Source organism: Rana temporaria, chromosome 2 (assembly GCF_905171775.1).
Source record: "Rana temporaria chromosome 2, aRanTem1.1, whole genome shotgun sequence".
In the NCBI taxonomy this organism is placed as follows: Eukaryota; Metazoa; Chordata; class Amphibia; order Anura; family Ranidae; genus Rana; species Rana temporaria.
Window position 1 is genome coordinate 502,387,835 of NC_053490.1, and position 229,214 is coordinate 502,617,048.

General features: G+C 44.7%; 2 protein-coding genes, 2 non-coding genes and 1 pseudogene across 5 annotated transcripts; 1 reads left to right on the plus strand and 4 right to left on the minus strand.

Moving 5' to 3' along the window:
* The first annotated feature begins 22,471 nt into the window (after positions 1–22,471).
* Positions 22,472–69,824, plus strand: LOC120927892 (melanocortin 2 receptor accessory protein). Its single transcript, XM_040338870.1, has 3 exons — positions 22,472–22,755; positions 25,241–25,340; positions 69,662–69,824. Exons 1-3 carry the CDS (start codon positions 22,647–22,649, stop codon positions 69,750–69,752), a joined length of 300 nt encoding a protein of 99 aa, XP_040194804.1. The 5' UTR covers positions 22,472–22,646; the 3' UTR covers positions 69,753–69,824.
* Positions 35,043–35,194, minus strand: LOC120929888 (annotated as a pseudogene).
* Positions 69,825–83,490: 13,666 nt separating the features above from the next.
* URB1 (URB1 ribosome biogenesis homolog) lies at positions 83,491–224,673 on the minus strand. 2 transcript variants are annotated; one of them, XM_040338871.1, is made up of 39 exons: positions 224,217–224,673; positions 220,991–221,130; positions 216,869–217,020; positions 216,284–216,416; positions 213,348–213,444; positions 206,677–206,762; positions 204,622–204,744; positions 200,188–200,318; positions 197,486–197,681; positions 193,573–193,710; positions 182,281–182,454; positions 173,529–173,673; positions 170,562–170,678; positions 168,098–168,210; positions 167,864–167,977; positions 165,910–166,026; positions 161,821–161,959; positions 161,192–161,362; positions 159,040–159,233; positions 149,960–150,178; positions 146,640–146,813; positions 144,688–145,525; positions 142,845–143,046; positions 134,151–134,337; positions 131,880–131,938; positions 130,415–130,608; positions 129,986–130,096; positions 127,900–127,963; positions 126,289–126,457; positions 117,698–117,800; positions 109,854–110,014; positions 106,834–106,966; positions 106,640–106,746; positions 106,378–106,521; positions 104,796–104,905; positions 101,354–101,551; positions 97,246–97,487; positions 86,622–87,236; positions 83,491–84,240 (listed from the first exon to the last, which is right to left on the minus strand). In XM_040338871.1, the coding sequence occupies exons 1-39, from the start codon at positions 224,563–224,565 to the stop codon at positions 84,023–84,025; spliced, it is 7,077 nt and encodes a 2,358-aa protein (XP_040194805.1). In that variant the 5' UTR covers positions 224,566–224,673; the 3' UTR covers positions 83,491–84,022. The 2 variants fall into 2 exon arrangements, with proteins under 2 accessions (XP_040194805.1, XP_040194806.1); XM_040338872.1 differs by having other exon boundaries at positions 106,834–106,945; positions 224,217–224,672.
* On the minus strand, positions 128,078–128,212 carry LOC120929810. The gene has a single exon (XR_005747508.1).
* Positions 193,916–194,022, minus strand: LOC120929735. Its single transcript, XR_005747442.1, has one exon. It is a non-coding gene; the product is annotated as a U6 spliceosomal RNA (small nuclear RNA).
* Positions 224,674–229,214: the final 4,541 nt, after the last annotated feature.

Below are 229,214 nucleotides of genomic sequence, written 5' to 3' on the forward strand. Positions count from 1 at the left end.
AACTACACATCCCATAAGGCATTGCAAGACTCTGACATTCACCGACATGACTAGGCATGATGGGAATTGTAGTTCCTGAAGAACTGGAGGGCCATAGTTTGAGGACCCCTGGTTTACAGGGTATAGAGCAGGGGTCTCAAACTGGCGGCCCTCCAGATGTTGCGAAACTACAAGTCCCATCATGCCTCTACCTGTGGGAGTCATGCTTGTAACAGTCAGTCTGGCATTGCCTCATGGGACTTGTAGTTTTGCAATAGCTGGAGGGCCACTAGTTTGAGACCCCTGGTATAGAGACATAGGGCCAGGTTCAGAGAGAACTTACGCCGACGTATCTGTTGATACGCCGCGTAAGTTCTAGGATGCGCCGTCGTATCTATGCGCCTAATTCACAGTACAAGATACGCCTGAATTTTGACTTCCTACAACCGACGTAAGTCTCCTACGCCGTCGTATCTTGGGTGCATATTTACGCTGGTCGCTAGGGGCGTTTCCATTGATTTACGCGTCGAATATGTAAATGAGCAAGATACGCCGATTCACAAACGTACTTACGCCCGTCGCAGTAATCTACGCCATTTACGTAAGGCGTACGTCCGGCGTAAGTTTACCCCTCATAAAGCAGGGGTAAGTCATGTTAAGGTATGGACGTCGGAAACGTCGGAACAGCCGTCGTATTTTACGTTGTTTATGTAAGTCGTACGTGAATGGGGATTTTGTCCCCTTCAACATGCCCCAAAGCACCCCCATGTTGAGGGCATGTGGCCTGGTATGGTTCAGGAGGGGGGCTGCATCTGCCCTTCACAGCTTAAGTTTAATTACTAAAACCAGTAATAATCAAATGCAGAGGCAATTATTTATTATAATAAAGAGTAGATGCATTTATATAGTCTTGCAGATACAACTGGCCCTTTGAGTACAACCATAATTCTACACTGAAGCTTCCCAAGAGCACAGTGGCCTCCGTAATTCTTGAATGGAAGAAGTTTGTCACAACCAGGACTTTTGTAAGAGCTGGTGGCCCAGGCAATCTGAGCAATCAGGGGAGAAGAGCCTTGATAAGAGAGATGACCAAATATCCAATGGTCACTCTGACTGAGCTCCAGATCCTGTGTGGAGAAGGGACCAAGTTCCAGAAGGCCAACCATCACTGCAGCCCTCCACCAATCTGGTCTTTATGGCAGAGTGGCCAGATGGAAGCTTCTCCTAAGTGCCAAACAAAGCACCTGAAGGACTCTCAGACTGAGGAACAAGATTTTCTGGTCTGATGAAATCAAGATTGAAGTGTTCGACCTCAATTCTCAAGCCCTGTACACACGGTCGGTTTTCTCAGCGGTAAAAAGTCAGCCGAGAAAACCGAGGTGGAAAGCCGAGAACCCGGCAGGAAAACTGCCATGGAGCTTTGGCCTGGAATCCCAGCCATGTGTATGCTCCATTGGCACTGCCTCGCAGTCTTTCCCATAGGTAAGTAGTAGATCTGGTGAAAAAAACCCGCTGGGAATCCCGATGGGAAAATAGAGAGCAGGTTCTCTATTTTCCCGACGGGATTCCCGGCTCTTTATCTAATGGGAAAACTGCGAGGAAACTTACACGCGTCCGATTTTCCCGGCCAAAAGCTCTCCTGGCAGTTTTCCTGCCGGGAAAACCGGTCGTGTGTACGAGGCTTAAAGGAACACTAAAGGTTTGTTTATTATTAGATCAATTGATTGCTGTAAGCTAGAGCATTTAAATATCACTTACCTTGTTTTTCCTTTTGACCTCCAAAATACAGTAATCCAGGTTTGAAAATGCCATTTCCTGTCTCTCCTCTTCTTGCTTTCCACCAGCATCTGAGCCCTTTTGCATGGTGGAAAGCAGAATGTGCTCACCCCCTCCCTATGACTACAGCCCTGTGTGAAGATGCTCTCTTATCCCTCACAGGCATGGAGGCCAAGCCTAATGGGAACTGTAGTTCCCATCAGGCCGTGATGTAGCAAGAATGAATGCGCACCGCAAACCAGGAAGTCAGTGAGAATAATGATTTAGGAGTGACGGGGGTGAATAAAACAGCTCGATTTCAACAGGTATCAAACTAGTTATAATGAAAAACATTACTTTTTACTTTATCAGCTACTGTCAGACTTTCATTTAAGAGGAAATATTTTTGTCTTTACAACCCCTTTAAGCGTTATGTCTGGAGGAAACCAGGCACTGCTCATCACTTGCCCAATACCATCCCAACAGTGAAGCATGGTGATGGCAGCATCATGCCGTGGGGGTGTTTTTCAGCAGCAGGGACTAGGGGGACTGGCCAGGGTTGAGGGAAAGCTGAATGTAGCAAAGGACAGAGATATCCTAAATGAAAACCTGTTCCACAGCGCTCAGGATTTCAGTCAGTGACCCAAAAATATAAAATGTAGGTGTTGCTCAGGTAGAGAGGTAAATTCCTACTAGACCACTGTGAGTGCAGGCAGGGACAGGAAGCTCATCCTAGCTCCAAGCTGCAGCAATGTCAAAGGAAAGGTCCATAAGTCGCACATCATGAAGCAGACCAATATGCATGAAGTGAGATGAATGGCAGCCTCAGCCTGGACACCAACGAGGCCACGCCCCAATGTGTTTGGCTCCACCCCTTGGGAATCCCCATCACCCCTTGGGAATCCCCATGACTAAGCTCCAAGGGGCGGAGAAAAACATGTTAGGGCGTGGCCTGGCTGAGGCTGCCATTCATCTCACTTCATGGGTCTGCTTCATGATGTGCAGCTTATGGACTTTTTCTTTTGACATTGTTCAGGACTTCAGACTGGGCTGAAGGTTCACTTTCCAACATGACAACGATCCTAAGCACACAGTCAAGACAACACAGGAGTGGCTTAGGGACAACTTTATTACTCCAGTCACCAGATCCCTGATTGGTTCGTTCAAGCCCTGTTGAACAACCTGCCTCCGGGTTCTCCTCAAGCCGACCCCCCAATCGAACGGCACCCAGCCTGGGATCCTCTCAATAGAACTGGGGACCCAGTAAGTCACTGGAGTCCCTTTTCACCTCTGGATGAGGTTCTGTGTAGCCTGCAAATTTGGCCAGGTGGGCCGCGCTGGCGGGGTCCATGGATGCGCGCACCCTAAAGGTGGATGCCGCACCTGGAACGGGGAGCCCGCAAAGATTTTAGAGCACATGACATCTGTCACAGATATACTCTCCCCCAGCATGCCCCGCAAGGGAAAACTCCTCTGATTGGCTGCTGAGAAAAACTTGCTCTGTCAGAACCCCTCTAGTGCCAACTGCCGGCCATGGATGACACTGCATCCCTGGAGCACAGACTGACCCAGTGGACATTTCTGGAACGACAGAAGTCCCAATTTAGCAAATTGCAAATGGGAGCAAAATAACTCTCCCATTCCCCACTAACTTTAGCGTAGTGCCCATACTGAAAGTAAGGGGGCGCTACGCACTAATCAAGCTCTGCTGAATATGCCATTGCCATATAAAAGATCAAACATTTCTGAGCACAATAAAGGCACCCTATACCAGAAACAAACACATAATCATTACTGCCAAGAATGCAAAATAGTGGACTGTAAGAAATATCCCCCATATGTTAATAGTCTGATCATAAACACATTAGTCATTCCTGGTCCTAGACTGATAAATAATGGAAGACGTGGTGTGTTTGTTTCCTGACTGTCTAATTTACACTTAGTGAAAATGATCCTATCCTGTTTCTGCATTGTGTTTTTCTGTCAGTTTCATTTACAGTTCATATTAGATGAACACTCACATACTAAGATGATAATTAGAGTGTATCTAAAGCTAAAACTCTTTTTTCTACTCTAGAAAGAGTGCTGGAGGGTTAAAATAACGGTCATATATATTTCATTTTTATTTTTTTGCCATCTGTGTTTAGGGAGATTTCTCATCACTTCCTGTCCTGTCAACTCCACAGGAAGTGAGAAGATATCTTTCTAACGTGAAGAAAATCACCTAATACACAGTGGTTAGCATAGGTGTGCGCAGCCAATTGCATTAGGGTTTGCACCCCAAAGCTCAAACACACGACTTTCCCTGCAGCCTTAGCTGCACTGGACAGTGCATGGGAAATGCTTCTTGTTCATTTACAATGTTCACTGTGTTCATTTAGAAAAGGAAGGGGCCAGTAAATTACATATTTACTAGCCCCTTCCCCTACTTGCCTTCATAAAACATCCCCCACAGCAGCCAGGGGGAGAGGAGGGAAGCCAGCAGCACTGAAATGCGAGGTAGCCAACAAGGGGTGGAAGCCCGGGCAGTAGGGGGAATTAGCACCGCACATAGTGATTAGGGTGTGCCCAGGCACACATCCTGTGCATGCCTATGCAGGTTAGACAATTGTCAGGGGAACAAGCATCTCCATTGGAAGATTTAGGGCCAGATTCTCAAAAGAGATGCGACGGCGTATCTCCAGATACGCCGTCGTATCTCTGAGTCTGGGCGGTCGTATCTATGCGCCTGATTCTTAGAATCAGTTACGCATAGATTTCTATTAGATCCGACCGGCGTAAGTCTGTTACGCCGTCGGATCTTAACTGCATATTTACGCTGGCCGCTAGGGGCGTGTATGCTGATTTACGCCTAGAAATATGTAAATCAGCTAGATACGCGAATTCACGAACGTACGCCCGGCCGAAGCAGTACAGATACTCCGTTTACGTTAGGCTTTTCCCGGCGTAAAGTTACCCCTGATATATGGTGGCGTACATGTGGCGTACCAATGTTAAGTATGGATGTCGTTCCCGCGTAAAATTTTGAATATTTCACGGCGTTTGCGTAAGTCGTCCGTGAATAGGGCTGGACGTCATTTACGTTCACGTCGAAACCAATACGTCCTTGCGGCGTACTTTAGAGCAATGCACACTGGGATATTCCACGGACGGCGCACATCAATCACGTCGGGTCACAAGTTATTTACATAAAACACGCCCCCCTGTTCCAAATTTGAATTAGGCGGGTTTACGCCGGCCTATTTACGCTACGCCGCCGCAACTTACGGAGCAAGTGCTTTGAGAATACAGCACTTGCCCGTCTAAGTTGCGGAGGCGTAACGTAAATAGGATACGTTACGCCCGCACAACAATACGCCGATCTACGAGAATCTGGCCTTTAACCTCTCTGTATTCCTGTTCTTCTTGGATTGATCCTCATTTTAAATCCTGGTGACATCGGTGTTCAGGACGACAGGAGAGTGTGAATCCCCCCAATGAGGACATAGGCAGCAATAAAAACCTAACAGGGGTTCCCTCGTCAATAATCCAAATCTTAAAAAAGTTTTGGCTTCTGCCTACATTTACACTAGCGTAGCACAAAAACACATGTTGTGTTTGTGGTGCCATTCATTGTTAATAGCACCCGAAACGCACCAAGCAGGAACTACACATGCAAGAGGGCAGAAAAAAAAAGCTTGGTTAAAGAAACGCATGAAGCTCGAAGCTCAGAAGGGGGCATGAGCTTCTATGCTGTGTTTGTTGTATGTATGGCAGCCTATTAAAGTGGATGTGTATATTGATTGGCTTCAGTGGCGGTGCGTCAATAGTGGGCGCAGGAGCGCCGCCCCTCTCTCTCCTGTACCGCCACTGAAGTCAACAATACATAGATTCATGCATTGCATGAATCGATGTATTTTCGCCGGCGCCGCTGCCGCCCACGATTCAGGTGGCCATCTGAATAACAGCAGTTGGTTGGCTTTGAAAGTGTCTATCAGAGCCAGCAGCTCTGATAGGCTTCCCAATTACAGCCTGCTAGCTTTAATCGGCTTCCAAATAGTTAACCAGGGGACGCACAGGGTGTGCGTTCCCTGGTTAACACTGACACACGTCTCAGCCAATCAGGTTCACCGGGTCTGGTTACCGGTAACCTGATTGGCTGAAGCGACATCGAGGGCAGGAGAAGACATCGACGGACAGTGGAGGGAGGATGGCTGACCCGAGAAAGGTAAGTGCCGGGCGGGGGGGGGGGGGCAATCTGGTGGTATTTGAGGGGGCAATCTGGCTGCATTTTACAGAGCAAACTGGCGGTTTTTGAGGGGGCACAGTGGCGGCAATTGATGGCATGGCACAGTGGCGACAATTGATGGCATGGCACAGTGGCGACAATTGATGGCATGGCACAGTGGCAACAATTGATGGCACAGTGGCTGCGTTTGATGGCATGGCACAGTGACTGCGTTTGATGGCATGGCACAGTGGCGACAATTGATGGCACAGTGGCGACAATTTATGGCACAGTGGTGACAATTGATGGCACAGTGGCTGCGTTTGATGGCCTGGCACAGTGGCAACAATTGATGGCACAGTGGCTGCGTTTGATGGCCTGGCACAGTGGCAACAATTGATGGCACAGTGGCTGCGTTTGATGGCATGGCACAGTGGCAACAATTGATGGCACAGTGGCTGCGTTTGATGGCATGGCACAGTGGCGACAATTGATGGCACAGTGGTGACAATTGATGGCACAGTGGCTGCGTTTGATGGCCTGGCACAGTGGCGACAATTGATGGCACAGTGGCGACAATTGATGGCATGGCACAGTGGCGACAATTGATGGCACAGTGGCGAAAATTGATGGCATGGCACAGTGGTGACAATTGATGGCATGGCACAGTGGCGACAATTAATGGCATGGCACAGTGGTGACAATTGATGGCACAGTGGCAACAATTGATGGGCACAGTGGCTGCATTTGATGGGCACAGTGGCGACAATTGATGGGCACAGTGGCTGCGTTTGATGGGCACAGTGGCGGCAATTGATAGGCACAGTAGCTGTATTTGATGGGCACAGTGAGGCTGCAATTTTTATTTATTTTTTCGTTTGTTTGCGCCCCCCCCCAAAAATTTGGAGCACCAGCCGCCACTGGTTGGCTCAAAGAATTGGAGCACCACACTGAGATGATACAATTTTAAAGCATCTCGGAGGTCTCACTTTTCCCCTCTTCATCAGGACTTAATGTGATATTAAAGTCTCGTTTTTTTTTTTCTATAAAAATAACAAGCAAACATACTTACCTGCTCTGTGTGGTGGTTTTGCACAAAACAACCCAGATCTTCCTCTTCTCGGGTCCCCCGCTGGCGCTCCTGGCCCCTCCCTCCTAATGTGTGCCCCAATAGCAAGCAGCTTGCTATGGGCGCACCCAAGCCGAACTACTGCTCTGTGTGTCCATTCAGACACAGAGCTGCGGTTTGGCCCTGCCCCCTTTCTCTCCTCATTGGCTCACTGACTTTGATTGACAGCAGCGGGAGTCAGTGGCACCCCCTGCTGTCTCAGCCACTGAAGAGGGAAAGTCCTGGACAGCCGAGACTCTTGTGCAACATCGCTGGATCAAGATATGGCTCAGGTAAGTATAAGGCTGCATTCACACCTGAGCGTAGGGCGTTCGGTCGTTTTTTCGGGCGTTTTTTTCCGCGCGTATTCATGCTTATTTGCGCGTGTGCATACAGCGTCGTGCGACGTTTTTGTACTTCGGCGTTTCTTATTTTAGCCAATAGGAAAAATTATCATCTTTTCATCACTTGTTGCTATGTTGGTAGATTTTTTTTAATCTTCTGCATGGGCGACAAGTTCTATTGATTAAAGCGACAAAACGCCCATAGCAAACGCCCGTTGTCGCGCGATACGCTCAATACGCGCGTTTCCCATTACTTTCTATGGGGGGAAAAAACGCTCAAACGCCGCTGTCGCGCGAATGGTCCGGGACTTGTTTGAGCTTCGCGCGACAGGCGTTTGGGCGTTCAGGCGTTCAGGTGTGAACAGTCACCATAGGGAATAATGTTAATTCTCCCCTCTGGCGTTTGTGAGCAGTGCGCTTCAGGCGTAAAAACGCCTAGGTGTGAATGGGGCCTTAGGGTGGCTGAGGAGGGGCACTGCAAACAGAGCCCCATGGCAGTGTTCAGCATACCATGTTTTTTTTTTTAATAGCTTGCCGCTATGCTCTAAAAAAAAAGAAGAGCGAGAGGAGGAAACGTATTTTAAAGGGTTAAAGTAAACCCTTGCGTGTGGGTGTCACCACTAACGACATGATCGCTGCTAGTAACGGCACGCTCAGTGCGCCTGCGCGTCATGGTCTATGGTGCATGCGCCGTAGACATCGGTGTCTTTCTTTTGCAAATATCTCCATTAGGCATAAAGGTGATCATTATTACCATATACTGCCAATTTCTACATACACGTAATCACTCAGCATTCCAACAATTTACTTTAATTTCTAAAGCTGGACACCCTCAGATGATCAGATCAGAGGTCTACGGCTAGGAATACTCTATAGAGATCATTTCCATGGAAATTTCCCTGCTCCCAGTTAAATAAAAGGCATTCATAATCTGAGACTGTAAAATGTGATTCTACAGCACCCTCTGCTGGACAGTTATGTGTTACAGACAAATGTGTCGGAGTCCTGCCATAGCATGAAAATTCCACTATAGATAATCAAAGTGTAACTAAAGACATTTTTTTTTAAAGTGTTAAATAGACTGGTGAGAGGATATAATGTTTGTCAGTTTCACTGTCTGTGTCCACATTAGAGAGACGGACTCTCTGTAATTGTCCTGATTACCAATTTCACCAGGAATAAAAGATAAATCCAACATTATTAGTGGCCACCTGAACAGGATTATAGGGGAAATCTTCTAATGGGGACACTTGTTTTTGTGACAACTGTCTAAGAAGGGGTATCATTTTGTCTTACTGAGTGCCGCTGTCAGAATACAGTATGGAAAGGTGCCGGTGTCGGTGTAGTGTCACAGTTTGCTGCCTATCCTAGAATGCTGCGGAAGTCACGTGGCGGGCAACTGCGCATGCGCGATGCATTCCAAACGCAAGTGCGATGCGTTCCAATGGATTTTCGACAGTACACACCAGCGAACCCGGCATTCAGGGCGACGTGGATTTAGAGAAAAGTGGCCAGTCGGCCTCACGTCCTTGCTTCGCTCGGATGGCTCGCTCCGCTCGCTCGGCCTCCCGGCTCTTTTTTTAACATCCTCCAATCCACGGGGATGTTAAGGAAAGAGCCTGAATGCCGACCAAGGTTTCACTGGTGTGCACTGTCGTGAATGCATTGGAACGAATCGCATTTGCGTTTGGAACGCACCGCGCATGCGCAGTTGGCCGCCACGTGACTTCCGGAGCATTGTAGGATAGACAGCAAACTGTGACAATACACCGGCACTGCACAAGGAAAATGATAGAGGCTAGGAAAAATGCACAGCCACACTCCAATAGACCTTTCGGTTGTCTTTAATGAAAAATAAGAACAGAAAATGCACTACAAAAACGCAACAAAAAAATGGGGATAACAGCCCCATTTTTTTGTTGCGTTTTTGTAGTGCATTTTCTGGAGTGCTGCTGTGCATTTTTCCTAGCCTCTATCATTTGTCAGAATACAGTATCCCGGCAAAGGGGATTCTTCCATCAAGCTCATGTGTGTGGATGGAGAAAATCGCTGGATGAGCGAAAAAAAAAAAGATCATCTATGGCCACCTTAAAGCGGGAGTTCACCCGAAAAACAATTTTTAACATTAGATTGAGGCTCATTTTGTCAAGGGGAATCGGGTGTTTTTTTTTTAAATCGAAGCAGTACTTACCGTTTTAGAGATGCATCTTCTCCGCCGCTTCCGGGTATGGGCTGCGGGACTGGGCGTTCCTATTTGATTGACAGGCTTCCGACGGTCGCATACATCGCATCACGAGTAGCCGAAAGAAGCCAAACGTCGGTGCGGCTCTATACGGCGCCTGTGCACCGACGTTCGGCTACTTTTGGAAAATCGTGACGCGATGTATGCGACCATCGGAAGCCTGTCGGAAGCCTGTCAATCAAATAGGAACACCCGCTCCCGAAGACCCATACCCGGAAGCGGCGGAGAAGATCTATCTCTAAAACGGTAAGTACGGCTTAGATTTAAAAAAAAACACCCGATTCCCCTTGACAAAATGAGCCTCAATCTAATGTTAAAAATTAAGGGTCAGATCCACATACATGTAGAATGGCGCAGTGTATCAGAGATACACTACGCCGCCGTACCTTACCTGGCGCATTTTCGAATCCTCATCGATTTCGCACCGTAAGTTACGGCGGCGTAGTGTATTTCTGGCGGCGGATTTCAAATTGGGCGGGTTGGGGGCGGGTTTCATTTACATGAAGCGCGTCCCTGCGCCGAATGAAATGCGCATGCGTCGTCCAGAAATTTCCCGCCGTGCTTTGCGCGAAATGACTTCGCAACGACGTCATTTTTTGAACTTAGACGTGAGTTACGTCCATCCCTATTCACGGACGACTTACGCAAAAAAAAAAAAAAAATTCAAATTTCAACGCGGGAACGACGGCCATACTTAACATGGCAATTCTATGTATACGCCGCAAAATACCAGCTTTAACTATACGCCGGAAAAAGCCGACTACAGACGACGTTGGAAAATGCGACGGCCGCGCGTACGTTCGTGGATCGTCGTAAATCGCTAATTTGCATACCCGACACGGAAAACACCACCCAGCGGACGCCGAAGTATTGCATCTTAGATCCGAAGGCGTACGAAGACGTACACCTGTCGGATCTAACCCAGAAGCCGTCGTATCTTGTTTTGAGGATTCAAAACAAAGATACGACGCGGGAATTTTGAAATTATGCGGTGTATTACTAGATACGCCGGCGTAATTTCTTTGTGGATCTGCCCCTAAGTTTTTGGGTGAACCTCCACTTTAAGGGTGGGTTCACACCATTGTGAATTGGATGCGGGATATATATATAATAGGAAAGCAAGGGGACTGGCAGGAACACCAGGGATTTCACATAAAGGAAGCAATACAAAGATAACAGGATACTTCGTCATACCAGTACATGGATGGTACAGCAAGCACATATTAGAAATATTAGATGGGGTAACAAACGCTTTAAGTCATGAACACTTAGGATTTGGCCAGTTCTCATCAGCAGAGGTCACATGACCAATCCCTCGGTGTAAGAGGCGGATATGTATTACTATTATATAGTGTAAGGGGCGGATATGTATTACTATTATATAGTGTAAGGGGCGGATATGTATTACTATTATATAGTGTAAGGGGCGGATATGTATTACTATTATATAGTGTAAGGGGCGGATATGTATTACTATTATATAGTGTAAGGGGCGGATATGTATTACTATTATATAGTGTAAGGGGCGGATATGTATTACTATTATATAGTGTAAGGGGCGGATATGTATTACTATTATATAGTGTAAGGGGCGGATATGTATTACTATTATATAGTGTAAGGGGCGGATATGTATTACTATTATATAGTGTAAGGGGCGGATATGTATTACTATTATATAGTGTAAGGGGCGGATATGTATTACTATTATATAGTGTAAGGCTTACACTATATAATAGTAATACATATCCGCCCCTTACACTATATAATAGTAATACACATCCGCCCCTTGCAGAGTGGAGCGAGCATCGGGAGCGTGCAGTGTGTGTTGCTCAATGCGCATGCGCCGTGTACAGATGAGTCACGTCTGTGTTCATCTTCTGGAATTTTCGGAGGTCCGTTGAGCTCTGTACTGCACAAGTGTGGCGCCTGCGCAGTACAGATCGGGCATTATCTGCTGGGGGACAATTCTCGGCAGGACACCGGTGTTCAGTTTTAGGTTTTCCGTCCTCTGCTCCTGTGTAAGCTTCAATGGCGTTGTGACGTAGTAGAAGGGGAGAAGTTTGGGTGTATGAGCGAATCAGGCATAAGATTTTGTGTTAAGCAGTCACTGCTGTTCAGCCTGCGTATCCCTGTGCCTATCTTTGGAACTGATCCTCAGAAGCAGTTTTCCAAAGATAGGCAGAAGATCCGACATCTGTAAGAGACTTACACTGTCGGATCTTAGGATGCAGTACCGCATCCGCCGCTGGGGGCATTTCGTGTCGAAATGCCGCCTAGCGTATGCAAATGAGGACTTACAGAGATCCACAAAGCTTTTCAGCTTTGTGTTTTCTGCGTAAGTTTACGTTTGCATACGTAAAATTAGTTCTGCTTTCACAAAGTGTAAACTAGTTACACCTTGTAAAAACAGACCTTTTTTTCGATCGCCGCTATTTTCTTTAAATTTTGATTTTTTTTTTTCGGAGCGTAACTTTTTTTTTACCCGACGCAACTTTATTGTCCCGTCGCAATCCACAAAGCCCGGCGTAACGTAATTTTGCGCGCTGCCCGTCGGGAAAATGACGTCACGAGCATGCGCAGTACGGCCGGTGCGGGAGCGCGCCTCATTTAAATTGTCATCGCCCCCTGCAGAAGAGGACCGCCTTGCGCCGGAGACATTTAAGTTACACGGCCGAAAATTTCTAGGTAAGTGCTTTGTGGATCGGGCACTTAGGTAGAAATTTTCCGCCAGTGTAATTTAAATGGTAAAAGTTAAGTTAGGCTACGATTTTGTGGATTTGCCCCATTATTCCTATGAAGGATATACAGTATGGAGTTCTGCAGCCTATTTAAATGTCTGTATCCCTTATCTTACCAAGGTTCTACAAACAATCAATTATTCATCGTCTGGTTCTTCGCCAACACAGCAGAAGGATTGGAGAGGCAGCGAGGCAGCTGTCTGTGACTTTTCTCAGCCAATTCGGTCTGGCATAAGACTAGATCACACTGAAGCTTGCTCTACAACACACAGGAAGCTGCCTTATCTCAACACAGTAAACACTTGTCAATAAGAGAGATTAGCAATTGGTGATCAGTGGAAGTGAGCTGAAAATCCCACGTTATGGAGAACACAATGGAAACACCAGTGGAACTGGAAAATGGACATAAAGAGGACACTTGCCAAGTCCATTGTCTTTCATTCTGGCTTGTGTACACTAGACCACCGGCTCTCAACCCAGTGCCCTCCACCCTCTCACAATACCCCCTAGGCTGCTACAGCCCTCATAGTGCCACCAACAGTGTCCCTCAGTGCCCTCTGATCTCTGACAGTGCCTCTGCAAACCCCCAAACATCCAATAGAGCCCCCTCCAGAGACCCAATCCCTCACAGTTTCTCCCTCATCCCCCACAGGACCACCAATTCTGCTGTAGAGAACCCCAAGTGACACCCTGTCATATGTGCCGTCTTCCAGAATTTCAATACATGTTTTGTGTTCCCATAATGTGCAAGTATAAAAAGTTTTTTTACTATTTTTTATTGGGGTGCAAAAGGTTTGGAAGAATTTAGAACTGTATCAATACGGTTGAGAACCACTACCCTAGACCACCACACTGTATCAGTTCTTTTGGGTTCTGTTCCTGGAACACCTACTCCTCAGCCTACGGTTCTGCAGTTAACAGATTCTCAACTCCACCTCCAATCCGTGTAGTCTAAATACACTGAAACCCGATATAGTCAACTTACTAAACCCTAGTCATTAAAGTGGTTGTAAACCCTTAGGCTGCATTCACATCTAGGCGGACAAAATCGCGGCATTTTGTCCCGCGAATTGCCGCGATTGTCCGCCTAGATGTGCCCCTAGATTGTCCCCCTATGGAGATGGTTCCCATCTCCTATGCCGAACGCCGAAAGCCGCCTGAAAAAAAGGTCCGGGACTTTTTTTCAGGCGGCAGGCGGCAGGCGTGGAGATGTGAACCATCTCCATAGAGGGCAATGTTAAATCATCCCTCTGGCGTGTCGGGGCGGCAGCGGGGGTCACACTACAGGCGAAAGGACTCCAGGGAGAAGGGCCAGTCCAGGCCTCTCCCCAGCGGCAGGCGTGTTCTCTGAGAGAGGCAGAGATTGGCTGGGTGAGTAATGCTCTGTTTGGGACAAGTTATCTGGGGTACTGGGGGGGTACCGGAATTGGGGTCTCTCCCAGTGTTAGTCTCCTGCCAAAGGGGGTGATGTGTGACAGACCTAGCCGGGACAGGGGCTTTTGGAGAGGACTGAATGTGAGCCTCTTGCCGTCCGATTATGGGCCAGGACCTCAAAACAGGAAGGCAGATGGGTCATCCCAGCAGACAGTCCTGGAACTTTAAGACTATTTTTCCAACATCCTCGAGTTGACCCGTTTGGGTCCCACTGCGGCTGTTGGACTGTTTCCCAGGGGAAGTAATGTCATGGACCTTGAGATATTAAAGTGTTTCTACTTGACATCTGTTACACAGGAGAGGGACATTCAATGCAAGGCTTTTGAAATGCTAAGTGGAACCAGCTTGCGAAATACCTTTTATTGTGTTCTGCAGGTTAAGAGCGGGTGTCGGAGTCAGGCCGTCTAGCTGGAACCAGGTTATTGTGTACATTGATTACCCCCTGGGGCTTCTGTCTCAATACACAAGTCTTTCTATCCAAGCTATTGGACCAATCCCTGTTGACAATTTCAAGTCCTCATTTGCATGGTCAAGGGGGACCTGAGTGAAGACTGGATATACTTTACAATTGACCAATAGGAAAGCGGTTGTTGGGAGTGGGATGTTCCAAAATTCTGTATAAAAGTGTGCTGTGTACTTGAAATGAAGAGTCCTGTTGGAACTTACATACAGCCTGCCTGGTGTTTGTTCTTAATGGGTCCGAATGGCACATAGCTGTAATTCGGATCCCGGAACCTTGGATGACTGGACCATCAGACGTTGCAATCTGCAAGCTGACTCACTGGTAGCAGAGGAGTGTCGGGAGAGCAGGACCTGGGCGAGGAAGGATCTCGTCACATTGGTTGGCAGCGGTGGGATTTGCTCTCCAGTTACTGGGACAACTCCAAACCACCACCATGAATGACCAGCTATGCAGCCTGGAGGAGAACCATGCTAAAAGACTTGCTTGAGAGCCGTGGAGGAACCGGTGGGAAGAACAAGGCCACCCTGATCATTGCGCTAGCCGAGATGGATCAGAGGGATGGTGATGCAGGACCCCGGTCAGTTGAAGACTTGTTCCAGCAGCGAGTTCAACAGCGGTTGGCATTATATGGTGCGAACCCATCAGAGACCGCCATACAGAATACCATTAGAGACCTCCAGCGGCAGGATGAGAGAGAACGAGAGCGACAACAGAGAGAACGAGAGCGGCAACAGGAGCTGAGAATTGCAGAAATACGGCGATCGGTGACAACGCCTAAAGAAGCAGCACCAAATGAAAGAAGAGGAGAGGTACAGATATCAGTAACCATGGAAGAGGAATTCAGAAGGAGGTTGCGAGAGAAGCAGATACAGCGCAGAGGACCAGTATCAGAGGAGGTCCTGCTTGGATGGTCTGATTCGATCCGCTGCGAACTCTGGAAAGAAGCGCTAGCCCGCGAGCAGCGACACCAGGGAAAAGCTCTCCCCTCCATCCATGTAAGGTACTGGTCACAGTATGAAGTACGGATGCTGTTATTGGGGGAACAACCAAAGCAGGAGTGGACAGCAGAGTTAAGCAGGCTGATCCGGGAAGAGATGCGGTTGGACGAGAGCTACAGAGCCCTCCGGTGGTATGTAGTCCAAGAGTGCCCGTGGTCAGCGGATGACAGCCCCACGGAAGGCTTTGACTATGATGGCCTGGGATTGTTGTATTGGAGGATGTCCAGGGATCCCAACTTTGGGAGCGATCGGGAGTGGCGTTGGGAGGAAATAATGGAGCACAGAGAGCGAAGACTGAATGTCCCGGAAGTGCACTGGTTACAGGAAGATTTGGAATTCCTGGCCGCTCAGGAATGGGAACTGGAAATCGCCTACAAACAGCTGCTAGACTCCGCTCAGCAGCAGGGTGAGGTTCCCTTTACCTGGGACTATGAGGAAATATCAGCTGACAGTGATGAAATCCTGGCTGATGAATCAGCAGTGGAAAATCGGGAGCTTGCCATTCCCAAAGCTGAAGTGCTGACCGCAGGGCCGAGCTCTGCTAACCTCTGCTCAGTGCCCATAGCATCTTCTGGGTTCCATGGACAGGAGATGGTGAACCTCTATCCCCAGACACCAGTTGTAGAGACAGGGGATTTGATAGACTTTTCTGCTGAGGAAGAACAACCTGGGGAGCCTCCAACAGAAGAGCTGGTATCAGGGCCAAACTTCACTGTGCTCTGCCCAGCACCAAGTACAGTATTTGTGGAGTTACAAGGAACTTCCCCAGCTGAAGCGCTGGTCACCGGACAGAGGGATCAAGACCTCTGCCCCACCCCTGTGGCAGTTCCGGAGGCTCAGGGTGAGAAGATGGCGATCACTCCCCAGCCACAGATTACAGAGTGTATGGACTGTTCAGAGGATGTTATGGATTATGCACCCCCAGCAGAAGTGCTGGCAACAGGGCAGAATGCTAGCCATCTCTGCCCAGTACTGGGACCAACTGTGGAGTTCCAGGGAGCCGGGGCGGTTGGCCCCCCTCCCCAGCAACAAGCTGAGGTGGTAAAGCTCGTACTCCCAGCTGAATCACTGGCAGCAGGACAGGATGCTACTGGCGGCTGCACCCCACTACAGCTTGAGCGGATATCGGTGGATGGGACTGTGGTCTCCACTCACAGCAACCCAGCGGAAGAGCTGGCAACAGAGCAGAGTGCCCCAGGCCTCTGCTCTCAACTAACAGGAGAGGGGGTTCCTGTGGTAGTGGATGGGACTCCGATCTCCATGGACACAACCCCAGAACATGGTGCGGCACTGAGACAGGAGGATGTCGGCTTTGCTTTGCAAGCACTGGGGGATTTTTACCTAGCATCAGTGGATGGGACTGCAGTCTCCACTGGTATACCCCAGGAATGGTGGCCAGTTGGCCCAGATTACCAACGGCATGATGAACTGAGCCCAGCCACCCTGTCTTCTCTCCAGCGGCTGAAAGGACTCCAGGGAGAAGGGCCAGTCCAGGCCTCTCCCCAGCGGCAGGCGTGTTCTCTGAGAGAGGCAGAGATTGGCTGGGTGAGTAATGCTCTGTTTGGGACAAGTTATCTGGGGTACTGGGGGGGGTACCGGAATTGGGGTCTCTCCCAGTGTTAGTCTCCTGCCAAAGGGGGTGATGTGTGACAGACCTAGCCGGGACAGGGGCTTTTGGAGAGGACTGAATGTGAGCCTCTTGCCGTCCGATTATGGGCCAGGACCTCAAAACAGGAAGGCAGATGGGTCATCCCAGCAGACAGTCCTGGAACTTTAAGACTATTTTTCCAACATCCTCGAGTTGACCCGTTTGGGTCCCACTGCGGCTGTTGGACTGTTTCCCAGGGGAAGTAATGTCATGGACCTTGAGATATTAAAGTGTTTCTACTTGACATCTGTTACACAGGAGAGGGACATTCAATGCAAGGCTTTTGAAATGCTAAGTGGAACCAGCTTGCGAAATACCTTTTATTGTGTTCTGCAGGTTAAGAGCGGGTGTCGGAGTCAGTCCGTCTAGCTAGAACCGGGTTATTGTGTACATTGATTACCCCCTGGGGCTTCTGTCTCAATACACAAGTCTTTCTATCCAAGCTATTGGACCAATCCCTGTTGACAATTTCAAGTCCTCATTTGCATGGTCAAGGGGGACCTGAGTGAAGACTGCATATACTTTACAATTGACCAATAGGAAAGCGGTTGTTGGGAGTGGGATGTTCCAAATTCTGTATAAAAGTGTGCTGTGTAATTGAAAATAAAGAGTCCTGCTTGAACTTACATACAGCCTGCCTGGTGTTTGTTCTTAATGGGTCTGAATGGCACATAGCTGTAGTTCGGACCCCGGAACCTTGGATGACTGGACCATCAGACGCTGCAATCTGCAAGCTGACTCACTGGTAGTAGAGGAGTGTCGGGAGAGCAGGACCTGGGCGAGGAAGGATCTCGTCACAGCCTCGTACACACGACCAGTTTTCCCATCTGGAAAACTGCCATGACAGCTTTTGGCTGGAAAAACTGTCCATGTGTATGCTCCATGGCAGTTTTCCCGACAGGAAAACCGCCGGGAATCGCAGCAGGAAAAATGAGAACACGTTCTCTTTTTTCCTGCCGCGATTCCCGGTGGTCTTTTTCCCGGCAGTTTCCCTAAGGGAAACACTGCGGTGGAGCATACACACAGCCGGGATCTCCGGCCAAAGCTCTCACCGCATTTTTCCCCGACGGGAAAACCCTCTGGTGTGTACAGGGGGAAAGTGACCGAGCAGGTTCTTGGTTTTCCCCCCCCGGGATTCCCGGCGGTAAAATCCCGCCGGGAATCTCGATCGTGTGTACGGGGCATCACAGACCACTTTTCACTACAGGTAAGCCTATAATAAGGCTTACCTGCACAGTTTAGTGTGGATGAGAGGATTCCACCTTTGACTTTGAAAGGCCATGTATATTAACACATATTGCTACATAGATTGTAAGCTCTAACGAGCAGGGCCCTCTGATCCCTCCTGTATTGAATTGTATTGTGACTGTACTGTCTTCCCTGATGTAAAGCGCTGCGCAAACTGTTGGCGCTATATAAATCCTGTATAATAATAATAATACATTGGTTTCAGTGATGGTTAGCAATCTCTCTAGCAACTTAGTGCATTTAGAGATGATTGGAGTGGAGCGTCTATATCCAGGTGTTGAGACACCATTTCCTATATTGACACATTTGGTATAAGCTGAATTGGGTCCATATGTTACGGTAAGCCTCCTTATATATCCATTTGGTGGCAGATTTCTTCATGGTGGTGATTCTTCTTCTCTGGGTGATTGAACATCACAATTTGGATCACGCTATTATCATATACGCCTTCACGAACTTATTCACTTTAATTTGGAATTTTTTAATTCACCAATGACGGATAATTTTTTTCTGTACAGATTTGTATTTGTGCCATATACTGTATAAAGGATTCACTTCATATCACTATTTTTGAACATTCACGTAGTCATGATTAGCGCTGCACCGTTTTTTACCCAATATTTTTTCACAAGTTGTCCGTGGTGGTGTTGGCTGCTGTTTTACAGTTTATATTTGACAATTTTTGAACATTAGCACGGTATAACACTATAGATTCTGGAACCTGCACTTTCCTTGTTCAAAGGTTTTTATTGAAAGATCAACATATGATAACAAGTATAATGTATCAATTAAAGGTATTTTAGTAGTTACATGTAAAATAAAAAAACAGGTTACGGCATTGTATTACAGTAATATAGCATACAGCTGGTAAAATTAATGTTAGATAAGTTTCCTATTTATCAAAGTGATACAGAGTTTTCAGACAGTTTCGATATTAGCTTACATCAATATTTAGAGGATCATTATCAGTCAATGAAAGAAAATTAGGTTGGCAAAAGCATGGAGCTCTTCAAAGTTAGTGGTAAATGAAGCGGTGACTAAAATGAACAACACTATGACCCATGCCAAGATGCTAGCTATAGATACGGGCCAGATTCACAAAAGAGATACGACGGCGTATCTCCTGATACGCCGTTGTATCTCTGTGATCCGCCCGTCCTAACTATGCGGCTGATTCATAGAATCAGTTCCGCATAGATAGCCCTAAGATCCGACAGGTGTAATTGAATTACACCGTCGGATCTTAGGATGCAATTCTAGGCCGGCCGCTAGGTGGCGATTCCATAGCGGTCGGTGTAGAATATGCAAATGACTAGTTACGGCGATTCACGAACGTCCGCGTTACCCGTTGCTCTAACTTTACGTTGTTTCCGTGTAGATACGCCGCGTAAAATTAGGGCTGAGCCCTAGGTGTTCTAAGCAATGTTAAGTATGGCCGTCGTTCCCGCGTCGAAATTTAAAAAATCACGTTGTTTGCGTAAGTCGTCTGTGAATGGCTCTGGAAGCCATTTACGTTAACGTCTAAACAAATGACGTCCGTGCGACGTCATTTAGCGCAATGCACGTTGGGTAATTTTCCCGACGGAGCATGCGCAGTACGTTCGGCGCGGGAACGCGCCTAATTTAAATGATGCCCGCCCCATTTGAATTAGGCAGGCTCGCGCCGAGCGGATTTACGTTACACCGCCACAAGTTTACAGGTAAGAGCTTGAATCAGGCACTTACGCTGTAAACCTGCTGCGGTGTAACGTAAATGGGATACGTTACGCCGCCGCAGAGTAACGTAATTCTACCTGAATCTGGCCTATAATCCCTCAGTTTGAGAAAATGTGGAAACCCTGGATTGCATATGCTATGCCATCATCTTTTGATAATACGGCACTCTTGCCATGGTGACTAGAACAATAGGAACAAATACATCTCTCTCTAGTTGTGGTGGAGGCCCTCGGCCTGACCTTGCGGACCCCTTCCATTCCATTCTTCTCTCCTTCCATTTTCTTTACTTTTTCTTTATTTTTTTTACTTATTTTTTATTTTCTGGTAATAATTAGAATTTTTCTTTATGATTTGAAGGTCCTGTTTTTTTAATTATATGATAATCTGAATTACTCAAGAAATATATAAATCGCGCTACCTCTAAACCGTGTGAAACAAATGTTTGAATCACAAAATACACAAAACGATGTGATATATGATGGTATAACTCATAAACTATGTGATAGATGATGGTATATATAAATCACTACTATACCAAAAAAACAAGAGAGGTTGGTAGCCACTTGAGGGCACTATAAAGCACTCTCAAGCCCCTCAATAACAGTGAAACAGTGATGATATTGATAATGAATATCAAAAAGAATTTAGATCATATCATTAAATCATTGAATATTAACCAAAAAATATATAAATATATGAATAAAGTAAAAATTGTAGCAATAAAAGTCCATAAATGTTTAACACGTGAAATGCCAAACACCCGTGCTCTGTGCCAAGTTCCAAAATCAGTTGAAAACGTGTCCAAAGAAAAGTGATGTATCCTCCACCAAACTATAGATTGGCTGCTTACCAGAACGCCATGATCCCTTATGACAGGGGATCATGAACAGAATATATTAGGTAGTCACTCGCAGTCTTGCAGTTCAGACAGATACGATCCTTAACATTGAGTCTCATCCACAAGTGATTAAACTTCACCAACATCAATGCCCACCCTCCAGAGCTGAGCCAGCACAACCGTCTGTGTTACTGACAAAGAAGAGTGTAACCTGAGCCGGCCGGAGGTTTCCTCCGCAAATAAGAAGGTTACTCTTACAATACCTTTAGGCTTGACACCTTTTGAAGAACTGTAAATACCTTCTAAAGTTTTAATCGATCTTGTTTCAATATTATTTAATAGTTATTATTACATTCTCAATTAATTAACATTGAGCTTCTCACCCCTGACTGTATGATATTGTATTTACTTTATGCAATTTGTACACTACATCTGTACTATTCAATAAAATATTTTGACAAGGAAAGAAAATTAGGTCTATTTGTGTCCGAGTTGTCATGTGTGTTAAACATTTTAATAAAGTATATGTATTCCAAATCACCTGTAGCTGGTAGGTACCGTATCAAATGATAATAAGAGAGAAATAAAGAGAAGAAAAAAGAGAAAAAGAAAATAAGAGTAAGGAAAGGGGGGGGGGGGGCAGAGGGCATGGGGTGTTCCGGAGGCATAATCTGGAACCTGCATTTTCCAAAACAATGGCACAATGGCAATACTTGTGACAAACATAGATCTAAGGGCCCGGATTCACAGAGAGCAGGCGCGCATTACGCCGCCGTAGCGCAAACCAATGTACGCTACGCTGACGCAGCACAGAGAGGAAAGCATGGAATTCAGGAAGTTAGTGCTCCCAACGCTGCGTGGCGTAGGTTTCGAAGGCGCAGGCCAGCGTAGGTGGAAGTGGGCTTGCCCCATGCAAATGATGGTATGAGAGCCAGACAAGTACGTTTAATGAACTGCGCATGCGTGACGTGACGTGGACGCATCCCCGTGCACATGCTCACAACCTTGTCAGAACAACTGACTAAGATACGCCGGATCACTGCCTACGCCATGAACGTAACCTACGCCCATCCAGACACACGTCCAACGTAAACAACGTAAAATACGCCGGCTTGTATTTCTTGGTGCAGACCTTTGCATGTCTGCTGCTGGGTTACACCTCCTTTATGGGGCTTAACTTTACGCCGGACGTACAACTAACGCGCACCTCTCGTAGCCTGCGTCGGGCGCGCGCAGGTTCGTGAATCGCCGTATTTTCCTCATTTGCATATTTGAATGGCTAATCAATGGCAGCGCCACCATGCGTCCAGCGTAAATGTGCGCCCACCCTACGCCGGCGTAGGCAAGTTACGGCGGCGGGATGAAGCCTGTTTTTAGGCATATCTTAGTTTGTGGGTCCGGCGCACAGATACGTCGGCGCACATTTGCACTTATGTGGCGTATCTTGAGATACGTCGGTGCAAGTGCTTTGTGAATCCGGGCCATACTCTCTATAGACAAAAAAAGTAAAAATACAAAAAAAAATGGGGCAGACTTGATGGTCTTTTTAAGGACTTCTTTTAAGGACTGAATGGCTTTAAGAAACCTAGCTGTGTTTTCTCCCATCTAAAATAAATGACCATTTCTAAAACATGTATATTTTGTTATTTCCTGATCATTCATAATGTCCATCGACTCATTTTATTATTTGTGCATTGAGATCACTATGTACCCTCTGATTGCTTCTCTAACATTGACCCATTCCCTGTGTTTATCTTAGATTTGTATCTATGTAGTGGAGGGAGGGGGTTAGAAAGAAAATAACTGTTGAAGAGCTCTGCGGTCGAAGTAAACGCACAAAAAACATACAGTATTCTAGTCACTCCAAGAACAGACAGCGGACCAGGAACATTAACGGGCACATAATGTGAGCAGTGGGCGCCAAAATGCAAAACTTGGAAAATAAAACGGACAACTATACAGTGACATACGAATATTACTTTGATTATGTCGATCCAGTCTCGTTTGATGAAAGCCAACTGAAGGCCAACAAATGTGAGTAGTATTTGTATTTATTTTTTGTTATTGGGTTCCAAATATTTCCTTCTCTCATTTGATTCTAAAACCTAATTTTTCCCATTTCCATCTGTTCCTAATATGACCCTAATTTCCCCCATTACTCATTTGATCCAAAATCCTTCTGTCCCTCTTTTTGTCTCCGATCACTCTGTCTCTCATTTTTTTCCCCAGTCCATCATTTTGTCCTAGATCTTTCTTTCCCCCCTACTAGGTCCTGGTTCCTTCTGTCCCTCATTTGCTCCCAAATCCCTCTGTCCCTCATCACTTTATCCCGATCTTTTTTTGTCAATTCTTGGTCCAAATCTAATTCTACCTCTCATGTGATCCCAAATTCTCCATCTATCATTTGGTCCCGAATCCCTCCATCCTAAAATGCTTGTGTAACGGAACCCCGTCGCACTCCGCTTGAGTGCTTCTATCAGTACACAGGCTCCTCCAGTCTGAACATCAGATATCAGATATTACAGCCACATATTGTAACTAAAAAACATACGGTCCGTGTTCATCCGATCCCCCATAGGGGAGAGCAGAGGAAAGACAGGGCGGTCCCTGCACAGTGTGCGGGAACCGCCCTGTCAGCTGCCAGCTCAGCGGGGATTTTACGGAGGATCCCCGCTGAGCTTTGCGAACACACGGAGCGGATCATTACTGATCCGCTCCGTGTGAAAGGGCCCTTACTGTACTTTGTGTCTGTAAACTGCACAGCGACCATGGCATCAAAAAAGCGCGCCTCTATCTCAAAATCGCTATGCGACCTGCTGGAAAACAGCAACAGCGATACAGATTCGATTGCAGAGGAGTTGAGTGACAGCGACTCATGGGGAAGTTCGTCATCAGACGCAGAAAGTGATTAAAAAGACTGTGCTCAGCGATGTGCGGACTTGGTGCTCAAATGATTGCGGTACGGAGCACGTAGCGCCACCAAGATTTCCGTTTACAGGAGCACCTGGGGTCAAAGTGGATGTTGAGGATGACAATCCCTTGGCATACCTCCAACTTTTTTTGACGGATGAAGTTATCGCCAAAATTGTTTTGGAAGAAAGAAAGTTACCGCTCCAGGTGGATTGTGTTAGGATGATCAGTGTAGTCTCAGGAGATCAAGGGTGCTGGCAAAGCACAAGGCAACAAATGGAAAAAGAAAATATGGACAGCCACACTCCAAAAAACCTTGATGGTTGTCTTTATTTAAAAAAGGAGAAATGCACTACAAGTCACAGCACACTACACGGGAGTAAAACATCTGACGCGTTTCGCACTATAAATTAGTGCTTAATCATAAGCATGTAAAATTGTTTTGGAGACGAATCGCTACCAGGAGCAACAAGCTGCTACCCATCAGCAATTTTCAAGGCGCAGAAAATGGAAACCAGTAACCAGCGAGGACATCTGGAAGTTTCTTGGCCTTATAATTTTACAGGGCGTGGTGGAGAAACCCCAAAAAAAAGGTTAATTAAATTCACAAGTGCATTTTTTTTTTTTAACCACTACTGTTCCTTTGTTTTGGCTTTTAAAATTTACAAAATGCAGCAATTTAGAAATTGGATGAAAGGTTTAGCACCAGAAAACACTTTTTGAAAGATAAAAAGTGCATTTTATATCCAACTATATAAATCAGAACAAAATGAGGGACAAATTAGAAGGAATGAGGGACAGAGGGACATTGGGTCAGATTCACGTAGAATCGCGGCGGCGTAACGTATCCTAGATACGTTACACCGCCGCAATTTTTCATCGCAAGTGCCTGATTCACCAAGCACTTTCGATGAAAACTACGCTGGCGCAAGGCGGGCCAATTCAAATGGGCGTGTGCCTTTTAAATTAGGCGCGCTCCCGCGCTGGACCTACTGCGCATGCTCCGTTTCGCAAATCCCGTCGTGCTTTGCGCGCCCTGACGTAATTTTTTTGAACGGCGACGCGCGTAGCGTACTTCCGTATTCCCGGACGGCTTACGCAAACGACGTTAAATTTTGAATTTCGACGCGGGAACGACGGCCATACTTTAGACAGCAATACACTTGGGCACAAAAAAAACTACTAACTTTGCGACGGGAAACTAGAGTAGCGGCGACATAGCGAACGCGAAAAACCATCGTGGATCGCCGTAACTCCTAATTTGCATACCCGACGCTGGTTTACGACGCAAACTCCCCCCAGCGGTGGCCGCGGTACTGCATCCTGAGATTCGACAGTGTAAAACAATTACACATGTCGGATCTTAGGGATATCTATGCGTAACTGATTCTATGAATCAGTCGCATAGATAGAAACAGAGATAAGACGGCGTATCAGGAGAAAACGCCGTCGTATCTCATTTGTGAATCTGGCCCATTGCTCTTAATCAGGCACAGTCCGGAGATAGCCACTAGCCTACAGTGACATGTTAAATTCTGAAAAAATGACATATTGAAAGGCAAGACTGACTATGACATCACTCATGTCCATGTGTTTTATGTGTTTGCAGATTCCATTGTGATCGCAGTCTGGGTTGGCCTTGCTGCTTTTTCTTTGTTCCTTTTCCTCTGTTTGCTCTACATATCCAGGACAGACCTCCCCCGCTCTAAGTAAGTTGATATAGTGACTTTTCATGTAATAAAGTGCAAGTCCAGTCAACACTTTGGGCCAGATTCAGATAGGTCAGCGGATCTTTAGACCCGCGTAACCTATCTGAATTACATTACGCCGCAGCAAGTTTTTGAGGCAAGTGCTTTATTCAGAAAGCACTTGCCTCTAAAGTTGCGGCGGCGTATCGTAAATCCCCCGGCGGAATTCAAATTCCGCGGCTAGGGGGCGTGTAACAATTAAATTAGGTGCGTCCCCGCGCCAATCGAACAGCGCATGCGCCGTTCGGAAATTTCCCAGCGTGCATTGCTCCAAATGACGTCGCAAGGACGTCATTGGTTTCGACGTTAACGTAAATTACGTCCGGCCGTATTCGCGAACGACATACACAAACGGTGTAAAAAATTCAAAACTCGGTGCGGGAACGACGGCCATACTTAACATAGGATACGCCGCACTTACCCCTCCTATAGCAGGGGTAACTTTCCGCCGGAAAAAGCCGAACGCAAACGACGTAAAAAAAAAAGCGCGGGGGGGTGGTTCGTTTCTGAATCAGCGTAAATGCTCATTTGCATATTCGACGCGTAAAAGATACGGAAGCGCCACCTAGCGGCCGGCCTGGAATTGCAGCCTAAGATCCGACGGTGTAAGTCACTTACACCTGTCGGATCTTAGGCATATCTATGCGTAACCTGATTCTATGAATCAAGCGCATAGATACGACGGCCGGACTCAGAGATACGACGGCGTATCAGGAGATATGCCGCCGTGTCTTCTTTCTGAATCCGGCCCAGTATTTGCTTATCCAAACCAGGAAGCCTTGGATGCGGTTCCCGTCTGGTGGAACCTCTGCAACTTCCGACCAAAAGCCCCAACCCCGCGCTGTTTTTTCTCAAACATGGATAGACCTCAGACAGCCTATCAGCCAGTGCTCCTGGGATAGGCCTCAGGCCTAGCAACCCAGAGCCTTGTGACACACGTCCACCCAGACAGCTGTCCGGGTGGCACAGAACCACGATCACCTGACTTATCTCAAATAAATAGGCTCTTCCAGCAGGCCAAGGGACTAAAGAAACCCTTGCCAATTGGCTGAGACAAGCCAACCACTCTTAGTCTGAATTCACTCTGCCCTAGTCCAGTGATGGCGAACCTTGGCACCTCAGATGTTTTCGAACTACATTTCCCATTATGCTCAACTACACTGCAGAATGCATGAGTATGGTAAATGTAGTTCCAAAACATCTGGGGTGCTAAGGTTCGCCATCACTGCCCTAGTCATTCTAATGGCACAGGCAACAATGCCACCTAGTGACAAAAGTGAGCGGTGCAAATCAAATCCAGAGTTACGGAAAAGCCGGTGAATCCCCCATCAATCAGCCAGGCTAGTTACCACCTAGCAAGCTAAATTTGTTACCAGGGTGCTACAGGTGATAACAAAAAATAAATGACCTTTTCCATCATGGAGAGATTTGCTCTCATTTCCTGTCCAAGCAAACACTAGTGGGGGCAATAAAAAGAAAGGTCCCCTTCCCCTTCTTATACAGAAGTATTAGGAATAGCAAGCAAGACATTAAAAATCAGACATTTTTTCTTGTGAAAAAAAAAATCAGACATTTAATTTAGTACACATGAGGACTGTACTTGGACCTAAATGACCTGACAATTGTGCGGTCATGCAACGCTGTACCCAAACAAAACTTTTACCATTTTTTTTTAGACAGATAAAGCTTTGTTGTGGTGGTATTTAATCACCACTCTTCTTTTATTTTTTGCTAAACAAATGAAAAAAGTCAGAAAATGTTGAAAATTTTGAAATATTGGAAAATGTTGTAACCAAGTAAGTTTTTTCCTTTCACTGATGTGCACAGATGAGGCTGCACTGATAGGCACTGGTGAGGTGGCACTAATATGCAGCACTGATGGGCATTTATAGGCAGCCTTTATGGGCACTGATAGACATTACTGATGGGCACTGCGTGCCCCGCAGTGGGCGCGATCACGGGTTGCCATCATATAGTGGCCTCCCAGAACTACCCGTCCGTGCTATAGCCTTCATTCGGCAAGTGGTTAAAGGAATGGATAACTATAAAACATGTTCCCTATGGCAGTGCCTGGCTTCCCATTCCTTTTGTTTGACATTAGCTTGTTTATTAGACCTACAAATGTAATAACAAGGGGCCATATTCTCAAACAAGTTACGCCGGTGTATCTACTGATACACCGGCGTAAATCGAATTTCCCGCCGGCGTATCATTATTTTGTATTCACAAAACAAGATACGCCGGATTTAGGCTAGGATTCGACTAGTGTAAGTCACTTACACTGTCGGATCCTAAATGTAATTCGCCGCCGGCCGCTAGGTGGCGTTTACGTTCAGGTCTCATTTGTTTATGCAAATGAGCCTGATACGCCGATTGCCGAACGAAATCGCGTCGCATAACCGTCGCTAACGTCGTTTGCGTAAGTGTAAGGTTACCCCTGCTATATGAGGGGTAACCTTACGCCAGTCCCACGTATGCCATGTTAAGTATGGCGTCGGGTACGTCGTTTTACTAAGTCGTTCTTGAATACGAGTTTACGTCAATGACGCACACGTCGGCGTCATTGACGTTTTACGCCGAGAACTGGAGCATGCGCACTGGGCTATTTTTAGCCCGGCGCATGCGGAGTTCGATCGAAACGGGGGCGCGCTTAATTTAAATATAAGCCGCCCCCTTTGAAATACGCGGGGATACGCCGGGCCAATTACACTACGCCGCCCCAAACTACGGAGCAAGTGTTTGGGGAATACAGCACTTGCTCCTGTAGGTTGGGGCGGCGTAGTGTAAATGGCTTACGCGACGCCCGCCGGAAATCTACGGGAATATGGCCCAAGATTCTCCCCTATAGACTCAAGCGGAGTTTGCTGCAATGTTAACCACTTCCATACCAGGCACTTATACACCCTCCTGCCCAGACCAATTTTCAGCTTTCAGCGCTGTTGCACTTTAAATGACAATTGCACGGTCATGCTGCACTGTACCCAAACAAAATTTTTATCATTTTGTTCCCACAAATAGAGCTTTCTTTTGGTGGTATTTGATCACCTCTGGGATTTTTATTTTCTGCTAAAAAATAAATAAAAAAATACCAAAAATTTAGAATAAAAAAAAAAGTTTTTTTTGTTTCAGTTACAAAACATTGTAAATACGTTTTCTCCTTCACTGATGGGCACTGATAAGCACCGATGAGGTGGCACTGATGGGCACTAATATGCGGCACTGATGGGCACTGATAGGTGGCACCGATATGCACTGATAGGCGACACGGAGGGGCACTGATAGGCGGCACGGATGGGCACTGATGTACTGTAATGTGTTGTACTAATGGATGCCAATCAGTGCCAAACAATAATGCCTGCCAATCAGTGATGCCCATTGTGGGCACTGATTGGCATCCATTGTGGGCACTGATTGGCATCCATTAGGCATCCATTATACATTTTTGATTGCATCCCTGGTGGTGGTAGGGTGGCATACCTGTGGTGGGCATCCCTGGCGATCCAGTGTGGGCATCCTCGGGGGGGCTACGCTGATAATCGATCAGCACAAACCCCCCCTGTCAGAGGAGCAGGAAAGTGTGGGTGAGGAAAAGCCGATTACCGTCTTTTCCTGTGATCAGTCGTGATTGGACACGGCTGATCGCATAGTAAAGAGTCTCCGTCAGAGACTCTTTACCTAGATCGGTGTTGCGGGGTGTCAGACTGACACCCCGCCACAACGATCGCCGCAATGCACGCCCCCGGGGGAACGCAGCGGCTCAATATCCTGAAGACGTCATATGACGTCCAGTCAGGATATTAAAACCACTTTGCCACCGTCATTCTGCTACATGGCGGGCGGTAAGTGGTTAAGCAAGATTTAAAAAAAAAACAACCCAAGAAGATTTTGTTCATACCGGCTATGCACTTGGGTGTATGTGATCTCATAACAGATGTAATAAGAAGCATATAACAGTCCTGGCCGAGTACAGAAACAGAGATGTGACCTCAGACTCTGAGCATATGTCAGAGAGGCAGCGAGCCCCTCAGCTACAGATGGAAGAATCATTGAGTCTATCAATTGAATACTGTCGCCATGGTTGCGAGGAAGTTACGATTGAATTCTTTTGAATTAAAAAAATAAATAAATCACAAGAGGCTTCAGATTAAAAAAACACAGCATGTCTTTTTCTATGGTTACTATTTTACATTTCTATACTGTAGATAAAGCGTATCTAAACCTAAAAACCAAAATGTAATCTATTACAATTTACCAATCTTTAGATTAGATGCACATTTGTGCTTGTTTGTTTTCAACTGTTGATCTGACTAGTAATACATTTGCCTCTGCATTGTCCTTTGAAGCATGATCTGTGTTGGATTGCTTTTCAGCGCACATTTAAAGGGGTTGTAAAGGAATTTTTTTTCCCCTAAATATCTTCCTTTACCTTAGTGCAGTCCTCCTTCACTTACCTCATCCTTCCATTTTGCTTTTAAATGTCCTTATTTCTTCTGAGAAAGCCTCACTTCCTGTTCTTCTGTCTGTAACTCCACACCGTAATGTGAGGCCCCGTACACACGACCGAGTTTCTCGGCAGAATTCAGCCAGAAACTCGATCGGAGCTGAATTCTGCCGAGAAACCCGGTGGTGTGTACACTTTCGGCCGAGGAAGCCGACGGGTTCCTTGTCGAGCCAAATAGAGAACATGTTCTCTATTTCCTCGTTGTTCAATGAGGAAAGTTGGCTCGCCGAGATCCTCGGCGGCTTCACACAGAACTTGACGAGCAAAACGATGAGTTTTGCCCGTCGAGTTCCTCGGACGTGTGTACGGGGCCTGAGACTTTCTCCCTGGTGTGGAGAAAGCCTCTTGAGGGGGAGGGGTGAGCAGGAGTGTCAGGACGCCCACTAACACACAGCTCCTTTCTCTATCTGCAAAGTAGAGAGCGTCCTGACATTCCTGCTCGCCTCCTCCCACCTCAAGAGGCTTTCTCCACACCAGGGAGAAAGCCTTGCATTACTGTGTGGAGTTACAGACAGAAGAACAGGAAGTGAGGATTTCTCAGAAGAAATAAGGACATTTAAAAGCAAAATGGAAGGATGAGGTAAGTGAAGGAGGACTGCACTAAGGTAAATGAAGCTATTTAGGGGGGGGGGGGGGCGAATGACGCTGTCATAAAAGGAATTCCACGCATGCGTCGAATCATTACGACGCATGCGGGGGATCCATTCGGACGGATTGATCCGGTGAGTCTGTACAGACCAGCGGATCAATCCGTTGGGATGGATTCAAGCGGATAGATTTGAAAGCATGTCTTCAAATTTCTATCCACTTGAAATCCATCCCAGGGGATAAAAATCCGCAGAAAGAGATCCGCTGGGTTGTACACACCAGGGGATCTATCCGCTGGAGCCGGTCCGCGGATCAATTCCAGCGGATGGATCCTCTCGTGTGTACGGGGCCTTACAGGCAGTTGGGGGGGGGGGGGGGACTTAGGCCCCTTTCAGACGGACGGCTGTTTTGCCGCAGTTAAAAGCACTACAAATGTTTTGTGAAATTCAAGGCTCCAGGCACTGCGATTAGCTGCATTTGCACATTGCGATTACATGCGTTTACGTGCGTGTAACCGCGGCTGCGTTTAGCTGCGGTATTCATTTCCATAGCAACCATTTGTTTATTTTTTTTTGTTTGGGTCCCTTGAATTCTAAAACGCTGCTATCCGCAGTTGACAAAAAAGACTGCGATTACCTGCGGTTATGTGCATATAGCTGCGCTACATCGCACCTGGACGCATTCAATTCTATTTTTTCTATTCGCACAAAACCGCATGTAACGTAATCGTGCGTAAACGCTGTGTGTGAATGGGGCCATAGGAAAACATTGTGTGCTTTTAGCTGCGGTAGAAAATTAGAAAATCCGCAGCTAAAAGCACCATTCTATCCGTCCGTCTGAAAGGGGCCTTATACTGCCTCCTCACCAACTGTTTTGACCCCTTTAACTCCCCATCAGCACAAGATTGCAGGGCACCCCTATTCAGAAGGATATATTTTTGCCGGGGGATAGGTCCCCTTTACAGGTTTTACAGGCAAAGAAACACATCCATTCCAGTGTGGTCAGTGTTCTGGCTGTGCTGGGGACACAGCCTGCCTGTCCTCCAATGACCAAGATTTGTGCTGAGACACCCCCCTATTCTTCAGTGGGAAGATCAGTGTCCTGCTGTTTCTCTGCCTCCTGCTGCAGTCTCCACTCCACCTCTCCAAGCCCATTTAACTTGGGCATTAGTCCTCACTTTTTATACCATTTACAATTGAGAAGACACAAAAGTAAGAACACATCTCCCCAGACAGCAATAAAAACATTATATAGTTTAAAGTGTTTGTATATTAACTTTTACCTACCTATAATAAGGCTTACCTGTAGGTAAAAAAAAAAAAGATCTCGTAAACCTTTACGGTTTAGGAGATATTCCCCCTCACAATGAGCCGCTGACTGCAGTGGCGCATGCGCACAGGGGATTCTCGGCTGAAGGCCCGGCAGACGCCAGACCTTTCCAGGAAGAAGTCTCCCATGCGAATGCGCGGGAGTGATGACATCGGGGCTCCAGCCACTCACAGCACTGAAGCCGCGACACGCCGAGGGGAAATATCATCTCCCTCGGCGTGGACCGGCAGAGATACCGACGCCTCGTTCTAAGGTAAGTATTTCATAATGAGCTAGTATGCATTGCATACTAGCTTTATTATGCCTTTTGCCTTACAGGCGACACAAAAAATAAATACAATTTTTTTTTTGGACTATACAACCGCTTTAACCACTTCCTTACTGGGCACTTAAACCCCTTCCTGACCAGAGGACTTTTTGCGATTCGGCACTGCGTCGCTTTAACTGACAATTGCGCGGTCGTGCGACGTGGCTCCCAAACAAAATTAACGTCCTTTTTTCCCCACAAATAGAGCTTTCTTTTGGTGGTATTTGATCACCTCTGCAGTTTTTATTTTTTGCGCTATAAACAAAAATAGAGCGACAATTTTGAAAAAAAAAAAACATTTTTTACTTGTTGCTATAATAAATAGCTCAATTTTTTTTTTACGTTTTTTTTTTATCCTCAGTCTAGGCCGATACGTATTCTACATATTTTTAGTAAAAAAAAAAAAAAAAAAAAAATCGCAATAAGCGACTGGTTTGCGCAAAAGTTATAGCGCCTACAAAATAAGGGACAGAATTATTATTATTATTTTTTTTTTTTTTACTAGTAATGGCGGCGATCTGCGATTTTTATTGGGACTGCAACGTTATGGCGGACACATCGGACACTTTTGACACATTTTTGGCGCCATTCACATTTATACTGCAATCAGTGCTATAAATATGCACTAATTACTGTATAAATGTGACTGGCAGGGAAGGGGTTAACACTAGGGGGTGAGGAAGGGGTTAAATGTGTTACCTAATTAGTGTTCTAACTGTGGGGGGAGGGGGGTGACTGGGGGGGTGACCGATCTGTGTCCCTATGTACAAGAGACACAGATCCGTCTCCTCTCTCCCCTGACAGCACCGCTGTCTGCGAGAGCCGGGAATGAGAGATGATCTCATATGTAAACATATGAGATCATCTCTCATTGGCCGCACAGATCACCTAGGAAACGGCCGCTCCGATTGGCCGTTCACGGCGATCTGTGACTGGCTGTGTCCAAGGGACATGGCCAGCACAGCAGTTCCCCGCTTCGCGCTCGGGAGCGCGCGCGGGGAACGTGCAAAGGGGCGGCCGTAAAAAGACGGCCTGTTAGAGATTGGGAGCCGCGCTGAGGCCGTACAAAGTCGTACGGCCGTCAGCAAGTGGTTAAGGCAGATAAGAGCGCCAAACAAAAAGGCATAAGGGTCCAAGAGTATTTAACGCAGAAGTTCAAAGATAACAATCCAACGCTTTTTGTGGGCTATGGAATTGGTTCTGGAATAAAGGAGCAAGTTATTTCAGCTGATCTGATCTCTATTGACTAATAACAATCCAACAAAATAATGGCCCGGATTCACATACAACTTACGGCGGCGTATCTCCAGATACGCCGCCGTAATTTCAAATCAGCGCCGTTGTATCTTTACGCCGATTCTCAAAGGCAGATACGTTGAAAAAATAGGCTTCCTCCGCCGACGTAACTAGCATACGCCGACGTATAATTGTGTGTAATTTTACGCTGGCCGCTAGGTGGCGCTTCCGTTGATTTCCGCGTCGAATATGCAAATTAGCTAGATTATTTTTATTTTTTTTTGAAAAGCCTATGGCGTGTGAACACACCCAAAAAACTCCACCCGGTGCAGAAAAAATGTGCACACACATAAAGAGTGTTCACAAAAACGTGCAGACGGGTGCAACGTCAAGTGGTCCTCCTGTGAAGAGGGACCCAAACCCTGATCCCCCGGGGCGTTAGGCTCCAGACGGGGACTGAGGTACTGTGGTCCGAGCAACCAAAGCCGACACGGACCCAACTTCCTCGGAGGGACTGCCGAAACAGAACCCTCCCAGTACTAGGTGGGGCTCCCCCGAAGGGAGACCCCATGAGAACAGGCGAACTAAGCCAGAAGGCCATGTCCACCCACTCCCAAGACGTTCAGAGCTGGCCCGAGGACCCGCACCCTACTAATCACACAGTGACAAAACGTGCACAACAAAAAAAGACAAAAAAAGTGACAAACACAGGCTTAAATAAAATAAAGTGGGGGAAGGGATAGTGGAGAGGAGAGTGAAAGAAGTGGCCATTGTGGTGAAACAATGACCAGGCCCTCCGGCCAGGAATAAAAAATTCCTCCGGTCCTAGCCAAAAGGCCCGGCCCAGGAGGCAGGTGCTAAAAAAAGCGTGTATCTGGTTCAGTGACCGTGGTATCTTTAAATCAATGTGTCCCTCACACACAGTGATCTTCAGATACCCCTGGACTGCCACTCCAGGGGCACATGCACCATAGGCTTTTCGTTCCAAATCCAACCCCCGACCGGCCAGTGCAGCCCTCCACCCCTGCCAGCTAGAGAGCCCTTCAAGGTTTTCTTGGGGAGAACTGCCACTTAGTGTTGCTCACGAATATTCGTATTGCGAATATTCGGCTCGAATATGGCATATTCGAGTATTCGCGAATATTTCTAATTTCGCGGTCAATATTCGCTATTCCGAATATTCGATTTAATTTTATTTTTAGAACAGATCACATCCTAGAGATCTCCATCGACGTCTAAAAGCATTGCTGGTATGATTAGAGAGCTTGGGCCGAGTAGCTGAAGCCATCATTTTATATTGCCGAAAATTCGCATTGCGATTATTCGGAAATAGGAATATTGCGCAATTATTTTCTCCGCCCTTCTTTTGCATCAGAGCCAGCAGTTGTCGAAATTCCGCAATCAATATCGCATTTGCATTTTGCGAAATTTCGATACAATATCACGAATATTCTGAGCCAATCAGAGTGCTCCTAGCGCTGTTGTTGAAATTCCGCCATCAATATCGCATTCGCATTTTGCGAAATTTCGATACAATATCACAAATATTCTGAGCCAATCAGAGTGCAAAATATCACGAATATTCTGAGCCAATCAGAGTGCTCCTTCCGCTGTTGTCGAAATTTCGCCATTAATATCGCATTCGCATTTTGCGAAATTTCGATACAATATCACGAATATTCTGAGCCAATCTGACATCTGATAAGGACAGATACCACACCCAGTCCCAGCCAAAAGGCAGAGAAGCGGCAGGGAAGACAACCACGATCAGCACAGCCGGAGTGCGCAATAGCCGTGCCTCGCCCTGGGAGAACCCCCTTCATGATCATGGTGTCTCCCCTGCCAGGTAAGTAAGCTTAACTTTCACAACCTCCCACCAATCACTTACCTTACTGAACAATCTCTTTTCCTCTGTCCAGGAGGCATAGGCAGGGCCGCCATCGGGAATTATGGGGCCCCTTACACAGATTCAGGCATGGGCCCCCTGGAGCAGAGAACCGGGGGGGGGGGGGTGCTGCCGCCTGAAATTGAGAAGCGGGGGGGCTGCCGCGAATTGAGAAGCGGGAGGCTCTTTACAAAAAAGAGAAGAAATAAAGAAAAATATATATATAAAAAAGGGGGGGGGGTAGACATCCGGGGCCCTGGGGACCTCTGGGGGCCCTTTAATAATAAAAAAAAAAAATATATATATATATATATATAAACAAAAATAGAAAAATAAACATTTATAAAAAAAAGGGGGGGTTTTCCACATGGGGCCCTGGGGACCTCTGAGCCCTTTAATAAATATTTAATAAATATATATATAAATATATATATATTTTTTTTAATATATTTTTATTTTTTATTAAAAGGGACATTTTTTTTTTAGGGGTTCGGGGGTCCCCAGAGGCCCGGAGATCCCCAGGGCCCCGGGTGACAACCCCCCTTTTTTATATATTAAAAAAATATTTTTTTTATTTCTTTTTAATATATACATATATATATTTTTTTTAATTATTTTTTATTTATATTTATTATATATATATAAAATATTTTTTTTTTATAAAAAAGGGGGGGTTGTCATCCGGGCCCCTGGGGACCTCCGAACCCGTAAAAAAATAAATTAAAAAAATGTCCCTTTTAATAAAAAATGAAATAAAAATATATAAAAATAAAAATATATATATATATTTTTTATAAAAAAAAAAAAGGGGGGGGGGGGGGTTCCAGCAGGGTGCTATTCAGCTTCCAGGAACCTGGTCCGTGGGCAAAGCCCTCGCCAAGTTCACCCTGAAAGTGAATAGCCCTGTGGTCAGAGAAAAAGCAGGGAAGTGAGTTCTTAGGCGACTATCGCAGACTCGTTCAATTGGCTTGGATAGATACATGTGATTCTCATTGCCCCCCTCAACTGATTCTCAACGAAATTGCAAAAAAAGGGGGGTTGCCATCCGGGACCTCTGGGCCCTTTAATAATAATTAAAAAAAAGAAACCTCTGGGCCCTTTAATAATAATTAAAAAAAAGAAACCTCTGGGCCCTTTAATAATAATAATAAAAAAGAAACCTCTGGGCCCTTTAATAAAAAATAAATAAAAAATATATATAAAAAAAAAACTAAACATTTATAAAAAAAAAAAAGGTCCTGGGGACCTCTGGGCCCTTTAATAAAAAAATAAATAAAAAAAAATATGTATAAACAAAAATAGAAAAATAAACATTTATAAAAAAGGGGGTTTGCCACATGTGAGCCCTTTAATAATTATTTAATAAATAATATATATATATATATTTTAATATATTTTTATTTTTTTATTAAAAGGGACATTTTTTTTAGGGGTTCGGGGGTCCCCAGGGGCCCAGAGATTCCCCAGGGCCCCGGATGACAACCCCCCTTTTTTATATATAAAAAATTATATTTTTTTTTATTTCTTTTTAATATATATATATATATTTTCTTTTTATTTTATTATTTTTATATATATATATATATATATATTAAAAAGAAATAACAAAATATATATATATATATATATATATATATATATATATATATATATATATATATATATATATATATATATATATATATATATATATAAAATAATTTAAAAAAAAAGAAATAAAAAGGAAAAAAAAAGAAATATATATATATTTCTTTTATATATATATATATATATATATATATATATATATATATATATATATATATATATATATATATATATATAAATTATATAAAAAGGGGGGTTGTCATCTGGGGATCTCCGGGCCCCTGGGGACCTCCGAACCCCTAAAAAAAATGAGAAAAATGGCCCTTTTAATAAAAAATAAAATAAAAATATATTAAAAAAATATATAATTTTTTTTTATTAAAAAAAAAGGGGGGGGGGGTTCTAGCAGGGTGCTATTCAGCTTCCAGGAACCTGGTTCGTGGGCAAAGCCCTCGCCAAGTTCACCCTGAAAGTGAATAGCCCTGTGGTCAGTGAAAAAGCAGGGAAGTGAGTTCTTAGGCGACTATCACAGACTCGTGCAATTGGCTTGGATAGATACATGTGATTCTCATTGCCCCCCTCAACTGATTCTCAACACCCCTAAAGGGCTATACGATACTGCACTTGAGCTTAATACTACACCTGGATATAACCTCTGGGCCCTTTAATAATAAAAAAATATATATATACAAATTATTATTTTTTTTTTTATAAAAAGAAATTACAAAAAAAGGGGGGTTGCCATCCGGGACCTCTGGGCCCTTTAATTATAATTAAAAAAAATAAACCTCTGGGCCCTTTAATAAAAAATAAATAAAAAATATACATTAAAAAAAATAAACATTTATAAAAAAAAAAAGGTCCTGGGGACCTCTGGGCCCTTTAATAAAAAAAATAAATAAAAAAAATATATATAAACAAAAATAGAAAAATAAACATTTATAAAAAAAAGGGGGGGGTTTGCCACATGTGAGCCCTTTAATAATTATTTAATAAATAATATATATATATATTTTAATATATTTTTATTTTTTTTATTAAAAGGGCCATTTTTTTTAGGGGTTCGGGGGTCCCCAGGGGCCCAGAGATTCCCCAGGGCCCCGGATGACAACCCCCCTTTTTTATATATAAAAAAAATTATATATTTTTTTATTTCTTTTTAATATATATATATATTTTCTTTTTATTTCTTTTTTTTAATTATTATTTATTTATATATATATATATATATATATATATATATATATATATATATATATATATATATAATTTATTTATATATATATATATATATATATATATATATATATATAATTTATTTATATATATATATATATATATATATATATATAAAATAATTAAAAAAAAAAATAAAAAGAAAAAAAAAGAAATATATATATATTTCTTTTATATATATATTTTTTTTTTTTATATATATATATATAATTGTTTTTATATAAAAAAAAGGGGGGTTGTCATCTGGGGACCTCCGAACCCCTAAAAAAAATAAAAAAAATGGCCCTTTTAATAAAAAATAAAATAAAAATATGTTAAAAAAAAATATATTTTTTTTATTAAAAAAAAAAAAAAAAAGGGGGGGGGATTCCAGCAGGGTGCTATTCAGGTTTCAGGAACTTGGTCCGTGGGCAAAGCCCTTGCCAAGTTCACCCTGAAAGTGAATAGCCCTGTGGTCAGTGAAAAAGCAGGGAAGTGAATTCTTAGGCGACTATCACAGACTCGTGCAATTGGCTTGGATAGATACATGTGATTCTCATTGCCCCCGCCTGTCAAATGATTCTCATCATCCCCACCTAACGGGGCTAAGCGATACTGCACCTGACCCTAAGGAGCTTAATACTGCACCTGGACATAACCAGCCAGAAGACTGAGAAGCGATTTTATTGGTTCTGAAGAGAAACCAGAGTAAGTAGCAATCGATCAAGCTACATATGTACCAGATCGCTTTCACCTCCACAGTGCTGCTGATGTTGCAAGTTCTATATAAAGGTGGGGGAAATGTGTTCTTGGCAACTTATGGAGAGAACATTTTTTTTTTTTTTTTTTGTCATTGCAGGCGATATCTACTATAGTGTGACTAGTTTTACTTCCCCCTCCCATCATCATCTTTTTTTTATTATTTATTGCTTAGAAAATATAAAAATTCAAGGAATGTAAGTGATTCCTGAAATATGCAAATTTACACAAACCAAGCAACGTGATTGGATAAGACAGACTCCTCCCCCCCACATGTTAATACTAGGCATATGCAGCTGTGTGTGAGCAGAATGTCAGGGGGCGGTACAGAGCTATGACATCACACGGGGGTGTGTACAGCTCGTCCCCCGGGATAGGGAGGAAGGGGCGTGTCTCCAGTAGTAGAGGGGCGGGTCCCGGTGTCATCTCTGTGTCCTTCCTCTCCGCTCTCGCACCGGATCGCTGTCACTCTTGTCTGGGCTGAGCGGAGATCGCAGAGTCTGGCCGTCCTCCCCTCCGCAATCATATCAATGACAGCGGTGAAAGGCACAGGCAGTCAGGGAGAGGCGGGCTATAGTGGTGATGGGCGGGGTGCAGGGTGACACACCGTGACCGCTGCACCTCCCCCCCCCTCTCACGGCCGCCGGCTGTGTGCCTGAGCGATCCGGTCCCGGGTATCACACAGGCAGGCACAGCCGCGCAGAGAGAAGCCGCCTCCCCCTCCTCTGTTATGTGTACACAGGGGAGGGGGGGACCTCACCCGCTGTGTATCATGTGCCGCCGCCGTGCTGATCTCAGGTACTGAAGGTGGGGGTCTGCACTGAAGGTGGGGGTCTGCACTGAAGGTGGGGGTCTGCACTGAAGGTGGGGGTCTGCACTGAAGGGTGGGTCTACACTAAAGGGTGGGCTACGCTGAAGGGGTGGTCTCTGCACTGAAGGGGGGGTCTGTGTAACATGCAGGGGGACCAGAGATGTGGGGGCTGTGTAATGTAAAGGGGTGCAGTTGTGGAGAGGGGGGTACACAGAAGTGTCAGAGATATTGAAGGATGTAGAGTTATGCATGGGGCACAGTGGGGTGTTTTTACATTTTAATGGGCGGGGGGGGGGGGGGCGGCTGCCAGATATAGGATTTGCTTCGGGTGCCAAATGCTCTAGGTACGCCCCTGCGATTGACACCAACCCTCCACACATACAAAGACACTCTACACAACCCGATCACCCCCTACCCTGTGTGTACATACCTCCTATATACATCATACCATGTGTGTACATACCTCCTATATACATCATACCCTGTGTGTACATACCTCCTATATACATCATACCCTGTGTGTACATACCTCCTATATACACCATACCCTGTGTGTACATACCTCCTATATACATCATACCATGTGTGTACATACCTCCTATATACATCATACCCTGTGTGTACATACCTCCTATATACACCATACCCTGTGTGTACATACCTCCTATATACACCATACCCTGTGTGTACATACCTCCTATATACATAATACCCTGTGTGTACATACCTCCTATATACACCATACCCTGTGTGTACATACCTCCTATATACATCATACCCTGTGTGTACATACCTCCTATGTACATCATACCCTGTGTGTACATACCTCCTATATACATCATACCCTGTGTGTACATACCTCCTATATACATCATACCCTGTGTGTACATACCTCCTATATACACCATACCCTGTGTGTACATACCTCCTATATACATCATACCCTGTGTGTACATACCTCCTATGTACATCATACCCTGTGTGTACATACCTCCTATATACATCATACCCTGTGTGTACATACCTCCTATATACATCATACCCTGTGTGTACATACCTCCTATATACACCATACCCTGTGTGTACATACCTCCTATGTACATCATACCCTGTGTGTACATACCTCCTATATACATCATACCCTGTGTGTACATACCTCCTATATACATCATACCATGTGTGTACATACCTCCTATATACATCATACCCTGTTTCCTATATTATGGTGAGATCTACTGTACACATGGCTTTAATATAATACATTATTTGTGAGTATAATATACTATAGACCAAGAAAGAGGGCCACTTAAGTGACTTGGTAACCAGTTGCGGGGCCACAATGAGCGGAGCGGGTGGGTGGATGGCAGGTCCGTGTCTGCTCTGTATATGCAGAGCGCATACACAGCCCACTATACTCGGATTGGAAGTAAGACACAAGTCTGTTTACATCTGCCACTCCTTAGAGGTGAATGGAGGGTCCAATTGGGTCAGACTGACCGTGTGAAAGGGGCCCAAGGCTGTTTTCACACAGATGCGCTGCAGTTTCCGCTCACCAAACTCGCAGGTAATAACAGAAGTTTGTGGCTCAGTGCAGGTAACCCGCAGGATCAGTTTGAAAGCATCCCAGTAACCACTGCAGAACAGGTATTCACATATATACACTGTGATTTTAGTAATAAAACTGACCTTTAACCACTTAAGCCCCGGACCAATATGCTGCTAAATGCCCAAAGGCGTTTTTACAATTCGGCACTGCGTCGCTTTAACAGACAATTGCGCGGTCGTGCGACGTGGCTCCCAAACAAAATTAGCGTCCTTTTTTCCCCACAAATAGAGCTTTATTTTGGTGGTATTTGATCACCTCGGCGGTTTTTATTTTTTGCGCTATAAACAAAAATAGAGCGACAATTTTGAAAAAAATGCAATATTTTTTACTTTTTGCTGTAATAAATATCCCCCAAAAACATATATAAAAACATTTTTTTCCTCAGTTTAGGCCGATACGTATTCTTCTACCTATTTTTGGTAAAAAAAATCGCAATAAGCGTTTATCGATTGGTTTGCGCAAAATTTATAGCGTTTACAAAATAGGGGATAGTTTTATTATTTATTTATTTTTTTACTACTAATGGCGGCGATCAGCGATTTTTTTCGTGACTGCGACTTTATGGCGGACACTTCGGACAATTTTGACACATTTTTGGGACCATTGTCATTTTCACAGCAAAAAATGCATTTAAATTGCATTGTTTATTGTGAAAATGACAGTTGCAGTTTGGGAGTTAACCACAGGGGGCGCTGTAGGAGTTAAGGTTCACCTAGTGTGTGTTTACAACTGTAGGGGGGTGTGGCTGTAGGACTGACGTCATCGATCGAGTCTCCTTTATAAAAAGGGATGACTCGATCGATGCTGCCGCCACAGTGAAGCACGGGGAAGCCGTGTTTACATACGGCTCTCCCCGTTCTTCAGCCTCGGGTAGCGATCGCGACGGAGCGGCTATAAACGAATAGCCGCGCCGTCGTCCTGGATCGCTCCCCGAGGGAATCCGACCGAAAGCCGCGCCAATCTCCCTATAGAAGTCTATGGGAGAAATCAAAAGTGTTAATTTTAAAGGCTAATATGCAAGTTTTGTCCTAAAAAGTGTTTGGGGACCTCAGTCCTGCCCCAGGGAACATGTATCAATGCTTTTTTTATTTTTTAAAACGGCTTTTTTTTTTCGGGAGCAGTGAAATTAATAATGCTTAAAGTGAAACAATAAAAGTGAAATATTCCTTTAAATTTCGTACCTAGGGGGGGTGTAAAGTCAGCATGTGAAATAGCGCATTTTCCCTGCACTTAGAACTGTCTCTGCACAAAATGACATTCAGAAGGAAAAAAGTCATTTAAAATTCACACGCGGCTATAATGAATTGTCGGCTCTGACAATTCAGAGAGGATTCATTTATAAAACAAACAAAAAATGTACCCCGCCGTAAAAACAAAAAAAAAAAAGACGTGCGGTTCCCCGCAAATATCCATACCAGGCCCTTCAGGTCTGGTGTGGATTTTAAGGGGAACTCCACCCCAAATAAAAATCCCTAATCACAATGTATAATCCTATAGAGGAGTACACGGGGAGAGTACAGTATATTATATATTACAATGTATAATCCTATAGAGGGGTACACGGGGAGAGGACAGTATATTATATATTACAATGTATAATCCTATAGAGGAGTACACGGGGAGAGGACAGTATATTATATATCACAATGTATAATCCTATAGAGGGGTACACGGGGAGAGGACAGTATATTATAATGTATAATCCTATAGAGGGGTACACGGGGAGAGGACAGTATATTATATATCACAATGTATAATCCTATAGAGGAATACACGGGGAGAGGACAGTATATTATATATCACAATGTATAATCCTATAGAGGGGTACACGGGGAGAGGACAGTATATTATAATGTATAATCCTATAGAGGAGTACACAGGAGAGGACAGTATATTATATATCACAATGTATAATCCTATAGAGGAGTACACAGGAGAGGACAGTATATTATATATCACAATGTATAATCCTATAGAGGAATACACGGGGAGAGGACAGTATATTATAATGTATAATCCTATAGAGGAGTACACAGGAGAGGACAGTATATTATATATCACAATGTATAATCCTATAGAGGAATACACGGGGAGAGGACAGTATATTATAATGTATAATCCTATAGAGGAGTACACAGGAGAGGACAGTATATTATATATCACAATGTATAATCCTATAGAGGAGTACACAGGAGAGGACAGTATATTATATATCACAATGTATAATCCTATAGAGGAGTACACGGGGAGAGGACAGTATATTATATATCACAATGTATAATCCTATAGAGGGGTACACAGGAGAGGACAGTATATTATATATCACAATGTATAATCCTATAGAGGAGTACACAGGAGAGGACAGTATATTATATATCACAATGTATAATCCTATAGAGGAGTACACAGGGAGAGGACAGTATATTATATATCACAATGTATAATCCTATAGAGGAGTACACAGGGAGAGGACAGTATATTATAATGTATAATCCTATAGAGGAGTACACGGGGAGAGGACAGTATATTATATATCACAATATATAATCCTATAGAGGGGTACACGGGGAGAGGACAGTATATTATAATGTATAATCCTATAGAGGAGTACACAGGAGAGGACAGTATATTATAATGTATAATCCTATAGAGGGGTACACGGGGAGAGGACAGTATATTATAATGTATAATCCTATAGAGGGGTACACAGGAGAGGACAGTATATTATAATGTATAATCCTATAGAGGGGTACACGGGGAGAGGACAGTATATTATAATGTATAATCCTATAGAGGGGTACACGGAGAGAGGACAGTATATTATATATTACAATGTATAATCCTATAGAGGAGTACACGGGGAGAGGACAGTATATTATAATGTATAATCCTATAGAGGAGTACACAGGAGAGGACAGTATATTATAATGTATAATCCTATAGAGGGGTACACAGGAGAGGACAGTATATTATATATCACAATGTATAATCCTATAGAGGAATACACGGGGAGAGGACAGTATATTATATATCACAATGTATAATCCTATAGAGGGGTACACGGGGAGAGGACAGTATATTATAATGTATAATCCTATAGAGGAGTACACAGGAGAGGACAGTATATTATAATGTATAATCCTATAGAGGGGTACACGGGGAGAGGACAGTATATTATATATCACAATGTATAATCCTATAGAGGGGTACACGGGGAGAGGACAGTATATTATATATCACAATGTATAATCCTATAGAGGGGTACACGGGGAGAGGACAGTATATTATAATGTATAATCCTATAGAGGAATACACGGGGAGAGGACAGTATATTATAATGCATAATCCTATAGAGGAGTACACGGGGAGAGGACAGTATATTATATATTACAATATATAATCCTATAGAGGAATACACGGGGAGAGGACAGTATTTTATTTATTTTTAAAAGCCCATGGCGTGTGTAACACCCAAAAAACTCCACCCGGTGCAGAAAAAATGTGCACACACATAAAGAGTGTTCACAAAAACGTGCAGACAGGTGCAACGTCAAGGGGTCATCCTGTGAAGAAGGGACCCAAAACCCTGATCCCCCGGGGCGTTAGGCTCCAGACGGGGACTGAGGTACTGTGATCCGAGCAACCAAAGCCGACACGGACCCAACTTCCTCGGAGGGACTGCCGAAACAGAACCCTCCCAGTACTAGGTGGGGCTCCCCCGAAGGGAGACCCCATGAGAGCAGGCAGACTAAGCCAAACTAAGCCAGACTAAGCCAGAAAAAAAACGAGGTTCAATGCTTCCAAGCATGCGTCGACTTGATTCTGAGCATGCGCAGGATTTTAACCAATGCTTTTGCATACTAACGATCGGTTTTGACCGATCGGTTACATTTTAAAGCAAGTTCTCATTTTTTTGACCGAAGGGGCCCACACACGATCAGTTTGGACCGATGAAAACGGTCCTTCAGTCCGTTTTCATCAGTTTTGACCGATGGTGTGTACGCGGCCTAAAGGCCCCGTACACACGAGAGGATCTATCCGCTGGAATTGATCCGCGGACCGGCTCCAGCGGATAGATCCCTGGTGTGTACAACCCAGCGGATCTATTTCCGCGGATTTTTATCCCCTGGGATGGATTTCAAGCGGATAAAAATTTGAAGACATGCTTTCAAATCTATCCGCTGGAATCCATCCCAACGGATTGATCCGTAATGATTCGACGCATGTGTGGAATTCCTTATATGACCGCGTCGCGCGACACGTCATCGCGATGGGATTTCGGCGCGGATTTCGATCCTATGGTGAGTACACTCCATCGGATCCAAATCCGCTGAAATCCTCGAGAGGATTTATCCGCGGAAACGGTCCGTTGGACCGTATCCGCGGATAAATCGTCTCGTGTGTACTAGGCCTCAGTGTAGCAATATGGTTACATTTAATGAAGGTACAACATTTAGCAACATATTGCTACACTTAGGCCCCGTACACACAAGAGTATCGATCCGCTGGAATTGATCCGCGGACCGGTTTCAGCGGATAGATCCCCTAGTGTGTACGATCCAGCGGATTTTTTTCCGCGGATATTTTCCCCGGCGATGGATTTCCAGCGGATCAAAATTTCTTAACATGCTAAGAAATCTATCCGCTGGAATCCAGTCCAGCGGATTGATCCGATGGTCTGTACAGACTCACCGGATCAATCCGTCCGAATCCATCCCTCGCATGCATCGTAATGATTCGACGCATGCGTGGAAGTCCTTATATTACACCGTCGCGCAAGTCGCCGCGTCATCATGATGACGCGGCGACGGCGCGACACGTCACCGCGGAGGGAATTCTGCGGGGATTTTGATCTCATGGTTAGTACAACCATGAGATCAAAATCCGCCAGAGGATTTATCTGCGGAAACGGACCTCCGGACCGTTTCCGCGGATCGATCCTCTCGTGTGTACTAGGCACAAGAGGCGCCTCTCTTCTCTTTTATACTCTGGAGCTCCTGCTGGATTTTGCTTCTAATCCCCTTGTGGAGGCTTCCATTAGTGGACGGACATTTTGTGGTTACACAACCAATCACAATGCTATAATCTTTTTATACGGACTATAAACTGAAGGACCTATGAATAAATGGTTGTGGAACGAATCATTTGCCTTTCAATTATTTCTTATGGGGAAATTTGCTTTGATATACAAGTGCTTTGGATTACAAGCATGCTTCGGGAACAAATTATGCTCGCAATCCAAGGTTTTACTGTAAAAAAAAACAAAAAAAACATTTTGGCTGACATCAAGCTGAGCTCTATAATGTGCACTTACAAATTTGTTAAAAAGATGATGTTCCCGCTAAGACACATTACTGTCAAAGCCTAGCAATGTAATGGTTCATTTTATGTTGCATTAACCACTTAAGCCCCGGACCAATATGCAGCCTAAAGACCCAAGGTGTTTTTACAGTTCGGGACTGCGTCGCTTTAACAGACAATTGCGCGGTCGTGCGACGTGGCTCCCAAACAAAATTGGCGTCCTTTTTTCCCAACAAATAGAGCTTTCTTTTGGTGGTATTTGATCACATCTGCGGTTTTTAGTTTTTGCGCTATAAACAAAAATAGAGCGACAATTTTGAAAAAAATTCAATATTTTTTACTTTTTGCTATAATAAATATCCCCCAAAAACATATATAAAAACATTTTTTTCCCTCAGTTTAGGCCGATATGTATTCTTCTACCTATTTTTAGTAAAAAAAAACGCAATAATCGTTTATCGGTTGGTTTGCGCAAAATTTATAGCGTTTACAAAATAGGGGATAGTTTTATTGCATTTTTATAATTTTTTTTTTTTTTTTACTACTAATGGCGGCGATCAGCAATTTTTTTCGTGACTGCGACATTATGGCGGACACTTCGGACAATTTTGACACATTTTTGGGACCATTGTCATTTTCACAGCAAAAAATGCCTTTAAATTGCATTGTTTATTGTGAAAATGACAGTTGCAGTTTGGGAGTTAACCACAGGGGGCGCTGTAGGAGTTAGGGTTCACCTAGTGTGTGTTTACAACTGTAGGGGGGTGTGGCTGTAGGACTGACGTCATCGATTGTGTCTCCCCTATAAAGGGGATGACACGATCGATGCAGCGCCATAGTGAAGCACGGGGAAGCCGTGTTTACATACGGCTCTCCCCGTTCTTCAGCTCCGGGGAGCGATCGCGACGGAGCGGCTATAAACAAATAGCCGCGCCGTCGTCCTGGATCGCTCCCCGCGGGAATCCGACCACCGCATGTCGCGGGGGGGTTCCCGATCGGACCCCCCACCCGCGGAAAGGCAAGGACGTACATATAAGCCCATGTGCCTGTACGTGCCATTCTGTGGACGTACATTTACATGCGGCGGTCGGGAAGTGGTTAATTACAGTATTCTATCCCAGAGCAGGAGGTCGCGGGCCACATCAGAGGGCTTCGTGGGCCACATATGGGCCCCGGACCACTGGTTGGGCACCCCTGCTATAGACACAATACATATACTCTATGGGGCTGATTTACTATTGTCAGTGCGCTGCGCTGGTTCATGCCTTAATTAGTACTCCGGGTGAAGCCTTAATTAGGCGCATGAACCAGCGTAGCAGCCGGCGCATTGCAAGAAATATGTAAAGCCGCGCCGATTTCCCTATAGAAGTCTATGGGAGAAATCAAAAGTGTTCATTTTAAAGGCTAATATGCAAGTTTTGTCCTAAAAAGTGTTTGGGGACCTCAGTCCTGCCCCAGGGAACATGTATCAATGCTTTTTTTATTTTTTAAAGCGGCTTTTTTTTCGGGAGCAGTGAAATTAATAATGCTTAAAGTGAAACAATAAAAGTGAAATATTCCTTTAAATTTCGTACCTAGGGGGGGTGTAAAGTCAGCATGTGAAATAGCGCATTTTTCCCGCACTTAGAACTGTCCCTGCACAAAATGACATTCAGAAGGAAAAAAGTCATTTAAAAATTCACACGCGGCTATAATGAATTGTCGGCTCTGACAATTCAGAGAGGATTCATTTATAAAACAAACAAAAAATGTACCCCGCCGTAAAAAAAAAAAAAAAAAAAAGACGTGCGGTTCCCCGCAAATATCCATACCAGGCCCTTCAGGTCTGGTGTGGATTTTAAGGGGAACTACACCCCAAATAAAAAAAAAAAATGGCGTTCGAATCGAACACAAAGCTCATCCCTAATCACATCGTATAATCCTATAGAGGAGTACACGGGGAGAGGACAGTATATCACAATGTATAATCCTATAGAGGAATACACGGGGAGAGGACAGTATATTATATATCACAATGTATAATCCTATAGAGGAATACACGGGGAGAGGACAGTATATTATAATGTATAATTCAATTTATTTCATCTGACAAGGAGTTCCACTTTACATTGGAGTGAGAAGCGCGGACTACACTAAACTCATCTACGGCCGAGCCGCCGCCATATTGCGGCCTACAAAGCCTCCGAGACTACCGGGCTCGAGTAGCGAGTATCGCGGCCGCGATACGATCCGACGGACGATCATCCCCGGACGGGCCTGATTCAACGGGCAGCTTACCTGGACTGCAGGAGCAAGATAGAGGGGATCCAGAGACCGGCGGAGGTGCCCAGGGAAGGACGGCAGTCGGCGTGTGGAGATCCGGACCCTGCAGTTTCAGAAAGGTGATCCTGTTATCTGGATGAAAGCTGCGGCACGTCGGGAACTAGAACGAGGGTGGTCAGCTGCCTGTCCAGGAGTAAGGTGAAGCCTGATGGAGATGCAGTGAATAGAAGGGTCAGAGGCAGAGTGAGAGGCTGCATCTGGGTCAGAGGCAGAGTGAGAGGCTGCATCTGGAAGTGGTCGGGTGGCAGTAGTGTGAGAGACTAAAGCCGATCCACTCCCCCTTCCCTCTGGGCAGAGGACTCCGGCCAAGTGGCGAAGGGCACGTGTGAGGTACCTATAGCCCTGTACAGAGAATATCTGGTGGAATACCTGCATCTGGTAGTGGGGTGGCAGCGGTGGTGTGAGAGACTAAAAGCCGACCCCCCCTTCCTGACCCCCCTCCTTTCCCTCGGATAAAGAACTTGTGCTAAAGGGTGACGGGACGTGTGAGAGGTACCGTTAGCCCTGCACGGAGGAATACCTGGTGAAGGTGTAGTGGCGGTGTGAGAGACTCCCGCAGCATCTCCCCCTGGGGTATAAGGTTGGGACAGTAGAGATAGTTGATTTCTCTGGTTATTGGAGAATAGAAGCTATAACATCTTGGTCCTAAAGGCCGATAGGTAAATAATAGAAGGATGAGAAGTAACTAATGTAATTTTTAAATAGATCTCAATTAGCGGGACTTAATTCACTTGATTCTATTTTATGTTAGATTGAAGGTTTTATATTGGATATTTTAAAGTTGTGCCTGTTGGTATTTTATCATTTGATTATTTGATTATTTAATTGTGTGTTATAAGGTGTAAACTTTTGTGATATGGCACAAGACAGAGTGTTAGCTGTATCATTAATTTGTTACTCTTTTGAATATTTAACAAGGTTAAATAAGTGCTATTCCTTAAACGATCGCACTAAGGAAAAAATTATAAAATACAATATTATGCGTAGTTCTATAAGGAATAATGGTGATTACGGGTCGGAACCTACATATCCTCACCCAGTAGTACAGGATAAAAGGATACCCCAGGATACATCAGGAAAAAAGACGGAGATTTTAAAGGCAGGTCTTATAAATGTCCGCTCAGCTATAAAAAATGCAGCGGCCATTTATGATTTAATAGTTGAGCAAAAATTGGACCTACTTGCCATGACGGAGACGTGGTTTTCGGCTGCTTCTCCCCCACGGCTGGATGAATTAGTTCCAGGGGGATATAAAATAGTGAAGTGTGATCGCCAGTTTAAAAGGGGAGGAGGTATAGCCCTTATTTTTAGAGCGATATTTGACTTTGAGGTCGTGAACTGCACAGAAATTTATACTTCACTAGAAAGCCTAGCTTTAAGGTGGAAGAAAAGTCCGGAAGAGACCGTTGGCCTCACTATCATATATCATCCTCCGAGTACGAATGCAACTGTCTTAAAGGATATTACAGAATTGTTATCAGCTTCAGTGTTGCAGTTTCCCAAGTCTTTAATTGTGGGAGACTTCAATATGTGGGCAGATGATATTAGCAATACAGAAGTTCAGCAACTTCTTTGTTATGCTAATAGCCTGGGTTATACAGAGGAAGTGAGTAAACCCACCCATAGGGCTGGGCACACTTTGGATTGGATACTACATAATGGCTGTGTAACCAGGACGGACCCACCGCTAGAGGTGGCTTGGAGTGACCATTTCTTTATAGGCTTTAAAATAGTGGGTAATGTAAAGAAAAAACCCCCTCATATACCTAATAGAGTTGTTAAACCATTGCTTACACGCAATTACTCAAATGTGTCCGCAGATGCTTTCTCTAGAATATTTCTAGAGAATGCAGATATCAGGGTATTTAAAAAAATACATACCGTTGAGGATAAAATAGAAGCATTTAATTCAACAATAATAAAAACTTTAGATCTTTTGGCCCCAAAAAAACAGAGTCAAAATATAAGATCCCCAACAAATAATCCGCTCTGGTTTAATCAAAATACTCGCATGTTAAAATGGAGTTGCAGAGCGTTAGAAAAAATATGGAGGAAAGACCCTAACTCCTGTACTAGAGAGGCATATAGAGCGGCGTTGAAAATATATAAAGCTGAAATAAAAAAAGCCAAAAGAACATATTTAACAGAGAAAATTAGGTTGGCGGAAAACAAGGCCGCAGAATTATTTAAAGTCACCAACACTCTTGCAAATCCAATTTGTTTAGATACTAAGGAAGAACTCTCTCCAGAATTAAGTGAGAAATTAGCAGAGTATTTTAAGCAAAAAATAATAGACATAAGAAATAATATACCTGACTCTTGTTATACAGAAAGTTTTCCTGTATATAAAGGGGTACGTTTTACCTGTTTTTCGGTGGTAACTAGTGTAGAGATACTGACTATTCTCAAATCGCTTAGAGCTTCGTCGTCAGCGCTTGACCCCTGTATTGCGCAGCTGGTGAAGGACTCGGCTGTTACCTTGGCACCATTTATAGCAGACATTATTAATATGTCCTTCACTATTGGAACAGTGCCAAGTATTTTGAAACAGGCGGTTATAATCCCCTTGTTGAAGAAGGCTAACGTGCCACGGTCCGATCTAAGTAATAACCGACCTATTTCGACCTTGCCTTTCCTAGCTAAAATAATGGAGAGAGCTGTTGTGTGGCAACTTCAACCGCACTTGGAGTCCAATGATATTTTTGATGAATATCAGTCTGGATTCCGCCCTGGTAGAGGCACAGAGACCACCCTGATTAAAGTTAAGGATGACTGCCTATGGGCCATGGATAGCGATGAGGCTTCAGCGTTAATATTGCTGGATCTGTCGGCTGCATTTGATACTGTAGATCATGCAAGACTTTTGGAAAGGCTGGTGTCTGTGGCCGGGTTTGAGGACATGGCATTGACATGGATGGCCTCATTCCTGCAGAATAGAACTCAGAGGGTAAGACTAGGGACGTATTATTCATCCAATAGCTCCTTATCCTGCGGGGTTCCTCAGGGTTCTGCGCTATCGCCGATATTATTTAATATCTACATAAGGCCACTACTATATATCATCCGGCGTCATAATCTTAGCTTTCACGTGTATGCAGATGATACGCAAATCTATTTTAAGCTACCTAAAAATGAGGAAGTTCAGGTAGATTTGGCATCCTGCCTGGAAGAAATTCAGTCCTGGATGGGAGCCAATTATTTAAAACTTAATGGCTCAAAAACCGAATGTATTATTATCAGTAATCAGAGCAAAACCAGTGTGACTGATTTTCCTTCTTGGCCGGTTTCGTTTATGCCATCCCCGACCCTGGCTACCCAGGTTCGGAACTTGGGAATCATTGTGGATTCCAAATTGTCACTGAAGGCGCAGGTAAATCAGGTGGTGAGCGCATGTTATTACCAACTGAAACTCCTGCGCTCTACATTGCATTTCATTGACGAGGTGGATAAAGTCCAAGTGATCAATGCTTTTATTGGTAGTCGGCTGGACTATTGTAACGCGTTATATATGGGGTGTCCAAAAACCCTTCTGCATAAGCTTCAACTGATCCAAAACGCTGCAGCTAGGTTATTAACGGGTGTGGGTCGTCGGGACCATATTACACCGTCTCTGAAAGCCCTGCATTGGCTACCGGTGGCTGAGCGGGTCTTGTTCAAAGTGGGTTGTATCGTCCATAAAGCCATCCATAAGATAGGCCCAGGGTATCTGCAAGAAAAATTTACCTGTTACGTTCCCAACAGATCACTGAGATCTGCTGATCAGGCCAATCTGACTGTCCCTAAATTTAGAAGAACTAAATGTGGAGGGAGGACGTTGGATGCGCAGGGCTCAATATTCTGGAATTCTCTACCTCTATATATAAGACGTGAGAAGGATCTATTAAAATTCAGGACGTTTTTAAAAACTTTCCTATTTGTTCAAGTGTATGGCCCTAATTAGGGTAAGATAGTAGTATTAGTATGGTATTTTAGCTTTTTTAAATGTTATTATGTGATTTTATATTGTTATCTTATAGTAATGAGAGATGTGTTCTGTATTTTATATGTTGGTTCTATGAGCGCATCGAGGCCTGCTGGTAATGACTGCGCTCCCAATAAGCATTTTAAATAAATAAATAAATAAATATAATCCTATAGAGGAGTACACAGGAGAGGACAGTATATTATAATGTATAATCCTATAGAGGGGTACACGGGGAGAGGACAGTATATTATAATGTATAATCCTATAGAGGAATACACAGGAGAGGACAGTATATTATAATGTATAATCCTATAGAGGGGTACACGGGGAGAGGACAGTATATTATAATGTATAATCCTATAGAGGGGTACACGGGGAGAGGACAGTATATTATAATGTATAATCCTATAGAGGGGTACACGGGGAGAGGACAGTATATTATAATGTATAATCCTATAGAGGGGTACACAGGAGAGGACAGTATATTATAATGTATAATCCTATAGAGGGGTACACGGGGAGAGGACAGTATATTATAATGTATAATCCTATAGAGGGGTACACAGGAGAGGACAGTATATTATAATGTATAATCCTATAGAGGGGTACACGGGGAGAGGACAGTATATTATAATGTATAATCCTATAGAGGGGTACACGGAGAGAGGACAGTATATTATATATCACAATGTATAATCCTATAGAGGAATACACGGGGAGAGGACAGTATATTATAATGTATAATCCTATAGAGGAGTACACAGGAGAGGACAGTATATTATAATGTATAATCCTATAGAGGGGTACACGGGGAGAGGACAGTATATTATATATCACAATGTATAATCCTATAGAGGAATACACGGGGAGAGGACAGTATATTATAATGTATAATCCTATAGAGGGGTACACGGAGAGAGGACAGTATATTATATATCACAATGTATAATCCTATAGAGGAATACACGGGGAGAGGACAGTATATTATATATTACAATGTATAATCCTATAGAGGAGTACACAGGAGAGGACAGTATATTATAATGTATAATCCTATAGAGGGGTACACGGGGAGAGGACAGTATATTATATATCACAATGTATAATCCTATAGAGGAATACACGGGGAGAGGACAGTATATTATATATTACAATGTATAATCCTATAGAGGAGTACACAGGAGAGGACAGTATATTATAATGTATAATCCTATAGAGGGGTACACGGAGAGAGGACAGTATATTATATATCACAATGTATAATCCTATAGAGGAATACACGGGGAGAGGACAGTATATTATATATCACAATGTATAATCCTATAGAGGGGTACACGGGGAGAGGACAGTATATTATAATGTATAATCCTATAGAGGAGTACACAGGAGAGGACAGTATATTATAATGTATAATCCTATAGAGGGGTACACGGGGAGAGGACAGTATATTATATATCACAATGTATAATCCTATAGAGGGGTACACGGGGAGAGGACAGTATATTATATATCACAATGTATAATCCTATAGAGGGGTACACGGGGAGAGGACAGTATATTATAATGTATAATCCTATAGAGGAATACACGGGGAGAGGACAGTATATTATAATGTATAATCCTATAGAGGAGTACACGGGGAGAGGACAGTATATTATATATCACAATGTATAATCCTATAGAGGGGTACACGGGGAGAGGACAGTATATTATATATCACAATGTATAATCCTATAGAGGGGTACACGGGGAGAGGACAGTATATTATATATCACAATGTATAATCCTATAGAGGGGTACACGGGGAGAGGACAGTATATTATAATGTATAATCCTATAGAGGAATACACGGGGAGAGGACAGTATATTATAATGTATAATCCTATAGAGGAGTACACGGGGAGAGGACAGTATATTATATATTACAATATATAATCCTATAGAGGAATACACGGGGAGAGGACAGTATTTTATTTATTTTTAAAAGCCCATGGCGTGTGTAACACCCAAAAAACTCCACCCGGTGCAGAAAAAATGTGCACACACATAAAGAGTGTTCACAAAAACGTGCAGACAGGTGCAACGTCAAGGGGTCATCCTGTGAAGAAGGGACCCAAAACCCTGATCCCCCGGGGCGTTAGGCTCCAGACGGGGACTGAGGTACTGTGATCCGAGCAACCAAAGCCGACACGGACCCAACTTCCTCGGAGGGACTGCCGAAACAGAACCCTCCCAGTACTAGGTGGGGCTCCCCCGAAGGGAGACCCCATGAGAGCAGGCAGACTAAGCCAAACTAAGCCAGACTAAGCCAGAAAAAAAACGAGGTTCAATGCTTCCAAGCATGCGTCGACTTGATTCTGAGCATGCGCAGGATTTTAACCAATGCTTTTGCATACTAACGATCGGTTTTGACCGATCGGTTACATTTTAAAGCAAGTTCTCATTTTTTTGACCGAAGGGGCCCACACACGATCAGTTTGGACCGATGAAAACGGTCCTTCAGTCCGTTTTCATCAGTTTTGACCGATGGTGTGTACGCGGCCTAAAGGCCCCGTACACACGAGAGGATCTATCCGCTGGAATTGATCCGCGGACCGGCTCCAGCGGATAGATCCCTGGTGTGTACAACCCAGCGGATCTATTTCCGCGGATTTTTATCCCCTGGGATGGATTTCAAGCGGATAAAAATTTGAAGACATGCTTTCAAATCTATCCGCTGGAATCCATCCCAACGGATTGATCCGTAATGATTCGACGCATGTGTGGAATTCCTTATATGACCGCGTCGCGCGACACGTCATCGCGATGGGATTTCGGCGCGGATTTCGATCCTATGGTGAGTACACTCCATCGGATCCAAATCCGCTGAAATCCTCGAGAGGATTTATCCGCGGAAACGGTCCGTTGGACCGTATCCGCGGATAAATCGTCTCGTGTGTACTAGGCCTCAGTGTAGCAATATGGTTACATTTAATGAAGGTACAACATTTAGCAACATATTGCTACACTTAGGCCCCGTACACACAAGAGTATCGATCCGCTGGAATTGATCCGCGGACCGGTTTCAGCGGATAGATCCCCTAGTGTGTACGATCCAGCGGATTTTTTTCCGCGGATATTTTCCCCGGCGATGGATTTCCAGCGGATCAAAATTTCTTAACATGCTAAGAAATCTATCCGCTGGAATCCAGTCCAGCGGATTGATCCGATGGTCTGTACAGACTCACCGGATCAATCCGTCCGAATCCATCCCTCGCATGCATCGTAATGATTCGACGCATGCGTGGAAGTCCTTATATTACACCGTCGCGCAAGTCGCCGCGTCATCATGATGACGCGGCGACGGCGCGACACGTCACCGCGGAGGGAATTCTGCGGGGATTTTGATCTCATGGTTAGTACAACCATGAGATCAAAATCCGCCAGAGGATTTATCTGCGGAAACGGACCTCCGGACCGTTTCCGCGGATCGATCCTCTCGTGTGTACTAGGCACAAGAGGCGCCTCTCTTCTCTTTTATACTCTGGAGCTCCTGCTGGATTTTGCTTCTAATCCCCTTGTGGAGGCTTCCATTAGTGGACGGACATTTTGTGGTTACACAACCAATCACAATGCTATAATCTTTTTATACGGACTATAAACTGAAGGACCTATGAATAAATGGTTGTGGAACGAATCATTTGCCTTTCAATTATTTCTTATGGGGAAATTTGCTTTGATATACAAGTGCTTTGGATTACAAGCATGCTTCGGGAACAAATTATGCTCGCAATCCAAGGTTTTACTGTAAAAAAAAACAAAAAAAACATTTTGGCTGACATCAAGCTGAGCTCTATAATGTGCACTTACAAATTTGTTAAAAAGATGATGTTCCCGCTAAGACACATTACTGTCAAAGCCTAGCAATGTAATGGTTCATTTTATGTTGCATTAACCACTTAAGCCCCGGACCAATATGCAGCCTAAAGACCCAAGGTGTTTTTACAGTTCGGGACTGCGTCGCTTTAACAGACAATTGCGCGGTCGTGCGACGTGGCTCCCAAACAAAATTGGCGTCCTTTTTTCCCAACAAATAGAGCTTTCTTTTGGTGGTATTTGATCACATCTGCGGTTTTTAGTTTTTGCGCTATAAACAAAAATAGAGCGACAATTTTGAAAAAAATTCAATATTTTTTACTTTTTGCTATAATAAATATCCCCCAAAAACATATATAAAAACATTTTTTTCCCTCAGTTTAGGCCGATATGTATTCTTCTACCTATTTTTAGTAAAAAAAAACGCAATAATCGTTTATCGGTTGGTTTGCGCAAAATTTATAGCGTTTACAAAATAGGGGATAGTTTTATTGCATTTTTATAATTTTTTTTTTTTTTTTACTACTAATGGCGGCGATCAGCAATTTTTTTCGTGACTGCGACTTTATGGCGGACACTTCGGACAATTTTGACACATTTTTGGGACCATTGTCATTTTCACAGCAAAAAATGCATTTAAATTGCATTGTTTATTGTGAAAATGACAGTTGCAGTTTGGGAGTTAACCACAGGGGGCGCTGTAGGAGTTAGGGTTCACCTAGTGTGTGTTTACAACTGTAGGGGGGTGTGGCTGTAGGACTGACGTCATCGATTGTGTCTCCCCTATAAAGGGGATGACACGATCGATGCAGCGCCATAGTGAAGCACGGGGAAGCCGTGTTTACATACGGCTCTCCCCGTTCTTCAGCTCCGGGGAGCGATCGCGACGGAGCGGCTATAAACAAATAGCCGCGCCGTGGTCCCGGATCGCTCCCCGAGCGAACCCGACCGCGGCATGTAGCGGGGGGGTCCCGATCGGACCCCCCACCCGCTAATAGGCAAGGACATACATTAACGCCCATGTGCCTGTACGTGCCATATTGTGGACGTACATTTACATGCGGAGGTCGGGAAGTGGTTAATAGACATTCATCCTAACAAAACGGTTCCTGAAGAAAAATCAGCAGCGAATGGAACTACAACGTCCTCTTTAATTTTATCCTGCAGCCTTTAAAACCATTTTTGATGCAGATTGAGGATACATGAACAGCTGGAGATAAGCAAATAAAATGACACCGCGACTGTCAGACTTTTCGGGATGCTGCTATTCTCAATCAAGGAACTTTATTTAGAATTAATTATGAAGATTTATTGGCTGTGCCTAGCACACAGACAGCAAACACTGAGGTGTCCAACTAACAGAGAGAGCAATGCGAGTTTAATAGGCTCGGGTTGTACTAATTCTGTTCAGAACATTCTGCTATACTGTGATGGGAGATTATTTTAGGGTCTGTGTTGTTGGGCTTTTGTTCATGCGCTTAGTAGAGCTGCACGATTCTGGCTAAAATGAGAATCACAATTTTTCTCTTATCGTCCATGGCGGACACAGCTCCATAAATCTTGACAAGTGGGTTATGTTCCTGTTCACAGGAGAAGTCCTCTCCTATGAACATAACCCACTTGTCAAGACTTGAGAAGGCTGTGTCCGTCCAAGGAAAAGGATTTTACGGTGAGTACAAAAAAATCCTATTTTCTCTTATTGTCCATGGACAGACACAGCCTTCTCAAGTCTTGACAAGTGGGTTATGTTCCTGTTCACAGGAGAGGACTTCTTCTGTGAACAGGAACATAACCCACTTGTCAAGATTTATGGAGCTGTGTCCGTCCAAGGACAACAGAGAAAAGGATTCTTTATTTTTTGGCTTAGAAGATAGATCACGATTCTCTCACAATTCTTGCGGCGTAACATTATCTTTCACATTAAAACAAACAAAAAAATGGGCTAACTTTACTGTTTCGTTTTACATTTTTTATTTATTGAAGTGTATTTGTTCCCCAAAAATTGCATTTGAAAGACCACTGGGCAAATACAGTGTGACATAAAATATTTGCAGCAATTGCCATTTCATTCCCTAGGGTCTCTGCTAAAATATATATAATGTTTGGGGGTTCCAAGTAATTTTCTAGCAAAAAATATTGATTTTAACTTAAAGCGGAGTTCCGGCCACAATTTCACTTTTTAAATATAAATACCCCTGTAATACACAAGCTTAATGTATTCTAGTAAAGTTAGTCTGTAAACTAAGGTCCGTTTTGTTAGGTTGTTACAGCATTTAGACACTTTATAAAATAGAAATTGACTGGGGCCATCTTAAGTGTGGGCATCATGAAGCCAGACTGTATGACTTCCTGGATTTCAGCCTTGCAGATCTTGCACATGCTCAGTGCTGCACAAGCAGTGTAATAGGTTTTAGATCAGGTTTCAGCACCTGTGCTGTCCAAGTCACATGATTCTTCGAGACTGGGGAGTGCACAGACTCCTGGAAAGACACACCCACTACATTCCCAGGAGTCTGTGTGGTGTAGGTTGGGAAGCTTAAGCACCTAGGTGCAGGAAGTGGGAAGATTAACTATTCTGCCTAGCAACAACACTTTGAAGGAATCTAAAAAAAAAAAAAAAAATTTCTTAAAGGACTAATGACATTTTTTTAAAACTACTGATGTAATGTTATATTTATGGGTGGAACTCCACTTTAAGAAACAAGTGTCAGAAAAAGATTTGGACTTTAAGTGGTTAAACTTTCTGCATTTACACACAGGAGTGTGATCCAATAAGGAAGTTAGTTACAATGTTTCATGTTGTTAAAAACTTGGCAGACTGCCGGGATTTTTTCTTTACACACATAAGTTTATCCATTTGATCGAAGAAGGAAGCATTCGTTACAATGTTTCCTGTTAAAAAATTGGCAGACTGCTGGGATTTTTTATTTACACACATAAGTTTATCCATTTGATCGAAGAAGGAAGCATTAGTTACAATGTTTCCTGTTAAAAACTTGGCAGACTGCCCGGATATTTTCTTTTGACAGCTGAGAAAGCAGATAAAGTCTCTCCACTTGTTATATGAAATAATTGGCAAACTCTGCATTGGAGATAGTCATGGTGGTTGAATCGAGATCACGATTTGTTTAACAATTGTGCAGCTCTAGCGCTTAGTCTACAATGATCCTGGCCTCACTGAATACAACCTTCTTGACCCCTTACAGTCTCGCTTTCGCATGCAGCACTCCACAGAAACTGCCCTACTAAAATTCACTAACGATTTACTAACTGCTAAAACCAATGACCAATACTCCATACTCCTACTACTAGAGCTCTCGGTGGCCTTTGATACGGTTGCCCACCCACGCCTTCTCAATAAACTCCATCCTGGTTCTCCTCCTATCACATCGCTCCTTCAGTGTTACCTACAACTCTGTCTCCTGCTCTCCACTTCACATTTCTGTAGGGCTCTGTATTTGGACCCCTTCTCTTCTCTATCTACATCTCCTCTCTTGGTCACTTGATAGCGGCTTCCAATACCATCCCTACGCAGACGACACCAAACTCTGTCTACTCCTCACCTTACTTCTTCAGTCTCTTCTCGCATTACTGACATATCAGCATGGATGTCGCACCACTTAACCACTTGCATACTGAGCACTTAAATCCCCCACCTGCCCAGACCAATTTTCAGCTTTCAGCGCTCTCACTCTTTGAATGACAATTGCGCGGTCATACACTGTACATTTTTTTCCCCACAAATAGAGCTCTGCGGTTTTTATTTTGTGTTAAAAAAATAAAAAAATACCTAATTAAAAAAAATTAATACAAAACCGTTTTATATTTTGTTATAAAATTTAGCAAAAGGGTAATTTTTCTCCTTTATTGATGTACGCTGAGGGGGCTGCACTGGTGGGCACCACTGGTGGGCTCTGAGGCAGCATTGGTGGCCACTGAGTTGTGGCACTGAAGGGCATTGATAGGTGGCACTGAGAATTGGCACTGATAGGTGGCACTGATGAGACACTGACCACAGATCCACGTCCTGTCAGGGAGAGGAGACCGATGCTGTGTCCCTTGTACATAGGGACACAGATCGGTCACCTCCGCCAGTCAGTCCCCTTCCCCGACAGTTAGAATCACTCCTAGGGAACACATTTAACCCCTAGTGTTAACCCCTTCCCTGCCTGTCACATTTTTACAGTAATTAGTGCATATTTATAGCACTGATCGCTGTATAAATGTGAATGGTCCCAAAAATGTGTCAAAAGTGTCCGATGTGTCCGCCATAATGTCGCAGTCCTAATAAAAATCACAAATCGCCGCCATTACTAGTAAAAAAAAAAAAAAAAATAATAAAAAAAATGTCATAAGTCTGTCCCCTGTTTTGTAGGAGCTATAACTTTTGCGCAAACCAATCACTATATGCTTATTGCGATTTTTTTACCAAAAAATATGTAGAATATGTATCGGCCTAAACTGAGGAAAAAAAATTGGGATATTTATTATAGCAAAAAGTAAAAAATAGTGTTTTTTTCAAAATTGTCGCTCTTTTTTTGTCTATTGCGCAAAAAATGCAGAGGTGATCAAATACCACCAAAAGAAAGCTCTATTTGTGGGAAAAAAAAGGACGTCAATTTTGTTTGGGAGCCACGTCGCACGACCGCGCAATTGTCAGTTAAAGTGACGCAGTGCCGAAAGCTGAAATTTCGCCTGGGCAGGAAGGGGGTATATGTGCCCAGTAAGCAAGTGGTTAAAATATATAATATATATTGTAAAAATAAACATTATTTAATAATAAAAATAAACAAAACTACTGACACCAATCTCTGCCCTATTGCTATATACACACACACACACACACACACACACACACGTGTGTTTGGGCTTTGAGGTGCACACCCTAATGCAATAGACCGCACAAGTAAACAAACCCGAGACCCCACATCTATCCATAAAGAGGACCTGTCACACATCATTCCTATTACAATGGATGATTACATTCATTGTAATAAGAATAAAAGTGATCAATAAAATGTGTTAAAAGGGAAAGTGTAATAAAAAAAAATTAAGTGTGAGCTCGCACGCAGAAGTGAACACATACGCAAGTCACGCCTGCATATGTAAACAATGTCCAAATCACGCCTGTATATGTAAACAATGTCCAAATCACGCACGTGAGGTATCACCGCAAACTTTAGAGCGCAAGCAATAATTCTAGCACTAGACCCCCTCTGTAACGCTAAACAGGTAACCTGTACAAAAAAAAAAGAATTTAACCGTTGCCTATGGAGATTTTGAAGTACCAAAGTTTGGCGCCATTCCACGAGTGTGCACAATTTTAAATCATGACATGTTGGGTATTAATTTACTCACGCAACATCATCCGTCAATTACAAAAAAACAAAATGGGCTAACTTTACTATTGGTTTTTATTCTTGAAAAAGTTATTTTCCCCCCTAAAAAATCACGTTTAAAAAATTACCGCGCAAATACCAAAGTTCCAATGACCGCCATTTTATTCCCTAGTGTGTCTGCTAAAAAAAAAAACATATATAATATTTGGGGTTCTGAGTAATTTTCTAGCAAAAAAATTATGATTTTTACATAGGAGGAGAGAAGTGTTAGAATTTGCGCATTGGGGGGCGCATGCGCGGAGGCACCCGTGATGGCTGCTTAAGCCGGGAGCTCCGCACTGACCCGGTCATTTCGCCGCCCTAGCCCGGAACGAACGGCAGCCGACGGCCCGAATTTTGGCCACACATCTGGGGGAACCTTAGGACTGCCTGTACATGTACAGCAGCGCGGTCCGGCGGGACCCGAGGACCCGTAATTCGCCGGCGGAGATACCGAGCGAATCCAAGATGGCGACCGCGCCTCAGGTAACAGAAGCCAGCGCTGGGGGGAGACAGGAGGACAGACAAACTCTGTCCCAGAAACCCATCTCCTATGCAGACATGACTGCCCATGGCGCTCCTGCTCTCATGTCTCTCTCACCAGTGGCCATAGTTCCTGATATGGAGAACCCCTCACAGCAGCACTCAGCCTCTCATATCTCCCCCATGGGAGATGCATTATCCCCCTCAGGCGCCATTTTCTCCTCAGGCATACCTGAACCCATTATGCCTCAAAATGCAGGAGAACTTTTCCTCAAACTCTCTGAATTGCTGGAGAAAGGCCTGGCCAACACTGCCAACTAATGACATTAGAAATGACTTTCAAAACCTCGGCTCTAGAATGGAGGTGATAGAACAAAAATTGGATATCACGGTTTCTAGGGCTAATCAGAACACTGACCACATACATGCTTTGCAAGAACAGCTTGACACTGCTTTGAACAGAATTGACGACCTCGAAAATCGTTCAAGGAGAGAGAATTTTAGGGTCAGGGGGATCCCAGAATCCATTATGGACGTTTCTACAGCAGTGCAGGACCTCATAAAGCACCTGCTACCGTCAATAAATGCTCATAAACTAGAATTGGACAGGGCACACAGGTCCCTTGGCCCTCTCAGAAAAGACGGTTCACCTAGAGACATTGTGGTAAAGCCACATTACTACACAGTAAAAGAGGAAGTAATGAAAGCCTCACGTCAACATCCCTCCATCCTGTTCCAAGGAGTCAATGTACAAATCTTTGCGGACATATCCCCTCTAACCATCCAAAGGCGTAGGGCCCTGAAGCCTTTACTTTCTATTCTGATGCAGAAAGAAATCCGGTACTGGTGGGCCTTCCCATTTGCCCTGAAATTCTCACATAAGGGAAAAACTTATTCCTTCACATCTCTTCCTGAGGGGGAAAAACTTCTACTCTCCCTGAAGCTTATCACGCTGGATCCAGCGATGGACACCTCCACCCCACAGGCAGGATCGTCCAAACGGCCTACTCCTACCAGCCCTATCTCACCGCCATGGAAATCCAACAAAAGTAGACGTATTAAGGACTCGGTCACAACCTGACTTTGTTTTTTTTTTCTGTGTCATCAGATATGTGCTCCTTTTAGGGATCCTGGAATGTCCATGATGGGGCATGTTTTACCCGGGATTTTCCAACAATTTTGGGAGATCCCTGGTCCACTTGGTTCCCAACTGTTTCAACCACCTTAGGTTGTCTTTTCTCCTTCACAGGATTAATTTTTGCAAAACTTAGCATATATTTTGCATACTAATTGTGCCGCCGGTTTTGATCCGGGCCCCTTCTCAGTTTGGCGGGAGGGACCGGGATCAAGGCTCCTTTGGTAATTTATTGATAACATCCAAACTTATTTTTGAACCACTCGGGTTTCTATATATATATAGCTACTGACTCAAGGTCATTAAACCTGGACTTAAACTTAGTAATATCTTGATTATCTTATATAGCATACTGATAGGTCCTAATTGGATCCCTTCCTCTTTGATCTACGGGCTTCGGCTGCCCTTGTTCTATATGTTCTAAACTGTTATAGTTTTTGGTATTATATATTAATAATAATTTTATGTGCCTTATTCCTTTTAGGGATGGCTATGACCGGGGCAGATGCCTTGTGCCCCCGTCCAACCCTCGACTGTGGATTTTCCGCTGTCGGGAGTTGGTCTGGTAACCCTTGACTTGGGTTACGTGTATGTTTTGTTTGGCGGGAGGGGGTTGGGACTTTTTCCACCCCACTCTCGCCGGTTTCATTTAATATGCTTTGTCATATGTTCCTTCTTTTTTTTCTTCTCCTGCTTTTCTTTTTCTTTTCCTGAGGTTGCCAAGCTGCGGACACAGTTCCTTACTAGCTCTTCTCCGGGTCCAGGCCCTATATATGCCGTCTGCTCTCGGATCCCACGCCTCCTATCCCCCGGGGTAAGTGCACATAGCTACCATACGCTCTTGTTATTTGTTGATCATGTCACGTAACTCCACTTCACCTTCACTTCTTAGAGTAGTATCCCACAACGTCCAAGGTCTAAATTCCCCTGTCAAGAGGAAGAAAGTGTTCCAATCCTATCGCTCCCAAAAACTAGAAGTACTTCTTTTACAAGAAACCCATTTCCCTACAAGTTATTCCCCTTCATTCATCCATACTCACTATCCCTCAATTCTTCCTGGCAAATGCAGAGGACAAGACAAGAGGGCTCTTCGCTAAATCTTGTAAATTTAAATCACTATTAGTGCACAGGGACCCTGAAGGGAGATTTATCCTAGTGAAAGGGTGGATAGATGAGCAACTTTTTTCTTTTGTGTCTTATTACGCTCCTAATAGAGGGCAACTCAAATTTTTTCAGTCAATGTTCAATGCCTTAGAAACACTCTTGGAAGGGATAGTCATATTGGGGGGAGATTCCAATGTGGCGTTCGACCAGAGTCTTGACAAGTCCAGACCTCTGTCTTCACAATTGACCCGTCCAACTAGGACTAGTTCGCAAATAGCTAAGCTGATTTTTCAGCGAAATCTAGTGGATGTTTGGAGGGAATTTAACCCCTCTAAAAGGGATTATACCCATTTCTCCAACCCTCACCGCTCATACTCGAGAATAGACCACATCCTTGTTTCCTCGAGACATGTCCCTCTGATCACTAAAGCACGCATAAAAGAGACAGCTCTTTCTGATCACTCAATGGTGATATGCTCCCTTCAAAGCAGGTCAGGCGACTTTCGTCATTTTCACTGGAAGCTTAATGAAACCCTCCTTAAAGACCCATTAGTTGTCTTGGAAATTGAGAAAGCACTTCAGGAATATTTTAACTTAAATGATGTTGAGGGGATCTCAGCTGAGACTCTATGGGCTGCGCATAAGGCTACGATCCGTGGTAAGCTCATACAAATTGCGGCTAAAATAAAAAAGGATAAAGATTTGGAAATTGACAAATTGGATAGGGAATTTACAGATTTATGCAAACGGCACAAGAAAGATCAAGCTACGATCCAGATTTCCCAACTGGACGCTGCTAGACTAGCCCTTAACTTAGCGCTTACTGTAAGGGCTGAGAGGTCCCTTGGGTGGAGCGGAGCGAAATTTTACCAACATAAGGATCGAATGGGTACTATGCTAGCCACCAAACTTTCACCGACTTACCGCACATTCTCTCTCCCAAAAATCAAAACTCGCGAGGGGGCTACTACCCGTAACCCCGAAATCATTCTCAAAACTTTCCAAGAATTTTATTCTGAACTCTACCAAGCCGGTGACTCAGCTGGGATCCCGGAGATTCAATCCTATATCGACAAACTGCCTATCCCTAACATTCACATTGATCATGTGAAGCTTATGGAGGCCCCCATATCTGTGAAGGAAACCTTGGATGTGATTAAAAATTTGAAGGGAGGTTCAGCTCCTGGGCCAGATGGCTTTTCGGCCCCTTATTATAAAAACTTCGCAGATACTCTAGCCCCTCACCTTACAACATTTTTCAATTCTAAAAGAACGGGGGAGGACCTCCATCCTCAGCTGAACGAGGCTTTCATATCTGTTATCCCCAAACCTGATAAGGACCCGGAACAGGTGGAAAATTACAGACCCATCTCATTGATCAATAACGACGTGAAAATTCTCACAAAAATATTAGCTAACAGAATAAATTCATTTATCACCCATTATATACATAAAGATCAAGTAGGCTTCATACCGGGGAGACAGGGTCCGGACCAGATCAGGCGGGCGATAGATGTGGTTTCGTTACTACAGTCGGGATGGGATGGAGGTCCTTCCCAGGAGGGACTGCTTCTGTCGTTGGACCTCCAGAAGGCCTTCGATTCTATATCTTGGCCTTATCTATTTGAGATCCTGAAACGGTGGGGGTTTGGAAAGAATTTCCTGGGAACGTTGCGCTCCTTATACTCAGGACCGCAGGTGAAGGTCAAAATGCAGGGATATTTCTCAGATCCTATATTGATCAAAAGAGGGACCAGACAGGGATGCCCCCTGTCTCCTATCATTTTTGCTGTGGCAATAGAAACATTAGCTATTGCCATCAGGTCCAATCAGGATATTACTGGAGTTTCTTGTGGACAGCAAACCCACAAATGCGCTTTGTTTGCGGACGACTGTCTCCTATTTGTCACCTCCCCGGGAACATCCTTGAATGCTATCTGTAAAGTGCTTGACTCATTTGGACATGTCTCGGGATTAAGGGTCAATATGAAAAAATCAATGGCATTGAACATAAATATACAACCTATAATGGTAGAGCGACTGAAGACTTTGTTTAGATTCCAGTGGGCGGACTCCTCTATCCGTTACCTGGGGATAAACCTGACTAATAAATTTGAAAACCTTTATCAGGCCAATTTCCCTCCTATGTTCCGCAAACTCGAAACTGATCTACAAACGTGGGCCACCCACAAAATATCCTGGCTAGGAAGGATCAATTCGGTCAAAATGACTCTCCTACCTAGACTGCTATATTTATTTAGATCTCTCCCCATTGCAATTAGGAAAGACCAACTTAAAAAATTCCAGGGCAAAGTGCTGAAGTTTATATGGAATGGTAGAGGATATAGGTTGCCCCAAAATGTTTTATATGGACCCGTAACTAAAGGAGGTCTGGGTTTACCACTTCTTTTTCGTTACTATCAGGCAGCTAGATTGACCCAACTGTCATCCATCTACTCCTGCCGAGAGAAACCAGATTGGATTGAGATGGAGGGTCAGGCAGTTCCTAATAATCCCCTGGATGACCTGCTCTGGTGCTCCCAAAAACTAAGACCGGCCATAATGGCCCCAACACTCTCTCAGGCATTCAGGTTTTGGGATGACTTGCGGAAATCTCCTGCGATAATCTCCGATATGCGACCTCTAGCTAATCTGTTCCAGATCCCCCACTTTAATCCAAATAGAGACCCTACGATTTTTCGATGGTGGTTGGACAAGGGACTTTATAGGATTGGACACTTTCTCTCCCCAGTGGGCCTGATCTCAATGGCACACTGTGTGGGATCCTTGGGTATGCCGGACTCTGAATGGGATAGATATTCCCTGATTTCCCATTTTATTACATCACTTTGGAAAAATAAACCAAATCCCCCTGAGTTCACCCGTTACGAAAAATGGTGCATTAGCACTACTGAACAGAAAGGTGGAATTTCTATTATTTATAACTCACTATCGGATCCTACTTCCAAATTTTCTTACATGGAGGCGTGGGAGAAAGATCTACGGATGTCCTGGACTCTGGAGAAGTGGCATGAGGTAGGATTGAGATCCTCCAAAGGTCTTATTAATATCTCTTTGATTGAAGCTAACCTTAAAGTATTAATGAGGTGGTACTTGGTCCCTTCCAGACTAGCAGCTATGTTTCCAACCACATCTCCATTGTGTTTCCGAAATTGCCAAGCCCAGGGTTCCATGTTACACATTTGGTGGGAATGCTCAAAAATAAGGGGATTTTGGAACAAAATGTTTTCTCTCATCAGAAAGGTAACTGGTGTACCGGTTGAAAAATCTCCCCAAATAGCATTACTGGGGGTCGGTGTTCCCCAAGCCTCTAAATATACTCAAAGACTAATAGCCTTCATGCTCACAGGTGCCAAAATTACGCTGGCGGGTGCTTGGAAACAACCTACTGTCTCTGTTCAGATGGCCAAGAGGAAGATCTCTTGGATCATGCACCAGGAGAAGATGGTAGGCTCAATACTCAATTCTTCCAAAACCTTTGAAGCGGTGTGGGAACCCTGGGCTAGACATTTAGGTTTACCTACGATATAAAGATAAGAGAGGGTGGAGTTCCGCCTGCTTGTTCTTGTCCTTGGCTCTCTGCTCTGGTTGTTTCCAGGGATTGTGGCCCGGTCAGTGTAGTCCGTAGCTGGCAACCTCAACCTATACTCTTTCTTTCTTTTCCTTACTAGGTCTCTCTGACCTTTTACTTTCTTTCTTTCTTCTTTCCTTCTTTCAGTTACATCTTCATATAGATTTGAAGATAAAGTAGTCAGTTTAACTTTAATGATTACACTAGAATATTTATGGTAATTTTTTTTTTTTTTTTATTATTTTTCCCTTCTTTGCCGTAAAGTACCACTGGAGATTACTGCCAATTTACTATGTTTTCTTCTGGTCTCTCCAGCCCTCACTGAAAATGTGTTGGTGAGATAGGATATTCCATACTCTGGGATTTGCCCACGACACCGGATACCTCAGTTATTCTGGGACTGGGGGTTTGTTTTCACTTTTATTTAGCACTTCCAATGAGTTTAACGTATTCACTGATTCTTAGGCACAGTGTGAACCCATTGAGGGTGCCGGGAATGCAGTCAGTATTAGGTGCTATTCTCCCTTTTCTATTTTTTTTTCTCTTTTTAATATTAATTTATTTCCTTATTTGTTTGTTTTTGCCCGTTTTTCCTTTCTCTTCCCCTTGAACATTGCAGGTTCGGGGGTGGGGAAGGGTAGGGGGGAAAAAGGAAAAAAAGAAAAAAGATTATCTTGTTCTTCACATAGTTTTGTCTTTACTATAAAATGATTTGAAGATTCTACCTCTGTACTGTATGTATATCATCCGGCCCCAGGTTGTTCTGGTGGCGCTTGCAATGTACTGTACTGCTTTTCAATAAATTTCTTTAAAACGAAAAAAAAAAAAAAAAAAAAAAAAAAAAATTTGCGCATTATGGAAGTGGTTAAAATCCAGTAATACACTGTCTCACCCTGTTCTGCACATGCTCAGTTGCTCTCTATTTTCTGGCACAGTGCCGAAAACGTAGGGTCCAATCTGCTGACACTCTAAAGATTTACTGCTGCTCAGGTTTGGGCTTTGGCAAAATGACCGCCTTCAGCAAGAAAAAACAGGAACAATACTAGAGGCAATTTACAGCACACTCATTTTGGTAGAATGGATGTTCCGCAAGATATGTGACATGCTCCCCTTGCACGGTCTCGGGTATGTGCACGGAACCTGGAGATAAGCACCATCCATCAATTTTCATTATTATTTTTCATCACTAGCTGTGTGGTCAGACAGAGGTGGGCCAATCGTGCAGCTAACCTTATAAAATGAAACTTTGTGAATGTCAAAGCTTATGTACCTGGTTATAGGTCCCTGTTACATGCAACACTGACATTTTTTTCTGTTTAAACAGATATACATCAAGAAAGAAGAATCTGCAAAGTACAAATGAGCACCTGGAAGACGCAGAAGAAAAAGCTGCACAATTAATGTCTAACCAGTAAAAACACCCATTATTTGTCAAAAAATAAAACCTGCTTCTAAAGCCTCATACACATGATCTGATTGTTGGCGAACCGAGCGTCAGGTATTTGTCTTCAGGGCGTGTGCCGGGATCTCGTCTTGCATACCAACGGTATACAATTTTCGTGCAACAAACACGAACGTAGTGACGAACTACGAGGAATTTCAGCGCCACCCTTTGGGTCCCTTCTGCTAATTTCGTGTTTGGTGAGCATCGATTCCGAGCATGCGTGTTTGTACTTTCATCTTTTGTGTGACGGACCATCAGAAAATCTGACAACCAACCGTTGTCCGCCAAAATTTTCAGTAGCCTGTCATCCAACATTTTCTGGCAGAAAGTTGGACAAAAACTGTCAGAAAGAGCATACTAATGCCGCATACACACGATCATTTTTCGCCATGAAAAAAAACGACATTTTTAAAAACTTTATTTAAAATGATCGTGTGGGCTTCACATCGTTTTTCGGCTTCTGAAAAACGCCAAATTTTCTTTTTCGAACATGCTGCCTTTTTTAACGTCGTTTTTAAAAATGTAGTTTTTCGGGGTTGTAAAAAATTATCGTGTGTGGGCAAAAACGACGTTTTAAACCCGCGCATGCTCAGAAGCAAATTATGAGACGGGAGCGCTCGTTCTGGTAAAACTAGCATTTGTAATGGAGTAAGCACATTCATCACGCTGTAACAGACAGAAAAGCGCGAATCGTCTTTTACTAACACGGAAGCAGCCCCAAGGCGAATGGAACTTCCCCTTTAGAGTGCAGTCGTACGTCACCGCGCTTTGTTCATCATTTTTTAATGTACGTAGTTTTTAATGATGAAGTTGGAAAAACGTCGTTTTTTCGACATGCTGAAAAACAAAGTTTTTTTTCATGCCGAAAAATGATCGTGTGTACGCGGCATTATGGTCAGATTTTAGGACAGCAGTCCGAACAGATAATCCTCTGCCAATAATCGTATCATGTGTACGAGGCTTAAGAGAATAAGCCAAAGTCCCAACTTAATTTATTGCTTCATGTGGATATCACCTGCCTAGCATGCTTCAGCTTCTTTTGGTCTTCTTTTCGGTGCAGTGATCAAGGCAGTGTGTCGAAACGCGTCTGCTTTTGTACTTTAACATGTGCCAATAAAAGTATTCACATTGGATATGGACATGGAGTTGCCGGCTCTTCACCTTTTGGTCCAAGGCCCACTATGGTACATGAACATACTATGCATGGCTCTGAAATGTGTGTGGAATTTGGTGGATTTGTGACATGTCTGTATTAAAGCGGAGTTCCGGCCACAATTTCACTTTTTAAATATAAATACCCCTGTAATACACAAGCTTAATGTATTCTAGTAAAGTTAGTCTGTAAACTAAGGTCCGTTTTGTTAGGTTGTTACAGCATTTAGACACTTTATAAAATAGAAATTGACTGGGGCCATCTTAAGTGTGGGCATCATGAAGCCAGACTGTATGACTTCCTGGATTTCAGCCTTGCAGATCTCGCACATGCTCAGTGCTGCACAAGCAGTGTAATAGGTTTCAGCACCTGTACTGTCCAAGTCACATGATTCTTCGAGACTGGGGAGTGCACAGACTCCTGGAAAGATACACCCACTACATTCCCAGGAGTCTGTGCGGTGTAGGTTAGGAAGCATTAAGCACCTAGGTGCAGGAAGAGGGAAGATTAACTATTCTGCCTAGCAACAACACTTTGAAGGCATCTAAAAAAAAAAAAATTCTTAAAGGACTAATGACATTTTTTTAAAACTACTGATGTAATGTTATATTTATGGGTGGAACTCCACTTTAAGTGCAGAGGAGACTGATGCAGTCAGTATACAAGGTGACAGTTGAGAATGAATGGCTTTTGCTTTCCCAGCCCTTCTCCAGAGTTCCATGACTTGTGCAAGACAAGCTTCCAATGCTGGATGATGTTATTAGCAATGCTCCAAAAAAAAACAAGGGGCGGGACATTGTCTGCATAGTTTTACATACAATTTGATCAAAATGAAAACCTAGCAGCCCATGAAACATTCTTCCCACCCCCAGCAGCCTTAGACGATTAGATTTTCTTTCCTTCCACCACAGGTGGAGAGAAAGAAAATGGCTCGATTCTCTGAACAATACGATCGGTGTTGATGGGGAATCCTGCCCGCAGAACACAATGATTACTGCTAGCGGCTATAACCGCTGGCAGTAATTGCATGATGGATCGACTTGGGTAGAACCAGCCTGCCCATAGATGGATCGAATCTCTGCGGTTTCCTGCTGAACCAGGATTTGCGCGGTCGTGCGACGTGGCTCCCAAACAAAATTGGCGTCCTTATTTTTCCACAAATAGAGCTTTCTTTTGGTGGTACTTGATCACCTCTGCGGTTTTTATTTTTTGCGCTATAAACAAAATGAGAGCGACAATATTTTTTACTTTTTGCTATAATAAATATCCCCCAAAAATATATATATATATATATATATAAAAAAAATTTCCTCAGTTTAGGCCGATACGTATTCTACTACCTATTTTTGGTAAAAAAAAAAATCGCAATAAGCGTTTATCGGTTGGTTTGCGCAAAATGTATAGCGTTTACAAAATAGGGGATAGTTTTATTGCATTTTTATAATTTTTTTTTTTTACTACTAATGGCGGTGATCAGCGATTCTTTCCGTGAATGCGACATTATGGCGGACACTTCAGACAATTTTGACACATTTTTGGGACCATTGTCATTTATACAGCAAAAAGTGCTATAAAAATGCATTGTTTACTGTGAAAATGACAATTGCAGTTTGGGAGTTAACCACAAGGGGGCGCTGATGGAGTTATGTGTGACCTCATCTGTGTTTCTAACTGTAGGGCGGTGTGGCTGTAGGTGTGACATCATTGATTGCGTTTCCCTATAAAAGGGAAAACACGATCGATGACGGCGCCACAGTGAAGAACGGGGAAGCTGTGTTTACATACAGCTCTCCTCGTTCTTCAGCTCCGGGGGCCGATCGCGGGACTCCAGCGGCGATCGGGTCCGTGGGTCCCGGAGCTACGGACCGGGTCGCGGGCGCGCGACCCACAGCTGGGCACTTAATGAGGACGTATCTGTACGTGCTTGTGCCCAGCCGTGCCATTCTGCCGACGTATATGTGCAGGAGGTGGTCCTTAAGTGGTTAATTTGTTCCAACCCATCCTAAAGCAAAACTCAGCTGAAAAATAAAATTGCCTCCAGGTGAACTGTAGCCTTTTAGAAGAATTTTTAGCAAACTTTACTTTAGATCCTTATCTACTTTTGTCCTTTAAAATTTTAAAGTTGACCTTGCCAACACTTTCTAAAAGTAACTGCCAAGTGGTGGGCTCTGCCTCCACTATATTCAGCCAATGAGGCTCAGTGTTGTAATAAGAAAACTTGCTGCCCCAGCATACCTTTTCATTTGTGCAAGAGTCTAAAGATCGGACCGTACACACGATCGGATATTCCGACAACAATTGTGTGATGGAAGGGTTTTGTCGGATAATCCAATTGTCTGTACGCTCCATCAGACATGATTAAGCACTGCCCGCAGTGTGAAACGCGTAGGCTGCTATCTCCACTGTTTTGCTGTACTTCGTAGAGCATTTGTCATTTTTTTTTAAATAGACAATCCAAGGTTTTTTTTGGAAGTGCGGCTGTCCATTCTTCTAGCCTTTATAATTTTCCATCAGACAACAAACGTGGGATAGCATGCTCTCAAATTGTCCGACAACAAATGTGTTTCATTGGATTATCCGATCGTGTGTACACAAGTCCGTCGGACTAAAATCCAAAGTACAAAAACACATGTTCCGAACCAATGCCAACCATCAGACAACATTAGCAGAAGTTGCCCAAAGGGTGGTGGTAAAGAGCTGAAAAACAACGTAGTTTCGTGTACGTTGGCTAAGAAAGTTCTGCCGTCTGTATGCAGAACAAGTTCACAGCCAACACCCTTCAAACAAAATTCCACAGATTTGTCCAATGAGGCTTTAGAGCGCATCTCACTAAAGATACGATGCCTTCTGCAGGGTGCGAGCCATTTGACTTGAAAGCGATTGTAAAGGCAGACGTTTTTTTTGTTATCTCAATACATTCTGCGCATTAACCACTTAGGACCGCCCACCACATATATACTGTGGCAGGGTGGATCTATTGCACGAAACATCGTACCTGTACACCGTTTCATGCAATTATGTGGGCGCGCGCCCTCTTCACAAAGGAGGAGCCGATGCGTGTATCCGCTGGCCACCCGCTATCACTTTACAGAGGCAGAACGGGTGATCTGCCTATGTAAACAAGGCAGATTTCTGTTTAGAAAGGGGGAGAACATTGAGATCGTCTGTTCCTAGTAACCAGGAATAGCGATCTCTGTGATCTTCCTGTCAGTTCATCCCCCACACAGTTAGGAACACACTGAGGGAACACATTTAACCACTTAAGGCCCCTTCACGCCGATATACGTCGGCAGAATGGCACATCAATGTACCTGTACGTTGCCCTTTAAGCCCAGCCGTGGGGTCGCGCGTGCACGCGACCTGGTCCGAAGCTCCGTGACCGCGGGACTCGTGGACCCGATCGCTGCTGGAGCCCCGCAAATGGTCCCCAGAGCTAAAGAACGGGGAGAGCTGTGTGTAAACACAGCTTCCCCGTTCTTCACTGTGGCGCCGCGATCGATCGTGTGTTGCCTTTTATAGGGAAACACAAATCGGTGACGTCACACCTACAGCCACACCCCCCTACAGTTAGAAACAGACATGAGGTCACACATAACCCCTTCAGCGCCCCCTTGTGGTTAACTCCCAAACTGCAACTGTCATTTCCACAGTAAACAATTGATTTTTAATGCATTTTTTGCTGTGAAAATGACAATGGTCCCAAAAATGTGTCAAAATTGTCCGAAGTGTCCGCCATAATGTCGCAGTCACGGAAAAAAAAATCGCAGATCGCCGCCATTAGTAGTAAAAAAAAAAAAAATAATAATGCAATAAACTATCCCCCATTTTGTAAATGCTATAAATTTTGCGCAAACCAACCGATAAACGCTTATTGAGATTTTTTTTTACCAAAAATATGTAGAAGAATACGTATCGGCCTAAACTGAGGGAAACATTTTTTTTATATATATATTTTTGGGGGATATTTATTATAGCAAAAAGTAAAAAATATTGAATTTTTTTCAAAATTGTTGTTCTATTTTTGTTTATAGCGCAAAAAATAAAAACCGCAGAGGTGATCAAATACCACCAAAAGAAAGCTCTATTTGTGGGGGAAAAAAGAATGCCAATTTTGTTTGGGAGCCACGTCGCACGACCGTGCAATTGTCAGTTAAAGCGACGCAGTGCCGAATCGCAAAAATTGTGCGGGTCCTTTAGCTGCCTAAAGGTCCGGGTCTTAAGTGGTTAAACCCTTTGATTGCCCTTGATGTTAACCCCTTCCCTGCTGGTGTCATATTTATACAGTGATCAGTGCATTTTGTTTTAGCACTGATCACTGTATTGGTGTCACTGGTCCCCATAAAGTGTCACTTAGGGTCAGATTTGTCGGCCGTAATCCTGCTAAAAATCGCCATCATCAGTAAAAACAATAAAAAAAAAAAATTAAAAGTCCATAAATATATCCTGTCCTTTGTAGAAGATGTAACTTTTGCGCAAACCAATCAATATACAATTATTGGGATTTTTTTTTTTACCAAAAATATGTAGCAGAATACATATTGGCCTAAATTGCTGAAGAAATTATTTTTTTGCCCATTATTGTAATTGAATGCTATAAAAAAAATGACCTTTCCTTTTCAATCTGCAGCTCCGTAATTTTCAGTGAAATGCAATGTAATTGACCTGTTCTTGCTCGATCTTGTAGGACCTCGAAGGTAGTATTCTCAGGACGTAGAGATGGTCAGCGCGGAACAAATTCCAGAGGGTAGTATTGGGGGCATTAGTGGTAGGTTGACTAAAGCACCTAAACCCGAGGCAAGTACAGTAGCAAGTCCTATTTGCAACCTCAGAGACCCTTACTTTAGCAATGCATCCAGCTTCTTCCCAGCAGCAGTATAAGGAAAGGGGGTGCGGGAGGGTGGGGGACTCTTGATGGTTGGGTGGCTCTTGACATCTAATGTAAGGGGAGGGGATGCGCTGGACATCTAATCTTACAGATACACCCGGCCCTTTTGAGGGCAATCATAATGCTGATGTGGCCCACAATGAAATTGAGTTTGATACTCCTGATCTAGCGGTAGTCACCCTACAATTTTTCTTTATATCGCAGGGATAGGGAGGGTAAAAACACAGATGGTGTACAGAACGCCCCCAAGAAACAATTTACTGATTGTGTGATTGGCTCACTGATTTTCCCAGAAGTCTACACTCTGGGCCAGATTCAGGTACAATTGCGCCCGTGTAACGTAAGCCGTTTACGTTACACCGCCGCAAGTTTTCAGTTTTAGTGCCCGATCTTACCTGGAAACTTGCGGCGGTGTATTGTAAATACGTCCGGCGCAAGGCGGTCCAAATCGAATGGGCGGGTACCATTTAAATTAGGCGCGCTCCCGCGCCGGACCTACTGCGCATGCTCCGTTTCGAAATTTCCGCTGTGCTTTGTGCGAACTGACGTCATTTTTGCGATCGGCGACGTGCGTAGCGTACTTCCGTATTCCCGGACGTGTTACGCAAACGACGTGAAATTTAAAATTTCGACGCGGGAACGACGGCCATACAAAGTTAAGGCACCCAAAACGACGACTAACTTTGCGTCGGGAAACTAGACTAGCGGCGACGTAGCGAACGCGAAAAACCGGCGTGGATCGCCGTAACTCCTAATTTGCATACCCGACGCTAGTTTACGACGCAAACTCCCCCCAGCGGCGGGCGCGGTACTGCATCCTAAGATCCGACAGTATAAAACAATTACACCTGTCGGATCTTGGCATATCTATGCGTAACTGATTCTATGAATCAGCCGCATAGATACTCTGAGAGATACGACGGCGTATCTGAGATACTCCGTCGTATCTCCGCTGTGAATCTGGCCCCAAGAAACTAATCAGATATCAGACATCTCCTGCAACAACATTTTATTTTTGGTAACATTCTCCCAATAGGAAATCACGTCTAAGGCTGGCCATACATAATAACATTTTCGTCTATGGATTTCCTTTGGTTTCACCAAAACCATGTAATATGAGGTCAAATCTAAACACTTTCAATTTGTATGCAATCAGGCAGGCCCTTGTACTACACGGTTGAAGGTAAATCTAAAAAAGAGATTTTTAATACAGCTTACCTGTAAAATCTTTTTCTTGGAGTACATCACGGGACACAGAGCGGCATTCATTACTATATGGGTTATATGGAGTACCTTCAGGTGTAGACACTGGCAATCTCAAACAGGAAATGCCCCTCCCTATATAACCCCCCTCCCATAGGAGGAGTACCTCAGTTTTGTAGCAAGCAGTATGCCTCCCAAAATGGTCCTCAAAAAAGAGGGGTGGGAGCTCTGTGTCCCGTGATGTACTCCAAGAAAAAGATTTTACAGGTAAGCTGTATTAAAAATCTCTTTTTCTTTATCGTACATCACGGGACACAGAGCGGCATTCATTACTATATGGGATGTCCCAAAGCAATGCTTACAATGAGGGGAGGGAGAACATCTCCAAGACAAAAGGATTTAATTTAGAGATATACTCAAATCATAATAAATCCAACTTAGTTGAGAAAAATAAAAATTTTAAATTTAACTCGAACAAGAGGAGCCCCCGGAATCCGAGGGTCTCAAACTGCAGCCTGCAGCACTGCCTGCCCGAAGGCAGTATCAGTATTCCTTCTTACGTCCAACTTGTAGAATTTTGTAAACGTGTGGACAGAAGACCAGGTTGCCGCCTTGCAAACTTGAGCCATAGAGATCTGGTGGTGTGCTGCCCAGGAGGCGCCCATGGCTCTAGTAGAATGAGCCTTTAATGATACTGGAGGAGGCAACCCTTTCAAGCCGTAGGCCTGAGTGATTAATTGCTTAATCCACCTAGAAATGGTGGACTTTGCAGCTGCCTGCCCCTTCTTGGGCCCATCCGGTAGAATGAACAGCACATCTGTCTTCCGGATCTTCTTTGTAGCTTTAAGATAGGCCTTCATGGCCCTGACAATATCCAAGGTATGCAGCAACCCTTCCTTTCTGGAAGTAGGTTTAGGGAAGAAGGATGGTAATACCAAATCCTGGTTCAAATGAAAACTGGATATGACCTTCGGAAGGAAGGAAGGATGAGGGCGGAGAACGACCCTGTCCTTATGAAAAACAAGATATGGTTCCTTACAGGATAAGGCTGCCAGCTCCGAAACTCTTCTTGCGGAAACTATGGCAACCAAAAATACTAACTTCCTTGTCAGTAGAACCAAAGGAATATCAGCCAACGGCTCAAACGGTTGTTTCTGTAAACTTGACAGAACAAGATTTAAATCCCACGGACAAAGCGGGGATTTAACTGGAGGTCTAATACGTAAGACCCCTTGAAGGAAGGTCTTAACCAGCGAGTGGGTGGCCAGCGGCCGCTGAAACCACACTGACAGAGCAGAATCTGTCCTTTGATTGTGCTTAATGCCAATCCTTTATCCACTCCTAGCTGGAGAAAACTTAATACTCTATCGATGGTAAATTTGCGAGAAAGCCATCGCTTGGACTCACACCAGCCTACATAGGCCTTCCAGACCCTGTAATAAATCACCCTAGAGACCGGTTTCCTGGCTCTGATTAGGGTAGAGATTACTTTCTGAGACAGACCTCTACCCCTGAGAATCAGGGATTCAGCTTCCAGGCCGTCAAATTTAGATGCCGTAAGGCAGGGTGGAGGATCGGACCTTGCGATAGCAGGTCTGGCCGTAGAGGAAGAGTCCAAGGGTCTCCCACTACCATCCTTAAGATTAGTGAGTACCATGCCCTTCTGGGCCATGCTGGAGCTACCAGGATGACTGGTATGTGCTCCACCCGGATCCTGCGCAGCAGGCGGGGTAGTAACTGGAGCGGGGGAAACGCATAAAGAAGTTTGAACTGATGCCAAGGGCAAACCAACGCATCGGTTCCGCAGGCCATCGGATCCCTTGAGCGGGACATGAACCTGTCTAGTTTCTTGTTGAGTCTCGATGCCATGATATCCACGTCCGGCACTCCCCATCTTTGGCAGAGTGCTTGAAAGACTAGTGGATGCAGAGACCATTCCCCCGGCCATAGAGTCTGGCGGCTTAAGAAGTCCGCCTGAAAGTTGTCCACTCCTGGAATGAATATTGCCGATATGCAGGGCACATGAGCCTCTGCCCATAGAAGAATCAAGCTCACCTCTCTCTGAGCGGCTTGACTCCTGGTTCCCCCTTGGTGATTTATGTATGCCACGGCCGTGGCATTGTCCACTGCTCGCTCCAAGCCGGGAGACGAGTGATCTATGACTAGGAGGTCGTCCAGGTATGCTAGGATCGTGACCCCTTGGATCCTTAGTTTGGCTAGGATTGGAGCTAGGACCTTCGTGAACACCCGGGGGGCCGTAGCCAACCCGAAGGGAAGCGCCACTAATTGGAAGTGACGCGAAGCCACCATGAAGCGTAGATATCTTTGATGTGGCTGATAAATTGGAACATGAAGGTAGGCATCCTTTATGTCTATGGACGCCATGAAGTCGTCCTTCTGGAGTGTGGCAGCTGCTGACCGCACGGATTCCATCCGAAATGAGCGGATCTTTAGATATGCATTTACCATCTTTAGGTCCAAAATTGGCCTGACATCTCCATTGGATTTTGGGATGATGAATAGGTTGGAGTAGAAACCCAGCCCCTGTTCCAGGACTGGTACCTCTACTATTACTTCCTGGGAAAGTAGATGATCTAATGCCGATCTTAATGCGGCTCCCTTTTCCGGATCGTTTGGAATCCTCGACTTCTGGAAATGAGGAGGAGGAAACCTTAGGAAATCTAATTTGTAGCCTGTGGCCACGGAAGACCGTACCCACTCGTCGGGAATGCTGGCTTCCCAAATCTCTGAAAAGAGTCGCAGCCTTCCCCCCACCTTCGTGGGTGGGGGCGCCCCTTCATAAGGTTGGCTTGGGGGCTGGTTTTGCTGGTTTGCGAAACCACTGCCTTTTGCCTCTAACAGCCTGTCCTTGTGATCTGCTGTTGAAGCCGAAGTTTGCTTTTGCAGGAGGCCGTCGATACTGCTTGGCATTAGAGGGCCCCTGCCCAGGGGAATACTGTCGTTTAAACGCAGGTCCCTGAACCTTCTTCTTAGTTGGCAAGAGAGTACTCTTGCCGTTTGAAATGGTCTGAATGTATTTATCTAGGTCTTCTCCGAAGAGTCGTCCTCCATGGAAGGGGAACCCTACCAGGAGCTTCTTGCATGGGGGCTCAGCCTCCCAGCTTTTTAACCATAAGAGTCTTCTCATATGGATAAGGGATAACGATAAACGTGACGCTTGCTGGATAGAATCCTTGATTGCGTCTACCGTAAAACATATGGCCTTAGGGACATCCGAAAATTTTTCTGCCTGCTGGGCCGGAATAAGTTTAAGCATCTGCTTAAATTGATCCGATAATGCTTGAGCGACCCCAATCGCAGCCACAGCTGGCTGTACTACTGCCCCTGCAGTAGTGAAGGAGTTCTTAAGTAGTGCTTCCAAGCGCTTATCAACTGGATCCTTGAACACCTGTATGTTTTCTACAGGGCATGTTAACGATCTGTTAACACATGAGATGGCTGCGTCCACTGCAGGAGTAGCCCATCTTTTGGAAAATTTTTCTTCCATAGGATATAGGACAGAGAACCTTTTAGGTGGTAAGAAGATCTTATCTGGCTTGTTCCAATCTTGGAACAAAATTCCCTCTAATAGAGGATGGATCGGAAACACAGCATTGCTTTGAGGCGCCCTCAGTGAGCCCAAAGCTGAAACCGTCGATACCTGGAGATCTGGTACTGGCAAGTTGAATGTCCTATGGACCAAGTCCGACAATCCTTGAATCCACCAGCTCTCCCTCAGGGAGACTGCCCCAGACTCCTCTGTATCCGGGTCTTCGATCCCTGAACCTACTTGGTCCGTGTCCAAGAGGTCGTCCAATTCCCCTGAGGAAAGGACCTCCTCTTCTGAGGGTCCGCGCTCGGGCGACGGAGATCTATTCCGCTTACTGCCCCGCATAGCTGCGGATATCATTTTTCCCATGCTTTTCTGCATCTCTTTTAAAGAGGTGAGTAATACCTCCTCCGTGACCATCTTAGGGTTGGACTGACCCGCGTCAGCTCCAGCCCCAGATCCCGATGGCCCCAAGGCTCCCTGTAGGGAAAACAGCGGCATACCATGGTACAATACCGAGGTACACCTGCTACCTATTGGTATTTGGAACTATAAAAGTTAATTGTCCAAACACCTGTTTGGGGGATAAAAAAATGCTTCCTCTCCCCTAGATGACTTTTTTTTTTTTTTTTTTCGTTTTTGTTTCAAATCCAGGAAAGAAAAAACATTCTGTCCCCCTGAGTAGTATTGCAAAGAAAAACTATGAGATGGAAAAGAAACAGCCTATTTCTAGGCTTGACAAAACAGTCCTCTGAAGACTGCAATATCCTTTCTGGCCACTGTGTGTCCTCGGCGCCCCGTGCTGCCGCTCTGGTCTTTCTCCTCAGTTCCAAAGTATTGATGGAACAAACAAGGAAGGGCCGCCCCTTCCTTTAAGCCACTGACCCGCCCTTCCCCCCCAGCAACCTCAAACAGGAAATGCCCCTCCCGACAGGGGGAGGGGGATTTTGGGAGGAAGGGACCTCTCTGTTCCAGCAAACTGCAGCCTGGAACCATGAGGAGGTCAGCGTTTTGCCTGCTTGCAGGCTCTGAGGAGGAAGACTGAATGGAGCATCGCCTGGAGGCCTGCAGGTAAGCAAAGCTCTCTGACACACACATATATTTTTATATAACACAGGCCCCACTCAATGCTTTTCCAACACTACAAGGGAGGTCACATCTTATGGGGAATAATACATAGAGAGCCATCCTATCTTTATGATATGTGACTAGTTTGCCAGATGCAGTGCATAACTTTAGGCATGTCCCCTGTGACCCCCCAGAAAAAAACCTGCTAAGAACCAAGTTCCGCAAGTTTTCCCCTCACTTACCTGCTCCATGCCGCAGGACTTTGCCAAGCAAGAGGCCCAATCTTCCCCCATCTCCGTGGGGATGTCTAGACCTTCAGGCCCTGGGTTCCTATGAAGGATCCACTGTCCTGGGCCCATATAGCACCCTGGCAACAGAAAACTTTAGGTACCCAAAGGTTTCTAAGTTCTGGGCCCAGGGTCCAGCTCTCTAAAAAGAAAAGCATTATGGGCTATACCCCAAGGGTTTGGGGTCCGGTTACTGACCACTTTAGCGCTGAGGCTTTTTTGGACAGAACCGGTAGCTCACCTAATCCCAAGGATGCGGAGGCAAGCTAAACCATGACTAACACCTAAGACACTGGCGTAAAAACTGAGGTACTCCTCCTATGGGAGGGGGTTATATAGGGAGGGGCATTTCCTGTTTGAGATTGCCAGTGTCTACACCTGAAGGTACTCCATATAACCCATATAGTAATGAATGCCGCTCTGTGTCCCGTGATGTACGATAAAGAAAAGAAAATTGTATTGGTGTATGGCCAGCTTTAAAAGGGAGGCAGGCGCAGCAATTTCCCTCATTAGAGCTTTGCAGGTGCAGCAGCTGGTTGAGAATTATGAAAGCACTCTCATTAGACTCACTTCTGAACATGGTAACAGACAAACACACAGGGATTTCTCCGGATTGACAAAAAGGTAGGAATCTGCAACAAAGTTTGTTAAATCCTTGCAATGTACATAGACCACCCAGAGGGGGATGTTTTTTTCTCAACAAAAGTGGAGTTACCCTTTAATAATGAAATGAATAAGAAGCTGCATTAATTTGTGTTTTTATATCCTCCAGGAGTTCAGATTTAGTTACAAAACAAGCTGCAGTCTGTAGTAAAAAAATGGAAGCTGAAGAGCGATCACGTGACCCGTTCCAACTGGCAGTGACAGCTTGGCAGTTCATTTTGGGGGAAAACAAAAGATTTCACATTAGTTACATCCATTGAACCATCTCTAAAATCAGATCCCTGCTCTGAACAAAGGAACAATGACAGCACCAACATGTACATGAATAAAGAGTACTAGTCTGTATAAAACCCGAATATAAAAAAAACTCATAGATGTGTAAAAATATCTATGAACTGGTTCGATAACAGAAGGATTTAAACCCAATGTCTGGCTCTTAAAGCGGGGGTTCACCCGAAAAAAATGTTTTAACATTAGATTGAGGCTAATTAAGGGGAGCAGAAACGGGTATTTTTTTTAAAAATCAATGCCATACTTACCGTTTTCGAGATAGATGTTCTCCCGCCGCTTCCGGGTATGATCTTCGGGACTGGGCGTTCCTATTTGATTGACAGCCTTCCGATGGTCGCATACAGCGCGTCACCAGTTGCCGAAAGAAGCCGAACGTCGGTGTGGCTCTATACGCCGACGTTCGGCTACTTTCGGAAACTCGTGACGCGCTGTATGCGACGGTCGGAAGGTTGTCAATCAAATAGGAACGCCTAGTCCCGCAGCCCATAACCGGAAGCGGCAGGAGAACATCTATCTCGAAAACGGTAAGTACGGCATGGATTTAAAAAAAAAATACCCGTTTCTGCTCCCCTTAAATAGCCTCAATCTAATGTTAAAATTTTTTTTTTTGGGTGAACCTCCACTTTAAGTCATAAAAATAAACCTTACACTATACAGAATGTCTTTCCTGCAGCTGCACAGGTTACAGTGTAGACCGGCCAAAGGCGACCTGCAAGACTGAGTGCCACAGGCGCGATTTAGAGAGGCAAAGGCATGATGGGATATTACGTTTCACCAAGGTTGGCGTGCAGAGATTGCCTAGACATGGTGTTGGCCATTGGAAAGTGGCTTCATCTTACTCTCAGCATCCTCCAATAGCATTTCTGCAGAAATTTGGAACCAATTTGTATGAGTACCTGATGCATTATACTAATGTAATCATACATGTTGTTACCCATCATTGGTTATATGTAAATTGTGATACTGGATTTAAAAGGTGATGAAAAACTTAGAATTATCACGAAGTGAAGGAACAAACCCAAGCCCAACACCCTTGTCACAGGCTCCCAGAGCCATACGGACTCAGGGCTTGGAATTCTGGGTAATCCGCTCAGGTTTACAACAAACAAGGTCCGCAGTCAAGAAAAGCACCCAACAGACATCAACTCTTAGGAACGGCAGCAGAAAGGTCTCTACAGAGGGACACCATGGCCTCCTGGTCCTTCTTCTTCTTCTTCCGGGGAGTCTTTTCTTTCGGACTTGAACCGTCCATGTCGTCTCCTTCACAAACCATTTTCACATAAGTGATAAACATAACAGGTGATTTTGCACCCAGCCACATATCGCCGATGTAGAGAGATGCCAAGAAACTGGCGGCAGCTGTAGGAGGAATAATGAGATATCAGATTATTAATAAAAAAGACTAGATCTGTACAATCTGTTTTATTTGGTTTATATATAACTCATCAACATGGCATGACAGCCCCTTCTAAAACAAATAGGATATATATATATATATATATATATATTCATCTCTTCTATGACCTATGCTATAAAAAAGTGCCTGGATACTGCTGCTCAAATGACATAAATCTACACAATACCACGTACAATATATTGGCAAAAGTATTGGGATACACACACACACATACATACATATACATATACATATATATATATATATATATATATATATATATACATATATATATATATATATATATATATATATATATATACCCCGTGTTTCGCCGAAAATAAGACCGGGTCTTATATTAATTCTGGCTGCAAAAAACACACTAGGGCTTATTTTCAGGGGATGTCTTATTTATTTATGGTATGTACAAAAAAGTCCCCCCCCCCCCCCTGGAGTAAGCATTGTGAAATTCTGTAATCCCAAAAATAAACCTTTTTTAAAGACCTTATAAAATGATGTAATCCGTTCTGTAAAAAGATGATATCATGTGCAGTGTGTCTCCTTGTGTAACATTATTGTGGAAAATACCTTAATTACAGTGCGGCTTGCTGCTCACGTGACCCGCTGGAGCTCTTCTTCCCTACTCCAAATACTGCAGAGGGAGGGGCCAAGATCCCCAATGACGTCAGCCCCACTCTGAGTACTGCAGTGGGTAGGGGCTTAATAAATTTTTATAGAAAAAAAAAACAAACAGCTGACATCAGCCGGGAGGAGAGGAGAAGAGCTCCGGTGGGTCACGTGAGCGCCCAGCAGTGCTGTAAATAAGGTATTTTCCACAATAAAGTTACAAAAGGGAGACACACTGCACATTATATAATATTTTTACGGAACAGATTACATGTTTTTACAAGGACTTTAACTAGGGCTTATTTTTGGGGTAGGGCTTATATTGCAGCCATCCCAGAAACTCACGCTAGGTCTTATTTTCGGGGTAAGGCTTATTTTCGGAGAAACAGGGTATATATATATATATATATATATATATATATATATATATATATATATATATATATATATATATACACACACACACATATACATACATTATATATATATATATATATATATATATATATATATATATACATACACACACACACATGAACTTTAATAGCATCCCAGTCTTAGTCCGTAGGGTCCAATATGGAGTTGGCCCACCCTTTGCAGCTATAACAGCTTCAACTCTTCTGGTAAGGCCGGCCACAAGGTTTAGAAGTGCGTCTATGGCATGGGTCTTCAAACTACGGCCCTCCAGTTGTTCAGGAACTACAAATCCCATCATGCCTAGTCATGTCTGTGAATGTCAGTGTGTTACAATACCTCACGGGATGTGTAGTTCTACAACAGCTGGAGGGCCGTAGTTTGAGGATCCCTGGTCTATGGGAATGTTTGACCAAAATGTCTTGGTATGTTAATGCCTTAAAGAGGGGTTGTAAGGTTTTTTTTTTTAAATATCAAACATGTTATACTTGCCTCCACTGTGCAGTTCGTTTTGCACAGAGTGGCCCCCGATCCACGTCTTCTGGGGTCCCTCGACGGCTATCTCGGCTCCTCCCCGCAAGAGCTAACCCCCTTCATGGGAAGCGCTCTTCTAAGGGGGTTAGCTTGCGGGCGCGCTCCTGTGATACAGCCGCTGACTGTATCACTCGCCCCCCCCCCCCCTTTTTAAGGTGAAAAAACACAAACTTTTACAACCCATTTAAGAGTTCCCTTCACTGTCAAAATTGTCCGAAGTGTCCACCATAATGTCGCAGTCACGAAAAAAATCGCTGATCGCCGCCATTAGTAGTAAAAAAAAAAAAAATTAATAAAAATGCAATAAAACTATCCCCTATTTTGTAAACGCTATAAATTTTGCGCAAACCAATCGATAAACGCCTATTGCGATTTTTTTTACCAAAAATAGGAAGAAGAATACGTATCGGCCTAAACTGAGGAAAAAATAATTTTTTATATATGTTTTTGGGGGATATTTATTATAGCAAAAAGTAAAAAATATAGATTTTTTTTTCAAAATTGTCGCTCTATTTTTGTTTATAGCGCAAAAAATAAAAACCGCAGAGGTGATCAAATACCACCAAAAGAAAGCTCTATTTGTGGGGAAAAAAGGACGCCAATTTTGTTTGGGAGCCACGTCGCACGATCGCGCAATTGTCTGTTAAAGCGACGCAGTGCCGAATCGCAAAACCTGGCCTAGGCATTTAGCTGCCTAAAGGTCCGGGGCTTAAGTGGTTAATATATAGTAGTAATATATAATAGAATAGATAATAATCCTATCACCTACCTTTCTGCGAGTCATTTGTATGGTCACCAGACAGCAGACAGAGATCCTTCACAGCTTGATAAGTGTCCCCGCTCATATTTTGAGCCTCAATGAGGTTCATCATGACCTGGTTAGCTATACCTAGAAGTTCTAGGCCAGAATCCTGGTCACTGAAGATTTTGTAGTACAATTTATAGAGGGTACTTCTCCATACACCATCTTTAAGCAGCTCCTGCACTACCCATGAACGGGGTACAATGCAGCTTTTCAGCCAGTGAAGAGAGCGTTTGAGATCACGTGCGTTTAGTACAGCTTCACCTTCCACTTTTATTATCCACTTGGCTACCAGACAGGCCGTAGTGCACACTAGAGCACCGCCATTTGTTCTCTTTTCTGGCTCCTCCTCCTCTGTGGGGGCCCCCTTTGCCTGATCTGGATCTTCTCCTGTCTCTTGGGTAGGGTTGGAGGGAAGGTTGGGTAAATTGGGTTTCCAGTGCATCAATATAGACTTCACATGATTCCTGGACTCCTCTAGATGAGACGTATGGTGCGGTTCCAGGATTTCATGCTGTGCGGTCTCAATTCTCTTCCTTAGATGCCTAGGGACTGGCTGTCTGAATTTTTCTTTAATGGTACCTGAGAAATTGATAAAAAAATATATTACTAGCAGTTATTTAAAATAGTTTTTTCCTTAGTTTACAGTTCTGGCACAATGCCCACAAGTCTATTACCATCTCCTGATTTCCTCCCATATGAGCACTTGTTCTCCAAAATGCACAAATAGTCCATCATTCAAATTGTGGAGAACGGAAAGTAGGAGCGCTTCTGCTAGAAGGGTCCTCCAGGTCCTCTATACATTAGGGGTCATCCAAGATAGCAGGGTAGCAAGCTGACAGGCAAAATTTGGTCTGAAATTGGACCTGAAACGGTGAACCAGGACACACAGGACCCCTGCTGTAAGCCGCATCGGCATCCAGTGTGAACCCAGCCTTAGGCTCCATTCACACTTGTGCACTGTGTCATGCCACTTTAGACATCAAAGACGTATATCAAGTTGCACCCCAATCTTTTCAACGGCACCCGGTCAAGACGTAGCGACTTTAACCGCTTGCCGACCGCTGCACAACGATGTACGCCCCCTATAAAATGCGGCATCCTGGGTGTGCGCGCCCGCCGTGTGCTCCATGAATGTGACCGCGGGTCCCGTGGACTCGATGTCCGCGATCGTGTCACGGAGCAGCAGAACAATGGGGATGCTTGTGTAAACAAGGCATTTCCCTGGTCTGCCTAGTGACAGGACAGATCTACTGCTTCCCGTCATCAGGAGCAGTAATCGTGGTCGTGCCACTTGTAGTTGTCATGACACTGGCAAAGAAGGGGTTAAACAATAAGGGGCGATGAAGGGGTTAAGTGTGTCCTAGGGAGTATTTCTAACTGTGGGGGGGTGGCACTTAGTGTTTAACCCCTTCCCTGCCAGTGTCATTTACACAGAAATCAGTGCATTTTTATAGCACTGATCGCTGTATAAATGACAATAGTCCCAAAATAGCGTCCGCCATAATGTCGTAGTCATGATAAAAATCACAGACCGCCACCATTACAAATTTTTTTTTAATAAAAAAAATGCCATAAATCTATCCCCTATTTCAGGGATATACAATTAGCGGACCTCCAGCTGTTGCAGAACTACGAGTCCCATGAGGCATAGCAAGACTGAGAGCCACAAGCATGACACACAGAGGCATGATGGGACTTGTAGTTTTGCAACAGCTGGAGGTCCGCTAATTGCATATCCCTGCCCTATTTTGTAGATGCTATAACTTTTGCACAAACCAATCAATATACACTTATTGCGATTTTTCCCCCCAAAAATATGTGAAATAATACGCATCGGCCTAAACTGCTGAAAAAATGTGTTTATATATTTTTTGGGGATATTTATTATAGCAAAAAGTAAAAGATATTGCTTTTTTTTTCAAAATGTTCTCTTTTTTTTTTTTGTTTATAGCGCAAAAAAATAAAAACCACAGAGGTGATCAAATACCACCAAAAGAAAGCTCTATTTATGGGAAAAAAGGACGCCAATTTTGTTTGGGTGCAACGTCGCACGACCGCGCAATTGTCAGTTAAAGCGACACAGTGCCGAATCGCAAAAAATGGCCCGGTCATTGGGCAGTCAAATCTTCCGGGCTGAAGTGGTTAAAAAGGTGCCTGCACTACTTTGGTGTGACTTTGATCCATAGAACGTAAAATCGAATGAAAATCACACCAAAACTTGCATCAAAGATTTTGGAGATGTGCATGGAGCCTATTTTTAATCTCTATGCTGCTAGCCTTAGTAACTGCAAAGGAATTTATATATTTACTTGTTTTAAACTTTTTTTTTCAGTTGCTTCCCAATTTCTGGCCTAAAATTTCCAACATCCTGTTTTGGCCTTAAACAAACTGGCATCTTGGATTATTCATTGGCAAAGCTTAAATTTAAATTGTTGTTGGATTATTAGATTGCATTTTACAGAATGTCCTCCAGGATTGGCTCCAAACACAAATAATGAAGTTTTAGAAGACAAAATTAATAATTTATAATATCGTCAATAAAATAGGATTTTTGTACTCACCGTAAAATCCATTTCTCTGAGTTCATGGACGGACACAGCAGCCTTTGACTGTAGGGTTATATCCGCTTCCTGGAAGGAAGCGGATATAACCCCACAGTCAAAGGCTGCTGTGTCCATCCATGAACGGAAGATAAATATAATTTGTCTAAGCAGACGCTTCGGGGGCATTTATCAATATTTTCACCCAAGATTCACACATTTCCACATAAGATTTATGGAAAAATTTGATTCAAATCTGAGAATCTTGGGTAAAAGTTACTGTATAGCATTAGCAATTAAAGCCGAACTGAGCAAACAGCAAAATGCACAAATGAAATACATTTTACCTGCCAATGGATTTGTATTTTTCTTCATCCAGTCCTGACATTTACACAGCTCTGTCACATACCACAGTCAGCCTGGCAACTAACTTTTCTCTACTATAGTTAAAGCTAACAAAATTGGAAATGCTGATCAAGAGAGTTTAGTTCCTAAACTTAATATGAACTTTTTCTTTTTTTACATTTCTTCAGTTGCTTTCTGCTTTCACTCCAATCTGAAAGCCTGAGGGACGGTAAAAAAAAGTCCTGCTAGCCGCATCTTTGCAGCACTCCTAAAGTGCCCCTGCCCATTGAAATTTTAACCCTTACAGAGTACAGCGGTTTGAAATCAATGGACAGCGCCGGCGGTTTTAACCCTTTTCCGGCTGCTAGCGGGGGTTAAAAGCATCCCACTAGCGACCGAAAAAAATACAGTAAAGCGCCACTAAAAATAGTGGCTTTTTAGTGCCGACGCCTAGCGCTGCTCAGTGTGAAAACAGCCTTAGCCCAGGTTCACACTGGGCCGGGGGAGTAAAGCCGTCAGAGTTCAGCTGAACTCGCACGATTTTACTCCCGCTGGCAGTTCCGATTTCGGCCGCGATTTTAGAGACATCTGTGCAGGTTTCTGCACAGATGTCAATGTAAATCGTGGGCCGAAATCGCAAAAAGCAGTACAGAAGCTACTTTTTGAAATCGGTGCAGCGCTGCAGATGCGGCGTCGCACCGATTAGGAGGGTGCCACTGCCGGCAATTTGCGGCAAATACCGCCGCTTTGACATGCCAAATCGCATGTCAAAACCGCACCAGTGTGAACCAGGCCTTAGACTGCTGATTGGTCAGTTCTCACTGTCAGTCACCAGCTCTCTGCTCACGGAGCTGTGAGAACTGGGCAATCAGCGGTCTTTGATCGCTCGGTTCCCAGTCTTAGAGCAGGGGTCTCCAAACTTTCTAAACAAAGGGCCAGATTACTGTTCTTCAGACTTAACGGGGGCCGGACTGTGGCCATCGGGAGTAGAAAAGGTCCTAATTATCAGTGGGAATAAACAATGCCCCATCTTTGGTGTCAGTGGAAGGAATCATGCCCCATCATTGGTGTCATTAAGCCCCATTGCTGGTGTCATTGGGAGAAATTGTGTCCCATTGTTGGTGTTATTGTGAGGAATTGTGTCCCATCGTTTGTCTCATTGGGAGGAATTGTCCCATCATTGGTATCAGTGGGTCTTATTATGTCCCATTGTTGGCATTAGTGTTTGGAAATAGTGCCCCAAGGGCCAGATCAAAGCAAGCAAAGGGCATCTGGCCCCCGGGCCGCAGTTTGGAGACCACTGTCTTAGGCCCCGTACACACGACCAAACATGTATGCTGAAACTGGTCCGCGGGCCAGTTTCAGCATACATGTTCGGTCGTGTGTAGGCGCGAGCGGGCCGAATTCCAGCAAACATTTTCCCGCCGGGCCAAATATTCCTGGACGTGTTTTAAAACCGTCCGCTGGAATCCTGCCCGCTCGGACATGTACGGTCGTCAGTACAGACCTACCGTACATGTCCGAGCGCCCGCCGTCCCTTGCATGCGTCAAATGACTTTGACGTATGCGTGGAAGCCTTTAAATGGCAGGCCCGCCCACGTCTCCGCGTCATCGCCGCGGCGACGACGCGGACACGCCCCGCGTATTGTTTACGCGCGGACTTCTGTACGATGGTTAGTACAACCTTCGTACAGAAGCCCTCTGGCAGGCATGTACGGTGAAAAGGGTCCGACGGACTGCTTTCATCGTACATGTTTGCTCGTGTGTACCGGGCCTCAGAGTCAGCAGGGGACAGATGCAACATCGGACTGATGATGTATCCACTTAGGAAAGTTTGATTAAAAAAAAAAAAAAAAGTCGAATTAAATAGCGTTTTGGTTTGTGGTGCTCAAATACAGTTAAGTTCTGCTTTAAGTAGAATATTTTTAGCAGCAAACAGTCCCTGAAACTTACGGTATATTACAATTTTGGCAACCATGTTAAAAGGCTCAAAAACAAAAGAAGCAATTAGCAAAGAGAAAAGCATGAACATTCAGTGAAATGTAAAACTGTCTCCAGCAGTGAAAGATTCCGTGACTGCTTTACTGAAAATAGAGGCAATCTTTTTTTAGCCGATTATTTATGGCACTTCAGCAGAACATGAAGAAACACATTCAACGTTTTCCCCGTTTTTAATTGTTGAATAAATCAATTCAGACAGAATTTTCAATGTCATTCCACATCCTGTTCACAGCACATGTCCCTCCTCAGATCGCTAAATTTGGAGCACTGGAGTATAATTACATCTTACGCTTATATAATGGAACACAAACTCTATACTGCTAGTATTGTCCAAACTTCAATTCATACCTCACCCAGCGGGACAGGGAACTGTGCCATCAATGATGAGACCCAAACCACCCCTAATGGAAGTTTGTAAGCGAACGGCTCATTTCAGTTTTTTAGCAGGAATGTTATTTAGCTTTAACCACTTCCAACTGCCCCATAGCAGATTTATTGCTACAGGGTGGTCGCACCTCACAGGATCGTGTGTGTGTGTATGTGTATATGTATATATGTATATATGTATATATATATATATATATATATATATATATATATATATATATATATATATATATATATATATATATATATATATGTATATGTATATGTATATATATGTATATGTATATATATATATATATATATATATATATATATAGCGCAGCGGGAGCTGATCAGCGGGTCCGGCACCCGCTGATCGTTCGTTACACTGACATAATGCCAGCCTGCCTATGAAAACAGGGCAGATTGTCATTCTGGTAGATCCTGCGGCGGCGTCGCGTAAGCTATTTACACTACGCCGCCCCAACTTACAGGAGCAAGTGCTGTATTCCCAAAACACTTGCTCAGTAATTTGCGGCGGCGTAGTGTAATTGGCCCGGCGTAATTCCAAGGGGGCGGCTTGTATTTAAATTAAGCGCGCCCCCGTGCCGATCAAACTGCGCATGCGCCGGGCTTAAAATAGCCCAGTGCGCATGCTCCAGTTCTCGACAGAAAACGTCAATGACGTCGACGTGTGCGTCATTGACGTAAAGTCGTATTCAAGAACGACTTAGGAAAACGACGTACCCGACGAGAAAAGACGACGCGGACCCGACGCCATACTTAACATGGCATACGGCGGACTGGCGTAAGGTTACCCCTGCAAACGACGTAAGCGACTGCTACGCGGCGCAAATTCGTTCGGGAATCGGCGTATCAGGCTCATTTGCATAAACAAATGAGACCTGAACGTAAACGCCACCTAGCGGTCGGCGTTGTATTGCATTTGGGATCCGACGGTGTAAGTGATTTACACCAGTCGGATCCTAGCCTAAATCCGTCGTATCTTGTTTTGTGAATACAAAACAATGATACGCCGGCGGGAAATTCGAATTACGCCGGTGTATCAGTAGATACTCCGGCGTAACTCTTCTGAGAATCTGGCCCTCTGTCAGTACTGAAGACATGGATGGCGTGTTTCTGTAAAGCAGAAACACTAATCTATGTCTTCCACTCACTTGTAAAAGCACCTCCCACACTTAAACATTAGCTACGCACACAGTTAACCCCTTGATCACCCCTGATATTAACCCCTTCCCCGCCAGTGTCATTAGTACCGTGACCGTGCATATTTTTAGCAGTGATCACTGGATAGCCTCGTACGCACGATCAGATTTTCCAACAACAAAATGTGCGATTGCAGGGTTTTAGACGGATAATCCGATCGTGTGTACACTCCATCAGACAATTGTTGTCGGAATTTCCGACAACAAATGTTTTATAGCATGCGCTCAAATTTTTCGACAACAAATGTGTGCCGTCGGATTATCCGATCGCGTGTAAACAAGTCCCCCGGAATAAAATCCAAAGTACAAACACGCATGCTCCGAGCCAATGCCAACCATAAGACCAGATTAGCAGAAGTTGCCCAAAGGGTGTCGCTAAAGAGCTGAAAAACCATGTAGTTTCGTGTATGTTGGCTGTCGCACAAAATTCCACGGATTTGTCCGATGGAAATCCGATCGTGTGTGCGAGGCTCAATAATGTTATTGGTCCCCCCAGGCTTAATAATGTCATTGGTCCCCCCAAAAAAAGTGTCAAAAGTGTCAGTTAAGTGTGCCATTTGCCCGCCGCAATATTGCAATCCTGCTATAAATCGCTGATCGCCGCCATTACTAGTAAAATAACATAAAATATGCCATAATTTGTAGACGCTATCACTTTCTCGCAAACCAATCAATATATACGCTTATTTTTTTATTTTTAACCAAAAATATATAGCAAAATACATATTGGCTTGAATTGATGGAGAAATTAGATTTTTTACATTTTTTTTTATATGTGATATGTTCGATGGGATAAAATCCGATGGAATTTTCCGTCGGAATTCCGTTCAAGATGTGTTGCATACACACTGTCAGACCAAATTCCGACCGTAAAAAAACGCAGTGATGAAAAACACCACGGCGAGCCGAGAAAAATGAAGTTCAATGCTTCCGAGCATGCGTCGACTTGATTTTGAACATGCATGGTTTTTTCTCTGTCGGAGTTCCACACAGACGATGGGAATTTTTCAAAAAAAATAAAATATGTTCCATTTCTAAACTCCGACGGAAAAAAGTTCGGAATATCTGATGAAAAAATTCCGTCTGACTTTTTTCCATCGGAAATTCCGATCGTGTGTACAAGGCATTCAAGGTCTTGTTCCTCCCCTCAGCCTGTGACTGTACAGGGAAAAGAGAAGCAGCAGATATGAGCCAGACGAGAGATGAGTACATTACTCTGCTGCTTCTCTTTTCCCTGTACAGTCACAGGCTGAGGGTAGGAACAAGACCTTGAATGCCTTGTACACACGATCGGAATTTCCGATGAAAAAAGTCAGACGGAATGCTTTCATCAGATATTCCGACCGTGTGTGGGCCCCATCGAACTTTTTTCCGTCTCCCAGTCTGAACTATACTGCACAGGGACTGCAAGAAGCCAAATTCAGTTACTTATATTCTAAAGCCTCATACACACGATCGGACTTCCGTCGGACTTTTCCGTGGATTTTGCTCCGAATGGGCGTTGGCCGTGAACTTGTTCTGCATACACACGCGGCAGGACTTATTCAGCCAACTTTCACCAAATCATGTGTTTTTTCAGCTCATTAACGCCACCCTTTGGGCAACTTCTGCTATTGTTGTCTGATCTTTAGCATTGGTTCTGAGCATGCGTGTTTGTACTTTGGACTTAAAGGGGTTGTAAAGGAAAAAAATGTTTTCCCTAAATGGCTTCCTTTACCTTAGTGCAGTCCTCCTTCACTTACCTCATCCTTTCATTTTGCTTTTAAATGTCCTTATTTCTTATGAGAAATCCTCACTTCCTGTTCTTCTGTCTGTAACTCCATCCCGTAATGCGAGGCTTTCTTCCTGGTGTGGAGAAAGCCTTGAGGGGGCGAGCAGGAGTGTCTATCTGCAAAGTAGAGAGTGTCCTGACTTGCCTGCTCGCCCCCTCAAGAGGCTTTCTCCACACCAGGGAGAAAGCCTCACATTACTGTGTGGAGTTACAGACAGAAGAACAGGAAGTGAGGATTTCTCAGAAGAAATAAGGACATTTAAAAGCAAAATGGAAGGATGAGGTAAGTGAAGGAGGACTGCACTAAGGTAAAGGAAGCCATTTAGGAAAAACAAAAATTTCCTTTTTCAACCCTTTTAAGTCCGATGGACTTGTGTACACACAATCCGATTATGCTTCATCGAACATTGGTTGTCCAAAAGTTTGAGCGCATGCACAGCGAACATTTGTCTGATGAAAAGGCGAAAACATTTGTCCAATGGAGCATACACAAGGTCGGATTGTCCGATCAAACAGGTCCGTCGGACATTTGTTGTCAAAAAGTCAGATCGCGTGTACAGTCCTTTACATTTAATACATTCATTGAAGCGTACCTATAATACATCTTGCTGCTGCACAAATATAAGCAGAGCAAGAGCACATATTGCCTACTAAGGCCTCGTTTGCACTTGCTGTTGCGGGGAGAGGTGTTAAAAAATAAATTTAGTGAGTAGTGTTTTTACCTCCTCCTTCCCAAGTTGTAAAGCCGGAAGTACGTTGTTATACACTGTGCAAAAATGAACACCCCCAGGTGCTGCTTTTGGTGGGTAGTACCACCTGCTGAATATGAACCATTCAAGTGAGAGAGAGCGTGTGTGCGTGGGTCTGCGCCGCAACCACCCAGGACATTGCACAGAGTTGTGGCATGGTGGTGAGCAGGGCCGGACTTACCATTGGGCTTGACTGGGCTCAAGCCCATGGGCCCCACCCAATAGGGGGCCCCCTATTTTTTTTTAGGGGTCCGGAGGCCCCCAGGGCCCCGGACGGCAACCCCCCATTTTTTTATTTATTTTTTATTAAAAAAAAATATCTTTTTTATATATAAAATTTACATTTTTTTTAATATATATATATTTTTTTTATTAAAGGGCTCAGAGGTCCCCAGGGCCCCATGTGGCAACCCCCCTTTTTTTATGTATTTTTTATAAATGTTTATTTGTTTATTAAAGGGCCCAGAGGTTTATTTTTTATTTTTATTAAAAGGCCCAGAGGTCCCCAGGGCCCCGGATGGCTACCCCCCTTTATATATATATATATATATATATATATATATATATATATATATATATATTTTTTTTTTTTTTTCTTCTTTTTTTGTAAAGGCCCCCCCCCCCCCCCGCTTCTCAATTTGCGGCAGCCCCCCCGCTGCTCAATTTCAGGCGGCAGCACACCCCCCCCCTAGGGTCTACTTCAGGGGGCCCATGCCTTAAGCTGTGTAAGGGGCCCCAAAATTCCTGATGGCGGCCCTGCGCATACCTCCCAACACGCACGGATTCTGTGGGACTTTCCCGCACAGACAGCTTCTTCCCGCAGTCCCGCAAAAGGGTTAATTTTCCCGCACTGCAAGAGGAGGCAGCACGGAAGCAGGAGGAACTGGAGTGGTGGTGTGTGGAGGACTGTGGCTGCTGAATGGAAGAAAGACAGCCCCGGCTGTTGGCACAGGTGAGAGTCACTCCCCCCCCTCAACAACTGCAAAATCCCCCCCCCTTAACAACTTTAATTCGCCCCCCCCCCCTCAACAACTTTGATCCCCCCCCAATTCTCGGCTCCAGGGGACCCCTTCAACACTCAAGCCCAGGGGCCCCCACCACCCTAAGTCCTGCCCTGGTGGTGAGGGCTTTTGGGGGTTAAACGGGCAATGAGGAGGCCACAACACCTCCTCACTGCCAATCAAATGCCCTCTGAAAAGTGTGGATCACTCATGCAAACAAGCTCTGAGGTCCGAGTCGACAAGCTTTGAGCTTGCGATGATGGAATCAGTTTGACATCAGTCTGAGAGCATCCAGAAGTACAAGCCACCCCTTTTCCCTCACTGAAAACACAAATAAGTTAAACTTCCCTCTAACACAGTGATGGGAAACCTTGGCACCCCAGATGTTGTGTAACTACATTTCCCATGATGCTCAAATACACGGCAGAGTGCCTGAGAATCATGTGAAATGTAGTTCCAAAACATCTGGGGTGCCAAGGTCCGCCATCACTGCTCCAACACCTACTACTCTAGCTCCAATGTGTTAGTATGTATAAGCAAGACGAATGAGCAGGAATAGAAGGAAGAAATACATTGGCCATTCACTTACTTATGAGTTCTTTGACTTTGAACTCTTTGGCCAGTGAGCCGATCCTCTCCTGCAGATCAAGGTCCTTCTCGATGGAACTCCACTTGTGCAGCAGGAGCAGAGCATTCTTATCGGAGAACACTTGTTCATTTACGGCAAACCTGCCCATTTCCTTAAAGGCCTCCAACACCCGTGAGCGGTACTGCAAAATGGAGCTCAAGGTACAGAAATACTGGCAGAGATGGAGGCCATCTAAATTTGTTCTGTGGTGAAAGAAAAATTAAATAAATGCTACACAGTGTATGCAACAATGCTCCTTGGGCTTCTAAATGAACTCAAATATAAAACAAAACACATGCAAATGGGGTTCAATGAACAAGAAATGGCTCAATTTCTTTTCTAACAAGGAAACCTCAGGATTTTAAAAGGATAAGTTCTCAACATTTTACATATAACACCCGTATTTTATTTATTGAACATCCTTCCCCTTTACCCCCTGATCCACCTCTTGTGACACTGGGTGGGGGAAACTTCTCACCGCATCCGCTGTCACAGTTTGAAACCAGCGTGGCTGTGCGTTCTGTAAATAAATGCCTACAAGTACCGTAAGCCATTGCGACTGATGGCTTGTAGTCCTCAACTAAGTACGAAGGTGCAGATGAGCGCTCTCAAAGTCCATTGAGCTTCCAGGACTTCAGTAACTGCCTCCCCGTACTGGAGGTATGTGCAGACAGTGTACTGATAGACTGGAAGAGCCCGACATTGGCGCCATGATCTGCTGATCACAAATGCAATGCTTTACAGGCTCCCAAGAAAGGTGACCTTATCCTTTAAAAGCCAAACTTCAGCCAAAACTAAAAAGTTCAAAACTGAAAAACTAAAAATGTTTTGGCTGGAGTTGGGTTTGGACTGAGCAGATAAAACAAAAACATAAAAAGCAAACATGTATTCTAATAGGACGATATCAACATCTCCAAAACCTCTTCTGAATCATTGGTATAAACAACAAGGTGTTAAAGCTAAAACCTTAATAATTTGGGCTTTTCATAACTTAAAGGGGTTGTAAAGGTACAATTTTATTTCCTAAATAGCTTCCTTTACCTTAGTGCAGTCCTCCTTCACTTACCTCATCCTTCCATTTTGATGCAAGGCTTTCTCCCTGGTGTGGAGTGTCGTGCTCGCCCCCTCCCTTGGACTACAGGAGAGTCAGGACGCTCTCTACATTGCAGATATAGAAAGGAGCTGTGCGTTAGTGGGCATCCTGACTCTCCTGTAGTCCAAGGGAGGGGGCGAGCACGACACTCCACACCAGGGAGAAAGCCTGGCATTACTGTGTGGAGTTACAGACAGAAGAACAGGAAGTGAGGATTTCTCAGAAGAAATAAGGACATTTAAAAGCAAAATGGAAGGATGAGGTAAGTGAAGGAGGATTACACTAAGGTAAAGGCAGCTATTTAGGGAAAAAAATTATTGTACCTTTATAACCCCTTTAATAAGGCTAGCTCTGGAAGCACGATGGTGTGCTTGCTTTACCCCATCATACCATTCCTCCTGTGATGCCATTAAATGCATCCTTCTTTTGGTGTGTGAAGAGAATCGTTACAGGGATCTGTAGAAAACCTCCCCAAACTCAAGGACACATACAGATCCCTTCATCCTCCACCAGTCTAGACAATATCCTATCATTTTCAAACTAAAGTACTGAACTTGTTATCTACAGACTAAGTCAATGAGGCTGTAAGAAGATCTATAAGCAAGGACTCAATTGTTAATGCCACCTGAAGCCAAGAAGTTGCCCACCTTTGCTACTACTGAGCATGAAGTCTACTAAAAGCTACAAAGGCAGTTCAAAAACCACCAAGATTCCTTCTGGTTAGATGTGAGGCTAAAATGCTGTGAGCAGAGGCAGGAACAAGGCTGACTTGCTTGAGTTACCCGTCTAACATCATGCAACATCATTGTAAATGCTGATGTGATCGGGTACCTGTGATGGCATGCATCCTATGAGCATGAAATCTTCTATGCAATCATTTTGGTGCCTTACTTATATGTAATTATATTGCACGGTTGCCTATTTGTATCCCCCCTTTTTTCCCCAAATGTACAAACCATGCCATTTGACATTCCCTTTGTGCGATTTTCTTCAGTGATCTTGTACCGGTGTGGGCTGCATCCCTGTCTTATTATACACCCTATTTTATCCCCTCTTTGGGGAGAATTCCTGCTTGTCCTTTACCCCTGTATGCTTATTTTGTCCTTTAACCTCCCTGGCGGTATGATTATTTCAGATTTTAGGTGCTGAAAGCGGTACAATTATTTTGCATTGAAATTTGGCGTTTTATATTGTAGGCCTGCATTTCTTAGAAATAACTCACTTAAAATAGCCGATCTGGGACACGGCGCTACAGGGCGCCTGCGCACAGACTAGGAGCTGACTGCGCAGGCGCCGTATATAGCCGAGTCTCAGATCGGCTATTTTCGGAACGCGTGACGCGCCTTTTCCGCGCGTCAATCATCTACGCCTCTTCATAGGAACGCCTATTCCCCGCGGGAGGAAGAAAAGAAAATGAACTATATAAAACGGTATGTACAGCGATAAAAAAAAAAAATACCAGCATACTGTAGATGACGCAAGTATGCTGCATTTAATGGTACATAGATGTTTTAGGGTGAACCTCCGCTTTAAATCTGACCAAACAGGAGACATCCCGGGTATGATAAAGTTTGAAACACAAAATCATAAATTATAATAGAATAAATAACTATAAATAATTATAATAAATAATAACAATTATTCAATAATGTAATCAAATCAAAAACGCTGAAATTTGCTCAGCTGCAGAATTGTCGCTGTCATTACTTTCACTGTTTGATGACGAATTTCCCCACAAATCTCTATCGCTCAATTCTGCAAAAACACTTGACATAAAGGGACACTTTTTGGTTGCTATGGACAATCTTCAGTTTCCAGGCAGAAAAAACAATATTTGTAATATAAAACTGCATGCAAGACACTGGGCAGACCACTAGGGACAAAGGGGATGAGTAATTGTTTTGTACACTACTGTAATCTGTAAGATTACAGTATACTGTATGTATTGTGTTTCTACTTTTTTGAATTTGGCACCGATCTCTGCCCCCGTGCGCCGCAATGTCGCAGGGAACGGAGCTCGGCGGCAGACGGGCACTGTGTGAATCGAGCGAGGAGACGGCTCACACAGTGGGGGACATCGCAGGATCCAGGGGACAAGGTAAGTAACTCTCCCTGTATCTTGTAATGCGATCCCAAGTCCGGCTCGGGGTTACCGCTAATGGTACTGAAATTTCACCCCGAGCCAGACTCTGGAATACCGCTAGGCAGGTTAATAAAACGTTTGAACAAGAAATCTTCTGCCCAAGATTTCTTTAATTAGGGAATTGAAGTACAGTGGATACCCCTTTTAATCCGCAGCATTATAGGGGGGGGAGGGGGATATTGTCCATAAAAAGTGTAATAAGGAAAGTTAAGATAAAGTAAAACGTTTGCCTTCCACACTAAAGCTGGCCATAGATGGATCAAAATTTGGTAGGGACTTCTCTCAAATGAGACTGTTGGAAAGCTTTAATTCGATTAGCACTGCAACCAAATTGCCTGCAGCGCTGATCAGTGTATTCTGATGGAGGAGTCCCTGCTGTCAGAATACAATAGCGCAGCGGTAGAGGATTCCACCATCCATCTTGCTTGTGTGGATGAGGGAATCCGCAAATTTTTTCCTCTCATCAGCTGGCTCATTGAAAAAAGCAATCCATGTACGGCCAGCCCAACATGCCTTCCACCACTGTGTGCCTCGCCCCGATGTCTTTCCAAAGACCCCAGCAATGTAATTATTGTCATGAGATTACGCCTCCTCTCTCTTGCTCAATGTAAAACCTTTACTGTGGCTTGCAGAAATCGAGTATTTGAACATGTCCTTAACAAGTGATCTGTGATTGGCTGTCAGAGATGACTACACGCTACTGATTTTTGCTGTAATGCAAAAAAACTAGAGGAAATAAGTCCCGTCTATAGAAAAAACAAAGAGAAGTGGAATTTTTATGCATTTATCTCAAAAGACATTTCAAAGATTGTCAGAAGCAGAGAGCAGCTTACCTGATGTGTTTGAGCAGAACCAAGGAAACCCCAAAGATCTCATTCACCAAATGGATGGGAAGGAGCTTTTCATGTACTGCCAGTCCGACCGGCTTCTTCCCTTCTTTTGATTTGGCCTTCTCTTTGTTGCCCAAGTTGGTTATCCATAAATTGGTCACTAATGTTATAAGACTTCCCAGTGTTTTATTTTCAACATACCTGTTGATTAAAATGTAGACTTCTCAACCATATTTATTAGGTAACACTGTAGGACTTCATTAGCGTTCTACCCTTATTTTACAGTCACACGTGATATGAACAAGAAATTGTCCCCCCATTTATATGCTGTGTATTAGGGTTGTCCCGATACTAGTACCGTATCGGTACCGATACTGAGCATTTGCACGAGTACTTGTACTCGCGCAAATGCTCCCGATGCTTCGCCAATACTTTTTTTTTCTCTGAGTGGGGGCGGACAGGGGGCGAGGAGCGGTCGGAGAGGAGACCGAGAGGAGACTGAGGGGGCGGAGAGGGAGGCGGAGAGCAGAGCAGTCCTCGGTAGGTATAACATGCCACTGTAGGAGAACTGCTGCCGCCGTCTAGTTGTTCTGCGCTCAGGGAACATAACAGCTTTCATTTGAATAGCTGTATGTTCCCCGCCGCGCATCGTCATAGCCCCTCCCCCTTGTCCGGGCACTTTGATAGACAGATCACCCGTCCCAGGATTGGACGGGTGATCTGTCTATCAAAGTGCCCGGACAAGGGGGAGGGGCTATGACGACGTGCGGCGGGGAACACACAGCTATTCAAATGAAAGCTGTTATGTTCCCTGAGCGCAGAACAACTAGACGGTGGGGGAGACCAACACAAAGCCGATATTGGGAGACATGGCTGCATTTTTGGGGGGAGACATGGCTGCATTTTTGGGGGGGGGGAGACATGGCTGCATTTTTGGGGGGGGCAGACATGGCTGCATTTTTGGGGGGGGGCAGACATGGCTGCATTTTTGGGGGGGGCAGACATGGCTGCATTTTTGGGGGGGGCAGACATGGCTGCATTTTTGGGGGGGGGCAGACATGGCTGCATTTTTGGGGGGGGCAGACATGGCTGCATTTTTGGGGGGGGCAGACATGGCTGCATTTTTGGGGGGGGCAGACATGGCTGCATTTTTGGGGGGGGCAGACATGGCTGCATTTTTGGGGGGGGCAGACATGGCTGCATTTTTGGGGGGGGCAGACATGGCTGCATTTTTGGGGGGGGCAGACATGGCTGCATTTTTGGGGGGGGCAGACATGGCTGCATTTTTGGGGAGAGACATGGCTGCAGTTTGGGGAGAGACATGGCTGCAGTTTGGGGAGAGACATGGCTGCAGTTTGGGGAGAGACATGGCTGCAGTTTGGGGAGAGACATGGCTGCAGTTTGGGGAGAGACATGGCTGCGTTTGGGGAGAGACATGGCTGCGTTTGGGGAGAGACATGGCTGCGTTTGGGGAGAGACATGGCTGCGTTTGGGGAGAGACATGGCTGCGTTTGGGGAGAGACATGGCTGCGTTTGGGGAGAGACATGGCTGCGTTTGGGGAGAGACATGGCTGTGTTTGGGGAGAGACATGGCTGTGTTTGGGGAGAGACATGGCTGCGTTTGGGGGGAGACATGGCTGCGTTAAAAAAAAGTATCGGTACTTGTCCTCGGTCCTAAAAAAAGTGGTATCGGGACAACCCTATTGTGTATGCTTAGAAGCCTTATACTGCTAATCCAATATTCACACAAAGTAATTCTGGGTAAATCTGAAATGTAAAAAGCCCTTGAACTAAAGATAGAGCTTGAAAGCAGGCACCCTTGATGTACCTCCTATATTTATGGCTGTAGTAAAGGGAAGGCCCTAGGGTGCTGCTCCATATGGTTCCTATGCAAATACTAATTTTCTGAATCTCAGAATTTGTACAAGCATAGGTACACCCCACACAGGGCAGTGCATTAGGTACAAATCAGTTTTGTACAAGGCAGAAGAGAGCATGCCATGCCCATTCTCCCATACCCAAAGTTTGTTTTTGATGGCATTCTTAATGTTAGCTATAAGGGTAAACTGGTGCATCCCATGGTGTTTGCTGGGTAGCTGCAGCTATAAAGCTCATATTCAGGATACAGCTAAATACACAGATGAAATGGAAATGAAGGAGCCGTTTTACCTGCCAAAATATCTGTACTTCTATCCATCCATTTCTGCAAGTGGCTAAAGGGTCGTGCACACGATCAGAATATTGGACCAATGCTCATCCATTTTTTTCTGTATGCTAGTCTCCATATTGAAAACGAAGAGTTTACTCAATTTATATACATCAGAACACAACTTCGGAAGGGATGTAATGTCTCGTAGTGTTTTTGTATTGTATTTTCGGACGAAAACTGTACTAATTAAAGTGGTTATAACGCAAGAGGTTTTTTGATCTTATTGCATTCTATGCATTAGGATAAAAAACCTATGTGCAGCACCCCCCTCAGCCCCCTTATACGTACCCGAGCCCATCTCGATCCATCAAGAGTTGCAGGAATGTCTTGGCTGCACGGGACTGTTGATCCTCATTGGCTGAGATGGCAGCGCAACGCCATTATCTCCCGCTGCTGTCAGAGAGAGAGAGGGGGGGGGGGCGCAGGACCCAACCGTGGCTTTGTGTCTGAACGGACACACAGGCTCTGGTGCCCACATAGCAAGCTGCTTGCTGTGGGGGCACTCGGAATGAGGAAGGGGCCAGGAGCAGAGAAGAGGGACCCGATAAGAGGAAACTTTGTGAAAAACAACTGCAAAGAGCAGGTAAGTAGAATAGATCTTATTTTTGGAGAAAAAAAAAACAAATAACAGACTTTAGAAATGTACGCTCTGGTATCGTACAACAAAAAATTAGTGTTTGTCCCCTCGGATAAATTTGAATGAACTGTTATCGGCATTCAAATTTGTGTACGAAAAATCGAATTATCGTCCAATCGCTTAGAAGGCGGCATTTTCCGTACGATTTTCTGATCGTGTGTACGGGGCTTAAGACAAGGTACTGAAGTACTTACACAGGTTGCATTACAAAAAAAAATACATCTAATAAAAAAAAAATCTAAAAAATAAATCTACAGCTGCAAAAAAAAATATTTTATATCTGCCTGGAGTTCAGCTTTTCCTGAAATGTTTTTAGTACCATCTAGAGTTCATTAAAAAGCCTCCCAGGACTGATGACAAAGCCCATTTAAAATGGGGTTTATCACTTTCATCAACATATATGAAACACGTTTGTGGAGGGACTTCTAAGGAAGATTTCATGCTTGTCATCTTGTGGTTGTAGCGACATTTATTTCTAGTACTTCGAAGTTCAAGAAACTTCACGCACTTGAAAAAGTATGAATTCATTACATATTCCACTACATGACCTGTTTTGGAAGCAGCTTGTAGCACAGATACCTCCACTTCTATCAAAGTACCTTTTCTCCAGAATATTCTGTATCCAGGACAGCAGGCTGTGGTCCCGTGTGAGTTCATAAGCCGCTTTCTGCACTTTGGAGGCTTTTGTAAGAATTTCCAGAATCTGAGTCTGTTACACAACATAGGATTGTCATCAGATCCAATACATGTAACATTACACAAAATGATATAACATAATAAATCTATGCAAGGACAGCAACTGGACATAATAGGGATGATCAAGAAGAGAGAAGAGATAGAAGAGGATGAAATAAAAGAAAAAGAAACAGAAGATAAAAGGGGGCCAAATGGTAATACATGGTAAAAGAAAGGTTAGTGCAGGGGAAGAAAAGCATAAAATGAAAAGGAAAAGAACATGTATGGAAATTGATGCAAGGGAAGTGATGGGGGTGAAAGGAAAAGAACATAGTGGAGGGAGAAACAATATAAAAAGGGAATGAGATGAGAAAAATAAACTGGAGGGGGGGGGGGGGGAGAAGGAGGTAATGAAGAAGGGAGGAAAAGAGAAAATGGACTGGACTAATCAGATAGAAAGTAAAAGGAGAGGCAGGCAAGGTTAGAGGAAGAAATCAGAATAGATGGAGAAGCAGAGCAGAGGAGGCAGGCAAAAGGAAAGGAGAGAAGGGAAAACGAGAAGAGGGAAAACGGGAAGAGGGAAAACGGGAAGAGGGAAAACGGGAAGAGGGAAAACGGGAAGAGGGAAAACGGGAAGAGGGAAAACGGGAAGAGGGGAAAACGAGAAAAAAAGAAGAGAGACGAGAGAGTAAAAAGAAGAGGGAAGAGGGGAAAACGAGAGGAGGGGAAAACGGGAAGAGGGAAAACGAGAAGAGGGGAAAACGGGAAGAGGGGAAAACGAGAAGAGGGGAAAACGAGAAGAGGGAAAACGGGAAGAGGGAAAACGGGAAGAGGGAAAACGGGAAGAGGGGAAAACGAGAAAACGAGAAGAGGGGAAAACGAGAAGAGGGGAAAACGAGAAGAGGGGAAAACAGGAAGAGGGGAAAACGAGAAGAGGGAAAACGGGAAGAGGGGAAAACGAGAGGAGGGGAAAACGAGAGGAGGGGAAAACGAGAGGAGGGGAAAACGAGAGGAGGGGAAAACGAGAAGAGGGGAAAACGAGAAGAGGGGAAAACGGGAAGAGGGGAAAACGGGAAGAGGGGAAAACGGGAAGAGGGGAAAACGGGAAGAGGGGAAAACGAGAAGAGGGGAAAACGAGAAGAGGGGAAAACGAGAAGAGGGGAAAACGAGAAGAAGGGAAAACGAGAAGAAGGGAAAACGAGAAGAAGGGAAAACGAGAAGAGGGGAAAACGAGAAGAGGGGAAGAGAGAAAAGGGGAAGAGAGAAAAGGGGAAAAGAGAAAAGGGGAAAAGAGAAGAGGGGAAAAGAGAAGGTGAGGAGAAGGGATTCAGGAAAGAGAAGAGGTAGAGGGGGAGAGAATAGAAGACAAAAAGAGGACAAGGGGAAGTGGGGGCTGGAAAAGGCTAAAAGAGAGAAGTACGGAAGAGATCAATATTGAGCTATGGGATAAATCATTTTACACATGCACTGATTTTCAAATTGGGATAACATTATCTGAGATCTTACCTGAGATGTTTCATCACTCAGGGGGCTGTTATAAAAAGCCATAATGACCATGAAAATCCTCTGGTAATCATAGAGCTCATAGCAATGCTTGTCCCTCATTCCATCACATAGAACTCCTAGAATCCATTCACGCTCCACCTTGTGCTGTTCAGTCAAACACCATGAAGACGGTTACAATGTACTTGATATTTGTATACACAGACACACAACAATACACAGACACACACACACACACACACACAAACAATGAACAGCCACATACCTCTATGTCAAAGCTGTAAAACAACCTATAGAAATCAGGGACTTTCTTTAGATCCAGGTACTCGTGGGATAGCAGGAAGCGGTTAATCTTTATGTACATGTGTTCCTCTGTTGTGGAAGACAAGAGAAGGCTCAGACTAAAGTCTCCCAATCATCCCTCTACAGCCAATATAGAAGAATGGAATAAAAGCCTACCAGGTCTAAAGATCAGCTGGGCAGCTCTGGCACCATATAATGCCAACAAGTAAGTGAGCCGGAGATTCTCCTGCCGAATTCCATTCTTTATAACATCCATCAGATACTGCAGCTGCACAAGAGGAAACATTAACTGTATTATAAATGTACAAAAAAATCGGTTTATTCTAACTGGTGACAAATAGGAAAAAGACAAAAATAAATATTCTCTACACACCCGAGAGTTGCAGGTCATCTAGCTTGCTCATCTAGTATAGCATACTGACTGTCCTTACCCTAACAGATGTATAACCAGAGATATGTGGTTCCAAACACCAGGCCTGGTCATTTTGGCCCGGGGCTGAGATTATATTTGTATATTAAAAGAGACCTTGTCACCAACCTAAAATACTGCAGGAAAAAGCACAGAAAATCAAGTACTTGAAAAGCCTACACTACAGTGCTGATCCTTTGTATGCATTATTTTTTATTCACCTCCAATTTGTCTTTAAATTTGCTAGAAAATCTGACTATTCTGGGACAGTCAATTCCTTAGCACATCATTACCTTCTCCTCTTCTTGGAGTGTCTAAGACCCCATACACACCATTAGATTTCTGAAAATTCTTGTCTTCAGATTTACCAAAACCATGTAGTGCAGGGGGCCTGCCTGATTGCATACAAATTTAAACTCTTAAGGTTTGACCTCCTATTATATGGTTTTGGTAAATCTGAAGACAAAAATCTGCAGAAAATCTAATAATGTGTATGGGGCTTTACTGTCTGTTCTGGCCCAACAACTCCACCTTCCATTTCACCTCCCTTCATAACTGTTTATATAGCTGCCGATGAAAGAGCGAAATGGGAATACTATAGCATGCCACTTGATAAAACAGCTCTGGCTGGGGTTGCCGACATAACACCCAAGATGGTGGCCCCCAGCAGCATTATCGAGGGTTTTGGATGTCTACACAAAAGTCAAGATTTCTGTTGAAATTAATAGTCTGGCGACAGAGGTTCTTTAAAACCCAATTAAAAGGATTACACATTTTTATTTCTTTATTGTTATGCAGCCCATAGGGGTGTATTTTTTTTTGTGTTCAGCAAGCAGGTTGGGGAAAAAAAAAAAAAAAAAAAACGGACCTGATTCCGCCATCCACACACAATGTTGATGGGGAATTCTCCCACTGAACTATGGTATTCTGACAGCGGGGAGACTTACCGGTTGTCAGAAAACAATGGGGGGTTATTTACTAAAGGCAAATCCACTTTGCACTACAAGTGCAAAATGCACTTGAAATTGCACTGAAAGTGCACTTGGAAGTGCAGTCGCTGTAGATCCGAGGGGGACATGCAAGGAAAATAAAAAACAGCATTTTAGCTTGCACATGGTTGGATGCTAAAATCAGCAGAGCTTCCCCTCATTACAGATCTACCTCTCAGATTTACAGCGACTGCACTTCCAAGTGCACTTTCAGTGCAATTTCAAGTGCACTTTACACTTGTAGGGCAAAGTGGATTTGCCTTTCATAAATAACCCCCACTGGTCGGTGTGGCAGGCTATTGCCTGTGGGGAAAATCCAACAGGGCAGGGGTACAGAAGTTGATCAATAAATTGACTCCTGTAAAACCAGCCTGCCCCATACATGAATTGAAGGTCCCTGCTGAACTGGCCAAATTATGATCCATGTATAGCCAGCCGGCTTAGGGATTTGTGACCGATTATTGACAGAAAAGCTTGCTACCAGCTGCTGCACTCAGCATTCAGGTTCTTGGACTATTTATTAACCACTTAAGACCCGGACCCAAATGCGCGGTCGTGCTCCCAAACAAAATTGGCGTCCTTTTTTCCCCACAAATAGATCTTTCTTTTGGTGGTATTTGATCACCTCTGTGGTTTTTATTTTTTGCGCTATAAACAAAAATAGAGCGACAATTTTGAAAAAAAATTCAATATTTTACTTTTTGCTATATTAAAAAAAAAAAAAAAAAAAATTTCCCTCAGTTTAGGCCGATACGTATTCTTCTACATATTTTTGGTAAAAAAAAAAAAAAAATCGCAATAAGCCTTTATTGATTGGTTTGCACAAAAGTTATAGCGTTTACAAAATAGGGGATAGTTTTATGCCATTTTTATAAAAAAAAGTTTCACTAGCAATGGTGGCGATCAGTGACTTTTTCCGTGACTGCGACATTATGGCGGACACATGGGACACTTGACACATTTTTGGGACCATAGTCATTTTCACAGCGAAAAGTTCTATAAAAATGCATGGATAACTGTGAAAATGACAATGGCAGTGAAGGGGTTAACCACTAGGGGGCGTTAAGTGTGCCCTAAGGGAGCGATTATTACTGTAGGGGTGCGTGGCTGTAGGTGTGACCTCACTAATCGTCGTTCCCTATATCAGGGAACAGACGATAAGTGCCACTGCCACACAGAAGAACGGGGAAGGTGTGTTTACACTCGCCTCTCTCCAGCTCCTGTGACCGGGCGCGGGCACGGTGCTTCGGACCGGGTCGCCAGCGGCGGCGTGCTCGCGACCCCGCAGCTGGGCTCTAAAAGGCAATGTACAGGTACATGCCTGTGCCCAGCCGTGCCCTTCTGCCGAAGTATATCGGCGTGAAGGGGTCATTAAGTGGTTAACTACCCATTAAAATTCCCCCTCAATGCTGACCCCCGGCCAACACACTTTCACGCTCCGTCTTTAGTTATAAACTCCCAATTAATTCCCGCTAGGACATGCAATTTGTCACAGCCATCTTGCAGCAATGACATCATTTCGCAGGTAGAGGATCTTCCAAACAGCACAGGTGGCTTTAAATGTCCTATGTGCTGCCAGGGAAGATGGGCTGGGGGTAAAAATATTCCTAAAAGAAACGTATTATACAGGATTATGTGCTCAGATGATCAATCCAGAAGACATATTCAGCTGTTAATAAAAGTGTGGCACAAACAGACACATAATAAAAATGGACAGGTGTTCTATAAACATGAGCAGAACTTACTGAAAAAAATAAATTTACTCCTATGCCGCTCACCTGCTTCTTATCCCGAAAACGACCCCCCTCCAAATGGGTGAGGAGGGACCCCAAGACGTAATTGGCAGCGGCTCGCATGCTGTAATCGTAACTACTGAGTGCTGCCAGGGTCAGGCCCAAAGCATTGACCTCCACAAACTTCACACAGTCCACAACCAGATCTGCAGTAGACAAATTAAAGAGAGTAATAAGTGATAAATCATACAGGCTATGGTTTGCTTATCACAAGTAAGCCTACCAATTGTCTTCAAATGCCAGATGTTGGAGAATAATCTAATCTATAAACATAACTTTCACCTTGAAAATTACTTTTTTTTTTTTACATACAGTATATATCTTTTTCATATGTTCAGCACAAAAAAAAAAAAAATTAAGTAAAAGTGATATTTAAAAAAAAATTAAAATAATAATAAACATGTTGACTAAGAGCCGGTTCACACACAGACGGCACGACTTTGGGGGCAACTCGGCAAGGCGTCCTGAAGACAACTTGAGAGGCAACTTGCAAAATGACCTCTGTATTGAAGTCAATGCAAGTCGCCCCCAAAGTCGTACAGGAACCTTTTTCTAAGGCAGGCGACTTGCGTCGCTCCTATTAGAACGGTTCCATTGAATAGAGCGGACCGCGACTTGTCAGGCGGCTGAGTCGCCTGACAGGTCGCCCCTGTGTGAACCAGCTTTTACTTTCTCTGTGCAATGGTTTTGCACAGAGCAGCCCTGATCCACCTCTTCTATGGTCCCTTCACTGGCGCGCTCTGGGGCCCCCCCCCCACACGTGTGCCCCCACAGAAAGCTGCTTGCTATCGGGGTACTCGTGATGGGCGTACTCGTGCGTTCCTCGCTACCGAGCACAGAACTGGGGCACTCGCCTCCTCACTGTGATGGACTGCAGCAGGAGCCAATTAGAAGAGAGAGAGTTGGAGAGCAGCTGCTCTCATGCACATCATTAGTTTGAGATCGGTCTCAGGTAAGTATTGGGGGGGCTGTGCAGGGAGAGCTGCAAACAGAAAGTAATGTAAAGGTGGGCATAACTTTTTTTTTCCCCATCGACTTGTATCGCTGCATTGTGGGGAGGCCGATGCATGTGACCGCGATCCCGGGCACGAGAGCCAGAACAGGAACGTATGTGTATAAAAACACACAAATCCCTGTTCTCTGACCAGAAAAGAGACAGATTGTGCATTTCTACTAGGAACAACGATCTGTCATCTCTAGTCAGTCCCCTCCCCCTACAGTTAGAACACACATGAGGCAACACAGTGAACCCCTTGATTGCCCTCTAGTGTTAACCCCTTCCCTGCCAGTGACATTTACACAATAATCATTTCATTTTTATAGCACTTATCGCTGTATAAATGCCAATGGTCCGAAAAAATGTCAAATGTGTAATGTCGCAGCCCCGACAAAAATCGCAGATCGCCGCCATTACTAGTAAAAAAAAAAATAAGAATAATAAAAATGCCATTAATCTTTGCCATAGTTTGCAGACGCTATAACTTTTGCACAATCCAATCAATATGCGCTTATTGCAATTTTTATTACCAAAAATATGTAGAATAATACGTATCGGCCTAAACTGAGGGAAGAATTTGTTTAAAAAAATTATTAAAAAATGGGGATATTATAGCAAAGTAACAAAAAATATTGTATTTATTTTTTCAGAATTTACGCTGTTTTTTTGATTATAGCGCAAAAAATAAAAACCGCAGAGGTGATGAAATACCACCAAAAGAAAGCTCTACTCGTGGGGGGAAAAAAGGCAGTTTGAATACAACGTCGCACGACCGCAAAATTGTCAGTTAAAGCGACGCAGTACCGTATCACAAAAAATGGCCTGGTCATTAAGCAGCCAAATCTTCCAGGGATGAAGTGGGTAATAAAGTAGGAATCAGAGGGGCCTGCTCAGAGCTTACAGGAGTAAAATAGGCCACTTGCCAAAACATTCCACCCTGCTGAGTGTATCTGATGTCATCTCAACTGTAGGCAATACCCCTCTGTTCATCCTCGGATCCAAGAAAAGTGCAGGTATAGGATAAATTATCCAACGCATACAAATATCTATAGACAAAATCTATACGTGGAGGCGAGAAAAAGAAAAAAAAATGTTTTAATCGAAGCAAAGATCTAAGAGAAATATTTTGTATGTGGCTCTTCAATGCAAAGCATAATTTACACTGCAGTGTCGCAGGCACACTGTCATTCAAGGTTCTTCAAACAAAGTAGAAGAGCACAAGGACAGATCGAGCGATTGGAATGACTCTCACACTCCGATCTGACGTCAAAAAGACACGGCAACCTTCTCAGAAAATAAATGCATTCATTATATAGAAAGGGCTGCGACAGGGAAACATCAATGGGAAGGCCAGTTGAACCCTTTAGCTGCAAAATCCAAAATGCAACCAAGCAGGACCATTACTTACTGGTAACAGGATCACAACCTCCGTTTAGATTAAAGGGATACTAAAGTTTTGTTTAAAAAACAAAAAAAACAAACAAACACCAAACATGTCATACTTACCTCCACTGTGCAAAGTGGCCCCAATCATCCTCTTCTGGGGTCCCACGGCGACTCTCGCAGCTCCTCCCCGCAAGAGCTAACCCCCCTCTGGGAAGCTCTCTCCCGAGGGGGTTACCTTGCGGGCGCGCTCCCGTGTGATACCCTCGGCGGCCATAGCCACCAAGTTTATGACTCCGCCCCCCCGGAACGGATTTGATTGACAACAGCGGGAGCCAATGGCTGCGCTGCCATCAATCATCCAATGAAGAGCCAACAAGAGCTGGGAGAAAACAACGCGGGATTGCACCCACGGAGATTCGGGCTCAGGTAAGTTAAACAGGGGCGGAGGGTGTGGGGGGGCGGTGACTGCAAGGTGTATTTTCACCTTGATGCACAAGATGCATTAAGGTGAAAAAACCTGAGGGTTTACAACCCCTTTAATTGCAATAAAGATTGATTAGAGTAATAAAGATTACAACCAGAAACTTTCCACACTAGCTAAAAAGTTGTCCACACAAATTTTAACAGCAGCCAGATGTCTAGTAGCCCTTTACTGGAAGCAACGAAACCCTCCGTCTCTATCTGATCTTTATTCCAGAATTAAGGATGTGGAGGTCATGGAGTCCATGACAGCTTGGCTGGTGGACCGACATTCAGCAGCGTGGGAACCGTGGCATCAGCGAATAAACCCCCCATGATCTCACGAGACCCCCCCCCCCCGTTCTATACAACACGACCGTTTGGAGCTCAGGAGGGACGCGCCTTTCTGTTTTGCGCTTATCCTCTCCCCCCCTCCTTTCCTCTTATTACTTTTCTTTTGCTCTTCTCCTTTTTTTCTGGAATAGCGGGACACACAAATGTAAATCGCAGACCCTATTGATGGTCCGTTTTGTGGGAGAAGCCTGTGCTGTAATTACTTTAGCGCTACCTCTGTCTGATACGCAGTGCTTTTCCTTGTTGATCCATGTCTGTGGTCTGTGTGTTAATTTTGTAATACGTAGACCTCCCATACGTAGACCCCCCCATTCCAGAGCTGCTGGCGACTACCAATTCCCTTTTATTCCTTTATTGTTTTGTTCTTTTGTTTATGTTTTAAACCATTGTGTGATGTATGTTGACATCCAATAAAAATTGTCAATTATAAAAAAAAAAAAAATAGATTACAACCAGTTATGATTTTCTAAAACTGGCAAAAACTTTCAAACATGGTTTTATATCCCGGATGTGTGCCGTACATGGCTGTTGTACAAGAGCGGTCATTGGATCAAGTGTTAAGCAAAGTACACACTATAAGAAAACCAGGCGAACATTCGTCCCATTTTTCGCGATGTTTCACAGCAAATCGGAACTGATGAAAGAAAATTTGTATGAAAATTCTTACGAATATTTTTGTACGACGAAGGCTTTTTTGTTGTTTATCGTTTCTGGTCACGCGCAGTCTTTTTCTGATTTTTCTTGTACAAAGACGCTGCGCATTAACTAAAAATCGTTCGTTCTGTTCAAGTACGAGAACATTTTTGGAGTTTGTCCCTTTGGCAATTTTCGGACTATCGAAAGTTGTGTACACACTATACAAATATCGGACGAAATTTCTTTGGACGAAAATGTTTGCCCGATTTTCTTACAGTGTGTACGAACCTTTAGCTTCCTCCTGTAATGAACCAATAGAAATGTTCAAAACATGTGACTGGCTCCCAGCTATTGGCCGATTGCCAATTCTTGGTCACGTGACTTGCTGTAACCAGCTGATTGACATTTCCTGATCACGTGATTGCCCCCGGGCTTCAACCAGCTTCATTCACATTTGGCATTTTGGGATCTTGGGCAGCCCCACTGTGAGGCTTTACGTTTCTTGTTTAAAAGATATACAGTAAAACCTTGGATTGCGAGCACAATTTATTCCAGAAACATGCTTGTAATCCAAAGCACTTGTATATCAAAGCAAATTTCACTATAAGAAATAATGGAAATACAAATTATTTGTTCCACAACCATTTATTCATAGGTCCTTCAAGTTTATAGTCCATATAAAAATATAGCAATGTGATTGGTTGTGTAACCATAAAATGTCCATCCACAAATGGAAGCCTCCACAAGGGGATTAGAAACAAAATCCAGCAGGAGCTCCAGAGTATAAAAGAGAAGAGAGGCGTCTCAAAGTGTAGCAATAAATGTTGTACCCTCAATAAATGTAACCATATTGCTACACTTAGAGCCGTACACACGATCGGATTTTCCGACAACAAATGTGTGATGGAAGGTTTTTGTCAGATAATCCGACCGTCTGTACTGTCCATCGGACAATTGTTGACAGATTTTCTGACAACAAAATGTGGGATAGCATGCTTTAAAACTGTATGACAACAAATGTGTCTTGTCGGATTATCCAAACGTGTGTACACAAGTCCGTCTGGAAAAAATCTAAAGTACAAACACGCATGCTCCAAACCAATGCTAACCACAGCACAACATTAGCAGAAGTTGCCCAAAGGGTGGCACTAAAAAGCTGAAAAAACACATTGTTTTGTGCGTGTTGGCTGAAAAAGTTCTGCCATCTGTATGCATAACAAGTTAACGGCCAACGCCCTTCGGACAAAAATCCACGGATTTATTTGTCCAATGGAAAGCCAAATCGTGTGTACGAGACTTTAGAGGCGCCTCTTCTCATTTATACCCAGTTGTAACATCACGCTACTTGTATATCAAGACAAAATGTAATTAACCACTTAAATGCACATATATGTCAGCAGAATGGCACGGCTGGGCACATGTACGTACAGGTACGTCCTTGTACATGTACCCGGGCGCGCGCTCCCACGACCCGGTCCGAAGCTCCGGGACCCGATCGCCGCTAGGGTCCCGCGAACGGTCCCCAGAGCTGAAGAACGGGGAGAGACGCGTGTAAATACGGCTTCCCCGTGCTTCACTGTGGCGGCGCATCGATCGTGTGATCCCTTATATAGGGGGACACAATCGATGACGTCACTCCTACAGCCACACCCCCCTACAGTAGTAAACACACACTAGGTGAAACGTAACTCCTTCAGCGCCCCCTTGTGGTTAACTCCCAAACTGCAACTGTCATTTCCACAGTAAACAATGCATTTTAAATGCATTTTTTGCTGTGAAAATGACAATGGTCCCAAAAATGTGTCAAAATTGTCCGAAGTGTCCGCCATAATGTCGCAGTCACGAAAAAAATTGCTGATCGCCGCCATTAGTAGTAAAAAAAAAAAAAAATTTATAAAAATGCAATAAAACTATCCCCTATTTTGTAAACGCTATAAATTTTGCGCAAACCAACCGATTTTTTTACCAAAAATATGTAGAAGAATACGTATCGGCCTAAACTGAGGGAGATTTTTTTTTATATATATATTTTTGGGGGATATTTATTATAGCAAAAAATATTGCATTTTTTTCAAAATTGTCGCTCTATTTTTGTTTATAGCGCAAAAAATAAAAACCGCAGAGGTGATCAAATACCAGCAAAAGAAAGCTCTATTTGTGGGAAAAAAAGGACGCCAATTTTGTTTGGGAGCCACGTCGCACGACCGCAGAATTGTCAGTTAAAGCGACGCAGTGCCGAATCGCAAAAAGGGGCCAGGTCCTTTATCTGCATTTTGGTCCGGGTCTTAAGTGGTTAAACATCTTGCTCCTCTTGCGAAACGCTCTCAAAACCAAGGATTTACTTGTACTGTGATTCTGCCCGCGTTATCAAATCGCACTGCAAATTGCAAAACATATGGTTGGGTTTTGCTCATTTTCAATGGCATGTACAAGGCCGTTTATTTTGCTGCAATAAATAGCACGGCATCGTGTGAAGCAGCCCCTGCTCCTTTTTGAGCCACAAGCAATCGCAGCAAAACCACACTATGTTTTAGGTACCATTGAGAATGAATGCCTCCCGAACATGCGTTTTGCAATTGCATTGTGATCGGAAATTACAGGCAGAGTCAGAGCGATTCTACCCAAGATCCCAAATGCGAACGGAGCCTTAAAGTGGATGTAAACCCAATGTAGAGTAAAAGATTTTCTATCATCTGTGCCCAGTCTTGCCACAAAGAGTTAATCGATCTCTGAGCAATCCTCTTTTCTTTTTTCAGTGAGATAAATGGACAAATAGGAGAAAACACTTGTCTGTTCTTCCCCCTTGCTGTGAGCGACAGGTTATTTACATATCTCATGCACTAGCCTGGAGACGGGCATTATTTTTTAAATTCCTAACCCCACTCCTTTTCTGAAGTCATATGGTTACTTTTCTGGATTTTGACTGGATATTAGTGTTCATAGCAGAATTTAGTGTAAGGGGAGTGTAAAGGTGGGCGGGGAGTCTACAGGCATCACGACTCCACCCACAGAGCTCCAGACAACCAACCCACCCACAGAATCTGCAGTTTTTCAGTTCTTATAACAGACAGAGGGGAGACATTTGACAGGTAAGGATACATGCAGGAGGCATCTGTAACGGTCACCACCGTTTACGACCTTCCATCACATCCAAGACAGCTTATCGACACTCCAACCAACAGGACCCTATCCATCCCATTTCCCCAGAATCAAGACGAGACACGCAGCTCTGTACTTGTTCCAAAATGAAGACAACTTTAATGGTTCACTCTCAGCTTTTATACAGTTTTCAAGGCACATGAACAATCAAACTCTCCACCCACACCCTGGGGGGCTTCAATACACCTTCAGGTGGCTAATTGCTAAACATTCTAGACATCTCGGCGCCGGGCTATAATTATCATGACCTAATCACTGCACATTCCTTCATTAACAGAACTCAAACAAAACACCATCACACAATGATCTCTTCTCAATCCACATCCCTAGACAGACGTTCTGTCTCCGCATACAGCTTGGCAAGTTCCATTACACATCTTATATCAATAGAATTCACACAAAGCAGCATCACACAATGAGAGGTCTTTCAGAAGCAGACTCAATTAGCATGTCACTAGCCAGGGCTAATCATAGAAATGAGTCACTATTGACTGGTTGGGTCACAATTAACCAACAACTTGCAATATCTCAAGATCCTGCAATATGAACTATCAGTGATGTCCCCTGTCCTGTAATTTAGGATATCATTTCTCAGTCACCCTATGGCCCTATCGGACATAAGGTGACCCTAGACATAGGACTCCTTGGTGACGCCGGTACAGGAGTACCCCTCATCCTTACAAAGTCTCCGTTTGTCCCGGGTCATTCCATTACAGCATCTATATCCTTATAGATAACCACTATGGCAGTAGTTTAGAAAGGATGAGAGGGGGTTTACCCCCACTTTAAAAAGACTAGTGCTGATCATGTAGCAGTCATTATGGTAGAGATCAGTTACCTGGTCTGAGCAGCTCACTAAAGAGAGGTAACAAGAAGCAGGGATCATAAAGCTTTCCGAAGTCATCTATTGCCCGGTCTTCATACAACTTGTTCTTCCCAGCCTGAAATTAAATATTTGGACGGGTACATCAGTGATTTTAAACACATTCAACTGCACAAAACATGTATCCTTTGTAACTATTGCTTTTAAAGAGATAGATTCTTCCGGCGGATGTTTTACCCCCCCCTCCCCACTTGTGCTCTTTGCATCCCTTCTTTACCGTCTTCACCTCATCTTTGCTTTAGATCTCCTCCATCTTTTATTGGAAAAAGTGGCTTTATGCAAAACAATATTCTATCTCTATGCAAAGCTTCCCCTCACATGGAATGACATCTCGTTTAGCTGGCTTGAAGCCTTTGTAGACGACTAACCTGCTGTTTCCCACCCCTGTAGATTGCATATGAATGGCCGTTTATCCGGACCCCTGAGCCCGTCATCAATACATATTCTTATGGTGCGTTATAATCCTATGTGATCTGGTTTATCATTCTTGGAGACAATTATTATTTATTGCTAATCTAGATATAGCAGTTTCTGCAGCTCGCAATTCTGCATGCAAAGAATGCATGAAGGTAAAAAACTGAGCCTTTACATCCACTTTAATGTGTTAAACACCTTATTGCTGTGTATTATATACACTATATTACCAAAAGTATTGGGACTCTGTAGAGTTGGCCAACCCTTTGCAGCTATAACAGCTTCAACTCTTCTGGGAAGGCCGTCAACAAGGTTTAGGAGTGTGTCTATGGGGATGTTTCACCATTCTTCCAGAAGAGCATTTGTGAGGTCAGGCACTGATGTTGGACGAGAAGGCCTGGCTCGCACAGGTGAGGACTCTGTGCAGGACAGTCAAGTTCCTCCCCCCCGAATTCCCTCATAAATGTCTTTATGGACCTTGCTTTGTGCACGGGTGTGCAGTCATGTTGGAACAGGAAGGGGCCGTCCCCAAACTGTTCCCACAAAGTTGGGAGCATGAAATTGATCAAAATATCTTGGTATGCTGACCCCTTAAATAGGTGTTCCAGCCTGTTTTTAAGTTTATTAAAAGTCAGCAGCTACAAAAAGTGTAGCTGCTGGCTTTTAATAAAAAAGACACTTACCTGCTCCACGGTTCCAGCGACGCGCCGGCCGCGTCTTCATTCCTAGTGTGGGCACCCCCACTGCGCATGCGAGAGCGCCGTCCCCCTACAGGGAGGGACTGCAATAAGGCGATTAAGCTAATCGCCTTACCAGCCCCTCAGCGGAAGGAGGAAGTGGGACAGGAAGTCCCACTGCTCCTGAAGCCCCCACCCCCAAAAAAATTACATGCCAAATGTGGCATGTAAGGGGGCAAGGAGTGGGTTAAGCAGACGTTTTTTTTTATTTTTAGGTGGAACTCCGCTTTAAGAGTTCCCTTCATTGAAACTAAGGGGCCAAGCCCAACCCCTGAACCCCCCCCCCCCCCACACACCATAATCCCCCTCCTCCAAATTATTTGGACCAGTACACAAAGCAAGGTCCATAAACACTTGGATGAGCGAGTTTTATGAGATATATATATCACATACATTAGAGCCGCACAATTAATCGTTAATAAATCAGGATCTCCATTCAATCCCCCTCACAATCTCTATTGCAGAGTTTCCCGATTCTTTCACGTAACAAGTGTAGAGACTTCTCCGCTCACTCTGGCAGTCTGTCAAGTTTTTAACAACATTGTCTGTGCTAGTAGATAACTAGAAACATTGTAACTCTTCCTTCTTAGAGCAAAGGGATAAAACGTCTGTGTGTAAATGCTGTAAGTTTAAAGCGGGAGTTCACCCATTTGTATTTTTTTTTCTCTTTTCCCCATAGCTGGATGCTCGTTTGGTCTAGGGGAATCGGCTATTTGTTTTAAAATATGAGCAGTACTTACCGTTTTCGAGATGCATCTTCTCTGTCGCTTCTGGGTATGGGTCTTCGGGAGCGGGCGTTCCTTCTTGATTGACAGGCTTCCGAGAGGCTTCCGACGGTCGCATCCATCGCGTCACTAGTAGCCGAAAGAAGCCGAACGTTGGTGCGGCTCTATACTGCGCCTGCGCACCGACGTTCGGCTTCTTTCGGAAAATCGTGACGCGATGGATGCGACCGTCGGAAGCCTCTCGGAAGACCGTCAATTAAGAAGGAACGCCCGCTCCCGCAGCCCATACCCGGAAGCGACGGAGAAGATGCATCTCGTAAACAGGTAAGTACGGATCATATTTTAACACAACTAGCCGATTCCCCTAGACACAACGAGCATTCATCTAAGGGGAAAATGTGTTCTCCATGGGTGAACCTCCGCTTTAACCACTTAAAGTGTAAGCCTTTCTCTGACACTTGCTTCTTACAAAGTAAAAAAAAAAAAATTTGCTAGAAAATTACTGGGAACCCCCAAACTTTATACAGTAAAACCTTGGTTTGAGAGTAACTTGGTTTGAGAGCGTTTTGCAAGAAAAGCAAAATGTTTTAATAAATCTTGCCTTGATATACAAGCGATGTCTTGATATAAGAGTAACGTCATGTCACAACTGAGTATAAAAGAAAAGAGAGGAGCCTCAAAGTGTAGCGATATGGTTACATTTAATGAAGGTACAACATTTAGCGACTTATAGCTACACTTAGAGGCGCCTCTCTTCTCTCTTATACCCTTTAAAAAAAATGCTTTGATATACAAGTGCTTTGGATTACAAGCATGTTTCTGGAATGAATTATGCTTCCAAACCAAGGTTTTACTGTATATATTTTTAGCAGAGACCCTAGGGAATAAAATGGCGTTTGTTGCAATATTTTACGTCACACTGTATTTGCGCAGCGGTCTTTCAAACACAATATTTTGGGGGAAAATACACTTCAATGAACAAAATAAAAAACAAACAGTAAAGTTAGCCCAATTTTTTCGTTTAATGTGAAAGATGATGTTACGCCGTGAGAATCGTGATCTATCTAAGGCTGCATTCACACCTTGGCGTACAAAATCGCGGCGATTTGTCCCGCGAGTTGCGGCGACAAATTGCGGCGTTTTGTACCACGATTTGCGGCGACAAAACGCCGCGATTGTGAATGCAGCTGTACCCCCTCTATGGAGATGGTTCACATCTCCTATGCCGAACGCCGAAAGCTGCCTGAAAAAAAGGTCCGGGACTTGTTTTCAGGCGGCAGGCGTTCGGCGTGGAGATGTGAACCATCGCCATAGAGGGCAATGTGAAATCATCCCTCCAGCGTCTCAGGGGCGGCTGCGGCGTCGCACTACAGGCGTATATACGCCTAGGTGTGAACAGAGCCTAAGCAAAAAAAAATTGCGATTTTCATTTTAGCCAGAATCGTGCAGCTCTAATATACATACACACACACACACTTGTGCTGAAACGTTTGCATACCCTTGGAAAAAATCGGTAACCATTGTACACCTAGTAAGTAAATGTAGGCAGTAATTTATTGGTGGTAGGTGGTAAGGTCTTCATCCTACTGTATGAGGAAGGGCATGTCGCACAGAGAGGTGGAAAGAGAGGGGGGTTGGGAATGATAGTCAGTTGTTTATGTATAGTTAGTCTGGTCCTTGTGACCTTTGAGCCTGGGTATGCCCATTAGGCTCTGGGTTGTATTACTTGTTTTGTTTTAATAAGAATAAATAGAATGTTAAAAAAAAAAGAAAGAAAAAGTTCATGTGTGTGTAAAGGCAGGCGTCACAATACTTTTGGTAATCTAGTGCAGTGGTCATCAACCCTGTCCTCAGGTCCCACTAACAGGCCAGGTATTATGTATTACCTTGGGGAGATGCAGACTAGAATACTGCACTTCACTGAGCAGCAAATTGTATCACCTGTGATGTATTTCAGTTACCGTATTTATCGGCGTATACCGCGCACTTTTTTCCCCTTAAAATCAGGGGGAAATCGTGGGTGCGCGATATACGCCGATACCACGCCGATCCCCGCTGTCTCCGACATCGTCCGAGGCTAGGCTCGGCCACGCTTGGCTCCGCCCGCAGCCACGCGAGAGGAGCCGAGAGAAGCAGAGTGCGCAGAAAATCCGGCTCTGCACAGCGTGCCAAATTCGAACACACGACGCTGCAACCCCTCGACGGACACCGCCACAGATGGACACCCACAAGGCTCGACGGACCCGGCCGCAGACGGACACCCACAAGGCTCGATGGACCCGGCCACAGATGGACACCCACAAGGCTCGACGGATCCCGCGCAGTGCCGCAGACGGACGCCGGACAAGGCCGCCGAGCAAGACAGCAGACGAACCCCGCGCAAGGCCTCAGGCGGACGCCGGGCAAGACATCCAAAATGTACGTTTTCCCTAAACTTCCCTCCTCAGCTTGGGGTGCGTGCTATATGCCGATAAATACGGTATCTTGCAAACCTGACCTGTTAGTGGGCCCCCGAGGACAATGTTGATGACCACCGATCTAGTGTACATACCACAAGGCAGCCATTTTTGCTCATTATAAATGTAGGCTCTACTACTACCAGCTGTCCAGTGGTACACAATGGTTGTGCTTTACTGTTCCTTCTCACAATACAAGTCTAGGAGTCAGCAGTCCCTGTGTAGCGCATATCTTATCTCTATAGTTATTATGCAGTTAGGCAGAGGAGGAGTAGTAGTAAATCATCTATCCAATGTCAGAATCTGGTAAAACCTGCCCTATGTTTTCATAATTATGCTATAGTGACTGCCCCTCTGCTTTTCCTAGGAGTCTGCATAGAGCTTACAGTCAGGTTACAAACATCCCCAGCAAAATGATCTTTGGTGGAATACTCTACATACAAAGTCATGCGGTCTCTGCAGAATTTATTAATATGGAACCAAGGCAGATCAGGAGATTAGGGAAAGGCTAAAGTTCAGTTAATATATAGCCGTCACCCAATGTGGAAAGTACAAAAATATAGAAAATTCTATTATATTAAAATGCCCTTATGACCGCTCAGTTCCAGCACAGAGATGGCTACAAAAAACTTTCACAAACAACTTTGTTTAAAAGAAACATAAGTCACATTCTGATGTGAACTGCTAACCTTTATAGGTGGACCAAAAGCTTCAGCACTTCGCTCCTCTGCTAAGTGGAACCTCTATGATGCCGTTCAGTCTCCTGTGCCCACGCAGCCCAATCTAAGGGCCAGGCTTTCATCCCTACACCTATATGCCAATTAACAAGCCCGTGTTTGCTGAATCACTCTATGACTCAGGGATTGCTCAGGCCACTGTGATGCCGACACCGAGAAGTGACGGGAATTTGCTAGCTGCACGTAATTGTTTGGGTACTTTTTTTTTTTTTTTTTACAGCTTTGAATCAAAGATCTCAAAAAAATAAAATGCTCATTTTATAGAGCTATACTGTTATGGCTGCAGCCTGTGTCATATAATGGCTGTTCTACCTAAAAAGTTTGTACATTCCATCTGATTATCTGATTTAGGCCAAAGCATTTAACCACTTAAGCCCCGGACCAATATGCTGCTAAATGCCCAAAGGCGTTTTTACAATTCAGCACTGCGTCGCTTTAACAGACAATTGTGCGGTCGTGCGACGTGGCTCCCTAACAAAATTGGCGTCCTTTTTTCCCCACAAATAGAGCTTTCTTTTGGTGGTATTTGATCACCTCTGCGGTTTTTATTTTTTGTGCTATAAACAAAAATAGAGCGACAATTTTGAAAAAAAATGCAATATTTTTTACTTTTTGCTGTAATAAATATCCCCCAAAAACATATATACATTTTTTTCCCTCAGTTTAGGCCGATACGTATTCTTCTACCTATTTTTGGTAAAAAAAAAAATCGCAATAAGCGTAGGGGATAGTTTTATTATTATTTTTTTTACTACTAATGGCGGCGATCAGCGATTTTTTTTCGTGACTGCGACATTATGGCGGACACTTCGGACAATTTTGACACATTTTTGGGACAATTGTCATTTTCACATCAAAAAATGCATTTAAATTGCATTGTTTATTGTGAAAATGACAGTTGCAGTTTGGGAGTTAACCACAGGGGGCGCTGTAGGAGTTAGGGTTCACCTAGTGTGTGTTTACAACTGTAGGGGGGTGTGGCTGTAGGTCTGACGTCATCGATCGAGTCTTCCTATATAAGGGATCACTCGATCGACACAGTGAAGCACGGGGAAGCCGTGTTTACATACGGCTCTCCCCGTTCTTCAGCTCCAGGGAGCGATCGCGACGGGGCGGCTATTAACGAATAGCCGCGCCGTCGTCCCGGATCACTCCCCGCGGGAATCCGACCGCCGCATGTAGCGGGGGGGGGGGGGGGTCCCGATCGGACCCCCGACCCGCGGAAAGGCGGGGACGTACCTGTACGTGCCATTTTGTGGACGTACATATACATGCGGTGGTCGGCAAGTGGTTAAAGCAGCCCAGACATTGTACCCCCAAGGCCACCTCAACAGCCAGAAACTCTAGACCGTCTCTGGTTCTCATACAATATGGCAGTCTTTTCTCAACTGTTTTAAAACAGAGGAACCCGTTAACCACTTGCTTACTGGGCACTTAAACCCCCCTCCTTCCCAGACCAATTTTCAACTTTCAGCGCTCTCACTCTTTGAAGACAATTGCGTGGTCATACAACACTGTACCCAAATAACATTTTTATCATTTTTTTCCCCACAAATAGAGCTTTTTTTGGTGGTATTTGATCACCTCTGCGGTTTTTATTTTTCGTTAAAAAAGGACAGAATTTAAAAAAAATAAAAAGTTTTATATTTTATTATAAAATTTTGCAAACAGGTATTTTTTCTCCTTCATTGATGTACGCTGATGAGGCTGCTCTAATGGGCACCAATGGGCTGCACTGAGGGGCACTGATAAGGCGGCACTGGTGGGCACTGAGAATTGCCACTAATAGGTGGCACCGATAGCTGGCAGTGATGGGTACTGATAGGTGGCAGTGATGGGCACAGTGACGGGCCCCTTAGGGCCCTTTCACACGAGGCGGATCAGTAATGATCCGCCTCCGTGTGTTCGTAAGCTCAGCGGGAATCGCTCCGTATATCCCCGCTGAGCCGGCAGCTGACAGGGCAGTCCCCGCACACTGTGCAGGGACCGCCCTGTCTTTTCTCCGCTCTCCCCTATGGGGGGATCGGATGAACATGGACCGTGTGTCCGTGTTCATCCGATCCAATCCGCAGATGGAAGAAAAAAATAGGACATTCTTCCATCTGCAAAATCGGATCTTTGCGGAGGCGGGTGATTACGGGTGTCAATGGATGTTAATCCGCTGACACCCGCAATCACATAGGGACCCATGTATGTCCCTTTTTCATCTGCAAACGGATGGATGAAAATGCAGACATACGGTCCGCACGTCTGAAAGGGGCCTTACTCCGATCTGTGTTCACCCAAGTCTCAGTGACTCTGTGATCACATCGCGCGCAAAGAGGAGGACTTCTATTTACGGCCCTCCGGCAATTGGGGTCTGCGCTGTGGCCGTCATTCGGCTATAGCGTAGACGCCTAATGGTTAAATAACTTTCTGGTCTCAGGTAACCTCTGCTAAAAATTACTATCTACAACTCATGATACATTAGTGTGATGGTCAGTAAGGAAGAATACTCCGTACAATTGTGGTAATTTGGAAGAATTACCCCCTTACAGATAGTTACAAACACAGTAAGAAGTCTTAGGCCCCGTACACACGGTCGGTTTGGTCCGATGAGAATGAACCGAAGTTCATTTTCATCGGACCAAACCGACCGTGTGTATAGGCTATCGGTCTGGTTTCCTTTTCTAAACATGCTTCAAAACCGAACCTATGGACCGCTGCCCGATCGGACCAAACCGATGTTAGTACAGAAAAGCATCGGTTCAAAACCCGCGCATGCTCAGAATCAAGTCGACGCATACTTGGAAGCATTGAACTTCGTTTTATTCAGCACGTCGTGTGTTTGACGTCACCGCGTTCTGACCCGATCGGATTTTGGACTGATGGTGTGTACACATATCAGGCCGTACGGCCACTTCAGCGGTGAACCGATGAAAACGGTTCGACTGGCCAGTCTCATCGGTTTGATCCGACCGTGTGTACGGGGCCTTAGAGCCCCAAAAATGAGAAAGTGGTGTCAGCAGAGGCACCCAAAAGTAAACGAGAAGCTGAGATGTGAATTTATCAAAAGTTCAACATTTATTGAACTTGCCCATCAGTGCTGCCTATTGGTGCCCATCAGTGCTGCATCATTTGTGCCCGTTGGTGCAGTGTCATCAGTGCCCGTCAGTGAAGGAGAAAATAATATTTTATAGCAGAATTTTTATTTTATTTTTAATTTTGATCTTTTTTTAATTTGTTTAGCAAAAAATAAAAAACCCAGAGGTGATCAAATACCACCAAAATAAAGCTCTATTTGTGGGAAGAAAATGATAAAAATGTTGTTTGGGTGTCGCATGACCGCGCAATTGTCATTCAAAGCATGACATGAAGTGCAGCCTGCTATTACATCACACGGATACAATCAGATATAGTATTACTGCTTTTACAGAACACGAGCATTCCCTCCCTTAGACGTGGGGAATAAAAATGGAACAAATTCTAATAAAATACCTCAGCAATCAGCTTGCGGTGCAGTGGGAAATTCAGGATGGTTTCCAGCATTTTCTCTCGGTCTAACAGGCCGAGAATCTCCTCCATGGTTGGCTGCTGCCACAGGGATTTCCCCAAACTTTTCCTGGTCTTGTGATGCTCCACCGCAGCTGGACCCCACAACAGCAATCTGCAGGAGGGAAGGAGGTTACCGTTGGTGCCAGTAATGTAAAACCAGACTCCGGCATCCATGTTTAATTACACTTATTATTTTGTAATACTTTATTTTCACAGTTTTTCTTATTGTAGAACAGTGTCACTCTGCAATGCACATGATATAAATCAAGCACAGATGTAAAGAGATTATTATTTTTTATGCACATACAGTAACACAATGTAATAAGCCAAGTCAGTATCTGTTTTCATGTGCAATGAGATAAAAAAAAAAAAAAAAAAAAGGAAAAAATGTTGCGGTAACAGCTTAAAGGGTCACTAAAGGAAAAACATTTTTTTAGCTGAAATGACTGTTTACAGGGTATAGAGACATAATAGTTAGTTAACTGATTTCCTTTAAAAATGATTAAAAATAAAAACCAATCATATAATGTGCCTGCAGTTTAGTTTAGTTTTTGCTGATGTTTCCTGGTTCTCTGATGTACAGAGACAAAGAGCCAATAGAGGGCAGTGATGCTTTGTAAAACGAAACTGGATTGGTGCTGACACACAGTAATAACACCTCCTTGATTAGTCACCACAGTGAGAAATCTCCCAGTACTGTGGTGATCAGGAAACAGACAACCAGGAAGTGTCCAGAACAGAGAGGATTTACAGCAACTTCAAAGCAAAAACGAACAATGAGGACATGAAACCAGGACTGCAGTAAGGTAAAGGAAGCTATTTAGCTAAAAAAAAAAATCCTTTAGTGACCCTTTAAAGTGGTTGTAAGGCTTTGATTTAAAAAATAAATAAAATAACAAACATGTCATACTTCCCTACACTGTGCAGTGCGTTTTGCACAGAGTGGCTCCAAACACTGACTTCTGGGGTTCCTCGGCGGCTCTTTTGGCTCCTCCCCACATCAGATAACCCCCCCTTTTAACCAAGAGAAGCGCTCTTCTGGGGGGGGGGGGGGTTACCTCACGGGTGCGCTCCCGGTTCATTAAGTTGGCGGCCGTAGCCGCCGAATGTATGACTCGGCCCCGCCCCCCTGCACCATTGGATTTGATTGACAGCAGTGAGAGCCAATGGCTGCGCTATCAATCTATCCAATCAAGAGCCGGGACACCGTGGAGAGAGGGACAGTGTGTCGCCGCCGAGGGAAATCTGGGGCTCAGGTAAGTAAACCAGTGACTGCCAGGTGTCTTTTCACCTTAATGCGTAGGATGCAGAAAGGTGAAAAAACAGGTTTTACAAACCCCTCAAAGCCACTTTAGTATATTCATGCCATCCCATCTGTTAAATTACTATACGTGTCCCAGTGTCTGTGCTATACAAAAAAAGAAGACGATTTCTACCCCAACCCCAAAGTTTGTTACTTTTAGCAATGTGAATGTTAACAGCTTCATTAAGACAATGCCCAGCTTACTTCTCACAGATCTGACTAGAATATTGTACCTGGATTGGCGACATTACCTGAAATCTCTGAGGCTCAGGTTATTTTGCTCATAGGTCTGAAGAAGGGAAAGGATTTTCTGGTCTAGAATGAAAGCAAATATAGGTAAAAATACTAGCACAGGGAAGAAAATCAGAAATCTCTGCAAACTTGCTTTTATCATTACAGTAGTCCATTCCGCCTATCAGATTTGTTGATGTTGTGTGGAGAGGAACGATCTGACCCGTGTGTACGCTGTGCAGGGCCAGACAGAGATCTCCAGTGTTAATATAGGAAGGCTGACACCACGGGCAGACACTTGATCTGCACGCATCCATTAGTTCAGCTTCCACATCAGGACAACATTTTTACTTTATAATATAGAGAATGCCAAAGGAGGAGTGGGAAATCTAGGGCGAGTGAGAACAATCAGTGCTCCAGAGTGGGCAAGAACACAGTAAGAGCTATGGCAGGAAGACCACCTCACCAGCATCGAGTGACAGAACAATCCAGGGGTTCATTCACTGTACGACGGTAGATACCGTAAGTGGTTAAAGGGCATGTGCACCCAAAAGTCATGTTTCAGTTCTAGGTAGTGGTCTTAGTGGTCTACACTACCTAGAACTGAAACATAACTTTTGGGTGGGCATGACCTTTAACCACTTATCTACCATGGTACGTTTTCTCCACGGTGGACTGGTATACCTTTATGAATGGCCCTGGATAAATAGTCGTACAGGGGCCAATCCATTCAGTGATCAGTGTGTTCACAGAGAACAGTAGAGACTCTGTACCCAGCTGATTCATTGGGCTAGACAATGTGATCCCAGTGATTGGTCATCAAAGCGAATACATGGTATTGTTTACAGTGCTGATCCTTCCTTTATAACTGGGGAAGGAGAGGCATTGAGCATTTTTGAATGGCCACAGAATGAATGGGATCCATTTATTCTGCTTCAGTGACACCAAAATCTTTATATTAACCCTTTAATGCACCCGTCCTCATCTACACATTCTAGCTCCATGTATCCTGTATATTAACCTTTTACCTCCCTTATTCCTGCCCATCTAAACATCAAACCCTTTATCTCCATCCTGCCAATGTATGTGCCAAGTACATTAGCCCCTTCACCTCCTCCTTCCTATGTACTTGACCTATACATTTAGGGCTAGATTCACGTAGAATGGCGTAACTTTGTGCGGGCGTAACGTATCCTATTTACGTTACGCCTCCGCAACTTTTACAGGCAAGTGCCGTATTCTTAAAAAAAAGTTGTGGCGTAGCGTAAATAGGCCGGCGTAAGCCCGCCTAATTCAAATTGTGAAGAGGTGGGCGCGTGTTATGTAAATCAGGCTTGACCCGACGTGATTGACGTTTTTCCCCGAACGGTGCATTCGCCGTCTGTGGAATTTCCCAGTGTTCATTGCTCCAAAGTACGCCGCAAGGACGTCATTGGTTTCGACGTGAACGTAAATGATGTTCAGCCCCAATTACGGACGACTTACGCAAACGACGTAACTTTTTCAAATTTCGATGCAGGAACGATGGCCATACTTAACATTGGTACGCCGCACTTACGCCACCATATAGCATGGGTAACCTTACGCCGGGAAAAGCCTAACGTAAACGGCGTAACTTTACTGCGTCGGCCGGGCGTACGTTCGGGAATTCGCGTATCTAGCTGATTTACATATTTTGACGCATAAATCAGCGTACACGCCCCTAGCGGCCAGCGTAAGTATGCAGTTACGATCCAACGGCGTAAGAGACTTACGCCTGTCGGATCTAATAGATATCTATGCGTAACTGATTCTAAGAATCAGGCGCATAGATACGACCGGCCGGACTCAGATATCTCCTCTGAGAATCTGGCCCTTAATGTATCTAGCGTACCATTCTCAGCCCCCTCAGTATTGGCAGGATTCTTTATTTCCAAAAACTTGTGCCAATTATATATATATATATATATATATATATATATATATATATATATATATATATATATATATATATATATATATATATATATATATATATATATATTATATAACCTTGGAGTGTGTACTTTCCAAAAAAGGGTAATTTCTTGGGATTCAGTACTATCCTTGAATTGCACTACCAATTACCCGTTATGCTGAGGGTTGCTCCATAGGCTCCAAGAAAAACAGCAAAATGATTCTTATCACAAACCGATGGACATTTTCTGGTTATAGTTCCCAGCAGATCCGCCAACTTTTCTGTAAAAAAAACAAAAGCCACATATAAGTGAGGAGTGCTCCTTACTGTTCCCAGAGTTTACGAAGACACAATATGCTTGGACAAACGTGACATCTACAGTATACAGGAAAGGAAAGTTGGTACCTTAACCCCTTAAAAACCGCCTCAGCAGGAATCAGCCAAAATTTTAGCTGTATATGGAAAGCTTTAGTACTTTCAGCCTATCACAGCAGTCAAATGAAGTCTGATTTGCTGGTATGAATTAAACTTTTTTTCACTGCTCCTTGCACTTGATTACTGAGCAAGCCCAATAGTGTGTCATTGTGACTCTTACTGACCTCGAAGGGTGCTGCTGCTGCTCTCCTCCTCTCTGGATCTCAGAAAGTTTGGCAGGAAGAGAGAATGCTGCATCACCATCATATGGATAACCGGTAACTGCACCAAACCCTGAGTACAGGGGCCACTCGGCTCGTACCACTCCTCAATTCCAGCACACAAAGCATCCAAAAATGGACAGTCTTTGTACCGATACCTGTCAAGAATTGAGGCATAAGAAATAAAAGAAAAATACATATTTCCTTGAAAGTTTATCTAAAACTCAAATACTAAACACAAAGCTATATAAACAGTCTGCTTCTATGGAAAACAGTCACAGAAAATTAAATTACAATTAAAGCAGAACTATAAGCAAACATTTTTTTTTTGGATAGAGCAAGGGAGGGTAAAAACTCGTCAGATTTTTTTTTTCCACCATCTGCCTTATTGCGGAGATTTTCCTTCACTTTCTGTCCCACAGCCAAACAGGAAGTGAGAGTAAATCCCTGCAAATTAAAGCAGAACTTCAGTAATTTTTTCATCTTTTAAATGTTCTGCCCTTGTTGCTTTTACTTTGGATAGTAATTTTTTTTTCTGCCAGTAAATACCTTATACAGCCCACTTCCTGTTTCTTGTTTGGTCATTAGCCTAGGCTTATAACATGCACAGCACTCTCAGAGTTTTCCAGGAAGGGAGGGGGGCGAGTTATAAGAGGGCCAATGAGAGCTGCAGAGCTGGAGGTGTGCCTGTGTGTCTGTGTAAATCCAGGAAGTGAACAGGCAGAAGCTTCAGCTGCCAACAGTTAAAATGGATGCAGCCAGACTCCGTGGAGGGAGATTTCTGCAGCATATTTGGCAAGTACAGAATCACAGTATACAGTATATAAAATATGCAAAGTGGTTGGAGGGAAGATACAGAATGGAAAAGGTAATTTTATTACAAATTATGTGAGCAGACTGCAGTTCCTCTTTAAGGGAATTCCTTGGGGGCCCCCCAGGGCACCAGAACTATTGTCCCCATTGGAAGATTTCCCCACCATTACTTTTCTAGGGGAACAACCCAAAATGTGGCGTTTTCTTTTACTTTCAAAACGACAAACAGAGGGGTAATCTCCTTAATAGAGGCACAGACAGCAATAAAAACTGACAGGGGGTTTAATCCATCTCAACACTAATCAAAACAAAAAAGAAAGAAAGAAAAGTTTTGCCTGTAGTTATATTTTGTCAGCCATAGATGGAGTACTTTGGTGGAGAAAAGCGAGGGATCAGCCCAGAGCTTGTGAATGGTCTCAAGTAGGGATGAGCTCCAGCGTGTTGGCATCGTACACGTGCAAATGCACCTATGATAACAATTATAGACCCGACATTCAAGTGGGCAAACGTACAAAATTTGCAGGGGATCAAATTCTTATTTTCCCCACTGTATACAATTGCGATAACACACATTGTAAAATGTTTAGACATTGAGAGCAAGGAGAATATAACTCACTTCAGTCCGGCTTTCACAAGGCTGTTCCATTCTGTAGGGACATCCTCCTTCACCAGGGGCTGCGGGTATAGACAAAAAGTTTACATATAAAAATAGAAATAGAAAAATGTGGATGACATTAGTAGCGGTCCTACACAAGCTAAACATTTATTTTATATTTAGGATGACCGATGCCGTAGTGATTAACCACTTGCCACCCGCCAATGACAAATTGACGCCGGCAAAGTGGTTGTAGAATCCTGAGTGGACGTCATATGACGTCCTCAGGATTTTGAGCCGTTGCGCGCCCCTGGGGGCACGCATCGCGGCGATCGTTGTTCTTTACCACGTGATCAGCCGTGTCCAATCACGGCTGATCACGATGTAAACAGGAAAAGCCGGTAATTGGCTTTTCCTCACTCAGGTCTGTCAGACGCGAGTAGAGGAGAGCCGATCGGCTGCTCCTGTGACAGGGGGGGTTTGTGCTGATCGATTATCAGCACAGCCCCCCCCGAGGATGCCCACTGGACCACCAGGGATGCAAAAAAAAAAAAAAAAAAAGGTATGCCACCCTAGACCACCAGGGATGACGACACAAAAAATGGATGCCAATCAGTGCCGCAATGGATGCCAATCAGTGCCCACAATGGGCATCACTTATTGGCAGGCATTGTTTGGCACTGATTGGCATCCATTAGTACAACGCATATGATAGTGCCCATCTATGCCCATCCGTGCCGCCCATCAGTGCCCATCCGTGCCGCCCATCAGTGCCCATCCGTGCCGCCCATCCGTGCCGCCTTATCAGTGCCCGTCAGTGCAGTACCATCAGTGCCCATCAGTGAAGGAGAAAACGTACTTATTTACAATGTTTTATAACAGAAACAATAAAAACTTGATTTTTTTCTAAACTTTCGGTAATTTTTTTATTTTTTTGCAGAAAATAAATATCCCAGAGGTGATCAAATACCACCAAAAGAAAGCTCTATTAGTGGGTACAAAATGATAAAAATTTAGTTTGGGTACAGTCTAGCATGACCGCGCAATTGTCATTCAAAGTACAACAGCGCTTAAAGCTAAAAATTGGTCTGGGTGGGAAGGTGTACAAGTGCCAGGTATGGAAGTGGTTAAACATCGCAAATTTCAAATTCTGTTAAAACCAAACACCAAAAAGGACCTCCCTGCAAGAAAAAGTAGTAATGTCATTGTGCCCTTCGGAAGATCTTTGCCCCTTTTTAGGAGTCAAGCTTGCTGAAAAAACCGTCTGTATCCAAAATCTCCAGGACTCTTGGAATACCCGGTCCCTCTTTGCAATTTGTGGTTCAACCTGCTGGCCCCTATGTTACTACAGGACACTGTTTTATTATAGGAGCCGGTGGTAGGAACCACAGAGCTCAATGGGGGACCAGGAATCTAAAACACTCCTGCTGGGAGCGTTGGCTGCTATAAAAATGTCCGCAAACTCATAGGTAGATTCACAAAGAGTTAGGCCGGCTTATCTACAGATAAGCCGACCAAACTCTGAATCTAAGCCGACCTATGTTTAAGTGTATTCTCTAACAGAGATACAATGTTTTGGCTGACCGCTAGGTGGCGCTTCCATTGCGGCCGGCCTAGATTATGTAAATGAGCTTGTATGCCGATTCCCGAACGAACGCGAGCCTGCCGCAGTCGATTAACGTCGTTTCCGTACGCGATAGGCCGCCTAAAGTTATTCCACCTATGAGGTGGAATAACAATGTTAAGTATGGCCGCCGTTCCCGCCGCGAGGTTCGAATTTTTTTACGTCGTTTGCGCGAGTCGTCCGCGAATCGGGATTTACGTCGTTTACGTACGCGTCAAAATCAATAGGCCCGTACGGCCTACTTAGCAGCAATGCGCACTGGGAAATGTAGTCGCCCGGCGCATGCGCAGTGTCAAAAAACGTGAGGTCAAGCCTCATTTCAATACAACACGCCCCCCCCTCCAAGTCATTTGAATTAGGCGCCCTTACGCCCGCTCGTTTTAGGCTACGCCGCCAAAAATTAGCAGGTAAGTGGTTTAAGAATCACTACTAGCCTAACTAATTTACGGCGGTGTAGCCTAAAAAGACTAGGCTAGGCCGCCCTAAAGTTAGGCGCCCCTACGTGAATCTACCTATTAGTTCTTTAGGAGAACAAAGATCAGCAGTGCAAGTATAACTGGACAGGTTTATTTATTTTCAAGCAGGGCCATTTTATTGTTTGAAAAAGAAAAAAATAGGGACAGAGTGACTTTAATCCATGTATGTTACATTTCTATTTCATACACTACCATGAGATTGTGGAGTCGTGAGAGCATTGCGGTCTCCGCTTCCTGTTCCACTTCCTCACGATCCTTGTTGGTGCCATATGTGTCAGTCAGACACTTCATACAAGCCGCCAGGAGAGCCCTCTGCCAAGAGCAGTCCATCGCCCCAGCACGGTCTGCAGCCTGTTGTACACAGTCAGCCAGCGCCCATCTGCAACACATTCATTGAGAGAATTAGAACAGCTTTTAACGCTAAGATTGGAGGGAAAAAAATCAGGTTAGTATATATAAACAGCAGGCTGTTTTTTTTATTATCATAGCAATAATCTTCATAGATAAATGTGTTTTATGAATCTACTATAATGCCGTTATTGCTTTTAAATGTGTGCACAGTAACCTATTGAAAAGGTCCAGGAATATAAAGCTAGAAAGTAGATATTCACCTCTTTTATCGTCCACTGAAAGCTGTCATCAAAGGATATAGTAGTCCAAATGCAGTTATCACAAAGAGAACCAGTCAACAATTTATTTTTCGAACTGATATTATATATGTTTATAAAAAACTGTTATAAGGTCAATCTTACCTGTTAGACATTGCATAAAAGAGAAGTGTGGGATTTCAAAGTAATAAAACATACATGCTCACCTAGCATTGATTCAATCGGTTGAGTCCTCAGCTGCCCCCAAGCCCAAGGATTGAGCGATCAAAAACAGTGATCGTTCAGTTCTTGGGTCTTCTCTAAACCAGAGAGCAGTGACCGACAGTCACCAGCTCTCTGCTCTGCCCCTCCAGCACTCACTGGAGTGACAGGCAGTGAAGGGGGTGGGAGAGGCTGGCACAGACTCAGGCATCTGGGTCAGGCATCTGGGTGGATCCTGACATTAAAGTCGGGACAGGCTGAGTGATGTCAGCAGAAAGCAGACTTTAGCCCGCTGTTGGCTGAATCTGGTGCACAGAACTCCTGCTTGAGATCACTGCTGATAACAGACACTCAAGAAAACTGTGATAAGAAAAGAGATACATCCAAGGGGAGCTGGAAATGCAATGCTCATTAATAGAGTAGTAAATGAAAAAATAAAATTAAAAAAAAGACGATCATTTGAAAAGCTCACTCACTCTGGTTACAAAAGCATACATGCAACCACAGCTATCTTCTAAAGGGGAGTCGGGAATGTCATTTAGAGCCCAAAACAAATTCATAAAATAAGTCCAAAACAGCTAGCTTTAAAGTGTTTGTAAAGGTTCAGTTTTTTTTTTTTTTTTAATAATAAACATGTCAAATTTGGGGGAAACAACTGTGCTAGCTAGCAAACAAAAAAGAAAACAATATAGCAGCCAGCACACAAACAGCAAATGGGGGACAGAAAGTGCAGCGCTAAACTCAATTGATCTGTGAAAATGCTGCCAAAATCACATGACATGCAAAAGTGAAATCCAAGGGGGATATACAGAGGAATGTGGGGTATTGTGAAAAGAAAAAAATCACACAGCATGGGAGCAGTACTGCATAGAGTCCACAAGTGTGTTTCCAAACAGGTGAGTGAAAACACTACACAGGTGCATTGAACAATGTGGATAGTTCATAGGTATGCTTCCCAATAAATGAATGAAACACTTCACAAATGATGTCAGTTCAGATGAATGAAGACAATGATCAATTCCCATAGACACTCCTAAACCTTTTGAACAGCCTTCCCAGAAGAGTTGAAGCCGTTATGCCTGCAAAGGGTGGGCCAACTCAATATTGAACCCTAGGGACCAAGACGCCATTAAAGTTCATGTGCGTTTAAAGGCAGATGTCCCAAAACTTTTGGTAATCTAGTGTATGTGAACATGTGACTCGCTTCCCTCTCACTAATGTGACATTGGAAGGTAATGTTTTTTGCAGCTTCATCCATGAAAAAAATATGCAAACTACATGCATTGCACTTTTTATATTGTTTTTACTATTTTTCAAGCTTGACCATTTTGCTCCCTCTTTGATATCTACTGAACACAGTGAGAATTTTATTTCCACGAACACACATGCACACAGGCTTCACAGTGCGTGGCCAACAATGTTCCTGGAAGTCTGGGAACAGACTGTGTCCACAGCTGCCTCTCCAGCACCGAGCTGACAATACATTGACTCATCCAAGGGAAGCAAGGACGATTACCGACTCGCTATCTGCGACTAGCCTGGAGAATAGAGACACTGAAAAAGATGGTAGAAACTGCACTCCAGTGTATAAAGGATCACTTATGCTTAGCAAGGATCAGCAAATGCTTAATGGTTCCCTGCAGCCAGACATGAACATTTTGATTAACTTAGAAACAGGTCAACCAGTAACTTGAAGCCTGGTTGACCTACCTGAGTATATGCTTAGGGGGTCCACAGCAGCGGGTGAGTGTGTGTGTATGTATGTGTATATATATAGAGCACTTTTCTTTGGACCCCTTTCACACTGGGGTGTTTTTCAGGCGCTTTATTACTAAAAATAGCGCCTGTAAAACACCTGAAAAATGCCTTCCCTGTAGCCCCAGTGTGAAAGCACTTGGTGCGCTTGAAAGACGGTAGAAAAAGTCCTGCAAGCAGCATCTCCCTGCCCCTGCCCCACCGCCCCTGCCATCGGAATGCATGGCCAGCACAGCTAAAGCGCTTCGGCGCTACACGGGCGGTTTTAACTCCTTCTAGGGGGGTTAAAAGAGCCCCGCGCCCCTCCAAACAGCGGCTCCAAAGCACCGCTATAACAGCGGTAAAGCGCCACTAAAACTAGCAGCGCCTTACAGCTACCGCCCCCCACTGCCCCAGTGTGAAAGGGCTCTTAAAGTGGAGGTCCGGTGTTAAAAAAAAAAAAAAAAAAAAAAACTGTACTGTAGCTGCTGACTTTTAATGAGGACACTTACCTGTCCAGGGTGCCCGCGATGTCGGCAGCCAAAGCCTAGCAATCGCTGAGGTCTCGATTGCCCTCCTCGGTGAGGGAATCAGGAAGTAAAGCGTTGCGGCTTCACTTCCCGATTCCCTGTCGCCCATGTGAATGGGCAGATGTCTCCTGGGACACCCCCACACACACACACAAGGTCCCAGAAGACACCGCTCCCCATTTCCACCGCGGACGAGTAAGCGGACGAGTAAGTGGCAGATTTTTTTTTTTTATGCCTTTTTGGCAAATTGTTTTTTTTTTTAGGGTGGACCTCCACTTTAAGATAACCTTAGAAGAATAAGCACAGCTGCAGTCACTATTGGGACTTTGAATTTGTTGGACTTTGATACACTAGAAGGACTCACATTATATATTCTTTCTGCACTTTAAAGCGGAGGTTCACCCTAAATTACAACTTTCTCTTAATTAAAGAACAACCCATCGACTATACACAATCCGTTTTTTTTTATTTTTATCGGAATCTTTACCTTAGTAATTCAGTAAACAAACTTCTGTCAATCAGCCTTTCCCCGCGGGAGTGGACGTGCATTATCTTTTCCCCGACAAGCGCTATGTCTCCTGGGAGTGAGTGATGAGAATCCCAGGAGACGCGATGTACTGTATTCCCGCGATATCACGTGACTCGGCAACTGTGCAGTGACGGCGACGCTCGCCGTCAACACTGCACATGCGCGGGATAGAGCGGTGAATGCTGGGACATCAGCATTCACCGTATCCCGAAGCATTTGCTTGTGGGCTTCAGACTGCCCACAAGCAAGATGGAAACGTCCATCACAAATTTTTATAAACTATCGTTTCCTGCTGAATGACTATGCGGACGGCAAAAGTATTCGGACACGCGAGTGCAGGATTAAACAACGTAACACCGGCACAATCATTTAAAAAAAAAAAAAAAAAAAAAAAAGAATACCTGCGGAACCCCCGCTTTAAAGCGGGAGTTCAACCAATTTGTTTTTTTTTTCTCTTTTCCCCTTAGCTTCATGCTCGTTTTGTCTAGGGGAATCGGCTATTTGTTTTAAAATATGAGCTGTACTTACCCGTTTTCGAGATGCATCTTCTCCGTCGGCTTCCGGGTATGGGTCTTCGGGAGCGGGCGTTCCTTCTTGATTGACAGTCTTCCGACGGTCGCATCCATCGCGTCACTAGTAGCCGAAAGAAGCCGAACGTCGGTGTGGCTCTATACTGCGCCTGCGCACCGAAGTTCGGCTTCTTTCGGAAAATCGTGACGCGATGGATGCGACCGTCGGAAGCCTCTCAGAAGACTGTCAATCAAGAAGGAACGCCCATTCCCGCAGCCCATACCCGGAAGCGGCGGAGAAGATGCATCTCGTAAACGGTAAGTACTGCTCATATTTTAAAACAAATAGCCGATTCCCCTAGACAAAACGAGCATGAAGCTAAGGGGAAATAGTGTTCTCTGAGGGTGAACCTCCGCTTTAATTGGCAATTAAAGCACTTTAGTCACACTGGAGTTTCTTATGTATTGTTGCTTTGCACACAATACTTTGCACATAGATAGCCAGATTCACAAAGTTACGCCGGCGCATCAGTAGATACGCCGACGTAACTCGGAATCTAAGCCGTCGTAAGTTTAAGTGTATGCTCAAACTGAGATACACTTAAACCTAGCTAAGATACGCCGTCGTATCTTAGGGTGCAATTTTTCCGCTGGCCGCTAGGTGGCGCTTCTGTTGAGTTTGGCGTAGAATATGTAAATGCCTAGATACGCCGATTCACGAACGTACATGCGCCCGTCGCAGTAAAGATACGCCGTTTACGTAAGGCGTTTTCCGGCGTAAAGTTAGTTGAACAAATAGCTGGCCTAGTCAATGTTAAGTATGGCCGTCGTTCCCGCGTCGAAATTTGAAAATGTTATATCGTTTGCGTTAGTCGTCCGTGAATGGGGCTGGACGTAATTTACGTTCACGTCGAAACCAATATGTCCTTGCGGCGTACTTTGGAGCAATGCACACTGGGATATGTACACGGACGGCGCATTACATAAAACACGCCCCCCATCCTCATTTGAATTAGGCGCGCTTACGCCGGCCCCATTTACGCTACACCGCTGTAACTTAGGAGGCAAGTGCTTTGTGCACTTGCCTCTCTGACTAAGGCTGCATTCACACCTAGGCGTACAAAATCGTGGCGTTTTGTCCCGCGAATTGCGGCGATAAATTGCGGCGTTTTGTACCGCGATTTGCGGCGACAAAACGCTGCGATTGTGAATGCAGCCTCACCCCCTCTATGGAGATGGTTCACATCTCCTATGCCGAACGCCGAAAGCCGCCTGAAAAAAGGTCCGGGACTTTTTTTCAGGCGGCAGGCGGCAGGCGTGGAGATGTAAACCATCTCCATAGAGGGCAATGTGTTTTCATCCCTCCAGCGTCTCGGGGCTGCTGCGGCGTCACACTACAGGCGACAAAACGCCTAGGTGTGAATGGGGGCTTAAGGCGGCGTAGTGTAAATACGATACGCTACAGCGCCTGAAAGATGCGTCGCCCCTACCTGAATCCAGCTAAGAAAGTGCAGATGCAGCTTTCTAGTAATCCATTTTTGCATGGTGTATGGGTCATAACATTTAAAGCAGCAGCTACCCAGTTTTTCTTTATGTCTTGTTTCTAAAGAATTTTGCATGACTGATTGTATTTACTATGGTAACAGTGTATTGCTCTAGTCACAGTGTGTCAAGAAAAAAAAAAAAAAAAAAACGTAAAAGATTTATATGTATATTTTGCTTTCTCCTTCACCGATGGGCACTGAAGCACACTGATAGGTGGCACTTGTGGGCAAGAAATTGTACTCTAGGTGGGCACTTGTGGGCATCCTTGTGGGCGCCGCCAATGGGTCTGCAGAAGTAATCAATGCGCTGATTAAGAGCAGACCCCCCCCCCCCCATCAGGAGAGCTGCAGATCGGCGTTCCTTTACTCGCGCCCTGTCAGATTGAATAGAGGAAAAGCCTATAACCATCCCTTCCTGGTTACAATGTGATAAAAAAAAAAAAAAGAAAACAAATGATAAACATTTTATATGGGTGCAGTGTTGCATGAGTGCGCAATTGTCATTCCATGGGACAGCACTTTGTCATTCAAAGTGCAACCATCTGAAAATTGGCCTGGGCAGGAAGGGGGTGAAAGTGTCCGGTATTGAGTCCGTTAATAGCGCTTGAAGGGTTTTGTCGGTCCAGACAGGGAATCAAGGCAGATTCAGGAGTAAAGTCAGGATCACCATGTAAAATTTTTTATATTAACTAAGGCAGCAAAAAAATACCAAAATGTCCATATGCATATTTTAACCACTTCAGTTCCAGGTTTTACCCCCTTAATGACCAGGCCATTTTTTGCGCTACAGCAATGCGTTACTTTAACTGACAATTGCGTGAGATGTTGTACCCAAACAAAATTTCTGTCCCTTTTTCCCCACAGAGCTTTCTTTTGGTGGTATTTGATCACCTCTGCAGTTTTTATTTCTTGCGCAATAAACAAAAAAAAAAAGCGTAAATTTCGAAAAAATCAAATGTGTGTATGTGTATATATATTTTTATTATTTAGTAATGGTGGCAATCTTTTATTTGGACCAGTGACATTTATACAGCGATCAGAGCGAAAAATAGCAACTGATTACTGTATAAATGTCACTGTCAGGGAAGGGGGTTAACACAAGGGGGCGATCAAGGGGTTAAATGTGTTCCCTCATTGTGTGTTCCAACTGTGGGGAGGAAGGAGGAGGAGGAAGGAGGAGGAAGAGGAAGGAGGAGGAAGAAGAGGAAGGAGGAGGAGGAAGAAGAGGAAGGAGGAGGAGGAAGAAGAGGAAGGAAGAAGAGGAAGGAAGAAGAGGAAGGAAGAAGAGGGAGGAAGGAAGGAAGGAGGGAGGGAAGAAGGAGAAGGAGGGGAGGAGGGGAGGAGGGGAGGAAGGAAGGAAGGAAGGAAGGAAGGAAGGAAGAGGAGGAGGAGGAGGAAGGAAGAAGAAGGAGGAAGAAGGAGGAAGAAGGAAGAAGAAGGAATAAGGAAGGAAGAAGAAGGAATAAGGAAGGAAGAAGGAAGGAAGGAAGAAGAAGGAATAAGGAAGAAGAAGGAAGAAGAAGGAAGAAAGAAGGAAGGAAGAAGGAAGAAGGAAGAAGAAGGAAGAAGGAAGAAGGAAGAAGGAAGAAGAAGGAAGAAGGAAGAAGAAGGAAGAAGGAAGAAAGAAGAAAGAAGAAAGAAGAAGGAAGAAGGAAGAAGGAAGGAAGAAGGAAGAAGAAGGAAGAAGGAAGAAGGAAGAAGAAGGAAGAAGGAAGAAGGAAGAAGGAAGAAGAAGGAAGAAGGAAAAAGGAAGAAGGAATGAAGAAGAAGGAAGAAGGAAGAAGGAAGAAGGAAGAAGGAAGAAGGAAGAAGGAAAAAGGAAGAAAGAAGGAAGAAGGAAGAAGGAAGAAGGAAGAAGGAAAAAGAAGGAAGGAAGAAGGAAGAAGGAAGAAGGAAGAAGAAGGAAGAAGGAAGAAGAAGGAAGAAGGAAGAAGAAGGAAGAAGAAGAAGGAAGAAGAAGAAGGAAAAGGAAGAAGGAAGAAGGAAGAAGAAGAAAGAAGAAGAAGAAAGAAGGTAGAAGAAGAAGAAGGAAGAAGGAAGAAGAAGGAAGAAGAAGAAGGAAGAAGAAGAAGGAAGAAGAAGAAGGAAGAAGAAGAAGGAAGAAGGAAGAAGAAGGAAAAGGAAGAAGGAAGAAGAAGAAGGAAGAAGAAGGAAAAGGAAGAAGGAAGAAGAAGAAGAAGGAAGAAGAAGGAAAAGGAAGAAGGAAGAAGGAAGAAGAAGAAAGAAGGAAGAAGAAGAAGAAAGAAGGTAGAAGAAGAAGAAAGAAGGAGGAAGGAAGAAGAAGGAAGAAGGAAGAAGGAAGAAGAAGGAAAAGGAAGAAGGAAGAAGAAGAAGGAAGAAGAAGGAAAAGGAAGAAGGAAGAAGAAGAAGGAAGAAGAAGGAAAAGGAAGAAGGAAGAAGGAAGAAGAAGAAAGAAGGAAGAAGAAAAAGAAGAAAGAAGGTAGAAGAAGGAAGAAGGAAGAAGGAAGAAGAAGGAAGAAGGAAGAAGGAAGAAGAAGGAAGAAGGAAGAAGAAGGAAGAAGGAAGAAGAAGAAGGAAGAAGAAGGAAGAAGGAAGAAGAAGGAAGAAGAAGAAGGAAGAAGAAGAAGGAAGAAGAAGAAGGAAGAAGAAGAAAGAAGGAAGAAGAAAGAAGAAAGAAGGAAGAAGAAGGAAGAAGAAAGAAGGAAGAAGAAGGAAGAAGGAAGAAGGAAGAAGGAAGAAGGAAGAAGGAAGAAGAAGAAGAAGAAGAAGAAGAAGAAGAAGGAAGAAGGAAGAAGAAGAAAGAAGGAAGAAGGAAGAAGGAAGAAGAAAGAAGGAAGAAGGAAGAAAGAAGGAAGAAGAAGGAAGAAGGAAGAAGGAAGAAGAAGGAAGAAGGAAGAAGAAGAAGGAAGAAGAAGGAAAAGGAAGAAGGAAGAAGAAGGAAGAAGAAAGAAGAAAGAAGGAAGAAGGAGGAAGAAGGAAGAAGGAAGAAGGAGGAAGGAAGGAAGGAAGGAAGGAAGGAAGGAAGGAAGGAAGAAAGGAAGAGGAGGAGGAGGAGGAGGAGGAGGAGGAGGAGGAGGAGGAGGAGGAGGAAGAGGAGGAGGAAGAGGAGGGAGGAGGGAGGAGGGAGGAGGGAGGAGGTAACCTTTTAGGGAACCGACAGTTGAAGTGGTGGTACACATAGTGCACAAATACACTTTTGTAGAAAAACATTTCATCTACCGATACCATTATAAATGGTAAAAAATATAATGAACGGATGCCAAGCCTTACTTTTCTATGGAGCAGGTCTTTACCAACGTGGCAGGGAGCTCACTGATGAGTTCTGTTAAATCTTCTGTATCGCATTGTTGGACCAGCTTGGAAAGCAGAGCAATTTCATCAGAAGTCTGTTCGGAGGTCTCTGTGCTCAAGGCCACCTTTACCAGCTTTTTCCAGAAGGCTTCCTTCAGTATATGAAGAACTGCGGTACTCACTAGAAGAGCAATCATATTAAAACATAAAAGTGGTGTCCACATCAAGAATACATTTTCCTATTTACCTTCTCAATAGCTAGAATAAAAAGATGCAGATTGCTATAAGACTGAATGTTATATGCCAAGGCTTAACAAACCCCAGACGACCAGAAGTATGGACCTGGCGCCTGGGGTGCTGCCCAAATACTCCCCACACAGTCACTGCTCCCCACTTGTCCCCTATGTGATGGGGATTTATTTTTTTATTAAAAAAAAAATTACAAATTAAAAAAAAAAAAAATATTAAGTTACACCCAAGCATATAAACCCCCCCCCCCCCCCCCAAATTAAGGCCCACCACCCCAACATATATGCACATACAAATGTAAAATGCACACGGCGGGGAGCCTATGCCTGGAAACGTTGATTGCAATACACGTTACATATCACAGCACACGCCGGAATGAGCGCAATTATTCTAGCTCCAGACCTCCTTTGTAACGCTAAACTGATGACTTATAGGGGGCTTTTAAAGAATCGCCTATGGAAAATACAGGATACTGACATGTTTAAGGTTTGACATGTTTATCAATTTACTCGGTACAACCTCAGCTCTTATATTTTACCAATTTTTTTTGTCATTTATTGGATTTTCGTGCCCCCCTAAAAATGTTTTAAAGTGATAGCAGCTTGCTACGGGGGCACCCGAGCCGAGCTGCTTCTCTGTGTGTCCATTCAAACACTGAGCCACGGCTCAGCCCGCCCCCTTCCTCTCCTTATTGGCTCAGTGACTGACTGACAGCCATTAGCGCCCTGCTGCTGTCTCAGCCAATGAGGAGGGTCCACAGCGATGGATCAACATGGGGCTCAGGTAAGTATTTGGGTGGGGGGCTGCTGCACACAGAAGATTTTTTATCTTAATGCATAGAAAGCATTAAAAGGTAAAAAAAAAAAATCTGACTTTAGAACCACTTTAATCCCAAAGATACCAAAAGGTAGAAGGTACACATGCAGATGGTATATTAATCCATAATAATGTAGAAAACAAGCAATGAATTGCACACACAGATGAGGCATAGCTAATCTTTCTGCAAGTACGATTCATAGCACTAATGCGATGATAAAGATTTGTACAGTGGTAGTAGTAAATTTACTTTAAACTTTAGCAATGCCCGCTTGGTAATTTTTACCTACAAGTTAGCCTATAATAAAGCTTACCTGTAGATAAAATCAATATCGCCTAAACCTTCACGGTTTAGGATATTTTCACCCTGCATGCAGCCGCTGACGTCAGGGGGGCATGCGCCCACGAAGGTCTGGTGGATCATGCCAGAACTTCAGAGCTCCTTGCCGGAACGGAGGACTCCTGTGCGCATTTGCGCAGGAGTGACTCCATCGCGGCTCCGGCCACTCACAGTGCCAGACCCGCGAACCCGGAAGAAGCGCCGGGGGAACATGTCAGCCCCCCTCAGCGGTGACTTCGTTCTAAGGCAAGTAATTCACATTATATATTGTCTTGCAGGTTTCATTTATTTTACATTTTTTCAACGGTTTACTACCAGTTTAAAAACTGAATTTAATCCTACAAAAGGAAATACAAATGCATCCTGTATCACTGCGCCCCGTATTACAATACCATACTACTACATGGAGTCATTTACCTTTGGACAGCTGTGTACATTGGAACTCTTCCCTGGTCTTCATGTAGATATTGACTATTGGCACAAAGGTCTTTACATTCTTCCTCAGAAGCTTCTCTATTCCAGGCTTCAAGCACCAAAGCTCAAATTGCAGCTGATGAGTCCTGCTGCACTGCACCAGCTGAGCGGCAACACCTAGAGACCTTGGGGTTCTCTTATCGAGGCAATGTGTCAGCACATCGACTTCCACTACATGGGCAAAGGCAGGTTCTCTTTGTAGAGCATCAGACACCAATGGCTCTAGGTCGGTTCCAGCTGAAGATGACAAAAGCCGCCCGATTCCTCTTACTTGTTCTACCCAGAAGGCTAAATCCTCCTGACACTGCTTCCTTTGGTGACCATCACTGAGCAGTTCCACCAACACTTTGCCATAACCACTCAACTGCTGATGTATGGACTCTTCTTCACTGTCCACAAGTAGAAATTCTTCTGGAAGCTTAAAAATAGCAATAATGAGCTCATTCAGCTGAGCGGTATCCATGTATAAATGTAGGCTCTGTAAAGCTTCCAACTGACTGGATAGTTTACTTGGACTTTTCTTGCACACTTCTAACTCTTTTAAGACACTAATTGAGATTGCTTCAAAGTACTTGGCCAAGAGATGAAGGTTTCCACTTTTTTGCAGGAATGGAGCGCTGGATTTAAGCAGCTGGATCAGTCCCTGGTTCATGGCAGAGGAGAGAAGTTTGACACTGACTGGGTTCAAGCTGTGAGGGGGGACAGACTGGCGCTGTAAAGCCAGAAACCAGCTTTCCAAAATGGGGTGTTTGAAGACGGCAGACAACATGACGTCTAGGACCTAAAAATGATAAAACAGTTCTACATATTACATTTCAGGTTTGTTAATTCATATGTAGCGAAGACAAGATCAAGTATTTATTTAATGCCTAAAAGTGTGCACTGGATTTGAAGTGTATCCTGGCCATGGCTTAAAGCGCAAAAAAAATAATTTTCCCCTGAAATTGACGGGGGGCAGTTTCTCCATTGCAAAGTTTTAAGTGGTTGTTAAGGACCAAGCTTTCTTGCCTTCATGCATTATCTGTGTGCAGCAGCTCCCCCAGCCCCCCTAAAACTTTCCTGAGCTCAATCTCGATTGAGCAATGTGCACGAGAGCCTCGGCTCTCCTGGGTCTCTCCCTCCTTATTGGCTGAGACAGCAGCAGTAACCATTGGCTTCCTCTACTGTCAATCACTGCCAGTGAGCCAATGAGGGGAGAGGGGGTGAGATCACCAGCAATGGGAGCCCCATTGTTGGTGTTAAGAGGAGGAATGGTGCCCCATTGTTTGCGTTATTGGGAGGAATAGTGCCTTGTATCAGTGGAGGAAATAGTGCCTCAAGGGCCAGATAAAGGCAAGCAAAGTGCCGGATTCAGCCCCTGGGCCACAATTTGGGGCCCAAAAAAAAAAAAAAAAAAAAGATTTACTTACATAATTCTCTGCTCTGCAGCTAGACCGATCCCCACAGCTTCTTCTCTCCCACACTTTAACAGTCTAGGGCAGTGATGGCAAACCTTGGCACCCCAGATGTTTTGAAACTACATTTCCCATGATGCCCTTGCACTCTGCAGTGTAGTTGAGCATCATGGGAAATGTAGTTCCAAAACATCTGAGGTGCCAAGGTTCGCCATCACTGGTCTAGGGCCTTATATCATCAAGATCAAAGCAGGTTCCAGAGCCCTGCACTGGACGTGATGCTGCCCAGGGACAATCCACCATCGGAGTGTGGTTGAGTGCCTTCTGCCATGGGAGCAGAGGATGAGTGGCAAATCATATTTAGAAAACGCCTCTGGTACTGTGCTGACCACTTTACCAAGTATGTTACAGTTTATCAGTGTATTCTAACAGGACTATTCATGTAAATTTTCCATGAAAACAGTCTGTCATCTACAAAAGATATCCACTCCTATTTATTACCGTATTCCCAGGAGATTCCAGCGTGTTGTTGGCTTCAAGAAAAAGTTCAAATTCCTCATTCACTTCCTCCGTCTTCTCATTCTGGCTGTCCTCTACCTGCTGGTACTGGCACAGAAGATGGCCAAGGAGGTCCAAGTAGAGGCCAATCAACCCTGAGCCTGTAGACTTCTTATACTGGAAAATCAAAAACAGACAGCCTCAGTTTCGAAACTTTGACGGAAAAACAAAAACATTGTTTGGAACCAACAAACCTAAAGTGAAGCGGTTACAAACTTTCGACAACGCTAACACAGCACGTTGATAAAGAAATGCATACGGATGTTATGTCCCTTAACCGGTTAACGCCCGCCGCATGTATATGTACGTCCACAGAATGGCACGTACAGGCATATGGGCGTTTATGTACGTCCCTGCCTTTCCCGGGGTCGGGGGTCCGATCGGGCACCCCCCCCCCCCGGTACATGAGGCGGTCGGAAACCCGCGGGGAACGATCCGGGACGAGAGCGTGGCTATTCGTTTCTAGCCGCCCCCTTGCGATCGCTCCCTGGAGCTGAAGAACGGGGAGAGCCGTATGTAAACACGGCTTCCCCGTGCTTCACTGTGGCGGCTGCAGCGATCGAGTCATTCCTTTTATAGGGAGACTCGATCGATGACATCAGGCCTACAGCCACACCCCCCTACAGTTGTAAACACACACTAGGTGAACCCTAACCCCATCAGCGCCCCCTGTGATTAACTCCCAAACTGCAACTGTCATTTTCATAATAAACAATGCAATTGAAAGGAATTTTTTGCTGTGAAAATGACAATGGTCCCAAAAATGTGTCAAAATTGTCCGAAGTGTCCGCCATAATGTCGCAGTCACGAAAAAAATCGCTGATCGCCGCCATTAGTAGTAAAAAAAAAAAATAATAATAAAACTATCCCCTATTTTGTAAACGCTATAAATTTTGCGCAAACCAATCCATAAACGCTTATTGCGATTTTTTTTACCAAAAATAGGTAGAAGAATACGTATCGGCCTAAACTGAGGAAATTTTTTTTTATATATATTTTTGGGGGATACTTATTATAGCAAAAAATATTGCATTTTTTTCAAAATTGACGCTCTATTTTTGTTTAAAGCGCAAAAAATAAAAACCGCAGAGGTGATCAAATACCACCAAAAGAAAGCTCTATTTGTGGGAAAAAAAGGACGCAAATTTTGTTTGGGAGCCACGTCGCACAACCGCGCAATTGTCTGTTAAAGCGACGCAGTGCCGAATCGCAAAACCTGGCCTGGGCCTTTAGCTGCATAAAGGTCCGGGGCTTAAGTGGTTAAAAACTGCAAGTCAACACATTCAACTGATCCAAAGATACAGACAGCTGATAATGTATTAAAATCTCGGCACTTCCCATGAAAGGTTAGAGCTGCCCCATTCCCTCTCACCTCTCATTTATTCCTCTGAGGAGGTGGCATCATTGCCCTATAGAATGAATTGCTAGGATGTGGACATATAGCACACATGGTCTGGGCTTCTCTCCCACTATAGATATGCATGCAATTGTATTTAACTGCAGAAGCGATTGCCCTTGTGTTGGCTCCTGGACCGGGAAGTCAAATGTATTTAGCTACCCTGTCAATGGCATCATCTACACAGAAGCACTAATCCCCTAAAATCAACCTCCTATGTGGTTGAGGGCATATAATAATCTTAAAGTAAATCTTTACAAGTATGCCTATATTAAGGCTTACCCGTAGCTACCAAGGATATCTCCTAAACCTGCATGGTGGGGGATGAACGAGGACCGCTGCGGGGGCTTCGATGTAAGGCAAGTAATTCATAATGAGCTAGTATGCTCATTATGGCTTGTCTCACATTCATTACATAATTTTGTTTTAATAAAAACGTTCCTTTAACCAATGACCGAGCCATTTTTTGCGATTCGGCACTGCGTCGGTTTAATGGACAATTGCGCGGTCGTGCGATGTTCCACCCAAACAAAATTGACGTTCTTTTTTTCCCCACAAATAGAGCTTTCTTTTGGTGGTATTTGATCACTTCTGCGTTTTTAATTTTTTGCGCTATAAACAAAAAAAAGAGCGACAATTTTGGAAAAAAAATGCAATATTTTTTGCTATAATAAATATCCCCCAAAAAATGTATAAACCAATTACTTTCCCAGTTTAGGCCGATATGTATTATTCTCCTACATATTTTTAGTAAAAAAATAAAAAAATAAAAATCGCAATAAGCGTATATATTGATTGGTTTGCGCAAAAGTTATAGCTTATACAAAATAGATTTATGGCATTTTTATTAATTTTTTTTTTTACTAGTAATTTCGATTTTTATCGCGACTGCAACATTATGGTGGACACATCGGACACTTTTGATGTCAGTTTGGGACCATTGTCATGTATACAGCTCCAGTGCTATAAAAATGCACTGATTACTGTGTAAGGCCCCTTTCAGACTGGGGCGGGAGCCGCGGTGGCGGTATAACGGCGCTAAAAATAGCGACGCTATACCGCCGGGATTGCCGCGGGAATTAGCCTCTAGCGGTGCGGTATTAACCCCCGCTAGCGGTCGATAAAGGGTTAATACCGCCCGCAATGCGCCTCTATAGAGGCGCATTGCGGGCGGTATTGCCGCGATTTCCCATTGTTTTCAATGGGAAGGAGCGGTGAAGGAGCGGTATACATGCCGCTCCTCTCACCGCTCCAAAGATGCTGCTGACAGGAGATTTGTTTGTCTCCCACCAGCGCATCGCCTCAGTGTGAAAGCCCTCAGGCTTTCACATTGAGTCTGCAGTGAAGGAGTTTTTCAGGTGGGATAGCAGCGCTATTTTTAGCGCTGTATCGCCTGAAAAACTCCTCAATGTGAAAGGGGCCTTAATGACACTGGCAGGGAAGGGGTTAACCACTAGGGGGCGAGGAAGGGGTTAAGTGTGTCCTAGGGAGTGATTCTAACTGTGGGGAGGGGCTGGGCTACGAGTGGCACAACAGTGATCACTGCTCCCGATGACAGGGAGCAGTAGATCACTGTCCTGTTACTAGGCAGAACAGGGAATTGCCTTGCCTACATCTCCCTGTTCTGCAGCTCCGATCCGATCGGGGGCACCGGCGGACATCGAGCCCACGGGTTCCGTCGTCACGGAGCTTGCGGCAGACGTTGCTTTGCGCAGCCGTGCCATTCTGTCTACGTAAATGTACGGGAGGCGGATGGCAAGTGGTTAACAACAACAAAAGTCAGATACACAATTTATGCTAGTCTCAGCTTCACAGCAATGATCGAACACAGTGATAGATTTACAAGCACAGAGTGACAATTGGGCACCTTGTTGAAGTCATCTACAGTAGTCTTGATGCAGAGCAGTGTGTGTTTCACAGCCATTGGCAGCTCCTCCTGTGGGGTCTGGGAAATGGAGTCTTTCAGCATCTGCCTAGAGTCATCATCTGTGTACCCATCCACAAATGTCTTCTTCAATAGCAAATTAAACGAGGATCCTCCATCTTGTTCTGGAATCTCCATTGCAGTGGTTTCTTCTTTGGAAAACTGGAACAAAAGCAAAATCTTGTTCAATGAAAGATGCAAAGTAATGTTTTGGGTTACTTTGGATTCCATGTTAATGTTTTAGAATCAAAAAATTAATTTTTTTTTTTTTTTTTTTTTTTGAACGTGGCCATTTTTTTGGGGATAGATTGTAGAAGGATTGGCGCTTCTGCCATGTTTTTTCTGCTATGTACAGAGGACTGTGCGAACACGGAATGAATCAATGTGTAAATTCTTGATGAATATTGTCCGATTTTGGGGCAGGTCTACCAAATGTGGAACATGGTTCCCGATTGTCCACAGCTTCTATAACAAGACAGAAATGCCTCTGGATAAATCTTGGCAATGCTGGTAGGTACCAGGTAAAGTATCATGTAATTAGTCTCTACAGGAGTCATGTTAAAGGGGTTGTAAAAGGTTCGTTTTTTATTTTCTAAATAGGTTCCTTTAAGCTAGTGCATTGTTGGTTCACTTACCTTTTCCTTTCATTTGCCTTCTAAATGTTTTTTTTCTTTGTCTGAATTTCTCACTTCCTGTTCCTCCTCAGTAAGCTGTTCTGGCTGACTGTCCACCGCTCAAATGATGGTGGAAAGCTTACTGAGGCGAAACAGGAAGTGAGAAATTCAGACAAAGAAAAAAAAAAAAAAAAACATTTACAGGGAGTGCAGAATTATTAGGCAAATGAGTATTTGGACCACATCATCCTCTTTATGCATGTTGTCTTACTCCAAGCTGTATAGGCTCGAAAGCCTACTACCAATTAAGCATATTAGGTGATGTGCATCTCTGTAATGCGAAGGTGTGTGGTCTAATGACATCAACACCCTATATCAGGTGTGCATAATTATTAGTCAACTTCCTTTCCTTTGGCAAAATGGGTCAAAAGAAGGACTTGACAGGCTCAGAAAAGTCAAAAATAGTGAGATATCTTGCAGAGGGATGCAGCACTCTTAAAATTGCAAAGCTTCTGAAGCGTGATTATCGAACAATCAAGCGTTTCATTCAAAATAGTCAACAGGGTCGCAAGAAGCGTGTGGAAAAACCAAGGCGCAAAATAACTGCCCATGAACTGAGAAAAGTCAAGCGTGCAGCTGCCAAGATGCCACTTGCCACCAGTTTGGCCATATTTCAGAGCTGCAACATCACTGGAGTGCCCAAAAGCACAAGGTGTGCAATACTCAGAGACATGGCCAAGGTAAGAAAGGCTAAAAGACGACCACCACTGAACAAGACACACAAGCTGAAACGTCAAGACTGGGCCAAGAAATATCTCAAGACCGATTTTTCTAAGGTTTTATGGACTGATGAAATGAGAGTGAGTCTTGATGGGCCAGATGGATTGGCCCGTGGCTGGATTGGTAAAGGGCAGAGAGCTCCAGTCCGACTCAGACGCCAGCAAGGTGGAGGTGGAGTACTGGTTTGGGCTGGTATCATCAAAGATGAGCTTGTGGGGCCTTTTCGGGTTGAGGATGGAGTCAAGCTCAACTCCCAGTCCTACTGCCAGTTTCTGGAAGACACCTTCTTCAAGCAGTGGTACAGGAAGAAGTCACCATCCTTCAAGAAAAACATGATTTTCATGCAGGACAATGCTCCATCACACGCGTCCAAGTACTCCACAGCGTGGCTGGCAAGAAAGGGTATAAAAGAAGAAAAACTAATGACATGGCCTCCTTGTTCACCTGATCTGAACCCCATTGAGAACCTGTGGTCCATCATCAAATGTGAGATTTACAAGGAGGGAAAACAGTACACCTCTCTGAACAGTGTCTGGGAGGCTGTGGTCGCTGCTGCACGCAATGTTGATGGTGAAAAGATCAAAACACTGACAGAATCCATGGATGGCAGGCTTTTGAGTGTCCTTGCAAAGAAAGGTGGCTATATTGGTCACTGATTTGTTTTTGTTTTGTTTTCGAATGTCAGAAATGTATATTTGTGAATGTTGAGATGTTATATTGGTTTCACTGGTAAAAATAAATAATTGAAATGGGTATATTTTTTTTTGTTAAGTTGCCTAATAATTATGCACAGTAATAGTCACCTGCACACACAGATATCCCCCTAAAATAGCTAAAACTAAAAACAAACTAAAAAACTACTTCCAAAAATATTCAGCTTTGATATTAATGAGTTTTTTGGGTTCATTGAGAACATGGTTGTTGTTCAATAATAAAATTAATCCTCAAAAATACAACTTGCCTAATAATTCTGCACTCCCTGTAGAAGGGAAATATCGAAGGAAAAGGTAAGTGAACCAACAATGCACTAGCTTAAAGGAACCTATTTAGAAAATAAAAAACGAACCTTTACAACCCCTTTAACCTCCCTGGCGGTATGATTCTTTCTGAAAAAAGGTGCTGAAAGCGGTACCATTATTTGCAAGGAAATTTGGCGTTTTATACTGTTGGCCTGTGATTTTTAGGAATAACTCACTTAAATCTGACCAAATAAGAATCTAATAGGCATCCCGGGTATGAAATTGTTTTAAAAACAAAATTTTAAATTATAATATAATAAATAATTATAAATAATTATAGCAAGTAATAATATAATTAAAATAAAAATTATTCAATAATGTAATCAAATCAAAATCACTGAAATTTGCTCAGTTGCAGAATTGTTGCTGTCATTTTTTTTTTTATGACAAATTTCCCCGCAAATCGCTATCGCACAATTCTGCAAGTGATTATAATTTATTATCGCTGTTTTCTAGCTGATCTAAAACCATTTTTGACATAAAGACACTTTTGGTTGCTATGGACAATCTACAGTTTTCAGGCAGAAAGAAAGGTTTTTATTATATAAAAGTACATGCAGGACACTGGGCAGACCACTAGGGACAAGGGGGGTGTGTATTTTTTTTTACATACAGCACTGTAATCTATAAGATTACAGTATACTGTATGTATAGTGTTTGTTTACTTTTTTGAATTTGGCGCCGATCTACGCTCCCGTGCGTCGTAACGTCGCAGGGAACGGAGATCGGCGGCACAGGAGGACGATGTGTGAATCGAGCGAGGTCCCGCTCGCTCACACAGCGCGGTGACATCGCTGGATCCAGGACAAGGTAAGCCAGCGCACGCTGCAGGCTCTGCATATCTACCCCGAGCGTGACTCAGGGATACCGATTTTGGTAGAAAAAATCAACCCCGAGTCACGCTCGGGGATACCGCCAGGAGGGTTAAGGGATTCTTTGTGTAATCTAGCGGTCCATGAGGTCCAGACTTCCTTGCTAGTCTCTAGGTCAGTCTGCCATGCCTGTCTATTTGGCGGACATCATTCTTTAGAATATAGATTTGTCACCTTTCTAGTTGGTCCACCACATGCATTTGCTCTTACATAGTTAGTCAGGTTGAAAAAAAAAAAAGGACACAAATCCATCTAGTTCAACCTATAAAAAGGGAAATATATACAATCGTATATGCACAATCATATAGCCACAATTGATCCAGAAAAAAAGCAAAAAAACACAAACAGCAAAGCATGATCCAATTTGCTCCACCAGGGAAAAAAATTCTTTCCTCATCCGAGAAGCAATCGGATATTCCCTGGATCAACGTTACCTATAAATGTTAGTACTCAGTTACATTATGTACACTTAGGAAAGAATACAGGCCTTTTTAAAGCAATCTACTGAGCTGCTTACAGCTCTTACTGTAAAGAAACCTTTCCATATCTGAAGATGAAATCTTCTTTACTCTAGACGTAAAGAGTGCCCCCTTGTCCTATGTGATGACCTTAACCACTAGCCGACCGCCCATCGCCGTTATACGTCGGCAAGTTGGCTGGGCTGGGCGAGAGCACGTAGTATGACGTCCTCTCTCCCAGCCGCCACTAGGGGTGCTCGCCCCCGACTCCCGTGCGTGTGCCCGGCGGGCGCGATCGCCGCCGGGCACACGCGATCGCTCGTTGTAGAGCGGGGAACGGGAGCTGTGTGTGTAAACACACAGCTCCCGGTCCTGTCAGCAGGGGAAATGCTGATCTTCTGTTCATACAATGTATGAACCGAGGATCAGTGTTTCCCCTAGTGAGGCCACCCCCCCCCCCCCCCACAGTAAGAACACACCCAGGCATACTTAACCCCTTCCCCGCCCCCTAGTGTTAACCCCTTCACTGCCAGTGGCATTTTTATAGTAATCCAATGCATATTTATAGCACTGATCGCTATAAAAATGCCAATGGTCCCAAAAATGTGTCAAAAGTGTCCGAAGTGTCCGCCATAACGTCGCAGTACCGAAAAAAAATCGCTGATCGCCGCCATTACTAGTAAAAAAAATATAATAAAAATTACATAAAAATACCCCCTATTTTGTAAACGCTATAACTTTTGCGCAAACCAATCAATAAACGCTTATTGCGATTTTTTTTTACAAAAAATATGTAGAAGAAAACGTATCGGCCTAAACTGAGGAAAAAATTTTTTTTATATATTTTTGGGGGATATTTATTATAGCAAAATGTAAAAAATATTTATTTTTTTCAAAATTGTCTCTATTTTTGTTTATAGCGCAAAAACTAAAAACCGTAGAGGTGATCAAATACCACCAAAAGAAAGCTCTATTTGTGGGAAAAAAAGGACGCCAATTTTGTTTGGGAGCCACGTCGCACGACCGCGCAATTGTCTGTTAAAGCGACGCAGTCCCGAATCGCAAAAAGGTCTCTGGTCTTTGGGCAGCAATATGGTCCGGGGGGTAAGTGGTTAAAGTGTTTATATTTATACATGTTGATCATATCCCCCCTTAATCTCCTCTTCAGTTCCACTAATCTTTCCTCATAGCTGAGCTCCTCCATAGTTAGACAGGTTAAAAGTCCATCCAACTCCATGCCTCTCATTAGTTTGGTTGCCCTTCTCTGCACTTTCTCCAGTTCCCTGATATCCTTTTTGAAAACTGCATTGTATATTGCAGATGAGGTCTTACTAATGATTTGTACAGGGGGGCAAAAAGATATCTCTCTCTCTGGAGTCCATACCTCTCTTAATACAAGAAAGGACTTTGCTCTCTTCGGAAACCGCAGCTTGGCGTTGCATGCCATTATTAAAGCGGAGTTCCGGCCACAATTTCACTTTTTAAATATAAATACCCCTGTAATACACAAGCTTAATGTATTCTAGTAAAGTTAGTCTGTAAACTAAAAACTTTATAAAATAGAAATTGACTGGGGCCATCTTAAGTGTGGGCATCATGAAGCCAGACTGTATGACTTCCTGGATTTCAGCCTTGCAAATCTCGCACATGCTCAGTGCTGCACAAGCAGTGTCAGATCAGGTTTCAGCACCTGTGCTGTCCAAGTCACATGATTCTTCGAGACTGGGGAGTGCACAGACTCCTGGAAAGTTACACCCACTACATTCCCAGGAGTCTGTGCGGTGTAGGTTAGGAAGCATTAAGCACCTAGGTGCAGGAAGAGGGAAGATTAACTATTCTGCCTAGCAACAACACTTTGAAGGCATCTAAAAAAAAAAATTCGTAAAGGACTAATGACATTTTTTTAAAACTACTGATGTAATGTTATATTTATGGGTGGAACTCCACTTTAAGCTTATGATCTACCAAAACACTCAGATACTTCTCTACAATAGATTCCACCAGTTAAAAAAAATTTGAGTGTTTGAATAAAAACTCATATTGCCCACAAATTGGCCTTTACATTAGGCCCTCATATAACTACCACCTAAACTGCTGTAGGTTGGAATCCCAAATAGAATGTTGGGTTATGAAAGGGAGGGGCCACTGGAGTGTATGGAGATTTAAATGCGATTAAAGGCTCTTTCACACGTCCGTTCCGTTCGTCCGTTTTTTGGACGTCCGTTAACGGACCGCAATGCTTCCCTATGGGTTAACGTCCGTTAGCATCCGTCTGCGTTAAGTTCCGTTTTTTTGGACGGAAGAAAACCCTATTTTTCTTCCGTCAAAAAAATGGACGTTAGCGGATGATCCGTTTACCATCCGATCCGCTAACATCCGTTTTTCATCAAAATATGTAAAAAGCCCCCCCCCCCAAAAAAAAAAAAAAAAACGGATTAAAAAACTGATGGAAAAACTGACGGAAAAACGGATCAACTGATGAAAAAAAAACTGATCTAAAAAACTGAGCTGACGTGTGAAAGAGCCCTTAGGCCTCGTTCACACCATTGTGCATAGACGTCCGTTTTTCTGCACACGTTCTGCAAGGGCACAAAAAACAATGGTTCTCTATGTGCCCTGTTCACACAACGTGCAGATTTTTTATTTATTTTTTTGCAGGAATCTGCAGCGTGTATGTCATTTTCTGCACAGGAAAAAAAAAACTGACGTGAAATCAACATTGATGTGAATAGTGCACACAACCGACAGGCATTAAAACTGAGGTTAACGTGCATAAAAACTGACTGATGCATGAAAACTGATGTGAAACTGAGGTCTCTGCAAGCGAGATCCGTTTTCCCATCAGTTTTCAGTATGGTATGAACGAGCCCCAACTGTAAACTGCCTAATAATTGCAATGAATGGCAGAGGGTGGGGCATAAGGTGGCTTTATACTACTACTTTATACTTTGAGAGGAACCACATAATGCGACAACCCCTCAGAACCCCAGACAGACTTTAGAATAGGAGACTGGAACTTTCCGAGATCAGATAATGAGATAATGGGTAGGGTCCCCACTGACCTTTTGCTTAAAGTGCATTTGCAGCATTTTCCCTTTTCATAAATGATTAAATATTGACTTTCAATGTGCCTTTTAAGCCTGGTACACACTATTAGCTAAATTCAGAAAGAGTTAAGCCGGCGTATCAGTAGATAGGCCAGCCGCTAGGGGCGTGAGCGCTGATTTACGCCTAGAATGCGTAAATCAGCGAGATACGCCTATTCACGAACGTACGCTTGCCAGTAAAGATACGCCTTTTACGTAAGGCGTTTTCAGGCGTAAAGTTAGTCCAACAAAAAGCTGGCCTAGCCAATGTTAAGTATGGACGTCGGTCCCGCGTCGAATTTTGAATTTTTTACGTTGTTTGCGCAAGTCGTCCGTGAATGGGGCTGGGCGTAATTTACGTTCACGTCGAAACCAAAAAGTCTTTGCGGCGTAATTTGGAGCATGCGCAATGGGATATGTCCACGGACGGCGCATGTGCCGTTCGTAAAAAAACGTCAATCACGTCGGGTCACGATTAATTTGCATAAAACACGCCCACCTCTTCACAATTTGAATTAGGCGCGCTTAGGCCCGCACATTTACGATACGCCGCCGTAATTTAGGATGCAAGTGCTTTGTGAATACAGCACATGCGCTAACTTACGGCGGCGTAGCGTAAATACGATAGGCTACGCCGGCGGAAACATACGCCGCCCTACGTGAATCCAGCTTTATTAGTTTTTTTTCCATAGCAGGAAAAAAAAAGAAACCGTCAGCTCCGGTAGGAGCCGCTGTACTAACGATTCAACGTTCGTACAGCGATTTCCCCCACTGCCTTGACTGAGACCACTGATCAGGAGCCGGCCGGCTGCTGGTTTTCCAGCATGCTCGTCCACCAGAAAATGGCCATATGGCTGGCTTTTGTCAGACAGGGTGCTATACACCCTGGGTCAAATGTCGGACGGAATTTGACCCATGTGTATAAGGCTTAAAAGGGTTGTAAAGGCAGAAGGTTTATCATCTTAAAGCATTCTATGCATTAAGATAAAAGGCCCTCTGTGTGTAGCAGCCTCCCCAGCACCCCCACAGGGCTCTTTCACATGGGCGGACCGTATGTCCGCTTTTTCCTCCATCCATGTATGGATGAAAAAAGGGACATACATTGATCCCTATGAGATTGCGGGTGTCAGTGGATGTTCATCTCCCGGATCTCATCCGGGTCCGCAATCCTCCGATTCTGCAGAGGAAAACCCTATTATTCCACCCGTCTGCGGATCGGATGAACACTGACAGACGGTCCGTGTTCATCCGATCCCCCCATAGGGGAGAGCGGAGATCCGCCCTGTCATCCGCCAGCTCAGCAGGGATCACAAAAAAAAATCTTTCCTCATAGCTGAGCTCCTCCATAGTTAGACAGGTTGAAAGTCCATCTAGTTCAACCAACTCCATGCCTCTTATCAGTTTGGTTGCTCTTCTCTGCACTTTCTCCAGATCCCCCGAAAACTGCATTGTATATTCCAGATGAGGTCTTACTAAGGATTTGTACAGGGGCAAAAAGAGATGTCTCTCTGAAGTCTATATCTCTCTTAATACAAGAAAGGACTTTGCCCGCTTTGGAAACCGCAGCTTGGCGCTCATATAGCGATCCCCGCCGAGCAAGCGGAGGCTCACGGGGCGGATCATCACGTGTGAAAGAGGCCTTATACTTACCTGAGCCTATCTTTAGCCAGCAATGTCTAGGAGTCCCTCGGCCGTCCGAGATTCTCTCTCCTGATTGGCTAAGACACAGCAGTGGCACCATTGACTCCCAATCAAAGGCAGTTAACCAATCAGGGGAGAGAGGGGGTGGGGCACAGCAGCTCTGTGTCTGAATGGACACACTAAGCTGCAGCTCAGCTCAGGTGCCCCCCATAGCAAGCTGCTTGCTGTGGGGGCAAATGACAGGGGGGGGGGGGGAAGGGCTGCTATGTGCAAATCCACTGCAACAGAGCAGGTAAGTATGACTTTTTTTTAAACAACAAGACTTTACAATCACTCGCAAGAGTGTCAATTCCCTAAAAAATCCCCGTCCTTCCATGCACATCATAGCCTTCCCCTCTTTTGAGAGTGTATAATTATTGTCTGTGAGTGTAAAATGTGACATTACATTTTTATATAAAAATCATATACCGAATGCCATTAAAAATGTTAACCCCAGTTATTAGAATACAATATTGTTCACAATAATGCTCCTTCATTTTCAAGTGTCACTTACTGTAGACTCTCTGGCAGATGGCGGTAGCCACAGGCTGTAGTAGTTGTAAAAGTTGTGAAGTTGGATATACCCAACAGTATCCGAGAGCTTTAACTCTTTATCATAAGACTGGAGCATCAAGCAAAGGGCAAGCGGGTCCCGTTGGGTGTGTAGTATGTCAGTCAGGACAGACACCAGATAGGGGATCACACATTCTGAAACAGAGAAGACGACTGCATATGTCACACTACAGAGGCAAATACATGCAGAGTTCAGGAACTAGCTTAGTCCACTATGGCAAGCCACTTTAGGAATTATGAAACAAGCCCTTCAACCTATAACAAAAGAAAGGGTCTCTACAGATTGTGCTACTTAGAATTAGTCACCTAACATCAATCTCAATATAATTCACAAATATACTGTAACCAACATGTCAACTATTCAGTGTACATAAATATGGGCTACACACCTTTTTAAAAAACTTTCAGACAGGGTTGGGGGTCAGGGTAAGTCGACACAGACCCAGGGTTGGGGGTCAGGGTAAGTCGACACAGACCCAGGGTTGGGGGTCAGGGTAAGTCGACACAGACCCAGGGTTGGGGGGTCAGGGGGAAGTCGACACAGACCCAGGGTTGGGGGGTCAGGGGGAAGTCGACACAGACCCAGGGTTGGGGGGTCAGGGGAAGTCGACACAGACCCAGGGTTGGGGGGTCAGGGGAAGTCGACACAGACCCAGGGTTGGGGGTCAGTGGGAAGAAAAAAATTGCCTAGCACCTGTGGTTGGTGGGAGAAATTGTGCCCCATCATTTGTATTAGTGGTAGAAATAGATTTATTGACATCAGTGGGAAGAATAGTGTCACAATGGTGAGATAAAAACTAGCTAAGAGCCACAGTTTAAGGATCAATTTTAGTGTAGATGGATATACCACTGACAAATCAGCACAATTCAGTATCAACATATAGGGGTGCAACACTCAGGAGAGAAGCCTTTAGTAGGGTAATAGATTTTTATTTATTTTTTAAAAAGAAGTATGGGCATTAATATAAACATTCATACTCACCTAAGTGGATGCACCACTGGTGTCTTACTTAGTGCTGGGTGTGTACCTACGTGTCTCCGTGACAAGTTTGATACAATACGTTTCGTCACCTGGCCTCTGATGAAATCCAGGAGACAAAACGCATTCACATTTACTGAGTGGAATATTGAGGGATACATACCAGTGTATTTAATTACTAGGATATACCTGTAGACTATTGTTTCATGTTATTTTGAATGATTTACACAGTTTACTTTTTTTGGTGCACTGCCTATTCTCAATCTAATTTTACCCCTACTGTGCAATAGCCAGACTGCTTTACTAAAGATATATCAGCCATGAAATAAAGAGGGCCATCGGTATACTCTAGTAATAAATATGTGACAAGAAACACCACAGGACGGGTCTATGATGGCTTAGGATCAGAGAAAGTGGGTTGAATGATGGTGGTCATTCACCCTGGAAGATTGGCAACATCTAGGTGCGGAAAGCAATTACTGTGTTTGGGTGGGGGGCCTTTCACAACTTCAGACTGAAGGTGAGAATTGCAGCAAAAGTGGCTTTTTTATTTTTGTCTACATGTTTTCCCCTTGGAGTTTTGCTTTAGACTACTTTCACATGGGGGCGGGGTGCATTAGTGGTAAAGCGCCTCTAGTTTAAGCGTCGCTTTACCGTCGTATTAGCGACACTTTTTTCGGTCACTAGCGGGGCGCTTTTAACCCCTGCTAGCGGCCGAGCAAAGGGTTAAAAGTGCCCGTATTGAGGCGTTGCCGAATCCCTCTGCAGGCGCTTTCGGCAGCGCTGCCCATTCATTTCAATGGGCAGAGCATTTTGGGAGCGCTGTATACACCTCTCCCCCTCTTGCAAGCGCACAGCCCCAATGTAAAAGCACTTGGGCCTTCACACTGGGGAGCCATATGAGGCGCTTTTCAGGGCGAAATTTTTAGCGCCAAAACACCTGAAAAGCGCCCCAGTGTGAAAGGAGTCTAAAAGACCCAATTAGTTTGTTAGTAGAATATAGTGTCAGTATCAGAAATTCAAATCTGTCTTTATATTCGCTTCTTGTAATCCACGGCACAGTAGGAATTTTATACTAGGAAATTGCAGCAGTGTCAGCAAATAAGACGCTTACCATGTTCCTCTTCCTCTGATGTCAGGATCCTATTCCTGGCTTCCATTACTACTGGCACCACCGCACTGAAAGGAAAGGTCTGAAGAATCATCTCTTCGTCAAGATTAAAGCCAACTTCTTCATCCAAGCCTTCACTGCCTTCAACAATGACATCCACCATGTCCATCACATCTGCAGCAAAAAAAAAAAATGTAGATGCTGTAATTGTTTTAAAAATTCCTCACAATGCTGTTTGCCCCTCCATCTCCCAGCCAGAGTTCTAGTACACAGCATTGACATTTATTTGCTTTTTTTTTTATGAATAACCAACATGTGTTGTATATCTTTAAAGCTCAGCAAGAAAGCACGTCACTTAATGGCATATTATACAAATGAGAAAAAATGAAAAAGATAAAGATTTTACACACACACACATATGATTTACACATGTGTATGTATGTATGTATGTATGTATGTATGTATGTATGTATGCATACATTATATATATATATATATATATATATATATATATATATATATATATATATATATATATATATATATATATATATATATATATACACACACACACATACACACACACACACATATACACATTTTTTTTTCCTTTTTTATAGAATGAAACGCACCATCGATGTGGGAGATGGGAATGCTGACTGTGTCGGAATCCTGCTTTCCCAAACTGGACTGGAGCACACTGGCCTCTTGAACGTAATCGGCAGCCTTATCCGTGTATGGATACGGATTAGATACCAATTTGACCAAAGCCTGAAAGAAACCAAAATTACAGCTGTAAGAATAAGTCACAATGGAAATCCCTGGCAGCAACATCACTGTTCCACCCTCCAGCCATTACCAAGGAAAAGGGAACTGGATGTGATGGATAAGAGTACCTACAAAAATATAAAGCGAGGACCTTAAAGCGGAGGTTCACCCATAGAGAACACATTTCCCCTTAGATTCCTGCTCGTTTTGTCTAGGGGAATCGGCTAGTTGTTTTAAAATATGATCCGTACTTACCGTTTACGAGATGCATCTTCTCCGCCCCTTCCGGGTATGGGCTGCGGGACTGGGCGTTCCTTCTTGATTGACAGTCTTCCGAGAGGCTTCCGACGGTCGCATCCATCGCGTCACGATTTTCCGAAAGAAGCCGAACGTCGGTGCGCAGGCGCAGTATAGAGCCGCACCGACGTTCGGCTTCTTTCGGCTACTAGTGACGCGATGGATGCGACCGTCGGAAGCCTCTCGGAAGACTGTCAATCAAGAAGGAACGCCCGCTCCCGAAGACTAATACCCGGAAGCGACGGAGAAGATGCATCTCGAAAACGGGTAAGTACGGATCATATTTTAAAACAACTAGCCGATTCCCCTAGACAAAACGAGCATCAATCTAAGGGGAAAAGGTCAAAAAATAAATAAATGGGTGAACTCCCGCTTTAAGGCTAGGTTCACACATGTCTGATGCGAATTACCCCTCTGTTTTCACTGTGAATTTCCAAAGCAGCGGTTTAGCTATGATTTTAGATGCGGTTCAGATGCAAATTTTTGGAGCTGGCAGCCACCGGCGTCTTTAAAGTGGAGGTTCACCCAAAAACTTAATGTTTAACATTAGATTGAGGCTCATTTTGTGAAGGGAAATCCGGTGTTTTTTTTTAAATCGAAGCAGTACTTACCGTTTTAGAGATAGATCTTCTCCGCCGCTTCCAGGTATGGGCTGCGGGACTGGACGTTCCTATTTGATTGACAGGCTTCCGACTGTCGCATACATTGCGTCATGATTTTCCGAAAGTAGCCGAACGTCGGTGCGCAGGCGCCGTATAGAGCCGCACCGACGTTCGGCTTCTTTCGACTACTCGTGACGCGATGTATGCGACCGTCGGAAGCCTGTCAATCAAGTAGGAACGCCCAGTCCCGAAGACCATACCCGGAAGCGGCGGAGAAGATCTATCTCTAAAACGGTAAGTACTGCTTCGATTTAAAAAAAAAACACCCGATTCCCCTTGACAAAATGAGCCTCAATCTAATGTTAAAAAAAAAAATTCGGGTGAACTCCCGCTTTAAGTTGTTAAGGAACTGGCCAGGAAGCCAGCTGCCGTGTCCTTAACGTATGATTCATCAGCTGTAAGCTGTTCCCTGCTGTTAGCTAAATAAAAAAAACAAAAAACATTGCCGGCAATAAAAATGTGAAAAAAAAATGGGTGATCCTGCCCCTCCCTCCTGTTCAGTGCCCCCACAGCAAGCAGCTAGATATGGGGGCACCTGAGCCAAGTCACAGCTCCTTGTGTCCATTCAGACACGGAGCCCCAACCCCCCTCTCCCCTGATTGGCTAGCTGATTTGACAGTAGCAGCAGCCAATGGCAATGCTGCTGTGCCTCAGCTAATCAGAAGGGAGAATCTCAGACGGCTGAGACACTTATGGATATCGCTGGACATAGAGGGCAAGGTATTAGGGAGGCTGCTGAACACAGAAGGCTTTTTATCTTAATACATAGAATGCAATAAAAAAAAAAAAGATACTGCCTTTACAACCACTTTTAGTTGCAAGACAACTGGCTTTAGAAAACAACATTTTGCTTTTAATAGATACCCAACCGTTTCAGGTTTTTTCTGTCTGAGGTTAACCACTTCAATACCGGGCACTTTTACCCCCTTCCTTCCCAGACCAATTTTCAGCGCGATCACAATTTGAATGACAATTGTGCGGTCATGCAATACTAACCATAAGAAATCTCTATCATTTTTTTCACACTGATAGAGTTTTCTTTTGGTGTTATTTCATCACCACTGGATTTTTTACTTTTTGCTAAACAAAAAAAGGCCAAAAAAATTAAAGAACAACCACATTCTTGGCTTCTGTTATAAAGTTTTAAAAAAAATGAATTATTCATAAACTTAGGCCAAAATGTATTCTGTTTAATTTCTTTGGTAAAAAAAAAAAAAAATTTTAGGGCTGAAAATACCCTCCTCAGCTTATACTCGAGTCAGTGTACCTGAAGGGCTGCGAGCGTCCATTGTTTAAAATTTGTGGCTTTCTTCTGGTACCTTCCGTGACAGGCGTTTCCCAGCAGACACTGTGTTTAGTGTTCCGCCAATCACGGACAAGAGAATGTCCGTGATAGGTGGAACACTGAACACAGTGGCCGGATTCAGAAAGAAGATACGACGGCGTATCTCCTGATACGTCGTCGTATCTCTGAGTCCGGCCCTCGTATCTATGCGCCTGATTCATAGAATCAGGTTCCGCATAGATCTCCCTAAGATCCGACAGGTGTAAGTGACTTACACCGTCGGATCTTAGGCTGCAATCTCACGCTGGCCGCTAGGTGGCGCTTCCATTTGTATACGCGAGGAATATGCAAATGAGGAGTTACGCCGATTCAGAAACGAATGAGCGCCCCGTCGCTTTTTTTTACGTCGTTTGCGTTCGGCTTTTTCCGGCGTATAGTTACCCCTGCTATATGCGGCGTATCCTATGTTAAGTATGGCCGTCGTTCCGGGTCAAATTTTTTACGTCGTTTGCGTAAGTCGTTCGCGAATACGGATGGACGTAATTTATGTTCACGTTGAAACCAATGACGTGCTAGCGACGTCATTTGGAGCAATGCACGCTGGGAAATTTAGCGGACGGCGCATGCACAGTTCGTTCGGCGCGGGGACGCGCCTGATTTAAATGTTACACACCCCCTAGCTGCGGAATTTGAATTTCGCCGGGGGATTTACGATACGCCGCCACAACTTTAGAGGCAAGTGCTTTCTGAATAAAGCACTTGCCTCAAAAACTTGCGGCGGCGTAACGTAAATCAGATAGGTCAGCGGATCTTTAGATCCGCGTAACCTATCTGAATCTGGCCCAGTGTCTGCTGGGAAACAGAGTCCGAGGATGAGAAGAACGGGACCAGGAGGAGACCGCAACTTTTAAACAATGAATGGACGCCCGCAGCCTGTCAAAAACTTCAGATACACTGACTCGTGCACAGGGAGGCTGCAATGGGCACAGTGGCAATGGGCACAGTGAGGCGTGCAAATGGACATTGTTGACCCTCTTTTCCGCTTACAGTGGCTGCTGCATTTCCTCCCTAGGCTTATACTTGAGTCAATAAGTTTTCACAGTTTTTTGGGGGGAAATTAGGTACCCCGGATTATACTCAAGTATATATGGTATATTATTTAGTCTGTTAGAACGTTAGAGTCCACAAACTATGGTATAGATAGATCTGAAAATTGATCAGTCCTGATGTACTGACACCCCATCTAATTTCTTGAGGCCTGAAAATGACAGGACAGTAAAAATATCCCCCAAATGACCTTTTTGGAAAGTAGACAGTCTGAGGTATTTAGTAAGAGGCATGGCGCGTTTTTTTGAAATTGTCACTTTTTTGGGAAAATTAAGGAATTTTTCTTTTTTTTAAATACTGTCACCAGTACATTGTCGTCATATAACTGGCGTGGCAGTGACCAGGGACACAGAATGGTGTCTGTCATTTTAGGAAAATGCGGACAGAAAGCAATTAGGCATGGAGATCTCCTGGTGGCAATGAATAGAAGACATGATTATCTGAAACATTCAGCTCTTAATATTAGAGAGAATGCAGAAGAAAAAAAACAAATCTCTAGTTGAGAGCTCTGACCACTGCCATTCCCTGTGGCTGCATTAAAACAGAACATGCATTGAATTATGACCTTACATACTGTACCGGATATGGTAAACAGCTGTTACCTGTTCCAAAAACTGGATCACCAGTTCTTTTGAGTTCTCCTCCACTTTATCCAGACACCTCAGCCACAGCTCCAGCTCCTGCCAAGTGTATTCAAACACACCGCTGTCTCGAAGGATCTGCAGAAGTAAAAAATACATAAAAATACTGTGATCAAGGACTTGTAATAAAACAATAACGAAAGACTTTATATATTGACTACTACTACTATAATACACTGTGCAGTCCTGGGAATAACCATACACAGCCTAAGAGCAGACCTAAACCTCCCCTTGTAGGCCACTGAAGCTGGCAATCCGTGTGACAGGGATGCAAAACTGTCCTTTCAGGCCAAATAGGTTATAGCTTAAAGCGGGAGTTCACCCAATTATATTTTTTTTTTTCTCTTTTCCCCTTAGATGGATGCTCGTTTTGTCTTGGGGAATCGGCTAGTTGTTTTAAAATATGATCCGTACTTACCGTTTTCGAGATGCATCTTCGCTGTCGCTTCCGGGTATGGGTCTTCGGGAGCGGGCGTTCCTTCTTGATTGACAGTCTTCCGAGAGGCTTCCGACGGTCGCATCCATCGCGTCACTAGTAGCCGAAAGAAGCCGAACGTCGGTGCGGCTCTATACTGCGCCTGCGCACCGACGTTCGGCTTCTTTCGGAAAATCGTGACGCGATTGATGCGACCGTCGGAAGCCTCTCGGAAGACTGTCAATCAAAATAGAAACGCCCAGTCCCGCAGCCCATACCCGGAAGCGGCGGAGAAGATGCATCTCGGAAACGGTAAGTACAGCTCATATTTTAAAACAACTAGCCGATTCCCCTAGACAAAACGAGCATCCATATAAGGGGAAAAAGGGTCATGTGCGGGTGAACCTCCGCTTTAACCCAATTTATCTTTACAGGCTTTACTTAGAAGGCTTTACCGACCCGACTACGAATCGCTGTGATAGGTTCACCTAAAGCTTTGTTTAAGCTGTGGACACATTTACCTTTCCAAGCACTAAATAAGCTTTAAAGCCCTCACTGACCACTGTAGCTGCAAGCACTACAAAGCAACTTATCCTCAAAGTGTGCAGTAGAATCCCCCAAAATCTTTTCAGGAGTGGCTCAACTCCCCTTGCTCTCCCTTTTAGCAGCTGTGTCTGGGCTTGTTTTAGAATACCGTATTTATCGGCGTATACCGCGCACTTTTTTGCCCTGAAAACCCTGGCCTCGTCGGGTCCGGCGTCTGTCTGCGGCTTCGGGTGACCTCTTCGTCGGGTCCGGCGTCCTTCTGCGGCGTCCTCCTCGCTCGTTTCCCGCGCCGAGTTTGAATACTGCGCCGACATATACCGAGCGCAGTACACTCGTGTATAGTCGGGCAGTCTCGGCTCCTCCCGCGCTCACGTCCTGGACGTAGAGGACGTGAGCGCGACACTAGCCGAGCCTGCCCGAGTGTACTGCGCTCGGTATATGCCGGCGCAGTATTTAAACTCGGCGCGGGAAAGCGGGAAACGAGCGAGAAGGACGCCGGACCCGACGAAGAGGTCACCTGAAGCCGCAGACAGACGCCGGACCCGACGAGGCCACAGATGGACGCCACGCAAGACACCAAAACTGTAAGTACAAAATACTTTTTTCCACAGGAATTCCGGGCCAACTTTAGGGGTGCGCGCTATATGCGGGAGCGCGCTATACCCCAATAAATACGGTATCTAACATCTTAAAGCGGAGTTCCACCCAGAAAAGGAAATTCTGCTGATTCCGTTCCTCCCCCCCTCTGGTGTCATATTTGGCAACTTTCAGGGGGAGCAGATACCTGTCTAATACAGGCATTTGTTCGCACTACCGGCAAAAGAGCGCCACAGAATCCACGGCAAACTACGCCATGTCAATGCAGCTATCTCATCGGAGGACTGGTAAACTGCAATGTGACACTTTTGTTCTCAGATTTAGCTTTACTCATAAAAAAAATAAAATAACACTTACCTTAATAATCAAAAGCCCAGTTGAGGTTTTCAGCTGTGTTTTGTGACAACTGGCAAACATTTTCAGAAGCAGATAAAATACAGACTTCTCCCCTCCACCAACATCAGGTGTATCCTGCAAAGGAAATTGCACAGGTTGGCATGCATTCTCTCTTTTTATAGTGGCAACCACATGCATTGTTCAGGCCTCTCTCATAGTTGGGGGGGGGGGGTGAGGGAAATAAAAAAAACAAACCTGGACTTTAAACCAGGTAAACTTGTTGGCGGGCAACTCCAGGGCGACTTGAAGGATCTGATGCTGCAGAACCGGGGGGACCTCTTCACGTAAACCTCTCTCGCTTACAATGCCTGGATTAAAACAAAACATTAAAGTGAACCTATCTAAAGGGCACATATCCTCATTACCAAAACAACAATATAAAGCTCTGAGAAAGGAAAGGTAATATTCCCTTGCCACAGTAAATCTGCTGCTGCCAAACAGCTCATGTCATTTTAAGCATAAGTATGGTTAAATTATATGACCACTGGGGTCCAGAAGGATTAGCATGAAGATAAATAATCAATATATTGAATATTAAGGGGTAAAATGTCTAGTATATCTGGGGAAAGCCAAGCAACTTTGTTGGTGAATGGTGCATCATGGGACCCAGCAGGTCCCACCCACTATAGCAAAAAAAACTACTGAGAATTCCCAGCTCAACTCGCCAGCCAGTCTGCAACCAACCAAATGATCCTGTCTAACAGTTTGCGTAAAAAAACAGGGGTTTAGTTTGCACACATTTGCAAATACATGTGTAAGCTGTAGACCTGCTCCAAGGCACCCCATTATTATCTGCAGTCCTAACTCTTGTAAATTCATGAGAGCCTCCATAGTAGAAGAACATGCATTCTAATGGATAGATAGAGGGCAGGTGCGCCTGGAGGTAGCCCACCCTTCCTTATAGGCACGGGGGTGCACTGGACACCCAGCACCTCTCCCTGAAAACCAGGAAGAAAAAGTTGTGGCCGTATATGATGGATACGGCCACAACATGAGTTGGAGGATATAAGGCAAGTGTTTGCAATGATTTCTGGATTGATAGGGGAGCTATTAACCACTTAAGCCCCGGACCATTTTGCAGCTAAATGCCCAGGCCAGGTTTTGCGATTCGGCAAAACGTCGCTTTAACAGACAATTGCGGTCGTGCGACATGGCTCCCAAACAAAATTGGCGTCCTTTTTTCCCCACAAATAGAGCTTTCTTTTGGTGGTATTTGATCACCTCTGCGGTTTTTATTTTTTGCGCTATAAACAAAAATAGAGCGACAATTTTGAAAAAAATGCAATATTTTTTACTTTTTGCTATAATAAATATCCCCCAAAAACATACATAAAAAAATAAATTTTTCCTCAGTTTAGGCCGATACATATTCTTCTACCTATTTTTGGCAAAAAAAAAAAATCGCAATAAGCGTTTATCGATTGGTTTGCGCAAAATTTATAGCGTTTACAAAATAGGGGATAGTTTTATTGCATTTTTATAAAAAAAATTTTTTTTACTACTATTGGCGGCGATCAGCGATTTTTTCCGTGACTGCGACATTATGGCGGACACTTCGGACAATTGACACATTTTTGGGACCATTGTCATTTTCACAGCAAAAATTGCATTGTTTATTGTGAAAATGACAGTTGCAGTTTGGGAGTTAACCACAGGGGGCGCTGTAGGAGTTAGGGTTCACCTAGTGTGTGTTTACAACTGTAGGGGGGTGTGGCTGTAGGACTGATGTCATTGATCGAGTCTCCCTTATAAAAAGGATCACTCGATCGATACGCCGCCACAGTGAAGCACGGGAAAGCCGTGTTTACATATGGCTCTCCCCATTCTTCAGCTCCGGGGAGTGATCGCGACTGAGCGGCTATAAACGAATAGCCGTGCCGTCGTCCCGGATCGCTCCTCGAGGGAATCCGCCTGCCGCACGCAGCGGGGGGCCCGATCGGACCCCCCCACCCGCTAGAAGGCAGGGACGTATATATACGCCCATCTGCCTGTCTGTGCCATTTTGCAGACGTATATAGTCGTGCGGCGGGCGTTAAGGGGTTAATATGTTTTAGGGACTATCTAATGTGATTAATTTTAGCTTGCAAAACAAAAAAAAACAAATTATGCCCGGAACCCCGCTTTAACCACGTTACTCGCAAGCCGAGGTTCCACTGCAGTAGATTTCCATTTAAGACCCCCAGGTTATCTTAGAGACAACCGAAAAAACTAATACTGTACTTATTACTTGCTTGTATTGTATTTAAAAGTAGTCATCACCCTCCTTTACCAGCAATTTTACATAATGCCTAAATACGCAATATAGCATTCGGATGTTCGATTAGTCACCTAGCACAGAGACAGAAATAGCCTGTGAGAGCCGCAATTAAACCTTTCCATCAACAGGCTTGCAGTTAACCTAGATACAGGAAATGCACTTTTGTTCTGCGGTGAGAATTGACTTGAATCGGGATTTGTGTGAAATTCAATTAACTTCTGGCACTGAAGGCAACTTTTATCCAAAATCACTTTTCCCAGGAATTGATTTTTTTTTATGAAAATAGACACACAGAAAACTGGTTCTCGGAGCCTATTGTGAGGCCAGATGTGACAAAAGTGGTTTATAAGTGGCTGCGAGGGGTCGCGGTGTACCTGCCCACAGCGCCTACCCTTTACTCACCTTTGAGCAGTTTGCTGAAATCGAAATTACTCTGAGACACTACATGAGGCACCACCCTCTGATACAAGCACAGGACTCGGAGGAGGGAAGTCTTCACAAGAGTAGTCTGAACATCATCTAGGCAAAGAAGAAGATTGCAATATAAACAAATGTACATTTAAACTGATATTAAAGGTTCAAATATTTTTTTTTTTTTTTAAATATCATATCATATTTACCTCCACTGTGCAGTTAGTTTTGCACAGAGTGGCACCGAACCTCCTCTTCTGGGGTTCCTCGGCGGCTCTCGCAGCTCCTCCCCACAATAGATAACCCCCTCTGGGAAACTCTCACCCGAGGGGGTTACCTTGCAGTCGCACGCTTGTGTCATACACTTAGCGTCTATGGACGCCGAGTGTATGACTCGGCCCCACGGTGGCCGTGTCATTGGATTTGATTAACAGCAACGGGAGCCAATGGTTGTGCTGCTATACATCTATTCAATCAAAAGCAGAGAAGCCGTGGAGAGAGCAGCGCCGTATCACACCCACAGAATCTCGGGGCTCAGGTAAGTAAAACGGGGGGCGGACACTGCAAGGTGTTTTTCACCTTAATGTATAAGATGCATTAAAGTGGAAAAAAACATGAGGGTTTACAACACCTTTAATCCATCTTCAGGGTAAGATATATCAAACAGCAATACTAGGCAACATGCAAAATAAATCCATGAGGTGCTGATCCTATTCTAAAATCAGACACGTTCACGCAATGCTAGGTCTCTGCTGTAAAAATGCACAAATCCTGATACGTATGCTGTGTAAGTTCGAGCGTCACCAATCAAAATTAAACTTCTGAGCCAGGTTTGGCTTTGGTGGCTGTAGGAAACTTCTTAGTATTGACATTTTATTTTATTAGATAGAGAATATATTATATATATATATATATATATATATATATATATATATATATATATATATATATATATTCAGGCTGTGGGAGTGTAAAGCCTGGTACACACTATTTTTTTTGTGCAACCGAGCGGGCTGAACAACTTCGCTGTACTAACTATGCAATGTTAGAAAAGGGATCTCCCCCACCGAGTTATTGTGTTCTTCTGACAGTGGGCGGCCCCTGAATCACAGTGCCTGCACACATTGCGCAGGAGTGACGTTACGCGATGCGGGAACCGGTGCTGGAATCACGCTGGTTACCGCATCGCACTAGTGTGATCCCAGGTTATAGCCTGGTACACACAGGCAGAATGTCAGGAGACATTTGCCAGTTCAAAATAAAAACACAAAACATTCGACATTCGGCCCGTGTGCATGTCGGTCGGTCTGTCTGACAGAAACCAGCCGATCAACACTCCTGATCAGCATCCTCAACCAATGGCAGAGAGCACCGATCAGAGTGTTCTGGCGCGGGGGGGTAGTCCCCCTGTCAGAACACAACAGCTCAGCAGGGGAGATTCGCTCTACTTACTTTGGATAGTGAGTACAACTGATCCGACTGGAGCTGACAGTAGAGCTGCACGATTAATTGCGGAGAGAATCGCGATCTCGATTCTCCCCGCCCGCGATCTCCCCACGGGATAACCCGCGATTCTTCTGTTTCACGGCCGGTTCCACGTAACCAGTGTGGAACGCAAATGGCGCCGATATCGGAACTGACGTCAGCAGCCTGCGCCGCTGGATGGATGCCTGGGCTTCACTTGCAGATCTGTACAACTGTAGTGTGTATCCATGCGCCACCCAGTGGTTGCCGGGGGTACTGCTTCTGATGTATTAATCTTTCTCACGGTTCTGAACTGTGTGTATCCATGCGCCACCCAATGGTTGCTGGCGGTACTGCTTCTGATGTATAAAAAAAAAAAAAAAAGAGACCAGCGATATGTCTATAATGTTAAAGACCATATAACTCCTATGAAAAAAGCAGAATCAAAGTTTGATTCTGCTTTTTTCATAGGAGTTATATGGTCTTTAACATTATAGACATATCACTGGTCTGTTTTTTATATATTCATATTTTCAGATAAATCACAGGTTTATTTATTTATTTATTTGGGGGGGGGGGGGTTCTGGCATTCAGTTTTTGAGAATCGTGAGAGAATCGTGATCTTTAGTCTAAGCAAAAGACTCAGGATTCTCATTTTGACCAGAATCGTGCAGCTCTAGCCGACAGTCAGCGGGTTGGACGAAAAAACACTCATAGCATGTACCGGGTTTAAAACTCTAACGAAACATAGGTGTGTCGCCCTACTAGCTATGCTGTCTGGCAGAGCAGTATGAAACACAGAAGTGGTTGTGCATACAGCATGTGTATGTGTACTGGAGTTTAGTTTTAAAAATGGGAGAAGGCTTCCAAGTAAAATTAAATTAGAACAACTTCCCATTCCAACTTTTCTTAAAGTGGATGTAAACTCATGCTCATCCTTTCTAAACTACTGCCATAGAGCTGATCTATAAGGATATAGATGTCCCCTGAATGTATCCTCACCTGTCAAATGTCTCCCCTCTGTCTGTTATAAGAACTAAAAAACTGCAGATTCTGTGGGTGGTTCTGTTGTCTTTAGCTCTGTGGGTGGAGTCGTGAGGTCAGTAGACTCCCCGCCCACCTCTACACTCCCCTTACACTAAATTCTGCTATGATCACCAACATCCAGTCAAAATCCAAAAAAGTAACCACATGACTTCAGAAAAGGAGTGGGGGATGGGAATTAAAAAATAATGCCCGTCTCCAGTGCATGAGATATGTAAATAACCTGTCACTCACAGCAAGGGGGGCGGAACGGACTAAGGTTTTTCTCTAGAAGTCAGTTTTATTTCACTGAACAAAAAAATAGGATTGCTCAGAGCTGGATTAACTCTGTGTGGCAAGACTGGGCACAGATGATAGGAAAAAAAATAAAAAATAAAAAATCGGGTTTACATCCACTTTAATACAGGCATTAAACAAGTAATAACACAGGGGAAAAAAATAAAACCTCACCCTCTTTTTCTGTCAGTACTGGAAGGTCCCCTGAGGAATCCAGTGGCTTTTTCTCAGGCGTTTTTCCTACTTCCTCCTTTCCAGCCTCTTCGTGTTTGAGGAGGGACTGCCAGGTTGCCACAACTGTATTGATGTCAGGCAAAAGCTGTTGGGACAAGAAGCCCAATTCAGGTTTGGAACTCATAAGATGTTCTAAAGATGCCTGCAATGAATCTGCTCCTCTCATGGGCAGCAGCAAGTTTCTAGAGGGCTCCAGTACCCCCCAGGTAAGACCTGGGCTAGCCATACACGTGATCCTGCCGCAGCTGCAGGGGAGAGTAGGGAGCGCCGACAACAAAGCCTATGGGTGATGTCACAGCTCCCAGGCATTCCAGCCATTGTTGAATGCTCTCTTCTCTCCCCTGCAGCCACCGCTTGCTGACACAGGGAAGATCATGTGACCAGAGCGGAGCGACCTGAAAATAGGTAAGTATATACAGGTGCATCCCAAAAAAATTGAATATCATCAAAAATGATTTCAGCAATTCAATTCAAAAAGTGAAACTTATTTTATATAGATTCATTTACACACAGAGTGATATATTTCAAGCATTTCTTTCTTTTAATTTTGACGATTATGGCTTACAGCTAGTGAAAACCCAAAATTCAGTATCTCAGAAAATGTGACTATTGTAAAAATGTTCAATATTGTAGGCTCGTGATGTCACATCCTAATCAGCTAATTAACTCAAAACATCTGTAAAAGTTTCCCTGAGTCTTTAACCACCTGAGGCCCGCGCTATAGCCGAATGACGGCTACAGCGCGGACCTGAAAATCCAACTGGACGTCAATTGACGTCCGCCCCTTTTGCCGTTCCGAGCGCGCAGCTGGGAAACTCTGTGTTGGCCGTGTCCCTTGGACACAGCCAATCACAGATCGCGGTGAACGGCCAATCAGAGTGGCGGTTTGCCATGCGATCTGTGCGGCCAATGAGAGATGATCTCAAATGTAAACATATGAGATCATCTCTCATTGCCGGCTCTCACAGAGACAGCGTCCTGTCTCTGGAGAGGAGACCGATCTGTGTCCCTCGTACATAGGGACACAGATCGGTCATACAAAACAAGGGGGTGTCATCCCGTAGGGAAGCCAAGAGGTGGTATCCCTGGGGGCAACTAAGGGGCTACTATGGCAGAGATGGACAATATTATGGGTAAAAAAGTTTAATTAAATATTACAAAATATACAAGATATAAATAAGCTGAGATATCAAAACATCAATACCAATTGAGCTGAAAAGCTCTATTTACAGACCTACAATCAAAAGACGGCCAGTACTGCACCAATAAACGAAGTTCATAGAGGTGCAACAAAGAAACCACATATAGACACTAACAGTAGACAAACATGAAGGACAACAGTTATGGCGATCCGGACACCTATTAGAACACTTCTGCTGAAGATTCTGGCCAAAGTAGACCATGTATAATACCGGGGGTATAAGAGTCTAAGGAATGGACAGCAGAAGTGGCCCTGCAGGGAAATACTAAATTGACCAGGATGATGCTGCACAGTACAGTAAAGGTGCTTGCAAGAAATAATAGTGATAATGCATTAAGTTCTGTCATGCAGTAAGAGACCAAAAAATAGTCAGTGGATCCACTATAATGACAGTTCTGTATCAATTTGACAGCCTGGAAAAAAAAAAAAAAAAAAAAAAGGAGAACAAATACAATTCCTTTGAAGTTCCCTATAGTTCCAAACGAAAAGATTAAGGAAGGAGCTTAAATGGAGGTAATATTTATCGTTCATGTAGTGACATGCTTGATAGCAATAAGAATGGTTCATCAAAAGCAAGACATGTATAACCCCCCCCCCCCCCCCCCCCCCCCGATTTCCTGGTAAGAATACACGATAGGAGAAAATGGAGCGATCTTACCCGTCACTGGATTAGTGGATTCGGGAGAGGGCAGTATGGATGTATTCTCCCACCATCTGCATAGTAGGTATGCTAACGACAGCGTCTGTAAGCTTTCAGATGCGTCTGTGTAGGCAGCGTGTGTGGAAGAAAGAACAGCCGTATATTCGATCGTATCCTCCACTTAACTTCTTCTCCAAGAAATGCCAGGTCCTGATTGTTGGCGGGGGGTATGGGTGCCTTGCATGTAAGCAGATAAATATTGCAGTCGAAGGTGGTAGCCTTTCGCTACAGTCCGCTCGTCGCTCCTTCTTATCTTTAAGTTCGAAAACTCTTTGGTTCCCGCTGCAGTGAGGGCGTTGTTGAAGTGGCGTCCGGCGCCCAGTGACGTCAACGCGTTTCGCAACGTAAGTGCGTAGCTTCGTCTGGACAGAGAGAGAGAGGCGTGCACCGCTCCTTTATGTGCTATCGGCGCACGTCTGTCTCCAATCAATAATGAAAAGGAAAACAAATCGGAGTGTTGGAAAATAGACTCATAGTGCTTAAAATGTGTTACCTGGCCCTATTTCTTAACAAAGCAAAAACCACAATACACGACACAACAGACAACGGACAGGCATGTATGTGAGCTATTACATATTGGACAGCACGGGAAAATTCCCAGAAATGTGTGTCAATATAAAGCTATCAGCACACATGTCTGTCAATGTAGAATGCCAACCTACAGACGTGAGTCTCACTACCTGAAATTGATGGAGAGACACCAATACTAGATAAATCCAAATTAAATGTTCAAAATTGGAGGGGAAGGAGAAAAAGAGGAAATATGAAGCAGTCAAAAAAAAGTTTTATAGATATATGTATCTGTCAAGAAATTTGTGTGTGTATATAGTTTGGCAGAATATTACCCTGAGTCAGGTACATAATGCAATTATAGGAGTGTAGACAGCGAGAAAGGAGGGGAAAAGAGAAGGGCAGGGAGGGAGGGGGGGGGGAAAAAAACCTGAGACAGAAGTTACATGGAGAGGTACCGTTTGAGGATGTAGCTGTCAGTAGACACTTACCAGCGGGACAGGTCAGACTGAAGGGTAACGTCCCCATGCAGTCATACAGATTAAATTAAAATTAAAGTTTAAATATAAAATTCAATTTGAGGGTATAGAGAGGTGTATCAGATTTTTACTGCTCCAGAAAGGGTTGCATGGTAAGTTCAGTGTTCATGCCAAGTGGCACGAGAGATTTGAGAGTATAAATCCACCATTTTTCTTTCTGGAGGAGTATTCTATCGAAGTCACCTCTTCTAGTGGGCAAATGAAGCGCATAAATGCCCTTGACTTTCATACCATCAGGTTTACCCTGATGGTAGTCTAAAAAGTGTTGTGCCACCTTATCTCTCGCAGGTGCTCTCCTATTCTGACCCTAAGCTGTCTTTTTGTTTTGCCTATATACTTCTGGCAAAAACAGGTGATCATATTAATGACCCGCTCAGACGAGCAATTAATGAGGTCCCTGATCTCGTACTCTTTGGTACCAGTGGCATCCATAAAGGTACGTGTTCTGTCCACAAAGGGGCAGACTTTACATCTAGTGCATGGAAACATTCCCAGGCTACGAGGGTACTCAGACAGCCATGATTTGTTGGGCTGTCTGATGTATTCTGAGTGAACCAACAGGTCCCCCAAGTTTTTGGCTCTACGGGCCACCATTTTGGGCCCCTCACCTACAATAGCAGCCAGGTTTTTGTTGCTGGTGAGTATGTCCCAATGTATTTCCTGACCTGGTCCCATAGGTGGTTATTAGCCTCACTGGGCCATATTCACCGTTTTTCACACAGATCGGTCACCTCCCCCAGTCACCCCCCTCCACCTACAGTTAGAACACTATACAGGGAACATATTTAACCCCTTCCTCACCCCCTAGTGTTAACCCCTTCAATGCCAGTCACATTTATACAGTAATTAGTGCATATTTATAGCACTGATCGCAGTATAAATGTGAATGGCGCCAAAAATGTGTCCGATGTGTCCGCCATAATGTCGCCGTCCCAATAAAAATCGCAGATCAACGCCATTACTATTAAAAAAAAAATAATAATAAAAAAAAAAAACAATTCTGTCCCCTATTTTGTAGGCGCTATAACTTTTGCGCAAACCAGTCGCTTATTGCGATTTTTTTTACCAAAAAAATTTTTTTTTTTTAATTGGGCTATTTATTGTAGCAACAAGTAAAAAATATTGTATTTTTTTCCAAAATTGTCGCTCTTTTTTGTTTATAGCGCAAAAAATAAAAACCGCACAGGCGATCAAATACCACCAAAAGAAAGCTTCTACTTGTGGGGAAAAAAGGACGTCAATTTTGTTTGGGAGCCACGTCGCACGACCGCGCAATTGTCAGTTAAAGCGACGCAGTGCCGGAAGCTGAAATTTCACCTGGGCAGGAGGGGGGTATATGTGCCCAGTAAGCAAGTGGTTAAATGGTCTCAGTCTGGTTCAGTAGGAATCACAATCATGATGGAAGACTGCCGACTTGACAGTTGTCCAGAAGACAGTCACTGACACCCTCCAAAAGGCGGGTAAGTAACAAAAGGTCATTGCTAAAGAAGCTGGCTGGTCACAGAGTGCTGTACCCAAAGCATATTAATGAAAGGTTGAGTGGAAGGAAAAAGTGTGGTAGAAAAAGGTGCACGAGCAACAGTGATAACCGCAGCCTTAAGAGAATTGTGAAGCACAGGCCATTCAAGAATTTGGGGGGAGATTCACAAGGAGTGGACTACGGCTGGTGTCAGCGCTTCAAAAAGACAACACAACTTCAAAAAGACAACACAACTTCAAAAAGACAACACCACACCCAGACGTATCCAGGACATGGGCTACAACTGTTGCATTCCTTGTATGAGGCCACTCCTGAACCAGAGACATCAGACGTGTCTTACTTGGGCTAAAAAAATAATAAAAAAATAAAAAGAAGAACTGGACTGCTCAGTGGTTCAAATTCTTCTTTTGGTGAAAGTAAGTTTTGCATTTTATTTGGAAATCAAGGTCCCAGAGTCTGGAGAGGCACAGAATCCAAGTTGCATGAGGGCCAAAGTGAAGTTTCAACAGTCAGTGATGATTTGGGGAGCCAGGTCATCTACTGGTGTTGGTCCACTGTGTTTTCTCAAGTCCATAGTCATAGCAGCCATCTACCAGGACATTCTAGGGCACCAGCTTTATGGAGATGCCGATTTCATTTTCCAGCAGGACTTGGCACCTGCCCACGCTGCCAAAAGTACCAATACCTGGTTTAATGATCATGGTATCACGGTACTCAATTTGCCAGAAAACTCACCTGAACTAAGCCCCATAGAGAATCTGTGGGGTACTGTCAAATGGAAGATGAGACACACCAAACCCAACAAGGCAAACAAGCTGAAGACCGCAACCTGGGCTTCCAAAACACCTCAGCAGTGCCATAGGCCGATTGCCTCCATGCCACGCCACATTGAGGCAGTAATTCATGCAAAAGGAGCCCCAACCAAGTATTGAGTGCATACTATACTGCAGTGTTTCTCAACTCCAGTCCTCAAGGCGCGCCAACAGGTCATGTTTTCAGGATTTCTTTCAGATGAAATGGCTGTAGTAATTACTAAGGCAGTGAAACTGATCAAATCATCTCTGCAAAATAATGGAAAGCCTGAAAACATGACCTGCTGGGGCACCTTGAGGACTGGAGTTGAGAAACACTGCTATACTTTACATACTTTTCACTAAGCCAACATTTCTGTATTAAAAATCTTTTTTTTTTTTATTGATCTTGTTTAAAATTTTACATGTTTCTGAGATACTGAATTTGGTGTTTTCACTAGCTGTACGCTATAATCATCAAAATTAAAAGAAAGAAATGCTTGAAATGTATCACTCTGTGTGTAATGAATCTATATAATACAGTGCCTTGAAAAAGTATTCATACCCCTTGAAATTTTCCACATTTTGTCATGTTACAAACCAAAAACTTAAATGTATTTTATTGGGATTTTTTATGCGATAGACCAACACAAAGTGGTCCATAATTGTGAAGTGGAATAATATGTCAAAAGGGTGGCGTACATTTGTATGGCGCCCCCCTGAGTCAATGCTTTGTAGAACCTCCTTTCACTGCAATTACAGCTGCAAGTCTTTTTGGGGATGTCTCTACCAGCTTTGCACATCTAGAGAGGGACATATTTGCCCATTCTTCTTTGCAAAACAGCTCAAGCTCTGTAAGATTCGATGGAGAGCGTCTGTGAACAGCAATTTTCAAGTCTTGCTACAGATTCTCAATTGGATTTAGGTCTGGACTTTGACTGGGCCATTCTAACACATGAATATGCTTTGATCTAAACCATTCCATTGTAGCTCTGGCTGTATGTTTAGGGTCGTTGCCCTGCTGGAAGGTGAACCTCCACCCCAGCCTCAAGTCTTATGCAGACTCAAACAGGTTTTCTTCAAAGGATTGTCCTGTATTCAGCTCCATCCATCTTCCCATCAACTCTGACCAGCTTCCCTGTCCCTGCTAAAGAAAAGCATCCCCACAACATGATGCTGCCACCACCATGTTTCACGGTGGGGATGGTGTGTTCAGGGTGATGTGCAGTGTTAGTTTTCCGCCACACATTGCGTTTTGCTTTTAGGCCAAAAAGTTAAATTTTGCTCTCATCTGACCAGAGCAACTTCTTCCACACGTTTGCTGCGTCCCCCACATGGCTTCTCGCAAACGGGACTTCTTATGACTTTCTTATAACAATGGCTTTCTTCTTGTCACTCTTCCATAAAGGTCAAATTTGTGGAGAGCACGACTAATAGTTGTCCTGTGGACAGATTCTCCCACCTGAGCTGTGGATCTCTGCAGCTCCTCCAGAGTTACCATGAGCCTGTTGGCTGCTTCTCTGATTAATGCTCTCCTTGCCCGGCCTCTCAGTTTAGGTGGACGGCCATGTCTTGGTAGGTTTGCAGTTGTGCCATACTCTTTCCATTTTCGGATGATGGATTGAACAGTGCTCCGTAAGAGGTTCAAAGCTTGGGATATCTTTTGTAACCTAACCCTGCTTTAAACTTCTCCCCAACTTTATCCATGACCTGTCTGGTGTGTTCCGTGGCATTCACGATGCAGTTTGTCCACTAAGGTTCTCTATCAAACCTCTGAGGGCTTCACAGAACAGCTGTATTTATACTGAGATTAAATTACACACAGATGGACTCCATTTACTAATTAGGTGACTTCTGAAGGCAATTGGTTGCACTAGATTGTAGTTAGGGGTATCAGAGTAAAGGGGGCTGAATACAAATGTACCCCACACTTTTCACATATTTATTTGTAAAAAAAAAAAAAATTGAAAACCCTTTATCATTTTCCTTCCACAATTATGTGCCACTTTGTGTTGGTCTATCACAGGGGTCTCCAAACTTTCTAAACAAAGGGCCAGTTTATGGTCCTTCAGACTTCAGGGGGGCCAGACTAGGGCCATTGGGAGTAGAAAATGTCCAGGTTTCCAGTGGGAGTGAATAATACCATATCTTTAGTGACAGTGGGAGGACTTAGAGCCCCATCATTGGTGTCAATGGAAAGAATTGATGATGTCAGTTGGAGGAATAGTGCCCCATTGGTGTCAGCAACAAGAAGAATGCCCAATTGGAGTTAGCTGGAATAGTGCCCCAAGGGCCGCATTAAGGCAAGCAAAGGGCCGCAGTTTGGAGACCGCTGGTTTATCACAAAAAATCAAATTTTTGGTTGTAACATGACAAAATTTGGAAAATTTCAAGGGGTGTGAATACTTTTCCAAGACACTGTATATATGAGTTTCACTTTTTGAACTGAATTACTTGAATAAACTTTTTCATGATATTCAAATTTTTTGAGATGCACCTGAACATCTTCCTTACGCAGGGTTTGACAAATTTGCTTAGAATCTAGGAGCCAGCTAAAAAAGTTAGGAGCCAGAAAACGCGCCCCGTCGCGATGAGCTTGCGCGCAGAAGCGAACACATACGTGAGCAGCGACCGCACATGTAAACGGTGTTCAAACCACACATGTAAGGTATCGCCGCGATTGGTAGAGCGAGAGCAATAATTCTAGCCCTAGACCTCCTCTAACTCAAAACATGCAACCTGTAGAGTTTTTTAAACGTCGCCTATGGAGATTTTAAAGGGTAAAAGTTTGACGCCATTCCACGAGCGGACGTAATTTTGAAGCGTGACATGTTGGGTATCAATTTACTCGGCGTAACATTATCTTTCATAATATTAAAAAAAATGGGGATAATTTTACTGTTGTCTTATTTTTTAATTAAAAAAAGTGTAATTTTTTCCCCAAAAAAGTACGCTTGTAAGACCGCTGCGCAAATACGGCATGACAGAAAGTATTGCAACGATCGCCATTTTATTCTCTAGGGTGTTAGGATAAAAAACATATATAATGTTTGGGGGTTCTAATTAGAGGGAAGAAGATGGCAGTGAAAATAGTGAAAAATTACATTAGATTTGCTGTTTAACTTGTAATGCTTAACTTCTAATACCAACGGCCACCACCAGATGGCGCCAGCTTACACATCTGGTGGTAATAACTTGTAATACCAACAGCTCACCACCAGACTTCCAAGCCAAGTCGCCAGGACCCTATTTCTAGTCGCCATGGCGACCTGGCGCCCGGGATTTGTCGACCCCTGTCCTTACGCATAGGCATTTTTAAGATTAGTCTGGTTTAGAGTGGAATTATATTTTAATTAATTAAAGATATTACCCTGTGATAAATTAAAATTGATAAATATAAATACCCCCCCCCCCCCCTCCAATTCTTTGTGCCTGGCCTGCATAGATAAAAATGTTACATGCTATTCTCACCTTGCTGAGAGCTTCTCTGTATTTCTGGGCGAAATCTGCCATCGTTGTTGGAGTGTACAAATCAGATTTCTGCCACACTTCTTCCTTTAGACAATGGTTGATGTTCTGCTCGGCCCTTTTCAAGATTGAGGAGATCAGGGACAAGATTGTATGTTTTACAATCTTATTTGGCACCTGCAACAGAGAACAATGTATTCCATGTCAAGAAGGGAAAATGTCAGCTCATTCCAATGAAAATGATAACATTTATCTAAGTTTGAATACAAATAATCAAAAGAGCCTGAAATCTCAGCGTGAAGATATACAGCCTTACAGCTTCAATAAGGCATCTGTTGCAAATATAATGCTCTGCAGTGCTTTCCTTACAGGGAAATAAGAGATAATTTGTCTGCATTGTTTACAATTGCACACATCTTTGGCATACATAAAGGTTTACTGTCATTATAAAGTTAAAGGGGTTGTAAACCCTTGTGTTTTTCATCTTAAAGCCTCCTATGCATTAAGGTGGAAAAACTTCTGGCAGTGACCGGTCCCCCAGCCCCCCGGTTTTACTTACCTGATCCCTCGGCGGAGACGCACTCTTCCTCTGCCCGGGGTTCTCGGCTCCTGATTGGATAGATTGATAGCAGTGCAGCCATTGGCTCCCGCTGCTGTCAATCAAATCCAATGATGCGGGTGCCGGGGGTGTGGCCAAGTCTTACATTTGGCATCTATGGATGCCGAATGCTAGACTCGGGAGCGCCGCCCGCAAGGTCCCCCCCAGGAGAGCACTTCTCCTAGGGGGCTATACGATGCGGGGATAAGCCACGAGAGCCGGAGAGTGACCCCAGAAGTCGAGGATCGGGGCCACTCTGTGCAAAACAAACTGCACAGTGGAGGCAAGTATGATATGTTTGTTATTTGAAAAAAAAAAAAAAAAAGGCGGCGGCTTACAATCACTTACAAGTAAGAAACTTACCAGGGGATCCCAAAAGAGAAGGATCAGGGCTGCTCTGTGCAAAACCATTACACAGAGCAGCCCTGATCCTTCTATTTTGGGATCCCCTGTCAGCACCCTGGGCTCCTCCACTTCTCATAGGAATGGTAGCACACGTGCAGGTTTCGATCCCGAGCCACGCTCTGTGTGCCCATTGACACATACAGTGTGGCTCTGCCATGCCCTCTGCTCCCTTGTCACTGTATTTGATTCACAACAGCAAGAGCCAATGGCTCCCGTTGCTCTCACCGAGTTCGGTGAGCAGGGAGCGAGAGAGCAGTGCTGCTGCTCTTGGGCACAACATTAGATCAAGATCAGGCATTTGGGGAGGGGGGAGCTGGTAAAACTTGACAATGGTCCAAAAATGTCCGATGTGTCCACCATAAAGTCGCAGTCACGTTAAAAATTGCAGATCGCCGCCATTACTAGTAAATTAATAATAACAATGCCATAAATATTTTGTAGATGCTATAACTTTTGTGCAAACCAATCAACATATGCTTATAGCGATTTTTACTAAAAATACGTAGACGAATACGTATCGGCCTAAACTGTGGGGAAAAAAAATATGTTTTTTTATAGACTTATAGATTTTTTCGGGGGATAATTATAGCAAAAAAAGGTAAAATTATTGCATTTTTTCCAAATTTATGCTCTATTTTTGTTTATAGCGCAAAAAATAAAATCCGCAGAGGTGATCAAATTCCACCAAAAGAAAGCTCTATTTGTGGGGGAAAAAAAGTCGTCAATTTTGTTTGGGAGCCACGTCGCACAACCGCTCACTGGCTGTGATTGACAGCAGCGGGAGCCAACTTTCAGCCAATGAGAAAGTCTCCTCATACAGTCGAAATTATTGCGGGCATTGCTGGATCGGAGGGGGCTCAGGTAAGGATTGGGGGTCTGCTGCGCACAGAAGGTTTTTTTACCTTCATGCATAGAATGCATGAAGGTAAAACATCTTCAGCCTTTAGAACCACTTTAAGCCCTGAGTGGCATGTTCTTGTTTTACAGAGCCTTCAGTTCTGTGGACCAGAAATCCTGTTCTGCTTCATGATCGGCTGTAATGAATGGATTAAGATGTCTTCTTGAAGGACTGGCAATGCACACAGTACACAAATTATATAGGTTAACCACTTCCATACAGGGCACGTATACACCTTCCCGCCCAAGCCAATTTTCAGCACTGTCGCACTTTGAATGGCAATTGCGCGGTCATGCTACACTGTACCCAAACAAAACTGGCGTCCTTTTTTCCCCACAAATAGAGCTTTCTTTTGGTGGTATTTGATCACCTCTGCGATTTTTTTTTTGTGCGCAACAACTGAAAAAAGACTGAAAATTTTGAAAAAAAATATGTTTTTATTTTTTTCTGTTAATTTTTTTGTAAATAAGTACGTTTTCTTTCAATTACAGGCACTGATATGGCGGCACTGATGGGCACCGATGAGATGGCACTGATGGGCATCGATGTGGTGGTACTGATTGGCGGCGCTTGTATGCGGCACTGATGGGCACACATAGGCGGCACTGATGGGCACACATAGGCGGCACTGATGGGCACTCATGGGCGGCACTGATGGGCACTCATGGGCGGCACTGATGGGCACTCATGGGCGGCACTGATGGGCGGCACTGATGGACACTCATGGGCGGCACTGATGGGCACTCATGGGCGGCACAGATGGGCACTCATGGGCGGCACTTATGGGTGGCACTGATGGCTACTTATGGGTGGCACAGATGGGCACTGATAGGTGGGCACTGGGCATGGATGGGCACTGTGGGGTGGCACTGATGGACACTGTAGGGTGGCACTGATGGACAATGTGGGGTGGCACTGATGGACACTGGGGCGGCACTGATTTAGCTATGTTGCCAGTCAGTGCCCATTTGTGGGCACTGATTGGCATCTTTTTTTTTTTTAATGCTTTTTTTTTTTTTTTTTTACAGACTTTTTTTTTTTTTTTTTGCCCACCCTGGTGGTCCAGGGTGGGCATCCCTGGTGGTCCATGTGGCGATCCGAGGGGGGGCTGCGCTGATAAACAATCAGCGCGAACCCCCCCTGTCAGGAGAGCCGCAGATCGGCTCTCCTCTACTCGCGTCTGTCAGACGCGAGTGAGGAAGAGCCGACAACGGCTTTTCCTGTTTACACCGTGAACAGCCGTGATTCGACACGGCTGATCACGTGGTAAAGAGTCTCCGTGAGAGACTCTTTACCAAGATCGGTGTTGCGGGGTGTCAGACTGACACCCCGCAACAACGATCGCCGCGATGCGCGCCCCCGGGGGCGCGCAGCGGCTCAGAATCCTGAGGACGTCATATGACGTCCGGTCAGGATCAGACAACCACTTTGCCGCCGTCAATATGTCATTGGCGGGCGGCAAGTGGTTAAATTTAGGAATAATAAGGGATAAGCCACCTTCCATATTATGGTGAAAAGAAAGTATAGGCAATGAAGGACCGAAATAGGCACCACATCCCATTGTAATAGGTTTAGGGATACAGAAGGCGGGACTTTAAAGGTGCCAGAAAATTAAACAACTTGTTTATAAAAATATAAATTTTATTAAATATCAACATTTTTCTTTAAAAATGACAAAGAATAATCAAAAACATAAAATTTGTATATAACAGTGCAGACACTTCTGCTCTACATGTTTCGCCCAAAGGAGTTTCCTCAGGAGACTTAAAAGTATAAAGTTGATACTTATTCAAATAGATATCAGTGTATCAGATATTGGTGCCTCATTTCCTTGAAAAGAGTAATTAGCTGCTGGCATTTAGAAGGAGAGAAGACCGGCAGATGGTATATTCCTGATGACCAAGCAGATCCAAAATAGAGCATACAGCAGTGGGTGCCCTCCTGCTGCATAAACGTGTTTGATCAAAAAAAGAGATTTTTAATACAGCTTACCTGTAAAATCTTTTTCTTGGAGTACATCACGGGACACAGAGCGGCATTCATTACTATATGGGTTATATGGAGTACCTTCAGGTGTAGACACTGGCAATCTTCAAACAGGAAATGCCCCTCCCTATATAACCCCCTCCCATAGGAGGAGTACCTCAGTTTTGTAGCAAGCAGTATGCCTCCCAAAATGGTCCTCAAAAGAGGGGTGGGAGCTCTGTGTCCCGTGATGTACTCCAAGAAAAAGATTTTACAGGTAAGCTGTATTAAAAATCTCTTTTTCTTTATCGTACATCACGGGACACAGAGCGGCATTCATTACTATATGGGATGTCCCAAAGCAATGCTTACAATGAGGGGAGGGAGAACATCTCCAAGACAAAAGGATTTAATTTAGAGATATACTCAAATCATAATAAATCCAACTTATTTGAGAAAAATAATCTTAAATTTTAAATTTAACTCAAAAAAAGAGGAGCCCCCGGAATCCGAGGGTCTCAAACTGCAGCCTGCAGCACTGCCTGCCCGAAGGCAGTATCAGTATTCCTTCTTACGTCCAACTTGTAGAATTTTGTAAATGTGTGGACAGAAGACCAGGTTGCCGCCTTGCAAACTTGAGCCATAGAGATCTGGTGGTGTGCTGCCCAGGAGGCGCCCATGGCTCTAGTAGAATGAGCCCTTAATGATACTGGAGGAGGCAACCCTTTCAAGCCGTAGGCCTGAGTGATCAATTGCTTAATCCACCTAGAAATGGTGGACTTTGCAGCTGCCTGCCCCTTCTTGGGCCCATCCGGTAGAATAAACAGCACATCTGTTTTCCGGATCTTCTCTGTAGCTTTAAGATAGGCCTTCATGGCCCTGACAATATCCAAGGTATGCAGCAACCCTTCCTTTCTGGAAGTAGGTTTAGGGAAGAAGGATGGTAATACCAAATCCTGGTTCAAATGAAAACTGGATATGACCTTCGGTAAGAAGGAAGGATGAGGGCGGAGAACGACCTTGTCCTTATGAAATATAAGATATGGTTCCTTACAGGATAAGGCTGCCAGTTCCGAAACTCTTCTTGCGGAAACTATGGCAACCAAAAACACCAACTTCCTTGTCAGTAGAACCAAAGGAACTTCAGCCAACGGCTCAAACGGTTGTTTCTGTAAACTCGACAGAACAAGATTTAAATCCCACGGACAAAGCGGGGATTTAACTGGAGGTTTAATACGTAAGACCCCTTGAAGGAAGGTCTTAACCAGCGAGTGGGTGGCCAGCGGCCGCTGAAACCACACTGACAGGGCAGAAATCTGTCCTTTGATTGTGCTTAATGCCAATCCTTTATCCACTCCTAGCTGGAGAAAACTTAAAACTCTATCTATGGTGAACTTGCGAGGAAGCCATAGCTTGGACTCGCACCAGCCTATATAGGCCTTCCAGACCCTGTGATAAATCACCCTAGAGACCGGTTTCCTGGCTCTGATTAGGGTAGAGATTACTTTCTGAGACAGACCTCTACCCCTGAGAATCAAGGATTCAGCTTCCAGGCCGTCAAATTTAGATGCCGTAAGGCAGGGTGGAGGATCGGACCTTGCGATAGCAGGTCTGGCCTTAGAGGCAGAGTCCAAGGGTTTCCCACTACCATCCTTAGGATTAGTGAGTACCAAGCCCTTCTGGGCCATGCTGGAGCTACCAGGATAACTGGTATGTGCTCCACCCGGATCCTGCGCAGCAGGCGGGGTAGTAACTGGAGCGGGGGAAACGCATAAAGAAGCTTGAACTGATGCCAAGGGCAAACCAGAGCATCGGTTCCGCAGGCCATCGGATCCCTTGAGCGGGACATGAACCTGTCTAGCTTCTTGTTGAGTCTCGATGCCATGATATCCACGTCCGGCACTCCCCATCTTTGGCAGAGTGCTTGAAAGACTTGTGGATGCAGAGACCATTCCCCCGGCCATAGAGTCTGGCGGCTTAAGAAGTCCGCCTGAAAGTTGTCCACTCCGGGAATGAATATTGCCGATATGCAGGGCACATGAGCCTCTGCCCATAGGAGAATCAAGCTCACTTCTCTCTGAGCGGCCTGACTCCTGGTCCCCCCTTGGTGATTTATGTATGCCACTGCCGTGGCATTGTCTGATTGAATTCTCACCGGGAGCCCCTGCAATTTCGACGTCCAAGCCCTGAGGGCTAGTCGAACAGCTCTGAGCTCCAAGATGTTGATGGGTAAAAGCTTCTCTGGCTTTGCCCAAATACCTTGGCGAGTGGAACCATCCACAATCGCTCCCCAGCCCGTCAGGCTGGCGTCTGTGGTCACTATCTTCCAAGCCACTGGGCTGAAAGATTTTCCCTTCAGTAGATTCTGAGGGTCTAACCACCAACACAGACTTTGCCGGACTCTTGATGAGAGAGGCAACGGGATATCCAAGGCCTGTGGCCTTCTGCTCCATGCTGACAGGATGGCTGCCTGCAGGATGCGAGTGTGGCTCTGGGCGTATGGCACCGCCTCGAAAGTAGCCACCATCTTGCCTAGTAATCTCATACATAGGCGAATAGTCGGTTCTTTCTTGCTTAGAACCAGTAGGATTAATTCCTTGATGGCTTTGACCTTCCTCAGAGGTAGGAACACCCCTTGTTGTTCCGTGTCTAATCTCATGCCGAGATATTCCAACTGCCTTGTGGGCTGGAATGCTGACTTTTCTCGATTTAGGACCCAGCCGAACCTCTCGAGGTATTGGACCGTGAGGGCCACTGCTCGTTCCAAGCCGGGAGACGAGTGGTCTATGACTAGGAGGTCGTCCAGGTATGCTAGGATCGTGACCCCTTGGATCCTTAGCTTGGCTAGGATTGGAGCTAGAACCTTCGTGAACACCCGGGGGGCCGTAGCCAACCCGAAGGGAAGCGCCACGAATTGGAAATGACGCGAAGCCACCATAAAGCGTAGATATCTTTGATGTGGCTGATAAATTGGAACATGAAGGTAGGCATCCTTTATGTCTATGGACGCCATGAAGTCGTCTTTTTGGAGTGTGGCAGCTGCTGACCGCACGGATTCCATCCGAAATGAGCGGACTTTTAAGTATGCATTTACCATCTTTAGGTCCAAAATTGGCCTGACATCTCCATTGGGCTTTAGGATGATGAATAGGTTGGAGTAGAAACCCAGCCCCTGTTCCAGGACTGGTACCTCTACTATTACTTCCTGGGAAAGTAGATGATCTAGAGCCGACCTTAATGCGGCTCCTTTCTCCAGATCGTTTGGAATCCTCGACTCCTGGAAATGAGGAGGAGGAAACCTTAGGAATTCTAGCTTGTAGCCTGTGGCCACGGAAGACCGTACCCACTCGTCGGGAATGCTGGCTTCCCAAATCTCCGAAAAGAGTCGCAGCCTTCCCCCCACCTTCGTGGGTGGGGGCGCCCCTTCATGAGGTAGACTTGGGGGCTGGTTTTGCTGGCTTGCGAAACCACTGCCTCTTGCCCCTAACAGCCTGTCCTTGTGATCTGCTGTTGAAGCCGAAGTTTGTTCTTGCAGGAGGCCGTCGATACTGCTTGGCATTAGAGGGCCCCTGCCCAGGGGAGGACTGTCGTTTAAACGCAGGTCCCTGAACCCTCTTCTTAGTTGGCAAGAGAGTACTCTTGCCGCTTGAAATGGTCTGAATGTATTTATCCAAGTCCTCTCCGAAGAGCCGTCCTCCATGGAAGGGAAACCCTGCCAGGAGCTTCTTGCATGGGGGCTCAGCCTCCCAGCTTTTTAACCATAAGAGTCTTCTCATATGGATAAGGGATAATGATAAACGTGACGCTTGTTGGATAGAATCCTTGATTGCGTCTACCGTAAAACATATGGCCTTAGGGACATCCGAAAATTCTTCTGCCTGCTCGGCAGGAATAAGTTCAAGCATTTGCTTAAATTGATCCGATAAAGCTTGAGCGACTCCAATCGCAGCCACGGCTGGCTGTACTACTGCCCCTGCAGAAGTGAAGGAGTTCTTAAGTAGGGCTTCCAAGCGTCTATCAACTGGATCTTTGAAAACCTGTACGTTTTCTACAGGACATGTTAACGATTTGTTAACACATGAGATGGCTGCGTCTACTGCAGGAGAAGCCCATCTCTTGGAAAACTTTTCTTCCATAGGATATAAGACAGAAAATTTCTTAGGTGGAAAGAAAACCTTGTCTGGTTTGTTCCACTCTTGGAACAAGACTTCCTCCAATAGAGGATGGATCGGAAACACAGCACTGCTTTGAGGCGCCCTCAGTGAGCCCAAAGCTGAAACCGTCGATACCTGGAGATCTGGTACAGGCAGGTTGAATGCCTTATGGACCAAGTCCGTCAAGCCCTGAATCCACCAGCTCTCCCTCAGGGAGACTGCCCCAGACTCCTCTGTATCCGGATCTTCGATCCCTGAACCTACTTGGTCTCTGTCCAAGAGGTCCAATTCCCCAGAGGAAAGGACCTCCTCTTCCGAGGGTCCGCGCACGGGTGACGGAGATCTATTCCGCTTACTACCCCGCATGGCTGCGGCTATCATTTCTCCCATGCTTCTCCGCATCTCATTTAAAGAGGCGAGTAACACCTCCTCCGTGACCACCTTAGGGTTGGGTTGACTCGCGTCAGCTCTAGCCCCAGACCCCGATGGCCCAAAGGCTCCCTGTGGGGAAAGCAGCGGCATAGCTCTATCCGAGACCTCAGATTCTGCGGGGGAATCCCCACCTTTTGTACCCTCTGATCTTGATGCCATGGTACAATACCGAGGTACACCTGCTACTTATTGGTACCTGGGACTTATAATAGTTAAATGCCCAAACACCTGTTTGGGGAATAAAAAATGTTTCCTCTACCCTAGATGACACTTTTTTTTTTTTTTTTTTTTTCAAAGAAAAACTTCTCTTCTTTTTTTTTTTTTTTTTTTCAATCTAGGCAAGAAAAAACATTCTATCCCCCTGAGTAGTATTGCCAAAGAAAAGACTATGAGATGGAAAAGAAAACCAGCCTATTCCTAGGCTAAACCACAATCTTCTGAAGACTGTAGTATTCTTTCTGGCCACTGTGTGTCCTCAGCGCCCCGTGCTTCACTCCAGTCCTTCCTCCCTTAAGCCAGAGAAATGAATGAGCTGTGGCATCTAAGGAAGGGCCGCCCCTTCCTTTAAACCACTGACCCGCCCTTCCCCCCCAGCTAAAACGGCGCCAAATGCGTCTATAACACGTGCACGCGCACCGCGCGCGCGCCCGCCGACGGGGGGGGGGGGGTTGGGAGGAAGGGCCTCTCTGTTCCTGCAGCCGCAGGCCTGGAACACACGAGGAGGTCAGCGTTTTGCCTGCCTTGCAGGCATGAGGGAGAGGACTGGATAGAGCATCGCCTGGAGGCTTGCAGGTAAGCATAGCTCTCTGACACACACATACACTTGTACATAAAAGGCCCCACTCACAGCTTTTCCAACACTACCAGGGAGGTCACTTTTTATGGGGAAATATAACATATAGAGCCATCCTATCTTCATGATATGTGACTGGTTTGCCAGATGCAATGCATAACCTTAGGCATGTCCCCTGTGACCTCCCAGAAAAAAACTTGCTAAGAGCCAAGCCCCGCAGGTTTTTCCCCTTACTTACCTGCTCCATGCCGCAGGACTTTGCCAAGCAAGAGGTCCAATCTTCCCCCATCTCCGTGGGGATGTCTAGACCTTCAGGCCCTGGGAACCTTCTTCTTCCATGAAGGATCCACTGTCCTGGGCCCATACAGCACCCTGGCAAACAGAAAACATTAGGCGCCCCAAAGGTTTTCTAAGTTCTGGGCCCAGGGTCCAGCTCTCTTAAAAAGAAAGCATTATGGGCTATACCCCAAGGGTTTGGGGTCCGGTTACTGACCACTTTAGCGCGCAGGCTTTTTTGGACAGAACCGGTAGCTCACCTAATCCCAAGGATGCGGAGGCAAGCTAAACCATGACTAACACCTAAGACACTGGCGTAAAAACTGAGGTACTCCTCCTATGGGAGGGGGTTATATAGGGAGGGGCATTTCCTGTTTGAAGATTGCCAGTGTCTACACCTGAAGGTACTCCATATAACCCATATAGTAATGAATGCCGCTCTGTGTCCCGTGATGTAACGATAAAGAAAAATCAACTAGCAAAATCAAGTGATGGAATCAGTGCAAATTAAGTTTCAGTGTGGTAAAGAGGGAGAGGAGAGGTGCAAAATCTCTCTCTCACAAATCCTCCTTTCCATATTATGGTGTTACCTGCCACCCATGATTTCAGCGTTAACGATCCTAACCCGAGTAATCTGATCAACACAATTTATCTGATGGACTTTAGCCCATCATTGCATCACAATTTTTTCCCTATATAAGAGCACATGCCAAACTTACTCATGGCATCCAATCACATTCCTGGCTGCACAGAAATATGAAACGCAAACTTCTGCTATGGGACGATGTCCAACATTTGCTCCAGTTTAAACCTCAACATTTCAGAGCTCAAGCCCTTGGGCTGGAAGTTCTTGATGGGAAACAATTGGATTGACAGAAAGCTGCTGGCACAGTCTTAGATTAGGCCCGATTAAAACCTAAGCATTTTTAGTGCTCTTTGCATGTTGCAGATTTGCACTACAGAACGTGTTCCATAGGAAACCATGTTACATGGACTGTAGTGCAAATCTGCAAAATGCACTAAAAATGCATAAGTGTGATTCGAGCCCTAGGGCCCTTTCACACGGAGCAGATCCGTATTGATCCACCCCCTGTGTGTCCGTCGGCTCAGCGGGTGATCATCCGTAAATCCCCGCTGAGCTGTCGGCGGACAGGGCGCTCCCCGCACACTGTGCAGAGACCGCCCTGTCTTTCCTCCGCTCTCCCCTATGGGGAATCGGATGAATACGGACCGCGTGTCCGTATTCATCAGATCCGATCCACCAGACGGAAGAAAAATAGGGTTTTCTTCCGTCTGAAAAAGAGGATCTTTGCGGAGGCGGATGTTTGCGGATGCATCATCCGCTAACGTCCACAATCCCATAGGGATGCATTACAAGTCCGTAAACGGACTTGTAAAAAACGATCCGTTCGTCCGCCCGTGTGAAAGGGCCCTTAGAAAGGAATGCATGCTTATGTAAAGACAGCAGCACAGCCCACACATGGATAGCTTGGAACAGAACATGAAGACACAGATAAGGATTTCAGACATTGAATTTCCCAATACATACACTACACTTGTTGAAAGTATTGAAACCAGAAGGTCATTAAGAATGGTTGCAGTGTACAGAATGAATAACTGCAGCTACCAGGGATGGGCCCTTAGGATGCTGGTCTGTGGTTCCCATAAGTGAAGGGGGAGGAGCAATGACACGCAGTGCACACCCACAAGTGCAGAGTGGATGCCGTCACTGAAGACAAATCGGGGGACACCAATGACTGGACATTAAACTTACATTAAGGCCTTGAGTGAGCATGGTCTTGTTGCACACGGGAGCCACAGTTGTTATCATCACCATATTTATCAGCCGTGGAAGAGGCACATATTCTGTGGTCTTGAAGGCGACGGACACTGATGGTTGAGCATCATAAATCTGGAAGAGGCAAGTCACATCAACAATCCACACATTCCTATTAACCAATCAACAACGATGAGCTGCCTCTCTGGCTAAAAAAAAGTCTGTGAGGCAAGAGTTCAAGCTCTGTCACTATCAGGAATCAAGAGCTAATGCAGGTAAGTAGACATTTTGTTTTGTGAACTTTTAAAATTATTTTAACAGAACAGCTATTTAGAAAAGAAAATATATATATATTTTGGCAAATTTGCGTGTGATCCTGGCACAGGGGCCATGCTAATCTGCTCTCTATTGTTCCAATTTCAGTATATGTCCTGCCTACACAAAGACGGGGAGCTATGATGCAGGGTGTTACTAGCATTAACACACCATTTTTACTGTGTTTCCCCGAAAATAAGACAGGGTCTTATATTAATTTTGGCAAAAAATAAACACACTAGGGCTTATTTTCAGGGGATGTCTTATTTATTTACGGTATGTACAATAATCTATATTTATTCAAATAGTCATGTCAAAAAATATATATACTGATCCATTAAAGCATGATAGACAGCATAGTGCTTGTGCTGTGTCATTTACCCCTCTCTATGGGCCAGATTCACAGAATAGATATGACGGCGTGTCTCCTGATACACCGTCGTATCTGTTGTTCTATCTATGCGGCTGATTCATAGAATCATTTCCGCATAGATAGCCCTAAGATCCGACAGGTGTAATTGACTTACACCGTCGGATCTTAGGATGCAATACTTCGGCCGCCGCTGGGGGGATTTTGCGTCGTATTCCAGCGTCGGGTATGCAAATGAGGATTTACGGCGATCCACGAAGGTTTTCGCGTTCGTTACGTTGTTGCTAGTAATTTTTTCCCGTCGCAAAGTTAAACCTGCTTTAACATGGCTTAACTTTAGTCGAGCCATGTTAAAGTATGGCCGTCGTTCCCGGGTCGAATTTCATTTTTTTTTTGTTTTGGTGTAAGACGTCCGGGAATACGAACATCGCCGTTCTAAAAAATTACGTCACATCGCGCAAAGCACGGCGGGAATTTCTAAACTGAGCATGCGCAGTACGTCCGGCCCGGGAGCGCGCCTAATTTAAATGGTACACGCCCCATTTGAATTGGGCGGGCTTGCGCCGGACGTGTTTACGATACACCACCGCAAGTTTACAGGCAAGTGCTTTGTGGATCAGGCACTTACACTGAAAACTTGCGGCGGTGTAACGTAAACGGGTTACGTTGCGCCACCGCAAATGTACGAGAATCTGGCCCTATGTTCTTAAAAAAAAAAAAACGGAACAAAACAATACAACATTTTTTTTTGAAGTTCCTGTGTCCCCTGTGTTCTCTCCCCGTCAGCTCAAGAATCCATTTTGTAAAAAGATTATATAATGTGCGGTGTGCGTCTCCTTTTGTAACTTTATTGTGGAAAATACCTTAGTTACAGCGTCGCTGGGTGCTCACGTGAACCGCTGGAGCTCTTCTTCTCCATGCCGAAAACTGCAGAGGGAGAGGCCCGAGATCTCGCTGACTTTAACTAGGTCTTATTTTCGGGGTAGGACTTATTTTCAGGGAAACAGGGTATTGCCTATCGATTCTGCTAATAGATCACTTAGACCCCTTTTACACTAGCGGACCAATCAGGTCTGCCTGTCAGTTTTTCAGGCGGATCCTCCAGTCTCCTCTATGAAGTGGCAGGTGTCAACGGACAAGTGTCTGTTGACACCTGCCAAAATCCGATCCTGTTCGCTAAAAACAAACAGATGGGGATGGTGGTCCATTTACATCTGACCGCCCATAAAGGAAAGCGGGCTGTGTCTGTGTCCGCTCTGCATAGGTGGAGCAGACACAGACCACCCTATCCACCTGCATAGCGGGTATCAGCAGACAGATTCCCTGCTGAGCAGGGGGATTCCAACAGAGCAGCGCTGTTTGTTCTGCAGTCAAATCACAAAGCAGTGTTATGTCCCTAGGGAAGTCCTGCCGCAAATTCACAAAAATAAGACCTAACCCGAAAATAAGTGAAAGTGGGTTGTGTTTCCGCGACAAAAAAGTATAAAGTAAATAGCAATTATTCACATACGTGAATAAATAACCTACTTAAAGTGACAAGCTGCTCCTCCAAATCATAATATTAAAATTAATATAGTGCAATAGGATGAAGGTGTAATAGAGGGCGCTAGTGAGGTAGATACCCAACCGTTGGGACACTCACACAGGTAGGGACCCAGGGTGAGGGTGATACAATAGATTATATAGAATAAACCACTCTGGTGAACACGGATACTCAACACATACTATATAATACCTATATGGCAGAGTATACACGTGAAATATATTAATATGATGACGTGGAGATCCACGAAACATATGTCGGATGCAGTCTGACATCCCCGCTCCCCAGCTGATCTAGCGCCTGTACTCTGCACTTTGATTGGGACGCCCCGCACCGAGCAGCGTGTGACATCCATATAGTGCCCTGCAACAACGCACACAGTCCTAGTGCCGGGTAGGCACCCACCAAAGTAAGGGGCCAATCAGCCTTGTATGTTTCTATACGTTCATTAAAGCGGTAATGCACTATTAGTTTCCTTCTGTTTTGTTGATGGATTCCTGAGACACCTTTGGCCCAGACATCCTGATCGCCTGAACAGCTGGTGTATAGTGTGCAGGCACTTTAACCTGCTCAGTTCTGCAGACCTCATTTTTAATTAAATAGGTCCATTCATTCCGGTAAGCGCATTCTTTGACCTGTGCACATCGGGTGAAGTTTCTACAGACGGTGGTGGCTGCATTATCACTCACTTTTTATCGCATGAATACCAATTGAATTACCCTGCGAAGGCAACTTCTTATGGACTGTGTTATTTTGTGTGGTGCTTCCTTTGAGACACCTTACTATCTTTTCACACCAATGTGATTTCACTTCTCATGAGTGTCTGAACTAACAATTTGTTTTCATATTAATATATTTCACGTGTATACTCTGCCATATAGGTATTATATAGTATGTGTTGAGTATCCGTGTTCACCAGAGTGGTTTATTCTATATAATCTATTGTATCACCCTCACCCTGGGTCCCGACCTGTGCGAGTGTCCCAACGGTTAGGTATCTACCTCACTAGCGCCCTCTATTACACCTTCAACCCGAAAATAAGCCCTAGTTTAAAGTGCTTGTAAAATGCTAGAATCCACTCTATTATATCATGTAAACCTTCAGCTGCTGGGTGGAGGGGGGGAGGAGGGAGGAAGGAAGGAAGGAAGGAAGGAAGGAAGGAAGGAAGGAAGGAAGGAAGGAAGGAAGGAAGGAAGGAAGGAAGAAAGAAAGAAAGAAAGAAAGAAAGAAAGAAAGAAAGAAAGAAAGAAAGAAAGAAAGAAAGAAAGAAGGGAAGAAGGAAGGAGGAAGGGAGGAACGAGGAAGGAAGGAAGGAAGGAAGGAAGGAAGGAGGAAGGGAGGAACGAGGAAGGGAGGGAGGAGGATTCCCCCATCCGCTTGATGTGGATGGGGGAATCCTCCCCACTTAGGTATTGTATTCAGACAACACCAGAATACACTAATTAGCACTGCCCCATATAGTCTGCAGAGCTGATCAAGCAGGGAAAATAGAAAGTCTAACGATCAACGTCTGTACAACCAGCCAGCCCATACATGGACCACAATTAGACCGTTCCCTGCTGAACCAGACGAATTTTGATCCATAAATGGCCGGCTTTAGTAGCCCTCTGATTTTGCAGAGTGTATAGGAATGCGTTTTTTTTTTTAGCAATAAGCAAAAAAGACATTTACAAAGACTCACCTTTTTCAGAAGTTTGATGTTGTCTAGCCAGGCCGTTTTGAGTCGGGGAACAAAGGAGTACTGCGTTTCCTTAAAATACCGGCTTAGTAAATCTGGACAAACCTTTAGTATATCCACCACCAACTCCCCAATCAGCTCATCCTCAGTCGCTGACTTCAGTCCAACCAGGAACTGCAGGAGGACCAAGTTCCCAGCCCTAGGTACAGCAAACAGTGTTTAAAGGGGCTTAAATGCACACCACCGTCCGTATTCATTTTAAAATGAGGCACAGTCCTGCTTTCCATTGTATCTTCACAATGCTCTGGCACCCCAATAGTAAGATCTTAAAGCGGCGGTTCACCCGAAAAACACATTTTTAACATTAGATTGAGGCGAATTGTGGGAAGCACAATCGGGTGTTTTTTTTTTTAAATCAATGCAGTACATACCGTTTTAGAGATAGATGTTCTCTGCGGCTTCCGGGTATGGGCTGCGGGACTGGGCGTTCCTATTTGATTGACAGCTCTTCCGACCGTCGCATACAGCGCGTCACGAGTTCCTGAAAGTAGCCGAACGTCGGTGCGCAGGCGCCGTATAGAGCCGCACCGACGTTCGGCTTCTTTCGGCAACTGGTGACGTGCTGTATGCGACCGTCGGAAGGCTGTCAATCGAATAGGAACGCCCAGTCCCGAAGATCATACCCAGAAGCCGCGGAGAACATCTATCTCTAAAACGGTAAGTACTGCATTGATTTAAAAAAAAAAACACCTGATTCTGCTTCCCACAATTAGCCTCAATCTAATGTTAAAAACATTTTTTCGGGTGAACCCCCGCTTTAATCTTAATAGCTCTTACAGCCACTACTTTACAATGGCCTTTAGATTTGCCAACAAGCATGCAGTGCAGGAGCCTGTCGGATTGAATACAATCCGATTGGATAAATTAGGTAGGTTCTCATATTACATCGTTTTGGTAAATCTGAAGTTGACTGTACTGTCAGACAGTAATGCACATGGTGAGCTTTAGTCCTTTTTCTTTATATACTCCTATGAAGAATGTACATGGACCTAGCTGTTCCTTCATCTGCTCTCAAGTGCAGTCTGTATAGTCATGTACGGGCATTCATTGTCACAGTCCTAGTGGGGGAAGGGAGGTTCCTGAGAATAGTAAAGACTTTATTGATGATCAAACCATGTGATCGATCACTTCGAAAGGAAACAAAGCTTCCCTGCACTCCATACTGGCTCCTTGGATTAGAGTTTCCATGCTCAGCTCTGCAGGTCCCCCAACACTATGATAAAAGACAATATGGTAAACCTTCAGTCAACTTAGGCCCCTTTCACACTAGGCAGACTCCTTCTCAGCGGAGTCCGCCAGCTCAGCGGGAGATAACTTCGCTGAGCCAGCGGATGACAAGTCCCTCTCTGCCCACTGAGCGGGGAGGGGCTTGTGCAGCGCCGCTGTCTCCTATAAGGGGATCTGATGAAAACAGACAGCATGACCGTTTTCATCAGATCTCATCCAATCCGCCATGAACGGATGGTGAAGTATCGCCATCCGTCTGATTTTAGCAGATTGGATGTCAGCAGACATGTCTCCGCTGACATCCGACCCTCCATAGAAATGTATAGAGCGGTCGTTCAGGTCCGCCGTCAAATATGACAGGCGGACCTGAGCGGTCCGACAGTGTGAAAGGGGCCTTATAGTCAACCATTAAGCTGCAAAATAAAATGAACAAGAGAGTACCATGATCACCTCTGACAGCCTGGGTGGCTTCCCTATAACCAGCCAGTCCCTCTCTACCATCCCTTAGTCCCGCTCTACAACTCAACAGCTTGGGCAGTGCTCCTTCAATAACCAGAAAACTGAATTGGGTGCGCCAAACAAAAAAAGCATTGGAAAAAAAAAAAAAAGCTTTTAAAAAAAAAAAAGATGCCAATCAGTGCCCACAAATGGGCACTGGCTGGCAACATGGGTAGATCAGTGCCGCCCCACAGTGTCCATCAGTGCCACCCCACAGTGTCCATCAGTGCCACCCCACAGTGTCCATCAGTGCCACCCCACAGTGTCCATCAGTGCCACCCCACAGTGTCCATCAGTGCCACCCCACAGTGTCCATCAGTGCCACCCCACAGTGTCCATCAGTGCCACCCCACAGTGTCCATCAGTGCCCAGTGCCCACCTATCAGTACCCATCTGTGACACCCATAAGTATCCATCAGTGCCACCCATGAGTGCCCATCTGTGCCGCCTATGAGCGCCCAGTGCCACCCATGAGTGCCCAGTGCCCATCAGTGCCGCATACCAGCGCCGCCAATCAGTGCCACCTCATCTGTGCCTGTCATTACTACCTCATCGATGTCCATCAGTGCCATCTCATCGGTGCCCATCAGTGCCGCCATATCAGTGCCCGTAATTGAAAGAGAAAACTTACTTATTTAAAAAAAAATTAACAGAAAAAAATAAACGTAATATTTTTTCAAAATTTTCTGACTTTTTTTAGTTGTTGCGCAAAAAAAAAAAAAAATCGCAGAGGTGATCAAATACCACCAAAAGAAAGCTCTATTTGTGGGGAAAAAAGGACGCCAATTTTGTTTGGGAGCCACGTGGCAGGACCGCGCAATTGTCATTCAAAGTGCGACAGTGCTGAAAGCTGAAAATTGGCTTGGGCGGGAAGGTGCGTAAGTGCCTGGTATGGAAGTGGTTAAACATATTTCTCTCACCTTGCAGCTGTGCCCAGGCTTGGGTCATAGAAATTAATTCCATGCTTTAAAGAGCAGCACAGATCTTTCAGAAAGTTGTGTACCAGCTCCCTCATCATCAATTTCCCCGCTTCCTTTGGATCATTTGTGTCCTAAAGAAAGAGACAGACATTCATCTAGTGAACACATACAATAAAAAAAGAACGCCGATATGCAACAGCCAAACACACTAGCATAACATACAGAGTAAGCTTGTGTGCTGACCTAGAAACAGTCAGAATATATCTTAAAGGATAAGTTCACCCAGAAGTAGAGATGTGAAGGCCTGGAAAAAAATAATAAAAATTAAAAAAAAAAAAAAAAAACTATCCATTTTTTCCTAAGCCTTTTTTTGGGTTTTTTTCTGGAAAAAAAAAAAAACTGGACTATGTTTTTTTTTTTTTTAACAATCATAAATATATCTATGACATGGTATTCAAGCTATATAACATGAAGACCTTAATGAAAGATTTTTGAGACTTTACATAAAGTCTTAAAGCGTTTTATACCCCAACATTTCATATTCCTGATATGTGCCTGTTGTACCATATCCTGTTCTTGTATTGATTCCTTTGCGCGTCATCCCTGATGTTCCTGCCAGTCCCTCGGCTTTCCTATTAAAAACTGACCACACTACGCAGGAGAGAACAGCGTAGTCAGTTTTCTAGCTATGCTGGGAAATCAGTATACTCTCCTCCAATGATCAAACTTGTCCTGAAACGCCCCTGCTGCACAGCCATTCACTGGGAAGCTCAGTGTGCTGCTGCTGCTTCTCCTCCCCAGCCCTCATGCAGCTGAGAACAGAGAATGTGATCACTTATACAAAAAGGTATTTATAATGTTTTCTGTTTTTTTTTTTCTAGCTATACAAAAATGTTTTGCGTTTGATTTCCATTTTAAACTGAAAGGGTTGTTTTACAAGCTGATCGCTTATAAATCCTGGAATACAATTTAAGAAACACTGGGCCAGATTCACAGAGCAGATACGACGGCGTTTCTCCTGATACGACGGCGTATCGGTTGTTCTATCTATGCGACCGATTCATAGAATCAGTTACGCATAGATAGCCAGAAGATCCGACAGGTGTAATTGTTTTACACCGTCGGATCTTAAGATGCAATACTGCGGCCGCCGCTGGGGGGAGTTCGCGTCGTAAACCAGCGTTGGGTATGCAAATTAGGAGTTACGGCGATCCACGACGGTTTTTCGCGTTCGCTACATCGCCGCTAGTCTAGTTTCCCGTCGCAAAGTTTTTTTTGCTGCCTTAACTTTACACAGCAATCGTATTGCTGTATAAAGTATGGCCGTCGTTCCCGCGTCGAAATTTAAAAAATAACGTCGTTTGCGTAAGCCGTCCGGGAATACGGAATTACGCTACGCGCGTCGCCGTTCGAAAAAATGACGTCACTTCGCAGAAAGCACGGCGGGAGTTCGGAAACGGAGCATGCGCGGTAGGTCCGGCGCGGGAGCGCGCCTAATTTAAATGGCACACGCCCATTTGAATTGGCCCGCCTTGCACCGGAGGCCGCCGGCGTAGGTTTTCATCGCAAGTGCTTGGTGAATCAGGCACTTGCGATGAAAACTTGCGGCGGTGTAACGTATCTAGGATACTTTATGCCGCCGCGATTCTACGTGAATCTGGCCCTCTGTACTTCAACTCAGGTCTCAAAAAAGAGCCACTAGCGGACACTGCAGGGGAAAGGCTCTAGTTTCATTTGGTTGGGGGCTCCATCTTGTACCTCCTATAGTTGGGTGATTGATGGGATACAGTAGATCAGGGATATGAAATTAGCGGACCTCCAACTGTTGCAGAACTACAAGTCCCATGAGGCATAGCCAGACTGACAGCCACAAGCATGACACCCAGAGGCAGAGGCATGATGGAACTTTGCAACTGCTGGAGGTCCGCTAATTGCATATGCCTGCAGTAGATGTTCGTTTCTTTTCTCTCAGATCTTAACTGACAGGTAAGAGGGTAAATTTGTCTGACAAATTAGTTTAGTTTATCTTATAACCTTTAAATTAATTCCTATATATTTTCACCACTACCACACCACAACATAATGTTTCCCTAAAGTCTGGTCAGTAAAAGTAAAATAGTGAGAACATCTAGAGTCTTGGGGCCAGATTCAGAAAGAAGTTACGCTGGCGTATCTATTGATACGCCGCGTAACTTCTAGGATGCTCCGGCGTATCTTTTTTCTGTATTCAGAAAACAAGATACGCCGGAATTTTGCTAAGATCCGACTGGCGTAAGTCTCTTACGCCGTTGTATCTTAGTTGCATATTTACGCTGGCCGCTAGGTGGCGCTTCCTTCGATTTACGCGAGGAATATGCAAATTAGGTAGATGCGCCGATTCAGAAACGTACGTCCGCCCGGCGCATTTTTTTACGTTGTTTACGTTAGGCTTTTTCCGCTATATGAGGCGTATCCTATGTTAAGTATGGACGTCGGGGCCAGCGTCTAATTATCTGTTGATTACGTCGTTTGCGTAAGTCGTTCGCGAATAGGGCTGTGCGTAATTTATGTTCACATCGAAAGCATTGGCTTTCTGCGGGTTCATTTGGAGCATGCGCACTGGGTTACGTTCACAGACGCGCATGCGCCATTAGTCAAAAAAACGCCATTTACGTGGGGTCAGCCTTCATTACCATACAACACGCCCACTGCATGGATAATTTGAATTCCGCGGGCTTACGCCGGACCACATACGCTACGCCGCCTTAACTTAGGGCGCAGGTTCTTTCTGAATACAGAACCTGCCTCACTAAGTTACGGCGGCGTAGCGTATCTGAGATACGCTACGCCCGCACAAATTTACGCCGGGCTATTGAATCCGGCCTATAGGGTAAAGCTGCAATTTGCAAATATTGTGAGAAGAAGATTCTTTTCCAAATGCTACAAAGGATGACAAACACATCCTTGCATGACAGAGGTGCCCTAAAGTAATTGAAAAATAATTTATGGAATGAAAATGATGAAGACCAGAATAAAAGTCCAAGTAGTTTTCCCTACAGGAGCTCTCAGCCTAGGCAAGTTTAGTTTATTTACTGAATAAGCTGAATACATTTATATACACTAATATCGCCTTCCGAGTGTAACAAAATGGACTTTCAAATTTGTAAAACCACTCCACACTGATTTTCTTTTAGATTTTTCTAAAAAAAAAAAATGTTCAATAAAGTTTTTTTCTCATGTCTTCAAAATTTACGAAAACTTTACATTTCTACCCAAAACTGACACGTCAGTTAGAGGCAAATGACAAAGGGCAGATTACCCCACTAAGTGATTTCCAATGCTTGTGAACTCCAGATATCTCCCTTTGGAGATAATTATTCTGCTCTTGATGTCTTATTCCTCTTGCTGTAGTGATTTTGCTCTCCTCCTCTGTGTGCAATACTGTAAGAGGCAATGCAGGCCTATACAACCAGTTCTGCAAGTACCGGTGACAGCTGGTAGGAAGAGTTGGAAACTCAAGAGCAGACAAGCTTGATCACTGGAGACCCTAAAGATTTGCTGAGTCTACCTTATGGAATTTACTTAAAGCGTAGGCTCCGCGGCCAATCTTTTTTTTTTTGTGTGCATTCAATAGGTTTTTACATAAGGTAAAACTCACTTGTTTGGTGTCATCAAATATCCCCTGTCATTTTTGTAGCAAATGAAGAACTTTAAAAAACCGATGTAGGCATTTTCCTTGTGGGCATTTTGAAGCCCACAAGGAAGTGGTGAATGCTCATCTCCCAGCATTCACCGCTCTTTCTTGCGCATGCACAGTGTTTACGGCGAATAGCGCCGTAAAACTTCCTGGTTGCCATCACAACGGGCGGCGTCTTTGAAAGTTCACGGCCCCCTTGTGATGGCATTCACAGCAGCCGGCATGACGCGTTGCTTCTTATGTGAAATCTCGAGAGATTTCGCGGGACGGCGTAAAGCATTGTCTCTTGGGAAGCATGACACTGTGACATTGCGGAAAACTCCCAGATTACATTGCGGCTCCGGGGAAAGGAGTAGAAATGCCTAATCCCGTGGGAGGGAAAACCCAGAAGTCGCACTTCAGAAAGATATACTACGATATTTACAACATAAAAAAAAATTGATGTGGCTATTGAACATGTTGGTAGTGTAAGGATTGTGATGGGATATAGTTGTTATTTAGGGTGGAACTCCGCTTTAATATGAAATCAGTTTTGGAAAGGCTTACCCTTTGATCGGTAAAGGGCAATAAAAAACAATAAAATGCAAGATTCATTCATAAAACTGAACCTATCAAAAAGTATGGCCACTGTAGGGTCACCTTCTAGCAGGGACCGATGTAACTGGTTCTCCCCATAAAAGGCCACTACAGAGTTCTGCACCCATTCCGTAAACCAGCACAGCATATTGCACACAATGATCTGCCTAAAGACACGGTACCTGCACATCCTTTCTGACATCTGCAATGCCATTCCAGCGATATAGGGAAGCTATGTGATTCAGAATGGCAGAAGTAAAAAAACGCACTTTCTGGGTCTTTGTTATGGCTTTATTCTGAATAACCTGCAAGAAGAATTACAAAAATACATTGAATGGAAATTAAAGAAGCAAGTTAGAATAAAAGAAAAGAGAATGACATTAAAAATATATGCAATTACATTTTCTCTCACTTTGGAGAGGGTTAGGAGTGTTAAAACACCTGTCAGGTTTGAATTGCCATCTGTTGTGTTCCACTGGGGGATTCATCCTCTATATCAGGGACCCTCAAACTACGACCCATGAGGCATTGTAACACACCGAGGGCCGTAGTTTGAAGACCCATGCTCTATATTTTCCCTGGTGACCAATGTCAATGATGGAAAACCCAAACTTTCAACAGAAACAGGTGTGGGTAATATTCCAATGGAGACACCTATAGCAGTGGCAACTCATGAGAAGAAGGATTTCCTCTTTCTTCCTGTTGGGTTTCTCAGACAGGAAATAAAGAGAAATCTCAGGACAAAGCTGACAGGGCCCTAACCATTCCATATTCCATCTGTAATGAAAGGCTGAAGTTCACCTTTAAAGTGGTTGTAAAGTCAGAAGGTTTTTTATCTTTATGCATTAAGATAAAAAGCCTTCTGTGTGCAGCAGCCCGCTTAATACTTACCTGAGCTCCATCTAGTTCCAGCGATGTTGAAGGATTGTCTCGGCTGCCTCGGACTCCCCTCCTCATTGGCTGAGACAGCAGCGTGGCGTCATTGGCTCCCGCTGCTATCAAAGTCAGTCAGCCAGCCAATAAGGAGAGAAAGGGGTCTAGGCCGGGCCACGACTCTGTGTCTGAATGGACAAAGGGTGCCCCCATAGCAAGCTGCTTGCTGTGGGGAGCACTGAACAGGAGGGAGGGTTAGAGAAGAGGGACCCAAGAAGAGGAGGGTCTTGGCTGCCCTGTGCAAATCCACTGCACACAGCAGGCAAGTATGACATTTTTTTTTTTTAGTTAAAGCGTGAGTTCACCTGAAATTTTTTTTTTAACATTAGATTGAGGCTCATTTTGTCAAGGGGAATCGGGTAGTTTTTTTAAAATCAAAGCAGTACTTACCGTTTTAGAGAGCGATCTTCTCCGCCGCTTCCGGGTATGGTCTTCGGGACTGGGCGTTCCTATTTGATTGACAGGCTTCCGACGGTCGCATCTATCGCGTCACGAGTAGCCGAAAGAAGCCGAACGTCGGTGCGGCTCTATACGGCGCCTGCGCACCGACGTTCGGCTACTTTCGGAAAATCGTGACGCGATGTATGCGACCGTCGGAAGCCTGTCAATCAAATAGGAACGCCCAGTCCCGCAGCCCATACCCAGAAGCGGCGGAGAAAATCGCTCTCTAAAACGGTAAGTACAGCTTCGATTTAAAAAAAACTACCGATTCCCCTTGACAAAACGAGCCTCAATCTAATGTTAAAAATTAACTTTTCGGGTGAACCTCCAAAGACCTTACAATAACTAAGAAAAAAAAAGTAATAATAATAAATCCACATATTTTTGCAGGAAAAAAATGCATTTATCATTTTTTTCCTATAGAAGCCTGCAACCATGCTCAGTGGGTTGTGGGTGCAATGTTAGGCTCTAGCACACACACACACACACACACTCTCCAGCTTTCTGCCCACATCTCTGTACAGGCTTTCAGTTAGAAACATGGAAGTGTCCATGGACTGAGTGTGATAATCAGCAGATGGAAATTGTAGTTTGTTAAGTTTACAGATCGCTGTGAATTAAATGACATGGTTATGCAGGCAGGGTCCCAGACGCAAAACCTTTAAATGTGACAGTACAAGAACTCCTGTCTGCTGTCACAGGGGATGGGGCTCTGGGGGTGGCTTGCGGGTGCTTAGGACCATGGTACACCCTAAATACAGGTGTAACATGTTCTTAATGAACTTAGGCTTTAAAATTTTGTGCTGAATTATTGCAGAGAGTTTTTATGCTTTGAAAGCAGTGTATTAGAGCAGAGACCTCACCTTGGTTTGCAGCAAGGACAACAGGAGATTTATTGTGGATATTCTATCTTCCTTTATCCCAGTGAAGAAAATCTCACTAAAGAAACCTAAAAAAAAAAGGAAATATATATAAAAATAATGTCTAGAATGTGAATGTGTAAACCATAACTGGCACAAATCTACTAGGACGCAGTCTTGTGGCTTAAATGTAGCTTTGAAGAGAACCAGTCACCAAAAAAAAAGCATCCGTTATAAAGCTCTGCTTTAAAGCGGTTGTAAACCCGCATCAAATTTTTTAATTTATTTTTTCTCCTGTAAGGCAAAAGTCATAATGAGCTAATATGCACCGCATATTAGCTCATTATGAAATACTTACCTCGGAACGAGGTGTGTAGCACTTACCTGGTCCACGCCGAGCGAGATTTCATCTTGCTCCAGCGTGTCTTCCGGGTATCGCCGCTCCAGTGCTGTGATTGGCTGGAGCGGCGATGACGTCACTCCCGCGCGGGAGATTTAAAACTCTGCGAGGTCCGGCGGCTGCCGGTGCTTTCGCCGTAGATCCCCCCCGTGCAGGTTTAGGAGATATTCTCCTTACCTACAGGTAAGCCTTGTTATAGGCTTACCTGTAGGTAAAAGTAAAAAAAGTGGGTTTACAACCACTTTAGGGCTCCAGTCACACTTGCGCCAACTTTGGAGTGCAAATTTAACGCAACTTTGGATAAGTGCAACTTGGATATGGCTTTGACCAATGATAATGGACAACTGTTGCATTGTAGAACATTCAGGTACAACTTTCATGCAACTTCTGAGGGTTAACATTGAAATCTATGGCCCTCAAGTTGCATGAAAGTCAGAGCGAAGTAGTGCATGAACTACTTTGAAGTCGCCCATATATAAATGGTTATCATTGCAAAACATGGGGAACGATTTGTTATAATTTTTATTATTATACAGGATTTATATAGCACCAACAGTTTGTGCAGCGCTTTACAACATCAGTTACAATACAATTCAAAACAGGAAGGATCAGAGGGCCCTGCTCGTTAGAGCTTACAATCTAGAAGGGAGGGTTAAGTGGAACAAAAGGGTAGTAGCTGTGGGGGATGATCAGATGGACAAAATGAAAATACAGTTGTTAGGTGTGGGTAGGATAGGCTTCTCTGAAGAGGAGGGTTTTCAGGGATCATCTAAAAACTAATAGAAGGAGATATACGGACAGATTGGGGTAAGGAGTTCCATAGGCTTGGAGAGGCTCTGGAAAAGTCCTGGAGACGAGCATGGGAGGAGGTGATGAGAGAGCTAGAGAGCAGGAGGTCTTGAGAAGAATGAAGAGAACGATTAGGTTGGTATTTAGAAACTAGGTCAGTGATGTAACTGGGGGCAGAGGTGTGGATGGCTTTTGTAGGTAATTGTTAGTATTTTGAATTTAATTTGTTGGGTGAGTGGAAGCCAGTGGAGGGATTGACAGAGAGGAGCAGCAGAGACAGAGCGGTTGGTAAGGTGGAGGAGTCTGGCAGCAGTATTCATGATGGACTGAAGGGGGGTTAGTGTATGGAGAGGTAAGCCAATGAGGAGGGAGTTGCAGTAATCGAGGCGAGAGATGACCAGGGAGTGAATTAGGAGTTTTGTTGTGTCATTAGTTAGAAAGGGGCGTATTTTGGAGATATTGCAGAGGTTGAGGCGGCAAGATTTGCACATCGATTGGACGTGGGGCTTGAAGGAGAGTTCAGAGTCCAGGACTACACCTAGGACCTTGGCATGTGGGGATGGGCTTATGGTTGTGCCATCAATTTTGACAGAGAGATCAGGGGAAGAAAAATGATAAGTTCGGTTTTGGACAGATTGAGTTTGAGGAAGTGGTGTGACAAAGTGATATATCTGGTAGTAAATTAGTGATACATGAGGAGAATGAAGGGGCGAGTTGAGGGCAGAGAAATAGATTTGAGTATCATCAGCGTAGAGATGGTATTGGAAGCCGTGGGAGGCTATCAGCTGACCCAGGGAGGAGGTGTAGATTGAAAATAGGAGGGGTCCAAGAACAGAACCTTGGGGGACCCCAACAGAGAAAGGAAGAGGAGAGGAGGAAGTAGAATTGTAAGGAACGCTAAAGGTGCGGTTGGATAAGTAGGTAGAGAACCAGCGAAGAGTACAGTCACGGAGACCAAAGGCATGGAGTGTTTTGAGGAGGAGTGGGTGGTCAACCATATCGAAGGCAGCAGAGAGGTGTAGGAGTACAGAATAGTGTCCCTCAGTTTTGGCCGTTAGTATATCGTTTGTTAGTTTTAGGAGAGCAGTTTCTGTGGAATGTTGAGGACGAAATCCAGACTGAAGGGGATCATGGAGGTTATTGGCAAGGTGGACGCTCAGTCGGTTGTAGACTAGACGTTCAAGGAGTTTGGATAAAAAGGGGATGCAAGGAGATAGGGCGTAGGTTGTCAAGGTTGGATGGGTCCAGTGTGGGCTTTTTAAAGTGGTAGTAAACTCTGTACTACCACTTTAACCTAGAGGTAAGCCTATAATAAGGCTATAGGTATAAAGAATATCTCCTAAACCTGTAAGGTTTAGGAGATATTCCCCTCGCAATGCGCTGCTGACTGCAGCGGCGCATGCACATCGGAGATCCTCGACTAAACGGCCGGCATCTGCCGGACATTGCCGGGGAGAAGTGCGCATGCGTGGGAGTGACGCTCCAGCGGCGATACCCGGAAGACACGCCGAGGCAAGATGACATCTCCCTCGGCGTGGACCAGGTAAGTTCCTCACACCTTGTTTCAAGGTAAGTATTTCTTAATGAGCTAGTATGCGGTGCATACTAGCTCATTATGGATTTTGCTTTTCAGGTGTAAAAAAGAAAAAGAAAAAACACAGCAGCGGGTTTACTAACGCTGTAAGGATGGGGCTGACAAATGCATGTTTCAAAGAGTTAGGGAAGATGCCAGAAGAGAGGGAGAGATTATGCAACTTTGATGTCCAAAGTAGCATCACAAGTGTGAATGGAGCCCAATTCTTACATTGGTGCAGTCTTTTCTTTCAGGAATTTAGACTTGTATTTTTTCTATAACAGCAGACATATCGGACAAAAAAAAAAAGGGGGGGGGGGAGAATACGATTTCTCACTAGAATAAAATTGCAAATGTTATAATAGCACGGGCTAACATACCAATGAATGGTGAAATATAAATGTTATGGCTTAGGCACTTTGTAAATCATCAATGCTCTCTGTAGTAAAGTCATGTGTTCTATATATTGTAACAGAATGTTATTTATATCATCTTCTCATGGCCAACAGTGCCATCCACTGGCATTTATAAATACTACAAGAACTTATTCACAATCACTTGTCTTGATGCCTACAGTATTTCTTCTAACATTCATTTGGGGATACAACAAAACTCTAAGGCCGCGTACACACCATCGGTCCAAACCGATGAAAATGGACCGAAGTTCAGTTTCATCTGTCCAAACCGTCCGTGTCTACGCCCCATCGGTCTTTTGTCCTTCGGACAAAAATTAGAGAACTTGCTTTAAAATCGAACCGATGGACCGCTGACCAATAGGTCCAAACCGGTGGTTAGTACACAAAAGCATCGGTTCAAAACCCTCAGAATCAAGTCGACGCATGCTTGGAAGCATTGAACTTTGTTGTTTTCAGCACGTCGCGTGTTTTACGTCACCGCGTTCTGACCCGATCGGTTTTTGGAACGATGGTGTGTACGCACATCAGATCACCAGTCTGCTTCAGCGGTGAACCGATGAAAACGGTCCGTCGGACCATTCTCATAGGATGGATCGACCGTGTGTACGCGGCCTTAGAGATCATCTCTGATCCCCTTTGAGTCATTGGTGGTCAAAACCGTATACCGCCATAGAAAGAAAAAGATTTTCCTTCACTGAATACACAGGGCTAGATTCAGATAGGGGAGCGGATCTTTAGATCCGCGTAACCTATCTGATTTACGATCCGCCGCCGCAAGTTTTTGAGGCAAGTGCTTTATTCAGAAAGCACTTGCCTGTAAAGTTGCGGCGGCGTATCGTAAATCCCCCGGCGGAATTCAAATTCTGCGGCTAGGGGGCGTGTAAAATTTAAATCAGGCGCATCCCCGCACCGAACGAACTGCGCATGCGCCGTCCGCTAAATTTCCCAGCTTGCATTGCTCTAAATGACGTCGCTAGGACGTCATTGGTTTCGACGTGAACGTAAATTACGTTCATCCGTATTCGCGAACGACTTGCGCAAATAACGTAAAAAATTCAAAATTCGACCCGGGAACGACGGCCATACTTAACATAGGATACGCCGCATATAGCAGGGGTAACTATACGCCGGAAAAAGCCGAACGCAGACGACGTAAAAAAAAAAAGCGCCGGGCGGTCGTTCGTTTCTAAATCGGCGTAACTCCTCATTTGCATATTCCTCGCGTATACAAACGGAAGCGCCACCTAGCGGCCAGCGTGAGATTGCAGCCTAAGATCCGACGGTGTAAGTCACTTACACCTGTCGGATCTTAGGGAGATCTATGCGGAACCTGATTCTATGAATCAGGAGCATAGATACGACCGATGGAACTCAGATACGACGGCGTATCTCCTGATACGCCGTCGTATCTCTTTCTGAATCTGCCCCACAGAGTCTGGCTGGGCTGACCTGAATGGGCGTGCTCCTGCTCTATCAGCATTACTATGGATCACAAGAACAGGAGGCTTGCTGCCAAGATAGCCAGATCGTTTTTTTTACCTGCAGCCTGTGATTAATTTCCACCAATGGGTCTAGAAGAGGAGTTGGATCAACAGGAGAAAGCCCATTCAAAAATTAGAAAAACACACAGTGGGGGAGATTTACTAAAACTGGAGCACTCAGAAACGGGTGCAGCTGTGCATGGTAGCCATTCGGCTTCTAACTTCAGCTTGTTCAATTAAAGGAACACTAAAAGGAGAATTTTTTTTTTGGGGTAAAATAACAAACTTACCTCCACTGTGCAGCTCGTTTTGCAGAGAGTGTCCCCGATCCGTGTCTTCTGGGGTCCCTCGGCAGCTGTCTCGGCTCCTCCTCGCAAGAGCTTTCCACCTTCATGCGAGCGAGCATGGTGGAAAGCTCTTGCGAGCTTGCTCCCGTGATACAGCGCCGGCCATAGCTGCTCACTGTATCACTCGGCCCCACCCCCCGGCGCGTCGCATCATTGGATGTGATTGACAGCAGCGCCAGCCAATGGCTGTGCTGCTATCAATCCATCCAACCTAGCCAATCAACAGCCACAGACTGAGAACCGAGGAGGATGACAGGGGTGAGCGTGGGACTTTCGAGGGTCAGGTAAGTAAAATGGGGGCTTACCATCGGATGTTTTTTCACTTTAATGCATAGGATGCATTAAGGTGAAAAAACGTTTACCTTTACAACCCCTTTAAGCTTTGACAATTAAAACCTGGAAGCCGATTGGTTTCTATGCAGAGTTGCACCATTTTTTGCACTCTCCAGTTTTAGTAAATAACCCCCAGTGTGTCAGTGATGACAGGGCTGCAAGACCATGGTGTTTCTGGTACAGTGGAAGGTTTTGATATCTTATGATTAAAAGTGTACAGATAAGTGAATATGACTTAAGGGGTTGTAAAGGTTCGTGTTTTTTCACCTTAAAGCGGATGTTCCGCCAAAAAAAAATATTAAAAGCCAGCAGCTACAAATACTGCAGCTGCTCACTTTTAATATTAGGACATTTACCTGTCCTGGAGTCCAGCGGCGTCCGCAGCAGAGGACGAGCGATCGCTCGTCACCCTGCTGCTCCCCCCTCCATCCACGCTGAGGGAACCAGGAAGTGAAGCGCTCCGGCTTCACTGCCCGGTTCCCTACGGCGCATGCGCGAGTCGCGCTGCGCCCGCCGATTGGCTCCCGCTGTGTGCTGGGAGCCGAGTGTTCCCAGCACACAACGGGGGGGGGGGGCGACGGGATGTGACGCAATGCCCGTCTTATGCCCGTGAATGCCGGGCCGGAAGTGGGTGCAAATACCTGTCTTTAGACAGGTATCTGCACCCCCCTCCCCCCTGAAAGGTGTCAAATGTGACACCGGAGGGGGGAGGGTGCTGATCAGCGCGACTTCACTTTAGGGTGGAGAACCGCTTTAATTGCATCCTATGCATTAAGGTGAAAAAATACCTGGCAATCATGGGCCCCCCAGTTTTTCTTACCTGAGCCAGTTCACCTGCTCTGCGCATCTCCAGTGTCCTCTTATCCACAAAGTCTTGGCATTGATTGGATAGATTGATAGCGATGCAGCCATTGGCTTCTGCTACTGTCAATCAAATTCAATGATGCGGTCACCGGGGGGTGAGTCAAGTCAAACACTCGGCGGCTATGGATGCCGAGTGCATGACACGGGAGCTGCAAGAGCGCAGAGGGACCTCAGAAAAGGAGGATCGGGGCCACTCTGTGCAAAACGAACTGCACAGTGTAGGTAAGTATGACATGTTTGGTATTTTAAAAAAAAAAACCTTTACAACCACATTAAGCACCAACATTTCAGTCCATGTGTACTGCTGTCTGTGCAGAAGTGGGAGTCCCTGCTGTCAGAATAAAAAGGCCCAGTGGGAGAAATTGCTGTATCAACGTAGCTTGCAGTGATCTGTGGGGGTTTTAGTTCAAACTGCTGGTTGAAAAAACTCAACGTGTATACTTTAAGCTTTAATCACTATACTTATTTTACCTTTGAGCTCCAGAACTTGAACAATGTTCGTATTATCCCCAGAAATCAGGAAGGAGAGAGCAAACTGTATATATGCCATCCTAACATCCGGTCTGCCCTACAATAGAAAGACAGAAGGTTTCAATCATGCAAGAGGAATCAGGGACACAAAAAATGGACATAAAAGCATTTTTATCGTCCCTTCAACTAAACGCCAGACAAAACAAAATACACAAATAAATGAAGCTCTGTGATCACCATTATATATCTCATAATATAGTTTTTCTATGCAAGAATTGTAAGTTTCTGTAGGTAACCTGGTATCAGCCTTCCATTCAACCATACTAAATATTAGACATGTGCACTGCCAAAAAATTCGTTTTTTTCCTTTATGTTATTTTCGTTTTTTATATTTTTTCGTAAATTCGAAAAATACGTTTTTTCCGTTTTTGTTTCATTCGTTTTTTTATTTTTTTCGGAAATTCGTAAATTTCGAAAAAATAAAAAATTTAATTTTTTTTTGCTTTTTTCGTAAATTCAGGAAATTTTCGGAATTTCCGAAAAAGCAAAAAAAAAGAAAAAAAACTAATGAAACGAAAAAAAAACGAATGAAACGAAAAAAAACTAATGAAACGATTTTTCAATTTTCGAATTTTTCAATTTTCGTATTTTTGACATTTCGAATTTTTCAATTTTCGACATTTCGAATTTTTCAATTTTCGAATTTTTGACATTTCGAAATTTCGATTTTCGAGTTTTTGACATTTCAAATTTTTCAATTTTCGAAATTTCGATTTTCGAATTTTTCAATTTTTGATTTTCGAATTTTTGACATTTCGAATTTTTAAATTTTCGAAATTTTCAATTATCGAATTTTTCAATTATCGAATTTTTCAATTATCGAATTTTTCAATTATCGAATTTTTCCATTATCGAATTTTTCCATTTTCGAATTTTTGAAATTTCGTATTTTCGAAGTTTCGTATTTCAGTTTTCGAATTTTCGAATTATTCAATTTTTGAAATTCGGAAATACGAAAATATTCGGAAATACGAAAATACGAAAATTCGGAAATACGAAATTTCAAAATTTCGAAATTTGAAAAATTCGAAAAGGAAAAATTCGAAATTGGAAAATTCAAAATTCGAAACATTTTTTCAATTTTCGAACTTCGATTTTTTCAATTTTCCAATTTGAAAAATTCGAAAATGGAAAAATACGAAAATTCGGGAAAAAAACGGAAGTACGAAAAATCGTAAATACGAATTTTCGAAAATTCAAATTTTCAGAAATACAAAAATTCGTACATTCAAAATTTTCGGAATAAAAAAATTGTAAATACGAAAATTCGTAATTAACGAATTTCCGAATTTTCGTAAAAAAACGAATTGGAAACAAAACGAATTGCACATGTCTACTAAATATTAAATTATTTGTATTTTATTTTCACTATTCGTAATTTGTTACATACATTATGAAAATTTAACTTTTTTTTAATCTATAAATAAGCGCACAACTATATTATTACATTTATAGGCTCTTTGCAGCTTTAAAAAGGTGGCCACACACCTTAAATGAAGCTGGGACAGCCCAGCCTAGCCCAGGTGTAGGCAACCATAGAGAGCTGGAGATCTACTTCATCAACACTGATGAAGGCTGGGTTCACACTACTACACTACTTTCATCCTACTTTGCTCTGCTACATTGGTCCTACATTTATCCTACATTGGTCCTACATCCATCCTACTTTCATGAACAGGATACTACTTTGGTCCGACTTCAATGATATTCAATGGTCCTGAAGTAGGATCAATGTAGGACCAAAAGTAGTACAGGGAGCATTTTCAAAGTCGGACCGACTTGTGTAGGACGCTACAAGACGCTCTCATAGGGAAACATTGAACACAGAGCAAAGTAGGATGAAAGTAGTGTAGTAGTGTGAACCCAGCCGAAGTCAAAGATCACCTGTAAGGGCGGTTCACACCAGAATGCAGTGCCAGAAAGGCATGTTCCGTGTGTGTTTTCGGCACTGTTCATGATCTACTGCGGGTGATGATACATTGTTAAGCCCAAACGCAGTGTGTTTGTGGACACAAAAATAAAATAAGTATTACAAGAGAGCGCAGGGTTCCCGGGAGCGCGTCACGCTCAAAGCGCAGGGTTCCCGGGAGCGCGTCACGCTCAAAGCGCAGGGTTCCCGGGAGCGCGTCACGCTCAAAGCGCAGGGTTCCCGGGAGCGCGTCACGCTCAAAGCGCAGGGTTCCCGGGAGCGCGTCACGCTCAAAGCGCAGGGTTCCCGGGAGCGCGTCACGCTCAAAGCGCAGGGTTCCCGGGAGCGCGTCACGCTCAAAGCGCAGGGTTCCCGGGAGCGCGTCACGCTCAGAGCGCAGGGTTCCCGGGAGCGCGTCACGCTCAGAGCGCAGGGTTCCCGGGAGCGTGTCACGCTCAGAGCGCAGGGTTCCCGGGAGCGCGTCACGCTCAGAGCGCAGGGTTCCCGGAGCGCGTCACGCTCAGAGTTAAAGTGGCTGTAGGTAAGGCAGAAGGTTATTTATCGTAATGCATTCAATGCATCAAGATAAAAAATCTTCTGTGTGCGGCAGCAACCCCCCACCCAGATGCAGCGATGTTGCAGAAGTGTCTAGGCTGCCCGGGACTCCCCTCCTCATTGGCTGAGACAGCAGTGCGTGCCATTGGTTCCCACTGCTGCCAAAGTCAGTCAGCCAAAGAGAAGAGAAAGGGGGCCGGCTCTCACTCCCAGCTGTTTACTGATGACAGCAGCAGAGGCGGGGGGAGGGAAGACCCAAAGGCATGGCGGAGGAGGCTGGTGGTGGAGAGAGAACCAGTCCAGTACCTACAAGTAGAAGTAAGGGGTTGGCGGTGCAGACCTGTTTGGGGTCTACCTCAGTCAGTCAGTTTTATGGATCAGTATGCGTGCCTGGATTGCTATGGATACTTACTTGTTTGTCTCTTTTCTTCAGCAATCCCGGCAGGTACTTGTTGTTGAAATCAAAATGGCTGAAAACATCCCTGGCACAGTCTGGTCCTTGTGTCACCATTGCAGACAACAAGTTGAGGCAAATTCGGGACATCCTGTGCAGATTCAAAAATTAAAGGATTTTAGAAGAAGGAAACTGAAATGATACAAACAACTTTACCTATTGCTTAGGAAATTGTGTTATTGTGGAAAATCCGACAACAATTGTCCGATGGAGCATACAAACAGTTGGATTTTCCGACAAAACCCTTCCATCACGCAATTGTTGTCGGAAAATCCGATCGTGTGTGTATGAGGCTGTAGAGTGACACACCACTGGCCCCCGCAGGCACGCGAAGACGGCTCATCCTGATGGACGTCATACGACGTCCAGTCAGGATAACGCAACCACTGCCCGGCTGTCGTTCTGCTATAGGCCGGGCGGGAAGTGGTTAATGGATGCCTCGACTGAAAAAAGATTGAAAAACACTGCAATAGAGAACGACCTTCCCAACTACGTTATGGAAAAGAAACATGGAGAATACGGCAGTCCCTAGGAAAGTCTTACCTGTGGGTTTCTGAGTACACAGCGGAATAGATCAGCTTCATGTGTGTGTTCAGTATGTACTTGACTATGTTAACACCAGCAACACTCAGATGTGACAAGTCACTGGCCGTTCTCAGCAGAATGGCTTCCAGGGCTTGGAAGAATAACATCGTCTGAAATCAGAGAAACACAAAAAATGTATTGATCATCGTCAGTATAGAAGAAACCATAATAGGAGAGGGGTTTGGCAGCAGAAATCAGCCATGTTAGCAACACTAAATGGAATCTACAGTCACTTCAATTTGTTATTAAAGTCTATTAACCACTTCAATACCAGGCACTTACACCCCCTTCCTGCCCAGGCCAATTTTCAGCTTTCAGCGCTGTCACTGTTTAAATCACAATTGCGCGGTCATGCTACACTGTACCCAAACAGAATTTTTATCATTCCGTTTGGTGATATTTGATCACCTCTGCGTTTTTTATTTTTTGCTAAACAAATAAAAAAAAAAAGACCGTAATTTTTTAAAAGAAAACGTTTTTCTTTTGTTTCCGTTATAAAATGTTGTAAATAAGTACCGTATTTATCGGCGTATACCGCACACTTTTTTGCCCTGAAAATCAGGGCAAAATCGTGTGTGCGCGATATACGCCGATACCCGCGCCGAGTTTGAATACTGCGCCGGCATATACCGAGCGCAGTACACTCGTGTATAGTCGGGCAGTCTCGGCTCCTCTCGCGCTGACGTCCTGGACGTACAGGACGTGAGCGCGAGAGTAGCCAAGCCTGCCCGACTATACACGAGTGTACTGCGCTCGGTATATGCCGGCGCAGTATTCAAACTCGGCGCAGGAAAGCGGGAAAACGAGCAGGGAGGACGCCGCAGAAGGACGCCGGACCCGACGAAGAGGACACCCGAAGCCGCAGATGGACGCCGGACCAGACGAGGCCGCCGATGGACGCTGCGCAAGACACCAAAACTGTAAGTACAAAAATCTTTATTCCACAGGAATTTCGGGTCCACTTTAGGGGTGCGCGCTATACGCGGGAGCGCGCTATACCCCAATAAATACGGTAAGTTTTCTCCTTCACTGACAGGCACCGATATGGCGGCACTGACAATGCGGCACCAATGAGGTGGCACTGATGGGCATTAATAGGCAGCACTGATAGGTGTCACTGATGGGCACTGAAAGGCTGCAATGATGGGTACTTATGGGTGGCACTGATAGGCATCCCTGGTGGCACTGGCAGGCATTGTGGATAGGCACTGATTGGCAGCTGCCTGGGCACAGACTGGCACTTCCCTGGTGGTCCTGGGCAGACATCCAAAGGGGGGCTGCGCTGATAAACAATCAGCGCAGACCCCCCTTGTCAGGAGAGCAGCTGATCGGCTCTCCTCTACTTGCGTCAGTCAGACGTGCGTGAGAAAAAGCCGATCAACGGCTCTTCCTGTTTACATCGTGATCAGCCCTGATTGGACACAGCTGATCATGTGGTAAAAAAAATGTTGCCAAATTTAAAAAAAGGTTCAAGCTGCTGTCAATCACAGCCTGTGAAGGGGGGGGGGGGGCTGAGCCTCACAGTCTGTGCCTATACACAGCTGACCGCCGCCTGTACATATAAGTCGACAGAATGGCATGGCTGCACAAAGTAACGTATATACACGTCACTTTGAATTTCGCTAGCTCGGTGTCCGCCGGTGTCCCGCGATCGTGTCACGGAGCTGCAGAACGGGGGGATGCCTATGTAAACAAGGCATCTCCCTGTTCCGCCTAGTGACAGGACACCGATCGTCTTCTCCCTGTCATTGGGAGCAGGGCCGTCTTTACCATAGGACAAACAGGGGCATCTGCCCAGGGCCCTGTCACTGTTGAGGGCCCAAAGCAACCCCCTTTTTTTTTCTTTTTTTTTAGGGGTCCGGAGGTCCCCAGGGCCCCAGATGGCAACCCTCTTTTTTTTTTTTTTTTTTTAAATAAAAAAAATATATTTTTTTAATATATTTTTATTTTATTTTTTATTAAAGGGACAATTTTTTTTTTAGAGGTCTGGAGGTCCCCAGGGCTTCGGATGACAACCCCCCTTTTTTTATATATAAAAAACTTTTTTTATATATTTCTTTTATTTTTTTATATATACGAAGGCATGGCAGCCCATTCAAACCAATGGGCTGCTGTACCTGCACAAATGAGGGCCGCCAAAACACATGCATGTGAACCAGCCAGGCCCAAAATAAGCTGGAGGGGGCCCAAAAAAAATGTTTGCCCAGGGCCCAAACCATATTAAAGACGGCCCTGATCGGGAGCAGCGTCGTGTCACTCGTAGCCACTCCCCCTCACAGTTAGAATCACTCCCTAGGACAAACTTAACCCCTTCCTCGCCCCCTAGTAGTAAACCGTTCACTGCCAGTGTCATTTACACAGTAATCAATGCATTTTTATAGCACCGATTGCTGTATAAATGACAATGGTCTTAAAATAGCATCAAAAGTATCCGATGTGTCCGCCATAATGTCACAGTCGTGATAAAAAATTAAATAAAAAAAAAAAACACTGATCGCCATTACTAGTATTTTGTAGACGCTATAACTTTTGCGCAAACCAATCAAACGCTTATTGCGATTTTTTTTACCAGAAATATGTAGAATACGTATCGGCCTAAACTGAGGCAAACTTTTTTTAGATATATTTATATATATTTTTTGGGGATGTTTATTATAGCAAAAAGTAAAAAAAAAAAAATATAGCTTTTTTTTCAAAATAGTCGCTCTACTTTTGTTTATAGCACAAAAAATAAAAAGCGCAGAGGTGATCAAATACCACCAAAAGAAAGCTCTAATGTGGGGGAAAAAAGGGATGTCAATTTTGATCGGGAGCCACGTCACACATTACCTTCATTTCCATTGACTTCAACGGGGAAACTCGCTTTGATATGCAAGTGCTTTGGATTACAAGCATTCTCCTGGAACGGATTATTCCATAATCCAAAGTTCCACTGTACAAGCCTTCAGCCACAAAGGCAGATGGTACTCGTGAGCTGGACAGGGATGTGGCAGAGCTGTGTAAATCTCAGAACTGGATGGATGGACGGACATATAACTCCTTTGTTATCCACTTAAGCCCCGGACCAATATGCTGCTAAATGCCCAGAGGCGTTTTTACAATTCGGCACTACGTCGCTTTAACAGACAATTGCACGGTCGTGCGACGTGGCTCCCAAACAAAATTGACGTCCTTTTTCCCCCACAAATAGAGCTTTCTTTTGGTGGTATTTGATCACCTCTGCGGTTTTTATTTTTTTCGCTATAAACAAAAATAGAGTGACAATTTTGAAAAAAATGCAATATTTTTTACTTTTTGCTATAATAAATATCCCCCAAAAATATATATAAAAAAAAAAATTTCCTCAGTTTAGGCCGATACGTATTCTTCTACATATTTTTGGTAAAAAAAAATAAAAAAATCGCAATAAGCGTTTAACGATTGGTTTGCGCAAAATTTATAGCGTTTACAAAATAGGGGATAGTTTTTTTTTTTTTTACTACTAATGGCGGCGATCAGCGATTTTTTTTTCGTGACTGCGACATTATGGCGGACACTTCGGACAATTTTGACACATTTTTGGGACCATTGTCATTTTCACAGCAAAAAATGCATTTAAATTGCATTGTTTATTGTGAAAATGACAGTTGCAGTTTGGGAGTTAACCACAGGGGGCGCTGTAGGAGTTAGGGTTCACCTAGTGTGTGTTTACAACTGTAGGGGGGTGTGGCTGTAGGTGTGACGTCATCGATCGAGTCTCCCTATAAAAGGGATCACTCGATCGATGCAGCCGCCACAGTGAAGCACGGGGAAGCCGTGTTTACATACGGCTCTCCCCGTTCTTCAGCTCCGGGGAGCGATCGCGACGGAGCGGCTATAAACGAATAGCCGCGCCGTCGTCCCGGATCGCTCCCCGCGGGAATCCGACCGCCGCATGTAGGGGGGGGGGGGCCCCGACCCGCGGAAAGGCAAGAACGTACATGTACCATTTGCCTGTACGTGCCATTCTGTGGACGTACATATACATGCGGCGGTCGGGAAGTGGTTAACTGTGTATAGAGCCATTTGTCTTGAATTTAGCCTTAAATAAAGTGCACTCACCTCACTCTCAGGTCTTCTCTCTCCATCCAAAAGCTTCAACATTTCACTGCATTCCACAGAAATCTTAATATAACCCTCCACCACATCATAAATGTGAGGACTGGGCAGCTTTCTAGATAAAGTGATGAATTGCTGCAAACCTGAAAAACATGAATATTCATCAGTCCAGTAATCCACAACATCCCGAGTCACAGGACTTCCCATGAGCCGCAGCGTCCAAACCCATCCCGCCGCTTTGTGTACATGAGCTGGGGGCAGGGTCATCTTTAAGGCGGGGCAAAAGGGGAAGCTGCCCTGGGCCCTGTCATTGTTGTGGGGCCCAAAGCAGCTGCCTCATACTTGCCAACTATCCCAGTTTAAATTCCCTTGAAGCCCCAAGAACATTTTTGCCCATTGTCCAATCAACATTAAAGACGGCCCTGGCTGGGAGAAGGAGTGACAGCTCACTGGATGAAATGAGTGGCAAGTGGGAATTTAGCGTGAAGATGAGATCAGGGGACACCCAGGCTCATTACTACTGTGGATCCGCTGCACCCAGAAAATATCCACAATGAATACACCCAGCTGGGCATAACCAGGGGCCCCTCGCTTGTCAGTACAGACTGCTCATACCCCAGGGGCCCCCCTCGCTTGTCAGTGCAGACCTCTCATACCCCAGGGGCCCCCCTCGCTTGTCAGTGCAGACCGCTCATACCCCACCCAGGGGCCCCCCTCGCTTGTCAGTGCAGACCGCTCATACCCCAGGGGCCCCCCTCGCTTGTCAGTGCAGACCGCTCATACCCCCCCCTCGCTTGTCAGTGCAGACTGCTCATACCCCAGGGGCCCCTCACCTGTTAGTAAAGTGCAGTCTGCTCATACCCCAAAGGCCCCCCCTCGCTTGTCAGTGCAGACCGCTCATACCCCAGGGCCCCCCCCTCGCTTATCAGTAAAGACCGCTCATACCCCAGGGCCCCCCCCTCGCTTGTCAGTAAAGACCGCTCATACCCCAGGGCCCCCCCTCGCTTGTCAATGCAGACCGCTCATACCCCAGGGGCATCCCGCTTGTCAGTGCGGACCGCTCATACCCCAGGGCCCCCCCTCGCTTGTCAGTGCAGACCGCTCATACCCCAGGGCCCCCCCTCGCTTGTCAGTGCAGACCGCTCATACCCCAGGGCCCCCCCTCGCTTGTCAGTGCAGACCGCTCATACCCCAGGGCCCCCCCTCGCTTGTCAGTGCAGACCGCTCATACCCCAGGGGCCCCCCTCGCTTGTCAGTGCAGACCGCTCATGCCCCAGGGGCCCCCCTCGCTTGTCAGTGCGGACCGCTCATACCCCAGGGGCATCCCGCTTGTCAGTGCGGACCGCTCATACCCCAGGGGCATCCCGCTTGTCAGTGCAGACTGCTCATAACCCAGGGGCCCCTCACCTGTTGGTACAGTCCAGTCTACTTATACCCCAGGCCCCCCCCTCGCTTGTCAGTGCAGACTGCTCTTACCCCACCCAGGGGCCCCCCTACTTGTCAGTACAGACTGCTCATACCCCAGGGGCCCTCACTTGTCAGTGCAGACTGCTCATACCCCAGGGGCCCTCACTTGTCAGTGCAGACTGCTCATACCCCAGGGGCCCTCACTTGTCAGTGCAGACTGCTCATACCCCAGGGGCCCTCACTTGTCAGTGCGGACCGCTCATACCCCAGGGGCCCCTCACCTGTTAGTAAAGTGCAGTCTGCTCATACCCCAGGGGCCCCCCCTCACTTGTCAGTGCAGACCGCTCATACCCCAGGGGCCCCTCACCTGTTAGTAAAGTGCAGTCTGCTCATACCCCAGGGGCCCCCCCTTGCTTGTCAGTGCAGACCGCTCATATCCCAGGGCCCCCCCCCCCGCTTGTCAGTGCAGACCGCTCATACCCCAGGGGCCCCCCCCTTGCTTGTTAGTCAGACTGCTCATACCCCAGGGGCCCCCCCTCGCTTGTCAATGCAGACCGCTCATACCCCAGGGCCCCCCCCCCTCGCTTGTCAGTCAGACTGCTCATACCCCAGGGGCCCCCCCTCGCTTGTCAATGCAGACCGCTCATACCCCAGGGCCCCCCCCCCCCCTCGCTTGTCAGTCAGACTGCTCATACCCCAGGGGCCCCCCCTCTTGTCAATGCAGACCGCTCATACCCCAGGGCCCCCCCCCCTCGCTTGTCAGTCAGACTGCTCATACCCCAGGGGCCCCCCCTCGCTTGTCAATGCAGACCGCTCATACCCCAGGGCCCCCCCCCTCGCTTGTCAGTCAGACTGCTCATACCCCAAGGGCCCCCCCTCGCTTGTCAGTACAGACCGCTCATACCCCAGGGGCCCCCCTCGCTTGTCAGTGCAGACCCCTCATACCCCAGGGGCCCCCCTCGCTTGTCAGTGCAGACCCCTCATACCCCAGGGGCCCCCCTCGCTTGTCAGTGCAGACCCCTCATACCCCAGGGGCCCCCCCTCGCTTGTCAATGCAGACCGCTCATACCCCAGGGCCCCCCCCCTCGCTTGTCAGTGCAGACTGCTCATACCCCACCCAGGGGCCCCCCTACTTGTCAGTACAGACTGCTCATACCCCAGGGGCCCTCACTTGTCAGTGCAGACTGCTCATACCCCAGGGGCCCTCACTTGTCAGTGCAGACTGCTCATACCCCAGGGGCCCTCACTTGTCAGTGCGGACCGCTCATACCCCAGGGGCCCCTCACCTGTTAGTAAAGTGCAGTCTGCTCATACCCCAGGGGCCCCCCCTCACTTGTCAGTGCAGACCGCTCATATCCCAGGGCCCCCCCCTCACTTGTCAGTGCAGACCGCTCATACCCCAGGGGCCCCCCCTTGCTTGTTAGTCAGACTGCTCATACCCCAGGGGCCCCCCCTTGCTTGTTAGTCAGACTGCTCATACCCCAGGGGCCCCCCCTCGCTTGTCAATGCAGACCGCTCATACCCCAAGGGCCCCCCCTCGCTTGTCAGTACAGACCGCTCATACCCCAGGGGCCCCCCTCGCTTGTCAGTGCAGACCCCTCATACCCCAGGGGCCCCCCTTGCTTGTCAGTGCAGACCGCTCATACCCCAGGGCCCCCCCCTCGCTTGTCAGTCAGACTGCTCATACGCCAGGGGCCCCCCGCTTGTCAGTGCAGACCGCTCATACCCCAGGGGCCCCCCCTCACTTGTCAGTCAGACTGCTCATTCCCCAGGGGCCCCCCTCACTTGTCAGTCAGACTGCTCATACCCCAGGTGCCCTCACCTTTCAGTGCAGTATTGGGGTCTTTCACTAAGGATTTGAAGAGGGTCCCAGTGAACTCCACCTCCGGAGACTTGGCTTTCTTGGGCTCCGGAGACTTGGCTTTCTTGGGCTCCGGAGACTTGGCTTTCTTGGGCTCCGGAGACTTGGCTTTCTTGGGCTCCGGAGACTTGGCTTTCTTGGGCTCCGGAGACTTGGCTTTCTTGGGCTCCGGAGACTTGGCTTTCTTGGGCTCCGGAGACTTGGCTTTCTTGGGCTCCGGAGACTTGGCTTTCTTGGGCTCCGGAGACTTGGCTTTCTTGGGCTCCGGATCGGTGCCGTCCCCTCCGATACTCCGGCTCCTCTTCCCCATGATGATCCGATCTCCTGGCTGTGTACTGTCACCAGAACACAACACGTGGGGGCAGCATACAGCAAGCGGTCCGTTCAGATCTCGCTCCGACGGAAACAAAATTCACTGCTCATGAGTTCCGCATTCAGGAGGTGTCAGGCCAGGGGGAGGATATCCTGCACTGACTGGTACACTTCTGTGCAGACATCTAGTGACAGTCAGATGGTAAAAGAAAATTGCCCTGTTATTCAAGTGAGTGAAAAAATAAATGTCAGTGGAAATTGTTTTTTTTCCCTGCCTTTGAGAATCAGCTATTCGGATTTTTATTACTTTAAAGATTGTCTACTGTGCCCATTGTAAAGTGTCCGGTTCTATTGACAGTCCTGTGTAGAATCTGACTCTTCTGAGAGTTTCAAATGTCAGTGTCCCCCTGCTAATGCACAATGGTTCCTCCCGCTGATCCCTGCATCACTCAATGGTTCCTCCCGCTGATCCCTGCATCACTTAATGGTTCCTCCCGCTGATCCCTGCATCACTCAATGGTTCCTCCCGCTGATCCCTACATCACTCAATGGTTCCTCCCGCTGATCCCTGCATCAATCAATGGTTCCTCACGCTGATCCCTGCATCACACAATGGTTCCTCCCGCTGATCCCTACATCACTCAATGGTTCCTCCCGCTGATCCCTGCATCACACAATGGTTCCTCCCGCTGATCCCTGCATCACTCAATGGTTCCTCCCGCTGATCCCTGCATCACTCAATGGCTCCTCCCGCTGATCCCTGCATCACTCAATGGTTCCTCCCGCTGATCCCTGCATCACTTAATGGTTCCTCCCGCTGATCCCTGCATCACTCAATGGTTCCTCCCGCTGATCCCTACATCACTCAATGGTTCCTCCCGCTGATCCCTGCATCACTCAATGGTTCCTCACGCTGATCCCTGCATCACTTAATGGTTCCTCCCGCTGATCCCTGCATCACTCAATGGTTCCTCCCGCTGATCCCTACATCACTCAATGGTTCCTCCCGCTGATCCCTGCATCAATCAATGGTTCCTCACGCTGATCCCTGCATCACACAATGGTTCCTCCCGCTGATCCCTGCATCACTCAATGGTTCCTCCCGCTGATCCCTGCATCACTCAATGGCTCCTCCCGCTGATCCCTGCATCACTCAATGGTTCCTCCTGCTGATCCCTACATCACACAATGGTTCCTCCCGCTGATCCCTGCATCACTCAATGGTTCCTCCCGCTGATCCCTGCATCACACTCAATGGCTCCTCCCGCTGATCCCTGCATCACTCAATGGTTCCTCCCGCTGATCCCTGCATCACTCAATGGTTCCTCCCGCTGATCCCTGCATCACTCAATGGTTCCTCCCGCTGATCCCTGCATCACTCAATGGTTCCTCCCGCTGATCCCTACATCACACAATGGTTCCTCCTGCTGATCCCTACATCACACAATGGTTCCTCCTGCTGATCCCTCCATCACACAATGGTTCTTCCCCCTGATCCCTACATCACTACTAGCACCGGTAATGACCTAGAGGCCAGCGGATACTTACCATCTGTCCCAGATTTGGCAGGATAGTCCCGTTTTGCATTAATTGTCCCACAATGGCCATGTCTGGGGATTTGTCCCAGGATCACAGTCCATCTGGCAATTTGGCATGCCAGTGGGCGTTCCCTCTTTAGATGTCGCAAAATCATTCGGCACATGGCGCGCAGGGGAGGGTGGCTCCTCCCACTTGAATGAACTTGTCCAGGCACATTGTAGGCGCGCGCTGTGCTGCACGTGCGCCCAAGTTCAATGGCACAGAGTTAACTCCCTCGCGGCCGGACAGTTTACGCACGACACTGAACATTTGTCGCTCCTCAGCAAATTATATCCACTATCTCTTCTCATTGTCAATGGCAACAGCCGAATCCCGGACGAGCCCCCACGTGTAGCGCTCACCCCCGAAGGAGCCGCTGAATAGTTTGGGATCGGCGTATTAAGTTACCAAGTTCTCTTGTCTAGGGGTATAACTTGTGAGTGTGGATAAGGAGCAAATGTCCAGACGACAGCGTGGATTTTCCAATGCTTTAATCCAAGGCTAACATAGCCAACATCAACATAACACACTGTAGAGAAAGGGTTGATGAGCAAGAGGGAACTGTGGTATCAGGCCTTGGATATCAAAGCATGGAGAACAAGCCTGCTCTCAGTACAAATAGCTCAAGTGGGGTAGTGGGTAAAGTGCCCCCCGGACAGGTAGTTAACTTTAGCCTGGCAGCCGGTGGGTCACTTCCAAATAAAGTCACTGGGAGGAAACAGGGCCTCTGGAAAGGCCTGATAGGTATTTTAAATTGGTTAAAGATTAGGACTGACGAATCCTCCCAGTAAGCGCAGTTTAGGGTCACCCATGGACAGTGGCAATGTACCTGTCGTGTGGCGTGGTGACTGGATCCCCGATGGCACGTCCCAACCTCGCAGACAACCTCTGTATCTAGGTTCTCCAGAGCAGACTCCCCATCGAACAGCTCCCAGCTTAGGATCTGGGACCCAGCAAGCCGCTGGGGTCCCTTTCGGCATCAAGGTGAGACTCGGCCTGGTATGCAACTTTGGTCAGGCGAGCCTCGATGGCGGGGCCCATGGATGCGCGCACCCTGAAGGTGGATACCGCACCTGGACTCGGGCCCCGCATAGCACATCTACTCATGGCGGCTGCCACAGATATACCCCCGCCAGCATGCCCAAAAGAGTCAAAAACTCTTCTGATTGGCTGCTGGGGAAAGAAAGGTCCGTCAGAACCCCTCTAGCGCCAACTGTCGCCCAGGGGTGATAACACACCACCGGCATGCAGACTGACCTAGGAGGCAGTCCCAAACTGGCAACAGCACAAACAACTAAACATTTGTGAGATTTGGAGCAACTTCAATCTCCCACTCCACTAACTTTAGCGTAGCGCCCCACTAACTAAAAAAGGGGGGGCGCTACACCAATATAAAGGAACTTGTAGCTTTAACCAACCATTTTTTTGTACAATTCTCCTTGGGGGCCTGACAGGGGGCGTGTCCTTTGCCTACATACATTTGCTTAGGCTTCTTTCACACTATGGATTGTATGTCCGTTTTATAATATCCGTATTACACCTATTAACGGACGTTTATTAACGGATTTAATAACGGATACATACGGATAAATATTTTACCATTCTTCCTTTATTGAAAACGGATAATGTTTATCCGTATATATCCGTATACATCCGTTATATCATTCCTTTCTAACGTCCGTTAATAAAAAACATTTCACCCTCAGCTCCAGAAGTCGTATGGATATTCAGGGGAACCCCGCCGTCAATTTAAAACAAAAAAACAAAAATGACGTGCGGTTCCCGGTAAATATCCATAACCAGACCCTTCAGGTCTGGTATGGATATTCAGGGGAACCCCGCCGTCAATTTAAAACAAAAGTGACGTGCGGTTCCCGGTAAATATCCATAACCAGACCCTTCAGGTCTGGTATGGATATTCAGGGGAACCCCGCCGTCAATTTAAAACAAAAATGACGTGCGGTTCCCCCTAAATATCCATAACCAGACCCATTATCCGAGCACGTTGACCTGGCCGGCCGCAGAAAAGAGGGGGGGACAGAGTGCGGCCCCCCCTCTCTCCTGAACCGCACCAGGCCACATGCCCTCAACATGGGAAGGATGTCCCCATGTTGATGGGGACAAGGGTCTCATCCCCACAACCCTTGCCCGGTGGTTGTGGGGGTATGCGGACGGGAGGTTTATCAGAATCTGGAAGACCCCTTTAACAAAGGGGACCCCCAGATCCTGACCCCCCCCCTGTGTGAAATGGTAATGGGGTACACTGTACCTCTACCATTTCACGAAGGAAGTAAAAAGTATTGTAAAAAAACACACTGACACAAAAGAATAAAGTCCTTTATTAAAAAAAAAAAAAAAAACTCCAGCGCTGAAAAATCCACTCGTTCCCGGCTTCCAGCGTTGTCCTGATCCTGCGACGGGTGCGGGTGATCTCCCGCGATGTGAAGATCCAGCGTCGGGTGATCTCCGCTCCGGCGATGTGAAGATCCATCCATCCGGCGCAGCAGCATCCCGGACCTCCTCTCACCACTGGGCACAGCCCAGCGAATGAGCGGCTGAAGCAGTGACATTTCTTATATAGAGGAGGCAGAGCCACCCGTCACGTGACCCTGCCCCCTCTGACGTACCTCTGCTACGTCACTGGGGAAGACCAAGAAGAGGAAAGACCTTCTTGGTCATGTGTACAGGGCATAAGACATCCCTCATCTATGCCAGCTTAGAGCGCTGGAGTGGAAGAACAGAATGCATTTCCCCTAAATGAAAAAAAGATATCGATCAGTTGAAAAAAAAAATGGTGGTTCAGAACTATAAGTAGGAAAACAGGAGTGAGATTTCAGTTGGGCTTTAAGGCCTGATTCACACCTATGCAGGTTGCAGTTTGCATATTCCAGGTGCATTTTGCATTTTTCAATACACGCTTTTGATCCATTGACGTCTATGGAACCAAAAACAAAAAAAAGACCCTGGCCCTTTCAATAAAATACACAGATGTGAACTACATCCATAGGAATCCAAGTTAAAGGAGTTGTAAATAAAAAACAATGTATGCTGAAATGACTGTTTACAGGG

What these genes read in the sequence shown, in the direction of transcription:
- URB1 (XM_040338871.1), bottom strand. Translation starts at nt 224,565, where the DNA reads ATGGGGAAGAGGAGCCGGAGTATCGGAGGGGACGGCACCGATCCGGAG. An exon ending in ACAGAGAAGCTCTCAGCAAG is followed by an intron (nt 173,674 to 182,280) that starts GTGAGAATAGCA and finishes TTGTCCCAACAG; the next exon opens with CTTTTGCCTGACATCAATAC. An exon ending in TGAGTGATGAAACATCTCAG is followed by an intron (nt 104,906 to 106,377) that starts GTAAGATCTCAG and finishes GTTGTGTAACAG; the next exon opens with ACTCAGATTCTGGAAATTCT.
- LOC120927892 (XM_040338870.1), top strand. Translation starts at nt 22,647, where the DNA reads ATGCAAAACTTGGAAAATAAAACGGACAACTATACAGTGACATACGAA. An exon ending in CCAACTGAAGGCCAACAAAT is followed by an intron (nt 22,756 to 25,240) that starts GTGAGTAGTATT and finishes ATGTGTTTGCAG; the next exon opens with ATTCCATTGTGATCGCAGTC. An exon ending in ACAGACCTCCCCCGCTCTAA is followed by an intron (nt 25,341 to 69,661) that starts GTAAGTTGATAT and finishes CTGTTTAAACAG; the next exon opens with ATATACATCAAGAAAGAAGA.